The sequence below is a fragment of the Lonchura striata genome, chromosome 2 (genome assembly GCF_050655825.1).
Source record: "Lonchura striata isolate lonStrDom1 chromosome 2, ASM5065582v1, whole genome shotgun sequence".
Taxonomy (NCBI): Eukaryota; Metazoa; Chordata; class Aves; order Passeriformes; family Estrildidae; genus Lonchura; species Lonchura striata.
This window is the reverse complement of record NC_140704.1, coordinates 68288714-68557154: the sequence shown is the minus strand read 5'-3', so window position 1 is coordinate 68557154 and position 268441 is coordinate 68288714. Positions and strand designations below refer to the sequence as shown.

Sequence of the window (268441 nt, the reverse complement as noted above, 5' to 3'; positions counted from 1 at the left end):
TTCTTGCAGACAGCTCATGGAGGCCACTCAGCAATGGGCACTCCTGATAAGGAGCGCTGACAGCACTCGGGGCTCTTGCAGCAAGTGTAGGGCCAGTGGCTCAGGGAAGTGGCTGGCACCCTGTTCAGCACCTGTGAGCCGGCCTTGGCAGCAGGGTCCAGCTGTGGGCTCCCTGGAGCAAGGCAGGCATGGACATCATGGAGCAAGTCCAGTGGAGGGGCACCAAGATGGTGAGGGGGCTGGAGCACAGGGTGGAGGAGGGAAGGCAGAGAGAGCTGGACCCATTCAGCCTGCAGAAGAGATGGATGAAGGGGGATCATCCTGCAGTCTGCAACTCCCAAATGGGAGAGTTTGGGGAAGGCAGGGTCAGGCTCTGCTTGGAGGTGCACAGGGAGAGGATGGAAGGCAACAGGCACAAGTTGCCACCAGGGACACCAGGGACACTGCAGTTATTTGTTAAGGGAAGAAACTTCACCATGTGGGTGGTCACAGAAATGGGGCTTGGAGGAGCAGTGGAATCCCCAGTGGATGTCATGTCCCCCATGTCCCCCATGTCCCCATCTCCAGTTGTGGAGATGTCTGGACATCAGCCTGGCAGAGGCCTGAGTAACCAGCTCCATCTTGGCCCTGTTTCAAATAGCAGCTTTGGTACCAGATGATTTCCAGAGTTTGAGTGTAAGAGGATGGCAGTATGATGTAACTTGCCCTGCCTTTTCACCTGACCTCATTCCCTGGGCTGCACTATTTCACTTATTTCTGATCTAAGTGTTACACAACTGGGCCAAAAGGAAACACATACCCTCTGTTGTTTTGAAGGATGGTAATTGTTATAGGGAGTATAATGTAATCTGCTGATTTGCAGATTATTTTAAAAAGCAGTATTTAATTTCTATTCTAAAGCTTTCCTTAAAATCAAGCTATCATTTTTCAAAAGCAGCACTGGGTGTAATGAGTTGGCATTTGGAGAACAAAACACATCTTCAGGATACATAGTTTGAACTGCTAACCAAATATGACAGGATTAGGGGAAAGCCATGAATCTTACCCCCAGTAGAGCTTTCACTGGTTCAGACCTACATGTGGATGAAATAAGCTTTAAAAGTATTAAGATACTTTTCTCTTAAGGCAGCTGCAGTTAGACTAAATGAACACCTAACAAACCTTTCATGAAAAACAATATAGATAGGTGTTACTAGAATTTGTCATAGTTTGTATTGTAAACATTTTGAGTATGTAGTCAGGCTTGCACATGCTTATGAGTGGTCTGTGCTAGTAGGAACCTTTCAGCACCATGATTCTACAAAGTGTTCACACTACACTTACTCCATGAAAAACATTAAATGGTTATTTGGTAATATTTGGAAATTATCTAACAAAAGCTTATGAGTTGTCTTGTAAAACTTGGAGGCAAAAGACAATGACCAGAGTATTGTCCAAAGAAGAGGAGTTAGGACTTAGAGCTCAGAGAAGGCTGTAAAGCAGCACTTCTGAGGAATTATCTAACTGTAAGAATATACCAAAATGAAATCTTAATATGAAATGTAATAAAAAATTAGGCTTAATCATTAGTTAAATTTAAAGGATAAAAAATCAACAACCACAACAGCGGCATCCTGTGGATACTTTCCAGTTTTATTCTGCTGCCATAACATAGTCACACAGAAGAACTGAAGTGTAACAGATCATGCTCTGCATTCAAATCTTTTTAATACCATTTAAACAAACTTACTCAAAGAAAACATTCCCCAGTTCTTCATTTGAGGGAATAAATTAAATGCAAAAGAAAAAATACATACATGCTTGAAATAAATTTTAACATAGATATTAAAAAAATTTGGGTAACATTAAAGAATGAAGTCTCAGAACCAGCCTGATGTTCTTACATATTTCAAATGAACATACTTATTTACTCCTCAAACTTCAGTGCAGCACAAAACAGTTTTAAGTGCCCTGGCACCAAAACAATATACAAATAATTAGTAGACTAGGCCATTGGTAAATTTATCATTTGTTACCAGTTTTCTAATCCTGTAAGCGTGCATTATCTAAGGCTGAATATGATAGTATTTCTTCATGTCCATCTCTCTTCTCTTGAACACAGCGTTTATCTAGCTGCAAAGTTGTAGGTAAATTGAAAACCCCAAGTACAAATTAACAGAATGACATCAAGCATGTTCATACAAACTTTGGACTGGAGAAATGGATGCTGAGCTAAACTTTCCAGATCATTCCTACCTGAAATGTGACATGTTTGTATCTGTTACTAAGCTGAAGTTTTAAGCAAGGTTAGCTAAAGCAGCCATTGAATATAAGGTTTTGGACTTGTAGTAATAAGCTTTTTTTCCCACCACCAGAAGCTCCTCTCCTACTAATTTGTCATACGTGATAAAGTGGGAAAGAAACTTGGAACTCAAATATACATAGCTCTCAATCTAGTTATGCCATAAGTTGACCTGTAATACATGAAATTAACAAAGTGCAAATGACTGCCAAAAGCAAAATTTGATGTCCTGACTGTTTGTTTTTTTTTTTTATTAGAAGGCCTTGTGTTGCTTCTTGCAGCCTTCAAATTGCAATTTAATAATTGGAAATACTTTAAAACTATACATACAAGTATTTATGTAGAGGAAAACTATGAACAGTTACACTCTTCCTGTTAGTCCATATAACTCAGCTTTAAGAAGCAGAACAGAATATATATCTGAAAAACATCTAGTTAAAGAAACATCTTCACCTTGTAAATTAGAGATTGAATAAAGGATTTTAACAATATCATACCTACTCTAAAAACAAAATACTACATTTGAAAAGAAGAATTGCATTTATTCAGTAGGACCCTGATGGTGTTCCAAGCCTGGTTGGATAAGGCCTTGAGCAACTTGGTCTAGTGTGAGGTATCCCTGCCCATGGCATGGCAAGATGATTGTTAAGGTCCATTCCAACCCCTTAACATCCTATGATTTTTCTTAAGGTTGCCTGTTGTTTATTCCCAAGGATGCAGCTTTAAGGAAATAATCACTGTATCATTCATAGATGAAGGGATCAGTAAAAGAGAAAAGCCTATGCATGAGAATGGGGCATGATAGAGTAAGCATTTATGTTAATTTCAGAAATCATGACATCTATGCAGCCAAGTTACAGAGAAGGTGTGGGGGAAGAGATCTAAAAGTGGATTTTAATTTTTTTTTGTTAACACCAGTATAGTGGAACAGTATTTCAATAGGTATCCCAGTTACATCTCTATTTTCATCATTTCTGTTGAAAAATATTTTCCTCTCTGTCCCACGAAAAAGCTACTAGATAGATGTCTAGCCATTACTGAATTACTCTCTCAAGTTGTTTTTAATAATACTTCCATAATAAAAGAAAAAAAATAAACTTCAAGTCAAAGTGCAAGCCACCTTGTTTCAGCCCTTCATAAGAATGTTAATATTTTTCCTCATTCATCTTCACTTATTTTTTAATATAAAACTTCAATGAACTATTAGGAACTTACAGTCCTGCTGCCCTCACTGTACAGTCAAATCAGCAGATACTTCCTCTATTCAGTCCAAATGAATCTGGAAGTTTCTTTTCAAAATAATCATAGCAATATGGTATTTTTATGCTATCCTGTTTCTACAGAAGCAGTGAGCAAATCTAAACTCTTAGCCTATTATTGTAACAAGAATTTCTCTGAATAAGTAGCAGAGATATTTCAAAGTTTTTTAAAGTAAGCTAGAAGTTAATTTTTCAAGTTTTGATCAGCTACAATAACCTTTCTATGATTGCACTGTAAACTGTTCCAGCTCTCTTATTTAAAGGAACAAACTTCATATCCCAAAGCCCACTTAGTGGATCCTAAGAATATGAAAAAATATTATAGAAAAGGTTACTGATTGCAAGTGGGAAAAGTGATAGTTAAGTTCCTTCCTACATTAATCCTAGATTTTTTTCTAGGCTATTCAGGCTCTTGGAAGCCAGTTTGAACTCCTGTGAGCATAATCAACCTGAGAAGCACAGTTAGAAAATTCCCATATCATTACTAACTGCCAGCATTTTAATGCTGTATGTTAACTTAGTCCTGTTTTAATCTGACCTTCTGAAATGAAGGTTCACAATAGCATGACTTGAGCCATACAAAGAGGACTCTTGACAAGAGTTCTCTTAATTAATCTGTGGCTGATGATTCCAATGTCACTCCTGCTAGTAATACCTTAGCTGGAAAAAAGCCCCCAACAATATGTATCATCAGGGCCTAAAAATGGGGAGAAAGAGGAAAAGAAAGATGAAGACTTTTATCTTCAGGTACCATATACTGTTCAAGTACCATGTAGGGAAAAGGCAGCAATAGGAAACTTGAAGATAGTTTTACCCACAGAAATCAATTAAAAATACATCTATATACACAAAATTTTGGTACTTAAAATGCTGCTATTTTGCTGGCTTCTCGAACCCCACTCAAGTAAGCTCCTGTAACGGTCTGAGGAAAGTGCCTATTTGTGGCCTGTATTTAAAAAAAAAAAAAGAAAGAAAAAAGTTAATTGTTTCTAAAACTAATGCTACAAAATTATAGTTCATAAAATCACCTTTGTTTTCCCTAACCATATACCTACATTTTTCAAAGCTATGGGAAACTCCTTAGAACATTAAATGAAACACTCAAGATTTTTAGCAACTTCAAAACTTGAAAGCAAGCCAGCTACAAAAGCAGCAGTCTGTTCCACTATCTGCACTTTACTGGGGCAGGTTAAGTTCTGCCCCAGTACAGAATGCACCCTACACCATCATGGTGCATTTGTTATGTTACCCACAAATGGAGTAACAGAAAGACAATTTGAATAAAAATTCATTTTACTCCTGACCTGAAATATTTGGCAGGCTTCCCATGCCCAGTAATAATACAAACAGAGAGGGTTCTGTGTCAAGAATCATTAGCATATTTATATTAAAATATTTATATACTACCTCTACATTAATGGTGTTGGGTAGCAAGAGATGAACTTCAATAAGAAACTGCTCTCAGTAATAAAGATACTTACCTCACCAGCAAAAAAAACTTTTCCTTGTATATCTTCAGCTATCATGTCGTAAGCTTCACCGCTGCCCCCCGTTTTCACAAAGCTGTACGCCATCTGCAGCCAACGGTCATTGCTCCATCGAGTAACAAAAAACTTCACTGGGTCAGGAACCTCCTGCATAACCAAAACAGAAGTTAAACACTGCAAAGAAAAGTTCAGCATTGTGCAGCTTTTTCTCAAACAATTTCTACTAATCTTTGGAGTATTTAGTATTATTAAGATACAGATTAGGTCACATTCCAGAATTAAATTCCTTTTTTTTTTTTTACTATAGTACTAACCACAAAAATAACTATTTGCTAGGTTCGCCTGATGCCTGAAACATGATAGCTGTGCTACTCTGAATGCAACAGATCTGTATATTGTAATAGACCAAGAAATCCACAAGAAAAAAAATCCCTTAAAATACATATACACATTCTCTTGTAAACAAGTACAATACTGACATTGTTCAACATGTACATACGTATAATGTAAGCAAGTTTTGGTTACATAATGCCTTGGGTAGGCATAATGCTTGTTACATCTAGCTTGTTAAATCTCAAAATTCAATTTTCATTTTGGAGATAATTTTATTCCAATGGATAAATAAGATGATTTATCTAAGATCAGAAAATGAGCTGTCTTGAAAACTAGGTTCAGGATGAAAACAAAAACCAGGAAGTCAGGGTCTGGCTGAGCCATGACAGAAATACTGTATATTCCTTGTCACATTGCAGCACGCAAATTCCACAGATTTCTACCAAAAAGAGCTTGTATGAAAGCTTAGTCAGCTACAGCTGTGTCTTAGTCTGGAGGAGCCCATGACAAACAGAAGCAGCTCTGCTTTCCTCTTGAACAAGGTCTGGTACCGACAGATAAAATCCATTCAGGTAGCACATGAGAAACTCAAGCGCAAGTTATCAAAACAAGGATCAGCCAAATATGACAAGTTGTACGATGTCCAAGACGTAGCTCTGGTATGCCCCTGAAGCTATTTTGTCTTTGAAAATCCCACTGCATCATCCTCAGGTGACTGAAATTACAACTGCTGTAAACCATGGAGACAGCCATGAAAATCACTGTTCTGGACCAGAGTGGCACTGAAACCAAAGACCCATTTGCTGCATTTTCATGAGATCAAGATACAGGTATGTGAACTCCCACTGCATGTGGTTCTAGTAACAATAAAGCCATTACCAAAACTTATGTTTCTAGGAATAGTTACGTTTTCAGATACTGAAATTCTTCCAAGATCATTAATCCTAACATTTGAACCATCAGTAAAACTTGAGAGATCACCCCTGAACACAGTCATTCCTGGGGATTTAACTGTTTTAAGATTAACTGAGGCATTATTGTCTCTAGAATGGAATGCAAATAACATTGCTAAGTGATAAGTGTTTTGCTTTCCCTGATTTTCCAATTAGATTTTATCCTAATGATTATCTGGGGGAATGAAAAAAGGTAGAAATTTTTATCTAGTGTTTTTTTTTACATTCAGGATGTAGGGCACTTGCTAGATCATTTTGCCTGTATCTCCATCCTAAGACAGCTGAGAAAGGGTTGTTAGTTAGTAGAAGAGAAATGGATTGGATTGGTTCGGGGGTGTTGTAGTTTCAGTTGCCTTCGCATGGCAGAAGTCAGAAATCAATCAAATTCATCTAGCTTAAAGATCTTATCACATATTAGAAGTGGCTATGACCAGAAAAAAAGTGACAACTAAGTAAGAAGTATGTTTTGTGTTACCTGTCTAAAGTACTACTTTTAATTAATTTTGCTTTTTAAAAGCATTTTAAAGGATGATAGTTAATTTATATTTTTCAGTTATATACTACTGTCCTTCAGAGAGATCTAAAATATTTCAATACACATTTTTCACACAAGAGACCAAAAATTGTGATTTTTAGTATGTCTCAAAGAAAACCTATTCCCTGAAACTAAGAAGAAAAATAGTTTTAAATGTCAAAGGTCTGCCTATACATCAGAAGGTACTACATTTGAAGCTTTGAAGTACTACATATGAAAGCTTGTCACCAGAAAGCTTCTCTTACCTGCTCCTTAAACAGCTCTTGGAGTACAGTCATACACTGTTGCAGTACTTGTTGATCATCTAAATTCTTGATGGTTGTCACAGCATCTCCGGTGACCACTGACATTAAAATGCTTTCTTTGCCCTAAAAACAAGACCTTATTAAGTATTTAATAAACAGTCTCTTTTAATTGGTATTGCAAAGATATTTTCAGCTGCAAAGCAACTGTTGTTCTAGAGAAAGATGGGTTTTATTCCTTGGAATAAAGGGTGCATAATATAAGTATTTATGCTCAAATTACTACTTCTGATGCCTTGTTCACAGATCTGTTACAGTCAGCCCCTGTACTACTTGCTGAATTCAATGAACACTTCCCATCTACCTACTTAAAGGCTGTACCCCAGAAAAATTACATTGATAGTGTTATTCCTTGTGCACCCTCTTAAGCTTCACTTCCACCTCAGCTGTACTCCATTTTCAAAATGTGGTGACAGAGTCTATTTAAATACTAGTTAGATATGATTTTGATTAGACCAATACTAGGTTCTTACAAGCAGATTTTGGACCAAAAAATGAAAGGTCAAATATACTGGTATTTTTTTCCACTTCATGACATCTGCTACTCTGCAGAAGTTTTAGAGGTGAAGTGGTGGAGTAGGGAATAGCACATAGGTTCTCAGTACCTTTAAAGAACTCTGCCTCTCTTGTTTATGTAAGATAGTAATTCTTCTGTTACTAACTTTAATAACTAGTAGAGAATAGCTATCAAGCAAATTAAGCATTATATATAGGTCTCTGGACAGCACCAGCACACTGAACCTCTTGTAGCACGAGTTTAAGAGGACTGGAGAGAACTCTTTTAAGCAAAGTTGTATACAGGCACAAATCAGGCAGTAACAGCATGAATGTCACAGGATGGTTTCCTTTTGGAGTAAGACATCAGGTTACAAAATGGCCTTTTAATTGCTGCCAAGTAGTAAGCAGCAGTTGTTGTAAAAGTATTAAGAGGTACAACATAAATGTGTAATGTATCTGCTTGGGAACTGGCAGGGAAGAGAAAGGCGATGTCAATCCACTGGGGTTTGAATTTGCTTTGAAATTCATGAGTATGAAACTGACCCTACAGATCTCAGTTTCATGCAGGACTTCATTTTTGTCTTCTGCTATTTGAAATAGTTATTCAGACTACTGCAAGACAGTAAGCATTAGTAAGTGAGCATGATCTTTTTAACTGGATTTTTAGCTGATTTAATAAGGGAACAGAGTCCTAAACTGAAAGTGACTAATAGGCTTTTTCCCACATTAGCAGATTTATAGCAAAGTATTACAGCCTTGTCTTCAGTAGAGATTGAGAATGTACTTACTTGTATAGTAGTCTGTATCCAAATAATGAAAACATTCCCATTTATTACAACAAAATATTGATGAGCTTTATCTAGATAAGTAATTAACACTGCTTCCACTGCTTTTAATAGTTGCAGATGTGGCAAGGCGGGGGTGGGGTGGGGGTTGGTGGGAAGAAGAAAAATACTGTTGTTCAGTAATTATTACACCTAGATTTCAAACTCATCTTACGAAAGGCCAAGAGAAAACACAGTTGGCATATATCATACCTCTGGATCCATATCATAGAAGACACTAAAGAGCCCACGTTGGGTGGAATTGGGTGGAACATGACCAAAAAAATCAGCTCCTTGAATTTTACTGTCCCAAAATCTATATGGAAACTGCAAGGCAATCTAGAAAGATGTAAAAAAATGGTCTTTAAGCATTTCATACCACACAATTCATAAAGGATACAGTATATGTTCTTCTAATCCATTTTCCTGTTTCCACTCATTTAGACTCAGCTCTTCCTATGAGTGAGTCTCAACAGAGAATATATGAACCTGTCCTCTGAGGGGGACAGGCAAAGAAAAAAAATGCTTATGTCATAAATTGCAGATGCACAGAATGTCAAATCCACAATGGAAGTAATTGTGTAAAATGGTCAAGAAATTCAGATTTTTTTTAAAACCTAGTGTATAACTTAAATGAGCAGTATCCTGTATTTGGAGTTTTTTAATCTTGTCTTTAAATTTCATCGTTGTCATAATCCTGTTTCTGGCATTACTTTGTAACTGTTTTGTTCTAAGCACACATTTTACTGGGGAGTTTTTCAAAAGAGGCTATTTTTTGTGCTGGGAAAAGGTAGGAGAGTTTACACTGGTCCAACACACAATTTTCAGTATTCTTTGCAAATGTTTTATGAATTTACTAGGTTAAAATGACCTGAAATAAATACATTATTGGAATTCTGAAGATCTGAGACCATCTTGAATCAAAATTAATAACAAAATATTTATGCCCTGAAATTCTTATATGAACAGTTTCTTTAAAAATACCATTAAGTTGTGAAATCTAAGAAACAGAAAAACGTGTGATCCCCAATAACATTTTGCTCTCCTGGGCTACTGTATACAAGTAAAACATAAACGTATGTTTCTGCATCACAAGCCCTGATAAATACACTGCAAAAGCAACAGGGACAAAACAGCCAATGTTTCTATGAAAAGAAAATTAAAGACATTATGAAATCACTTACTTTCTCAATGACTCCCGCTCCCAAACTATTAATGGCTTTAATTTTTTTTTCTGATAGTGGAGGATTAAACTGAATGGCATTTTTCTGAAGAAGGGCCAGTGGCACAGTCACCAATACCTGAAAGAAATAGCTACAATCACAACAGTACCAAAACTTGAATACAGCACTTGAGCCTCACAGCATCCTCCTAACTGTCTTGGATTATGCTAGTAGGATGCAGCATAGTAACGCACCAGACATTTCTAGATTAGTGTCTGGTTTTAGTTCCCATTAATGGGAAACACATGCCTTCCATTCCGGTGAGAACAGATCCCACAGTTCACTGATCCTAAGTCATAGTCTGATGAACTGCTTGTATCACCATGCTACCAATACTTCAGCAAACAATAGTCAATGGCTCTCAGATTAACAAAACTGTCTGTTTCAAATCAGAGATAGATAGTGAGTGATTTAGTTTGGTTTGAATTCCTTCAGAGATTCCTTCTCTTTAAAATACACTCAGTAACACTGTTGATGTCAATCCAAACTTTACCAAGTTTATGTATCATTTTAAAAATTACTGAAAGCTAAACTACTCAACATGAAGAAGGTGGGGATACAAGGAATAAGAGAGACTGAGAAATAGGGGTTGTCAAATCCTGGAAATTTTAACACAATACACATGCTAAGGGGGTAAAGCTGAGCAGGGAATGGAACTAGATAACATAAATGTCACTTCAAAGACCAGAAAAAAACCAATTTGCTTCACATTTTTAGTACTACCCTTTATATTCCTTAGTTTTTCAAATCAACTCATACTCAGCTCTCAAGCATGCTCACCAAAAATTAGGCTCTAGGACACCCAAATAAAGTCCACTAAAATACATGAGTATTCATCTTTGAATGGGGAGAAAATGGACTAAATAGTCCTGAGAGAAAGAAAAGAAACAGAAAAAAAGGACATGTACTGTTTGTTCTCTAGAATTCTCAGTCTTGAAGTATACTTGGTACCTTCTGTGTTGTCCACACTGTTCCATCTGCAGTAGTGATCTGCACTTCTTCACCAGAATAGTCAATGCTCTGAACCTATTGAAAGACACATTGAGAGACTGTACTACAAAATGTACATGTGCAATGCAAATTCCAGCAAAAATAGCTAAAATAGCACTGGTCAGCAATCTAGAAAATGGCTAACACAAATTTCCAGAAAAATCCTGAAAGACAAAAAACAGTCTTCATAAATCTGAAAAACAAAAATCATCAAAATTTTAACATGTAAGATCATCATATCATAATATTTAAGTACTGATAGTCCTCAGGGAGAATTTCAGAAATGTTGAAATTGTCCTCTTTGTTCTTTTTAAAGACAAATTTAAACAGTCACAGGCACAGATTCGCCAGGTCCCAAAGAATACAGATATGACTGCGTGTTTCAAAGCAATCCAAGACAGCCATTGCATCAATGTTTGCCAGACTCACTGGGAAATTCAGCCGGATGTCCAGCCCTTCTGCCAACTTATCAATCACAGTTGAATATCCCACAGTTAGAAGAGTGTGATCTCCAGCAAACTGGGCAAAAAATTCATTGTGGTCCCACGAGCGTGCAGATACCTGTGGACAGAACATAACTGGCCGTTTCTACTGGCAAGGGGACATGAGTAATATGAAAAGTTTAGAATAAGCCACCCTAGCCCCTTTGCAACTGGGAAAAAAAAGTATATTAGCAGGATTTATGGCAATGCTGACAAAATCAAAATACTTATTTAGCTAATGCTAGTATGTAATATATGAATTGCTGGATTAAGAAATGTCATAACATGGGTTGGTCACTAGCAGGGAATTTATGGTTCTCCTTAGTAGAGAAAACAAGGAAAACAGTACAAAAATCCAGGTGAATTGCAGTGTATTTATTTCAGTTGTCTGTATCTAGTGAAGTAATCAGATTTTACAGCATTAGGACTTCGTAAAAAAATGGAAATAGCCTATTTCCCAAAATGAAGAGGAAAATAAGACACAAAAAAACCCAACTCAATGGAAATTTTTCTGTCACTTTGGAGGTTGTTCCATGATACCTTTTATTGACCTTGTCCTCTAGCCCCTGCAACTTTATAGTTAATAAAACAGTGGTATTTGCACTAAGCAACTGCTACTTAGCAGAGAAAAATCTGAAACAATTCTCAAACTACTATTCAGATGCCAATTCCTGTCATTGAAGATGTATAAAATCAATCACATTTTGATTTTAAAAGAAGATAAGGTAGATTTTTGCATCTTTCTTAATTCCTCTGGGTGCTTATGGAATATGAAAACTTGACCTATCAAAATATTTTCCAGTGACTGCTCTAGTATAGCATTGTCTTGCAGATTGTTGTTATGTTCTTGTATGCTTCTCAGTTCAGATTTGTGCATCTGTATATATCAGTCAGCTGTCCCACTGCTGGAGTACAATTGACACTAAATGTCTTTAAATGGGACAACAGGACTGAGTAAACAATGCACTGCCAACAACATGATACTTTTTTTATATTTCCTGGAGCTGCTTGGCTAAAATGGAAGTCAGGAGGGCAGCCAAGTATCAGGTAGCCAAGAGAGTACCTAGGAATGGTGAACTGGGGCTCACCAGCAGCAGGTTGGAACACTTTAAGAGTCAAATGCCTTTATTCTCGTGATATGTAGCAGTGTAGAGAAATACCTCAGCTTCTAAACAGAACTGAAAAGCAGAAGTCACACCCAGCATCTGAAGAGGAGTAACTCTTCTGTGAATCGTATCACCCAGCATCTCAGAAAAATGCCCAGCTCCCTTCTAGCCATCTACTCTCAACTTCTACTTAAAGGGCATCTCACTGGAAGCACATCAGAAACTCCCATCAGATTAAATAAGGCAGTGTTGAAGTCAGTGTCCCAGTGCTTTCAAACAACAGGTTATGGGTGTAGGAATAGTCAGGATTGTTGATTCTTCCTCTAAGGCCATAGAGTGGATCAGGTGATGTCTCAGTGTTACTTCCAACTCTGTCTCCTGTGAAGCTCAGTCACTTCAGAACACAGCTGTCAAAACTCACCTGAGAGAGATTGCTGCCACAGGCATATTCCAAATTACTGAGATGGAACTGTAGTACTTTTTCTTCCAGCTCACTGAACTGGATACCAGACTCCTGAATAAAGGCTTTATAGATCTCTTGTATTTTTTCTGTGAAAGAACACATTTAAAATAAGGATATATGACAATTTGTCAGAAGTGCTACTGCATTTCAACAATGCTGCTCCCTGGATCACAAGATTTTCACGCTTATTGCTAATTTGTACCAAGATGTTTTTCTTCTCACAGAAAAAAAAGAAAAAAAAAAAAAACAAAACCACAAGACCTTTCCAGTGATGGAGTACAATTTTGTTGTTTATTCATAGGTTTCTGAGTGAGACAGGAGAGAAATTAATTGTTTAGCTATCATCAATGTACAGTTGAAAATTTCAGGTAAAATACACTTTAAAATAATGGAGGATCCTTTCAAATAAATCCTGATTAATTTTTACAAAATCAAAGAACTGAGAAATTTGATCTAGGGTTCACTGGAGAACATAGCAGTTACTAATTCTGTCTTACAGAATCCAAGGTGAAGAGATTTGGAAGGCAGACATTTCTGAGCAAGTTTATTTTTTGCTGTTGAGTTTGATAGCTGTAAGTGTGGTGGGAGGTGTTACCAATGGAGATGGGACTATTCTTGCAGCAGAAGGCTTTGATCAAGCTCTTTTTTAGGCAGATTAGTCAACAAATGTAAGAGCTAAGTCTAGCTATGGCCTGCTTCAGCCAGAAGCTAGTCTTCTGAACTGCTAGTGACACTAGTTGTACTGAAAAAGATACCTCATGAAAACAAGATACAATATCAGAAATATCTGTTGGATTTAAGGTCTGATGGACAGCCATACACTTCTAAAAATGTCTGATGTAAGAGTCAATACAATATAGAACTTTATGAACACAGCCAACATCTTCACTTTGCAGTACGTCTCACTTACCACCAAGAGGAACATCTTGATGTTGGGTTTTATCTTTTCTCCACTCAGAGACGACATCTAGGATGGCATTGAAATGAAAGTCCATACGTTTATCAATAGTGGGATCTGTTATCCTTCCGCCTTCCTGGATCAAGTCACATTTCTCCCCTAGTTTGTGCATTTTAATGCCAAGCTTAAGAAAAAGACATTTTATTTCTTTTTTAAGTATGGAAAAACTACAGCACCCAGCCTGCTCAAAGTTATTTAACCTAAGGTGAGTGCCTCACATTTAAGTGATACCATTTAAAAAACATCAACAACTTTAGTCAGAGTGACTCTTGCACTTTTTAAACTGGAATACCAACAATCCCTCTACGTGTTAATTGTCCACTAATTGGTTTTTCCCCAGTTTTTTATCCTTTCCTTTACTGGGGATTCATAGAAACTTCCTCTGGAACTTTCCTGTCAGGCAAGGCCTAGTACAGAAATTCAGTCTGGTAATCAAACATGATGAACCAGTCTCCTTTTTTTCTACCTCAATTTATTTTCTAAGTCACAATTAAAATCAGTTACTTTCTACAACTTTCTGGTATCTAAGGCCCAAACAGTTCCCTGAATTGAGGAATTGACAGGATATTCCTTGCCAGTTAACCACCAGTGCTATTAACAACCAAGCAAAGAAAGAAATTATTTGGAATTAAACCTTGCTTTGCTTGTCCAACCTGCATCAAAAACACAACAGAGCTAAATTCAAATGCAGATGGTTTTGCATTCTACAGTATCAATCCAGAAAAAAATAGCACAAATATAGTGCTAATTTCTTCCTAGGGCCTTGTTACTTAGGTCATGCTCCAGTGTTTTTCACATATCCTCAGATCTCTCTGATCTTAAGATACAGCTGTATTTTCAAAGAAAGATTACATTAAATGACCATAAAGGGATGAGTACATGAAGCGTGTCCAGAAATCATTGCTCTCCATTTCATAAATAAAGCATGATTTTTTTTTTAAATAACTAGATTTTCTTAATGGCACTATAGGGCACTAAACAATTTAAAACAGCATGGGCTGGATTTGATTGTGTCTCTGAGCAAAACCCATACTCAGATTCTACATGGAGAAAGTCAGATTCCTACCTCCAAAAAATGAAAACCAAACCAGCAAGTAATAACAATTTTTAAAGAAATTGAACCGTAGCATGTTTGCATCAGTAGCAATTTAGTTGTTGCACATGTTAACCTTAACTTGTGCAGAATTTAACTAGAAATATCAAGAGGCCACAAAGGCAAATCCATCACAAGAGCAGTAGCCTCCCACTGTAAAGCCTTTCTTAGCCCTAAGGAAAGCTGCTGGGGACCTTTTATGTTACTATTTCTAGAAAAGAGGAAAAAATGGTTTCTCCTGGTTCTGAAGCTGGAGCCACCTTGCTTTTCTTTACATAATGTGCCTGAAACCATTCTAGAGCCCTTTCCTGTTCCCAACTGTTATCAAAGATATATTAACAATGTGAAGTTTACTTACAATGCAGAACAGGATTTTAATCACGTCACAAGAAAAGGACTCCCACCCTTACCCAGCCATCTGAGCCTGGCTTTAACAAGCTTTTCACTAGTGATAATCATGACCACTGCAGGAACCCACTTGCTCACACATTAGTGCCATTGGGTTGTTGACACATCCATTGACGATTTGTGCACCTCTTCCAACAGTGACTCCTGTGAACGTCTTATCATCCCACACTCGGCCACCAATTCTGTCTTTAGCTTCTAATACAATGACCTGTGGCAAAGTGCAGCTTAGTAAATTGCAAGATTTAATTCTATTAAATCTATCTGTTCAACTCCAGAGCAAAGGAGAAAACTAAATGCAAAAAAAAAAACCCAAAAAACCCCGAGCAATCCAGCAATGTTAGCAATCTTAACATGTTTTTTAATTTCTGGACTATTTCTAGTTAATTTATGCATTTAAATCATCTTAGGTTACACTTTGTAGTATACACATCTAAATATAACTGTTACTTTAGAAACAACCCTTACAAAAATAAGCCTTCTTTTTTAAAAAGCTGAAGATTTATTCTGGAAATCTCAAAATTGAAGTTTAAGGCATGCTACAGTCTATTAAACACAATGATCTGTCTATACAAAATATATGCTGCATACTGTTTAATTTTAGATAAAAATAAATGCTGGTTTTAAACAGCAGGCTTACTCAGTAAAATCCCAGATTTCACAGATTAATTAGGGTGCTCTATACATACAAGTTTGTAACAAGAATGTAGGCTTTTTATTTTTGATGAACACTTTTCAAAGAGAGGAAGTCTGGTTTTTTTAAGTAATGTGCTCTAAAGCTTCTTACCTTAATTCCAAAATTGTGCAGTTGTCGGGCTGCTGCTAATCCTGCTGCACCAGCCCCAACAATAATGACAGATTTCTAAAAAATATTAAAGTATTTAAAAATAGTTAGAAATAAAATAGAAATTGTAATTTTACTCTCATTTGCTAAAGGTAAAAACATTCAGAAGTCTAGGCTCTCTTGTCATCTAAAGTAATCTGTGATAACTTTTAAAGATGTCAGTGCATTTAATATAGAAAAAAGGTCAGTGGCAGCTTTGAAAATAGTTAAAGTTCTAAAGGATTTCAAAAGAAGATGCCTCAGGTTTTTTTTAATAGAAAGAGCTAAAGTAACAAAAAAACCCCAAAAGTAGGAATCTAATTGAATTTATCAGACAAGAAACATACCTACCTTGTAAAGATTTCAATCATAGATTGGGTTGACAAGTAAAAATCATTTAATAAATGAAAAACATCTACAAATACACTTTCCAAACATGACTTACAATTTCTAGGTGATATCCTGTTACAGAATACAATAATTCAATAAGTTTTGGGTGTTATCTAACAGTTTGCTAGTCATAAAGATGACTTAATCACAGTTCTTGCAAACCAACCTGGAATAGCAGCTTACTCACCTATGAAAGCAGAGGTATGTTATAGAAGCTACAGAATCTGTGTATTTTTCACACAGTTCCCATTTGAACAGCACATTGGAAGCACAAATCCATGGAAATGAATTCCAGAGATTTTAGTAAGAAAAAATCTTTTTGGAAGGATGTCGTTTCCATGCCCATTGAAGGCATAAGAGAACAATATTTAAAACTTCCCATATATTAGGTTTTAGATCTAATTTTTTAGATGTAATTTTACCTAACATTCCATCCATTTATGTAAATGAGCCAAAAATCCATAACCAAAAAAATTATTGCCTGCACCATGTAGTTTCATAGCACTAAAAATATAGGGGTTATTACAGCAACTTACATTGTGGTATTCCTTAGGAAGAAGGTACTGGTCAGGACTGACTGACAAAATCCCTGTATTAATTAGTCCTTTCCTTGTCATAAAATACAGGATCCTCTCCATTTCCTGTACACAGCGGATCCGCACAAGCCCCCGAACAATTATATGATGGATACATTTTTGAGGGGTGAGAGCCTCCTGCAAAGGAGGAAGAATAGAAACTGTTGATTTTATAATATTCCATTTATTCATACATTTACATCATATTTAAACTGTAAACCAAATGGTAAAAAGTCATACCTCAAGCTTCTGAGAGCATTTTAAAAGAATTTTTGTGAAAGTTTCTTGTTAGTGAGCTTTACACAGTAAGGTAACAATTTATTAGGTAAGATTAGCATGGAATAAAACCAAATGAGTCTACAAGGGACTTCTGATAATTCCACGGTGTGTTCCATTAGTACAGGCATGGTATTGAAACAGATTCTGATTTACAAAATTAATCTACATGGTGGCAATATTCACAATGGCATTCCAGTAAAATCCATTCCAAAATGGCATTCTGAAGGAAAATGAGATTAATATCCAAATCTTTCACATAAATGCAGACATCCACATCAGAAAGCATTGGTATGTGAAACTTCAGCAGTTCTATTGAAGGCAGTGCCATAGGTTTAGCCTAAATAAAACGACAATCACTTTCATGTGCAACAATCAGGTTAAAAAGAAATCAAATCGTAAAGCACCACAAAACACTGTTTTGTGTTCAAGCATCCCTTTGAAAAGTTAATAGCTGGGCAAGCACTGTAGAGTGATAATAATTAAAAACTTTTGATTTTTACTGCAGAAGAAGCTCCTATGCAGGCAAGGGATAGGGAAAGGGGGAAGCGGGGTTGGAAAAGGGGGAAAAATAGGGGAAAAGAGAAAAAAAGGGGGGGAAATGGGAAAAAATAGGGGGGTGGGGGAAAGGGGGGAGAAAAAAAAACCTCTCAACACCAACAAGCCCCCAAAACACAGCCAATCTTGGAATGAATTTTTGAAAACATGGGAGCAATTTTTCTGCTGCATAAGAAGACATACAAGAAGTGAATCCCCATACCAGAAAAGCTGCTATTGTTTTTAAACAAACAAATTAACTATGAGCATCTCTTACCTTGCAATTTGTGTACCACAAAGCCAAAATCAAGTTTCTCAATGCCAGGTACATGGTAGGGTCTCGTGAATATTCTGGGAACTCATAGAGCTCATCCAATTCCATGACATCTGGCCTCACACAAAGTGCTTTCCCACATTCATTGGGCTGGTAAAAAGGCTGGAAATACTTGTTCATGCCTGCAACTGCATAAAGGACACACCAAGAATTAGTCATACTCCATCATATCTTCATCATGTCCTTCTCCCTCTAAAACAATCTGCTGACCTCACACAGATAACAAGTAAGGAAGCTTCCCAGCCTCTAGGAGCCTCCAAAATGATTTCATCAGCATGGCTCTCCTCCCTCTTGCCCTCTAGGCTGTGCATTAATTATTGTCCTGCTGTCTCATGGGTACACCTGGGACCTATCAGAGCTGAAGTTTTGTCAAAGAAACAGTAACGCTCCAATGCCATGAGGAGTCCAACAAGGAGTAGGATCTAAATTCAAGTGTGAGGACTAGCATCACTGTACAGACTCAGGCAGTACTCTGAACTCCTTTCTTCTTCAACACCCAATACTGCCCAGAGGGAGTCATAGTTAATCATCTTCCACATTCAGCATTGGTAGCTCTATGTAATGAAGTTTTCTGTTAAGCAGATATAACATCTGTTGAACATATGAACAGATTTATTCTCAGCACCTAAGGAGAACAAAGCCTGCTATGACAACACAGAAGCTGAAATTTCCTCAAAGCACTCTCTCTGAGATGAGTATGACAATCCTGAATTACCTTTTTCTATACCTCATCTATTGTGCCGATCTGCACTCCCAGGCTGTTACTAGCAAAAAAAAAGAAACCTAAACAGAATCTGAATGCCTTAAGAAATCAATTTCTTTTCTTTAAAGCCCCAAAGATCCATGAGATAAAAACCGGCAGAATCCTAGAGTTTTTTGATAAATCCTCATTTCCTTAAGAATGCAGTCTTTAAGTACCCACATGGTAATTTCTTGTTTCTGTACACAAAAGACAGTGGCACACAGAAAGCCTCTGCAGTCTGTGCTTACTCCCTAAAGAAAAGCTGTAAGAAATGTATTACCTTTAGCTTACAAACAAGCAAATGGCATCAAGCGACAGAGGCAGTCACACAGACTCTGTGTATTAGTACTGCAAACAGAACCAGTGTTCTGAATCAGGGGAATAAATGTGCCTTATAAACTCAGTTATAAGACAGAATTTATCACACCTATTTAAGCAACAGAGCCCTGCAGATGGCCCTTACCAGTCACATTAGGCACGCTCTTTAGGTGCTCTAACTTCACAAGGTTGGATTCACCAGGTAACCGATTAGTGCTGGTACAGGATGGACTCATGCCCACGCAGTCTGGGTAATATGCAGCTAGAAAGGGAGCTGCCACACTGTCTTTCAGCAAAGGAGGGAGTATGAGCATGGAGTACCACCAATGGTCTGAAACTTCAGCCACTCTCTGGCCAAGCGGAGAAGTAAAGGAAAGAGGGGAGAAGACAAGATGTCAGTACTTCAAAAACGTTGGAAAATGAACCAATTTCCCCCCTCCCTCCAAAACTGAGACCAAAAAGCACAAGAAGTACCAATCTCAGAATTGCAAGTCATAAAGACATTTTCTCTCCCTCTTTCCCCTTCCTCAGCCTGACACAGAAAACCTGTAGTATTGATCTCTTCTCAGACATGGAGCTGAAACTTCACAAACTCCATACCATGTGGAAAGCAAACAAATGAGACATGCCATAACAACACGTCTATACCTTATCAGGCTCTTTAGAAAACATTTACAGTCACTTATGATCCAGAAATCTCAACTTAGAACTCTAAGTCCACACTAACTGATTAATTTAATTTAGATTCTGCTATCCTCATCAAAGACCTACTAAAACCCTAATAAGTGCTAGTGATTCACCCTTAATTTAGAAAGCTTCTACAAGAGTCAACAATAAGCTTGAATGTGTTCCCTGTAGAACACATAGAAGTACCTCAGGTACACTTGTGAACATGGCTTATTGAACATAAGTTTATACAAAATCAGAAATGCAGGCTAACGTTATCACAAACACCAACATACATCTTGTGTGTACATTTTGTATTTCAAGAGAGAGGAGAGAAAACAGGCTTAGGTGTTCTCTTGCAGTTTTCAACAAAGTGAGACCAGCTTGACTAAAAACATGAAAGACAAGGAAATTTTAGGATGGGGAATTTTGCTTGAAAGCTGGCAACTGAATACTATTTTGCCTGATCAAAAATGAGAATTAGGAGTAAACTTTGAGTCACAGGCCATGACTAAAGGACACCACAAACCACTTGAAAGCTACTTGGTATGGTAAGGGAAAAGAGGAAAAAGATGAGAAAATAAAAAGCCCAAGGCTCTGTTGCAAATAGTCTCTCTCAATTTCTTGAGCAAAATGCATAAATACTGACATAATTGGCCAAAGAAGCAAAATAAAAAGGAAATAAATATGGCATGCTTCAAGATTTTTTTTATGTTCTAGGACAAATGAGGAGGAACAGCCACTACTCACCAAGTCCTCAGGCATGGAACACTGGTCTGAACCCTCAGTCTGAAAGAAAAGGGTATGAGAGCTATTCTTAAGCTGTATGGAAAAAAAATTAAGTATAAAGCAAGACAATTTTCGCTAAATTAAAAAAAAAAACAAAAAAAATGTGTTTAATGTTAGCCTTCTGTAGTAGACATGATTGTTCAAAAAAAAGCTAGAGAAATTAGTAGGTTAAAAACACAACACACCATAAAGCAAAAGCACTCTAAAAAATGTTTCTCATTTGTTAAGTTGGTTTCTACTGATCAGACATTAAAATATACATTCTAGTCCATAAAATGGGGTGGAATGCTGAAACAAATTCAGAAAAAACCCCACAGCATTTTATAGAAAAAAATATGGAAATATCCCACATTTTTCCAGAGCAACTCTTCTAGTCTAGACAATAAAAGAGAGTTTCTTATATTATTTAAGATCATCTTTATCACAGAGTTTCGAAATTAAATGCTGACCCTTCTCGTTTTCCTATGGTCACTATTTTCATGTTCTGTTTTTTCATGTTATAAGCACCATACAGATTCTATGGCACTTTAAGGACTCTTCCAAATTTCAGGAGTTGTCTTCATGCCAAAGCTGAAACTTTTTATGTAAAGCTCCATGACAGACTTGATAGCAATTAGGAAAAGCTCATTGAATTCTTCAAATGCTTTCCTCAAAAATGAAAAAAGGCCACACAAAACTGAAATGAGAATTTTGGTGTATTTCTATTTTGTACATACTGATAATAATCCCCTAGCTGAAGGATTTTATAACTGACTGTGCAGACAAAGATACTTCTTTCTTGACAGAAAACAAAAAGTCCAAGCAACATGTAGGCCTCACTGTGCAGCTCTCCAGACCATCAGACTTTCATTTTGACATTAGAGACACTCAGCAGTAAGCAAGAAGAAATTAATTTCTGCAAAAAAGAAATCCCAACCTGTTAAGTTTCAATATGAGCAAAACTGTTGTGTGGTACCTTGGTGGAATTGTTCAGTTTCATACCACATCTGTAAGTTTTTGCTATCTGTGGTGTCAACTGGATTTCCTTTGTCAGCTGACGCCATTTACCACATTCTGGCTTTGTGCACTGCACCTACAAGTCAGAAAACAAACATGTTTTTACTTGTTGCTTGTGATTACAGATAAGATTAATGCAATTTAAATAACCAATTAGAAAGAAGCCAGACGTGAGAAAGTTGTAAAATACAATTGTTAAATACGTTATTGGGTAATCATCAGGTCATAAGTACTGTTTGATCTACAGAAATCTTGTACCCATTTCTGCAAAACTGAATTTCTGCACAGAACCTAAGGCCAAAATTAATTCAATTCCCCATTACTATGGTCTTAGTAGACTTTGCAAGCTTTACTTCAAAAATGTATTCTTCATCACTTAAAGCAAAAACAAGAAAAACTCAAACAAAACAACACTACCACCAAACTTCCTTCCATTCCCATCTTTCTTCTGCTCTTTTTACCACGGAAATACAAAATCTAATTTCAAAGTCTTTCATCCTCATACTTTTCCTGCCAAATCTTATTCCACCTGAAAATCACAACTGCTGCTTCATTGAAAAGTAACAGAAGATTGGTCTTTGTGTGGTGTGGAGAAAGTCTCTATCAGTGGAGGAGCTGATCAAAATTTTTATCTTGACCTTTTTCACAATCTTCTAATACTAGGGAAAAAAACCCACAAAAACTCAGCTGACTTGCTGCTTGAACAGCAGAATATCAGAAACACATCAGAACATCACATTCCTATTAAATAAATCACCTTCCACCTTACCCAGTAAGGAAGCTGTTGATCAGCCATAAAGGCTTTTGGACTGGGTTCACTTTTACCATTACTTGTCCAAATCCTTTTCCAGGCAGTGTATTTCTCATAGCCATCTTTATGGCTAAGAAGAAAGAGAAAACAGCAAGCAGTCAGAAAACTGAATATCTAGTTCGCTTCAAGCAATAGCAGTTACTCTAAAATTAAACATTTTATATAAGGACAGAGAAATAAGTCTGTAGAGAGCACTGTATTTCTGTTGTTAAAAGGAGAGAATAATAGTTCTTACGACAGCAATAAATTGCATCCTGACCATTATGTCCAGCTGCTTATGAGCACAATTCCTGGTATCTAAGGCCTGGACTGAGTGATGGGTACTGCTGAGCACATAAGCACACAAAAGTCTCGGTAGAGCTGGATGTAACTCCTACCCAAATGGGAAGGAGCTTGGAGCAGAAAGCATTCTGTCAGCCTGGTAAGAGTCTTCATGGTCACTGAACTCCAATAGTTAAACTGATTTCTAATTGCTTTTTACTGTACCACTTTAGAGAGGCAATATCTCCCCAATGCACAGTGTAAAGTGAATTTATAAAGGAAAACACATTTACTCATAATTGTTCCCATAATTTAAAATTCTCTGACATTGTTTTTAAGAAAGACAAAAGCTTCAGAATAATTGCACATGCAAACCAGTCTGCCTAAACTAACCAGTTTTGTTCACACTGCCCTGTAGAAGTTGATTAGTCCATACAACACCTGCAGTTTTATCATCAATGTCTAAGCCTCACTCTGACCAAAGCAAGCACAGAGGACCAATTTTTGTATTATGTTTATGTACACGATGTTTTAACAGCTGTAACAGCTGCCAAACTTTAATAAGCTCTGAACGGACACAACCTTAATTGGTAAATCTACCTTCGGTAATAGTGGTCAAAACATTCATTGCAGAAGTGCTCCCCACAGGACAGATGGTACCATCTCGACGTATACCCATTTTTTGCACATCTGTAATACAGGAGACATAGAAACAGTTTTATAGTACATTTGAGGGGGGCGAGGGGGAAATCTTTCTATTGACAGTAACACGTTCTAGAATGTGAACAAAATATTCAGAACAAGCTAGGGCTTTATGTTACCATTCATGAAGGCTGACTTACACATGACGCAATAGCCATACAAATAACAATAAGGTTATTCCAATTGTCTCAAACATTTCCAGTTTCCAAACTAAGCAACACCAGATGCAGGGGAGGCAAAGTATACACAATGTGCAGTTTTATAGTTGGTCTTGCTTTCAGCAGCCTCCCTCTAACAATGGTCAACTGAGTCTGTATTTAGTACTCTATAAGCAGGCATTTCCTGAACATGAAACAGTGAATATGTGCTGTGACACACTAAGCCTTTTGGAAATGTGTAAGATGGCAAAACTCCTCTCCACAAGAACTTAGAGTTCCTTTACTTTGGTGTATTTTCTTCCAATATTAGTGCAGAGTTGGGAGGAATAATTTAAATTAGCATTTTTCTTGTACATGTGATCAATTGATTCATAAGTCACTACAATGTTCTGTCCCCAGAACAACTGGCAAAACTATAAAGGCAAATCTGAACACAAAACAGATTTTCCATGTTTTTTTTCTCATGAACAACTTGTGATTTTAACCAAGCGAGACAAAACCCTAAGGAAGCAGTTACGCATTCTGGGCATTTGTTCTTTACTAGTCTCAAAAATAAATATCCATTACAAAGATTACATTCATCAGATAAAGCAATCGTTCTTCACTTAGAATGCTCTCATTAAACTCAATGAAATTATTCAAGATAAATGCATGAAGTAAAAAGCAGTGACCTAAACTACTAACTTGAAAGCCATGAAATGAGCTCATCTCAAATACATAAAGTTGAAAGTATGTACTTGAGGGAGTGGGAAAGGTGAAAATCAAAATAATAAAAAAACAATTCAAGAAGATGAGTAAGCAGTATGCATCGTTTCCTAAATCAAAACTGTAGTATCACCAATGCTGATCTCACAGGTGCTCACTTCCCAGACAAGTCTCTCAAGCAACTGCCAAACACTTGGCTCCTCTGTGACAACATCCAGAATACATTGACTTCCTGCCACCAAAAGAACAATCTATGGATATAACTAAATGAAACACGTAATTAGTTTTATTTATTTTTCAGTGCTATGAAGAAGGAAAGTTTGTCTCAGTTATCAGGGAGGGAAGAGTGCTATGTAACTACAGTGTGGCTGCTTCATAGCGAGGTCTAACTTGTTGCCTATTGTGGGAACTCAAAATGTCTCTCAGACATTTTTAGAGGTTCCAGGCCTTGGTCAGAAGCATTCTAGACCCTGGCAGACAGCTGAAAAACAACTGTGATTTTGAGTTTGAGCCATGGAATGAATTACCAACTTTGGAGGTGGAACAAGCAATCACAAAAGGTTAGATAGTATAGTAAAAGTAGTTACAAAGTAGAGGGAAATATTTTTTAGTACTGTACAGGGGGGTTTTAACACATGTACAGGGGGGTTTTCACTTTGTACATGGGGGTCGGAAGTTCTAAGATGGAGGAAAGTGGGCTAAACCCATCCTTCTTCCTTCTTCTTCCTTACCTCCATGTTCTTGGTGATGTTGGCACTCACAGATTGGTTTAGAGTAGAAAAACACTTGGCAACGTAGGTAGTAGGTATTGGGGAATAATTGTAAACATGTTATACGTAATATATCTTATAAAAGATAGCAGCAGCCCTGGGCGGAGGGCGAGACGAAGAAGACAGCAGATAGAGAGGATGTCAGGGTGTGTGTGTGCCTCTACCCAGGCCGCTGATCAAATAGCTGCAGTCCAAGAACATAATCTGTTAGATAACTAGCAATAAACTGCCTTGAGACCGAACAGCTAAAGCCTGCGGAGTTTTTCTTTGGAAGCACGGGTTGGAGGAGGAATTTCACCACCACATGTGGCCCCAAAACAAGGCTGGGGTTCTCACAGCCTATTATAAGTATACCTGCCAGTATCATGCATTCAAAACCACCAAGTCAGAAAGCGAAGTGCAAAAGCACTTGTGAAAGTACAGAGGAAGTGTACAAGAACAAAGAGTTCATATAAGTATGACTATGCTAAGACCTAAAATGTCAAGGCTAGAATCTCACCTCAGACTGCAAAGCATTCCAGTGAAGGAGGGGTAAAGACTTTCTACAGTAAACGATGGTTTCATTTTCCATCTTGAAAGCAAGTTTAGATTTCTCAGATTACACTAATATGCTCTCACTTTCCTACCAGCAAGGCATGTTCCAGAGGACACCATTAATAACATAAATAAGCATATCCCAAAGATACTCTGTATCTGAATTAGCAACTTGCACAGGAGAAAGGTATCGACAACAGGAATAACTTGTGACATTTTCCTGGCACCTTAAGACTTCTATTAGCAGTATCTTTCAATTCTCCCTCTACATTTAGATATGAAGGAATGTTTTAGAATAAAGTTGGAATCCTAAACTTCAGCTGCAGATTTAGAAAGTCCATTAAAAATGCAAATAAAAAGTAACAAACCTTTCTGCTGCACTGGCAAAGCAAACGGGGCATGTTGCAGTGCATCCAGCTTTTTCACATTTTCTGTATTTCTTCTCTGACGCTTCATCATCATCATCTGCTGCTTCAGCTGCTTTCTTCTTCACCTAAAAAAGAATAGTTGGAATCTGACCATAAATGACACAAATCCATCTTCTACAAAGCAGCATTCAGACAATTTTGCAGCTTGTGAGTGGCATCCCGAAGTTAAAACAACCGTAATGAAAATCTTTGTAGCTATTGTGAACTAGCTGCAGCATGAAACAGCTGTCAAATTAGGTCAGATTTTTTCACAAAAAAAAAAAAAAAAAAAAGCCAAACAAAAACCCACCAAAAAAGCCTCCAAGCCCACAGTAAGACTGGAAATATAATTTATATCTAAAAATTTCTTGCCTTGGTCTAATTGATGGCAGTGAAGAAATTATAAGCAGAGCTTCCAGTTTAAATAGTATTTTAAGCTCCATCATGAGTCAAGCCTCATGCATTCATTTTATTTCTCCTTCAGAAAATCTCCACTTTTATAATATTTATTGTTATTAATTACAAGTGGCAATCCTATCTGTGCCTCAAATAAAATATTAGGGTAGGTTTAGTATGGGTATTTGCATTTTTTGGATACAAAACTGTATACCAAATGTCTCTTCTGGGCCTCAAAAGTACTGTGTATTATGTTGTTTTGGGCCTCTGTCTGGATGGGCAGACATCTTTGACAGTACAGAAATTTGTGATTAAGTACACATTAAGTACTTACACGTTACATAAAGTATTTATCCTTTCTGAATATTGTTTGCAAAACGAGACACTTGACCTGCTTATTCACAGAATTAACTCATTCTCCATCTCTGTGGATAAGTACTCTAAGGCCTAACTTACCCACAAGGAAGCCCACTTCCTTTACAAATGTCAACAGAAAATAAAAAATAGCAAAGTACAAACCCACGTGTTTTTAAATTATTATAAATACCTGTCTTCCAGAACTCCTCACAGGAAGGTTGTCTGGAGAGTGATCTGAAGAACATGCCTTTTTCTTCGTTCGTACCCTTCCTGTTGACATCGTATTGTTAGAGCTGAAAAAAGGTAGGCAATAGTTAATTAATTTAAATTGCTTGACTTTGCAGAGCTATCACAGCTGCTCACAATACTACTTTTCACAGAGTTACCTAGGTAAGAATCTGTTCAGCTTGACTGTTAATTCGAGAGGAAAATGGGAATGAGGCATTACGGGAAAGGAACAATACTACTATTTTAAACTAAATTCGTCATTAAGATTAGATCCCTGAGTACATCTTGACAGGATGTTCCAGATGAGCATATCCTGGATTTCAATAATCTGATTTGCATTACATGAAGACCTGGACTGGAATTTGGGTTGGCAAAGTAAACAGACATCAGCTCAATGCTGATGCAAGCATTCAAATACCACTTGGAGTAACACTCATCCTGCTAACTACCGATTTACTGGCAGCAAGAGATTTGCATGGTAAAGCACTTTTCCAAACAGTGTACTGAAGAGACATTTAATAACAGATGAACAACCAGTTTCAAGACTTGCACAGCCTCCTATGGAAAGAGATCAGAATTTGAAGTCTAGACTACCATAATATTGCTGCTGTAAGTGATTGGAATATCACAAAGTTTGTTGTTAAGTATTCTATTGGTCAAAATAAAATATTTATGACAGGAGAGGGCTCTGTAGCTGTCTTTGACTGCATTGGTAGGAGCAAAGAATGGACCACAGTTAACCGTGCAAGCTGGAAACCAGAGTGTGAGAAAGTACAATGCAGAAATATGAAAGCATATTTAAAATCAAAGGCATTCTTTTCACAGAGAATAAAGCACAAAGACAGCCTAGAGGAAGAAGTATATCTAAAGAGTGCTCTACAACATACAGAAAAGAAGTGAAAATTAACCCCTTGTACTACAGCACTGCATCATGAATGTTATTTTGTTGTAATGGGGATCAGTTTGTAATTATGTTTTTCAGGAGGGCTTTTTTAAGATATATATATATATATACATATATATATATATATGACACTTCTCAATTCTCCCTGTCTCAAGATGCAACTTCCTTATTCAAGCATGCTGTCAGTGATGGACAAGGCAGCAGTATTTGCATTCAGAAATTCCATTAAAAGGTCAAGGTAACAGAAGGAGAGTGGGAATTTTTACTAAATTTTATATTAAGCTGATTCAAGTCAAGTAAACTGGTGCTTCATTCTCCTCTCAAGACAGGAAAAGTTATTTGCAAGAGGAAGAGAAATCACATGAGGATATCCACACGTGAGAAAAATTAGTTCAAACAACCCAATACAAAATTGAACTTTCTTCCTTGCATGTATCACCTCCAATTACAACTAGTCAGAGGTAGGAAGAAGTTATTGTCAATTTCTCTCGAACCCTGAAAAAAAAGAAAAAAAACAACTAGCATTACTTCACTGTAACTAACCACTGTATGGGCGTGGATGAGGTTGGAGAATAAAGAAAACCAACCAGTTTCATTTACATGAGATTTCCCTAAACTGCTGCATAACGCCCCAGAAAGTGGTGGCTTTTACCCCCTACAACTCTCTTTATGTATCAGTGGCACAACAGTATCTCTCTGTGTCACCTAATCTTCTGATGGTAAATAATCGTTCTGACATGCCACGGTCCTTACAGTCGGAGGCTTCCAACTGAGCGACGGAGTGCCGAGAAAGGCACCAGGTGACTCATTTTGGTGACCATCAGGTGATCACAGTCTGGTGCTGCTGTGGAGCCCTGTTATCCAAGAAGGTAAAGGAACACGTGAATTTTGCATTATGTATGTGGGGAGTAGAAAAAGTGCCAATCACTAGGAAGTTTGGTAAAAATATTTCAGATTCAGAGAGGCTGACCATTTTGAAAGGCAGAGGTCAGCTGTACGGAATTGCAGACATATTTTTGCTCTTACCCCTTCAATTAGGGTTAAGAGAGAGGTGGGGAGAAAGGGACAAGATCAGGTGTATGATACTTTGTGCCCACTTCCCCTGACAAACCAAAAAACACCCTCCCAAAAAACCACAAATTTTTATAGTACAAACAAACATGGCTTACTCTACGAAGCTTTACATGACTTTGCATCCTATCCTGTAGACATCTTACTGGCTGAGAAAATAAGCCCTTTAAAAGGAGAGGGATGCATAATGCGTGAATGTCACATTCAATAACGTTTCATCCGTCTGTAATGCGTGGCCTATATCGGAAATCTTTGTAGGGTTCACCTGCACAGTTGGCAGCAAGTTTGCCTTTGGTGAAGAGAAAAAAAAAAAAAAAAAAAAAGGCAAAAGAAACCACACAGACACACACTATCAGAGACGGGGAGGAAGCGAGAGCAGCCTGATTAACACGGGGAGTGCACACACCTCTACAACTCAGCCCTAGTGAAGCGGCGGCGCCCAACCCCGCCGGCCGCGGCTGACAGCGCCGGCCCCGCGGCGTGACAGCCGGCGGGATCCCGAGGGGCCGCGGGCACGGGAGCCCCCGCGGCGTGACAGCCGGCGGGATCCCGAGGGGCCGCGGGCACGGGAGCCCCCGCGGCGTGACAGCCGGCGGGATCCCGAGGGGCCGCGGGCACGGGAGCCCCCGCGGCGTGACAGCCGGCGGGATCCCGAGGGGCCGCGGGGCACGGCCGGGCGGCCCCGGAGCCGGGCGGGGCGGTCCCGGCGGCGGGGCAGCGCTGCGCTCGGCACCTGGCACTCACCTCGGGGCCGGGTCACTCGGGGGCCGGAGACCACATTCACGCGTGTCCGCACCGCCTCCTGCTAGAGCTGCAGCGGGGAAAAAGGGTGGAGAACGGGGGAGGAAGGGAGGGAGGGAGAAAGAGAAGGGGGAAGGAAGAGCGAAGCGGGGAGGTGAGGACGGGGGCAGCGCTGGCACCTGCCCCGCCGGCCCGGGGAGGAACAAGCGGCCCCGCGGTGGGCGCTGCAGCTGAGGGAGGGAGGGAGCGAGTCACTCACCGCCGCCGCCATCCCCACCGCCATCCTCCTCCTCCCCGGTGCCGTGCACCCTCAGCCCGCCTCCTCCTGCCGCCGCTTCCGCTCTCCGCGGTGCGTGGCGAGGGGGAGGGCGGGGAGGCACCGCCCCGGCCCCGCCGCCCGCACGGGACCCGCGGCCGGGCAGGTACCGCGGCCGGGCCGGGGGCGCCGAGCGGGGCGGCGAGAGGCGCTGAGCCGCCACGGGTCAGCCCCGGGTCCCCGGCCCCAGCAGCCGCTCGCCTCCGCCTTCTGCCCGCGGCTTTCACGGGAGAGAAATGTCGGCATCTCCCTCCTTCGTTCCCGGGGTGGGGGGGCTTCTCGATGGGCGCGGAAAGGGAGGCCACTGGCGGCCCCGCAGTGCTGGACAGGCGCCTTCAGCCGCCCCGGGTAAAGGGTCTGGCCCAGGCTGTCGGGAGCAAGAGTGTGCCGGCTGCTCTGTCGCGTTCGGTACATTGCGCTGTCACCAAATGGTGATCTCTTGAGATCTACTAAATTTTTGTCCGGTTCGAGGAATTAAGAGCCAGTTCCAAACTATGCATTGGGTGGGGGTAATTCTTCTCTCTTTTTTCACAGCTACAAGCACTCCCTGGAGATATGGACCACGCAGCGGATGAATCCGGGCTCCTGGAAGGCTCTGATGTTGGGTCTCAGAAAGAGAGAGTGGTGACAGAGGAGGAATGGCTACAGAAATGGGAAATGGGTAACATCGGGTTTCACAAGGAACACAAGCATCCGTACGTGACTTCACTCTTCTGCCTAAGCTGTTTAAGTAATGCCATGAGATGAGTGGCTTGGCTCATTCGAGAAACTCTTAATTGAAAATGGAACATTTGCAAAAATCAAATTATCTGACGTGGGCACAGCTTGAAACAAAAATTACTATAGATATTTTTGTGTCCTACATGTGTCAAAGGACAGAGAAAAGAAATTATGGAAAAGTATTTAGAGCTTTTACTCTTGAATCAAGTTTTAAACCTTAAAGCTTAGATAGTTTGGCTAGAAAATCTTGAATTTTTCTGATGGAGATGCTTTGCACTCTTGTTCATGTTGTGAAACTGGGCCTTGAAACAATGTGCAGAAGGCATCAGAGCAACTACCATGCAGTAAAAGACAAGGACCTAAGAGAACAAACTTGATTATATATAGTCTTTCGTGACCTGTAAAAGTTATTTGCTTGATGCAGAAGTTTCATAATCATTCTGTTTAAAATCTCTATTATGATCCTCTTAGAGGTGGATTGGTTTAATTGTTTAGTTGCAAAGACAAACAGAAGATAGAACAAACAGAAATGTGTTAATTTCTGAATGACGTGAAATTTACTTTCTTGCTGTGTAAGTGGAAGGTGAATGCTTTTATTTTGTTTTCATTTCTAATGGCATGAAGCAGATTGAGTTAATAACATATGTGCCATCATGGATATTTATGCTACCTGGCACAGTGTGTAGCACTTGGCTTTTCATGTGCCAACACAAGTACTCGCGAAGTAAAACATGTCTGTTCTTCTGCAGGCTCCTCCAAAAGTATCTGGATGTTCTTTTAAATGGCAGGAGTGGACTGAGGATATTTTTCCCACTTTGTGGTAAAGCAGTAGAGATGAAATGGTAAAACACAGATAATAAGAGCAAAAATCTTATGTGATGTGGGGAGGGAGGGTGGGAGGGAGAGGGGGAATTCCCAACCTTATATTGGCCAGCAGAAATGCACCACATTTCCACTGCTAGGAAAACAGTGTGACTGGAAGCTGAAGGGAGGAGGAGTCTGATGTTTCGTATAGTAGCATGAATTGAATGGATAAGGTCTGATCTGAAAGTCCTACTGATTGTCCCAAGTTCGGCTTGAGGAATGCTGAATTTACATGGACAGAGTGACTGAAGCTATGCCCTTACCACTGCTGCTTTTTGTAGCAATGCCAGCTTAACTGCCCACAATGAGGTCAGTTGTGTTAGACATTTTCAAGACACCATGTGGCATGCTACTCTGGAAATTTAAGTGATTTGGGCTAAATGTAAAATGTAACTTCCTCTTTTTTATATTTCTTATTTTACTTTTACTTTATTTTTTTTTTTTTCCCTTTCAGAAAGGGATGGGGGCAGGGGGAAGGAGTGTTGTATTTAAAAGTAGGGCCTATATAAGTCAGTGATTTTCCTGGAGGGAAGGAGCACAATCCAAAACCTATGTCTTCAATTAATCCAGCTATCAGGTTTTATCACAGTACCTACTTCCTAGGCTGACTGTGGGCTCTGACACACGTTGGTGTTTTGCTGAGCTGCAGCAGTGCAGAGGTTGCTGCACCTCCTTTGCTGCCCATTCCTGCCAAGCCACAGAGGCAGCTGGGTGAACACTGTGCCTCAGTCACCTCAGTTCAGAGCACAGCACCTTTCTGAAATGGACAGTTTCTCAGTGTGATTACCTCTGTTTTCAGTGAGTTAGCAGGGATAAATTAATAATTCATTAAATCTAAATAAAGCATGTAACTCCTCATCAACTGTATGCTGAGTGGTGCTAATTTAAGCTCAGATCATGGAAGGGAGGTGTTCAGTATAATGTGAACACTTCAGATAGTCAGAATTAGACATATCAGGGCTTCCTAAAACTAGGCTTTCCCTAATGAATAAATGATGTATGGGAGATACACATTTTGCCCAGCCTGTGGGCCTCATGTAAACCTGGGCCTTCTCTCTCTTGTGTGCAGGCTGGCGGACATGGGGCACAGTGTTGTTGGTGTGGAACTCAGTGAGCAAGCAGTGAAGGAATTTTTTTCAGAACACAGTCTGCCTTATTGTGAGGAGCCAGTCTCTGAGATTTCAGGAGGAAAACTGTTCCAGGTATGTCAAATGATCTGGTGTGGTTAATCATGCAATACTGGCATAACTGAGCAAACAAGTCATTCTGCTTTTATGCATCTGTTTTACTGGTAATCATTCACCTCTCCTGAAGTGGTCTAAAAGGAAGCTCTGAGTTGTATTTTTGGACTGAGAAGTTATTCTTCTAAACTTACTACTTTGGCCTTCTTATGACTTGAAGCACTTGAATGTAGAAGAAATGTATTTTAAAACTGGAGGCATGCCTTGATAGATTGATAAAAGTTGCATGCCTTGATAGATTATAACCTCCCTGCAGGGGATCAGAAGAGTTACCTCAGTAAACTAAAACTAAAAATATTTCTCAGGGTTTTTCCCCATTGCACATAAACGTATTTTAAACATTTCACTTTTAATAGTGTATGGGTATATTTTAAGATATGAAGTATAAATATATACTTACGAGTGCATATTTGAAGATAGTTAGCTGATAAGGATTGTTTCTTTTGCTTTTATTGTAGAGTACCTCTGGCAACATTTCCCTCTACTGCTGCAATATTTATGATTTGTCCAGGTAGGAATACTCATAGTGTTTTACAATTCTCCATAATCAAATATGTATTCATACTGTCCAATGCTATTATTTTATTTGAATCAGGCAAAGATTTGTCAGGTCCTCTTAAGCAAACTCATATTAATTTGTATGAGAAATTTGAATGGCTAATCTCCAACAAAAGTCTAGTTCCATTGTTAATCATTAAGGATGACAACTAATTATCTTTAAGGGGGCTTCTTATTCCAAGCCATTCTGTGAAAGTTATCAAAAAGCATTTTTGCTTTTACAGTAAAACCAAATTATCTTTAACATTACTGATGAATTCTATGAAGCAAAACTTTAACACAACCCCTTACTCAGAGTAACTTAGTAAAGAGATAATAAGGTTTTGGTGACTTTTTTGTGTTTGTTTGCTCTTCTTACAAACAACTGTCAGGCACAAGAATTTGTGCCATGGCTCTTCAGTAGGAAGGAGGAAAAGTCTGGGATTTCCAGAACTAGTACATACAAGTGCAATAGGTAGTTCAGGACACCAGAACACAGAGTTTACTATATGATCTTCTTTTTTTTTTTTTTTTTTCAATCTGCCAAAACACTTGAAGAAAAGACTATGTATTACTAGAGTCCAGGGTCTTTCAGACAGTAGACCATGATTGTGCCTCCTGCTGCTGCAGCTGACTCCAGTCTGTTTGACTGGTGCATATATGTAACTAGTCTTGTAAAGTGTCCAACAGAAGGGGTGTGTATGAATGTGATTTTGTAGCTACTGCCTGGTTTCTTACCTGCCTTGTCTCTCCAGTGTAGTTACTTGTTACTCTGTAGGTACTTTTAATCTTTCTTGCTGTGAGTTGACAAGTTGCCCAATGATTGCTTAAGCTTCCCAGAAATTTTTGAAAAACTCAGTCATAAGTTTTGTAGCAAGTAGTGTGGTGAAACTTGTAACTTCTATCACAACATGGTGCAATAATACATTGAAATTAAAAAAAAATAGGTAGTTAGTGACAATTTCAGTGCATATCACTGGATCCAGTACATAGTTTGTCATCACAAAATAAATTGGCGGATAGACATTCTGGATGCAGAATGAACTGTATTCCCAACATCAGTCAGCAGATACCTGTGACTAGAAAAATGCACACACTTCTAGTTTCTGTGTACAGACAATTTGATTAATTACACAGTAATTATGGAAATTAAACTTATTTCTCTCTTGCTGAGGCAGGTCCCTTTCATCTCCTAGCATTCATTAGAAGAAAACTCAAATGTGCTCCTGACCTTTGTCAGAATGGGACATTTCAAAGACTCTTGGTAGTTAAAGAGTAACAGGAATTACTGCTCTTTCTGGGAATTCTGGGACATATGTAAAATAGTTATATTACACAATCACTGTACCTCCTAATACAATTATGGCTACAAGACTTCAAAAGAAAATCAAAAATTGCATTTACTGAAACTACTAAACATATGCAGAGATAGAAATTCACAAGTTTCCTCTTAAATTTAGTGGGTTTTCTGCAATATGTGAATTTCTGATTTACATGTTAGATTTTTCTCTATATGTAGTAGTACCTAACCCATGCTGAATGCTGTATAAACACATAGCAGCATGTTATAGTGAAAGCTCTTCCTCACACCTTATCTTCATCCTGACTCCAAATCAGGATGAAAGACAGCTGTGTGCCTTTTTTGACTGTTTCCTCATGGCTTCATTGTGTTGTGAAGGAAATTGGATGTCCAGAGGTACAGGGAGCACCCAGACACTCAGCAGGTCCTGAGATCTGGGCAGCTAAGAGACCAGGACTGGGACAAGGCCACAGCATGAGCCTTCCTGCAGCCTGGGATGTCTGTAGGCCGTGATGAAATTGCTTGGGAGTAAAGCACATGAAATGCATGTTTGGAGCCACTGCTGCCATTCCAGTTTGACCAGATTAAAGTTGGAAAGAAAAACCAAGTGCAGAAAACCTCAATGGCTTGCCTGAGGTCACTCAGCAGACTCAGCTACACAGAGAAGTGCCTCCAAGCCTCAGAAGATCAAGATTGTCACCTACCCCATGAAACTCTCCTTTGTGCCCTGTATGCCCATTGCTCATTTAACTGTCTCTAAAAATCTCTTTTCAGTTGCAAGGCTGGTTATTTAAATTAGATGCTTAGGCTTGGCAAACTTTAAAAGAAGTCAGCACTTGAAAGTTTTATCATGTCTCATCGCAGTAGAGTGGAAATACAAGTTCAGCTTGTAGGTTAGATGCCAGAGGCTTAGCAATGTCATTGCAATGAAAATAGCACTGGGCAGAGAGAAGTTCTCATGGCTTAACTCTGGCTAAGGTGGTGGAACTAAGAACCGCACAGCTGCTTGCCCACTCTCCCATCGTCTCATGACAGGGGACAATCAAAAGGGTAAAAGTAAGAAAGAAACGTGTGGAGATGAAAACAGATTAATAATTAAAAATAAATTTCAAGAGGTTGTAAGGAAAAAAATTACACAAAAAAGAACAACCAAAGAAAGAGAAAAATAAAACCCAAGAAAAACAAGTAGTGCAAATGACAGCAGTTGCCCACCACCAACCAAGCAACTGATGCCAAGCCAGCAGCCAAGCAGTGCTTCCATCCACCAACCTCCCACACAGTTTTATTGCTGAAAATGGAGCCAGATGGTCTGGAATATCCCTTTGCTCAGCTGGGGTCAGCTGTGCCTGCTGCGTTCCCACCCAGTGTCTCATTCATTCTTGTGGTCTCCAGCCTACTCACTGGTGTCAGGGTGGGAGGAGCAGAAAAGGTGCTTTGTAAGTGCTGCTCTGCAATAACTGAATTGCCAGTGTGTTACCAACATGATTTCAAGCCGAAATCCACCAACCCATGGAAGCTACTGTGAAGAAAGGTAACTCTACCCTAGCCAAAACCTGTACAGAAATGAAGACAGATGTGATTCAATTGGACTCGGACACCTGCCCAGTAGGCAGAAGGGTATTGCACAATTCCATGCCACATTTTTCTAAGTAAACTTATTCAAATTTTCTTTTAAATGACACAATTTACTTTATTACTACCTTACTGTCTAACCTCCGATTTTAATAATACCAAAACCAAGGCTCTTTCTTATTCCCAGATACTCTTTTGTGTTGCTCTGGCTGCTCTTACCATCCATTAATAAAGGCATTTCTTGATAGTCTTGCTCACTTGCAGGCTTTGGGTAGCCACTGAAGCCATCTGCCAGCATATCCAGGACCAAAACTAGTGTCTGCAGCAGAGTTGCACTGAGGCAAGCAGCAGTGTAACTTAGCTTTCTAGCATTAAATAAATTGCAAGCTGAAGCTTACTGTCCTGGGCATGTAGCTGGGAATTCAGGTGGCTAAAGTTACTGAATGTGCTGAGTCAATGACAGTAAAAAAACAAGACACCTTCCTTAGCCTGCATATGAAATCATGCATGGGTTTTAGAAGATGGTCAAGAGCTGTTGATGTACTGAAGGCATGTTAGACAGAAGGATGTGGCTACTGAACACCCAGACTTGTAGCCCAAATGTGTTAAAACTACATTCCTTCCTCCCTGCTGTGTCTCAGCAGCCCCTAACAATGGGCCAGCAGTGACCTATTCACACACCTCTTCACTACCCCACACCTCTTTGCAGCAGGACAAAGAATCAGGAGGGTTTCTTGACTTCAGTATCCTGTTGGCTTGGATTATGAAAATGCTGCACCATAACAAAAAGGTGGTGGGGAATCTGCATCACTAGCTGCAGAATCCTTGTGACCTCACAAAAGTGCCTGAAAGAAGATGAAGGTCCCTTTTTACTGTTTTTAAGCCTTTTCCTTATCTCCTTATAGTTCAATAGTTGGCAAGTTTGATGGGGTTTGGGACAGAGGAGCTCTTGTAGCCGTGAATCCATGTGACAGACAACGGTTAGTAAATTGCATTGTTACTGTCTTTTCTCTGATGTATCAGTAACAAGTTTTTGATCCTGTGACTTGTTAATGAGTCCTTTTTCATTTAAAGGACCAACCTTCACAATTCTTCTCTACCTGCTTCTTCTACCTTCCTCTTCTCTGCTGCAGTTGCAGAGTCTTGTCCTCTTCCTTCAGGAAGCCACCCTGCCTCTTGGTGGGAAAATATGTGGTTTGTTCCAACTGAGCAGAAGCAGGACTGCAAGCCTCATCTGAATTCTATTATTTCCTTTTCACCACATCTGCTTCTTCTGTCTTTGTTCTTTTCCCCCTCACTCTCCTTGATTACAAATTTTTGTTCTTGTCTATAGCCAGCCCAAATTTAGTTTGAACCTGCTCCCAGTATTTTTTAATTAGATATAGAATCTTCAATTCACAATATTTTTAAAAGATAAGTACTGTACTGTGTACTATATTCTAGACTGTGGCAGATGAATACATTGCTTGTCTGTTAATCTTGAGTCGAATTTGCAAAAAAAGATAAATAATCATGAGGAATAAATATAACCTTTATTTTATGTTTTTCATGTGTAGCATGACTTTTATGCTCCTAAAATTTAAACTAAGTTTTGCTTAGTCTCTGTGCAGTTTAGTTAAAATTCTGTCTGCATAGAAATAAATGCATTTTATTGAATATTTTGAATGCTATGCTTGAATTCTTTACAAAAATAATAAAGTCTATTTTTTTCCTTTTAGCTATGCCAGTTTGATGATCAACCTAGTGGAGAAAAATTCTTCTTATCTCCTCGTTACAGTTTCATATGATCCAAACAAACACAAAGGTGAGAACTTTGTACTGTTTATATTGTGGTTTTCCTCTAATACAAATTGTATAAAGATATAGTAGATGTATTAGTATCTTCCCCAAGATTTTTAGCTGCATAGCTTTGTTAGAGGTGACACCAGTATAACTGTGTGTTAAAAAGTTTTGATTTTGATCAAGCTTAGGACTAAATTTGTGTTTTCTCTAGCATTCAGACATGCTAAAGTTAAGTTGAGGACAGTCATGGTATGTTAACAATGAAATGAAACTGCAAATGTGGCTGCTACAATGAAGCTGGAAGTCAGAGCACTTAGTAACATCCTGTCTGGCCTCAGGAGCTTGAAACACTCCCAAGAATATCAGTTTCATGCTGTTTATCCAGTATTTGCAACCCAATGTGTTGCCCATCTCGTGTGTCTCTCTCAGCCACTACCATGCTCTGAATGTACTTGGAAAAGGTGAAAATCTGTAAAATCATAGGGTACTTTTCCTTTTATCGTTTTTGTATTATGTATGAAGTAGGAGATTTTTTTAGTTAATATTAACTCACAAAAGAAAGAGATCTTTTTCTGCTTTTGGGTACTTCAGCATAATTATCCCCCCAAAAAATAGGTCTTGCTATCACAAGCAAGAACAGTTTAATTCATTACTTTCCCTCTGACAATGTTCAGCTCTTAGCCTTAATCATGCCACTGTAGTATAAAGAGATTGTAAACTGAATTCATACAGCACAGAGAGTGATCATATCCATGTCACATTCATGATTCCCTGCTGCAGATGGAGATGAAGCAGCAGCAACACCTGAAGCTGTCTGGCCCACCAAGGTGCCATGAGTTTCTGGTCATGTTTTCTGGCTCCTGCTGATGGAGCTACACCCTGGGGCCCCATTACAGGCCAGGTGCTGTGAGTGAAGGGGTTGGCTCTCCTACTGCAGTGTAAATTTTGTCTTCTTCCCACATCTCCTCTCTTTCCTTTCAGGGCCACCGTTTTATGTTCCTGAATCTGAAATTAAAAGTTTGTTTGGTGAGTAAAATTTCACCTAACCCTTAGGAACTTTTTTCAAAACGCATAAAGATGTTTATGTGCCTTTACCTTGCCCTGTGATGAATGATAAAGTCATTTGCTTCTTATCTAAAGGCTAGAGTCATGCAAAAATACTGGGAAAAATAAATATGATTTAGCCACAGAGATTTTGCTGTCATGGAAAATTCTCAGTTCTTCAAAAGATAAGAAGAACACCCAAGAGTCAAAGAGTTTCTTGTCTCCCTTTGGCACCTTTTTATTCTCCCAGGATTCATAATACACTCAGTAATCCTGTAGCTGCAATCTTAGAGTCCTGTTTGATCATTCTCACTTTGCCTGAACCTCATCAACCAGTTGCCCTGGTTTTAATACAAGTCCTACCACTACTACAGTTTCTACTGTACTTTTGTGACAAAGAAGAAAAGTAACGGTACTCAAAGAAAATGCTAGAAATGTACAACTCAAATCCATCAAAATAATGAAATTTGGAGCTATGTCAGGAATTTAATTTTAGGAGTTCCTCCTGATGTGCTGTAATATCTCGCTTTTAAATTTACAACTTTCTGAGACTCTGGCAGTGTTTGTGCAGTGAGTCATTGGCATAGACAGTTGCATCCCAGTGCAAAAGAGATCAATTAAGTTTTCCTCATTTATGTCACTGTGTTAGGCACTGTGGAGAAATCTGTGGATAAGTTTTGGGGTTTTATCTGGACAATTTGCATTTTTCATTGACTAATCATTCACTAATTTGTTATTCTTGCCTCCTTTTCAGGCAACTGCTGTGAAATTAAGTGTCTTGAAAAAGTTGATGACTTCTCAGAGAAGCACAGACAATGGGGACTAGATTATTTTCTGGAGGTGCTATATCTATTAAAGTTTGTAGCTTGATTAAAATTTATTAAAATAACTTGCCTCCCACCTTGCTTTTTCTTGTATCTCACATTTTAAAATCGGGCATTCTTAAAGCAGGAGTTTTGTGCATTTTGCTTACCAATTCAGCTCTCCTACACATCTACCTTTACTACCTTGAGATGTGAACAGCTTTTCTTAAACTCCATGCACAAACAGCCACTACCAAAGCATACCTTTTTCTTCCAAATCATGGGAGCTGTGAGAAAGAAATGTTCCTGTTCATTTTCAGCCATTGCTGGTCAATGTTGTCTGCCTGGCACTCTGCAACTCAGCCTCATCAGCCGGCAGCCCTGGGAGTGTGGCAGCTGCAGTTCAAACACTGTTTTATGGGACACTGCACCAGGCTGGGCAGAGAGAAGTGGGAAGCTGCTGCAAGTTGCTTCTCTCTATCCCTGTGAATATATGTCAAGTGAAGGGCTGGCAGTGAGTGGGAAAGGCAAGGTAGCAGCTTCCAATTACCATCCAGCAAGAAAAGCTGGAGGGACATAGACTGGATGACAGGGAGAGGGGAGAGTATTGGTGGAAAATGTCCTGGCAGTTGCTCACAAGTGTCCTGCTCCCTCATTAGAAAGTGCAGCTATGGGCAAGCAAACTAACACGACTTGGGTAAGAGGGTTCAAGGAGTGCTGAGAGAGCTGCAAATGTTATTGCTAAACCATTCTCCATCATAGCTGAAAGGTTACAGAGTGCGGGAGGGGTGCCTGAGGACTGGAGGAACACCAATGTCACTCCAGTCTTGAAAAAGTGCAAGAAAGAGGAGCTAGGAAACTGTAGGCCAGTCAATCTCACCTTCATCCTTGGAACAACCCATCCTGGATGTCATCTCTAAGCAAGTGGAGGAAAAGAAGGTTATCAGGTATAGTCAACATGGATTCAACTGGGGAAACAGTCCAGGTTAGTGGCCAGTGAGGTAGATTGAGAACTGTCTGAGTGGCAGAGCTCAGTGTTGTAATCAGGCTAGTTGGAGGGCTTTAGCAAGCAGTGTTCCCAGGGGTCAGTACTGGGTCCAGTTTTGTTCACCTTATTAATCAGTGACGTGAATGAAGGGACAGAGGGTACCTGCAGTAAGTTTGATCATGATATAAAATTAGGGGGAGTGGGTGACACAGCACAGTGCTCTGCAGCCATGCTGCAAGACCTGGCCAGGCACAGGAGCCAGGCAGAGAGGAACCTAATGAAGTTGAGAGAAGGCAAGTGCAGGGTCCTGCATCTGGGGAAGAAAAACCCAGGGCACCAGCACAGGCTGGGGGCTGACCTGGTGGAAAGCAGCTCTGTGGAGAGGGACCTGGGAGTCCTGATGGTCAACAAGTTAGCCAGCAGTGTGCCCTTGTGGCCAAAAAGGCCAGTGACATCCTGGGGTGCATTAGGAAGAGTGTTGTCAACAGGTCGAGGGTGGTGATCCTGCCTTTCTACTCAGCCCTGGTGAGGCCACATCTGGGGTGCTGTGTCGAGTTCAGGGCTCCTCAGTACAAGAGAAATCTCAACATGGAGTAGGTCCAGCAGAGGACTATAAAGATGGCTGGGGGACTGGAGCATATTGCTTATGAGGAAAGGCTGAGAGAGGCATTGTTAATCCTGGAGAGGAGGCAACTGAGAAGTGACCATCAGTCCTTTATCTTTAAGGGCAGTTGACAAAAGGATGGGACAAGACTTTTCAGTAGTGCCCAGAGATGGAGAAAGGAGCAAAAGGCACAAACTGAAACACAGGAAGTTCCATCTCAATACAAGAAGTATTTGAAGTTGACAGAGCACAGTGACTTCTCCCCTTCGCAGCTTATTTTGAAAGGAAAGGTATGATTGCAATGCAGTGTATCATTCATCAAGAATAGAAGGCAAGTACAAGCCATGGGGCTTTTTAGAGTGCCATAGTCCTAGAGCTGCAAATGGGTCTGCTGGTCTTAGCACAGCAGTCCCCATGCCCACAGCTCATTGGAACACTCAATATTGCTCGTAGATACTTGTGTTTTGAGGCTAGGTTGATGGAGACAAGAAAGGTGTAGCCAATGGGCCAGTGCAAGCTGGGAGCTGCTGGTTTTGTTTGTTTTCACTCCTGGCCAGTACTGCAGCTACCAGGTTAAAGCATCTCCTTCCTTTCAAGTTTTTTTCGGATGCAACATGAGAGCTCCTGAAGTTTATCTCAGACTTTGAGATATGTGATAGCTGCAAAGGGCCAGGCGCTTGGCACGAGGCTGCCACATGCTCTGTGGTGTCCTGCACAGGACTCCCAGGCATGCAACAGCCTGGCAAGAGCAACGCCATATGCCAAAATAGCCATTTTAGGATGTGTAAAATCTGTGTGTACCCTGCAACTACTCTGAAAATACCCTGTAAATACACCTAGCAGAAGGAGCACATGTTGTCCATGCACCTTACAGAAATGTATGTATGTACCTGAGAAATGTGTCTACTAGTGATGAATGTAAATATTTTCAAAATTTTGCCAGAACAGCAGGAAAATCCAATGAAACCAAGATGCTCAGCGAAATGGAGTACATCTCCTACGCAGACAGACTAAGAGAGTTGGGATTGTTCAGCCTGGAGAAGGCTCTGTGGAGACCTTAGAGCAGCCTTCCGTTACCTGAAGGGCCTGCAGGAGAACTGGAGACTTTTCACAAGGGCATGTAGTGACAGGACAAGGGGAAATCTGACAGAGGATAGGTTTAGGTGATATATTAACAATAAATTCCTTAGCGCAAGGGTGATGAGACTGGAACAGATTGCCCACAGAAGGTGCAGAACTCTTCATCCCTGGAAGAGCTCACGGCCAGGCTGGATGGGGCTTTGAGCAACCTGGTCTATTCTGGTCATCCCTGCCCATGGGAGGGGCATTGGAACTAGATAATCATCAAGGTCCATGATTCTGTGAAATTGTGGCTTAATTCCTTACCCTGGCAGGGACATTAGGAGAAGTAGGGGTACGGTAACTTGATGACGGGACGTCTGTAAGAATCTGGTGGCTGTGTGAATATTCTGGTGGGTTTTGGATGCACTGGCGGATGCACGCGCGGCGCGCACACGGCCGCTCCGCGCTCCCGGCGGGAAGGGCGGCCCGGGCCCTGCTCCGCCCCCGCTGGCCCGCAGGGGGCGCGCGGCCGCCTCAGCGCGCTCCGCGCCCGCCCCGCTGGGCCCGGGGCCGCCGGGGCCGCCGCGGGGGCTCCGGTGGCTCTCCTGCGGCGGGGATGGCGGCGGAGGACGAGGCGGAGCTGAGCCTGCTGGAGTGCCGGGTGTGCTTCGAGCCGTACGGCCCCGACGGACAGCGGCGGCCGCTCAACCTGCCCTGCGGGCACGTCCTCTGCCGGGGCTGCGTGGGGGCCCTGGCCGGCGCCGAGCGCCAGCGGCTGGAGTGTCCCTTCTGCCGGCGGCTCTGGGGCCCCGCCGAGACCAGCGACTGCCTCCCGCTGCTGCAGCTGCTGGAGCTGCTGCGCCCCGCCGGCCGCGGCCTCGCCTCGGCCCTGGGCGGCGGCGGCGGAGGGGCGGCGGCCCCCGCGGGGCTCGGGCTGCGGCTGTGCCTGGGGGGCTGGGGGTCGCTGGTGAACCCCACCGGCGTGGCGGCCTGCCCCGGGCCGGGCGGCCTGGCAGTGGCACACGACGGCAAGAAGAGGATCCACGTCTTCGGGCCGAGCGGGTTCTGCCTGCGGCGGTTCGGGGAGCGGGGGGGCGCGAGCAACGACATCAAGTATCCGCTGGATGTGACGGTCACGTCGGACGGGCACGTGGTGGTCACCGACGGCGGGGACTGCTCCGTGAAGGCTTTCGATTCTGAGGGAAGGGGAGTCCTGGCTGTCCGGGAAGGCTTCCGTCTGCCCTGGGGCTTGGATGCCTCCCCCAGGAGCGAAGTAATCCTGACCGACTCGGAAGCAGGCGCGCTGTACCGCCTGGCGGCCGACTTCCAAAGGGGGGAATTAAAGAAGTGCCAGATGATCCGGTCCCAGCTTGTCAGCCCCAGAGCGGTCGCAGTCTGCCCCACCTCGGGTGCTGTCGTGGTGATAGAGCACCTGAGACCTCGGGGACCGAGCAAGGGCAGCACCCGAGTGACCATACTCAGTGCGGAGATGGATCTCATCGGCCAGGTGGACAGCTTCGGTCTGAACCTCGTTTTCCCCTCCAGAATATATGCCACGGCTGTGGCCTTTGACAGAGAAGGTCGTGTTATAGTAACGGATGTTTGTAGCCAGGCTGTCATATGCTTGGGAAAACCTGAGGAATTTCCCATCTTTAATCCTCTAATTAGCCACGGGCTTGCTTATCCCGTTGGACTGACTTACACGGCAGACGATTCCCTCGTCGTTTTAGACAGCGGTGATCATTCAGTGAAAGTATATAGCTCTACCTGAGTGGGCTTAGATGCGTACTGCTGCAGGCTCAAGCTGCTTCTGTTCATACAGCATGCGGAGTTCTGGAGTTTGTAGGAGTGGAGGGAGGAGGAGGTGTTGGGGCTTTGAGTGAAATCACCCTCTGACCAACACGCTGTGCTTCCTGCAAAACTTGTGTCACATCTCTTGCCTACCTGTGGGAGAGGACTTGGCTGTTGCTGCCTGTAGTCAACAACAAATGAACCAAACAAATCACTTAGCATTTTAAAACTATTCTATGCCTTGACAACCAAGTTGTTTTGGTTCCTTTTGACACATAATCAAAGATCAGCACGTGTGAAAGTAATGCGTCATTTATTTACATTTCCCAGCACATAATTATCACTATTCTTAATTAAGTATAGATACACTCCTGACAGAACTGTTTCCAGGAATTGTGCACAAGGAAGGAGATCACCTTGACAGAATGATAGGACAATTGGAAGTCTCCATTCAAGATTGCCTAAATCCAACTAAAATCTTTGTGATGGAGGAACTACCATGGGAAGTTAAATCATGTTCAAAGTCTACTGTTTCCAGGAAGATGCATTTCTGGGGGCACTCTTTTCTCTGCCAGATTATTCTCACCTTTATTAAGGTTGTACTGGAGCACTTTTTTTTTCCTAAAAAATGCCCAAGTCTGTAATGTTATCTGGAGACAATCTGGTGTGTGGTTACACAGCGTGGGCTGCTTTGCCTAAAAGCCTCTTGAAGCCAGGATTAGACCACAAATACTCCTGCATATGTAAGTTTGAGTTGGCTCTGCTGCTAACACGGCTACATGTAGGAGGTTTTCAGCACTGCCTGCCCCTGTTTTGTCATTAATATGGTGCTTTTGCGCTCCCCAACCCCAGGATTCAATTGCAAATTGAAATGTTAGTGAGAGGTAGGCCTCGTTTTTTTTCATAGCTTCCAAATTCGATTTTGTTGATTGTGAACACACAAGAGATTTATATCAGTTTATATTTTCTTGTGTTAATCACAGTAATATTATACTCTTACTTGTATTCTCACAGTTTTACTGTAGACACAAGTCCTTCTGCCTTTTCCATAGTGGAAATTATGGCATCTATGACTTATTTTGAGGAGGATTTAATACACCCACTAGAAGTCACTGCTGCATTTTTAGGAATTTGCGTGCTGCTAAAATGATTACTTACATGGTTCAGCATTAAAATTAAGTTAGATGTAAATGCTATCTGAGGTAGAGATGAGTAGGTTAAAATGGCATAAAACTTTAGGGGTAATTTCTTTTTTTAAGTAATTGAAATCGTTAATATTAACTAATGTAATTTGAAATTCACAGACATCTATCAGTAAATTTTTTGTCTGGCTTTTGGTCTGACTTCAGGGCATTTAATAACTGCATGTGTTACAGCACCAGTGATTTACCAAATACTTGCACTAAATTGGAGCAGTTTAGCTCTCTAATTCAACCAATATGTTAATCTGTCTCATGTCAACATTTAAACAAAACAAAACATGTCAAACAAAACAAATCTGTTAATTGCAGCTATTTGTAAGGGTTAATTGAACAGTAAATAAAGTGTGATTTGCTTACTTCTATATTTTAATAATTTAGTGATAATTCCTCATATCTTTTCATCAGGTGTTTCCTTGTTACAACACCATTTCTGCATTGCAGTTGGCCTGTAGATGGTTTCTTCTTCTGTTTGGTGATATCCTATAGAAGTTGTTGTAGGGCCATTTTTTGCTATTGAAAATTATATGGATGTGCACAGTCTGTATTTTGCAGCCTTCTCTACTGCCTGGCCAGACAGCAAATGCCTTTGGAAGAACCAGAAATCCTCCTTGCTTGTTCTGCAGTACGAGCGGTATGGCCCTGAGCAGGAGCCCAATTGGGAAGTCAGGAAGGAAATTTATTCAGAGGAGGAGACCCCTGGATTATATATTCCTTTCTAGATGCCAAGGAGACGCCTGCCTTTGATAGAATCAATTAGATAACTCTTCCTTTGGGAGACTGCTGTGTGTCAAAATGCATGCAATGCCCTCAATGCTGTATTCATACATAATTAATACTTTGTCACGGTAACACTTCCTCTGAACCATAGGCTGTGAGCTTTTATCTTCTCAAACCTTTGTGTGCACCAGGAGCTTATTTTTGCTACTAAATTCATGGATGGGAAAATTTCCTAGGACCTATTGCCATGTAGGCAACTTTCCAGCAGTTGAAATACAGATTTTTAAGCATTTGACTCATACTGTTTTAAAATCTACAAAAACTCCCATTATTGCCCATTCTGTTCCTTACTCATTTGGTTAATTAGAAATCACTTAATTTTTTGATTTGTAAGCAAAATAAACTTTCGGACTTTATTCTACCTCATAGAATTTTTTTTTTACTTTGTGCCATCTCCTGCAGTCTCTGCTTTACCTACCTACTGAAAGCAAATGTAGACTACTTCTGTGAACAATGCAACTGTTTTCTTTCTAATCTACAACTTGGTGCTTACTGTTGTACCACACTGCATCAAAGGAACCATTACATTCTGTCTGAATTATTTTGATGTAGGTGCCTAAATTGAGAAGCCATAATGAACTGTATTTGTATATAAAAACAAAATATTAAAAATTTCAAGTTCTTTGGTGCTTAAGGAAAAATGCAGCAGTAAAGCTGAAATCTTTCTTTTGACACAAAATCTTGTGTTCTGAGAGAGGGATGGCAAATCATGGAAGGCCCATGCTTGAACTGATTCCTTAGGTTTGGGGTTTGACTGGCTGTGCTTGGAATGGGGATAGCTAGATGTATGCTTACCTTTGGAAAAGAGTGGTAGCCATTCCATTTAGAAAGGAACATAGGACTGTGTCTAGATGCTTCAGTGACAATTTTTAAAAATTAGTGTTGAGTTTATTTTTTTTAACTCCATCGCCTTTGCATAACTTTCTGCACCTCATGCTCTAGCCATTGGATTAAAACCAAATAAATATAATGGACAGTCTTCCTTTAGTGTCATGTCTTCAGCCCCTAGTAGAGATTTCTATGTCTGTTGTATACACACACACACACACACACACACACACACACACACACACTACAATTCCTATTTGGTTTATTTTTAAGCACTGATCTCAGGTTGCATATAAAAATATCAAGGGTATGTTTACAGTGTTAAGGAATTAAAGGAGTCAGAGGAGTTTCAGAAATGCATATTGAGATGATGTTCTGTAACACATATTTTTTATTTTGCTTGTGAAGAGAATTATTTTAGATAAAGAATATATTTTTTTCAGATTGATGAATAAGGGAAAAAGCTGAAAAAAAAGTAAAATTTATTTCAATTTGGCCATTGTCCATTTGAGCACCTGTCTATTCCCTCCAGTCACATTGCTGTACACATCAGTTTGATCTTTATGTTTTCCCAAAGCATGTATGTAACATCACTGTAGTATTTTTTAATATGGACTGATTTCAGGGAAAAAGCAATGTCCAGCCCCCAAACTACTAAGGATGTTATACAGCAGGTCCATCAAGATGATAGCCTATAATATAGGAGACCTTTCAATTCTGGAAGGGTTGATGGAGGTCAAAAAGCAGATTTCTTCCCTAGGACCATGGGTCACAGTGCTGTTGCACCTCACACACGAGGAATTTCTTTTCTTTTCCTTCTATTCAGCGTTTGGGGGTTTTTTTCCTGACTCTGCTCAGAGGCTCATCTTACAGTTTACATGTCACCTGTGAGTCACAGCTTGCCTCTACAGGAGCAAAGCAAAAATACAGATATTTTTCACTCTTCAATCGGGCATCTTAGGAGAACTGCCAGATCATTCAGGAGAACAGCAAGCACTTCTTTGATAGTGTTACATAAACATCCAGACTTTCTCTTAAAGTGCCTCCTTCGTGTAACATGCCTGACTCTCCTGGACAGCTTCAAAGCTCTCTGATACTGGAGAGGTTCTCAGGGAGCAGATGATGCATTGCACTTACACCTTTTTCTCACTATTGCTTTCCAAGAGATTTACAGATATTCCTGAACTTGGCACTCCAACCTCTCTGTGAGGCAAATACAGTACAAATGTCTTGGCCCTGCAGCTGCAGACAAGAGAGCTCAGAATCAAGGGAAGCCTTTGGCAGACTTCAGGCTAGATCTTAGAGTTCCCATTAGAAGGTTACCTTAATAAAGCAGGGAGAGTCTGTGTTTAATCACTGTCTTGTCTGGGAGGTGCCTTCCTGATTTTTGAAGAAGTTTTGACACTATACTGATGATCTTGTTACTAATTCCTTTGGTGTTTCCTACAAATCATGGGAATTAATACTTTTCCAAACCGCAATGTATTCCTAGATAATTGCTTCCAGTATGCTCCACAAAAGTGTGTGGTTTTGAAATGCTCAAATTTCACATTAAGGATAGAAAGGAGGGGATCAACTCTGAAAAGGAGAAAAAATTAATGGAAGGTGTCTGTGGCTTAAGCAGAGGGTGAACTCCACCAAGTCAGAGAACAGAGCACACCCATCATTCCAGTAAAGGGAATGCATTCTTAAGAGGTGAAGCATTTCAGCCTGGAAAATGGACAAGATGATAAGAGCTGTTGCCTTTTGATTAGTATTTACCTCTGGCAGAGGAATGACCTGCATATGAACAGATTTTCCAGCTACAATTAGACACTTTTCAGATGGCAATCCTTAGGAGAGCTATCAGTTACTTGTAGCTTTAATTGTCTATTAGTTTGTAGCAAAAATCTGTGGGGGAGATAAAGATTTTGAGCAAACAAGGCATTTTAGGGAAGTATGCTCCCTGTAGTTGAATTAATAAAAAAAAAAAAAGAATACGTATCATTTTTCTAACAATCCCTCTTTATGTATGCAATTTTTATTCTTTGCTCACAGGTGAGCACTATATGGGCAGAGAGTTGAAGTGAGAGAACAAATCCTGCTTTCATGGAATATTTTGTTTTTTAAATCAGGAAACTATTGCTTGCCACAAGATTCTGTAAAACATTTTAAATGCTTTAAATATCATTATATGCCTTGTAATGAATAAAGTGTAGGCAGTTTTAAGCAAGACATAGGATTAGAGATCCAAAATTATAACTGAGAAAAAGAAAGAATTAACTTTGAGAAAACTCTGAAGACACTAAGAAAACCAACCAACCAAAAAAAAAAGATAAATGTTTTTTATCAAAGCTTGCTTTTAAAACTTCTAGTACCAAAAAAAAAAAAAAATATCTTGAAAGAACTATACACCTACACAATCACTGGAGGTAACTCTTACTGGGAATTTTTCTAAATATAAATAGATGAAAGGTAAAACTCAGCTAGCACAAGTTCCAGAATAATAGGTACTATGGAATTTAACCAGTATTTAGTAACTACTGATCTGTACTAAAAGTAAGAAACAAAGGACAATTGTGCCTTTTATTAATACAGAGTAAGGAACTACCATGAGAATAAATATAATGTCATTGAAATATGCTTTGTAAGAAATTTAGCAAAAATAGTCAGACAGATTAAGTATTAAAAATATATAATCACTTTAATATGAAAAGGATGTGCCTGGCTCCCTTATCTGTCATTTTCCTTAATTAGGTAGGAAATAGGGCTCTTCAGTGAGTTCTCCGCCAACTTCCCCTCAACTTACAGCATGATATTATGGAGCCAGAAGTATTTAAAGTACGTGTATTAGTCTTTTTCTAGTCTTAATATTACTTGAGCTGACTTGTTTGAATTGAGGCTTGCTCTGTCATGAGCAGTTTATCTGTGCAGTCATGAGTACTGCAAATGGAATTGTCCACATAAATAAATGCTGCAGGACTGGGCTTGAAATCAGGGAGTTTCAGATTAGTTCAGAGGTTTGCCCTGGAGAAGTCTTTGCAGCAGACTTTACGATGACAATTTCTGGGAATGCTGCTTTGGGGTTTTATGTGCTGAAAATCTTGTGCATATTTAGAATATATTATAAGTAGTTATGACATTCAGCATCAGAAATTCTTTGTAAAAGAAATTTATTGTAACAGTTTAGCTTTTCTTATTTATTCTTTCATAATATACTGAACCCTTGCTTGGTTTTTAAGGCCTTTAGACTGAGTGGAGCAATACCACACTTCCCTTTTGGCATGTGCACTTGCTCAGTAACCAACAAGCTGGGGCAAGACCCACTTTGGACCAGCTTCAGTGTAGACCTTATTCCTGAACATGTCTTGCAGATCCTACAGAAGAGGTTTTTAATCTTAGCCAACAGGTTAGAAAAGGTATGGTGTTTACACTGTAGTAGAGATCACACTGTAGGTTCTAGTCTTAAGACTGTGAAAACATTTCTAAGGCTGCAGAGTAGGTAGCCACTTTTAGTTTTATTTTGCAAGAAGGATTGCTGCCTTTCAAAGACCAAGTGAAAAGTGCATTTCTTCCCTAGTATGGCAAACTGAAATTGAAGTTACCCCAGGCCCAGCATTAGAACTTTTAGTAATTTATTTTGTGATGTTCATAGAGCTGTTCAGTACTTGGATGACATTATCATTAAAATGCAGCTGATACTATATTTCACATATTTCCACTGTGTCAGTGTTACTGAGATTAAAAAAAAAAAACAAACCCAAACCACTTAGAAAAGTGTACCTTGGAGGCAGAAGTAAATCTTTCTTGTATCTCTGTCACTGGAGAAATAAAAGCCATGCAACTGAATTATTATCAGACATCTATATCAAGCCATGGACTTTCACCCTTTAGTTTGACTTGACTTAAACCTCAAATCAAGGCTAAATTTTTGATTTCTGAATTCCAATCACATTCTTCCTATTTGTGACTTCTGCACAACACTTACTCATTATTCCCAGCTTGTTTAGTCTGTTCCCAAACTGTATTTCTCATTAGCTGCTGTTCTGTCAAACTGTGGTGTACATGTGTGTCCTCACTACTTTGATTTCAGAAGAAAGGTTAATTCCCCCAGAGGTTCTGTCCATGTTTTGATTTTGCTGTGTTTCTTTTCTAAAACAGCCTTTCATCTTTGCTGTCAGATTAAAGGGAGGAAACCTCAGATCACAATATGAATGGTGGGAAAGGACCTAAGTAATTCAGGGAATGCCTTTGGGAGACAGGCATTACAGGAGAGAAGAGGGTGAAAGACTGTACAATTAAAACTGTGTGTGGACTAACAGTTTTAGGAATCCTTCTACCCAGCTCCTCCTATGCAGTTGCATTTGTAATAGTGATTGTGGGAAAAATTAAATCAGAAGTCACTAACTTGCAAGTCACTGGTTTGTTGGGGTTTTTTTCAGTCCTCTGCAATAGCAGCAAGCTGGTCCCAGTGACCATGACCCTGTAGTGGATTTTGTGGGTGATTGCTGTAACTAGTCTGAGTTTTCCTATCAAATGTTGGTGTAGACAACATACAAGAAGCTTGGAAACTTCCTTGGGCCATCTGTTCTTCAATTTATGTTTTTACCTGCAAAGAGCAAGCCTTTTATCATGTGTTAAAGAAGATAAAATATGAAGTGACATGACAACAAAGGATACCCAGTGGTTGCATTCTTTGACAGTCTTCAATAGACAAATGAGAGTATGATCTGTTGCTGATAATTTTGGTGGTGGTGGTAGTTATGAGATTATTATTTTTGTTATGTTTTTAATTTTGGTGGTGGCGGTAGTTATTGGTTTTGGTATGTTTTCTTCAGACTGGAGAGAACTGGGAGGAGAAATGATGGGGTATTTTGTTTTCTAAATAAAAGATCATAAGTCTTATTATGCACCTTAATTGGCACCTTCAGCACTTGTTTTTACCTTCTGCAGGAACTGATGAAACCTACTCAACTTAATGTGAGTCTTCCTGATGACTTCAATAGGCAACACGCAGATCCAAGATCTGTGCTGAGCTGTCTTCCATATGTTTTAACAAACACAATTCCACCTCCTCTCTCAAGGCTTTGCCTCACTCAGCTTCCTTACTTTGCTGACGTGCCCATGTGTACTGTTCTCCTTTCTAATCTCTTTCAAGCAAGAGCTTCTTTCCTTCTCCACACTTTATGAAGATAACATGTTTGGCTGGAGTGCTTGTTTGCAGGCATTGCTAAAATGTAATTGTGTAAGGAGGAATTTTGGCTTGGCCAGCATGGTTAACAGCTCAGTTTACTTAGTAAGCAAGCTTGGTGGATGTACTCCTCCCTCCCCACCCTCCTCTTCCTCCCAGGGGCAAGGCCCCAGTTCCAAGTCTCTCCCATGGAAGCCAGCAAAGTTCAGCTTCTCTCTCAAAGCAGAAAGTAAACCAACAAGAGGACTGTGACAAAGTGCAGAAGGGTTAACAGGAAAGCTGCTCTTTTGTTCCAAGAGGCTGCTGCCACTAATCAGGCTGTTTATATTTACAGCTTTCCCATTCATCCCTACTGAGCATAAGGCTCACCTCTGAAGACAGAGTCTGAGCACTTCTGTATGTTTGGCAGACTGCATGTAGTATCTATTTGCTAATTGACGGCACTTGAAAGTTGCAGACTCACTTTTCCTACCTGTGGAAAGGCACACACCTGCACTTAGCAAATGCATAATAATTAGTGATGCTCTGGACAATGTTTGCAAGCCAACTCCCTGCTCACAAAGTGCCCTTAGTCTCAAATTGGAACTTGCAGTCACAAGAGAATTGCATGGATGCACTGAAGTGATGAGTGCATACCAGACATTCCTAATCATAAAGATGAAGAGGGGTAAGAGCTTTTTGGGTAGGGGAAATAATGGCAGGATTGTCTTTTCCTTCAGTTCACTGGGGCCTGCCTGCTGATTTAAATAGTAAATAACTTTACAAACCAGCTGTGACACTGTTTTTACTTAGGCAAAGCATCTGATTTCTACTAATAAATAGTAGAAAATTGAAAGAAAAAATTGGAAAACCTCTATGAATTTAACATCAATCCCTTTACATAACTTAATAGTTATATTAACCACAGATAGGCGATGTCAGCTCCTTTGGGACCTTGTGATCTTACTTTTTAAGAGTATAAAACGGTTTCCTTTCCCTTCCCTTTTCACTACCATAAAATATTATCATCACCATGACATTTAAAGACTGTATAGTGGCACATGTCCGGTAGGGTCAGCAGGAAAGGGAACCTCCTATCATGTCACCTAACCCAATCAAGCTCACTCTTAGAATTAGCTTAATTTAGTCCTCTGTTCTGTGTAAAAAGCCATTCATTCCTCTAGGGTAGAAGTCAATTCATTTCCAGCCTGAGACAGAAGCACAGAAGGACTGAGGTTGCATGGACCTATGGAGCCCATCTGGTCCAACTCCCCTTCCCAAGCAGGGCCGCCTGGTTGTACAGGACCATGTCCAGATGGCTTTTGAGTATCTGTAAGGATGAAGCTTCCACAACCTCTGTGGGCAACCTGTGCCAGTAGTCAGGCACCTTCACAGTGAAAAAGTGTTTCCCAATGTTCAGATGGAACCTCCTGTGTTTCAGTGTGTGCCCATTGCCTCCTGGCCTGTCACTGGGCACCACTGAAGACAGCATGGCTCCCTCTTCTTTGCACTCCTCTTCAGATGTATCTATACATTGATAAGATTCCTCCCTTTGAGTCTTCTCCATGCTAAATAGCCCCTGTTGTCTCAGCCCTTCTTCTTAGGAGATGCTCCAGAGCCTTAATAATCTTTGTGGCCCTTCACTGGATTGTCTCCATTATGTCCATGTCCCTCTTGTACTGGAGAGCCCCAAACTCTCCCTGAACCAGCATTCCAGGTGTGGCATCACCAGTGCTGGGGTAGGATCACCTCCCTTGACCTGCTGGCAGTGCTCCTCCTAATGTAACACAGACTAAAAGGACCGTATAAAAGAGAGTTTACTCCCATTTGTTCTTGTCCTAGTGTTTTTCCTGGAACTTCAGTAGCACCATGCTTTTGACTGGCCTGAAAGAAAGCATAAACAGCCATATCCCTTCTCAGTCTTTATTTTGCTAGACTAAACAAACGGAACTTTTTTAGTCTGCTCTTCTTTGATAATGTTCACCACTCCACAGTTCTCCCAGTAACCCTTTAATAGATCTCTTCTGAACTCCTCTTCCTAAATGCTGTACTGAATTTCCAGGTGGAATCTCAGCTATGCTTTTTATCATGTCATCTGTGCCTCTTCTTTCACCGTAGGAAATAACTGATTACTGAACTACATAGGTTTTCATTCAGGTATTACTTGGTTGAGTCCAGGATAAAGACCTACAGCCCTGCTCTCCCTATTTAGGAAGGTATTTGAGTTGAGGGTGGAGTGTTTCCTGAAATAAAAAAGGGATGGCATACAGATAATTAACATCAATAGCAACAAAAATGTAAATAAAGCCACCATTTCTTTCCTGGACAACTAAGGAATGTGAGCTACAAAGAACATGACTAGCTGAATTGTTAAAGAAATATGGATATTGATCTAGTACCAATATCCAACTGTGATGGACAAAAACTCTCTAACAGTTTAAAGTTAGAAAGTATATGTTTATTGTGATGCCGGGCTTTGTGTGGGATAACTCCCAAATACACACTGCACCTTCCAAGTGATTACAGAGGCCTTTTATCCATACAAGTATTGAATACCCAAAATACAAATACATATTCATCATTTTGGTACATCCCATTCCTCGCTTTGTATGCTAATCATTTCAGAAGCTATTAAGCATGTACAGTTTGTTCCTTGAAATGGGTGGGTGGTCCCTTTCATGGGGAGGGGTCCCAAAATGAGGAAGTAAATGAAGTCTTCCTCATTCTGACCTTTTTACCTTTTCAGTGCAAATGAACTCTTGGTAGAACTCCCATTCCTTGTCTTCAATTGGTTTCAGAACAGAGGAGGCCCACAATTGTCTTATGTTCCTAAAAGCTATTTGTCAGTTTCTGTATTCTTCATTATAAACCCAGCTAACTAAACATTGTGCTGACAAGCAATCAACTATTAGTTAACTACTAACTCTTAACTTCATCAAGGCCTACTCATTTATTTTAATTAACTCTAGTAAGGCTTATCTCTAACTAAAACCTTAGCTCCTCTAAAATCTCTAAATTCCTTAAGGTTTATGTTTCAAGCTGTCAGAGGAACTGTTGCTCATATCTGAGGTTATAATTGCGGGGATGTTAAATTTCCTACCATAATCAAATCCCTCCCAAGATGGCAATAAGATTCAGTTTGGATTCAGTAAAAGCTTTAGTCACACTTTTGTAGTATAGGGAAATGTATCTGAGCAATATAAAGAAATTTTCTTTACTTTCCATCAGTTTCCTTGCTAACTTTTCCCCCTTTTTTACTTCCCATCAGTTTCCTTGCTATAGCTGCATTACTTTGCTTCTAAGCTCATTTATTTCTATTAATAGGACTTCTCATCTGTAGGTAGTAATGACCATTAAAGTTCTCACAGTAATTTGAAACTATTTTTCTGTTCTAAGTGATAGGAGATGGGGAACAGAGCTCCCTGCTCCCTCTTCTTCAGTGAGTGGAGCAAAGAGATTGTCCTCTGCAGAAATGTAATGGAGTTAAATGTAGCTAAAATTGAGCAGCTCCACTTACAGGTGGGTTAGTTTTATTTACTGCACTTATCTAGGGATGAAGTTTATAAAAGCCTATTGCAATATTGTATCAGAGACAGGGAGAAAATATCAGATTTTATCAGTGAAAATGCATGTGATATTTTTCCCTTCCACAGGAAGGAATATTTCAGCTCAATGGAGATGTGATTACGCCTGTCACCAGCCAGGCTGGGCATGGAGGCAGAGCTAGGATCTAGCAGTGGTCATCACCCCAGCAAGGTGAAACCAATCAGGTAATTCAAAACATTTGTAAATTAGCCTGTAAACACAGATTTAGTCTGTTCATCACAGAAAGCCAACTCTGTTCAGAGCTGAGGTAGGTTTAAACTGCAGTGCCTGTTCAAAGCTATTTACCTTGTGTAGCTTTGAGCAGCACCTGTCAGGCAGGGTAATGTTTAGGTGCATATATTCTGCATTTGTTCTTAATGCTGGCAGTTCAAACTGCTTCATTTTTTTTCTGAGTGTCAGAAGATCATTTGTCACTGCAGCCCCTTTCTGGGTCCAGAGTGTTGCCATAAATATGCTGGACATAGAGGACAATTTTCATGCCTCCTGCACAGCTTTAGAGACAGTCAAAACAGATCTTTGATAAGACAGAGGTGGCAACCATCCAGACTGACTAGCATCCAGCTTGAATTTGGAGCAAGAAGGAAGGGGAAAAGCAGCCTGAAAAGTGCCCTCAGGCAGGTCACTGGCTAAATTCCTGCCCTCACACTCTTGTAAATTCAGTGCATCTGTCCAGCAGGGCTACTTGCAGAACCTAATAATGTGTGACAGAAATTTGGTTCCTGGTGTGCAATTATGGACAGACAGTTGCTTCTCCAGGTGCTGTCTAAATGCATTTTATTAAATGAAAAATTCAAATTTGTCTGCATAACAGGACACTCATTTGTGTCCTGTCACAAATATAGTCATATTTTATCCCATCCCTCCAATACTAAATATTTATCCCTTCCATAATGACCATACCTCCTCCCTATGTGCTAAATACTGTTTTTTAGAAATGCATGAAGTATTAGCCATTCTTTTTCAACAACATGAAAAGTGAATTATTTATCAATTATTTTGTTAAAGCTATGGTTTCTTCCTGTTTTTTTCCTAATTGAAGGGTAGTGTATTAGATTATTAACCTTAAAATATCTGTTGGTTTTATAATATTTATATATTAATTTTATATTTATATTACAAATATTATATATGTTCATTTTACCTCTTTCTGACTGGATGATGCTATAATGTGTTTGGGTTCAAAATAGAGTTTTTTTCTCTGTTAATTAAAATTCAAAAAAATACTTAGTAAAATTTTGGAAACACAAAACTCCTATTTGGGCCAGTCTTATAAAATACACTCCTTGGGTAAAATTTAGAAGTAAAAGCCTTCATTGTAAGCATCTCTTGGATTTCAGGTGCTGTAAAATTAAACACTGTCTTTCTTTTATCACTTTCAACACCAAAAGAATAGCACTGCTTTCCCATGCTCGCACCGCTGCCAGCTCCTCCTCTCTGGCTCCTGGTGACACAAGATGAAGTTCGATGTGCTAGTGACAGCATGCATCAGTCAGGCACAGTAAGGTATGTGCTGGGGATGCTGCTGACAAGATGGATATTCTTGGCAGGCTTCTGACATTTCTCCTTGCCCTTTGCTGAAGAAAGGAGGTCATTGGAACACCATCAGGGCTTCAGGAATTAACCTGGATGCACAGTATTACTCTCCCATTTCCATGTCATGAAGCAAAGTGATTGATCCTCCTGCTCAGAATATATGGGAAGACATAGGCAAATCACATCAAATCCCATTACTTGTGTTATGCCTTGGGAAGATGAGCAGCAATTGAAACTTTCCACCAAACCAAAGGAAGGAGCAATGTTTTCTTTATGCTCTTTGCTGAACTGTGGATCAATGGGCAAATGTACAGAATGCCCTAAGGCAAGAAAGAAGAATGAAACAGATGGAAAACAAGAAACAGACAAAGATTAAATCCTGGCCCTAGTAAAGCACCAAAATTCCTTTTGACTGCAGTAGTAGAGTCAGAAAAAAAATATAGAGGGTGGAGGAAAACAGAGGAAAGGGAAATCAGGGAAGGATGGCTCCAGATGATTTTATCCCCATGTTTCCATCTGAGTTCCCCCCCACCCACCACTTTCTCCAGCTCTCATCTTTTCTCATTGCTGAAGCAGTAAGTTGTCATTTCTCATCCGCTATCTCCCATCCATCCATCAGCATGTCTGGGATGGCTGGCAGCTAATTCCGATGGGTTAGCGACCTATCAGTATCCCTTGCCAGTTCCCACGGGGCATGTAAACTGATCAAGTTAACAAATTCTGACAGGTGAGAGACATTCATCATCAGTTGCTACCGGTAGCAAAGACAGAGATGTAAAGGGTACCATATGGAATCCAATGGGGAGATACAATGCCAGAAGAGAAACGTCTCATTGGCCTGAATTCACAGATTGCTCTTTGATCTACCTAGTAATCTCATGGGGCCTCTATAACATGACCCTCTTCCTATTCTGCCCTCATGTCAAAGGGTTGGGAGAGACCAGAAATACATTCTACTATAAGCATGCTGCCCAGTAGGTGTGCTCAGGTCATGGTACAAATGTTGCCGAAAGCCCTTTCTTGAGAAGGGCAGAACCAAGACAACATTTTTGGCAGCTGTTTCTCAGGGTACGTTGATGTGAATGAAAGATTAAAAATCCCTTTCTCAACTACCTAACACTTGAATAAATCAGAATTTCACAAGAAGTGAACAGTTATAGTCTGCATTAGAACAAACTAGGTTGCATCTGCCTTTTTAAAGAGTTTTGCATGGTTGGCTTTCTGTACCTCTAATGGTGGAATATAATTCACAAACCTATACCAGACATTCATAAAAATTTCTTCCTAAGACTCTTCCCACAGCCAAAATCATAGGCAATCTCCTAAAGACTCCCTTTAGTTTCTCTTCAGCTAATGTAATTGTTTTTTACGTAATCTTGCAATGATGTAGTTTTTCCACTAAGAGGTGGAAAATTGAGACGGAAGGGAGTATTTTCCCTTCCATCTGTTGGCTGTCTTCTCTTTCCCAGCAGTGTCCAAATTTCACAGAACAACTCCCTTTTTGCACTGCCATTTCAGACCTCATGCCCTGTCTTGAGCCAGCGCTTACTTTGATCTGGGTTCTTACAGTCTACAGCAGTAAATAGGATGTCTCATGTCAGCATCACTCCTTCTCTTTACTCGTTGGGCCACGTGCTTATGATGCATTTCATAATGAACTTCATTCCTTATGCCTACTTCTACAGGCAAGAAGTCCATGTGCACCAGCTACTTCTGCTGACATTCTCCAGATGCCCAGCTCTATTTGGTAACCTTTTTCTTTTGCTGTGCTAAGTGCGTGTCTCGTTTCCTTTCAGCATTCCTGTGAGTTGTGACCATTAGGGACAGCCAGGCCTCCTCCAGAAACGGTCCTCTCGGTGGCTTTGCAGGGCCCTTCTGGTTGGTGTGCTGGCAGCCAGGAAGGGGTTGCTCTTCTAAGCCTCCCTCCATTGTTTCCACCTCTGTTTGAAAGGTCTGCTCTTTCTCAGTGCAGCTATCTATTCATCACTCGTTGTTTAGCCCAGTCTCCCAACAGTGGTTTAGCCTCAGAGTAGACAGAATAATCCCATTTGGGTTTGAGCCTGTCTTCCGTAAAGAAAATGTTACAGACATCGCTGTTTTGCACTGGGATTCCAGCCAGTTAAGCTGCATTGATAATAAGGATTGATTCTTTGGAAGATATTTTACTGATGCTAAGGAAACACTTCTGGGGAGAAAAGGTTTTAACAAGACACTTTGAAAAGAGCCCTAGTGTATTTTTAACTAAAATTCTTTCTTGGCTTGCCCACTGGAAGCTCAGCCATCCTCAGAGCTCGGATAAAACACCATTGTTCATAAGGTTTTCCTCTGATACTGAACTGGCCACTACCCTGTCCTGCAGTGTTTGGGCTGGCACTTGTCAGTGGTGGCCCTTTGCTGCCTGGAACAGCAGCACAGTGCGAGTGGCCCCGGCACTTCGCAGGTAGCCCATTTATTGCCAAGGAGGTGACGTGCAGGCTGGAGCCTGGGCAGGGCTCCTTGCTCCATCACCTCGAGGTGCTGCACCGCTTCCAGGCCAGGTCATCCTGGGTTGTGCGTATTTTGTCAAAACAAAACATCCCCTGGCGCTATAACATTTTTTTTCCGTGGCAGATTGTGGCTGTTCCTTTCTTTGTCCCAAGGAACCCTGATGTACAGTGGGGCAAGCCGGCGTCTCTGCGGTGGTGGGGTACACCTGCACAAGGCAGGACGGCGGCTGTCGGGCACGGCCGCGGGCGGACCCGCTCCCGCGGCATCCGCGCTCCGGCGGCGCCGCCTTCCCGAGCGAGGCGCATCCCTCCGCGCGTGCTCCTTGGGAAGCAGCGGCTGGCCGGGGATGGGGCGGGGGTAGAGGGAGTCTCCCCACGCCCCCGGTCCGAAGGCGCTCGGGTGTTTCCGTGTCTCTCCGGCGCCATCGCCTTTCCCCGCCCTCTCGCCGCCTGCCTGGCCGCCCGCACTGCCGGCGGCGCGGCGGGAGGAGGAGGAGGAGGAGGAGGCGGAAGATGGCGGTGGGGCTTGGCAGGGAGGCGGCGGCGGTTCTGCAAGCGAGCCCGTCGGCAGCCAGCGCCGGCGCGGCCCGCGGCTGAACAAGGAGGTGGCTGGGGCTGCGCCGCCACCGCCCTCCCCGGCGCCGGACCCTGCTCCTCCTCTCCGCTCCTTCCCTCCCTCGCTCCCTCCCTCTGTCGCCTTCCCCGCCTGCCCCGGCCCTCCGCCCTCGCGCCCGGCCCGGCATGGACGCTGGCGCTCCGCCGTGTCGCTGCCGGCGCTGAGCGGGGCCGCCCGCCCGCCGCTCCCGGGAGCGGGGAAGATGTCGGACACCAAGGTGAAAGTTGCCGTCAGGGTCCGGCCCATGAACAAGAGAGGTAACCGGGGTCTGGGCGCGTCTCGGGGCGGGGGCGGCACCGGAGCGCGGCGTCCCGCCCGGGCTGGCGGGAGACGAGCCCCTCGGCCCCCGCCGCCCCAGCCCCTCGCTCCGGGGGAGCCGGCGGGGGCCGGGCTGCCCCGGCGTGCCGGGAGGAGGGGTGCGCTCGCCCGCCCCGGCTGCAGCCCCCCGCCGTGTCGCCTTGCAGAGCTGGACCTGAATACCAAGTGCATCGTGGAGATGGAAGGGAACCAGACTGTGCTTCACCCGCCGCCTTCCAACGCCAAGCAAGGAGAAAGGTAAAACCCCGAGTCGCCGTGGCCCGAGTGGGAGCCCGGTCCCGGCTCCTCCGCCTCGCTTGGCTTTGTCAGGGCAGTGGTGGGGTCCCTGGGGTGTCGCTTGGTGCTTTTCGGGGCTGCAGCGGGAAGGAGAGGGCGAGGGGCGAGCGCTGACCGGGGCTGCTGCGTTGGGCTTGCATCCGTGGGAAGTAAGGGTAGGCTCTTTACCTGGCTTCCTGGGGGAGTCAGAGGTACCCAGCGTGCAGACAGATCTCTCTGTTAATCTCCCAGGTTTAGAAGTTGATTCTTGATCGACTGCTCAAAAGAAAAAAAAAAAAAACAACAACAAAACTGTTGAATAGGAAAGGACTTAGTATGTGCTGTTTTCAGAAATTTCCCTTGTGTGTAGGCTGTTAACAACTTGGTGTAACCTGTGGGGGAACAAGCAGACAAGCAGCAGAATCTGATTTTTCTGCTACTCATGGTTTTTTTTTTTTTTATATGTAACTTTGTTTACTAGGTTTTAACCTATTTGCATTTGAAAAGGCTGTAATTGCTAGATCCTTTATTAATTCAGTGTTGTTCTGTGAAGCAGCCTATGAGAATATGCTAAAATAATTTTGAAATCTGGCATTTAGTGTGATGCCCCAGTAAAGAATACCCTTGGAAAAAATCCAAAATACCAATGCACCAGACTGTAAAAATAGATCAGAACAGGAAAAGATTTCTTTCCTTTGAGGGAATGTGGGGAAAGACAGGGAGGTGCAAGGGGAATGGTTATGTTGTATGCTCGTGTTCAGTTACCTTGTATTTTTATGTGCTCAGTTACCTGTTGACTGTTCAAGTTGAATTGATCTTTTAAATGCATTTAATGCCAGGTAGTGAGAAATCATTTGTATGGGTGTGGAGATTTTCAGCCTAGCACCTTCCTACTACTTAAGCCTTTTTAAAAAAATATTTTTGACTCACTTTATAATAGTTATGAAGCAAACGTAGTGTGAGAATTTTTTTGCAAAGGTGGAGTGTCATGCTTTGGTAGTTTTCCAGCAGAAAAGGCTGAGACCTTTTGTGTTCTTACATGTCCAAGGTGTGAAGGTGCTTCTCACATTAACCCAAGTACTAGAATATAGCAGTAATCACACCAGTTTATTTTAGATCCAGCTTGCATTGTCTTCAGAACCATTGTTGTGGCTAAAGTGCTGGCCTGCATCTTGAAAGATTTGTGCTTGTTTCCTGCTCCTTTCACAGATCTTTGTGTGATCTTCTATAAGTTGTCCTGTCTCTCTGGATCTTAGCAGCTCATCTGTGAAATTGAAAGTTTGGGGGGTTTAAAAAACTATTTTGTTTTAGAATGTACGGTTTTTTTTTTTTCCCCAATAAAAAGGAGTTTCTTGAAGTGTGTATATAGCTTCCATCACAACACTGGTGTAAAAAGAATAACAAACTCCTCAAAGTGAGTGGAATTGACAAGTATGAAAAATAAAATATATATAGAATTTATAAAGCAAAAACAAAATTAAGACTTAAAAATCACAATTTCAATAGACTTGAGAGACTAAGAGCCAGGTAGTTTTATGAAGAGCTGGTAATGTGGGGATTTTGCTTGTTGTGCACATTGGCCTGCAGCTACTCAGTGAGGCTGTGCAACGACTGTCTTTTGAGAGCTTGTGTGTCTTGTGTTTATCAGGCTTTAATATCTATAAAATATATAAATTCTCTTGGTGGGAACTGGCTTCTGTTTCTATGTCAAGAGCCTTATGGGTGAGCTGTGATGCTTGTGTGCGACCTCACCGTCGGCAGCTGCGCTGGCAAGGGATAGCAGTCCTGCTTTTGCAGCACAGTGTGAGGCTGGAATTTGGCTAGCTGCTAACTTGTGTGTTTGAAACAACTGCCAGATGTGTTATTGGAAAGAACAGTCAGAAATACTGATCAGAAGTAACTCTCATTAGTGCAAACAGATAGTTTGTGTGCCTGCTTCATGGCAGACATCGTGTGTAACCTGTCAAGATGCCTAATGGGGGCTTTCTAGTGCCTTATGGACATCCTTAACTTTCCTTCAGTGCTGAGCTTCTGGTTTATATTTTTTACTCAATATAAATAGTTTAATTTCTCGTGATGAGAAATGGATTCTGTTCTTCTGTGTGTACCCACCATAGAATGTCTGTATAAACTGGCTCTGAATTGCTGAGTAGTTGCTGCTTGTACTTGGATTGATGCCTTGGCAGGGTTAGAGATGTCAAATGGATTTTTGGTTTTCTTTGTGTAGCTTGTTTTAATATAGCTTAACTGGATTTTTCTTTCAGAGCTACCATGTCATTGCAAAAATTATTTAATTTGTTAGGGTGATTAATTGGTCTTTCTCTATTCATATGTTATTTTAATATTTTTAGTTTAGTCTTACCTTTCCCTTTTTGTGTTTTATCTTTTTATATGGAAATTTCCCTTTTCTAGCTTGGTGGAAGTACAAGTTTGTGCTGCATTTTGGAATAAGAATAAGTAGCCTTCTAAAGCAAATTTGGATTCCAGGGCTGCTTTTTTAAATTCAGCTGAAGCCAAGAGACCATAGGGTGTAGGGAGTAGAATTCAGGACCATGGTCTTTATTTGCTTTGTTCTCTTAGTTATAATTTAAAAGATACGGACAGAATTTTCTAAAGTAAAATTAGGTAACTCTTTAATAACTGTAAAATTATAAAATTTGCTCTTAGAAGAATATCCAAGGTTAGGGAAATCAGATTTTACAAGCTTTGTCTTTGCTGTATGTGTTTTTGAATTAAATCTAAATTCAATTGTATTATTTTAATTAGTCTTTAGGCATTATTAAGAATAGTTCTGAAGGATTTTAGATGGGCAAGTAATGCTAGTTTTACAGGTGATGTAAAAGGCCTAAAATCCCAGAGAGTGCTGTCATTTATCCAACTTTCATTATTTTATTAGAGGTAAAGTTGTAACCATAAATTAGAACAGGATTCTGACTGTGTCTTCTAACTGCTAGACCACACAGCACTCACAAGGTACCAAACACAGCTACAACATAGTAATTGTTATTGAATGCAAGTGTTCTGTCTTTATAAGCAGCAGGCCTGCTGTTGCCCACAGGCACATGACTTCCAGTGTTCTAAACTAATGAAGGAGGAAAACCAGAACACAGTAAAACTGAACAGTCTGAGTCTGAAAGGAAAATCTTTATCAACTGAAATAATGGGAGACAGAGTTCAAAAAGGAATGGTTTTCATTAACTGCTATCAGGTATAATCTCTGGTGCTGGCAAAGTTTTTGGAAGTTCGTTGTTGGACTTCACACCTTTAACCCATGTTTTGCTTTTACTGGTAGCAGTAGTTTCCTTTATATGTGCTGAAGTGTGCTTGTGTGTTCTTTTAGTTACCTCTTGTGTCTCTCAGGCATTTCCTTCCCAAGCCAATATAGATTTCCATTTCTTCCCAAGAAGAAAGTTTCTAGGAACTCTCTGATTTTTCTCCCGTCTTTACCTAGCAGCCTGAATTTCCTTTCTCAACGTACTTTTCTTCACAGAAAAAAACCTATTCTAACTTATAGTCTTTTAGAAATGGGTATTATGTTTCAAAACCAGTCAAATACATCCTGCCTTCCTGCTATAAATGTTTATATTTAGTTGTTGGCACCAAGGTGCCATATTAAAATGTAACTATGAAATAATTAGAGAATAGAGTCACAGACAATCCTGCAAAATGATTGAGTAATTTTTTACAATGGAGATTTCACATCTCTGTATCTACTAAAGATCTGACTTTGCATTATGGATGTTATTTTTCAGTAGGACAAATGAGGTCTTGCTGGTCTTGGCTCCTCCTCTATTTCTGATTGTTAAAATAGGCTTTCCTTCTTTCCTTCCTTTCCTTTCAGCTACACTTTCTAACACATAGGATCTGAAAAGTTTTACTTTAGCTCTCTGATAACAGTTCTCCATGACATGATTTGTCCTTTAGTGAGCAAAATATTTGTCTTGACAGAAATAAACAAGGAAGCATGGAAACAGTAGAACGGAAATGCTGTTTCATCTGTAGTTTTGACTGAAACACAAATTCATTTATTGGGCAATTAATTCCATTAGAGCACAGTAGCCTGATGCAAACTTTGCCTTAATAAAAAATCTCAGAGCAGAAAATAAGAAAGGTGTCCTCAGATTGTAGACCTGAACTCAAAATCTCACTTTTTTCTGAAAGTATCTTTCTTGCTTGTCTTAACTCTTTAAAAAAAAACCAAAAACAAATATGCTGTGACTTGTTTGTTCTGCTGTCTTCCATCCTCATTTTGATAAGTAGCACCAAAGCCCAATTCTACTTAAAAAAACCCTCTTCCTATAGTGCTATTCCCGAATACATGGAGGCTTTCTTGTTTTTTTCATAGGTTTAATCTCTTTAATAAAATAAATAGCTAGGAACAGATGTGTGTGTGTGTCTATCTATGTTTTGTAGGTCATAATACTTTCAAAGATTAATATCTGAAGCACAGATTTCATCTCTAGGCTGCTTGTCCTAAAACTCTTGTTTCCAGAAAACAGCTGTTGCACCTTCTGCTTTGGAGAAAACAACATTTTGGATGGAATTTAGTACGCAGTCCTTCCCTTGATGGAAGCGGTACTTCATAGTTTTTGGTATGTTGCTTTGAGTAGCATCAGAGATGAGAGAAGAGCACTGTTGGAGGCCTTCATTATAATGGTAACTTTTTCAAAAGGAAACTTCTGGAAGCTGAAATAGGACAGCTGCTAATTAGTTCTGTATCTAAAAAAATGACTGACCAGATCATGTCTTTGATGTGTGAACTTCAGATTATCACCTGTCAGAGGTGGATTATAAAATCAGCAACTTTTATCTTTGCAGGAACTTGTAAAATAATCTGACTTTGACCTTTCGTGTAACTTTCGTGTTTGTCCTGAACATCAGTGTTCAGGATGTGAACTGTTAGCTTTGAACCTTGGCAGAGGAGATGGATTTGTATTGTGTGTGGTTGGAAAATGTCATTTTGGGAGCTACTTTTGCATTGCTTTAATTCATTCATGCCTCAGATGTAACACTAGGTGCAGTTCCTTGAAACTGCTTTTCTGAAATTCCATGTGATTTAGAACACAATGAGGTACAAACTTGTAGTCCAAAATACTGTGTGATACAGCTCTTGGTTCTTCACAAGGTGACCTGAACTGTGAATAAATGCAATATCCATTATTTTACCATTTTTGTAAAATCCAGACTGCTGATAGGACCTTGTGATTTGTTTTTTAAGTGTGATTAGTAGAGGAAGCTACTGTTGGAAGCTGTAGGGATCATGGGTAAGCAGCCTGTAGTACTTAGCTGGCAAAATTTCAGAACAAAAATAGTAGAAGGAAAACTGTTGTTAGAATGACCATGTTTAGGCAGTTGTTGCTTTGTAGCCATTCTGTACTTTTGGACTACTGAGTGTTATGAGTGTTACTGAGTGTTCAAATATTTCTGAGTAGAACACAACTGAATGAGGTGCAGCTTCAAACCTGTCCAGTTTTTCTCCTTTGCTATGTTGGAAGTATCTAAGTTGTGGGACAGGAAAATATGTGTCAAAAGATCAGAAGGCCTATAGACATGCTTAGCTTCTGTGTTTAGAAGGTATAGCTGTGCATGCATATGTTTATTTCTGCAGCCAGGGGTGGTTTTGAGCTCTGGATTACTAGTCAGTACACCTTGAATATGTTGTCTATTGAAATGAAATATGAATTTTAAAAAAATGCAGTTCTCTTAAAACAGAGGGAGAATTTTGTCCTTTTTGGGGAGATGTCAGAACTAAAGCGAAAGTTTTACATTCGCCTCCTTACCCTTTTAGTGTAAATAGAGACAGTCGTCTTGTTTGGAAAACAAGATTCTCTGCTCTGTTGTGCATCTAGCAGGTTTATTAAATGTGCATGTGGTAAGACTCCAGACTTCTAATTCACTGTACTTTAATAGTTAAATAACTTGGAGTTAAATGATGCTTGTAAACATATTGTAATCCAGATGTGGGTTACAAGATTCAAGATACTTCGGGAAGTGCTTAAGAAGTGCTGGTGCTGCAGAACCTGAGCTCAGGGAGCAGCAGTGCACACCAGCTGCCGTTCCATGCAGGTCTGTGTGCCGAGCAGAGCTGGGGTGTGAATCTTGGCACAAAGTGTCGGGGACAAAGCAAATCCCTTCTCAGCCTGAGCAGGCCTGCAGGGCAGCATGTGCAGGCAGGCAGCTGCTGTTCAGGCATTCAACATGATGGTACTTCTAGTTTTAAGATTAGAGCTAAATCTTTAAATTGACAAATGCACTTGTTGCTGCTGCGTTTGAGACTTCACCAGATTTGAACTCCTGCGTTCCTCTGGTGCAGGCTGAGTAGTGGTGGCCGCCTCTGGCTGCAGTGCCAGTGTCTCTTGCACGGACAGACTGTCTTTAATGATGAGAAAGAACTGCAGTGCCTTTGCTTATTTGGCCTGCCCTGGGCGTGGTTTGAATCTATTAATGGAAACAATTACTGCCTGCTCTAGCAAGATGCCAACTGCTTGTGCAGATGCTCTTGCTTAACTGACCAATTTCTCTGGTTTGATATTTTGGGAGAATTTCTGTTACTGATGGCAGACTGAAGAAGGCTCTTTAAGGAAGTGTAAAGTGTTGGCTGGAGACAGTGAGTGCAGGCCACAACAAAAAGGTCCCTGCTGTGCAATGATGTGCACCACAGGACTCAACTCTTGAATTAACTTGTGACCCAAAGCACCAAGTTAACTAAAACAGTTGTGTCCTTGCCCGGAAGTAATTTTGCTGTGTGTGTTACAAGAGGCGTAAGTTTGTGTAGCCAGTACCTGACTTTGTATGTTGATATGAAAAAAATCACATATTTTATTTACTGAGCTTACATTTCATTAGTTTATTCCACAGTCTCCTTTTAAACACAATTGTCAACTCAATTAAATAGTGTACAAAAGCCTCTAGTCAAGATTAAGTTTTCCTCTAGTGTAAAGCTTCAAAATTCTGAATCTGTCTCTTGAGCTTCTGCAATAATTTTTCTAGTGTTAAATACTAGTATGTGGAGCAGTCTGTTTTGCTTAATAATTCGTATTTGATGACAAGGAACAGCAGATTTTAGGTAATAAACTATAGGATTTGGTACTTCTCATGTGGTTTCCACTTTCTGTCTGACTTTATTAAAATCATGTCCAATGTAGGTGAGGTGGCCTTTCATAAACTTGGTTGTTTCAGAGTTGAAGCAAAAAGGATCATGTGAGGTGGAAGGGGTGATTTATCTGCCAAACAAACTGACTTATATGGTTACTGGCATTGGCTGCAATGTAATTTTTAAAACTTCAGAGTTCTTATTCTTGTTGAATATTTACTTTAAATTCAATTTTACTTTGTGATTCAAAAGCCGAGGCTTATTTTACAGTTGACAAGCTTTTGCAAAAGATAAATCAACAGAGCATTCCAGTGGAGGCACAGAGCTGGTGAAAGTTCTCTACTGGCAAAGCTGCCTTATAGCCCTGAATGAGCGATGTTCTGTTCCGCTTTGGAAAGTTTCTTTGTCAGCATCTATCAATGTGAGTTTTTAGATACGCAGTGTGATGTGAATTTGCAGTGCTCCAGACTTGTTTTGGCTCAGTAGTGCCACCTCCCCGAATGATGCAAGTCCTAAAGATTTTGATGAATTTTGGTATTTTTTCCTTCCTGTCATACTGTGTTGTCATTCTTTATTTTGAGATACTTCTCAATTTCTTTTAGACTTCAAATATATTTTCAGATAATTTTATGTAGCAAAATCGGACTGAAATAGAAACTGGCCATTTGGTAAAACAGAAATGTTAATTTATTCATAGTATGTAGCATTACTGCATTACTTACTGAAGGCATTACTACATTACTTATGTATCCTCTGAATGCTCAGCAACAAGTAGTTGAGTTTGAATATGTTTTCTTAAGAGACCTGTGCAGTTATGTAAGGGAGTAAGAGCAAAATGTATTTGCAGGCCTCCTGTGCTTTGCTGTTTTATTACACTGAGATAAACATATGGTTCTGAAAGTTTTGTTTTAAGTGTGTAATGGGCCATCATCCCAGCACTCATGTTTCGCTGTTTTGGAGCTTCTTTCTGGGTCCACAGCAGATACGCTATTCTGAAACAAACTCTCCAGAAGGCAAGCTAGTACTTTGCATAGTGCCCATTACGTTTAAAAAGAAGGAATTTTTGAATAGTTCCTACTCTTCTAGTGTAAAACTAATCCTTGAACCTGCATTTTTGATAGGAGTGCCCTTGAGAAATGCTGCTTCAGTGTCTGCAGAGAAACTGACACATAAGGTAACCCAAGAGATGGCTTCTTAATGGATTTGTTGCTGATGTGGAAGAATATATAGGGAAAGGATACTTGGGAACCAGGACAATGAAAGGCAAAAGAGAGCTGCAGAAATGTTTGCCCAACAACAGGATGAAACTCCTTAAAATACTTGTAGGAGAAAGTCAAACCAATCAACAATCTCTCCTGCCTTCACCCCATGCCCCTCGCAAAAAAAAAAAAGCTTCTTTTCATCCTTCTGAAAACCTGGCATTCTCTGGGGTGGTACTAGTCTTCATGGGTGTTCTGGTTGAGATCCAAGTTGAAAACAAAAAGGAAAATCAGTTGTTGTAAACAGACCATTTAACACTGGGTAGCTTGCTATGTAGCTTCCTTGTCAAGAGCTTCCAAGTCCTTAGAATGTTTATTGTTTGAGGTGTTTATAACATTGTAGCTAAGTCCATAGCATGTTTCAGTGCATGGCTGTAATCCATATTTTAACACTGAAATTTTACTGTTTATTACATAAAATGTCATGAATGAGAACCTTTTAAAATTGACTGAAATAATCTAACGGGAGACAACTTGTGTGTCTATCACAAGGATGAGTGTGTTTGAAGATGGAGCATTTAAGTGTTCTCAGGTACCTTTCAATGGAACAGTAACTTGAACATTTTAATAAATTTAGTAGATGTTCTGTCTCTCTTAGCATTGCAGTACCATGATCGGATTCCTTTTTACTGTTAGAATTGCTGGGTACTGAAGTAGAGAGATGTCTGACTTCTGCATGGTGAAAGTTAGAAGTTAGCCCTTGACAGTTCTATTTTCAAGTTCTTAGCAAAGTGTAGTGGATGAGTACTGAACCTGGATAGACGTCAGTCTAATCTCTCCTGCCTTGTTTGCTCCTTGGGGCAGGCTGCATCCTCTCAAGTAGTTCTTGAAGTTTTGGTTTTGCAGATGTGAATTGCCACAGTGGCACTCTTTGTCAGAAATGGTAATGCTGTCCTCACTGCCATCTACAGTCACAGATAGAAGTTCTGTGTGCTCTGACAAATGTGCTGTACCTCTGTTTGGAATTTCAGGATGTCCTCTTGCAACTTTGGGCTAGTTGAAACCCAGAAATGCAGGTTGGCAGTGTTGAGCGGGCTGAATGCCCTTAGTGTTTTGCAACATGTGTATTTTCTGAGTTATGGTTCTTCTGGTGTGTAGTCTGACCTGTACCATTGGTTGCTATTTCATAATTTCTTACCTGAATGAGGAAGAAATCCATAGCTCATGTGCAAGACAGCTCAAACAGACTTTGAAAACACTCTTGTACTCATGTGACTAAGGTGTGAAGCTAGTTTTATTAAAACCTCTCTAAGTCAAATTGATCTTAATCTGTCATCTTTTGTATAGGAGGTTATTATAGGATGACTTCTGAAGGATCTCATAGTTCAGATGTTTTTCTCAAGGTATTGGCATCTTCATCATGGTTCGAAAAAGAGAGGCAGATGAGCTTGCCTTTGCTCAGACGGAAAAGGGAAGGTAAATGCTGGGTCATTGTGGACTCTGAAATGGGATATTATAAAATGGAATTGCAGAACTGAATTTTGAGTGAGAAATTATTCATTAGCAGTGTGTACCAAGGAAAGAAAACAGAAATACTGACAACAAGCAGTTGTTGTGTAGGAAGTGAAAAAACTAAAGCAAGCTAGTTTCATTAATTTCAAGAAACATTTGGAAGTGATAAGAGTCTGACAACCTGTTGACTAATAGCTGTAACGAGCAATGTCAGAGTTCAGTGAGCTCAAAGTGTTTGATTTGACAAGGAAACTGGCACGTTTTTTTCCCAAATAATGGTGGAAATATTTCCTATTTGAAATACTTTTGTAGTTATCATTCTGCTTTGCTTCCAAAATTGAAGAAAAGTTATAAATTCCCTGCAGAACGTTTTGTCCTAATAGAAGGAGCAAAGGCTGCTTTGTGTTGGTCTCCTGTGGCATTTTGGTTTGGTTGGGGTTATTTTTGTAATATTTTTCTCTTAAAGTACTGTTAATTGAAAAGCATTTGAAATGGGATACCTGCTTTATCTGCTGCTTCTCTTGTAGCATGCTCTTTCAGTTTCATGTCTCAGTTTGCAGGCATAGTAGATGAAAATAAATTAAGTTGGTGTGGAATTACTAATCAAACAACATGTCTTAGCCATTTTTTTGAGTAGAATAGCTATTTAGGCAAAAAAAGGAAACAGCTGACTCCTTGTTACATTGAAAATTGAGAACTGAGGGTTGCTCCGACTTAAAATATTAGTGATGATGGTCAAAGTGGGAAGCTACACTGAAGAATCAGTGTGATAAACTTTTAAAATAATTTTGAACTTAATGCTGTATTCAAACCTGAGTTTTGTTTGCAGTATTGCTCCTCACCTGGTTTGCTCCTTCACATCCTTATCCTAGTGTTACTAACCCAGAACTGCTGACTTCATTAATGCTGCTCCCTAATTAATGTAATGCTTATCAGAACCTGTGTGCCCTTTCATATGACTTTTCAGGGTGTATCAGACTGATCTGCTTGCTCAGAGTCTTTCTTGTTCCTTAATATATGGCTTCTCAATCTATTCTAAGGATTTTGGTCAACTTTTTAAGAGACCACATGTAATTCTGCTTTATTTCTTCTTGCTTGTTTTGTGTAACTCTATTCACTGTGCAGGCAGATCGCTGGGTAGATAATTTAGGCCGTGGGTTATTTATGGCAGAGATAATTAGCTGAGTTGCAGCTCCTGAAACAGAAGAATTGCGGCTCAGTGTCGTGGAAGTTTAGCTGATAAGCTTTGTGGGGGCTCAGCTCCTCCCGTGCAGAGTCAGTTCAGGAGACTCGGTGCTGGACTCCCACAGTCTGTGTGTCTAGCAAAGCTGCATTAGCCTGTGCTGCCCATTCTGTACCTGGTGTTTGTGGCAGTGTTGGAGTAAAGAGCAATGCCAGGGACAGGAAAGGGCAAAAGGCAGGTGGGTGTGGGCCTCCACTACTGCTCTCCTGGTTCAGATGCGGTGCAGGATGAGCACGTTCAGGTAACGAGGCAAAGCTGATGGGGAGTCTCCTAAAACTCATGTGTGAGGACTGTCTGTGTAGAGATATCTAATGGACACCATGGTGTTGATTTGGTGTTTGGGAATACCTCAACATGCAATACCATAACATCTCTGAGTGTACATTCTTATTATCTGGGATTTTCTGTTGCCAGAATGGTTCAGCCTGCTCCCATCATGAATGGTAGAGCTGGAATTGCAACACAGGTACTAGATGGAACTATAAAGCTGTGACTTTAAATAAAGGAGTATTTAAAGTATTTTATTGAATACTAGAAATCGAGTAGTTGAAATACTTTGCCAAAAAGTGCCAAGTCGATCACAGATTGATTTCAATACACCTGTTGACCTTACTGATTGAGCTGAATGTTAAGTTTAGAGCACAGTTATTTGCAGTACCTGGAGAAAAACAGTCATTAGGAAGGAATAATATTTTTCATGGTTCTCTCTATCTATGAAGGAGACTTTCCATTGTGTAACTGCAGTACAGCATCACTGCTGAACACTTCGTATCCCGGTGCAGAATCCCAGAATTCCCTTTGTAACTGCCTCTGAGTGGGTGCCAGCACAGGCCAAAGACTTTCCTGCAGTCTCTGGGTCAGCATGCAGGGAGCTGGGCCCAGTAGCCAGGCCTGACTTATCACCCTGGAGGCTCTTTAAACTTACTCAGCTAAACCAAGTAAAGCAATTTCTGTGTAAGCAGATCCATAGATAAAGTTTATGCCTTTTTCTGTTCTCCTCAAGTTTAACTTCCTTCTTTTTCTACCCTTTGTTCTCCTGACCTTTTACCTGCATTCTCCCATGCCCTTTAAAGATACCATGTGAAGTGTTATCTCCAGAAATGATGGTGCTTTAGAATAGAACTTGAATGCTGTTAGCAACTCCCAGCAGCACTTTGCTGCTTATTCTAAATTGGAAGCTTTGATTACATTTAATCATCTGTAGTTATTATGGTAGTGTGTGTGTCACTTGTGTCTGAGCTCTTTTGTCTGCTTTCTATGGCTCACTCTTCTGAGTAACTTCCCTTATAGTACTCACTGACAGGGATTGGGGTTTTTTAAATACTATTACTAAGTGATTTGTATTTATATTTTTGTATGCTAATTGATAAATATTTTTCTACTGCTCTGAAACATGTCAGGGCTGACAGCTTGATTTTATTTTAAGATGTCTAATGTAGAGTTTGGTTGTTTTTTGTTTTTTGTTGGCTTTTTTCTGCTGCAATAAGACAAATCTTAAAATGGAATAACTTTTTTCATAATGTAGGTGTGCTTATTATGCTGATGCTGAATGAAAAGGCCTCTGCATTTCTGCAGGATGGTATAGATTGTCCCGTTCTCAAACCCTCCCTCTCTTAACCTGGAGTGTTTCTTGACTCACTGTATCCATGCTGAAGCTGGGCCCCTTTTAGTACCTAATCAGGTGCTTTCCACTGCATGAAAGGGTCCATGCACCTTCTCTATTTTTAGGCATTGATTTGTCTCTTTGCCACTTCTTTGTTTTATGCCCCAAGTTAAAAAAAAAAAACAAACCAACTCCTGGCTGGATTCAGTGTTTGGGTATTTCATCTGCACAATAAATCTGCAACATGGCTAAAATTCTCAAAGGTAATGACAGTGGGAAAATAATTCAAAAAACTTATACCTTTTACTATAATAATACAGTAGTGTTCCACTCTCTGTAAACAAATATTCATAAAAAGATAAACCTGTCTCTGCAGTCGGGGATCACAGCTCAAAAAACATTTTGATGGGGTATTGGTAGCTGCAAGCCAGTGAGGGAAAAAAGATTCTGGTAGGAGTTAAAGAAGAATGAACAAGTTTTAAGAAAGAAGGATTATCATAGATTTAAAATATTTGAGCTGTATATAGGCTTTGAGTAAAATTCCATTGAGAACACTGCATGTTGTTTGAACGTGCGTTTTTAAATGTCAAAGTAAGTGTCGAGAAAAACAAATTGTGTAAGGAAAAAAGTGTTTTCTGACAACAGCACACTGTGCAGGCTGCCAGTCAGAGTTCCTGTGATGTCTGCTATCAATAAGTGTGAGAGTTGCACAGCATAGGAAGTCAGTTTGGGAAGGTGATTATGATGACTGGCAGTCTTTGAGCAAACTCTGTCAGGAGCTAGGTAGCAAAGTTGTTGATTTTGTCACTACAACCTTTAAACTATAATAAGACCTGAAAATATGCAAAATCAAATTTTTGTTAGTTATTATAGCCCTGTGGAATTTTAGAGGCTAGATTCTTTACTTTAGATTTCTTTATTCTCAGTTCATTGTGTCTGTGCTGCCTGTCACTGTCTCTTGGAGCTTAACACCAGTTGCTGTGGTAGAAAAGAGTCCATCTCTCTTTTAGTGGCTTTGAATATGAGAATAGTAATTTTGCTGAAGCCAGCATGCTACTGCAAATTCACTGGACAAATTCTGTGGAGAGAGAAGCTGTTGATCCCAGCTAGACATTTTTCAGAGCAAAACCTGCTAGAACATGTTTCAAGCACATTGCAGTGTTTATGTGCAGAACAACGCGTGGAATAAATTGGTGATCAGAGGTTTGGTGAAGCGTGTGACAGGAGTTAGAGGAGTAGCTGGGCTGGGCATGCTTGTGTGAAATGTTGGGTTCTTGGGGAATGGGACAGGCTTCCATTCAGAATTAAGATAAATTTTTAATGTTTCTCCTAAATTTGCATTTGAACTTTGTTTTGTTTGTTTGCTTTGTAACAAAGGCTGCAAAAGCTTAAAAACTTCAGAGTTTTAAAGTTTAAAAGTCAAAAATCAAGAAAAGAATCCAGATATTTTAGTGAACAAATGTAGTAGTAAGTTGTAGATCTCTGTAGGCTGTATACCAGTTGTATACTCTGTAGGTTGTATACCAGTTGTGATTTTAAAATGCGGTAAAAACAGTGCATTACTGGTTTTAGTTTGGGCTTGTTTTTTTCTTTTTACATGATATTTGATATAATGTTTTTAAAGTAGACATCAAATAGCTCGTATTTTCCATCCCTTTGTCAGAATTGCCTTTTCTGAGCACTTAATTCTCTGGGACCTTAAAAACAGGTGAGGATTAATCACTTCTGAGCATGTTCTTGATGTCAGAAGGCTATTTTTCATTATGTTCCCAATTTTCTTGAACAAAATGTTCCAGCTGTCTTCATTCAGTAAAGATACCATCAATTACAAGCAATTAACAGGTCAAATCAGATTATGATCTGTGGATTTTTCTTTTTGAGAGGCAAGATGATTAAAATGTCTGTTTTAATCTAATAATTTTGCATTTGGCAAATCCAACCTTAAGTAGTTTCTGAAGAAGAAAAATGTATTGTGAAAGTTTTTTTCATATTTAACATTAAGAGTTTAAAAGGTCAATATAGGAAGGATTGCTGAAATTCAATAAATTGATGAGAGGCCAGATTACTTTGGCTTAGTAGCTAAATCTCTCCCATGCAAATTCTTACTTCTGTCTTTTTGAAATGAAGTGCTGCATAACTTACTGCTGAAAATTCTGGTGCTTTTTCACAGAAAATTGAGTGAAACTGTAGAACATTAACTTGTACTGGATGAACAACTGACCTTGAACTGAAGAGTGTGATGAGGTAGTGCCTTGCACATTGGATGGGGAGACATCAGAAGTGACTACTTTTCATCTGTTTAATACTGTGCCCTGAGAGTGTCAGTGTCAATGAGGTTCTTTGTATTTCAGTTAAATTTAGCTGTCGTACTTATGTTTTAAGTAAGAATATTAAAAAATAGGTATTTTACTATTGCTAATGGTAGATGGATAATTTCATATAAGGAACAGAAGATTAATAGCTGAAAGCTCAAGTCCAGTGAAGGGTTTGGGGTGGGGGAGGGGAGGACAGAAGTGCATTTACTTAGTTATTGGAAGAAATTGCTAAAGGAAAGAAGGAATATATCTCCTGACTTGAGGAAACAAGATATGTCTTTCCTTTAGCCTTCAATCACCTTGTGCTTCTCTTGTTTCTGAATTGTATGGTGGGTGAGACAAGGCAGTCTCCTTTCTGAAGTGTGGAATGCTTTAATTTTGCTTAGACAAAGCTGGGATGGTGGTCACCCTCTTCTGAGTTTCTGGTATCACAGAAAAAAATCTTCAGTCTTCAAGGCCTGCACTAAGAACTACACCTGCAACATTTTCTTTCTTTAATAGTGTGTCTCAGGTTGCTGGTGGTGTGGAATATTGGTCAATCATCAGAATTATAGTAAGAAAATTTAAAAAATGTTAACAGTTTCTTCTGAGTCTCGGTATGGGATTTCCCAGGTTTGAGAGAAAGTATGTGGTAACACATTTTTCTAACCATCAAATATAAGGTAGTAATTAACTTCTTTTAGTTGCCCATGTCTATCACCTGGGGACACCACCTTGTAAAAATAGCTTTTCCTTTGGTATTTGTTTGGCCTGTGTATTTGGGCTCAGCAGTTTAATGAAAGATAAGAATCAGGGATGACTTCTAAACGGGAAAAATTGGAGTCACTTGAAGGCAGAAGGTTGACCATTGAAACAAGTAGAGCTTTGGATAGAAGCTGTAGGAGGACAAAAGATAAAAGAGCATTGTGTATTATGAGCTGTATCAGGGGAGCTTCTTCCATAACGTGTAGATGAGAAAGAAAAGTTTTGGGGGAGCATGATAGAATCAAAAGCTGGTAACGGTTCACAAGAGAATTTCTACTGCATTTGTACATTTAATAAGCTAAATTAAACTGTTCAAGTAGTGTTTCCTTGGTGTTTGTGCTTATTGATGCCTACAGTCACATTAATGTGACTTCAGAGAGAAGGGAGAATGGAAAGCCTGCTACAAATGTTGTTAAATTTCATCCCTACTATCTCCCAGATTGTAGTCCCAAAATTCTGCAATTTGCAAGCAGGGGAGCATAAAATTCTCCAGTGTATATTTAAGATGACAGATTGCTTGAGCAATCCAGTAGTTTGTCTTGTCTGTTTGAATTATAAACTGACATGTAAAGTCTGAATAATTTTGCAATTAAGTGATGGTTGAGTGGTAGAAAATTGTTTCCTTAACACTTACTTCAGAGATGCTCATTCTTCAACTGCCTCTAATAGCATTATAGAGGTCTCTGATTTAGAAATTTATTTTGGTTTGTATACAGGAAACAGCATATTGCCTTGATGGAGCAGCTTTTTTTTTTTAAGTAATTTTGGCTCGGTTGATAGGCGTATTTGAAAAAAAAAAACTCCAGCATGTAATTGTGAAGCTTTTTGTGATTGTTATTGAAAACAGGTGCCAAGTAAATAATCACAGAGTTTGTTTTTTTTTTTTTTAATGGTGAAAAGGTTCATGGAGATACTTAGCTGTCTTTCTGAGGTAAGCAGAAACTTGGCTATGCAAGACTGCTGTTAATGAGCTTGACTTTTATTATTGCCAGCTGAACAAGCAGCTCAAAGCAGCTAACAGAATTTTATATTAGTCCTATACCAGCTGGAGTCAGCACAGATGGCAGTAATCGTTTCCATCACAGTGCAAAGATAAATGGCTGCTCTGTTGTGCCATGGTGGAGTGTTAGAGATCCCAAGTAATGCATTTACTGGTACTTATTAAGACATATAGAGTATCTGGAAGACCAAGTCCTGAATGTTAAATTTCTCTGAACATTATTATGAGCTACCATGATGTGAAGAAAAGCACCTTTTTAATAAATAATAAACTTACTTCAAGAAGGAAATGATGTAATTGTGAAGAGACAAGGTTTATGGATCAGATAGTGAATATGTGCAATTACCGTAAATTAGAATCATCAGTCTTGGATTTGGGGGACAGAATTGCTGGGAAATGTTTGCTTTTTCCTCAGCTTGTGGCAAAGGCGCAGAACAGAGGTAAGGTTTCGCACAGGGGCTGCAGGAGGTTGTAGATAGAATGGTCAGTGTTTAGCATTGGAAGAAAAATCCTGTGATGCAAATTGAAGCTTAGATTAGGTGATTCATTTGGAATTGGGTCAGAAGGCACTGGTGCTGTTGGAAAGGGAAAATTGCTTTAAATCCCTTATCACGATTTTCTGAGATTATGGAAGTAATTTACAGTGATGAAGAAGAGATGACTTTTAAAAGCTCTTCAGGAATTAGTTTGAAAAAAAAAAAGTACACAAAAGTAACTTGTATGTTTTGACTTTTTGTGAATGCAAAAACATTTAAAACTTGTTCTCTGAAGAAATACATCTGCTTGTGTGTTGTTTGGGGTTTTTTTAAAGCTTTTTCCAGACTTAGCTATTCTGTAGGTTATGACATGGAGGAGAACAAACCATTAAATAATTGCTTTGACTGTAGAGCTCTTTGCAGGATGTGAGTAAAGCAAACAACTGAGCAAATCTGGGGGGCAGAGGACTTTTTCAGAGTTCCCTGTCAAGGTCACCAAGCCTCCCCTCACTGTAGGCATCTGGCAGAATCTCCGGCATCTCACACAATCCTACAGGTAAAATGAAGTGAGCAGGTCTTTGGAATAGCTTTGGATTACAGTTGTTCATATAAGTTGGTTAGTGGGGTGCTATACTAGAAGAATATTTCGAAGGTTGAGGTATTTAAGAATTCTTATCACTTCTTCCACTGCTAATCTAGTGTTGCTGTTGGCAATGAACAAAGAGTGAAGGTAGGCTGGGTGTTGGTGTGTCTGCTGCTGTTGAGCACCAGAGACAATCAAATGTTGCTATCCTCCCTTCTAGAGAAGAGCTGCTGTCAAGGAATAGCATTTATGTTAGTGTGCCAGATTGCCAAGTTTTGATACCAAATTAAGATGTATAAGAACAATAATCTTTCGTTCATGAAAATTTGGGATATATTTTACTGCAGCAAGCAACTCAGGTCTGACCATGAAAATGCAATTGGCACTCACAGATGGCTGAAGTATACTCCATGTAGAGAGTATAGTTTCTTATTTTTGTGTGATTTTTTTTTTCCTTCATGTGTGTGTTTTTCAAAGAGAGCTGCTATTAGAGACAAGTTGTTCTTAAGAAAAAATTTTTTGAGACAATTCTTAAAATCAGCCAAGATAAGCTTAGTGAGATTTTAGGTTTGCAAAATGTACTTTTAAGCAGCTGAGTTTGTTTTAAACAACCACTTCAACCAGATTTTCCTGCATTGTTGTCCCTGCTATTGGTTCCCCCAATAAAAACATAAGTTTCCAAAATCTCTTTTGGAGTTGTTTGATTATGTATCCCTCTGAAAGCTTAACTAGGGGATAGCTACTCATAATACAGTAACAATAGCTTTACTTTAGTTCTACTGAACTGCCCTCTAGGATTAGCATTGTATGGATTTTATTACTTTGGAAAATTACTAGCCAAGATACCAAGATTACCAGCGGTGCTGTCATTAGTCCATTGTTGTTGTTTGTCCCAAAGCATGAAGTAGATAAAATGCAACTTTAAATTAAAGCTCTTTCTGTTTTGGGATCTGATGCAGACAGCTTTGTGGTCCTGTGGTTTTATAGGTAGGTGTCTGTCTATGTTGGAAGTACTCTTACAAGCAGAAATGCTGTGTGCCAGCACTCATTGTACAATTCAGGACTTAGACCTTTTCCTGTTCTTCAAACTTCAAACATAAATTCTCTGTTTGTTTCTCTACCTTTAAAACAGAGAAATTAACAACCTCTGAGGTTGATTTTTTTTCCAGGCCTCTTGATTAGCATAGTAAATATTCTTGAGTTGTATCACCTTTTTTTTTTTTTTTTTTTTTTTTAACAGGTTTGCTGCATTTCCACAGAGCTTCCCTTTTATTGTAATTTAGTGTTATGCTTGACCTGAAGTGCAAAACTCATGGGTACAAAATGTCTGGAAGGATGGTTCAAGAACTGGGCTTGCTATTGAGGCAAGACTCCTGGTAAATTTTCATGCCAATAGTTAGAAAATGCCAATTATAAAACAATTACATTTGTTGGTAATTGTTCCTTCAAACGCTCCTTTGAGGCTGTTCCTTCATAAGGAAGGCATGCGCTTTGATGGAGAATATTGCAACATATTTTTACCACTTTTTCTGAGGAGAATCTTTTGGAAAAATATTAATTATCTGTGAAGTATTAATACAGTGTATTAATACATCTCCTGTGCCTCACATATTCAAATGATGCTGAGTGTGCAGTTTTTGGTGTTGTTAGTGCTGTGGGTTGAGCATTAATATGCAGTATATACATGTAACATGCCCCAGGACACAGACACATGAGTTGGTTAATCCATGGCATTTCAAGCACTCTGTTTTGAAAGATTGCAAACACCTAATGAAACCCCTAAAGGTGATTTCTCTATAGAAATATGCCTGTGTATCTCTGAGTGATTTCAGGCTGCATTTCTCATGCTGAAGTTCCTGTTTTTTAAGGCACAATCCTCTGTTTCTCGTGTTTCTGACAGTGTCTGGTTGGCATATGCACCTGACTTGATCTAAGGTTATTACTTACACCTTACCCTTTCTGCTCTGGATTCATAAAGCATTATTTCTTTAAGTTCTTGGGAAATATTGTAGTCAAGTACTGTAGGGTGAAGTGTCTAGCCAGACATTGGATTATCATTCATGTTATTGCAACTCTAAGTTCTGTGTTACAGCAGCTTTTTTCTGCTTGGTTTTTGTATATATTGTATTTTCCCTGTGGCACAGACCAGCTGAATTACACATTCTTTTCAGATATTTTGGAAAAGTACCCATTCTCTCACCTTGTTTAATGTTGATCCTGTTATATGAAGGTATTCTTGCAGAATATGAATTTCAGAATGAATTTTGCAGAATACGCTGGGTTTCCCACCAAGATCACTGGTGAGTTACAGAGCTCTCCCCACACACCCTTATCTTCTGTTCATCACATCTAACTGGACTGTTGCTTTGGAAACCGTTGTAATGTCGCAAGTGACTTCATTATGATTAAATGAGGGGAAAAAAATAGAACAAAAGAGCACATTCCTGTTTCAACATGCAACTTGGAAACTAAACTGTCTCACATACATTCTCTGTATTTCAGAGCACTTTTTAGTAATGGCACAGATCTGTCCTGCTAGTCAGGAATAAAACCTATGCTTTAAAATTCCTATTATGTATTTCCTTTAAATAGAATCAGTAATCAACTGATGTAGTTAACAAGGATAACTGGATTATATTCTATTAAAAGCTGTGCGTGGTTCTGTCAGAAAAAAAAACATTTATTGTGTACACTTCTTTGTCCATCACAGAGACTTAATTAGTTGTCTTTAATACTGAGAATGCCGTAGTTTCCTGTTCTATCTGGGACTATTTTCTATTTATTTCTAGTATCTGTATAAATATTTGGATTTCTGAAGTAGGTCTGTAACTGCAGCTAAACAGAAGATTATAAAAATGTGTCAGGATGCTGCAAAATTTGTTGGCACTGTCTCAGCATTGTTACTGATGTAAAGAGATTTCCATATAGTTTGTGGTTATGTTGGACGTTTTTTTTCTCAGTTTACACTTAATAGCTTGTCTAGTAAATTTAGATCTTCAGTGCTATATGGTAAATAAATGAAGTTTACTAATGACTAAAGAAAGAAAAAACAGAGTTATGGTTTCCTCCACCTTCCCCCTTCATTCTCTAGAAGCTATTTGCTGAAGGTTGCATCTAGTTTTCTAAACAGTAAACTCTTCTATCTGTGCAGCTTCCATTCAAAACCACAGAATGGTCAGGAGCCAGGTCAGTGATTCTTGCTTGGAGGTGAGAGGGATGGGAACAGGAGGAGACTCTGCAGGAGTTTCCACCCTCTTTGGCACTATGGTGTATGTGCAGTGCTGGTTGGATGTCCTGCTGGTCAGCTCTGGTCCTCAGCTCTGGGTCTGGGTCACTCCCTGGAGTCTGTAGTAGCTCCATGTGCTGCTGCTCATATGCCAGTGCTCTGCTGGGAATCTCTCCAGAACAGGTTACTGAGCCACCAGCTGCTCTGGGAAATAGAGGGAGAGGGGCTGGCAGTCAGAACACTCCTTGCTATGACTGCTCCTGTGCCAAGCTGAAATCACTAACAGGTCTGCAGAAGCTTAAAGTGCTTGTCATGGACAGCTTGATTAATGCCACAGCAAGCGAAGATAGTTTGGGATGTGTTGAAATCCAGTTTTTTGTTTTTTTTTTTCTTCATTCAACTTTATTGTCACTGGTTTGTTAGTGAATGAAGTGGTTGATGTGTGAGATAGTGTTACAGAAGCTGGTGAGACTTGTTGCAGAAACACCAGACTAGTATTTTTTTCTTTGGCTATATCCATATGAACTGCTAAAAATGACATTTACAGCCACTGATAAACTTCTAAGTCATTAATACTTTCAAGTAACTTGTCATTTTTTTTCCCTGAGTGTCCAACACCTTCCATTTTTGGCAAAGCAAAATGAGTAAGCCTATCCTGAGTAATACATGAATTATCTTTTCCACTATCTCTCAGGAAGTTGTGATTGTTTCTGAAACGCTGCGTACTACTGATCTGCTACCTGAGGAATGTGTCCACTCCCTCTATTGTATAAGTACGTGGTGTAACCCTGAGTATGAATCTGTTGTTCTCTTGTTCTTTCTGGAAAAATAATTAATGGTACTGAAATAATCTGGTCTTTTATATCAAAAAAATATTTTTTTCTGAATGTGTATTTTTACCATCTGTCCAGGTAGCTGCAGATTAGCATCCTATCCATAAGAATCTCTGCATAATATCATGTCTTTTTGTTTTTGTGGCTGGAATCCCAAATTAACTACTGAATCATAAATTCTGATCTTGATGTTTATCAAGACAGCCTCTTAGTCATGGTATTTCTGTACTATCAAGGACAGTAGTGATTTGTCCAGAAATATATGCATATTCCTGGATAAATCAAATACTGATAACACTCACATACACTTGTTCCTTATAGTATACACTTGTTCAGCCAGAAGTCCATCAGAGAAGTCCATAATGAATTATCATCAGCTAAATAAAAGAGATAGGATGTGTAAATAGGTATTTAATTCACAAAATTCAGAGAGACTCACTTTACTGAACATACTCAGTATTTTTAGAAGATACACTTTGAACTGAAGCACAGTATTTGTGAGAGGCCTGTTCTTTCTGAATTCTATTTATAGGCTGGCCTGGAATGCTCACATGATGATACTGTTTGTAATCTTGGGTGTTTTTATTGCCAGTGATGCTATGGCAAAGAGCTTCTCAGTATTTCCATTATACAGTTCTAAGCTGTATACCTAGTGCCTAACTTAAAACTTGGCTTGGAGATTGAGGATGTGGCTCCTCTGCAACTGGAATAAATCCTGTCTTTGTATTTTTGGAAGAGTTTTGTGATTGCAGTGACTTGTATACATTTCATTATCATGTTGCTACAATAAATATTAAAACACACGGTAGTTAAAAGAAGATCTGAAAAGTATCTATGGAAAATGGTCAAAGAATAGACAGAAAACTGAAACTGCAATGTTGCAGTTTGTGAGTTCGCTCTGGTACAGTGGAGTTTAATCCAAAATGTTCAAGCCATATATTATTTTGAGCTCATTTAGTGAGACTCTGATAAGAATACTGGCCAAAATTAATGTTGGCAGTATTTCAGATTTTTTGTTTCAGAGTTCTTCAGCTTTATTAGATTCACTCCAGTTCATTACAGAGTGTTTTAAAAAAACAAACAAACAAAAAAATCCAATCAAACAATTTCATTTGAGGAGAGTAGAAAAGGAAGAGCAGAAAATAATCAAACTGGCAAGAAAAGAGTACCACTTATGTGTAGTTACAAAATAAGTCAAGGCAAAAAGGAAAAGAACCAAATTTTTAGTTTAAATTTTGTTTTGGTCAGCTGTCTAAAGGAATCTGTCTTCCACCTGATAACCACTAATGGTCATTTTCTTCTACAAGGAAAAAAGAATCTTTCTCTTCCACTTCCGGCCCTCATTCCCTCTTTCCTTCCCTCCTGGGTAGAATGCGATACTATTGCCTTTTCTTGACAAGCAGGGTTGCATTGATTTAGTATATAATGTTATTTTCCCGAGGATTTTTCTTTTTTTTTTTTGAGTGAGACAGAAAATTTCTATTTGTTAGGGATAGGTTCCATTGCCTACAAAGAGGTTGTTTAGATTAGGAGAGACACACTGAATATGAAATAATTGCATTTCTGCTTTTCTGTTGACTAGTTACCTACAGGTGTGTTCAGTAGGGCAAGCAAAGAACATCCATTTTTGTCAGGTGTAGCACAATGTACATTAAATAAAAACAAAATTGCAATCCCAAAATGTACTCACTTTATACTATAATAATAGATATAGAGAGCTGTGTTTGAAGAAAGCTTTTGTGTGTTTCACTTATCTTGATCTCAGTATTTGGAAAGTGAGAGGTAGAAAAGATAAGATGTTTGTATAGTATTCCATTGCAACCTGCAAACTGAAAATACAGCAAATATGTTTAGTCCCTCGGATATGCTGTCTCTAGCCTTGCTTTTTTTCTTCTGGAGTACAATTTCTTGGATGCAGCTTTTGAATTAGATGATGCCACATAATTTGTTTGCAATATATTTAAATAAAAGAGGACTGAGTCATGCTTTTGTCCCAAGCTTTAGATTTGATTGTGCATACAGGTCCAAAGGTAGAAGGATATTTTGCTTTTGAAGGATATGTCAAAGTTTAGTACTGTAATTTTGATTTTGGACTTTTGTATCACTTTCTTTTCTAAGTGCTGCACTTTTTAAATCTGCATCTTTTTCTTCTGAAACAAGTGTAAATAGTGTTCTAGTAATGGCATCTTCATTACAGATAATTGGGAGAGGCTGACCAAGAGCTTCTGTAGTTAATGTATCTACACTTAATTTAGTTTAAAAACTTAGTGTCTAGCAAAAATATTGATAGCATTTTTAAGACTCAAACTTATTTCCTACATTACTTTTCAGCAATTCCTATATGAATGGCATTGGGTGTATAGCTTAGGTGTGTAAGGTTTTGCACATGATTTTGTTCCCTTTGGAAAGGATGTGCAAGTTTTCTTAGCCTGTTTTAATAAAGACTTCTGCAAGATTCAATACTCAAAATAATTTTACAGTGAGTTATTTTAAGCTGTCAGGGCACTGATATTCGTGCTTCAAGTGTTTTGGAGGAAAAGAAGTCAGCCACAGCCCACAGACTTGTGACTTTTAGCTTCTTCCACTTAATAAAAGTAACAGACTCAGTAGGCGTGAGCCACATCTCCAGCCAAAATCCTCTTTCACCCCTGAGCATCTTGTACGGAGTCCTGAAGACTGTCTGCTTGGTCTGGTATTTCTTCTTCTATAAATGAATGGCAGAAGGGGGTGGGTATGGGTGTGATGGAATATATTGGCAAGGTGTTGCTGTGGTTGCTGTTGGAACGTGGCAGCCACAGAAAGCTGTGGGATGGCCTTCAGGTGGGTTGTGGCTGAATGATGAAGGGGTACATGAAACTCGCTGTGAAACACAAAGCTTTTCTGACCTTATGTACCCAGCCCTGGTTTCTGGGCTCCCTATTCCCAGGCGAATCTCTTTGGAGTGCTCATTTGGGGGAAACCTCAGCTCAGTGCTCAGCAAGTGGGTGAAAAATGGCAAGAGACTGACATGACCTACTGGGAAAGCATGTTGGGAAAGAGCAGGGAATGAGGGAGGGAGTTTCATGTCTCTGTATGGCTGCAAAGTGCTCTGCACTGTGGTTTATTCTGACCCTTCTGTCTCAAAAAGGTCAGCTGGAACTGGGGGGAGAGAGAGAATGGCAGTAAGGGTGGTGAGCTTACGGACCACTTCTACTTGAAGAACCAATAATAAAGCAAGAAGTCTTTAGCCAAAAGAAGACGGCTGGGAAGGGAAAAGGGATGTGGTTAGGGATCTGTACATCCATGAACAACAGGAGAAGGGATTTACTGCCCATTGCCTTACAAGAGCTGTGGAACTTTAACTTGAATTATCAGAAGGTGGATTCAGAGCAAGTACAAAGATATGTCTATAATTAAACTGTGTGCTTTGCCAGAGGATGTCAGCTTTCAGAAGTCTGATTTAAGAAGGGCTAGGTAGATTATTAATAAAAAAACCCAGTCATGGAAGGCCGTTAAGGTTAAACATACCAGTCAATTCCATCTGTAGTTTCTCACTGTCCATGGCTCCTGAGTAGACCTGTGTTTTGCAGCTGCACTAGGCTGCTGCTGGGTTTTCTGCTGTCTTCATCAGGTGGCTTGATTAAAGGACCAGATGGCTGTCAGAGGCAGAATCTGCCCCTTCTGTGATATGGCAGTGATCTAGCAGTCAGTACAACTTCACCCCCTCTCCCTGGGTTTCTTGCACATTGATGCTTGCTGTGCACGTTCCCTGCATTGGTAGACCTGGTTTCTGGTTCTGTAAAACTAAGATAATTTTTCAAATAAAGAATGTCAAAGCAAATTAACCTTCCGCCAGTCCTTCCATTGTCTTGCATTTTTCTGGCAGAAGCATAGCAGAATGTGAGAAGCTGTGGCATGGAGCTAGGAGCAAGAAGTTGGGGAAGAATAGAAACTTCTTGTGCAATTACAGTGAAGTTTTCTTAGAGCAACTGTTGCCAGTGTCTTAGTCTGAAGCTTACTCATTCTGCCTCAGCCCTGAAACAGTGTACACACTTGAAGCCTTACGTGTTTTTCCTCCTCCCCCATCTCCTGCAGAGATAAAACTATTTCACCGGCAGTCTAATTAAAGATACAATCTCTGCTTTCAAAATTTTCCTTTCTCTAAGATATTCTCAGAAAGAATTTGCTAGGTAAAGTTTCTAAAGTTTTTTTGCTAGCTTCAGGTTTATAAAATAAAGCAATTTATATGATTTTTACTTCCTTTCTGGTCTCTACTGCAAACCCAAATGTGTCATGATTCTTCCCTTTGCAATTTACAGAAGTTAGGCAACAGTTCTTCAAGAGTACTGAAGGAATATAGCAAAGTCTGGAAAGAGTTATTCTTTCTGTGCAAAAAGATTTTTTTTCTGTATTTTCCATTTTTAAGAAATTTAAATGTTCCTTCATGAACAGCTTAGTATGAATGCAACACAGGAACAATGCCATTCTGAGAGACTCTTGGTAGTATTGGACTTGGTAATATCTTGGATTTTTGTTGTAGTCTCTGCATTTTAGGTTCACTATGCTAAAGTATAAATTCAAACTGATTGGAAGAGGAGAAGAACTGCAAAACCTTTTTATGCAGAAGTGTGTTTAGAGCTGTGAGGGAAGTGCAACATATGACAGCAAATGTAGAAAGCCAGGTTTGATTGAAGGTTTAAATTACAGGACAGTGTTGCTACGAGAGGAAAATAAATGGATCCAATTTCTTCACTATGAAAAACTGGGAAAGCCTTCTGGACAGCAGGAGAATGAGTCAAAATAATTCAAATTCAATGCTGTTCTGCCTCATGGAAGGCTACTCAATCTCAAAATACTTTATGGCATTGTTGTCTGTAACAGTTATAGACTATGTGACATGGAGATTCTTGCTCTCTGTTTTATTGCTTTATTCAGCCAGCTAATGTGTACTGGCAGATGTAAACTCACTCTTTAGCTGTAAGAATAGACACAAATAATTATTGTTTCTGTCTTTTCAGGAAATACTGAAAATCCATTTTGGTTCTTTAGTGTCTGATCACATTAATGACTTGTGTGCTATTATATTGTGACCTCTTTCTAGACTTCCTGAAAGCCATCAGTGTCTGTGAGGTCTGAGATGACTTCTTCTGCTATCTTGTAAACTGCATTCTTTCTGTACTTCTAATCCTGTGAGTTCACATTTACTCTTTGAAACCACCATTTCTTATATTGAAAACTGCTTGTAAAACTTAATCAGGAATTTTACTCTTGACCTACACTGTAGTATTGCTGTTGGGTTTTCAAATGAATTGAAATTTTTATGGGACAGAGGCCAACTCTTCAGGTATTGTAAAAATGAAGTCTATTGTAACAAAACAAATAAATTATGCTGCTCTTCTGTTTTTGAGTTAAGCACTACACATGCTGGCATTTAGCTGTGGACTCATTCTCCACTGAGGCACTTCAAAGCTGTAACTGTCTTCCCACTATAGGAGAGTCTCTATGTAAAGTCAGCAGTAAATCAGCTTTGTCTGTTTTACCCATTCACATTGCTGACTTGCACATGCAAATCTCTTAAGATTTATTCTAATTTGTACCTTATCCCTTCTCAGTCTTACTGTACATTTTTTCAGTTTGTCTTTAGGCATTTTATTTCCACTGCAGCTGTACTGTCACTTTCTTGGTAATGACTGTGACCATCTGCTTAGAATTAGAGAATTTGCTACTATGATGTTAAAAGTAGTACTGTCAAAGCTTGCTCACTGAAAATTGAGAGGTGAAACCTCTCGAGGTTGGATGCCCAGCCTTGCCTGGTAACTTCACTTGATGAGCACAGTGGATAATATTCTTCACAGAAGACTGCCTGTATTTTTTTGGAGATGTGGAAAAAAATTTTGTCATAAAAGCCAGGTATGAAATCCCACTGAAGGTTGCTGAGCTGCCACAAATTTTATATTACATTGAAATTTTTTTTTTTTTTGGTGAAACTACTACATATGGATTGGTGTGGGAACACATGATCTAAGGATTTTTAGAGATTATTTTTTTTTTTATTGATTTCTTTAAAATTGACACAAGTGTGGGATTATAGTAATGGTTAGAAGTTCCCAAGTCTCAATCCTTGCAGATTACAATTTATACATTTATATAGTCATATTTTTGTATATTTATATATGTAATGTCCATGCTACTGCTGTGTACCACATCTTTAAAAAGTGATTTTAATGTTTTTTTACAAGAGTTTGAGGTTGGAGGCCATCTGGTTGAAGCCCCAGCTCAACCCCCCTGCTCAAGCAGGGCCACCTAGAGCAAGTTGAGCAGGACTGTGTCCAGACAGCTCTTGAGTATTTCTAAGGAGGGGAGTCTACAACCTCTGTGGGCAGCCTGCACTTGATCACACTCAGAGTGAAAAAATGGAACTTACTGTCTCTAGTCCTGTTACTGGGCACTATTGAAAACAGCCTGTCTCCCTCCTTTTTGGACCTTCCCTCAGATATTTATATACCTTAATGAGATTCCCCTCAAGCCTTCTCTTCTCCAGACTGAACAATGCCAGCTTCCTTGGCCTCTCCTCACAGGAAAAATACTCCAGTTCCTAATAATTTTTTTCTTATGATTTTATTATTCTTCATCATATCAATCCAGGCTTCTTTAAGAACTTGAATTCAACCATTTAGAATTCAATTAGATCCAGCAAAATAATTTTCTTAATATTGATTGAAATACCATTTTGGTCTTTTATTTGTTATCTGTTAAGTTAATATATTTCAGTCGTAAAATGATCCTTGTTTTTTTAGCCCTGTAAAGATGTTAGACTTGTAGTGCTGCTACAAGTCTAAATATTTCCTCTTTTGTTGTACAAAAGCACTGTGCACTAGATTTTTCAGTCCAGGATTACTTAGGGATCTTGGCTTTTTTTCTTCCACAGTGCTTGTTCTAGTAGTTGGTTAGAAGGGTGGTGTGTTTGTCACTCTTAAATTTATCATAAAGCATCTGGCAAGGAGGTGGTTGTCATTTCCACCAAACACACATTACATACATCCCATAATGCCTGCTAGAGGGGCCTGGTCTGCAAGCTTTGCTGTAAAAAAAAGGGAAATGCTTGTGACTCAAAGTAACATAATATTTATACAAATTGTCACAAATTCACAGCTCACTGTAGTAGGGGAGCCTGTTAAATACTTTTTTTCTCACATTCTTTGTCATGTAGGATGTTCTCTTTTACCTTTTTGGTGTCTACTAGAAAGGTGTCTAACCTCTGTCAGAGGTCTTCAGATGAAAAGAAAAACTGTGAGTTCCATAGCAGTTGCCACCCATCTCTGCTGGGAATGATCTATTCTCAGATTGAAGAAATGCTCTCAGGTTGTCCCTTTCCATGATAGAGTCAGTGCTTGATGTCATCTCTCTGTAAAGGTGCTTACCTGCCTGATTTGTTAACTGGTAAACTTGGAGATCACACTGAAGAATTTTTCCAGCCTTTGGGTTAATTGTGTGGCTCATTTCATGGCACAAACTGTGTTGCTTCTTAAGCTTTGCAGAGCTCTGTGAAAAGATGTCTAGAGGTGCCACTTGTAGGAGTGCTGTATAAAAACCAAATCTCCTCAGTACTTCCAGGTGTTTGTGCTGCACCAGCTCAGGAGATCTTACTCACTGTTTGAGTTGATTCTTGGTATATTGTTCCACACAATAAACCTTATTCATCCCACGAATCAGCATCTTTCTCTGTATTATGTCTGCTTTCAGGTAAACAGAAGCAGTTGTTAATGCTGTCAGTTAAAGTGGATAATGTAATCTCAAAGTTACCAAAAGCTGGAAGCTGGTGTTGCAGCCAGCTGAGATAGAATTATTTTTTTTTTTGCTAAATGCTGTTGTTGAATTTGCTGTGCTAAAGTGTATTGTCATCAAACCTAAGTTTTAATTTTAATGAGAAATTAATGAATGGTGTTTTCCTTCTCATAAGTTCATTTAATATTCATGTCAATAAAAACACATGCTAGGATGAAACAAAACCAGTAATTTGTGAGTTCTGCTGAATCTCAGATAACTTTTTCATACTGCAATTGTTTGAAGAATACTAACATAGGGGTTGCAGAGCTGTGTGAAAGGATGAAGTGTCAAACCCAATTAGCATCTCTCTTGAAATCTCATTAGTAAAATAAAGTAGGTGACAATTGAATGGTAGTTTTCCCTGTTATAACAAAGGAATGTGACAGTGAAACCTGGGGGTTCTTGTCTGTTGTCCAGTCAGAATACATGGTCAGGACTGGTGTACATGCAGTAACTTCTCAACAATATCCTTGTCCTAATTGAGTAAGAAAAATATGCCTATCTTGTATTAGTAAGAGTGGAGTTTTTTCTTTTTTCCATTTGTTGAGGAAAGTAATGTGTTACAACCCAAGTTCTGATCCAGTCACTTGATTTACACCTACCCTTTAGTTCTTTCTGGTACACAGTCTTTCTAATGACGAGAGATCTTCTGCTTTGTCAGTGAAGCTGTTAATTTCTCTGTTTATATCTGTTCAGCAAATTGTAATACCTGAGTTTCGAACCAGCAAACTAACAAAATTAAATTTAATTTATGAAATGCAGTTTTGCTTACAATTTTTTTTCACATACCCTTGGAAATAATCTGTCTTGGATTAAGTACTGTACATAGTGATAAAATAGCAGTATATTTTTCAAAAGCTTTGAGCACTACTTTCACAGGGGTATATTTTCACTGGTGTTTTTATGGTTCTTAAAAGCAGCATTTCTGAAGAAATGCTAAAAGAGTAGTAGTGTTGGAAGGGGACATTTTCCATTGACGTGGGAAACTTAGGAGGTAGTTAATAGCTGTCAGTAGCCAACTTGAGTGATGGGCTGGGTTGAGAATCTCCATAGTTTGTGTACAGAGTTGAAATGCCAGTTAATGCTTAGGGTGTTTTCTCCTCAAGAGCACTGGTAATAAATGCAATAGGATAAGAATAACAGGTGCCTAATAAATGCCACTGCAATTCTATTAACACTCCTAGAATAGGTTTCTACATACTTTCCAGACCTGCAGCATGTTTGCTCTGACAGCAGTTTCATTGCATTCAGGCTAAGAATCATTCATTTGGAGACTACCCTTAAGGGCTAATAGATCTTGGGTTCTGAGATCAAATTCTTTTTTCCCTCCCTTATTTCCTTGTCCTGATTAGCTAACCGTGATTAAGTGGTAACAATCTACTTGTTTAGATTCTTGGACTTTCAGTTTTATTGAAAAGGAGGGAAAAATAATTGGTTTTAAAAGGGACAGCAGTACTTGGTAAAGTACCTGGGAACATTAGGTAGACTTTAATTTCTTTGCTTCTTTGTGCTGAGGCTATAGCTGGATGTTAGTAAGAACAAACTTGTTATCCTTGTGGTTATACTGTACTTGTAATTGGTGTAGCAGGTTTTCATTACAATAACTAGAGTCTTGGATAAGTTTTGAATTAGTATGATTACAGACTTGGTGAAAATAGATCATTTAACTTGGGAGTTCTAGGTAGGGTCTCAGCAGGGTTGTGTTAGAGCTCTTGAATCTCAGAGCAGAGTGACAATTTTAGTTACTTTTTGCCTTTTCATTGAAACTAAACAAATTAGCTGAAACAGGTTGTTAAAACCCCCAACTTATTTTATGTGGGAGAGTATTCAGATTTTAGATTTTTTTTTTGAGTTTTCTAGCAGAGTAACAAATTAATCTTTCTGCTAACGGGTGGTGACTGCTCTGTTAAGGCAGTTGCTTTTTGCAAAGTGATGTGCAGTTGCATTCAGGGCAGGTATCAGTCCTTTCTTGGGCTGTCGATAGAACTTGTTTTTACATTACATCAAGGCTTCTGTGTAAAGGTTAGAAACACTTGAACTTCACATCAACAAATCGTTGGCATTGGAATAATAATGCCTTGGGCAGTTAAAATACTCAGTTTGGGAGTGAAGGTAAGTTAGCAACTAATGAAGTTCCTGGACAGCTGTCACTTTGTCTTCCATCTTGTAAATGTCAGAATATTATGCCTTTCACTTATTTTAATGAGCTTGGGGTGGTTTCATAACCAGGTTCGTTTCCTTGCTGTAATGACTGAACTTCTGTAGAACCCTGTTATGGTGAAATATCCAGGCGTCTTTGTTTCCTTTGTGTCATGGAAGTCACTCTGCTACTGTGATGTCTCTTTTGTTTAACTTGCACTGCTGTATTGGTCATTCTGATTTTAGTGTCTGACTTTCCTCTTTGCATGTGGTAGGTTTCTGTAAAGCGTGTGAGAACAACTTATTAGAGTATGCGTCTTTCTCATGGTGTTTCTGATTATGATCAGCTACCACCTTATTATGCAGGCACTTGCTCAAATTGCTTTACTTGTTAAAATGTTTGGGGTTTTTTGCTGTTCTTCAAAGGATTGTTTTGTCTGTAGAACAGGCTTTTGCTGGGTAGGAGGATTAAATACTATTCTTGCTGCTCACAAGAATATAAAATAACTAATTATTTATATTTGTGTATGTATGTGTGCTCACACAGCATGTAAAGTAACTCTTCCAAGAATCACAGTAAGGAATTGTGGTGCCAGCTTCATTAGTCTGCTATACAGGAGGTAACCCCAGGCAAGCACAAGGGTGTGTTGCTATTCCCTTTAAGGGCACTGCCCCTGCCATTTACTTTACTCTGTGTTTAGAAAATTAATGGGGGAAATGGGCAAATAAATGTCCTTTTTTCTGTGTTCTTTGTAGAGATAGTGGTGTACTACCAGTAGTTTGCAGTGGATAATCACCTGAAACTGCTGCTGTGGGAGACCGTGATCTTTATCTAGGTAGTTTAGTACTGTGTTCATCAATAATATAAAGCCACACTTTTTAAGGTGCTTGGTATCATGCTTGCAGGTAGCAGCTGCAGTGATAAACCAGGAGACAAGGAAAGGTCCTAGAGCAGCATGACCTCCCTGTGAAAGATAGGAGAAACACAATCTCTCTGCTTCTACATAATTTACACTGTTTGCAGATAGGGGTGTTTGCAGTTAGTGAGTGCTTGCTGTCTGCTGCTGCCACTGTGGAAGCTGCACACACATGGATAAACAAACAGTGCAGTTACTTCTGTCCTGGATAGTGAGGCACACTCCTTACAATGATCCTTCCACAGGTTTGCTCCCTTGCTCTCAGCCACTGAGTGAGGCAAACACACAGTGCTGGGGGCAGGCTCAGCCTGAGCTGTAAGGCAGCCTGATTTTTAAAAATCAAACCAAATCTAAAACCACTCAAAAATATTTGTTTTGAACAGCTGGTCTTTAGACTCCAAAGATGCTGGAGCAGTGAAACGTGAGAAATATTTTTATCAGGATGATCTTTGCAATTTGATCATCTTTATGCTTACAAGGAAAGACTGTTTTATATGACAAGTTGAAAAAGATCTGAAGACTTTTTTCCATTTTCTTATATATTGATAATTGCTTGTAATATTTTTTTGACTAGTGACCCTAAAGAGTATGTCAATGCCTATGTAACCACTAAATGTAAACAATTATATATTTGGGAAATCAGTACCATGAATTTACTGTGGTTGCACATTTGATGAGACAAAAAGTTTTTTCAAATGCAGTGTATTAAATATTGACTTTGGGTGTAGTCAGCTTACAAGAACTGCAATCTCATCTGGTTCATTCATTCACAGATACTGTGTGTGGTTATTTAAAATAGCTGGTAATGCTTGCTTCATCTTGATTAATGTGAGAAAGTATAGGGAAAAAAACCCCTAATAATCTCCAAAATGTGAAATAATTATAGTGCAATTGTGACCTACTTGGCTGCTTAGAACAGTTGAATTGGAGATTAATTGGGCTGTGTGCATGTTTCAAAGAATCTAAGACCTGTTTTTCAGAGATGCATTGTTCTTCTGTGTCCTTTAATGTGGAGTACCTGGTTTTACACCTACCTTCTCATTTTATAATGTACTTTGTCCCTACTGAAGGTGACTTTCTTGACTGAGGGGTGGGTGTGGTGATGAAGCTTCATTACAAGAAATGTAGAGAAAAATTTGTAATTTCAAGCGTTTTTTTGGTGTATAAAATATCTTTCCTTCTGATGGAAGGAAAGACATTTGATTGAGAATACTGACTACTATCACTAAGGAACAAAAAAAGTCTTGTTTTGAAAGCTACAAAGTCTTTAAGATGTCATTATTGCATACTTCTGGATGCTCATAGTGCAGAAGTGTCTTCTGTTGCTTCCTATTGCATGGGACTAGTTTTCTAGTCAGAATATGCAATGTCATCTTGTATCAACTTTTTGTATGACAAAAGGAGACTACTATGAGAGAGATTATAGAGAGTTAAAAAGTGAAGAAAGAACCTTTGCTGCTGTTAAACTACTAGCAAAATGCATTCCTCTTGTGGTGTGCTGTCACAGGCAATGGGCTGAGGTGCTAGAGAGAGAATGTGCGTGCAGTCAGGAGGACTTCTCATTCATGTGCTGACAGAACATGAGAACTGACATTTTGTGAGTGACTTCTCTTAGCAAATGTGGAAAGTATTGAGTTTAGTTTCAGCAAGAGATAACAGAATAAAAAGTTGACATTAGCATAAACCTTTCTGTAATCTATCTTTCTTTATCTAGCTTGAAGTTTGAGGTAGCTAAGCATTGAGATCTTGATGTGTGTTAGCCAAGCAGGGCAGGAGAGGCTTGGTACTGTTGTGAAACAAAAAGCCTGAGTAGATACCCACAGAAAATATACTGCTCAGTAAAGTTAGAAAATGATTCTGGTGATATTTTACTAAAGTCATGAAGGCTTAAGGACAAAGGCAGGAGGAAATCCAGAAGTTCAGTGGGCTTTGTGGTCATGAAATTCATACTTTTCATTTGATCTGTGAGAATATTTTCCAGACTCTTGGTTGTATTTGCTTGGGTTTTGAATTCCAGGCGTGTTTAAAAAGTCAGTCTTCTGTCTGAGTGTACAGATTGAAGATGCCCATCAGGTTAAATGAAACCCTACTGTTGTGCAGATGCATTACAAGGTTAGGTAACTTTGATAATTTCCTGAAGTCTATACTAGTTGTCTGCTTTAGAGAAGATTTTGTTGTCACTCAAAATGCATACCTGTATCTTGTCATTGATACCGTGGATGACTAGACATGGAATTGAAAATTCCTGGAAATAAACATTTTAGTTGCTGTATCTCTGGTCTGATGTCCATACATGCGTTTTGTGTGTGTCTGCTTCTCCAGCCCCAGCTAAGACACTGAGTGACCGTTTGTATTGTCAATATTTGGTAAAAATTGAGACAGCTTCAATTATCTATGAAGCTGAAAAATGCTGGAAATGGAAAGAAGTAAGGAAGCACATATTTATAAAATAAATACAGCGAAGCAAACAAAAAAATATATGTCAAAAATTGGTTAAACTAATGCAGGATTTTATAGCACATCTTTAAGCTGTCATCAATGTGATTTCTGGTAAAATGTAAACAGTTCTTTAGTTATTAGTTTGAGTCCTTTGATTGAAATATTTTGGACTGTTTCCATCTGAGTCACTGCCAGAATGATGGTTATACTGAGTTGATTAGCTGATATATCCAAATAGCTTTAAAATCTATCCTGTGAGTTAATATGGCTGACTTATTGCGTAGGCTTTTGGTCATATTGCTGTTGGTGATGCAGGGAGTTGCTGAAGTTGGTATTAAGAGTGTGGAGCACTTGGATGTGGTATATGGTAGGAAGCTGCAGCTCCTTGTGTTTTGAAATCCCAGAGATCAATTATGCTACTGGGAAGCTCTGCCATCCACCAGGGATTGAAAAAGTGACTATTATGCTTTTCTTGAAATAGACATCAAAGTAAAGCTAGAGGAAACTTCCAAAAAGGTAGTGGCTTACACTGCTGAAGTAAATATCTTAAGAATCATGTGTTAAAGCATTTGCTTACTTCAGTGATGTTCTGTACCTTTTCTAATTAGGGCTTATAAGAATGATCCCAGGAAGAAAAAGCAGTCGTTAAACTTTCTGTTGGATTTTCCTTCCAAATAAACTGTTTAGGACTTCGGCTGAATCTGTACAGCAGTCTATCAGGAATTCTCTAGTAAAGCTGATACAATCCTAAATTATTTTTCAAGGTATGAATGTATTTAAAAGCTTTCCAAAAAGCCTTGGATAACTTCTTTCAATAGGAACTTCTCTTGGAAGGTTAGAGGTGGTGCTGGGACTCTGTCTGGACAAGCTAATAACACTGTAATTGCATCACATCTGAAAATGGATTAAAATGGTAATATTCAGGGTAGAGCTAAATGTATTTTTCAGATATATAAGAGTGCATTCTGCACAATTTCTGAGCCACCTATACATGAGCTACCCATGGACTGAGCTATGTAGCCACCACTAATGAAAGGGTAAAGCTCCAGCTAGTGGTTTGGCTGGAGGCAAATAGTGTTTGCATTACACCAGTCCCGTGTCCCAGCTCTGTAACTTCTGTTTCAGGCAGATGTGTCATCTGAGGTACGAGCTGAGAGTAGGCAGAAAAGATTGTGTAAGATATGTTTGTGGATTTGCATACCTTCAGAGTTTTTTGCTGAGCCCTTGTATTGTGGGTTGCTAAGAAAACTCAAAGTGCTTTGTGTCTTCTCTGCCCTCCTCCCAGCTTAGTGGGGTTGGTATGTACAGACTGGTGGATGAAGGCATGACTTGGTCCCAGGTGTTTCTGCACTGAGAGTGCAGAAATATATATTTGATATATTTAAATTTTGTGTAGTGTGTCTGTTGCTATTCTTTTCATCTGTGTCCTTACCTTATAAACCTTACTGCATTCTCTGCTTGTGTTGTTTGTCTATAGACCTTTCTTATTGTGTTATTTCCTCTTCATCCTCATTTTCTGTTTCTTTCATCCATGCTTTATTTTCCCTTGATGTGAAGAGCGAGTGGAAATTTCTTATTTCCATATATAATTTAAACATATGCCTAAGGTTGTAGTTTAGAAAGTCGTCTAACTCTGCACTGGATGTTCACCTCCTCTCTTGCATTGGCATCAGGGAGCACACGGCTGCTCAGTGAGACAGGGCAGCGATCTCACTTGAAACCAAGTCCACCAGAAAAACCCAAGGTGATTTAATGTATAATGTGGCCATATACCTGCCAGCAAAAGCATAAAAGCATCTAAGGACAATTTGAACTGCTCTGAGCTGTTGTCTTTAGACTGGGGGTTTATCACCCCTGTGTTAGTTCTGATAGCACTTGGAGTTGGGTGTGAATGGCAATGGTGTTTTTGCATTGGCTTCTTACACTCTGTGTGGGCTTTCTGTGACCAGGGAGAACACAACCTACACAGGGCTCTTTTTCTTCACTTCTGTAATCTCTGGAAGAAATTTGCTTGACTCTTACCTTGGATGTGCTTGTGTAGCACTGCTGAACTCAATGGGGCTTCACCCTGGCACCTTGGTCTGACAGTTTGTAGGCTCGGTTTATTTGCCACCAGAGATGGGCTGTGTTTCATCTTTTATGACAAAACAGATGCTTGTCTTTCTCCTGGAACACAGCTCAGTTAGATTTTTATATCTATAAGGAATCTGGGACTTTCTTTTTAATGTGGGACAGTATTAGTAATTAAGTTATTACTGTTTAAAACTATGTGGTGTCTCATTTAAATATCTTCTGATCTGATTACTCTTAAATACATTGTGGATTTTAAAAAAGTTTAAATTATAGTCATGACATACACTGACTTTGTTTCTTTTTTTTTTTTTTATTTGTTCCCATCTCTTTATGTGAATGGTGTACTCATGCTTCTCATCACTGTTGCTGGGTTTATTGCAAATCATCTAGAAAACCACCAAAGGTAAGTATCTCTTAACATTTGTTTCTGCTCGAAAATATTTAACGCTGCAGAAGTATTGGTCATATTGCTGTGGTATGTGAACAGCACAGCTTCAAAAAAAAGAACACATATTAAAAAATCTGTTTTTCAAACTTCCAAGAGAAAAGCTTCATAAATTCAGAAGAATATATTTTAATCCAACTGGAATGCAGGCAAGGCACATGGCTTGTTAAAGCTATGACCAGGACAAGCCAAAATTTTAATGCATTCATAAAAACATTTGAAAGACTGAGTAAGTAGTGTGTGTAAAACATTTAATTACAAACAGTTCTGTTTAAAAGTTCAAATACTATTTTTAAAAGGCAACAAAAAGCATCTAGTAATAAATAAACCATTTCTCTTTGCACTTGACAATAGTCAGGAATTAGTAATTAATGTTAAAGTTGCCAAAGTCCACCAAAATTCACATAGAAAAGATTGTCTGTGTTGTTTGTAGTGTAGGGGAAGGGCAGGAGAATAAGTGATATGTACCTGTTGGGACATTTTATAAAATTCTTCTATCAGTTGATAATGCATAATAAAGAGAGTTTGATCATTGTTAAACATTTTTTTAAAAGTAAGAAAACTCTCCTTTCTGTTGTTGTAATTCCTCCACTAACTATTGCTTTTACAAGAGCCTTCATTTTCTGTAGTGCATCATTTGTGTTCCCTTATAGGCAGATAAAGTTATTCTGGACATTATGTAAAAGCTTATGTATGGCCTTGTGTTTCCTTGACAAAACCAGAACAGCTGCACTTGTGCGTAAATGTCACATTATTGTTAGGTATAGTTGGGTGGTCATTAATATCCTTAAGCTATAGTGCTGAAACTGATGACGTTATGTGGAATATTTACCAGATTGAGACAGAAAAGGGTTAGTACCATCTGTGAAAAATTGGCATTGCTGAGTTTGTAAAGATGTGGTATGAGATTTCTTGATTTGTGCAGTTTTTAGGGTACTGCACATAGTTGATCTTAAAATCAAAAATTTTTAAAACAGTATTTTGTAAATATTGCAAGTCTCTTTACCTTTAATGGGTTACTTTATCATCAGCCATGGATAAATTATTTTCCCAAATCAACTTGGTAGCTCAGAAGCTGTGAAAAAATATAAGGATATTGGGATGCTATTTTGCTTTATATTTTGCTATTTCTGCAAACAATCCATTTAAGTGTAATTTTGTGGCAAAGGTAAGAGTTGTTTTGAGCTGGGATCTGTGAGCTGTGTCCCAGGTTCCCTTCAGATTTTCACTCCACACTTCCTCAGGCCTGTCACAGGTCTTGTGTTTGTCATAGTGACCAACTTTTTTTCTCTTCTTTATTTGCTTCCATGGGCATTAAGCTGAGTGGCGCAGACTCTGTCTGCCATTTCCTTGTGTACCTCCTGTATTACTTACCTCCATCAGCAGTTGTAAGAGGGATGTAGGAACAGCTGCCCGGCGAATGCAAACTTCCCTTCCTCAGTTCTCCCTTCCTTTCCTATTTAGGAGCCAGGTAGCCCCATAAGTCACCCAATCTGTCTGACTGACTGCTTCGCATTGAAAGCAAAATGTGATTGTTTGGCCATCTCTTGGTCAGATAGAAATGGGTATTAGACACTGACCATACATTTGGAACATTTTATAGCTGCACAGACAATGTGTTAGGGATTATGTTCAATCTGGGTAATGTGTTGCTAGATGCTGGAAGCCCCAGACTCTGCCTGGCCTATACTGAGGATTAGACTTCATAAGAATAATGAATGTGAAATTAAACTTCTTTTGAAACTAATGATGTAATTTGGCTTAAACTGGCATGCAGTTAATATTGAGTGTGGTGGTCATTACCTGTAACTAGTTTCCATAAGTATACTTACATGCATAAACCCATAAAATTATCATTTCTGCAAGCCATTGATTAGGAACCTTAATGAAAACACGTTATGCGTTATAGAATATTGTTTTGGCTTTTTAAAATGTGAACACACATTTGGCTGTCTTTCCAGATTCTGTGATACATTACTGCAGCAGCAGGCACAATGTCTCCTCTAGTTTAAAACCTAGTTAAAATCTGCAATTTCATTTTAAAGCCACAGGTACAGATGAATGTGAGACAAAACTCCAGAGTTTTCATTGACACATGTGATGGATGCATGGACCTGTTGAAGTAGTGATAACTTCTAGTTGTCTCCTTAGCAAAATAACCGTCAGCTCTCTTACACTGCTGCAGGCATTTGCTGAAGCAATCAAAGCCCCATATCTTTTATTTTTCTTAAATGTTGTGGTCACCAGAACAAATATTTTGTACAATTTCTAAGAGTTGCTAACAGTCCAAGTATAGTTATAACCTAGAAATGACCTGCATAACTTACCTCATTTAGGCTAATGTGCACATTACAATGATTCAGGATGTGGTAGTACCAGGATCCAGCACTTCCTAGCTGGCTCTTTCTCATAAATTTCCATTTTTATATGATTGTACTGAATGTACTCAGTTAATCCCTTAATTCAAAATCTTTGCTTTGTAACCTACTACCCTAGTGTGGCAGGTTTCCGGCAGCTTTCTTTTACCTAGCCTTCTCTTTTAGATCCTAGGATGAAGTATAAGATATAGAATCTTGCAGAAAATAAGGAAATTTTAAAGGCTTGTTTGTTAATTCCCTCTGTTGTTTAACAGCCCAGAACACTATTAATGAAAATAAAGAATACTATTAAATACCTTCCAAAATGTAGTTAAAAACTAATTCATATAGGGTGCTTGAAGTATAAAAAGTTCTGTTTGTGTCACAGATATCATTGTTCAAATACATTTCAGTAGTTTTGATATAGTTGGTAGATATACTTCTGGTACAAGTTGGTCAAGATTTTTGCTAAAAATACTTATTCAGTGCAGAATAATGTCCAGTTTGAATATTGGCTATGGAGTCTGAGACTTGAACATTAAGAGAACTTGTTATGGCTTTGCTAGCTGTATTTACAGGGGGTTAATACCCTTTTCAGGAAAATGAATTCTGGGGAGAAAAAATTATTAAGAGAGAAATAATTATTCTGCACACTTCTATCAGAAAAAAGAGTAATGCCCACCACTTCCATTTTAAGGAAGAATAGTCAGTGAAGAGAGGAGAAAGAAAGGAGCACATTAGGTAATATTTAGAATATTTAGTTGTTTCTTCATGGCATATGTTCTGTGTCTTAACCCCAAGTATGCTTTCATGCTCAACTTGGGATTGCTTGTCCTGCTGTTCTGCACTGGGCATGAGAAAAATATAAAATAGGTATCTTTTTTATCATCTTTTCTGTACAAGGGTTATTCTTTTGGTAGAATGCTGTCCTACAGCTATTTCCCATAAATGCCATGTTGAACAGCCTTGCTGATTGGGACCATGTGTCTTGCTCCTGTGTGCCTTATTTTTACTCTGTTAATTCCTGTGTTTGCAATCTGTTTTCCCAAAGGTCTCAGCTGTCCATAAAATTGTTTTGGTTGGGTGAATCCTTAAGGTATGGGTGCTGGGAATGTTCAAGGTTGCTGTTTTGTCATCACTAATCAAAGCAATGTTTAAGTGTTTGCCTGCCTGTTTTAATGGAGAGGGGAGTTTTGCTGCAGCTGCTCTGCCTTTTTGCCTGACACTTTTTTTTTTTTTTTAAAAAGTAATCTTGTTACTTCTGTTAGAAGGATTTGGCAATTTTCCATAACAGAATTTATAAATAGACTAAATCCATGCCCCGGCATTTTTATGTTTATTATGGAAACAAACTAAAATTCTCTATTTACATTTGTTTTATCTGAAGGCAGAATTTTTCTCTTCTTATTGCATAATCATTTTTGACCTTTTGAAAATGAGTCTGACCAATTTTTGCCATTTTAAAAACATCCCAATAAAATCTGCTTTTCTAGAAGAAACTTGGCTGCAAGCCATATTTTAGTTTTAAGAGTCTCTTTGCAAGATCAGTGTTTAAATTAGAAGTCATTGAATGATCCTGTCATCGTTTTCCATGTTAACCAAGGGAAAAATGTGTAGGACGATAGATTAAATTGACCTATAGTAGTGCTGTATTGACATTTAAGTCATTTCACATGAGCATGTATAGCTGGGTAAGTGGTCTGTGCGATCCACTGCAGATAACACTTGATTTTAAGGCGGGACGAATGGTCAGTTTTGGAGCCTTACAGTAGGGTCTGGGTTTTTTTCTGTAATTTAATTGCTTGCCATTTGATCATCAGAGAGACTAGGTATTGTTAGGAAGTCCTGTGACAAAAATTTCCATAGAATTTGAAAATGAGGAGAAAAACAGTAGTTCTTGGACTATAGAAATTAAGATTTGTGTCCTTACTGATGACATGGTTTTATGACTAAATTTGATGATCAAATGCACAAGAGGTAATTTAAAATGCCCTCAACTTACATGCATGTCTGAAGACAAGGTGGAGTAACTGCTGCATTTTACTTGTGGTTCAGTGGCCAAACGACATCTTTGACTCAGTCACATCAAGGATCATCCTGATTCATGATGATGTCTGATTCTATTTGTGTTGCAGTGACTCAGGCCTCCCTGTTAGATTATTATTATGGGTTTGTTTGTTTTTTCTTCAGAAGGGAATTCCAGAACTCTTCACTCTTACAGACTAAGTGTTGTCTCAGTATTAAGTCTTCTCTAAGTCCATTTGATGTGTTCTGCTTTAAGCTGGAGGAAAGGGATGGAGGTGAGGTTGTTACCTGGTGTTACCTTGTGTAATATTTGCAGCAATAGATGTTCTGGGAAGGGTTAGATTGCAGCATATCTGTAGATTATGTTGTGTAGTAACTCTGAATAGCTGGGACTTCAAGATGTTCTTAATTCCCAAAAGCCAAATGAAAGTGATCCATCTTCATCCTCACCTCAGGATTTGTCTCCAGGGAATTTGCATATTTCGGCTAACAGAGTCTGTGACTCTTGCTCTACACTGATGTGCATGGTTTGTCCCACAAAGGAGATCGCCTGTTGGATGACCAGGCAAAGACAATCTTTGGCAAAGTTTTACTAAAAAGATGGTTTGAGATTATCCCCACATCTTGTGCTTCCCCCCAAAGAACCCAAACCAAATAAGAAAACCAGAATCTATATTGTTAACTCGTCCACAATCAGTTTATCATGGCAAAATATGAAAAAATACACTGCAGCTTTAGGTGTGTTGTAGCAACCTAAACCTTCAAAAAAGCAAAGTTAAATGTCTATCATGATGTTCTGAATGTGCAGGAAGATAAACTTGGATGAAATCCCAGAGTGTTAAGTGTTTTTACAGGACACTGCTCCAGGTTTGCAAGCCCTCTGAGCACAATATTGAATCTCATCCAATTTCTCACTAGACCTCTTACTGAAGTCATACGAAGTCTTTTCATTAGAGCAGGCTCTGATAGCTTGTTTCTCTAATAGAGCTACATCTTCTATTTGTAGTTTCTGGGCTTCCTCTACTGAGTAGTAATGCTCTTTTGAGTATCAGAAGCACATCCCATGGTAAAACTTGTGTGTATTGTGCTGATGTCTGCTAAATAGTCATCTCGCCAAATTCTGTATATTGAGTCCTTGTGCTGCTGTTACTGTTAACAGAAACGTTTGTCACTGTTGGTGCCCAGAGAAGAGTGGAGTTAATTATTAGGTTTTGTCTGTGTTTTGTAATCTGTATTAGGGGATAGAGTAAGGAGTAATCTGTATAATTATCATACAGGTAGAAAAGATGTATTGAGCTTTGTAACTCTAATGATGATACAAAAGTATTTCTGCTGATTATGCCTTTTTACAGTTCTGATTTAGGATCTGCAGAAATAGTAGAGCCCAACTGCTCTTACAGTGTCATGGATATGTACTGCTTTAAAACCAAAGTATTATAGCCAGGGCTCCTAATTTGTCTTTTTTATATGCTTCTACAGGTGTTTGCCTTTGATCACTGCTTCTGGTCCATGGATGAATCAAACACCACAAAATATGCAGGTAAACTATTTTCTATATGTTGGACAGTGTGAATAATTTGAGAACATACGGGAGTTTGGCCTTTGTTTCTTGAAGTTGGTCTGGGGTTGTTTTTATTTTTTTTTTTTTTTTTTCATTTTACACTGTGATGCTCAAGTGACTTCTTCACAGAGGCAGAACTTACCATTTTTATAGGGATAGAGCCATCTGGGTACTAGCTCCTCAGCTGAGAAGGAATGCAGGTTTTAAGGTGCTTGTGACACTGTTCAGGAGGGGTGCTTTTGATTCTAAGCTATATCTTTTTATTTTAATCACCTGGAAGTGCCTTTTGTCGTTTCTGTCACAATTTCATTTCTGCATCAGCAATTACTTCTGAGTGATGCTAGTGATGAATGTGCATGTTTTCAGTGCTCTGCATCTCTCTGCATGAGAGGGGAATAAAGCATCTCCTCAGACAGTGTGGTTATCTCAGGTCTTTCAAGTGATTCATAGTCTGGCTGTTCAGAACCCTAATGTGTTTTGAGTGATCAGCTTTATGACTCCTTCCCCCCAAAAGCTGGATAATCCAAATAAGACTGTAATCCTAGCAGTTTTCTCATAACTGGATTTATCTATTAGTATATTCATATTTTATAAGGGGACTTCCTTTTTTTTCCTTATAAGAGAGAGCTCTGAACACTGAGATTTCAAGGCTGTGGTCCATGGAATGGAAAAAACCCAAGCATTCAGTCTGGATATTCATATTATGAAATTTTGTGGCTCATAAGAAATCTTGAAAGATTGTAGGCTTCATTACCTCAAAGTTTATGATCAGTGACCTCAATAAATGAACTGCTATATATGTGTGTTAAAACTATAACTCTGACTCTGGTATGAAAACTGGTAGGCTCTGGTATGAAATCTCAAATCTTAAGGACTGCACTATATTTCTTAATTGCCTGAGGAAAGAGAGGCTTCTTCAGGAAAAAAAAATTTTCATTTGTTCAGCCTTCAAGAGCTGTTTTGCACTGAGCAGGTGCACTGCACAGTGTTTGTAGCTCAGGCTGGGAGAGCCATTGGAGCCCACAGCACCTTCTTATGTGCCTGCACACTCCTGTTTCCTTTAAAAGGAAGGAGGTGATGGTGTGCACCCATATCCTGGCCCCATGTGCACGTGGGAGCTACACCTGTTGGGTACACCGTGGCACTAACCCACAGCAGAGACGGGATGACCTGAGAAACACTCCTAACCAGTTAAACTTGTTTAACAGTTAAACTGTCTCGGTTTAACCCGTCTCCAGGTGAATTCAGTGGGGCTCTAGAGCTATTTATTTTTCATTTGAGTGAAAGCTAGATCTCTGTAGTATGTTTCAGAAGTTGTAATCGGATTTGTCTTATCTAAGAAATGAAGTTTTATTGTCGGTATCTATTAACCTCTTGTTGGACTGGTTTCTAGAAAATGGTGCCTCACATCTCTTCCATTTTTTTACTGGCTAGAAAGTTGAGGTGTTTTTTTGCCTATTCGAGTTAATATTCCTGCCTGACAAAAAAGAAAACCAAAACTGGATTTTGGCTTTGGGGTTTTCCCTTGTTTTGTTTGGTGGTGGGGGGAGGTGGGGGTTGTTTTGGTGGAGTTTTTTTCTTGCTGGAAGGCTGTGTGGGAGGCTTTGGTGGTGTTTTTGTTTTTTTTCTTTTCAGAAATATGCTAAGAATGTGAGCTTAAAGACTTGCATACAAAAAACAATGGTTTCACTGTTTTTGTTGTTGTTTGATCTTGATGCTATCTTGTGACTGCCAGCCCTTATGTTCTAGAATATAATGAATTTGATACAGTATCAAAACTAAAGAAATTAAATACAAACACAAAGTGTTTCAGGTGTAAGTTAATGGGTTGTTCACCTGCTTGGCCATGAGCTGATGCTATCCTATACAACAGTAGCATTTCTTAGTTGAGGTCCAAAAACCAAATGCTGATATGGTAATATTTCAGGTTTTACATATTGTTAATATTAAGGATTCTTAAGTCTGCTTTCACAGCTTGGCCTCAATGTGCATATGTGTTAACAAAAAAAAAAAAAAATTCGGTAACTGGATTTGGTTGGGATTTCTGATAACTTCTTTGCCTCATAGAACAAACCTCATTGTCCTAGGCACCTTGTAAATGATGTTGTCTTGCATCCAGAGACTGTTAATGCTGTAACAGTCTTTGATACAATCTTAGAGTCCAAACAAGTCATCTGACCGCCTGACTTCTGGAGCTAAACTGGTATCTCTTGGATATGCTGATCTGGAAGCTAGGTACATTAAGCACTCCCTGCCCAAAGTAGCTGTCTGTGGATGTGTAAATTTAATGTCATTGCCAGGAGCACGGATGAGTTGCATATTTAAAAGGAAATGTATAATGCTTGACAGCTAAGTCCAGACTGCTTGAAAATGTAAGTTGTATGAGTTTTAGGCTGAAGTAAAATGCTTAGAAAAGGCATATGTGATAAATTTAGTTCCTTGAAAAACCCTTTTACCTGTATCACAGAAATAAAGTTTTAACAAGTGAAAGGTTTAACAAGTACTAAGCTACCCTATCAATCATTGCTCTCTGTGCAACACCAAACGTGGTCATCTTGCACTGTGTTGAATGGATATATAGTTGTGTATATCACACTGTAATAAAGCTTTAGCTGATTGACAAGTGAGTCATGAGAACACACAGAATGGTGTGTACCACAGACAATGTACATGGATAACTCTTCCTTGCTGTTCTTTTTTTAATGTCTACAAACCCAAAGTTTGTCTACTCCTGGAAATGCACATTTATTACAGGATCTATAAAACTATCACCCATGATCAGATTTATTTTATTTCTCACTTTATTGATCAATCTATGCTACTATCAGCACTTACTAATATTATTTACTCAAGAGTGAGTTTCCTGTTTGGATAAACTAAATTGCATGGGTAACTGAAAACAATTCTCAATCCCTGGGGATGTAGGGCTGACCCTGAAATCGTATTAGCCATCTTTCTTTTATGAGAGATCTTCAACTTATTTAGCTGAACGTAAGGCTTTTTTTTTCATACTAATTTTCTTTCTGTGCTCATGTTTGGGAAGTACCTACCTTGTCTTTCCAGTACTTGAAAACATGGGTATTGTTGCTGTTGGCAGCAGAATTGCTTTTTAAGGAATTTTTTCCTGTTGAAGTGGAAACTGCAGACTTAAATTCTAAGTCATACAGTGATATCACGAATAGAAATAGTGAAGATAACCTTCATGTGATGAAAAACTCGTGGAGGGCATCTTTGCAGCTGTCCTTGCAGGACTGTCTCTCATAAAAACAGCAGGGAGTCTGGAGTACAGAAAAGAAGGTAAACTCTACAAGCCTTTGTGGAATTGGTGTTCTGATCTCCGCCCCCTAAGGTAAGGGGGTACTTTAACAACTTGATATATTGTGTTAGAGAGAGCCCATCCAACCTGTCCTGGAACACTTCCAGGGATGGGGCTTCCACAGCTTCTCTGGGCCACCTGTGCCAGTGCCTTGTCAACCTCACAGTAAAGAGGTTTCTCCATATAGCTCGTCTGAACCTATACTCTTTCAGTGTGGGGGCTTTTCATTTGTTTTTGTTTGGTTGCTTTTTACACTGAATATTGATGCTGTACATTTCTGAACAGTTTGTGTCAGTGTCATTCCAAGCAAAGAATGGTTTGTGCTAATCATCACATGCTAGCTTCTGCACCTTTTTTCTGATGATTTTTTTTTCTGAAAGACATAGTTAGATGTTTGGTGCAAATATGGGTCTCTCATTGGGAAGGGGTGAAAAAGAAGTCAATAAAGTAGTTTTTGAGGAGGGGGGTAATTTGGTTGTAAGACAGAATGAGTTTGCCTTGATCTGGAAGATGAGCATTGCCTATCAGCTGCAGTAGAGGTGTTTTAAGAGTAAACAAAATAGCTTATTATCATTTGGTCATGGCTTGAATGGGTCAGGAGTCAGTTCATGGATAAAGGACACACCTGCTCGCCTTGAAAAGCTCACAGAGACAAATAACTGCTCGTCATTTTGGTGAAAAGGAGGATATTGAGAAATTCTCAGAGATGAGAACAAAGGATTCTTTTTACAAGCCTGGACAACAGTAAGAGCATATTGAAGTCTGCAATGAAGTGGATTTTTAAAAGGAAGAAAATAAACCCTTCAGTTTGGGAAGGATTGAAGAGATGGCATAAATAACTACTGCAGCACTTAGGCAGGTCCATTCCTAGAGCCCCACAATATATTGACTTGCCCGTGGGTTTTTCATAGACTCATTAACCTGCATCATGTTTGCCCTGAAATCTCAGTTCTGTGTTTCTGCAGGCTCCTGAGAGGCCATACACCTGATTTGGAGCTAAACTGTAATTTTACAGGAAATATGTATGCTGACTGCAGCACTTTTCTTTTAAAAGGAAGCAAACCAGACACGAGAGACAGTGAGAGTTTGAGCAGACACAAGTGTCTTGTCTATTTGTAGTTTTCAGTTAACATTGAAGATGTTCCTGGTCTGCAAGAAAAATTCACTAGACTTTGTGTCCCTTTCCTCAAAAGGATGGGCAGAGGGGAGATTTTGGTGTTTGAGAACTGGCAGCTCATTTGCTTACCCTGGGCTCCCTGGCAGCCTTGGATGTGCTGTCCTGAGCTTGCCCCTGCTCTGAGCAAAAGGTGGGAGAGGAGATGGATGTCTCTGGCCTTCAGTTGCCTCTAAGATGCTAAATTGTCTTAGCCAGCTGGAAGATTGGGATTTCCCCTCTTAAAGGCTGTAAGGGTTAGTGTAGGGGAAATCGTCCTGTTAGGCAATCTTTTTTTTAAAATTTCTCCCATTTGTGGAAAATTAAGTCATAAGTTAAAACCACTGCTTACCTCCTTAAATGCTAGGCATCTGTGGAAGAAAAGTTGTATAAATAAGAAAAAGTATGAATTGCAGACAGTATAGATTTATTTAGCAAAACAGAAATGCAGCAGTGTTGACACTGAATCTATATTATTTCTTTTGACTGTAAATGCATATGGACATAATTTTGTATGATACAGAGTTTGTAATCGGTTTTCAGACCCACTAATAAAATTCAAGGCGGGGGAGTGTGGTTTCTTAATGAAAAATAGCAAAATGTAATGGATAAGATACTGCTACTCTCAGTGCCCTGCATTTGCAAGTTAATAAAATATCTATAGTTGAAGTTCAGCATTTTGTGTTCTTTTCTGTGAGTGCACTTAAAACCAAATCTTATTTTATCCCATGATCATTTCAATGGTACTATAAACAACACTCTTTAATGGCCCATTTTTCTGTGTTGGTATTGCTGAGCTCTTCAAATATGTAATAAAAATACCATTTTAGGGTTGTGTATCAGTGTCTCATTGATTTTCTGTTTGTGATGACAGTTTGAAAATTAAATCTCTCCTGAAAAATAAACCCAGCTTTGCTGGTGAGATTTAAAGTGGATTTCTCCCCTGATATTTATCAGTAAAAAAATCTGTAGGTCATCCTATGGTCATTATGACTATGCACTGTTTTAAAATACTTTGGTATTTGCTTTTTTTTTCCATAGGAAACATGGAGGAGGTTACTGGTTTATTGTTTGTCAGAAGTGGGTGATAAAAGTTTTTTCTTCTTATGACAAAAGGTTTTGCCTTCCACTCACAATCACTGTGTAATGTATATATGCTTTTTCTTTTAATATTTATATTCAGCTTCAGTCTTTGCTTGATTTTGTGTTCTTGCTCAGCAAGATAATAAGTGGCTCCCTCAGGAGCTGGTTAGAAAGCAACTTTTTGTTTATTCTACATTCTTATTAAAATCTTCTGCTAATATATTTCATTCATCAGTAGTTGAGCATCCTCTGTTTCCAAGCTGTTGAACAGTGCTCTCTCAGCACAGGTATTATAAAATGACCAAGTGACCCGTAGTTGAATGAGAAGTGACTGAATGAGCATGGTGAAGCAAGTGGAGTTACTCCAGAATACAGTGGATTTTCCTCTGATTTTAGTTCCTATATTCAGCGTTTCTGAACTGTGTTAGTGCAAGTCCAGTGACACTTTGGAATTTTAGAAATTCAGCTAGAAAGACTCACAAAGACCATTTTATAGTTTGTCGCTGCACTAGTTTTTTTTTCTCTACAGAAGAAAAAAAATAGGTTATAATAAAAGGAAAATGAAAGTAATGTACTTTCTTGTCCTCTTTACATGCCTCTAAAACATTCTGCAGTCATTCCAGAGGTGTTTCCGAAGGAATTCTCTGGTCTAGGGAATGTAGATGTTCTCATAAGTAATTGTGTAGCAAGATTGTATATTGTATGCTGGTATATGCCATTTTGAGAGTACAGAAGTCACTACTGCACCCACAGTGAGAAATAATTTCTCCCAACTGACAATTGCTGAAACTCCTATACCAAGATGAGAGAGGCAGCTGATCACAGGTGTTCAGAAAGTCACCAGGCAGCGAATCTAAATTTAAAACCATACACCTGAAGGTGAACAGCTCTCTTTGTTTTGGGTGTACACACAGCTGGTGTAATTGTCTGATCAGAACTCAAAGCAGACAACACATTAACCCTCTTTGTGGTGTACAAATTCTGGGCTTTCCTATTAAAAAAACAAACAAACAATATGACTGTTTTCATCTTCTACATCTGAAAGATAGAAGTGCTTCTAAAGTCTGCCTGGCTCAAGGAGACAATTTTCAGACTATATCAAATTCTGCAGCTGATGTTTCAAATTACAGATTTGGCAGAATATGTCCTCAAACCGCCCTGTTGAAGTCTCACAGCCTCCTAATACACATTTGCTTCCTGAATGTCATTGGAATGTTTTTATCTTGGTTCCAGAATCACCTTGGCACAAGGGGAATTGTAATGGCTTATGGTGAAACTTGAGGCTAGTTCCCAATAGAGCAACTACTTGTTCCTATGTGCCCCTAATGTCCTGGTTCATCAATGGGTTTCATTGAAATTTTGTTACAGGACTATTTTTACTCTTTTTGTTTTGATTCTTTTGACTCTTTTTGTTACAGGACTCTGTGATTAAATAATGCATATTAATTGCAGAAACTACACTGAAATAATAAAAAATTTAGACATCTGTGTTATTTTTGTAAGCATTCAACTTCTATGACACCTTTTGAAGAACTGCTCACTTTACAAGATAATCAGCAATATATTTAAACATGGGTAGCAACAGTTTTGATCTTATCATTCAGTTGTACATGAATAATATGCTTCCATTGGTGCTCTTAATGATAAAAAAATAATGTGTAAACCTTTTTTATTCTTGTTTTTGGTTAATTCTAGTATATTATACAATTTAAAATAAACAAACCCAACTATTTTCTAGGTCAAGAAGTGGTGTTCAAGTGCCTTGGAGAAGGAATTCTGGAAAAGGCCTTTCAGGGATATAATGCTTGTATTTTTGCCTACGGACAGACAGGTGAGTGTCCTAAGAGGGGAGAACACTTTGTACACGTGGGAAGTGAGAACAACAAAACATAAATATTAAGGTAGATGACATTTAAAAGTTACATTTTGAAATATCATGATATTTCATATATGTCTAGTTACAAGCAGTGACAAGTGTATTCTTAAAAGCTGCTCTGTCAGTATGATCCTGGTTGCTACCTGTTATGGCCTCTTTCAAAGCCCTGAAAGGAGTAGTCCCTGATGGAGATTCATTCAGTTTTGAGTGTTTAAGTGTATTCCAAGGGGCTCCAAGTAATGTCCCTACTGAAAGAAACCTTCAGGATAATTTCTCTTTTTGTTTACCTCTACCTTGTCCAAAGAATAAGCTATCTCTCTGAAATAGCATGTCATGTTGTTCTGATACATGCTCCTGGAGCAATAAAAAGAGAATGAAAATGTGCTTCTTGAATGAATGAGTAATTAAGAAATTATATTCTAAGGCGTTTTCTTCTCCTTTTTTTTCTTTTAGGTTCAGGAAAGTCCTTTTCCATGATGGGCAATGCAGAGCAGCTGGGTCTGATCCCACGGCTCTGTTGTGCTTTATTTCAGAGAATCTCTGTAGAAGAAAATGAATCTCATTCTTTTAAAGTTGAAGTGTCCTATATGGAAATCTACAATGAAAAAGTCAGAGATCTGCTTGACCCAAAAGGGTGAGTAGCTTCACTTTCCCCCACAGCCTTCTGTATTTTTGTCTAAAACTATAAAAATAGGAATTGGTTTTGGAAGCCCCTGAGAAGGTTTTTTTTTCAGAGTGTATGTTTATGTGACTTCTTTAGAGAGGATTAGATATCAAAGAAAGAAGAAGATATTCATATAATAGCTGATGTGATTAATTTAAACATTTGGATAGCATCCTACTGATGCAAACAAATACTTTATGAAATACTTTACCACCAGAAAGCAAGACCACATACGAGTAAATTCTGGGGCATTTTTGCCAGATGATCCAGGCAGTATTTTTGTAGAAATTTTCAGCAGCTAGGAGAAATTTGAAGCATATTTACAGCTTGGTCCTTATGGTTTAGATATTGAACGTTTTTGAATGTAGAAAGGCGACACCTTAGAATTTACTTAGGAATTCTTTCTTCTGTTTTGTCTGTACAGAAATAGTGGTTACGCTCTCTGGCTTGGAGATGTGTATACAGGAAAGCAGTTTGACAAGACTTGTTCAACTGAGCATTGATATATGTGGTTTATATTTCAGCTCTTGAACAGAGTTGCTGAATGTGTTGTATGCAAGTTAGTTAAGATAGATTTCAGACTTACTTGGTATGTGCCAATGAAGTATAGAAAATGTAAAAAGAATTTAGCAAATTGCTGGGGGGAAGGTTTTTAATCTCATTTTTTTCTTTTTTTGCTCAGCATTCTTTCTGCCAATCAAGGCATTTCAGGTTTTGTTCCAGCCACAAATACCAGGGTGGGAAGATGCATTAAAAATAATTTATACATATTGATCAAAACTGGTTAGATTGGTTTGAGTCTTTATTATTTGCGTTAAAAATTCTGGAATATTTTTTTCTTCCTGTTATAATTAAAAAAGACATACATTGAATTCTGCTATATTAATGGTACTTGTTTCATATTAGGGTGATTTTTGGATATCCATGCTAATTAGTAGATTGTGCATGAGGTGTACTTTATTCCACAGGAGTCGGCAGTCCCTCAAGGTTCGAGAGCACAAGGTGTTGGGTCCATATGTCGATGGCCTGTCTCAGCTGGCTGTTACAAACTTTGAGGTAAATCTAAGCCAGGAACAAGTTTATAAATAACATCTATGTACATGAGCAGTAGGAGTCACAGAAGTAGTAAAATAATGTCTATCCAGATATTTTGGTTCTTGAATTATGATCTCTGGCCATATTGGCCATAATCACTGGCCTATTGGCCACATATGGCCAAAGATCTTTAATTCTTCAGGAATATTTATTTCATGTGAAAGCATTGGGTTTGCCCTTATATTGTCAGTTACAAATATAGCAGTAGTAAGTCATTAATTGGCAGTTTCACTGCATATAATATATGCCATGAACTCTATATTTGCTTGACACAGGAAATACAATGATTCTAAAATAAGGATATTAGTCTTTCAGCATGAATTTGACTTTGTTGTTGAACACTACATTCTGTTTTATATAGGTGTGTATATAGGTAATTCATAACTTAAATCACAACAGCGTCTAAGCCCACTTGATTTACCAAAACACATTCAAATAAATTAATATTGTAGAAGGCAATGAACCACTGTAGGCACAATGGAAAAAATTAAAGCAGTGCAGTTTTATGAATTGTGTAGGACTTCCTTTTTATGAGGAAACTGATTTGGAAATCTGATTTGGAAGTGTTTTCAAAAAAAGTTAATTATTTGTGTAGTTTATGTCCTACTTTTCTTATGTTTTCTGCAGCATCTGTGCATATTATACCATTATAAAAACTGATTTTGCAGCTTCTATGGTGAATTGCTTAGTTTGAAAGCACATCTCTTTTGTGCAAATTCTAGTATGTGTTGTTCATGCTTAGGTTTTGGCTGATGACTTCAGAAATGGTTTTGGAAGACTCAGTAAGCACATATATCTGGCTCTGCGTAGTCATCTTTGTCTTGCACAAAGGTACAGGTTGAAGTGAGGTAATGTTTTGAGCCATTAAGTGAAGATAGCATTAGTGCAGGTCAGTAAAGAGATGCCCTGTGTTCACTTGTGTAAGTGAATCCGTGCTGGCCTGATTCCTGGCATTACACAATATGATTTGTAATGTGGATGTCACCAATATATTTCAGCAGCAGATAAGGAAAATGTGAACTGACAGTAGTTGCTGAGCTTTAAGTGTAGCACTTAAAACCATGGGTATGATTTAACATTGTTCTGTGGATTTATATGCCTCTGTAGCAATACATTTCAAAATGTGCAAAGAATTTTCTCATTACTTCTACCTTCCCTTCTTCCTCTCTCCCACACACCCTTCCATCTAGATGGGGATTTTGGTCAGCAAGCACAATACTTTGCTTTTATCCTAGCATCCTGTTTTACTCTTTTTGCTCTAGGATATTGAGTCACTGATGTCAGAGGGAAACAAATCACGAACAGTTGCTGCAACCAACATGAATGAAGAAAGCAGCCGCTCTCATGCTGTGTTCAATATTACAGTGACTCAGACACTCTATGACCTGCATTCTGGTGTACGTATTTCTGCTGATTAATTAATGAAGTTGTGGTGGATTCTTCTTCCTTTCTCTTCCACATACATTATCTGTTTGACTGTGTTTTGACTTGTGATGCCGTGGAGTCCAGTAATCAAGATTGAGAGAACCCTGGAAGAGTGAGGAAGCACACCACATAAAAAAACAAATGGATTGCTTTTTAAGATTATGTTGACACCACAAAACTTTCTTATGTTTTAACTATTACTGGAGTTAACATGTTTTAATGGCTTACGCTGCCATAAGGTTACCACACAGCTGATTCTGGTTCCTTGGTGCTTCAGGCCTTTACTAGAAAATATATGACTTTCAAAGATATATAAGACTTCTGACAGTTCCGTCATCTCTCATGTCTCAAATGTGATATTTTAACCCACATTATTATGAAGAACAGTGCTTCATGCCAGTGTTTCTTAGCTGTTGTTCTCCCATGTCCCATCTGTACAGAATTCTGGTGAGAAGGTCAGCAAGATCAGCCTGGTGGATCTGGCTGGGAGCGAGAGAGTGTCCAAAACGGGAGCTGCAGGAGAGCGCCTGAAGGAAGGCAGCAACATAAACAAGTAAGACATCGGCATACGCAGGCTGCGAGCCTTAATCTTGAAGGAATCACTGTTGGTTCCCTGGCCACCTCTTGGTGTGCTTGTCACAAGTCAGCTCAAATGAGCTTCATCAGAAGCAGTTCAGTATGGCTCTTTCAGCTGCTCTGTGCTGAGAAGCATGTGTTTCCTGACATTGGCATAGGGATCCTGATTCATACTTGACTCAGATGAAAGCTGTATGAATTTTATCTGGAAAAAGTGGCAGGAGTGCTCTTTAATTAAGCATATACCTTTTGTGATTCATTTATACACCCTGTCCCCAGGCTTATGTGTTTGTCTCATCATCTGCTCAAGGAAGAATGCAAAGTTGCAGAGTTGAATGGCTTTGTTCCAACATGAATTAAAATATGTAAGGGTATAATGCACAGTTTGAGAAAATCGGATCAGAATGAAGCTGTGTTGGTTTAGCATTGCCTTGGGCATTTGTGCTCAAGCAATGACAAGTTTCAAAGCACATTTTTAGCCATAATTACTGTGCTATTGTGCAAAAGCAAGAATGTAGCGCATTATTACTGCTGTCTAAAATATACTAATATTTTGGGAAAGAAAGACTGTAACTGTTACATTAAAAGCCACTGATTTTTCAATGTATTTCAAAATGTTACAAAATGTTTTGGTTTTTTTATGTTCACAATGACAGCACAATATGTGTATGAGCAGCACACATACTTAACAATGATTCAAATTTACCTCTTGTTAATTTAAACATGTTTACTCTTTCTAGCTTAGTTTCTAATCTACTTTGTGTCTAATGTGTCATATTGGTAGCCACATTGGCATATTTCTTATGAAACAAAATGATGTGGCTGTCTTTGCCTAATGGCAGATACTGTAATCTTACCCCACAGGTTCCTAGTTAAATTCAGATTGGTTTTACTAGAAACGATATTTGTATTTTACATAAACAAAGGTGAAATTAGATGTTTCTGTCTAATTTTTGGGAAAGAATTCATATGCCACTTCTCCCAACAGCAATTAACAAATTACAAATATAACTATAATATAACTATGGATACAGAAAGACTTCTTTTTTTTTTCCTTTTAGTATCTTCATTCAGTGTTAAACTTGCATGGTATCAATGCTATAGGAGAGGGTTGTTTGGCCTATGCTGAACCTCTGATAATACAGAACTTCAGATAAAAGCATCAAACATGTCTGTAAAAAGTTTTTTAAAAAGAAAACTAAGCAGCTCTACATTTTCTATTAAATTAAATTCTTGTATGATATAAATCTGTAATACTTAGTCAATTTATTTAACATTCTCTATTTGAAATCTGTTTTGGAACTGATAGGCAAAAGAGAATTCTTAGTGTTTGGTGTCTTCTATTAGAGTTTTGCTGTTGGAGCTTTAATGAAGTCTGACTTTTTTAAGCCTAAAAATAGATGTATATGTTTAGTCAGACTAGTTCTTTGGAGGTCAATGTGTGCAATCTTCTTTAGGGTACGATGCAACTTACTCGTTAGGGAAAGATAATAACTTATTTCTGGAGTACTACTTGATAGAGTATATTTAAACCTTACTATGTCAGCTCCTTTTCTTATTATAGTTCTTCTATAAAAAACCCCAGTAACATATATCGGTGGCGTGTGTTATGTTTAATGAGATAAAAAAATTGACCTGCTGGCAAGTAAACTTGCTGCTAGTTTTATGTTTTATTGCCTTGAAGAAGAATGTGGAAATAATGTGCCTGTTTATTCAGTGTCTGTACTGTTTGTTTCTGATGAAAACTGGCTAGAGCTGTGGCTAGATGCAGCCTTGGTCCCACAACCTTTCCTGTTGAAAATGTTCTTTCCTGTCTTGGGGACAGCATGTTTCAGAGTGGGGCTGCACTCCCACTTACTGAAGCAACTGAGAGTTGTGTCATTTTGTGTCAATATCTCCCTTAAGTTGTAATGGAGATGGCTTCTGTTTTTTTCTCAAAGCTGGTGTAGAGTTACCTTAGTGTAAAGGAGGTTTTTGGGAGATTTGCCATACCTCATAGGAAAGCTGGATGTGCTCGTTCCTCTCCAGGATGTGCTAGTTCCCATACCCAGTGCAGAAAAGGAGGTGCTTAACAACTCTTTGTGGTGTAGTCAAAGAACTTCCAGAACACAGTAGTAGGAGGAAGCAGAATAAACAATCTGTCAATTAGTGGCTACCAAAAAAAATACTTTCTGTGAGCAGTCTGCAATTTTACCTCTGATTAGTAAAATCATAGCTGTTGTCATTTTAACTTTTGAATGCAAAAAGAAGGTGTAGGTGGGGACAAGGAATAGGTTGGGACAGGTCTGGCTCCAAGCTGATTTGAAGGAGGTTTTTAGTATTCAGAGTTAATTAATAGAAAAGTGGATTCTGCTCATTGAAGTATTTGTTTCTAAATTGTACAGAAGTAGCTTGAATGGGTGTCACTTAGGGACAGAATTGTTTCCCTGTGATGGGCAAGTGCCACTTCCTTTTGAATGCTGCTGGCTCAGGCTGTGGTGTGAGTGTGCAAGCTTCCCACTGCCCACTAGCAAGGACAGCCTGGTGCCTGAGGAACAGGGACAAGGAGAACAGACAGTGTGCAGAAATGGCACTTTCCTGTAATCTTGCAGCAAGTCCACTGTGCTCCCTCTGGAGTGACTCAGTCTGCTGTGTGCTATGGGCTTAGGACTTCTGGTTAATTCATGATATAAGTACCGTGAGATAGGATCAGAGTAATGACAGATCTCTGATGCATCATCCAGCAAAAAGCAAAGCAGCTGATGAGTCCTGTAATTATATTGTTGGGCAGCTTTGTATTATGAAATCTCAAGCAAACTACATAAATTATTCCAATTTGGCTCTTATTGCAGATATTACTCTTAAAATAAAATCAATATTTATAAGGAGCAGTAATATTATCACATTTTTTAATCCCATGTTAATAAACTGTACCTTATCATTTCCTGTTCATTAAAATACAGTACCCATAACTCAAATTGGTGTTGCAGCCCAGGTGGGAAATAGTTTTCAAACACAGGTCTTTTTGAATCCCTGTTCATCCTACTTCCCTTCTGACTGTCCATTTCTTCCCCCTCCCTCAGGGTTTGGGCTTGGTTTTCATATTTCCCCCCATTTAAAGAGAGAAAGAGGAATCAGAGGAAAGTAGTCTAGGGTAGTTTTTTAGTTTTATGCTCCATGGACTCCATTAGGAGTGTGCTGATGGTGCTTTTCAGTTGTGCTGGAGGAGGTTGCTATAGAGCATCAGGGAGCATCCTACTATTTGCTCTTGCATGTTTAGCATGCTGTCATCTCTCTCTACAGAGATCAGAGGCTGGAGGCAAGAACTAGTTCTAGTTCTTCTTTTTCTGTCCTCCCCTCACAAGCATTCAGTGGTTGTTGGGCTTTTCTTTAGGCCACAAAACTAAAGTTTCTATTTTTTGCTATGAGTTTTTCAGAGGTGAATCAGAAAATTATACTACAGGCAAATTTACAAAATAGAGTGCTGTCTGGGAGTTCAGATTACCTACCTAGCCTTTCCTTAAATTTCTTTTAATTTTACTCCCAAGTCTGTGCTGTCTTTATATGCAATATGGCATACCTTTTGTGGCACATGTAATGGTTCTTGTTAACTTACCTTTGGATATCTTCCTTAAAATACTCTTCTGCAACATTTTTATCATTTTCTAAGTGCTATTTCTGAACCAGGGGCGGTTTCAAGCAGCACTGAATCTCTGTTTTAAATATGTGCAAATGCTGCCTATAAACCAAAATAGTATTACTACTTTGAAAAGAAAACATAAGAGGGTGGAGTGGAAGAGTACAATTAAAGAATTATTTGACTATCTAATTGCAATGCTGCTAAAGCTTTTTCCTTGGTACTTATAGAGATTAGCTGGATTTTGAGCAGGAGTGTGACAGACCCAGAATTCTCTTGGGCTTCAGCAATGTCTCCTTTAGGCATCTGTTTAATGTTCTCAGGCTCCTCAACAAGCTCATTATCTTAAACATACTCAACCCAAGAGCCCTGATGTCACTTAAAATTTACACAGGTTTATATAAGAATTGCATAATATAGTGCACATATGCTTTGAATGGATTGCTGTTGGTAGAAGCTGTACCAAAATGCATGAGTTGGCTATTTTCTTCATGTTTCTAGAGCGTTTGGGATTCAGCTGTCTGCTAAGCAATGTGGGGGCTTTTCTCTTTCACACTGGTGCAGCACCTTTATAAGTGGGAGATTGTTTGGTCTGTGGGCCCCAGAAGAAGCTGCTGAGGCTCTACCTCAGTTATAACCCAACCTATTTGTCAAGGGATCTCCTTGTCTGCCTCTTCTGATCGGCAGCTTCTATGGCTGGTCACTGCTTCACCAGGCAGATGAGTACTCCTGGGCCATAGCTGGATTTGTTCTGAGGATGCCTCCTTATAGCTGGAGAACTGTTTTGTTTTAGTTGGCATTTGAGTCAGCGTTCTTAACCACTGTTCCCCGAGCCAGGGGTTCCCGCTGTGCTGCCAACATGACTTGTAACACTGTCATGAGACTGCATCCAAATCAGAAGGATTCTTATCCTCTGAGAAGAGGTATTGTCTAACCAAGGGCAGTGATTTTTCATATACTGAAGCAGTCTATTTTAGACTTTTCAAACTATTCTAAATTATTACAACATAGTCTCAGTCTTTCTGAAATACGATCTTAGTACCACCTATGATGAAACACTGTTGATGCCAGTTTTTTTCCTCCAAATATATAACTTTAAAGAAATACACTGCATAGTTTAGAGCAGGGCAATGGTCTAGCTCATCTCTTGTGGCCATTTCCAACTTAAATTCTATGATATTTTAAAAATTAGATGTGAAGTTCTACAGAGCAATCAGTTTTTTCTGTGTTTTATTAAATCTGCATTTGGAATATGTGTTAAAGCTGTTTTGCTGTTTTGCATTTATAGATCACTTTCAACACTGGGCTTGGTTATATCATCACTTGCTGACCAGGCAGCAGGAAAGGGGAAAAACAAGTTTGTGCCTTACAGAGACTCTGTACTCACTTGGCTTCTCAAGGTAATTTATATTTTCTGTTCACCATGTTCACAAGATGTCAGCTTCTTCATTTGTAGCATTATTGTAATATGCCTCTGCACATAGACTTCCCATCTTTTTTAAAGAATTGAGTAAAGGAACTCTCATAGCTATGTTATTCCAAGTAATATGGACAGCAAAGTGTATCTTGTGTTAATTCAGTGCAAAATCCCTACTTGACTATTTTCAGTTGTAATAGAATCGAAGGTTGTAGAGGTGAGTAGAAATGTTTATGGAGCACACAGATTAGTTTATATCCAGAGTACATTTCAGTGCCTAAATAGTACTTTCAATGCCTTTATTAAGTATTTTAAGTCTCTTTGTGAAGACACTGTATAGTCTCAGAACAGTTTTTAACTCTTGAACTTCCTGTGACTGCTCTACAGGACAACTTAGGAGGAAACAGCCAAACTGCCATGATAGCCACAATTAGTCCAGCAGCAGACAACTATGAAGAAACACTCTCAACTCTGAGATATGCAGACAGAGCCAAAAGGATAGTTAATCATGCTGTGGTGAATGAAGACCCAAATGCTAGGGTCATCAGAGAATTACGTGAAGAAGTTGAGAAACTGAAAGAACAGCTCTCACAAGCTGAGGTAACTTTATACACAGTACAATGCAAAATGAGTTTCTCAAATGTCACATTCTGGAAGACCAGCTTTCTTACAAAACGTGGAAAGCAAGAGTCTTGCACCCATCCTTTTTTCTTCTTTCCTTTTTAAAAAAAACCAAAACTCTATCTTTTATCCTGAATCCAACATAATATATGCTTATCTTTAATAACTTTTAAATGAGGACAACATTGTACTGATGGTGACTCTTTTCAGTTCTTGAGGAACTCAAGGCCAAGCAATAATTGATGCAGCACAGATAAGGATTAGATTACATCTTCATTGTGTAGACTCACTTATTAACAAATTTATTTATTTTTTGCATTGGTGAACTGTATATATAATGTCAGATGGAAAAGTGTAAAAAGTCATAAATCTGTTATTGGACAACAAAATTCAGGGGATGTTTCTCTCTGACATTTGTGAAAATCTATTAAAAATTGTCAGAAATGCAACACTTAAAACCATCAACAATTTGCTTCACTGCCTTAATAGTTGACGCAGTGTGATTGATGCTTATCTTAGATTTATACTTCTATTTGAAGACTATAGTAAGTATCCAGGTAGGATAGTTTATTTGGTATCCCAGATATCTGAACAAATTAGGTGCTTAAACTGTTGGAAAATATTTTTTATCTTTTCCGGAAGGACACAAAATACTGATAGAAAAGGAACAGCACTGTGCTTGAGGGTAAATGTGTTTAAATTTCTTCATCATTTAAAGAATAGTGTTATTCATGTGAACACTTCCTTATAGAGTGAAATGGGAAAATCTTTAAGGAAAGGGAGCCATTCACTTTTTTCATAAATAAAACCCTGTTCTAAGCCCTTATTTTAATTTGTAAAACAGTATTGTAGCATATTGGCAGGCTGCAGCTGAACACAATCAGTAGGAAGGTGTCCAAAGTCTTACTAATTATTTTGTTAAGTGTTTTCTCATCTACCTTCTGTTAAAAACAGCTATATAGGGTTATAGGCCAACCTGTTGAATTGTTACTTGGCACTGGACATCTTCAAGCCCTTTCCTTTTGTTTCCTGTTACGAAATGAGAAGCCTGTGTTAGCTCCAGAACATGCCTTCCTCTGAAGGTAATCAGCAGGGTCAATCTGAAAGCTTTAATGCAACTCTAAGAACAGTTAAAAAACCAGGATAGGATGGAAGGCTAAATGTCTAAAGGGATTTGTGTTTGAAACTACTGTTGGAAAAAAGATGTTGCACTTGAACTTCAGACAGCTAGGAATTAAAGTTTTTAAATATTCACATATTTTAATACAATGAAGTTTGAGTGGCCAGGCCCAGAGATTTTTATTCTTACCATGAGCTCTGGAGCTATGTCAATCTTCAGCTACTTGAGATCTGGATCCAACAAAGGTGGCTTCTGTTCTTCTCCTCCTATTTCTTCTTCTTCCTATTTCTTCAACTTCTTCTACCTTGAAAAACTTGGAGACGTAGTAAAACTCTATGCTTGTTTCATTTGATATTATGTTGCTGTGTTCAAGTCCCTTGTGCAAGCAGATGTCACAGTAGTAAGAGTAGCTGAGGTTTTTTGCTAATTTCTACCTTTTAGGCCATGAAGGCACCAGAACTGAAGGAAAAATTGGAAGAATCAGAAAAACTAATAAAAGAGCTGACAGTCACCTGGGAAGAAAAGCTAAGGAAAACAGAAGAAATTGCACAGGTACTTCAGAAATTTTTAGGAGGAAAGCCAGATACTCATATAGTAGTAGTCAGCTGAGCTTCATGAACTTTAGTGGACTATGATGTTTTCCCACCACTGCATTAAAATGTCTGTGAATTTTTTCTTCTCCCCTTGCTTCTGGGGTGGGTTCATCTGTTTGTTGGTTATTCTTTAGAGTCTAGATTTTATTAGCCTTAATCTAGTGGTGTCATGATAGTATTGATAAAAGCCAGTATTTGATTTTAAAATAAAACATCAAAGTATGTTTGGGCAGCTCATTTATTTGTAAGACTGCAGTGGGACCATGGACGTGTTTCCCTTGAAGTGACTAAGCACTGAAGAATTATAGAGGGATCACAATTGTGGATGGTATTTGTTACTTTTGCTTTTAGTGATTTCTTACCAGAAAAGGAAAATGTGTACCTGTAGTCATTAATGTTTGTTTATTATTATTTTTAAAAAACCCTTCTGGATTCTAGTGTATTCTTCCATCATTGCCTCCATCTATAGCTTGAAGAATAAATGGTGTTGGTTTCTCTATCTAGTCCTAATGTTCCAGAAGCATATTTTGGTACAAACACTGTTTAAATAAATTTAAAAAAAAGAAAAGAAGGGGTGAGGGGAAAATCCAAACCTAACCAGCAAAAAACCAAAAAACCAAAACAAAAAAAAAACCCACTAAAAACCACCACAAAAACAAAACAAAACCAAACAAACAAACAAAAACAAAACAACAAAAAACTCACATGACCAAGTAAGTGCTTTAGCTGAATTAATAATAAAACTGCAAAAGAATAAGCCTAAACTGTGGCATGCTATTTTCTAAATCAGCTATGACTACGATTATCTTTGAAGTAATTTGAACTGGGTTTCATTTTTTACTAACATAGAGACTTGAAGCCACATTGTGTTACTTAAATATATAGGTTTAATAAACTCAATAGAGCTGTGTAGGTAAGTCTAATAAATTTAATAGGACTGCTTAATTAAGCTCCATTTTGGGGAGGCAGATGTTTGAGGATTACTTCTAACTTTTTATGGTTGGTGTGTAAAAAGAAATTCTCCTGACCTTATGGTACCTGTGTCTGGTGGTGATATACAGAATGCATACTCAACACGTGCATCTTCAGCTTTAGTTGCTCTGTGCTTGTCCCTACATATTGCAGCAGGCAAGATTAACCTATTTTTGTGCTGGCAGGAGAGGCAAAGACAGCTGGAGAGCATGGGAATCTCCCTCGAGTCTTCAGGTATCAAGGTTGGAGATGACAAGTGTTACCTGGTGAACTTGAATGCAGACCCTGCTCTCAATGAGCTTTTGGTTTACTATTTAAAGGTAAGGTTGTGAACAGGATATGTACACAGAATGGAAGGACACTTGCTTTGAATTTCTAGCTCTAATTTTCTCAGGGGGATGTAGATTTTTTTTGCTGCAGCAAAATAGGGTAGGCCTCCTCCTACTGTTAAGGCTTTTGTTCTCCCTTCAGTTCAGCTCCCTGCAGTTCAGCTTCACTGTTTTCCTAATTGATCTCCTGATTGCCAACAGCAGGAGAAATGCTCAGTATGGGCCAGTGTTGAGATCAAAATCAAATTCTAGCTTTTCCAGACAGGATGTGCCTGGCCAGTGGTCTTCTGGCCTGAACTTCAAGCAGGAGCTTCATAGTAGATGCTCCTTTTTGTTAGTGAGCTAGGAATTGCTTTAAATGTGAAGACTTAATCATAAAGAGATGATGTTCAGTAGTAATCAGTAAGAATAACATGGTCTTCAATGACAGGAAAGCTTATCAGAGAGGGGGTTAAGAAAAACACTGCTAAAAATTTGCAGAAATCTATTTTCCCAGTGTCGTTAGCTTTCATACTATTCTGTTTTGCATTTCCCATGCTAGAGTGAAGAAGTGTCAAATACAAACCTAGTAGGTTTGTAGGGAAATGTGAGCTGCTTGTCAATAATATATGAAAGACTATTTTGTCTTATTTTTATAGCTACTCTTCTGCTTTGATAGCTGAAGGAGGGCTTCAGTATTTGAACATTAGCAAATAAAACACAACCTCTCAAACACTAACAAAATAAACTATTTCAGCAGAACATAAAATGTGACTTAGAATTATGTAGAGAATAGTATGTTTAGTTGAGTTGCTGTATAGCTTACAGCTGTTTTCTGAAAAGCAGGGAACTCTGTATCTTATTTTACTATCCATGCTGTTCTCTTAATTATACCTATATGACATGATTGGTTTTCTTCTGGTTTTTGTGTTTAATGTATGCATGCAGGTATAATATGAGAATACTTTCAAATCAGAATTTGTGAGTCAACCGCTTTATTTTGCTTTAGCTAAAACTGTATGAAGATGAAGTTCAGGGCAGGACAACACTTTGTGTGTAATTGTTGCAGTCTTCAGATCTGCTGTGGCACCATTTCTGCTGGACAGACACACAAACTGTGCAGTCTCAGCACTTCAGCTAATATTTTCTTAGTTATGTCAACAGTGGTGGTTTGCTTGTCTCTTAGTAACAGCTTGTTTTCTAGGATCACACAAGAGTTGGTGCAGATACCTCTCAGGATATACAGCTCTTTGGTATAGGAATCCAGCCAGAACACTGTGAGATTGATATTGCTTTAGATGGAGAAGTTACACTCACACCAAAAGATAATGCAAGGTAAGGAAGATCAGCAGCACTTTCCATTGAAATGGAAATTTGCTTTTCTTTGACAGATAGTGATTTTCATACATTTTTATTTTGCACATACAGAAGTACCTTTATGTTCTGATCAATGAGTATTTTCAATACAGTTGACTTAAACAGGTACTCAGAGGGAAATCTGGTGATTAAAACTAAGATTTCCCTGCATGTGTGAATGCCCACCCACCCACTCTGCAGGGCAACAGGCTATCCATGGTATGGCTCGGAATAATCCATCTAGAGAAGGTATTTGGTAGGAGTGAGGGGCCATTGCCTGTCTGTATCTTGGGTTGTAATGAAATCCCTGAGATGCTGCTGGCTGTCCTGGCTTGTGTGATGGGACTGCAGCCTATGTCCTGATGGCAGAGAATAAATGGTGCCTCTTGAATAGTTCCTGTTGTAAAGTTCAATATTTTGTGAGGAAGAAGTGCTTTAAAGGTCTGAATTATTTTCTAAATCCTTGATTACTGTTGTGTCTGCAGTGTAAAGTAACACTTCACCTTTTGTTTCTACTTCTGTATTTTAATCTTTTTTCATCCCAGGGCCACTGTGGCTCCTTGGGTGGAATTGTAAATGTCTTTGTCACTTGATCTCCAATAGCATGTGATAAAGCAGTACCTTTGTCCTAGTTAACAGTCATGCTGCTTGTCTGAAATTTGAGTATCTAAATAATGTACAGATTAGTATTAGAATGAGAAACAGAAGTTTGAGATACACATAAAAAAATCTGATTTCTTTCATTCTTCCTTCAGTAAAATGCATTTGCATTTTTCATTTGCAGCCTACAGTACAAAATTTCAAACAGATGGGGTTCAGGCTTGTGGTGGTAGAGTTACTGTACTGGAAATCAGTCATTTTGACTGGCAGGAACAAGGGCACATGTCAGTGGAAAAAATATATTTTGTTTTACTCATGGCTGATCTGCAATGCTTAATTAACTGTTCTTAAGATATGAGTAGCAACAGAAATTTAGCTACCAGAATTTCATTGAAAAAAGTTAAATAAAGATGTGATTTAAAATGAAATGCTTATGTGTTTGTGTTGACTTACATGAGAGAGACTGCTGAAATGAGAGTGCTGTATCTGAAAAGCCTTTTTCATTTTACTGAAATTTTTTCCCCTTTCAGATAAAATGCTCTGCTTTGTGACTCACACATGCAAAAGTTCAACAGCTCAATTTTTCCCATTTTGTGACTGAAACTTAAATACAAAGAAACCTACAAAGAAATACAGCAGTATACCAGATGTTCACAAAAATAGACCCTTGTTAATAATAGAGACTCCATTTATTGAAAGAATAAAATTTGGATCTAAGAATCTTTTCTTGCGCGTGAATGCCGAATATGTTAACAGCATGTTTTACAACTCAGTGTTGACTAAGTTATATCTTGGAGAACTCTATCAGTAGGATTTGCATACATTTATGTCAGGACTTTATAAGAAACAGGCAGTGACCCAGTTTGAGAAACAGGCATTTAAAGAAAACTTTGCAAGCAAAATCAACCCCATCTGTATGTTTACGGAAGAGTTGTACCAGCCAAAGCCAGAGGAGAAAGGTGCTGATTCTGACAATAGAAATCAGACCAGTAACTTTCCCATTGATCCTTTCATGAGAACTTAGCTGGTTTGGTACCATATGATACAAGTGAGTGTCAGTAGATGGGAGAAACAGCTCTTCAATCTTTTATTTTCAAGATTTCACCAGAGTTGTATTTTTTTCTTTCAGATCCTGTGTAAATGGTGCACTGGTATGTTCAGCCACTCAGTTATGGCATGGAGATAGAATATTATGGGGAAACAACCACTTTTTTAGGTAATAGTTGATGTTTATATTCCACCCATTTTACATCCAGTCTAATTTTTTTCCTTTCATTGTTCTAGATATTTTTTTTTATAAACTAAATTTCCATCTTTACTCAGAATCAATTTACCAAAGAGGAAACGCAGAGATTGGCTGAAAGACCTTGAGAAAGAAACTTCCTTAGGAGAGCATGATCTGGATGCAGCTAGTGAAGCTTCTTCAGAGCCAGACTACAACTACGAGTTTGCACAAATGGAAGTTATTATGAAGACACTGAATAGCAATGGTAAGGCAACTGTCAGATAAAAATGTTCTTTTGGACTGTGTAACAAATTCAGCCTGGAACTCAATTTCTGGGTAAAACAAACAATACACTTGTTCCAGGGGTATTTGGAGGATTTTCAGGATAAGATATTGTACAGAAACAATGTTAAATATAGTTAAATAAATTTAGTGTTAGATATAGTTGAATAAAGTGTGCAAATATATGTGTGTATATATACATATATATATGCATATATATATATATATGTAAAAACAATATGCACACGTAGGTATAAATACACACACGGGTTAGTAGTTGGTTTGTGCCCTGACACGATTTTATCTGTACCTCTGCTCTCTTTTATAGTGCAGCTGAGTTGTAACCATATGCCTGTGAAATGATCATTGAATTTTACTAAGTCCTTGGTTTTGCAAGTTACTATAGAAAAAAGGGGGAGATGCACCATATATGGCTCATCCTCCTTTTTGTATCAAATGTTACTGACACCATTTAAACCTTATTAAAAAAACATTAAAATGTTAACAAAGCAATAAGCAAATACCAGCTTGTTTTTCCACTCTTGATCACTCTCAATATTTAATTTCATCTTTGTTAAAACAAATTGTGATGCTTTTTTGGAACAACACAATAAGATACAATATAGATAAAATAATGGTATGGTGTATATAAAACAATATGGCTTTTTCATGATTTCCAGATGGCAGGTTATAGTTCATGTGATGCAATAGAGTATAAAGAAATGCTGAAAAACTTGGTAAACTACGGAATGCTTTGTGCAGGTGTTTTAAAGAGAGGCAAATACCTTAGGGTTTGGTCCCTGATCAAGAAGACACAATAGATGGTGGTTCATTGTTTTCTGTCCTCCTTTCTTCATCTTTTCATGTATTTGATACAGCAATACTTTGTAGGTTTTTTACATTTTAATTTTTAATGAGGTTGCTTGTGTGAGTTACAGGATCAGGTCACTTAAATTGATATGAAACTTCTGTGTGATAACAGAAATAATCTCATTATGGTTCACTCATACCAGGAGATGAATTTCAGATGAATCTGCCATCATGGTGGTCTTCAGTGTTGTCATCCCTTGTGAAGACTCTGTTGCCTGTTTTAAGGCCTCAGACCATCCCATATCTGTGCCAAAACTGGGACAAAGGTTTTGAACTCAATTGGCTTGTGCATGAGGCTGCTGGAAAAGTCTGAAAGCATTAATTGATGCTTGATCTGCTTGTTACTAACTGAAGATTTGACTCAAGTGTATCAGTCTATAATGAGTCAGTGTTCTTTGAACAGTGGGTCACATTTTTGGTTTTCATATGTTATCCAGCTGATTGAAACAATTGTTCACAACATTCCAAGTGTCTTTACATTTTAGTTCAGTAAGCTTTTCCGATTGTGGTCCAAATCAGTTTTTGTTTTGGTTGGTTGCTTTCTGTGTCTTGGTCAAGAACAGTTTCGGACCTTGCTGTTCCTTAAAGCTCTTTCTTCCCTACTGCAGAACAAGTGTTTGTAGTCATCACACTGTTTCAGAAGGGTCACATCCCAGTTTCTGCTGCTTCTGCTCACTCCCACATAGGTGTTGCTTAACTAAATTGGAGTAGTTAGTGATAATAAAATGCTGACAAAACAAGTGACTGTGAAGATCATAACCTGCTCTTTTGATTTGAAGTTAGATAAACAGAACCTAGCAGCACTTTCTCAGTGGTATAGCTAAAGTACCTTTTTTCTCACAGGCTTTCAGTTTGTTGTGTAAGAAGTGAAGCAGCTTTGTTACAGTACCATTTATTTATTCTTCTTTAAAATGAAAAATAAATATGAGTAAGGAGGAAGAAATAACTAAATGACTGAAGACTGTTAATGCTATTATACATATTCTCTGGGGAAGTCCTAAGAGGGGGAATGAAGAGGTATTTGAAAAATTTGGTTAGATAATTATTTTATAATCTTGTATAGATACAGCCCAAAAGCAAGAGGGTTTGGTTTTCCTTTGTTTTGGTTTTTGGATTTTTCCCTCCCCCTGGATTTGTTTGAGAATTATAATCCTCTTTAAATAAATATCCTGGCTTCTCTAGGGCGCAAACACATTTGTTTTTATGGCATATAACCACTACAACAGTGTCACAGACTCCATCTGGCTCCAAAGAACCTCTGAGAAAAACGTGTAACTTTGAAAACTGCTGTAAAGAAAACATCCTGATTTTTTCCTTCCTTCAGCATGTTAACTTTCTCTGTGGGATTCTGTCAGATCAGCTTTGTACTGCTAATTTGTGATGCTGGTCAAACACAGAATGCATCAAAGAAGTTTACTTTATTCTTGTATACTGTGCAGTGGTTAAGTAAACAATGTGATTAGGTTAGGCAGCTTCTCATTTTAGCAAACAAAACTGTTACAGTTCAGGGAGAGGATTTTCATAAAATTTAGCAAAGCAGCCTGTGTCGTAACCCTTTTCTAACCTGCTTAGACAAATATACTTGCAAGTAATGTTAGGGAATTTATTCAGCATCAGTGTGACTGGATTAACAGATTCCATATGTGAATTAAATGACATTGTAGCAAGATAATAAATGCTGCTCATTCTATGAAAAAAAATATATTTTTATATTCTGTGTAAGTAGTGTATGATTTTGCAGGGGATTAACTGCATATGAATATTTTTTCAGGGTCATTGAACTCTTGTCATATAAATATGTAAAGGATTGGGACTTGGAACTTCTAACGCTGTATGAAATTTGCTGTGTATTTGGCAGACACTGGGTAGAATCTTCCTTTGTTATTTGACTTTGCATGAGGAATCCAAAATTGCAGAACATGGTGTTTAATTTAAACACTATTATAGCTCTTTTGAATTGTAAAAAATCTTGACTGCTTATTTCTTCAAATTCTACCTAGATAGTTTATAACTCACACTATATTTTTTTTTCCTGTGACAGCTATAAAGCTGTTCTTAGTAAACTCTTTCAAAAGCTAAATTAAAAAGTTTTCTAAGACTGAATTTGTTTTACATTACAAGCAGAATCCACCTTTTTTTCTTTTTTTCCCAAGCAGTACAGGATTATGTTGCAATTGGAAAGTTTTATACTAGATTCTTGTATTTTGTTTCAAATACTTACCATGGTGTAATTTGATCCTATGGTTGTTGCGATCATGTAAATCTAAGTGGCTGAAAAGTTTACTTTTATTAAAAAAATCTGCTTCTTGAACTCATAGCTGCTCTTTGAGCCATTTAGGAAAGTCTCATCTTAATGAGTCAGCCTTAGATTAATTTCCTGTGTTTGCAAACACAATGGAGGGATTTTAATTTCTTCCATGTCTCTATCATCTGCGTAATACCTGATTTTCTCAAACATTCTTATAAATAACTGAAATTGTTTTGGAGAATTATGCAGCAAAGCATGGTGTTATCTGGAGGAGTTAGGAGGATCATGATGGTGCAGATGAAGATTAATAACTTGGTTTGTAGTCCAGAAATTTAGAACTTGGTTAAGTCAGGGTTTTTTGTTGAACTGTTTAAAAGCTAATAATAGCTAACTTCTTTCTGAGAATGTCATGTACTAAAAAGTAGTATTTCTAGTTATTTTAAGACATTTTTATGCATCACTAGTTTGCTATTTGGTTGCTATTTATACTGACTGATTTTTAACTTTGTGCTTTATATTTACCATTGTGGTGGTATTTATTATGCCTTTGGTTTGAAGCCAGTGATTTCTTCCATTAATAAGGCCATGGAAGCAACTTGAAGTGTTTGCAAAAAGCAAAGAGCAGATGGTTTATAACTAAATCACACAGATGTGTTTCTTAGTTTTGTGGGGTTTTTTTTGAGTGGCACACCTCTAGTCACAAAATGGGACAGTGTAATTAAATCTAGGTTTATTTTTCTCCCTCCTTTGCAATAGACTGGCATCCCTAAAAGTTGCAGCAACTCCTTTTTTTTATTTTTTTTTCAGTTTAATAATGAAATAAAAGAGGTATCATAAACAGTTATTTTAAAGCTAAAGTTCTTTGCATTTGAAAATCCTGGCATGTCACAGAGCTGCAGTATTGCTTTCTCTAACAGTCCAGCACTCCAGCTTCAGAACTCCCCTCCCTTCCTCTTGTGGCATTCTGAATCAGCAATCTATTGGGTGGTGTGCTGTCACTCAGTCATCTAGATGGTCCTCTTGCAAACCACTTTTTTTGCTGTATTTGAGCTTTCAGAGATATGTGCATGAACCAAGTATATATACTGGTAGTACACAGAGCTTGCTCTATTAAATGGCTCTTTCAGAGGCACAGGCTGGCATTGGACCTAAGATCGGGAACAGAGAGATTAATATTTCATTAATTTGAATGCACTTCAGATTTATCCCTAGCTGATTGCCACAAGCAGTTTTTTCAGGATAGAATATTCAAACAGGTATTTATTCTGTGTTGATACTGAGATGAAATGTGGTTTGTAAAGCTAAATGCAGAAGGTCCCCCCTGGACATATTTTGTCTGCCTCAGTGCTGTGCAGCACATTAGTGCAGTGTGATGTGTGACCAGCCAGACCATTTGTTTGTCTCGGTTTTCATCTGCAGCTCTCCAACATGCTTCATTCTCTGCCAAAACAGAGAAAGTACATTGCTTTTTACTTCCTTAAGTTGTTTCCTTCTTTGGTTAACATCATCTTCCCTTGTGTTTTGCTTTGTTTTCTTTTAATTTGTTTCCTTTTCCATCCATTTCTTTTTTCCTACTGGGATTCTGGAATATATTATAACTACATAGCACTTAAATGTGTAATAGACACAGTTCTCAACCGTTGTTTCAGCCTTTTGCATGCCATTTGTTTTTTTTTAATTTTAGTTTGGATTTATCTATTTAATGCAATATTTAATAATTTGGCTTCTGCTTTAGGATGCAATTTGTGTTTGCAGTCTCCTGGGGCATGTTGATTGCTGTTACCAACTAAAGAATAGGTATCCTGTAATGCCAAAATGACATTTTCTCACGTTTTCTATGGGTTTTTTTCCTCTTTTTCCCCCCTTCCCTTCTTTTTAGACCCAGTACAAAATGTGGTCCAGATCTTGGAGAAGCAGTACTTGGAGGAGAAGCGGAGTGCTCTGGAGGAGCAGCGGGTGATGTACGAGCGCGAGCTGGAGCTGCTGCGGCAGCAGCTCTCCCCCGAAAGGCAGCACCCGCACGGCAGCGACAGGCTCGCCTACACTGCTCAGGCTGCACAGCAGAAAGTCAATCTCTGGACAGAGGAGAGGTGAGAATTCCGGAGTTAAACAAAGTAGTAAGAACTACAAATGGTGAAAGATGTGGCTGGAACCTTGCATCCAAAATCCACACTTTTTGTGGAGTTGATGTACAGAATAAGATCTGCACTTCCACCAAAGCATTAGCATTTTCTTTAGGGCTGAATTGTGATGTTTAACATGTGCAAAATTTAACACACAATAGGCATAAAAATTTAGCTTTTTTTGAGCATTATTATAGGTTGGTTTTCTGTGGTTTGCTTTTTGTCTGTTTGTTTTTTCTTTTTTTTTAAACTTGAAACCTGCTTATAAAATGTTTGGTGTAGCAATTATTGTTTTAGTTCATGAAAAAAAGAAAAGAATAGTGCAGACAGGTAAATTTGTCAGCTAAGACTAAAGAGTCCAGTAAGGAGTATTGTGTTTTGTCCATATACAGTGAAAGCAGTAATATTTTGCAATCAAAAAAACCCACAAAAAATACAGAGAATCGGGAACCGTATATGTTTTTACGTATGTGTTTCTAAAAGTAAGCCCAGCTTTAGCAGAGAATTGCTCTCATTGAGCTTCTTAGGAAGTTTTAAAGGCTTGCTGTGAGGTGAATCGGCCTCTTTGCAAAGGAATAACAGGCTCCTGAACACGGCCTTTGTGAAAGACCATCATGAGGTTTGTGGGAACAGTTGAAATGCAGTCTAGGAAAATGTGAGAAGAGTGCCTGCATTTTGACAATGGAAAAAGCTTGCTCTTGCTGTCATTGAGGAGAGAAGGATGCCAGCTCCATGGAGAGAAGTTCAAGGGGCAGCAACCAGGATGATTTAAGTTTTCTGAATACCAGTGAGTGTTCTGTCATGGGGCTAATTTAGCAGGAAGAATGCCTAGATGTTCTAACAGGTTTCTTATAAATTTATTTCATCTGTTTCTTTTAAAACAGAAGCGTTCTTATTCACTCCGTGGTTGTTTCTCTACATGTAGTGAGTTTGCGTGCTCTTTTTTATGTAATTATTTTTGCTTCATTCTTCACTATTAAAAAACCAAATCAATTTACAAGAGGGATCTAAACCAAGATAGTGAAGATTGTTTTGCAGCTTTCAGTTGAGAGTGTCAGATATAGAAGAGAACAGATCTTGGTTTAGTTTTTGTGCAAGATTTTGTTTTGCAATTTATGCCCAGTTCGGCCTGGGAAAAAAACCTAAACAAATAGCTAACTGTTGACCAGTGATGACTAGAATGTTTTTCATGGCAAGTGTAGGGAGAAGCAGTTCTATGATTCAACATTAATTAAAATAATTGTTTGCCCCTGTAAAAGTTAAAAACAGAATCACTGGAATCTGAATGTAAAATGTTGCAGAGTCATGGTTGGGATTTACAGACTCTTTTAGGGCTGCACAAGGAGTGCAGAGTGAGAAATGCATTAGCTGGAGGTCTTTGTATTTAGAACTGCTTTGGGCACAGCAAGGTCCTCAAGAAATCATTGATAACATACTGCAGCAGCAGAGAACTGGGCTTACTGGTAGGGGAGGCAGTACCTCTAGAAAGATGCAGCAGAAGGGAAAAGGGAGTAGCAAAAAACTTGCCTGTCCTTGGGGGCTGCAAAGAGCAAATGGTAATTGATTTGCTTAAGATTAAACACAATAACTAAGTAATCACAAAAAAGAGAATCTGGAGTGATATCAAGACTAAGTGTTCCACCAGCTTTCATTTCTCAGTAGTTGTTAGATGTTTCTGAGGAGGAGCTGTGCTTTGAACAAGAAGTTTTGCCTCTGAATTTCATGGGTGAATGCTTTACTCTGTATAACTGTTGAACTGCTTGAAGCCTGTACTTTGCTGCATTGTAAAGAAAAGGAGAATGGATTCTCTTTGGAGCAATTAATGAAGAGTCTGATAATGTTTTGGTGACCATTGAATAAGCAGTTTTCTGGAAGAACCCATTATCAGTTTCCTGTCCTTCAGAGGATCCTCTTAGGTATGCTTTTTACTTATTTGTAGTTCTAGAAGAGGTTTTGGCTGCTGAAAAAAGAGGAAAAAAAAACAGATCATCTTAAAAAATAAACCAGAAAAAAATCTTGGAGTGGTTTCTGCTGTAAAAGCATGGCAACATGTTGCTGAGAGGATGTTTACCAGCCAACTGGCCAGAGGTCAAGAAATCCTAGGAAGAATGGGAAGACTGGATATGAAATATGTGTAAAAGTTCAGAGAGTCTAGATTGCAGGGGATTTGATTGGTGCAATTTTTAGCTGTCTCTCTGTTGCTGTTGCAAATGAAGCTGAGCTCTACTGGATCAGCCAGCAAAATTAATTTGATAGGTATCAGATTGGTCATGTGGCTGTATCTGTCAGATCAGCTGGAACACATTGCACAGGGGGTATTCCCACTTTCTGTTGACTGTGGAAGGACACATGATACCTGGCCTGGTGTTAAATCCTGTTGGCATAAAGTTAACCCATTGTAACTTTGGACAAATTTTATTTGTTGGGGTGGTGGTGAGTGTCAGTTATTTCAGGATTTCATGTTCAATGAGTATTTGCTCCAATTAATACCCTAGTGGAGCTTGTCAGATGTTTAATGTAGTGAGAATTAAAAAATCCTTTTTATTTTTTCCTTAACTTTTTGGAAGGGTTCTAGCACAGCTGTATGCAGAAAAATGCAACTGTTATAAGAACTGTCCATAATAATTGGTTGAGTTACTTGTAAGTTTGCCTTATAGTCTTAAACCATTCCTTTCTCAAGAATCTAGTTAATATTGGTGTAGGAGCCTCCCAAAAAGCTTTTCAGATGCTGGTGTCCCAGATTAAGGAAGTGACTGGCTGTAGTTGGATCCAGTGGCTCTTCCAGCCCTCACATACAGATAAAAGCTGCCTTCTGTTTCCCAAGTTAGGCAGTTGTTTTACAGTGGCTGTAGGTGTAGTGCACTCTCAGTATCAAATACTTACTTGTGATTAATTTTTGAGTACCTTAATTTGCCGGGTGAATCCAGAATTATAGCTCACTGTGGAATGTGTCACTCTGGTCTGGAATTGCTTATTTAATTTTGATAGCCTGGATAACAGAAACCAGAAGCAGAGGAAAAGGAATTTTCCATCTAATGCTTGGAGGAGATATGGAGGAAGTTGCTAAAAACTCACTGATAGTAGCAGCTATTTCAGCCCAATAAAACCCACCACTGTTGCAAACCTAGGCTGGCGTATGCGAGAGAGACAAAGCTGCATGTTTTGGCATGTTGAAAGCACTAAAATTCAGGGCTGCTTCTAACACTGCTGGTTGTTTACCATTTCGGTTGTGGTACCGGGGGACTGTCAGAGTGCAGCTTGAATTATCAATTCCTTGGGATTTTTTGGAAAAAGATAGCCACTCAACTAGAATTCTGTTGGTGACTGAGAGTCATGTTAGCAGCAGGCAAACTTTGGCTGTATTCATAGGAAGACCCTTGTTCCTCCTAGAGTTGTGTATAATTTAAGGCGATTCATAGAAATGAGAAGTGTATGTGCTCAACATGTACCATATTTCAGTAGGACTTAACATAAAAAGGCTATAGGGGAGAGCTGGTGACTGAAATATCCAAAGTTTGATGTTGAGCTTTATAAAGTGATGAGACACAAAGTGCTGTTGAGATTACAAAGAAAAGCAGAATGAACTTTGCTCAGAGGATAATCATGATCATTTAAAAAGGTAATTTAAAGATGAGAATCCCAGGTGAGGGCATATCTTAGTACACAGGTGTATGTGTAGTGTGTGTCATAGCAGGTTTGCCAGGTGTTGTTAGAGTAGATTTGCTCAGACAGACCTGAGAAACCTCTTTGGAATTTGTCCAGAAACTGAGTGCACAGACTTTAACCTGTGCTCATCCATCTGTTACTTAAAACATACCTTGGGTAAATAGGATTTAAGTGTTTTTTATTTATATTTTTTTAATGTGTATGCTTGAGTAAGTGGGAGGAGGTCTGTGGTCACTGCAGATCCCTTGGAGTGATACAGAGCTGTGGCCTGCAGTGAATGCAGGTTCTAACATTATGGTCTTAGGAAGAACAGGTTTTATCAAGATGAAGTCTAGCATGTTGGGACTGGTAGATTCTTTGGAACAGGACTCCAGATTAAAGGCAAAGACAGCTGCAATTATTTCTTTTCTTGAAATTTTGAAATGTCTTCAGGGCTTTAAACAAATCATCACTGTACTAGCTCCTCTGTTACTGGGACCTTTTATTTGGGCATCTCCGTATTAGACGTGCCTCAACAGTAATTTGTTTGTTTAATATGTGATCACTGCTTTCCGTCAGTAAAATTGTGCGAGTGTTTTGTGTTCACTGACACAGTGCTGCTCAGCATTTCCTCTTAAACTTGTTTCAGAAAAGTCTTTGTTAGCACCTCTACTTGCAGCTTTCCAATAATAGAAATAGGTTTCTGTGTATTTTTCATGTTACCTACTGCACCACAGGGATGAATTGTTTCGACAGAGCCTGGCTAAACTTCGAGAGCAAATAGTAAAGGCAAATACTCTGGTGAGAGAAGCAAACTTCTTAGCAGAAGAAATGAGTAAGCTAACAGATTATCAAGTAACACTTCAGATCCCTGCTGAAAACCTCAGTGCCAACAAAAAGGTAATGATAACAAAGAATACTGGAAAACATAGCTTTGTGAGTAAACTTTGTAGAGCTTGAGGCAATAAAACGTTACTTTTGTTAGATTATGTGTAGACAAAATAGAAGTGCTGCCTGATTAATGTACTGAAAGTGAGTAAGTAAAAATGGCAATGGAGCATTAAGTATGGCTCTTGCTGTTTTAAAGTGTGTGGCCACCATATGTGCAATGCATATGAACAGAAGTATATGTTCCTACAGAACCTGCATTTTAGTTATGTCTGAAGAAAGTAATGGGTTTTGTTACAGTTTCCTACAATTTTATGTCTTAAAGGGTTTTACAGTGCTGCTGTAAATACAATACCAATTAGGATAATATGCTTATTCTAAGGGCTTTGATTGTGTTAATATTCCTGTGGGAATGGTCATGTTTGAGAAGGATAAAGAGATCTGGATGCTCAGAGATGTGTATAGGCCATGCCATATCTGAGGAAGTAGCATGACTGGCATGCAGAGAGAAGCTGTATGTTCTGTATTTTATTCCTTTCTAGGAATGCAGTTTGAGTGAAGAGTTAAACTACTTACATGCACATTTGCTGCACTGATTGTTTTTTCTTCTGATTTAGAGGGGTGCAATAGTAAGTGAGCCTGCAATTCAAGTGAGAAGAAAAGGCAAAGGTACCCAAGTGTGGACTATTGAGAAACTGGAGAACAAATTGATTGACATGAGAGACCTCTATCAAGAATGGAAGGAGAAAATTCCTGAGGTAATTTATATATTTTTAAAATTGATCAAAGATTGAGTTTGTTTTCTTTATATCCTTTTTAATCTGTTATAGACAACAAGTGCAATGACTTTGTATATGAAAGAATAGGGTACTATATTAAAAAAAAAACCAACCCAAACAAAAACCCAGAACAAAATCAGTATGACTAATACTAAATATTCAAAATCCCCATGCATAATAAAACACAGGTATGTCCTATCTCACTTGTGTTTTCAGATGTTAAAGTGTGCTAATGTCAGATATAATTGTGCTGAGACTCACAATGCCACTAAGAGCATATGTTTACCTGGCATGCAGATGACCACCAGCTCTGAAAGGAAGCAGCAAGCTGCATTAGAAATAAAATTATTTAATGTGTCAAAGCTGACAAGGATGCTGCTTAAGGTGCAGAACATACTAGTGTGATAAAACTTTATTTTAAACTATGAAATAGTCTTTAATTTCATTTGTATATTTCCCAGCCTTAAAGCAGGGAAGAAATAAATTGAAGATACTTAGTCTACATCAGCATTTCTGTCAAAACCAAGTGGTGTTTTGTGACAATTAAAGTAGCACATTAGCCTTAGCAGATAAGCATGAAATTTGCCAAAAACTTCCTTGTTTACTAGAGAGAGATATGATATCTGGTATTCCAGAAGACATCATCTAAGTATCCAGGTAGAAGTGCATAGGAAATATATCTTATTTTCTTGTGGCTATTAGGAAACACCTAAATTACTTGTATCAAGAATAATTCTTAAATGTTTGAACAACTCTTGTGCCTTTGTTACATGCTTTGGACGGGACAATGGGAATCTCTAAAATCATTGCACAGGGGAGGTCAAGCACTTCATCTGTGCCCATTGAAGACAACGATGATTTTACTGCTGACTTTAGTAAGAACTGATAGCACATGTTTGAATACATTATGTCTGCCTGAGCCAGGATCATTCTTTCCATGACCTATGTCGTCCATAATGCATGTGTTCTATGTGCTACATAGAAACACGTAGGTCAAATGCATGTGTTGAAGACAGAAGAGGAGAGGAAGGGAAGGAACTAACAAATTCACTGAGGAGTGCATATTGTGCTAGGAATCTGCATGAATTATTTGTGGCTGTATGGGGAATGCTGCAGGTGTGATCTCAGCTCTATGGGAGTAATTTGAACACTTGACTTAAGTAGGAATCATCCTGCACCTTCCCTTTACCCTTGTAGTGGTAGCCAGCAGCCAGAGCAGCACAACCTGAGGATGGTTTGACCTCTCATTTAAGAAGTATAAACAGAGCAGAAAAGGTGAAACATCTTGAAATCAATGACTACTGTGGTTGCTCATGGTAAAGTCTGCTTTGCCTTGACATTGCTAAAATATGCAGGTCATCATATTATTATATCCCTTCGTAAAGAAAAGATTGTATAATGTCTCATCTCAAAGATTTCATTTCAAATTTGTAATATGATTCTAGTCTCTGCCTGTGTAACAGGAAGGAACAAAGATGGGTAGTGGAGTAATTTTTGTGCTACTACCTTTTAATACTATGAGGTTATTTGATCTCCTCTTCCCACACTGGTGGTTTTGTGACATCTCTTTCATTATCTCTAAAACAGATAAGGAAGCTGATTGGCAAGAGAGGTGATCCTTTCTATGAAGCGCAGGAGAACCACAACTTGATCGGCGTTGCCAACGTGTTTCTGGAGTGCCTTTTCTACGACGTGAAGCTGCAGTACGCCGTGCCCATCATCAGCCAGCAGGGCGAGGTAGGGCTGGGCTGGGCACGCAGAGAGCTCCTGCAGGACTCTTGTGCTCCTTGTGCACCTGGGGTTTAGCAAGCAAATGGTGCCTGCTGTCCTGTTCCCCAGTGAATAAGTGTTTTTCAAGTGGCCTTGTATGTTCTCTGTGTAATTGCTTTCAGGTGGCAGGGCGGCTGCATGTTGAAGTAATGCGTGTCACTGGGTCTGTCCCAGAACGTGTGGTAGAAGGAGATGACTCGTCTGAGAACTCCAGTGAGAGTGGGAGTCTGGAAGTCATGGATAACAACGGAGAAATTATTCACAGAGCAAAAAAGCTCTCCTGTAGGGTGAGTGGCTATTGCTTGCTGAAAAGTCTCTGACAGGACTCTTCTTGTTCCAGCTGAGGGTAGCCAGTCTGTGGTTTCCAGTGGCTCATTTAATTTGTTCTAGTTCCCAGTAGATGCAAATCCGCACCATAAATACTGGTGTTATGAGGACAATACAGGAGGGGAAACAGTTTTTCCCTATAACTATCTCCTGTAGTTTGATCATCTAATGTGATCAAGAATATCTATGAGTGGTGTATAGATTTAATTTCCTCTGTGATGAAGTATTTCATTTTGCACTCGAGCTTATCAGCTTCCTCAAATGAAAGGAATATACAAACATGTACATGGGTGAAGTCCTTAACATCTACATTTCTGGATAGGCAAAATCAGATTTCCTAAATGGAAATATACTTACTGTCATTTAAAACTTCTTGGCTGTTGGTCTTCAATTTGCAGATGAAGAAGAAACTGTCATATTCCTGACAACATCTGATTTGTCTCCTCAGGTAAAAATAAAAGAAGCAACCGGACTGCCACCTAATCTCTCCAACTTTGTCTTTTGTCAATACACATTTTGGGATCAATGCGAGTCAACAGTAGCAGCACCAGTGGTAGATCCAGATGTGCCTTCACCTCAGAGCAAAGATGCTCATTTTACAGTGACCTTCTCTCACTGTAAGGTAAATATTTCTATTATGAAATAGTGTTACCAGGAGGATTGTATGTTTGAGAGAAACTGTTTGGAGTCTGAACCTTGTTTTGTTTGGGGAAGAATGAGGAGTCAAGTGCTATAATTAATGACTTTTAACTCTGCTTAAGAATGCCTTAATATTTCACCTCATTACTTCTTCAAAATGTAGCAAAAGAAAAATATCTTTTGATTAGGGATCTTTTAAATTCGGATGTTACCTTTAATGTGTGGAGAAATCTATCATTTATATAATGACAGCTGATTATATACTTCTTTGGTAAGCTCAGTAGCTTAAAAGAAATCACTGCGGCTGAGACATCACTTTTATGATGAAATGTGGTATGCAGGAGCATGAATTGCTGAGATTTTTGTAACTTTCATGTCCAGAGTCGAGCTTTGTGATGCAAACTGTATGGTTGTTCAGGCAGCAGTTAGTTGTTTGGTGTGTCCTTACAAGTAGGTTGAGGAGATACAATTATTTATTATGGTTCAATGTTATATGTTTTTCTCATTGCCAGGACTATGTGGTGAATGTCACAGAGGAGTTTTTGGAGTTCATTTCAGAAGGAGCTCTTGCTATTGAGGTGTGGGGTCACAGGTGTACTGGCAATGGCAGCTCTGTTTGGGAAGTTGATTCTCTTCATGCAAAAACTAGGACACTGAGAGACAGGTACAAATTAATTACAAATGAGTGCTTCCATCAACTTTCTAAAAGTTTTGTAAGACCAGCTGTGCATAAATAATTTGGGGCAACCATGAGTTCTTATGGGGATGTCTTTTTAGATGGAATGAAGTAACTCGAAGAATAGAAATGTGGATTTCCATACAAGAATTGAATGAGATGGGTGAATACACTGCAGTTGAACTCCATCAGGCAAAAGATGTAAACACAGGGGGAATTTTCCAGCTTAGGCAGGTGTGTATCTTTTCCTTGCCCATCTTATCCATGCTTAAATTACTTTTTGAATTTTTTTCTTAGTTTCTCTCTCCTCTCAATTTTCTGCTTAGGGTCATTCTCGCCGACTTCAGGTGACAGTGAAACCCGTGCAGCATTCAGGAACATTGCCTCTCATGGTAGAAGCAATTCTTTCAGTCTCTGTAGGTGGGGTGACTGCCAGATCAACCAAACTGCAAAGGGGCTTGGACAGCTACCAGGTAAGGCAGTTAATTTCTGTTTGGTGTGGTTCTGCTGTTCTTGACCCAGCCCAACACAATTCCAAAAGGGACCTTGGCACACTTTGTACATGATTTGCAGTTTTACACATGCTTGAGGTTAATACAAGTAATGTAAGCCTGTGGTGCTAAAACTGCTTTTTTTTGCTTATAACTCAATGTATGACTGATAAAGTACTGAGTATGACAGGACAGAAGGAATAGGGGAATTGTTTTTACCTTTATGTGTAGAGGTGATTAATATTAGATTCCTAGTACTATTAATTCCCCTCCCTTCCAGACATGGGGAAAGTTGAGGAGGAAAAAAGCAAAAAAAAAAAAAATTATTAGAGGAAATGTGATGAGATACTATTTAGCTTTTCAAAAAGCACCAAGTTGTTATTTGATAAGAATCAAAACAAGTCATCACTCAATGTGGAAGGGCTATTCCACATAGCCAGGGAAGTCCTTAAGGAGAATAAATTATTTCAGCTGATACTGGACAAATTCCTATTGGAAATAAAGCATGGTTTTAACAGTGATAGCAAAGAACAAGTGAAATATGCCACTCAGGGAAGCAAGGTGCCTTTTGTAAGAAGGTTTGCATTCAGTTCCACAAATAATTCTAACCTTGGATACAGATGAAACTGTAAAACTTGAGATTAGTGATCTGCTTGCTCAGTCATTTTTCTGGCACTGGATTCCGTGGTGATTTTAATTGTTTTATTTTTTTAATAAACATATTCACTAATACTCAAATCATGGCTGACCTGCTACAGTCTAATTTAAAAAATCTTTCTGCCTCTAATAAGACTAGTTATTTGAGTGTTGTGATTTTAACATTTTACAAGTTTGTGGCAGAAATGTTGGTAATCATGTTTTGGGTTATTTCTGTGAATTTCTGTTGAGTGAAATGCATGGGTTTTGTGTTTTACAAAATGTATTTTCTCCTACCAGAAGGAGGAGGATGATGGTGGTGATATGGATAGTTACCAGGTATTGCTGCTCTTGCTGTCAATCCTGCGGCATGGGGCACAGCTAATGCTAATGGCCAGCAACTCTCAAATTTACGAGCAAAAGCGGCTTTGAAATACACACCTGCTGTGCATTTTAGAGGCTACCTGGGCTATACAACACTGCTATTTCAGTTTACCTTGTGACTTTATACTCTTACAGTGTCCTTTCTTCTCTAGTACTCTGCAGTCAGCTCTCCTAACTGGCTACATGAATTGCTATGGGAATAAAAGTTTTGAAACTTTAATTTAGAATGAAAGCAGTTTCTGATGAATATCACAGGGAAAAGAACCAGCAGCTGCAGTCATCTTTTCCAGGCAAATTATGCAGCATAAGATATTTTGTTTGTTTTCTAAAGAAAATATCATAACCTTTTATGTTGTGCAGTTTTCTGAAGTGCTTGAGTGAGAGTGGAGGATGTGAATGAGGATAGATACAGAAGCTTCAGTGAAGTAATTTTTTTTTTATCTGCACAAACCCCAACCTTGAACCTATTTTCCCGTGTGATAAGTCATAATTTAGACAGTGTAATAAAAGACTTATTTTAAAAGGTGACGAAGAGCAGAAGAAATACTCCCCAAAGTAAAATAAATTTCAGATTTCTACATAGAAGACGTTTTTCTAATAGGCAGTCCAACAGAAGTAAAACCAGTTAGGTGAGAATGCTGACATCCCTTAAAATGATGTGTTAAGTTTCCTAGCAGTCTCAAAAAATATAATGTAAGGTACTAACTTCTTTCGGGCTGTTTTTGCGCTTCCTGACATATCACAGGGAAGAACCAACTGGATTTTCTGTGATACCACAAAGCATGATTGCATGACGGGTTTTGTTTGCATGAGAAATCTTTTAATTGCACTGATAGCAGCTGCTAGCAATGGAATTTTGTGCAGGTTTGAGGGTGTATTGACCTGTCTAATCTTCAGGAGAACTTATGATCAACTGTTGATACTGGGTTTTCCTCTTCCATATGCTATTCAAAAGATTGATTGCCACCTCTGTGAGTAATTAGCCCATGGTGTATAATCTGTTCAGCAGCAGAGGCTCCTGTTGAAATCTGAGATTTGAAAGCAAATAAACTTCCCCTCATGGGCGATGAGGTACTTAATCAGTGTGCATGTAATTCGTGGGGAAAAAAGTTTTCTGCATCGTGCAAGCCATTTAATATAAATTCTGATTAAACTACCACGAAATTTACTGTCCTTTTATTCTTACCCACATAGTCTAGTGACTTCCTTCTCTATTTCCATGTTAGGAAGAAGATTTGAACTGTGTACGAGAAAGGTGGTCTGATGCATTAATAAAACGCAGAGAATACTTAGATGAGCAGATCCAAAAGATCAGCAACAAACAAGGTTTGCAGCTTGAAGTCTCTGTCATAAGTATATGCCCTATACCACAAAAAGTGTGTCTCATCTGTAATCCTAATCTTTCCCACCATAGAAAAATCTGAGGATGATATAGAACGAGAAGCCCGGCTGGTGGAACAGTGGGTAGGGCTGACGGAAGAGAGGAATGCAGTGTTTGTTCCAGCACCAGGCAGTGGAATTCCTGGTGCCCCTGCAAATTGGTATGTTCAGAAAAGCCACTGGAGTTGCCAGCTTTTTGTACATAAACCATGCATGCTGCAGGGTACAAATCTAAGGATGTTTTGGAGCTTCCTGTGTTCTCCTGTGATACTACAAACTGCATTCAGCTGACAGAAAGTTTAGAAGGTCAGATGCTGTCTGAATGTAAGAAGGATTTGCTTAGCTAAGATATTACATAGAGCTTTGAAATAGCTTTCAAGGTTTGAAAATCACCTTTGAATATAATATAGTATTTTGCAACTATACAGTTGAGAAAACTATCCAGTAGTTTGATTCCTTTCAGAAAAGGAGTGATTGAAAAATGAATTATAGAACATGTGATAATGTCATTGATAAAGGATGAAGAGGGAAGAAACCGATTCCAAAGGATGTGTTCTCTGTTTCATCTGAATTTGTAATATATTTCTCTTTAGTTTCATTTAAATTTGTGTTTTAACTAAGATCTTTGGAGCTGACATGCAAAAATGAGAAATGCAATATGTTAGGTTTGGGAAAGTATGGACAAGAAATGGACTCCTCTAATCAAGTGTACACTAATGTCTTCAATAGTATTTGGGGAATAATGTAGCAATAGTTTTTTTCTTGCCGTTTTTCCCCTTATCCACCTAAAGCATGCTGTGGACATATAGCTAAAAGAGTGTTTATGGATATAACGAGTGCCAGTAGTTGCATATCCAGTTGTTTGGAGGGTTGCTGACCTTTATGTGTGAGATGACTACAACCAGTTCACTTCATAAGGAGCAGAACAGGATGTTTAGAACTCTGGTCCTCCCAGTAAGTGCCACATGCTGTGTGGTGTGAATTGAGTTTTGGCAAAGCTCTAGATTTAGCTCTGTGTGAGCTAATAAAATGCTGTCTGTGCCACACAGGCATTCAGAGTAGCCATCAGAATGCTGACAGCTTTAGCCATTGGTTACAGTTAATGAATATTGCATGGAGAGCTGTCTGCCCAAATTAGCTTAGGTATGAAATTGCCTTTTTTGTTACCATTTTGTTTTGTTTTAGGATTCCACCTGCAGGAATGGAAACACATATACCTGTTCTCTTCCTTGATCTGAATGGTATGTCATAAAAAGAGATTAAGAAACTTGTGGAGGAGGAAATCGGGGTTAGTGTGGGTCAATAAATGGTTAAATGGAGGATTGGACTTGAAAGGTGTAAGAAATCAAACAAGTCCTGGCAATGACACTGTCTGATATGGCTTGTAAAGTGCTTTTTCCTCTGGCTGTGTATGTTGGCATAATTAAGCAAATTTATTTTAGAATAAGGATAAAAAGTCTGGGAACACAGGAGTACAGTGATGGGCTGTACAACAGAAAATATTGTAAGAAAGGAAACTTAGTTTGAATCAAACAGCAAATGAGGAAATCCTGTAAGTGTTTGATGTACAAATTCACATGTCATTAAGGCATTAACAGAGAATCTCCCACTGCTTTCAGAGCTCCTTCCACTGGCATTTCTGTAGAGTTTTAAATAGCTCATTTAATGAACACTGTGTTAGGATTATAATGAGCTTTTTTTGCAGAATCTGAGTCCTGGCCCTTTAAAGGTATTTAGTTCTAAATGCAAGAAGAATATTGATACAGACTCTTAAGACACAGATACACATTCTAAGTAGCAAGAGACTAGAATTAGCTCCACATTTAAGGACTGTTTGGGAAACAAGTCTAATAATAAACCTGAACATAAAGCACAAGAGGATCTATAGGCCTTATCACATCCAGCACTGCAGTGGACTATTACACATATTTATATAGGCAATGCATCAATAACCTCCTTTAGCAGATACTTTTGGAAAGTGAAATACCCTCTTATTTCATCTGTGTTCACAAGGAATGGTTTATTTGTTTTGGTTTGTTTTTTCTTCTTTTTTTTTTTTTTGTTTTTACTATCAGTAGTAATTAGCAGACAAAAGATCAAATCAAATAGAATATTTAAATAGGTTCATTGTATCATTGCACACCTTTTGTTTGTTCAGCAAAAAGCGTAATGTAGCCAGAACTGCTATTCTCAATTTATTTTGTATGCTGAAATCATCTTCAGAATGCTGCACAGTACTAAGATGAAGTAAGATTAAATGTAATATGAAATATGAGTAGGCCTTTATTAACAACTTTGCCTCTATATATTCATATCCTTTGGTATAAAACTATTTCATTCTTTGCACATTTGTTTCATTAGCTGATGACCTCAGTGCCAATGAACAACTAATAGGTCCCCATGCATCAGGAGTTAACTCAATACTACCAAAGGAGCATGGGAGCCCATTCTTTTATCTGCCGATCATAAAACACAGTGATGATGAGGTAAATTGTTAGCAAGCCTCCTTTTTGACAACTCTAGCTTGTGTAAATGCTTTTTTCTTATGTTTTATTTCCTACTTCTATGTATTTAATCATTATTATTATTACCTTTTTGTCTTAGAAGTACCATCTGTATCTAGTGCTGCCTTTATTCTCTGACCTATTTATTTAGAATTTAGGAGGATATGACTTGTTAGCTCTTTTGCTTTAATTCAGAGATGGCAAGTGTTAGCTCTTGGCAAAGAATAATTCAACTGCCTGGCTCAAAATCCCTTTTCCTGCTTTCCTCACCCTTCATCATTCCTGTTGCAGGTTCTTAACTCTTCAGAGAAAAAGAGGTTTTATTGTGTGCACTAGGCAAAGCTTAATACTTAAATAAAAATTCTTTCATTTTTAGTACAGAATTACTGTTTTTTAAATGTATGTTTTGGGAATTGTTGGAAATTAATACTTCTGAATCCATTCTGGAATTTCTTAACTGATTCCTTCCATATCCTGCATCTACTCAGGCCATTGTTTAAAAGACTCTTTCCAGAATAAAAGGACACCAAAGTGGGGGGGAAGGCAGAGGGAAGGAAAAAAAGTACTGCAGAATGGGTGCAGGTTTATTCTGTCTGGGCTGTTAATCTAATCCAACACAGAAGGAAGATTTTACAATGAAATTAATACACTTCTAATATAGTAACAGTAGGATTTTTATCCCTTCATCCAGTCCTTCTGCTTTCCTTTCTGTCTCCAGCCATGTGAAAACTTCCTATGGGGGCAGGGATTGGGATCATAGTTATTTTCCCCAGTATCTTAATACCTCTTTTTTGATTCTTCTGATAAATTCCTTACTATGAAAAGGAGGTTTGACTTCACTTTGTTCAATGATGGTGATGTTTCTCTCATTAAGGGATTGTTTTACTCCATGTTAAATAATTGTAAATTATACCTTTTGTTAGAATAATAGTATCTTTGATTTCCTTTTCCTTTATCCACATGCATAGGTTTCAGCCACTGCTGCCTGGGACTCTTCTGTTCACGATTCAGTGCACCTCAATAGGGTAACTCCTCAAAATGAGAGAATTTACTTGATAGTGAAGACTACTGTGCAGCTCAGTCACCCTGCTGCAATGGAACTGGTATTGCGCAAAAGGATTGCAGCCAACATTTATAACAAGCAGGTAATAAGTTTATATATTCTTTTAATCTTTGTTTCATATTCTTAATTTAATGAATGTGTTTTCTTAGCTCTTTGCTTAATTTTTTGAGTCTGGTCTCCCTAGTTCTTACGAGAGAGAAATGAAAACTAGATGTTTATAGGTTGCAGTGAAGCTGTGTACTGGTATATTTCTTTGAACTGTCCATTTTTCAACTGATTGAACTTAGTAGCATTGTATACTGAGCACAGTGCTGTAAAGAATGCTTAAAATATCATAAATGCTAAAGTAAAATTAATAAATGATGGTTCTGATTGGCTTCATAATCAGATTTTTCATTGCAACTTTTCATTTTTTTAGGATGTCATAAATATTATCAAAACAGTAACTGAAAATTACTTTCTTTCTAGAGTTTTACCCAGAGCCTGAAAAGGAGAATATCCTTGAAAAATATATATTATGCCTGTGGAGTGACTTATGAAATAGTATCCAATATACCAAAGGTAAATAATACCATATTTCTTTGACAAATGCACAGAAATCAACAAAATTGACCTACTGCAGTGGGTGATACTGATGAGAAAGTAAATGTTCTACTTTGCTGGTATGAGGCAGGTTGCCAAAGTGAATATACTGAAGTAGATCAGTGTGAGATTGTTGACAGTTGAAAACTGTGGGGATTTTATTTTCTCTTCTACTGTGTTTAAGTTTTTGTAGTAGAGGTATTTTTGAAGGCCCATTAACTTAAAGTCTACAGGGAAAATATAGAGGGTACTCAGAGGAATGTTCAGGTTTGTGAAAACAGAATAGCTGGGAATCTGAGTTCACAGGAATATAAATTACTTTTTATAGAAAAAAGCGTGTATGAGTTGTAAATGTACTATAAAATTTATTTTAAAAGTAAACAAACTGGACAAATGAAAACATAAATAGTCTTGAAACCCTGTAATTGTCACTTTGTTGCAGTACTACTTAAACTTTAAACTCTAGGGAAATCACTGCATATTTTAAGATTTGGGAAGGAAATTACATTTCCTTGCCTAGGAAGTTGTCATTAGTTGAGCCTTAACATACACAATTTCAGGTTATATATGCATTATTTCTAGAAGTGCATTTACTACAGCAAATGCTCAAAACTTCTCCTAAATTTGATCTCTTCAGCATCATTTGCATCTTTATGGAACAACCCTGGATCATTGCCTGTAATTAGGTTTGCTGATTAAGTTTAAGATGCCCAAATCAAATTAATTTCTGGATTGAACCAGTCTAAAAAAGTGGCCTAAACCAATTGGCTTTCTTTTTTGAAACCTTGAATGTTGTAACTTCTACTTTAGGCTACAGAAGAAATTGAGGACCGTGAGACCTTAGCACTGATGGCTGCAAGGAGTGAGAATGAAGGCACATCCGATGGCGAAACCTACATTGAGAAATACACACGTGGTGTGCTGCAAGTGGAGAACATTCTGAGCCTTGAACGGCTAAGACAGGCAAGGAAAAGGCATTTCTTGCACCCTTTGCACTGGATTATGAGAATTCAAGAAGAGATGATGGATCTTTTAAAAATACTGGGTTGTTTTTTGTTTTTTTTTCTGTTGGGTGGTTTTTTAGAGAGCATTGAACAGATAAATGTAAGATAAAATTAGTTCTGTGAAATACAAATTTCCAGAGGTGGTGGATGTAGTAACTAAAGCTGACAATGATGTCGTACTCAGAACCTGAACATGCAAAGGCTGCAGAATGAATTTCAGACAGAAGCTTTGGTGGTTGTGTGTGCAAATTAAGATTTGTGAATGCAAGCCCTGATTGCTTCTGTTAGCTACACTGACAAAAAGTCCCTATCCTGCATGCTCAGTTCTCCTGAAGAGGCCATGGCATTACTGTTAGTGTTTTGTTCTCTTTACACAGGCAGTGACTGTCAAAGAGGCTCTCTCCACCAAAGCCAGGAACATCCGCAGGAGCATCAGCACTCCAAATGTGCACAACGTAAGAACCCTTCATCATTAGCACTGATGGGGCAGGGGCTGCTGTCTGTGTGCTGATGTAAGGCTTGCACAATGGGATATGGTAGTGATTACTCTGTGCTGGGACTGACCTGCCTGTGGGGAAGTGGCCATGAAGTGAAACCCACTCCCCAAAATTGTCCATACTAGGAGATAATGAAGTTAACAGGGAAGAGGGAGGGTTGGTTGAAACTCTTCTCCTTTTACAAGGAAATCCATTTGGGAAGTAGTCCAGGATGAACGCTGCCCTGGTTCAGATTACTTTTACCTCCAAGTCCCTTTAACTTTTTTTCATAGTATAAGGGGTAGTTTCCATTTTATGTATTCTCTCACGCACTCATACTGCAGAAACTTTTATGTCTTTATACATAAAATGGTCCTAAAAGAGAGAGCAAAATAGTTATTAGGACTAAACGATCAGTGTTTCCTCAAGGTTTTATATCTCACAAATAAAAGATAGGCATTTTGTCATTCTGTCTGTTGGTGTCCTGTAGGTGTCCTGTAGTCGACTGGATCTTTCTGCCTGTGATGATGATGACAAGGTATGGAAATGTAGCGACAAACAGCTCACATTCCCAGATTTCCCATACCCACCAGAAGCAAGATGTGTTTGAGAATTGGGAAAAAAAAAAGGAAAATAGAAATAGTATTTTCCTTTAACAGTATTTAAAGCAGTTGATTTACATAGTGTATCTTCAAAGTTCTGCACCCATTACATATAATTTTCCATTAAACCTTATTGTCCTTCTCTGCTTTTCATATTAGAATTATATAAACTCATATGTAAGAAACAGAGCAAAACTTTAACTACTTCTCTGACCAGCTAATTACCTTTTAAACAATGCATTTCTATATGACAGGAATATTGTCTGAAGTCAGTAATTGACATAGCTATGGTTTGTGGGGTTTGGTTGACTCTTAAAAAAACCACCCGAGTTTACCAATTTTTTTTTTCCACATTTTGTCTGCGTCAGCATGCAGATTTATATATTTTTATTTTTTAGGGTTGGTCTGAAAGTCATCTAGATATATCTGACTGTTGTTCCAGCTATCAAGATGTATCATGCTATGGTACTTTACCCAGGGAGTCACCTCGCAAGAGCAAAGATGGCAGTGGTGAGATTTCATATATGTAATGACAATGCTAGTGGATTTTTATTTACTGGATTAAACTGAAAATTAAATTCCCAGTGCTCTATTCCTAATAAATGTGTTATCCAGCTTCTACTTAAGGAGCTAAACATAATCTGGAAATAGGGGAGGAAAGGAGAAATGCATAAGACATCCAGGAAAGAGGGTAAAGAGGAGGACAGAATGTGCTAAATATAAATCAAAACTGTAGAAGGAAAAAAAAAAAGGAAAAAAAACCACCCAAAACAAAGCATCACAGACTCACACAAAAGAACAAAACACAACTGCTGTTATTTTATGAATTTGTAGATGCTTTTTTTAAAGTGGGAAGCATCCTTAGACAGGTTCTTTACATAGTATGTGGATATCGGCTGTGGCTCCCTGTCAGTTTGTCACAGGTGCCTCGACTCCTTCAGGTCACATTGACCAGGCAGTACAGGTAGAAATATTGCTGAAATAAAGTGGGCTGGGGGTTTATTCATTGCTTCCTTGCTTATAATTTCCTTTTTGATCATGCTGGCTGTTCTGGATGGCTGGCTCGGTTACAGGGCAGATTTGCAGTCTTGTGGGCAGAGGTCAGGTGAGACATAGGAAGCATAAGAGCTCCTCGGTTTTATTTTCAAGGACACTTCCCACTGGTTTTATGACCAAGATGAAAAGGAGAAATGTTGGAGCCTCAAAATGGAAGGGGCAGATACTGTCTGAGATATCCTCAGATTTTTCTGAGGATCTCACTGAGCTCTACATTATTTCATGCCTCAGCCAGTGGTTAAGTACTTAAATATTGATATTTTTTCTGTAGCCAGCAACTTTGTCAATTGCATGGCTTAACCTTCAGTTGTTTTGAAATATGATCTTGCAGTCAGGATATGAAGAACTGAAATATACTATTTTTGCTTTTTTACCTAGGTGTTGTAGCAGAGAATTCCCATGCTTTAATGGCCAGCCCTTTTAAAGCATTTTCTCCCCAGCCACCAAAGTTTTTCAAGCCCTTAATGCCAGTGAAAGAGGAGCATAAAAGGAAGACCCCACTTGAAAGCCGACCTCTACTTAGTCAAGAGGTAATCTTTGAAAACCACCTGCTTTTTTAAAGGAGTTGGAGTGATTTTGTGTACTTGAAAAATCATTTACATCTGTTGTAACAGAATTTTGTAATTCTCTGGTAAAAGTATTCAGGTCACCCTTTATATCTGGTGGAGTTTTGCTTTTTGGAATTTTGTTTCTTACCTGAATACAGGGTTTGTTGATTCTGGGTTTTTTTACTTCTTAGTATGTATTGTCCATTACAGGATACTTCTATTTTAAAGTAGCAATAACTATTTTACTACCTTTGCACCTTTTTCTTTTTATTCTCCAGTAAGATGCTGGTGTGTGTTTTTCATAGACAAAATGTAATTCTGTGAAACTATTCTGGGGTGGTTATAATTCTGGCCTCTATTCCTCACCCACAAACTCTGGGAGGAGTGCATGAGTTCCCCTACCCATTAACTTGAATTTTGATGTCTGTATGGCCAATGCTGTTTCACCTTCATCACATCTTCACACCTTTGTGACTTGGCACCCAGTTAGCAGCATGGTCAGAGCCATGGTTTGTGTGGTGTGTTGTGTCTCAACCTTTGCAGAGCATGCCTCCATTGCAGGTGCACTGTGCTGGCTATGCTGTGCCTGCAGGAAGCATGGCCAGCACCATGCCTGAGGAGAAGATTGTAAGTTTTGTACCAGTTTCTGTCTCGAGGCCTGGTGGTGGGCTTGAGGCACTCACACTACTCCAGCAGGAAAAAGAAGTTGTGAGTTGGAAATAACCACTTGTGACTGATTGTAGGTTATGGTTGTAACAGTTGCTTGCCTGGCTTGCAAATGTATTCTGTCATTGGAACTAACTCTACTGGAGTTTGGTGTTCTGTTTTTGTTTTGTTTTGGGTTTTAATGTTTATATGTCATATGTCTTGTGGGGTGGGGGGAGAGGGGAGGCTGTAGTATTTACAGGGCACAAAAGATCAAGAAAAGGATTAGAGAGCAATGCTGTTTTCACTCTAATATACCTTGTATGTTACCTAGATTTTGTGACTATACCCCAGAGTAAATGGAATGATCCCATTTGGTGTAAGTAACTGTGCATTTAGGTGTGGGTACACTATAAAAGCTTATAATTGCCTGACATAGAAGTAATATTACTAAGATTGCCGCTCTTAATTAACCTGCAGCCTGTCTTCATCATAATTCAGGTGCAAATTAAGGTGGAGGGCTTTTGTTTTAATCTTCACTTGCTAAATCCTTTTCTCACTGCTGCTTCAACAAAAGGTGTATCATCATTTCTGCTGTATGATGGTTTTGGGTTTGGGGCTGTGGAATATGGCTGCAAATACTTGCTTTAATCAGAGCTTTAGATTTAAAATTCAGAACCTTCAAATTATTTCCTTTAAGTCCTATGGGACAGTTTTCCACAAAATCCTAGCAATGCTTTCTTCTATTCAATAATTATCTTCATTCCTACCATATAGCCAAACCATTAAAAAACCTGTTCTGGATTTCTAATGCTGTTTTGCAAGTTGCTAGACCAAAGTATCCTGAGTGTTCTGGTGTATATATTTGAAGCTTGGCTGCTGGGTTTGGGTGGCAGCTGTTTTAGTCTTGATTGTGTTAATTTTCCATAAGGTAACTGATATGCTGACTCACAATGAGTCACTGATACAAATAATGGGTAGGTATTTGGAAGAAAAAATCTAGTTGAAAAAACATCCCTTGGAAAATAAATTGTTACAAAACTTTCCATAGCAACTTGAGGGCAGTTTTAATCCCTTGAGTGAAAACAAAGTCCCACCCCATGCATGCTCTGAATTAACCCAGGCATTTGCCTGTGCTACTTTCAACAGATACACAGAAGCTTTCAGAGCTAGGAAAGGGCAACATCCTGCCGCCAGGCTTTGCCAGAGAAGGGATGAGATTCACTGAACACTGTAAACCTGCTGTAGCCAAAAGAACCATAGAAAGAGGTGTTCTTTCAGTTCTCAGCTGCTTGACTCGTACTGACTTCTCCCTTGTATCCACACAGTTTTTTGTTTGGTTGCATAGGAAGTCAGGTCAAAGGAACGAATCCACCCAGGTGATGGCTTGACTACCATGGATTTTTTCATTTGGATCTAGTCCTCTGTCTGATGACTTTTTAGACCCTTGAGGGTCCTGGGGAGACAAGGCAAGAATTAGCAGCTGCTAGTGGGGAAGAGGTTTACACAGCTACTTTTTGTAGCCCAGACAGCCTAGGGTGTTGTGTTTAGCAAGTGATGTTTCTGGGGGTTTTATCGCTTTAGGAAAGAAATCTATGTAGGAAGTAGGCTTTTCAGACTATGCCATTTTTCAGGGCTGCAGTGAGTCCTATATTTTAACTAAGCTGAAGTATTCCAATATTCAAAACACATCTGCCAAAGGAAGGGGGAAGAAAAAGCAGCTAACAAAAAATATTTTTTATTCAGTTGGCCTGAAATAGAGCATTCAACCTGAAATTTCAGAGGGTACTTACACACGCTTGATATTGCAGCTATATCAAAACAGCATGATATAGGGGCACGTTCTATATAATATAGGAATACAGTGACTTACGTTAAGGTCAGATTAAATGTTTTCATATTAAGTGTATTTAAATACTGCCAGAAATTAACATGTTTAAGGGAGGGTTTGCTAAGAGGAAACCCTTCTAGAGGGCAATAAAAATTGAGGCACCTGTGGTGCAACCACTAGATAAGTATTACTGATTTTTAAATTACTAAAATGGGAACTTACTTGTTGAGGTTACTTGACAGGTGTAATTTAGGGATTTGAAAATGCAGATGCAAAGCAGGTGTAGGGAAGCTGCTCTGTGCTCCTGCTTATTTTGCTTCTTTACTGCTAGAACTTGATGTATAGTCTTGTCTCATTAGTTCTTGCTGTTGTGGTCTTTCTGTTACCAGTTCTTAAATCTGCTTTTCATTATAATAATTGTGTTACATCCCAGGGAAGTTGCTGAAGCTTCTTGACCAGTTTTTTAAAGATTTTATCTTTATTTATACCAATTAGCCTGAGCTGTACGAGGCACCTTCTTTCTTTTTTTTTCCCATCTCACATCCACAGAAATTTGAAAAACTCTGAAATTGCTTTGTTTCTGGAATTTCCCAGTCAGGAAACTTAAGATGAGCTCTGTAAGGAAATATGTCTTGTCTCCACCAAGGGCATCTTTTGTTTGTCACAAGGTGATGTCTCTTCACCTATCTCAGCATTTTTCACAGCCCATGTTCTAGTTAGAAAACTGGTTCTCTGTAGCTTAGCTTTTATACTTATGATGACAGATAGCCCTGAAATGGCACATGAATGACACTGTGGTTACTTGTTTGGCCTTTCCTAATCACTCACTAATGTCTGTATGTCTGTATTGCCATTTCTTAGTTACAGCCTGTTATCCAGTCTGATTCTGAACTGGGAAACCACCAAGGTGGAGTTTTTTCAGTCAAATGAGGAATCTTGCAAGTTTCAAAGGAGACATAAAGAACTCTTATAAAAATACCTCTTGGTCTCAAGGGGACATTTAACTAGTATTGACTAGAAATACTTCTTTCATTAAATATTTATTAGTTTGGAGTTCATATGTAATCTTCATATACAAACTTTAAAAAGTGTATTTAATAAGCTCTTAGTTTTTAATGTTTAAAAACACTCCCAAACTATAAGGTTCTGCACAGAACAAAACTTAGTTTTGCAAAAATAAAATTGGTAAAAGGGAAGCAGTAAGCAGAATGATTGAGAAAACATCCCTCAGAGATGAGCAACTGGTATCCTGCAATATGCAAAAAAGATGCTTTGCTTAAGGCTTTAGTGCTTGGAAGGATATTCATAGTCTCAATAAAGGAAGTATTATTTTTTTTCTTCCAAAGGTAATGTGGATTTCAGATGTAAGTAGCAAGATTTTCAACAGTATAAATAATACGCAGTAGTCTTACATGACATTTCATAACACTATTGCTCCTCTTCAGAGAAATAAATAATTGCAAATTAAAGCCTTCATGCAGATTCTGTATGAGAAATAACTCTGAAAGAGTGCTGTGAAAATTAGAAAGCAAAGGATACCGAGACTTTACGTGAGCAGATATTAATAATCTGAAATGTGGTTGGATTTGTCAGATATACTTAGACAAATAGAAATGTCCTCTTCAGATATTGATCGCTAATATTATTGAAAATATTGAATAATCTTAAAAGTCTATCCTGCATGGGTAATACTGAATTATATTTCCTATGAGTTTGCTATGAGTTTGAACATGGTAAGAATGGACATGAGACCTTGTTACAGATAAGGGCTGTCTGACAAATGGGGAGAGGCTGGAATACCTGGAGCTGTTCAGCCTTAAGGAGACCAGTCACAGGGGCATTTTATCAATATATAAAAACACCTGATGGGCCAAGGCAGAGTCTTTTCAGCAGTGTCCAGTGATAGGACATGAGGCAAATCAAAACACATGAGATTCCATATGACCACAAGATAGAACAAGAATACACTTTTTCTGCTGTGAGGGAAATGAGTTGTGCAGAAAGGTTGTAGAGATCTCAAAACTCACCCAATTGGACACTGTCTTGGACAACCTGCTCTGGGTGACCCAGCTTGAGCAGAGGGGAGATTGGGCTAATTGGCCTCAAGAGGTGCCTTCCAATCCAAACAATTCTGTGATTATTCTGACATGGGCAAACTGAGGAAATCTTATACAAAGTTATTTTGAGCAGTCTTGGCTATTTTGAAGTGAGGAAATATTTTCAAGAGGATGTTTAAACTGATGTGTTGGTATTCTCTGGTCATCTGGTTAACTGTTCTGCTTTTCCTTTTACATTGGTGAATCACAGCAGGTGTCTGAAAATATCCAGGTGCTTCAGATATCACACAGGATCTGCCTTGATCAGAATTTGAAATCTGTGATGCAGATAAAGGAACTGAGAAATAATGGGGGCTACAGTTTCTTTAAAGGACTTCAGCAGTTTTCATTTTTCCTAAAATAAAATTATTTCTAATAGACATTTCCTGTAAACTAACAATTTTTACTATATATGTATGAGTATACATATACCTATGTTTATACCTGCATATCTATGTGTAAATGAAGACACAGATGTATATAAAAAAGGAAGTACTTAAAAAAGCATTCATGTGGAGTCCTGCCTGCAATATTTTATCTTGGAGGAGCAGCCCTACCATGTTGACAGAGTCCTTCTCAGATTCATCTTTACAGACTGAAGTTCTCAGCTTCAGATGGAGTCTGTGAAAGCCACATCTGTGGTCTGGTCAGGGTGGATCCCCACACATCACCAAGGAGAAAATCAGGGAGGCATCTCCAAATTCTATTAGGGTGATTAGTGTCACCTATTTCCCTCCAAACACAAACACGTGTGCATAGAAATGCTTCCTTGAAGATCTGCTGTAATATTTTATCTTTTTGCTTGTATATTCAAACATCCTGAACATGTTCACCTGGGGTAAGCAAAATTATTTAGCCTTGCTGATATCAGGTTAATAGAAAATCCCACTGTGCAAGGTTGTTAATCATCCCAAAGTTTTTAATAACCTGTATTGCAGCAGGGACTTCTTAAGGCCTTTACCCTTCATATTTGTGTTTATCTTGTTAGGTAGTGAATTAACCCTATAAAATACCTTCAGTGTGTTTAATTAGTCTAAATCATGGGGAAAAAAGTTTGTGTATCAAAATAATAATTTTCAATATAAAATATTGGTTTATATTTCCTGAACTATTTAGAATTTATTTTCTAAAAATTGAGTAGCTCAGTGTAGATAGGATACATTTCCAGCAGCTCTTTTCAATGAGAATAAAGAATATTAAAGGTATATATTTCTCTATGCTCAGAAAGATAAAATCAAGGATGGTTAGTTTATTTTGGAAACCTCACTGTCACAGGTTCCTAATCCTAATTCCTCTTCTCATTTGCAGGACTCTGAGGAGGAAGACAATGAGTTGGAGGCCATTAATAAGAAACTGATAAGTCCACAAAATTTTCAAAATTTCCGCCCTTACGTACCGGAGGAGTTTGCTGACTTCAGTATTTACAATGCTAGCCTAGAGAACAGGGAGTGGTTTTCCTCTAAATCAGACTTCATGAGCTCACGTGTTCTTGAGAAAGAGGTGTCCCGCAGTCCTACCACTAGCAGCATCACTAGTGGCTACTTTTCCCACAGTGCCTCTAATGCCACCCTGTCTGACATGCTTGTTCACTGTAGTGATAGTACAGACCAGCTAGCCAGTCACTCCAAGGAGCTGGACTCTAGTGATCCCTCGGGATCATCCCTTGAACATGATTTAAAATCTTCTTTGAACAAGGAATGTCGAGAATCAGAAAAGGAGTTATCAAGAGAGAAGTTACCTGTGGTACCACTGAAAGGAAACAGTGCCTTAACAGAGCAAGTACCACTGTCATTCAGTGCCGCTGACAGAGACTCTCAGCAGCTACCCAGAGCTGGATCCCTCTCAGCTCTAAGTTCCTTGGATGGCAAAAACACCATCGAATTTTCAGCATGCGAGGTGACAGTTGAGCACACGATGGACGTTCTGGAAGATCACTCCTTCACTGAATTCATGGGTGTTGAAGATGGGAAGGACTTTGACCATTCAGCAGCTCCACAGTTGTGTTCCCTTCTGTCCTCTAATGGAGCGAGCGCCTCGGAGTCACCCCGAGGCCCTGGCAAGGGTCAGAGCCCATGCACAGGCCAGCAGAGCTCTGCAGCAACACCAGCTGACGGCTGGCTTGCGGATGCTGTGGAAAGCCCTTTTTGTTCTGGACTGGTGAAAGACCCTTCAGACCCTGAGACTTATCCCGATGCTTCCATGGACGATTTTATTATGAAGGACCATTTGGATGGTTCTGATTGTGAAGAAGGTGCTTCTGCAGATCAAGCCCACATCTTGCCAAGCTGGGTGGCTGTGGGCGAGCAAGTCTGTGTTGGAAGTAATAAAATGGGCACAGTGAGATACGTTGGAACGGTGGATTTTTCAGCTGGAATATGGGTTGGAGTTGAGCTCAATGTTCAGCTGGGTAAGACTAAATGTGTTCTGGGTTATCTATGCAGCTAGTATGACCAATTTTTAAAGTCATAGTACAAACATTACTTCCAGTTCAGTCATGGGAAGTACCTCCAGTTTCAGGAAGCTTGGTATCTGATACACCCAAATCACAGCTTTCTGGTTGTAGAGATGCTCTGATCCATTTTTAATTGTCTAAAAGCTCTGCTTTTGCATGTTGTGGTAGTTCCCTGTTGGTACCCATCTGTTTTTACAGATCAGAGAAACAATGTTTTTTTAATAAGTGTGCACACATTCATGAACAGTACTAGCAGTGTGCATCACTTGTCAGATAGGTTTGCTGTCAGTGACTTTTAGAGATCTATTGTTTTCCACTGGGGAAAGATGAATTCCAGAACACAGGCTTTCTGTTACTTCATTTCAGAGGGGTCAGAAAAAGTCAGTGCTCTGCAAGTGTTAACAAACTTCTACAGAAATGGTTCAGGTCATTTAAAAATATGTTTTTAGTAGTTTAACAGGTAATATCACTTATTTGTCTCCAGCTAAATTTTGAGCTTTGCAAGCAAAGTTTATTTTGCAAAATGAACACATGCTTGGCTTTTTAAACTATTAGTTAACAAAGCAATATTTTAGAAAATCATCTTTTTGGTCACATTTTAAGCCTTCCTTTCCAAGTTTTGTTCTCCCTAGTGTATGGTAAGCATCTGGCTCTGTCACTCAGCAGGAGCAATCTTGACTATTTGACAGAAAATGAAAGCTATTCACACTTCATCGCCTCAATTGTATGTGTTAATGGCAGCACCAGCATTTAATCCTGTGCATTTCTTTCCATTGAAGGGAAGCACGATGGAATTGTGAAAGGCAGAGAGTACTTCCACTGCAAACCACGACACGGTGTTTTCGTTCGTCCCGGGCGCCTCAGCAAAGCACCAGCTCCCGCAAGGAAATGGAGTAGCACTTCCCGTTCTCAGGCACCTTCCAGTTCAGAGAAACGGAAGAGTTCTGTGCTTCAAGGCTCATCAGCCACTCCCAAGACAGGAGGAGACGTCCTCTGCCATTCAGGAGATGCAGCAGCTTCTGCTTTTTCTAGGAAACAGGAAAACAGGAAATCTTGGATTAACTAAACCACAGTATTTTTGCACTTACTACACGCGTCACTGTGTAGAAAACTTTATGGATTTTTGAAGCTATTGTACATTTTAACCTGTCCATATGGAATGTGTATTCTCTAGAGTCCTTGACTTAATTCTCTAATTTTTTATAAATAATATATATATTATATATATATATGAATGTGTATCTATAGATTGTCTGCCAGTAGGCAGATATGGCTGCACACTAAAACACAGTTAAAGCTGATTGTAGATAACTGAGGTACTGGACTATTTGTTACACAACAACTTGGGAGATATATTTTAAACAACAAAAGATATTTTATTGAGGAAAAAACAGGATGTGAATCCATTTTGGAAAAAAGACCCAACCGCTGTTCTTAATTACCAAAGAACTTGTTTTAGACTGACATATTTGCTGTTTATATCTTTCTATTGTAAATGTTTTAACTGGTAACTTGGTGCCATATTCCTTTCAGTCACTGGGCACCATGCAGCCTTCCATGTTTAAGCACACTGAAATATCCAACTGCTTCATATGTTTTGTCTTCCTTGAGGCCTGCCACTGTGCTGACTTGGCATTGGAATGACTGATGATGCCTGAAGCTATGAGTCTGGCATTTCACATGTTAGCAAAAGCCAGCTGGGCAGTTTGACTGCAGAAACAGTATTACTCCAAGGGTGTGAGAGGACAACATTCTGGGTTTTTTAGGGGTTTTAGTTTTTTTGGGTGCGGGGTGGGGAGAAATGGGAAATAAAGAAGCAGTAAATGGATCATGACTGCAGACTTTGCACTTGTTACTTGCTGGTTTATTATCAAGATGAAATAGAACCTGCTAAAGTAATTTTAATCTGTAAAGTTTATTTTAATAATGGAAATGATGGAGGGATTTATGTCTGGTGCTTATGAATTCCTAAGAAGGTTGTTCCACATGTAGATACTGTAGATGCCTGTACAAGTGTTCTGGATATTTGTAAAGCAACATGGTAAAAAATGAGTGAAGTGAATGGCCTGCTGTATCTTTTCTTTGTTCCTTAGCAAGTGAATGATTGAGATACCTGGGACCTTACTGAAAAGCTGCTGTTCTTTGATTGTTGTGTACAATAAGCGGACTCTCGTATTTTACTATTTACTGTAAAGACCTGTAATTTATATATTGCCATACTGTATTTAATTGGTGCAGACCTGTTGTGTGTTAGAATACAGACTGTTTACTTGGGATTTAAAAAAAATGTGTTACTTGTGTTCGGTACAATTAGGCTTAATGCTCAAAGAGGGAGCTGTTTCTAGCTGGTGCTGCTCAGATGCAAAGGACTTGGTAAAAATGCTGAAGGCTAGTGATGTTGGAGTGGAAGACTAGAGGGTATGAACCTCTCTTACCACTGAGCCTCAGAGAAGAGCAGCCCCTTTGAATACACATTCCTCACCTTCTGCTTTCCCTGTCCTTCCCAGGAGAGGGAGCAGAGGTGGAGAACTCCTGCCAGAGAACAGAATCCCGATGGTCAAGGGGAGATGGGACAAGTTCTTGGAAGACAGATAAGAGAGGATCATTGCTAAATATATAAAGGCCCCAGCCGCTGGCATCTGGGAGGGCAATGTGCTGGAGGAGGCAGTGAAAGGAGGGGCTGTGAAGTTCAGTGTACTTGCCCTTGCCATGGCTTTTGTCCCTTCTAAGACAGGATTCTTAAGTGTTAATTGATTTTGAAATGTGTATCTTTGCAGAACAGTTCATGCTTCTGGTGTCCACCTTGAGTTGCTCTCACTGCATTAATGACACTGCTGCTGAAGGAAAACTACTGTAATAGAAAAAGATTTTATGCAGAATTATTTTATTGGGCACAGATGATTGTGGAATACTGCCAGGTATCAATGGCAAACATGCCAGCATCTTGAAGTTAAGTTTAGATGTCACTTTAATATTTTTATAAACATTTTAGGAAATCTACTTACACATTGGCATTAAAATATTTTTCCAGGATCAGTACAAACAATTTGGAAAATCAGTGTGGCCATTTTCTTACGGCACACATTCAGTAGTTACACCAGGTTAGCAAATCAGCCAGCATCATCTGGGCTATTCATTGTTTCAGGCTTTGGAAACACTGGGATAATTGTGCTCTTGGAGTAGGCATTCTGTATATGCCAAAGAGACGAAAGCAAGCCAGCCTTGTGTCCTTCTGTACCCATTTCACAAAAACTATGCCATGGTGAATTCTGGTTTTATTAAAAAACCTGTACTTTTGCAAACCTTGCAAGTGAACATGCCCTGACCTGGGTTGATGTAAAATTAGGAGCACAGCTGACAGGTGCAACAATGTGATAGGAAGATGAAAGCTCTTTGGTTGATGTGCTCCTCAAAATTCTAGTACAGAAACAGAATCTTTTTTTTTTTTTTTGTTAGCGATGTTAGACTAGGATTCTGCTGGTTTGAACTTTGGATTCAAAGTGGAAGAAAATTGTGGTGATAGTGCAACTGCAAATTGCTTTTTTTTTTTAAGATTAAGTAGCAGCTAAAATACACTGCCTAATAAGCACAGTGTAGCTTATTAGACAGTCTGTACAGTGTACAATCTGTAGCAAGATGTCAATTAAAAAAAAAAAAAACAAAACACCAATTATGATAATGAATAACGTTATGCACAGCCAATCCCTCATTCAACAAATCTGCCATCCTGTTTTCCCAGTCTGCACAGAATTAATGGATTTTGACATCAGGGTCGTTAGAATGCTAAGTAAGATCACGCTGGCTTTCAGCTTGTTTTCTGAGTTTATGACGCGCTGTTTTTCCGAGCACGCTTACTTTCCTGGAGACACGGAGGGCTCGGGGAGCAGCTGTGACAGCCCACCAAGCACCAGCACAAGCGTTTAGTCAGCAGCGCTCGCTGTCAGCATTCCCCCACCAAAGGCTTCCCTCGAGTTTGCAGCTGGAGGCAGAGTACGAAGCGCCGGTCCTCTGTAAACAGCACGGAGTGCCGTGGAGCAGTGTAACGGGGGGTGTCGGCTGCCAGCCCCTGGGAGCAGCAGGGCTGTTCCTGCCCTGCGCTCGGGCGAGCTCGCTCAGGTAACTCGCCCTGTGCCGGCGGCAGTGGGGAACCGGAGCTGCCCCCGGCGCTGGACAGCCGGCAGACTCGAAAGAGCTCGGGGCTTGCTTTCAGCCTTTCCCCTCTCTGGGTACGTGTTTTGGGGGCCTCTTCATCTGCTTAGCTGGTCATTTACGGAATCCAAAGGGAAGGGAAAATGTGGCAAAACCTCTGTCTGAAAAGGACCGCAATGATTAAGGTTGTTGGGGAAGGGTGGGGAGGAGGCGGCTGGATGAGAGCAGGCGCTGCCTTCTTTATGCACCAAAACATGCTAAAAACAGTGTTTCCTCATTAAAAAATAAATAAATAAACTGTGTGCTGTCCAAATGCAGCGGAGTTCTCATGCGTGAACTGCGAACGGCCACGGGCGGACCGCAGAGAGGAATGACGCTGGAAAGCCACCCAGCTTCCCTGACCTATTTGCGTCTCATTCCAGCTGATACGCTCCGGCAAGGCGCAGGGACAGCGCAACGCCGGGGAGCGACACGCGGCTGCCTCCAGTGCATCCATCCACCATCCCGTAACGCCGCGGCCTTTCCCCCAGGAGTGCGGGCGGGACGTGCGGCGCCGCAGGCCCGGGGCGAGGCGCCGCCCGGGGCGGGGCGCGGCGGGCTGGCGTGAGGCGGGCGGAGCCGCGAGTGAGGCCCGCGGCCCCGCCTCCCCTCACGGCGGCCCCGCCTCCCCTCACGGCGGCCCCGCCTCCCCTCACGGCGGCCCCGCCTCCCCTCACGGCGGCCCCGCCTCCCCTCACGGCGGCCCCGCCTCCCCTCACGGCAGTCCCGCCTCCCCTCACGGAGGTCCCGCTTTCCCCTCACGGCGGCCCCGCCTCCCCTCACAGCGGTCCCGCTTTCCCCTCACGGCGGCCCCGCCTCCCCTCACAGCGGCCCCGCCTCCCCTCACGGCGGTCTCGCTTTCCCCTCACGGCGGCCCCGCCTCCCCTCACGGCAATCCCGCCTCCCCGCACGGAGGTCCCGCCTCCCGCACGGCAGTCCCGCCTCCCCGCACGGAGGTCCCGCTTTCCCCTCACGGCGGCCCCGCCTCCCCTCACGGCAGTCCCGCCTCCTCTCACGGCGGTCCCGCTTTCCCCTCACGGCAGTCCCGCCTCCCCGCACGGAGGTCCCGCCTCCCGCACGGCGGCCCCGCCCGCCCTTGCTGCCCCTTCGCCCTTCTGCGGGCCGGCAGCGGCACGTAGGCTCGCCGCCCCCGCGGGTCCGTCCCTCGCCTTTCCCCTTTCTCTTACCATGCCGGCGGGTCCTGGGAGCCGCCTCGGGTTAGCAGCGCAGCTCGGGAGCGTGGCGTAAGTTGAACGTCGGCCGAAAGCCCCGCTGTGGAGCGGGGCTGATGTGCCCCGTTCTGAGCAAAAGCGGTGACCCCGGCCCCAGGGTCCGGGCTGGGGGATGGCTCCGTGTTCTGCAGGTGCAGGAGGAATTCCGTGTTCGCAGCTGGTTCTCCAAGGAGAGCCCCTCACGGGGAGCTGGCAGAAATGCGCACCCTGCCTGGGCCGCTGACGTTTGATTTATTTCTCCCCAGGTGAAACACTTCCGAGGGATCCCGATGTGTCTGTTCCAGTCTGCCGCTAGAAGGCTGGTTCCCCAAGTGCGTTGTGGACTTAAGGCCTCGTCTTCAAAGAAGTTTGGCTTGGAAATGGCCCGTCCTAGTTCAAGTAAGGCGTGTATTTGTTTGCTTTAGCACCCCGGACAGCTTTTTAAGGTGGATTTGAAGTGCTAGAAGGTGTTGTGTGCTAGGTGAAATCCATGGCTTAATTAAAAATGTTTAAAACAGTTGAGGTTGCTTTATTTGTCTCCCAGACTAGTAAAATTACCTTTCTACGACTGTATTCTGTATAGTTCCATAAACTGTTACAGTCATCATGGTTACAACATAAACACCTTTTTAATGTTTATAATTTATGCACATAAGTATGCAGTGGTTAATTGCATTTCCCTTTCATAATGCTAATGAGTAATAAAACTAATTCCTCATTTCTTTGTACAAGAATGGGCCTTGAGTATTTGTGACAGTTCAGGAGCTGGGTAACCCCAGGAGCCCTGTTCAGACTGGGAGTTAAGGCTGACCTCTTTTCACCTGTTTGGGGGTGTTTTGGTTTTGTTTTTCAATTTGACAATGTGCCTTAACTTGAAAACTGCACACAGGTACAACAGCTACTCCCTAATGTCAGGTGGTCAAGGCAAACTTGCTTTTTCTGCTGCCTTGAGCATCAGGATTTGGCTGCTGCCAGACACCTGTCTGGGAGGGCTTTTGGCCTGAGCTTTACACATCAAGGGCTTGTGAGGTTTGGTTTGCAGCAGCAGGTGGGGCATCAGAATAGGAGTGTTCTCTGCCCAGTCCAGGGGCTCTGTACTGTGGGTCTTTGGGACCTCTCCAATGGCTCTTTCTCCCTACAGGAACTTACCTGTCTTTGGGTGGGCTTTTGTGTGTATAGGGGGCAGGGGGTAGTTTTGATTTCTATCTGAAAGACCACCTAGTAAATTGTGAGGATTAGGGTTGTGGCGAGCAGCTCAAAGCTGGAGGCTGCCCACTCATGGGACACCATAGGGAATCCATACTGAGGTCACTGTTGTTAAACACCTTCATTAATGATCTGGACAATAGATTGGAGTGTATCCTGGGCAAGTTTCCACATAATATGAAGCTGGGAGGAGTGGCTGGTACTCGGAGGGTCCTGCCCCTGGGAAGAAATAGACCCAGGACAGGCTTGGGTGACCAGCTGGGCAGGAATGTCCCTGGGGATCTGGTGGGCACCACGTTGGCCTTAAGCCAGTGATGAGCCCTTGTGGCAATGATGGCTCCAGGGCAATGCATAAAAACACTCCATGGTGTTTGTCTGCTGTGAGGTGGCCAAACAATGGATTGAATTGTGCAGGAAGGTTATGGAGTCTCTGTCCGTGTCCATACCAAAAGCCACCCCACAGAACACTGTCCAGAGCAGTCTGCTCTGGCTGACCCTGCTTAAGGAGAGGGGGTTGAACAAGACAATCTCCAGAGGTCCATTCCCACCTCAGCCATTTATTTTGTGATTCTAACCTGTGTTGCTTTAAAATTCATATCTGAGGTAAACTGCAAAATATATTTTTCTTGTCTGTCTGCAGCTAACCTGTTCCTCTTTAATTTTGTCTTGACTCGCATAAAAAGGCAAAGGAAATTTTCAATCTTTTTCCCAAACTACCATGCAGGGGAAAGTGGTGGGAATAACACATTAAAAAATATAAAATACAGTTGCAAATCTAGAAAACAGAAAAAATGCCTCAAAAGAAAGCACATTTTCCCAAATTACCTTAATTTTGAAGGTGATACTTCATGGAGAAAAAAAACAAACAAAAACAACAACAAAACAAATGTATTTTTTTTTATCTCAAGATTTTAGTAACAATTGGGAAGCAAACTCTTCCTGGGTGGTGGTGCCAACAGTTGTTATTGGGGTAGCATCTAATGTGGGGTTTTAATTAAAGACTCTGCCTTTCCAGTATTGACTATAATAATGTTTAGCACATCCTGCCCTACTGAGCCTGCTCAGACACATATTTTGAGAATCTCCAGAAACTGCCCTTTAAATTACAACATAGAGAAGTTCAGGAACCAACTGTTATTCCAAAATTAAAGTCATGGGAGGTGTGTATGGAAGTGTGAGTGTGGCCTCTTAGGTGAGAGTGTGAGCGCCTGAACAGCTCCTTGTTTTCTCGTTTCCCTGCCCTGGCACAGACATGGCTGATTTCCGAGAGGTGTTTGCCAAAGCCAAGCACATCGCCATCATCACCGGAGCCGGGGTCAGTGCCGAGAGCGGTGTCCCCACCTTCAGAGGGGCTGGAGGCTTCTGGAGAAAGTGGCAAGCCCAGGTAGGTACTGGTGGCCCATGCCTCTAGGGCCACCTCTGTGTCCGTCACACAGGTGAGCATGGAGGGTCAGGAACAGGTGGAGGAAGAGGGTGGATATTGTCCCATCCAGTGCAGCAAGGACAGAGCTCTCCCTACAGCTGCCCCTGCAGCTCTTCTCTGTGCTCTTGGGGATCTGCTTCTGTCCTTCAGTTTATCAGCTGCTTGGGAAAAACAACATTCTAGCAGGCAGCTCTGGGTCTTTAAACCATCCTTGTTTTCCTGCAGTTCAGCTTTTTGCTCATCTTTTGACACCCTCACTGTTTTCCTACTGTGTGGGGCCTTTCCTGTTTTAAACTCTTTAGCATTTAAAACAAACCAAAATACCAAAGGAAGAACTGACAAAAGAGACTGGCTGTTTTCTTTTAATTTTGGTGTCTCAGAACACCCTTTAAAAATGCTTTAGGACTTGCTTTATTTTAGGGCAGGTTCTTTAATTCTCCCACAGGCTGTCTCTCTTGCTGTCATGATCTTGCCAGCACTGAGAGCCACAGGGGTGGGAGAGGAGGTGGGAGCAGGCACTGGGACTACAGCTGAAGGCACCAACAATGTGAGCTCTGTGGGGGCTTCATGACTCTCATCCTGCTGGTGCTGCAGGTGTTTCAGCAGCTGTTCTGCTGTCACTACCTGCTACCCCAAATGCTGCAATCACACCTGCTTTCTTTGTGGTTTTTAATTACAGCATTCCTGAAAGATCCTGATGTAGCTAAAAAAGTGTCAGAGACATTAATTTTTGAAACTGGTTTGAATCTAAAGATGAGTTTTTTGCTTTCAAGTGATCATCAATTCAAATAAAGCATGTGTGTGTTTAAATGTTTGGTCCTGCTGCATCAGAAACGTGCATTTAGTTTCTGTGTCAGCAGAATTGTGCACTGAGTTACTGGACTGAGCTGCACCTCGTTTTTGAGAAAGAGAAGGCAAAATTAAAGTTAGTGTGAAAAGCAGGTTCAATTTTACCTGCATACAGAATACAAGATGTTAGACTTTGGTTTTGACAATGGATATAATTTGGCTTGTGTTAACACTTAAATTAAAGCAGAAAAGAAATTCCTAGCAAAGGAAATATATTCACATGATGCTGTGTTTTGTGGCTGCTGTGGAAAAGAGAGTTGTGGGTGTGCATTGGAGTATCTCATCTTGCTTTGTGCTAAGCTCCTAATAGTTTGGTAGGTCAGCACAGAGTATGGTTGGAGTGTAGTGTAAACCCACATACCACACTATTTCTGTAAGTTATTTGCTCTTTTGGTCTGACACTTTAACGTGTCACCCTTGTAAGGGCTGTGGACAATATTCTTATCAACTGCACGTGGTTATAGGTAATCTGCTTTTGATGACCTTGTGATGCAGGCAGCAGTATAAATGGCAGAAATCCAGCAGGCTTCAGCTGGGGAAGGGATTCTTCTTTCGTTGTAGGACGACTGTTATGTCTTTTGCAGGAGCTGGCTACTCCAGGGGCTTTTGCACGAAACCCTTCCCGTGTGTGGGAATTCTACCACTACCGGCGGGAAGTGATGCTGAGCAAACATCCCAATCCAGCCCACATTGCCATTGCAGAGTGTGAGAAGCGTCTCAGCAAGCAAGGAAGGAGTGTTGTGGTCATCACTCAGAACATTGATGAGCTGCACAGGAAGGCAGGCACCAAGCAGCTCTTAGAAATCCACGGTAAGAGTTGGGTCACGTCTGCCATAGGCCAGGAAACCTGGGGTGGGGAGTGGGAAGAAGGGAAAGGGAGATAAATACAAAGAGAAAAGAATTTTGTCTTATAATTACAATAACTTGCATAAAGTTATTTGCAATAACACCCTGTTCTCTTCTAGAAGTTGTTTCAGGTACTTCATATCTTCTCTTTGTTCCTTACCTTTAGGATCACAGAATCTCATCTTTCTGTTTTTAATGTATTCTGACAGTACACAGGAACTGGTTCTCCCTTTTTGCTTGCAGTTTTCCACCGATCTGCTTGAATGCATGTGGCTGTCACACCTGGGTGATTTCACTTAGAAAAGGGGAAAAAAATCCCCAGTAATTCCACTGTGTGGTAGTGGTGGTGTCAGACTGCCACCAACAAAGGGTGTATTGGAAGCCTGGCTTCATCAGCCCTGGTGCTTCTCCTCTGTCCTGCTCTGTCCTGTCCTCACTTGTGCAGTCCTTGGCTACAGGAGGACAAAGGGACTGGAAACAATTGAGATTCCCTTACCTTTCTTTCCTGCAGCCAATGGCCCTCCCCTTCTCTTCCCTGTAGTCAGTGGCATTCCTTACTCCCACAAAGTGCCAGAAGAGCACATGCAGATGCAGCACCTGGGCATCAGTGGGGGTTTGGGATCTGAGGAGATGTACAGGTATGGAGAGAAAGAGGGTCTGGAAGCTCTTCTCCATCCTTGGAGGTGACTCCACTCATTTCTCCACTCCTCAGGCCCTGCCACAGGGTGGAAGTCTCCCAGGACAAAGATCCATCCTGGTCCTCCAGCACTATGATGCTTTTTAACTCGAGTATCACTAAAGGTGTAAATGGAGTTTCCCACCACCACTTCCATGCTTTGGGCACAGGAATCCTGAAACCTGCACAAGCTGTTTTGCAGTTGTGGACCAAATGATGAAGCCTTGGCAACAGTTTAATTTTGGTTATTTGCATTCCTTACAAAATGGACACAATTTTTAGCTCTTGGCTATATTGCCTATCTTGATGGCACGTTAGTAATGCTACAAAAGTTTTGGGAGAGGAGTTTCGCATCAAACAAAAAAGGTGTTGACCAGCGTATTTTGTTTTAAGAAATTGTTTCTGATGTAAGAGGAAAACCAATAAACAGAAATCATCCCCCTCAGTGATATTTTAAATTATGATTTTCCTGCAAAATATGTTACGGGACTGTGTATTACTCATGTCCTGAGGCAGAACAAGGTGACATAGTGGAACTTTGCTGTTGCATTCCTTTTTTAAGTTACCCACAAGGTGCAGCCTTCAAGGTTTGTAAATAAAAGCTGCCCAGGATAAACACAACCACTTGCCTGCACAGCCACACCTCAGAGCTTCATCCCTGATGTTTCCTCTTTGTGTGTTACAGGTAGTTTATTTAAAACTCGGTGCACCAGCTGTGGAAACGTGGCTGCGAATTACAAGAGCCCAATCTGCCCCGCATTGGCTGGGAAGGGGTAATCCATTCTTTCTTTTGCCATTAAAAAAGGAAGTGAGCAGGGAGATGGGCCAGGCATATACACAAAGAATTTTTAGGATTTTTTTTCCTTTTACATTTTACCAGACCATTAGATAGTTACATAAATAATTGTTGTGCCTTTGGCAGTCTTGGCCAGCTTATTACAGTTGCTCAGCTCCAGGATAATTCTGGACAAATTCCTGCTTGCCTTGTGTATGGTATTTTAGGATTGTAGTAGGTGTTAAAGTTGGCTGAAGTTGCAGATTCTTTGGAGGGTGTGCTTTAGAGATTATGAAGGCTTTTAGAGAATGTTAAATTTTTTATTAATACGTAAAATACCTTTTGTACAGCTGGACATGTCCTTGCATTTTGTAACTACAGGGCTCCAGATCCTGACACAGAAGATGCTGCAATTCCAGTTGAAGACCTTCCTCAGTATGTATGGACCACTTTGTTGGGCTGTTACCTCTTCATGCTTTGTGCATCTCAAAGCTTCATGTTACTATTCACGTTGTTTTGGAAGGACATTCCACAAAGGAGACAAAAAACTCTGGAACTCTGTCCCAGGAAACTGAGTCTAAAGTTACTGGGGCATCAGACAAGGACCGTGTAGAAGTTACCACGGTGCTAAAGGCATCGCATGTTTGTGTACTTGTGCACCAAGATGAAACATGCCCAAATTCCTGGGGTTTGTAAGTGAAGTAGTAGGAGAATTGCAGCAAGAGAATGAGTGCTACAGCATAAATGTTTTGTTACTTTGCAGGTGCCACCCACTGTTAGTCTGGGATACTGTGCTGGGCTCCCCTCACAGCCACAATGCTTTTTTACGCTGCCTGAAGCTTTGCCTTAGCTAGTTGCAGATGGAAAAAAACACATTTTTTATCCAATTTCTAAGGAAAAAGAGGCTAACGTGATGCTTCTGTCTTTTGGTTCATTTTCTCCTTAAAACCCTGTCAACCAGTTTGTTAAAGGGGGCCAAGTGTTAACTTTCATGCATTTTAGGAGCTGAGTAAGGGGAAGACACAATTAAGTATCTGCACTGAACACCTGTTTAGCAACCCCTTCCTTGGGATCATGCAGCACATGTGTACTTCCAGCACATGTGTAGCATGGAATGAGCTGTCTTCTGTCCAGCACATGGTAGAGGAGGGTGCAGGGAGGGCTGTGAAGGAGGATGATGGCAGGTAGGACCTGCCCAGGCGAGAATGAGAACTGCTTTGGCGCTCTGCAGCCTGACGCTGTCCCGTTGTGGTGTCTGAGCAGGTGTGAAGAGGATGGCTGCAATGGGCTCCTGCGGCCCCACGTTGTGTGGTTTGGTGAAGCCCTGGATCCCGGTGTGCTCACGGAGGTGGAGAAGGAGCTGGATATTTGTGACCTCTGCTTGGTCGTGAGTGGCTCTTTCCTTACCTGTCCTCTGAACCGGCAGGGAGACCACGCTAAGGACGTGGCAACTCCTGGGTAAAGCAGACGCAGCTGTGCTTCCCTGAGGGAACTAAAAGCCCCAAAATGACTCTCTGGTGTCCAGTGCAAAACATTAAAAGACCTTTCAGCTTGAAAATGTACACAGACTACTCAGAAGTCAAGAGGTACACAGGGGTTAGACATTAGACAATGTTGTTTGGCTGTTGAATTTCACTCCCCCTCTGCTCTGCCCTGGTGAGATCCCACCTGGAATACTGTGGACAGTCCTGGAATACTGTGGACAGTTCCCCAGCATAAGGACTTGGAACTGTTAGAGCAGATCCAGAGGAGAGCCACAAAGTTGACAAGGGTACTGGAGTAGGTTGCCCAGAGAAGCTGTGGGTGCCCCATCCCTGGAAGTGTTCAAGGCCAGGTTGGATGGAGCTCTAAGCAACCTGGGCTAGTGGAAAGTGTCCCTGCCCATGGCAGATGAGTTGGAACAAGAGGATCCTTAAGGTCTTTTCCAATCCAAGCCATTCTATCGTTCTAATTTCTCAAAAGTAAAAAATACAATTACTTTGATGCTCAGTTTGAAAAAGAAGTTAAAATGTGCTGCTTTTTTGCAGGGTGGTTTACATTCTGTGTAGGTTCCAGATCCCTAACCAAAACACTTGCTTAGACTGTTGTCTTCCATTTACAGGATGATCTCAAGTAACAGAAGGAACATTTTGTTGGGTTTTTATTTTTCCTTGAAGACAGTGTGCCATTTTGTTTCTGGGATTTTTTTTTTTCCATCTACAGTTACAAATGGGTTTCTTTGGGCTGCATCAAGAGAATCAATTTCTGATTGCTATGCTAAGTTAAATAGCTACATCTGCAGTGACACTCATCAGATACTGATTTGGTTTCATTTCTGTAGGGATCTCCCAGGCTTCAGTATTGTATTCACTGTGTATTCAGGGCACTTGGAGTTGTGAGAAGGGCCCTCACCCCGGGGCTGGGTTGCTTTGTTCTGTGTGAGTGCTGTCCTGCTGCGCCTGTGACTTGTGTCCCGTTGCCCGCAGGTCGGGACCTCGTCCGTGGTGTATCCTGCGGCCATGTTCGCCCCGCAGGTCTCGGCCAGAGGAGTCCCAGTCGCGGAGTTCAACACGGAACCCACTCCTGCCACCAACAGGTTCAGGTAACGCTGCTCAGGCCACAGCCTTCAGTCCCGCCTTTCTGCCCTGCTTTGGTCCAGTCAAGTAGTTACCCCCCCCAGCGGTTACGAAATAGTAAGTTTCTGTTAATAAGGAAGAAAAGAGGATTCTTCTTCCATGGTGGAATTGTCACTGAAGACACGAACCGTATTGTTTAAAGGGCGAGGTTGAAGTCTGTCCCTACGCCCCACAAGGCCTAGACCCCTCTCCCAACCTCCTCCTCCTCTTTCCTCCCTCTCTCCCGTCTCTCTGCCAGACTCGCCAGGTAAAGCAGAGGGATGCCCTAAACCTGCCGCTTCCTTCCAGGTTCCACTTCCCGGGCCCCTGCGGGACCACGCTGCCGCCGGCGCTGGCGCGACACGAGACGGAGATCATCTCCTGAGCCCTGGGATCACCTCCTGAGCCCTGGATCACCTCCTGAGCCCTGGGATCACCTCCGGGGCGGCCTGGGCCGGCGGGGCGCAGGGCGGGGCGCAGGGCCGGAGCCGGGCAATAAAGGCGCGGCGGGGCCACCCGGGTGTGCTGTGTCTGTGCCGCATCCCGCGGGGCGGGGCGGGAGGCAGGACGCGCGTCTCGGTTCCCCGGCGGAAGGCGGGAGCGGTTCCGGGGCGGGCGGCGCGGCGGCGGCCATGGTGCGCCGGCGGAGAGCGAAGGCGGCGGCCGCGGGCCAGCGCAGGGCTCCCGCCGCGCTCCCCAGCCCGGCCTCCTCCTCGGAGGACGAGGCCCCGGAGGAGGTGCCCTTCGGCGTGGCCAGAGAGGCGGCCGCGGCCGAGCGGAAGCTCGTGGGGGAGGCGGCCCGGAGGTGCGGACACGCCGGGGCCTCCTGCTCCTGAACGGCGGCTTTCACACCAGCGCTTCCCTCCTCTTCCCCCCTTCGCTTAGCCCCACTCATCTCCCCTTTCACTCTTCTTACCGCCCCTTTAACTCCTCGCTTACATCTCTAAACTCCCCTCCATCTCTCTTACCCTCCTAGTTACCTTTTTATTCCCGTTCACGCTTCTTGCCCCCTCTTATCCTCCCCTTTTCCCTGCTTATTTCCCCTTGTTAGCCTCCTTTTTTCCCCCTTGTTTCCCTTCTTACCTCACCACTCTTCTTATGCCTTCTCCGCCCCTTCTCCCTCCTTATCCCGCCCGTAACTCCTTCCCCTCCTCACTGCCTCTGCCCCTCCAAGCCCTGGTTCACCCCCTTTACCCCCGCCCGTAATCTCCCCTGTTTCCCCATGGAATGCTGACGGTGGCTCCCGCCTCCCCGCAGGCACCGGGAGCTGCTGAAGGAGAAGCGGCGGCGGCACCAGGAGCTGTTCGCGGAGCAGAAGGTACCGCGCTCCCTCGCCGGGCTCCGGCCGGCCCCGGGGGGTGTGCCGGCCGTGTCCGAGCCCGCCTGACTCCCCTGTCCCCCACAGAAGCACAGGCTGCTGCCCGAGGCCGTGCTGCAGGAGCTGCAGGAACTGCAAGAGCTACAGGAGCTGCAGGATGTGTCCACACGGTGAGGGGACCAGGGGAAGCGGGGGTGGGTGTTAGGATCCCCCTCTCCGTATCTCCCACCCATGGGGCAGCCCCTTCTGGTCCTGGCTTGGGAGGCTGGACTGGAAATGGGGGTTTTGTGGCTTTGAGCGAAGGCGGGGAGTGTGAATTGATGAGTAACCCGTTGCCTTCCCTTTGCTCCCCAGGCCCGCTGAGCAGGCTGCGGCAGATGACCCAGGTACGTTACAGCTCCCTTTGCTAATGAGGCACATCTTACACTTCAGGAGCTCATTCCTGTCCCGGAGCTCTGGTGAAGAGAGCTTCTCGAGGTCTTAAACATGAATGCACAGGACAGATTGTCTTTTCCCGAGGAAAAGAAATATCTGAGGAAAAATACAAAGATTCAATCTAATTCTTAAACCTTTTACAGAAGTCACTTACTGTGCAGTAACTTCAGTTAAATAACCTGAAGTGTTTAAGGAAATCACAGGCAGGTGTTACATCAGAAGAAGCAAGGATTCCCAAAGGTGGATTAATATTTTGCCTTTTTTTTAAGTAATAAAAGCTATTCCTGGGTAGCATTGTTAACTTTCCTCTATACTTTACATATCAAACTAAAGTTTAATAGCATACTTAGAATACTAAGTAACTTTTTTCAAACTCAGAATTACAAAATCAAGAGTCTAGAGTGTGTGCTGGTTTTGCTTCATCTATACTTCAAAGTACTTCAGAAAAAATACTTTGTTAAAACAGTTCTCTCATCCAAACCTCATAAGTTGCTGTATGGTGTAACTGCTACTTTTTCTTGCTTTTATTTAAAAAGGATCTGTTGTGTTGACATAACAAAGAGATGGGCTGAGAATGAAGCAAGACTAAAGCCAGAGCTGGATTTCCCTTTATGGGTTACCCATAGCTGCTATGTTGCATTGATTTTTTTGTCCAGTGATGAATCCCATTTTGTTGATGCCAAGGAAAGCTGGCTAGCAGTACTTTGTTCCACTGAGCGTATTTCTTTCCCTCCCTCTTACAGCTGTTCTTCCTGGCACTTCTGAAAAATGCTGCTTGATTTAAGTCCTGTTCCTGTTTCACTGACTGGTTTTGATTGATTGGTAACATTTGGGAAATTTTGTTTGCAAATTACTCTAGGTGAAGAACTTGAAGCTGGGGCTGTACAGCTGGAGCAAGGCCAGGCCAAAGTGCAGAAGAAGAAAGGCAAGAGGAGCAAGGGTGCCAGGTAGGAGGAGATGATTTTGCCTGGTGTGGGAAGGGGCATCACAGCAGCTGTTCTGTCACTGCATGGCTGTACCCTCTTCTGCACTTCATGTTCCTCTGTCCTTCATCTGACTGAATGTGTATTTATGTGCAAAAAGCACCTTTAATTATCTGGTTTAGCATACATACACGTATATATATGGTATAAATAATTTTTACATGTATGTAACTGCTGTGAGGTAGCTGGGCAGTTGTAAGCACAGCAGTAGACATTGTGTTGTGTGCTGCTACAGGTGGGGTGGTTGAGCACCAAATTCCTGCATTTCAGTCTATTTTTCTCTCTCCTCTTTATTTCTTTGTCACGGATGGCCCTAGAGAGTACTTGCTCTAGCTTCTGGTCGGATGAGCTCAGGGCACCCAAGGAAACTACTCAGGGCACACAAAGGCATATGACAACAGCTTGAGAGTATTGGTCCAGCTTTTTATTTTTTTAATACTGCCACAAAGCTCATCTGAGTATCAGAAACCATCACTGGCTGCTGCTGTGCTCAAGTAGCAAAGCTTGACAGTAGTGTCTGTTGTTCTGGATCCTGTAACCAGGCTACAGGGATTTGCATCTCTCTTTGACTAGGACAAAAGACAACTACGTGGCTGTGTGCTTGAAAGACCACAGTGTAACAGGCCTCCACCAGCAGCTAGCCAAAGACTTCCTAAATGCTCAGCTCTATGGGCCACACACCAACCGGGTACAGGGTAAGCGCTGCTGCTTGGGTGGGTCTGGATGCAGCCTTGTCTGGCTTGAACTTGGTTATTAACACCTGTCTCCATTTCAGCAAATGAATTTTTTTCCCTTGCCAACAAGAGAGCCTCAGTCAAAAAAGCTGCAGTTCAGTTTGTGGACAAGTCTTGGGGTGAGTATAGAAAGTCAGAGTAGGTACTATTTTCTGCATATGTGGCTAATAGTACACTTAAATAAAATCAGAGTTTCCATGCTAGAACATCCTGGCTTGTGATCCTCTTAACTCCAAGCACCTGGAGAGTAAGGGAAGGGCAGCAGAGCACTGCAGCCTCAGTGGGTGTCATGAGCACAACCCCAGGGATGGTGTATGAGATGCAAGTTGAAAAAAAAAAAATACCTCATTTTTTGTATGTTAAGAGACAGCTCTTGTCCTAGAGCAAGGGCTGCTCAGTGAAGTAAGTACTTCAGTAGCTGTTGTTTCAGCCTCCAGTCCCTGAGCTGTTGGAAGGCATTTCAAATACATCTCAGACTTAAAAACAGGGATGCCAAGATCCCAGAACTTCTGTATGAGTACAGGGAAATAGCATTCATTCCCCCTCATTTCCATAATGTATGGGGACAGTTGCACACCCACACAGTCTGTGAGGCTCAGGAACACCAGAAGGAAAAGTTATTGATCCTTAGCAAGCAGGGCCTGCTTTCCATCTGTGCTCCATCACTGAAAGCACCACTGTACACCCTCACACCCCCCTAAGGAGGCTGGTGCAAACTGGTACTCCTGGCCAGTGGAACGCACCTGGGGCACGTAAAATACCTTAGGAAATTTATCAGTGTTTGAGGAGGCTGTTTTGTTCTGTTTTGCTGCTGCAACAGCTAAGGGATTGCTGGTTCTCGAGCACATAGGCTAAGAAAAATGGTAACAGCTTTTTTTTTTTTTTTTTTTTTAAGGGCAAGATAAAAAGGAAAAAGCAGCAAGGTTTAAGAAACGTTGGCTGGCATCACAGATTAAAAATGGACTATGACAGCTTTTTCAGAAGATGCTGCTAAGGACTTTCAGTGGCAGTTCTCTCAACCCAACAGAGGTGTTTTTCCCCATTCACCATCACTTTGCTTTCAGCTGCAGCCAGCAGAAGGCACCAAGCTGTGCCTGATCAACTTCCCTGTTCTCTCCCTTTCAGAAGTTCTTGGGGAAGCCACAGAGCAGCCAGGCCAGTGTTGTAGAACAGCTGCTGCTAGTTCCAGGCTTGCTGAGCTGCCTCCGTGAGGCAATGCCTTTGCAGAGAATAAAGTGAGCAGTGTTGTACCTACTATTGTGGATGCTGCATTCCTTATACCAGGCAGTTATTCCTGCTGCTTCAGTGACTTGTGTCTGTAACAGCAGAATCATTAAATTGGCTCCCACAGCAGGACACGTCTCTCCAGCCTCATGATTACTTTCCCAGCAGTAAGGGATTTTCCCCATCTGCAGGAGTCCTGAGTAAGCTTCCTGAACCGTTAGCTAAACTCACTGTGTGGCAAGAACATGGCAAAGCCTTTCACTTGGACCAGCCCAGCTTCCATGGGGAAGTGGCAGCCCCAGCTCAAGGGGTGAGCCACTCTCCTCACAGGTCTCAAGAACCACTGTTCTAGGATGGAGCCCTAGAACAAGACAATGTAGCATACACGTATGTCCATGCTACTGTGGATGTAGACGTAAGTTTTTAATGGCTGGTTAATTATGATATCACTACATTTTATTGCAATATAGTACTATTTAAGCACTTTTAAAAATGCAAGGTGTACAAAGATTAAATTAAGACTGTAAATTGACTAAATATTTGGTTTTTATATAAATAGGTCATAACCACAACTGTGTTGACATGTAATACTGTTATAATACAACAGTTAAACTGGTGAGCCTACACAACAGAAGCTGTCTGTAGTTAAACAAGGAAACAAAGTTGAAAAGACCATGTTAAAACAAAAAACTACTAAGATCAACAGGTTGGGATTGTAAGTAGCAACAAACATATTCACTCAGCTCCTGAGTAATTCAAGTTTTACAGTACACATTAAAAAATATCATTTCTTCCCATCAACACTATATCCAAACCATTTGCATTTTGCAAATTACACTGATTGAACTATGTAACAATGGGGGTGGAGGTTGGCAAGTCATCCTGCTTGACGTTTACATCACCCACATGCTAATACATCCATGTTTTCTATTCTTCCGTCCCACCACAAGGTAGCAGGATTTTTGGTTTGTTTTGGACAATCGTTCAAAGGATTGGTACTTGTCAATTTGGATGTCTGACGATACCAGTAATATTTTCAACTCTTAGTTGACTAAGAGGTTTAAAAGATGGAAATCTCCTAACACTAAGTTAGAAATCATTTGCATCATGCTGTAAACTAGGAAGCAACATAAAGCGACAGACTTGTCCTTAGTACATAATTAAAATTCCAAATTCCAGTCAGCAGAGCTGGTCTACTTTCCATGTTGAATATGCCACAACACCTTTCAGACCTTCAAAATGCATAGCTAGTGTAGGTAATCTTCCACTGTGGCAAACGCGCAGGATCCAATTCCTGACCGGGCCATCAATCCTAGACACTGTGACGCCTGTCCCATGGCGAGGGCAAGCGGGGGTTGCTTTGGCAGATTGTGAGTCTCTGAAAAAGAATCACATTGGTAGTTACAATACCTGAATCATTTCATAAAAATACACTGAAAACTTGAAATTTAAACTACTTAAATCATTCATTTGCGAGTTTGCTCTTTGAGCAAGACATCTTACAAAGCAGGAGCAATGAAGTGACCTTGCACAGCATCATTATTGAACAGGTGATTTTACTCTGAACTATAACAGCAGACAAGTACCTGTTATTTTACATACCCTCCAAAACTATCCCTCTCTTTCCAGAAGAGTGTATCAAACACTGCTATCATTACAATGGAGCAGCAGGGCCACCTGTGTGGGACACAGGCGAGCCACCCTGAGTCCCTTGGGCAGCCAGCAGGCCACACTTACCTAGTATTGCACTATTCAGCACGGAGCACACTGGTTCTCTTTGTATGGGGTCAAGCTGATTTCCAACAGGGCTGCTCCAAGGATCAGAATATGCAAGCAAACTGAATGCATCCTGTGGGAAGGTGACTTTTATTACATCTACAGCTACAAGCTACTAGTGAAAAGAAGGGGTATTTTGTTCAAGTAATTTGATTCAGAATCACAAAGGTCACTGTCAGTGTCCATCAGTACAAAAAGAGAAAAAGAAATTGTGACAGAACTTGTTCCATTTAGTGTTTTTTCCCAAGTGCAAGGCAAAAGGTAGCATTATTTTACTAAGCGATGGGGTAAGACAAAACAGACTGAAAACTGCATGCAGTCTTTGGCAGGAGAATTCTTTTCCAGAGCAGTCAAATCAAGGCAAACTAATCCACATGCAGAGTACTACTGACAGCACATTTTGGGCATCTCTACCGATTTCCTTGCGGTTCATTTATCACTGACAGAAGATCAAAAAGACAAAACCAGAAATTCAAGAGGCCAAGTTAGATGGTCACAAATGAGAGAAAGAAAAGTGCTAAATTAATTTCTGTGTTTGACTGTAAAAGCACAAAAGTATCTTTCCTGAGCATGTGCTACACAGACAGAAGACAGTGCTATACCAAGCTGACCAGAGCATCTGCTCTGATACACGTGTAAAATGGCAGAAGTTAAAGCAGAACAGTATTCCAGCACAACATGCTGTGGGAAGTTCCTACTGGGCAGAACAGTTATTCACCTTTACATGAAGATTAAGCATACCTTGAGCATTTTCTTATTCACTGTGTTTTTGCCACATTCTCTTCTTAGCTGCTCGCTCATTGCTTGCAATTCTCTTCCAAAATGGATCATCCTTTCAATGGCTGCTTGGCTGCCACCACATAGCTGGCGTCTTAACTGACTTGAATCTACTTCTAAAGAAACGGTATCGTCATCATCACCACTGACAGAGCCCAGAGTAACAACCTATGGATCTACAGACTCTGCACTGATTCACTCAAACACAGCTGCCTGCCCAGAGAGAGCAGGTCAGCCACAGACCTGGCCCCACGTGCTCCAGTACCACACACTGGGGAACTGCTCTTAGGAACATGTGAGAGACCTGGTTAACTATGGCCAAGGCTGTCACAGCCTGTGTTTATTCACAAGGGGCAATTTTAAACTAATTCGAAACCAAGCCAGATTTTACCCTAACATTTTAAGGGAGTTTAAAAAACAACAATGAAAGCCCACAGAGTTCTAACTTTCTTCATTTTTGGCATTGCATTTCTACAGATGCACAAAATTTGGAACTGACAGAGGGTAAAAATATGCCGAAGTTCCTCAATAACCATGATGGAGTCTGCTGCATCATTTACACTGCTCCTACTCCTCGCAGAACACATTATCTTAATCCTTTGGTTATCTCAGGCTTCTTTTGTAATCAAGCAGGACACTACAACTGATTTCTTTACTGTTTCCTACAATATTCCCAGTACTAGTGATTTTAAAAGATATTGATACAGCTTATGAATAGTAAACCAACACTTGGCTTCTTTGAAAAATTTGCTTTTCTAAAATTTACACCTAAAGCACTGCATAAAGAAAAAGGCATCTATCCATTCCTTGTCTTTTTTCATCAATGGAATCAAGTTTTAAAATGAGCATTTTGATAGACTCTTCAGTTACAAATCCACTCTTTTTTCTGACTTTAACACTGCTATTAAGTGATGTATTTTTGGCTACTATTTCAAAAAAGGATTTTTAACTGGCCACTTTTTTTTTTTTCCTTAGATGTAAATGTATTACCTACTTAACCTTACATACACAGCACTAAGGAGAATAGATAAATATTTCAGAAAGTGAAAAACCACCAGACTCAACCTGGGGGCAAGGTGGGGGGGGGCTAAACAGTGTAGGTGAAGCACCCACCAATCTTCAAGTAGTGGCATTTGTCCCTAGCTCAGGCTAATCTGAGATGACTTTCCAAAGGCAGGAGACAACTACATTACAAAAAGCACAACTCTGTGCCCTCTGCAGCTGCTGCATGTCTGTCACAGCAAGTCTCTGCAGGAAAGCCTGCAAGGGAGCAAGGACCTGTTTTGGGTTTTCTGTCACAGATATAAAGTCTTGTTAGTATCCAGTTTCAGAGCATAATGCAGGGAAAATGGCCTAGCAACTTGCATTCCTCCTTACAGGGCTGTTACAGAACATTTGCTGTTCCACTGCATTTCCCAGCAAAGCTGCAGGATCAGCAGCAGCAGCACATGCCCCGGAACTGGGAAGTGCTCACAGACCTGTGCACGTGCTGCTGCATTCTGAAGGTCTCCAGTTTCACATTTCATTTAAACTACATATTAACTGACATCTGCTTAAATCCATTGTTTGAGTACCAATTCTGCAGCTGCACAAAGGGCAAGCAGAGGGGATTTAAATACTCATTTGTCACCAACATCAACAGGCATGACAAGCGTACAAAGCAAATGAAGTAAAACAAAGTTAATTTTTAGCTCATAACTATATAAATTGGTATATTTTTGGTGGAACACATGGGGAAAAAGTTCATTTTTCATTTTTATATTTCCCTAATAAAGCTCTTGAGCATTAAATATTAGGACTGTGCAATTCAATATAAAAGATTTAGAATTTCTACACTTACTGTGGAGGACAAAGATGCCATGAGAACCATGAACGGAAAGAGGAAAAATAATTTCCCAACTCAAACACAGGGTGCTACACAACTGGGTGTTTTTTCTCAAAGGTACTTCCTTAGAAATTAATGCTAATTTCAGTAGCCATGAGTCACCCATTTCCCCTGTTCTCACACTGATATTGGACCACCCAAATCAGTGGTTTTAAAATTTACATCAACAGCAAAACAAACAATCAAAAAATTAAGATTTGAGCTAGTAACCCTATTTTTCAACTTGGGAAGCATTGCAAGTAAAAACATAACCTTGTTGCCATCACTTAATAAAAATGTAAGAAATATCACTGCAGACCCATTTCTGTGTCACATTCTTCCATTTCGTGATCATGTTTAGAACTACCATTTAGGAAGCCATTGGATGAAGTCTCAGCAACCCCATTGGAGTAGTGATCTGTTTCCATGTCTACATCATTGCTGAAAAGAGAGTAGTAAATACAAGTTTTACTCATATCTAAGTACTTAGGTTATCTTTACAACTTCATCACACTACTTCCTCATCTTAGCTACTGAAAAGCTGCTGTTAAATATTACCAAGCTAGACCACAGTTTCTTTGATAGCAACTGGTGATACCAGAGCACCATGGAAAGTTTTAAGGTTGTCTCAGCATTAGTTTTCAGTAAAATACTATTTTCAGATGCTGAAAAATTAAACACGCCCCCCATTATTCAGGAGTAAGGAACATAACACTTTCTAAATACAGACCAAAAAGTTCTTACCTTGTTCATGTAACTGCATGTACACAGAGCTGAAGAAAATACATTGAGAAAATATACTATTCCCACTTTTTAATATAGTTAATATTTATACATAAAAGATACAGTTAAGTCAATATATATCCTACATGCAAAATACCATATTTAGGTAACAAATTATTTTGAAAAAATGCCTTTTCTCTTATTTACTGTATGGAATGACAGAGGAAAAACAAAAAAAGAAAACCCCAAAGCAAATGCTGAGTAAAGCAGAACACTGAAGAGACACTCAGTGGCAAATGTAAAGCATTCAGCTCCTCACAACCCTTTGCTTACAGCAATTCACAGAAGTGCTTTTAGAAAATGCCAGCATGGCTTTGGGGACTGAGCTTTGCTGACAACTGCATCCTGACCTGCTCTATTCCATCACAGAGAATAGCAACCTCTGTCAAGACCAAATAGATTCAATTTGGAAGTTTAATATCTTGCTTCTAAGCAACCAAAAATACTCAGCTTCCCTTGAGGAAGGAAACCAAAAGGCCTCTCTGACTGGGCAAGAACACAGCCAAGGAACTGTCTTCCTCTGTGAAAAATCTCCAAGTTGCCTGGACATTGCCAGACATTTTGGCAGAGGCAACTGCTGATGCAAACAGAAATTGTGGAAAGTTAAAAAGTAAATTGTAACTCTTACCTTTTTACCCCAATTATCACTATTCAGCTAAAATACTTTTGGTCATCACCACCACATCATCACATCCTATGTGGTAGTTTTGGGAATTCACTTTGCACAATGCAGCTGAGTGCTGTTGCATTTCACATCAAATTAGGTACTGCTGCATGCATGCAACCCAGAGCTTACTATGTACTGGTTATGAATAACCATATTAACCCTGGTTAACAGATTTATTTTCACTCTCTGAACTGAATGTGTTTGCACTTGTGACAGTGACTGGAGTAGGCAAATAATCCTGGTGTATACACTGAAAGGGAATCCACACTTCATAGTATCTCAACTGTGTTTACTTTGCAGATACTGCCACAAATGGAGAGTATCTGAAAACTTTTTATTACTTGTGTGCAACACACTTAAATCACTTGTCTGTGGCTTCAATTAAAAACTCAAGTGCCCAAGAGCTAATTAACCTTCACTATGGAACTTCAAAACTGACCATAGCTGTAAGCAAGGTAATTAATTTTTGTCCACTGCATTTCTTTAACCCAACAGGATAAAAAGGTCTATTGAGCTTGAACTGTCAAATAACCAGAGTTATCACAAGCTGCCACTCCTTGCACTAAGTTTCAACTGTCCTTGGGAAAAAAAAAAAGTAATATCAAAACTTACTGATGCCATGCAAACACATGGAGAACACAAACCTTAATGTGATTAAAAAGGATTTAAAGTTTATTTACCTGGAGTAGCTGTTAACCTGCTGCGATCTGGATACATTTATGTTGTTGAGCTCTGGTACATTCAAGCTGGTGGTCATGTGTTTACTGTGACAGTAAGACTGATGCACTTTATTTGATATTACTCCATTACTGCAACTACTTTCAAACCCTGCAAGAGGTTTTAACAGCTGTAGTCAGAAAGTGGTACTTACAGATAAGTTTGTAGAAAAAATGAAATAAGTGTAGCATTTACTAACCAGGAACAAGTATGCTAAACTTGCCACACAAACTCAAGTACTTCACCTCCATGTTTCAGGTATTTGAACCCTTGAGGCTTCTAGAGTGCAAAGTTAAGCATTATTTAACAAGTATGAACAGAGACACGAGAAGTTTCTCCAGTTGTACTAATATACTGGTAAAACAGAAAATTGCACTAATGAAGTTTTTTAGAAAATATTTTCTAGGCCACTGTAATCATTATGAATGAAAGCAAACATTTTAAATTTCTGGTCACATAATTATTTTGATAAATGTGCAGTAGAATTCAGTGCTGAATACTTCGCATGTTGCTATACTTACATACAACCTCCCTCCTTCACCATGTAATTATTTTAATTGTTAATATTGTGCTTTGCTAAAAAAAATTACATCATGCCGTGAAATTATGATGCCTAGCTAAAATCTCTTCTGACCCTTCTAAAATATAATAGGAAAACTACCATTTGAAGCAAACATGTAATTGCCAATTCCATCAAACCAAGAGCTCCCAAGTATGTTCTAAAATAGCAATAGGTCAAAGGAAGGGCTTATTATAAAGAAAACAGCTGCTGCCATTTACAAAATCTCAAACATCAATTCTAGTAATACATTAATCAACCTGCCTCTATTCTCAAATTTCAAAAATTACAGGTACTTTCTGTACTACATCCCAACAACCACCTGAAGGACAACTGGAAAATCTGAGTGGCTCTCCACGGACATGTTATGGCACTCTCTTGACACAGAGGAAAGAAAAGCAAAGCTACTGACCCCTTCCAAAGGCAGCAGTTACTCTGAAGGCCAACCTACACTGACTTTCCACTCCACTCCAGAGACAAAAAAAAAATAAAGTGCCCCCAGTCAGCCCCAGTTTGGATTTGGAAATTAAACAGAAGGGCAAGCTGATGGTCTCTGCTACCTTAAGAGTCTTAGTCTTCAATGATGCCATGGTCAGGTACCACTTCAACATGCTCAGCTTCCACTCAGCAGGGGTGCTTTGGAAGGCATGGGGCACATAAGCTTGGGGCAGCTCTGAACATTCATGACTTCCCACTGAAGATTTCCCACTACTTCAATGCTCTAAGAAATGTTTCAACTGTGCAGACTGAAATGTGGCTGCCAGCAGCATGTCTTTTACTCAGCCATACCACCCGGCTTCTGGTGTTTCCTGCTCAACCACAGCTATTCTGACTTCTCCATCAACACCACAGGAAATGGATCATATACACACTTACTGGATTTAAACCATCTTGCCCAAGCCATAAATTATCATCAAAAGGACAAGTGAAATATATGTCAGAACCTTCCACCTCCCAGAGGGAAGCACTTCTTAGAAATTGGTGGCAACCTACTTTGCAAGAAGTAAAGCCAAGAGCACATGCAAAAATTACATGATGAAACTTTTGTTTTTCCCGGTGACTGGAAATCCTGCATTTTAATCACTAACATTTTACTGTTATGCACAGCATTCAGCATAAAATCTTAAGCTTAAAAAAAAAAAATTTCCATGTGGTGTGGTACATCCAAATCTGTGTGGTCTATCCTCTATGTGACTTACCAGTGAAGTGTGTGCTGCTCCCTTTGCCTGTTGCCAAATTGTGAATATTCATTCCATGGCTGGGACTCATGCTGGGACTACTGAATGACCGTGGGCTAACAGGGTAACTGTCTTGAGATTTTGGACTGTGGCCTCCCAAACACCGCACTTCACTGTCTGTACCATTCACCATCTCTATGAACTGACGCACCCTAAACAAAAGGCAAAAAGTTAAGCTAATTTACATTTACACATTTCAAATTACCAACAATAGCAATGATTTTATTTTAGTGTTAAATATAGAACAAGTCTGACTCAACAAAATACTGCATGTCAGTAACCCAATCATCAATAAGCTCTGAAGCGTTCCACCAAAAATACAAATTACAAATTTGTGAGGGAACAGAACAGGAATATTATCCTTGGAGGACAGCCTTTGTCACTAAGTCCTCAAAGTCTAGAGATTTAAACTATATTTTCTTGTTCTAACTGTTTTCTTTTATTGGCAGGGGCAAGGTTATTTCTTGAGAAAGAAATGTCATTATGTTGTCATGTCTGTTATTTCTCTCAAAGTAAATGCGAACAGAGTTTGACTGTCTGGAACATTAAGCATTAAAGGTAATTCTTAACATTAAACACCTGCACTAGAAAATAGCTTGAAAAGCAAACTCTCATACAAACCTTCCCTTTAGAGGCTGCTGCTTTGTCAATTTCATTTTAGATAAGGAGGTTTTACTATGGACTTTAAGGAAGCTCAGAACTCCTGCTTTATGCTTAAGGCTTCAGTAGCCTCGATAGAACAGGCAAAATTTGGAAAGACAGACTGAGAAAAAGATAACATAAAATTGATGCTATTGAGTGAAGTCTTTCATCAAAATGTTCACATTTTGTGAATTCTGTGATAAGTCTGGAGTACTATCACGTGAATTCTGTTCAGCACTTGAGCATGACAGACTTCAAACACATTCCCAGTTACTTAACATAACATAAAATTAAAGTGCTTTGTTCTTAGAGGCGATAACGCATTTTTTCCACATTCAAACCCTGCAATGCGATACAAAATTCTGGAGAACAGCGCAGCTGGCAAGTAAAAATGCCAGAATGAAGGTGACTATTGTGTGCCTGGAAAGCCAAGAGAACTCTTTGGGATTATGGAATTTCCACAGTTTTAGCCAGAGGTTTCTAGTGAAGTGGCTTGGAATGAAACAGCTCATTTAAATTGGTATTTAAAGTCAGTCACCCCTTTGGAGGAACAGACTAACTTATGTTATCAGGATTCTTAACCTTCTTGAACATGCTACTATATCAGTTTCCATTTTAAGTTTTACTTGACACCCAAATGAGACTAAAATTTATTAAAAAGAACTACAGAACTTAGTTCTAGAGAACAAGTCTACAGGGAGATGTGAATTATGCTGCAAACCAGGACCTTGATGACAAAACCTAGTTAAACATGTAGCAAATAAGAAGAGCATAAATAAGTGAAATACACACATTTTCTAAAAAGCACTGCTTAACTTTGTATAAATTTCTGTGAAAGCTTTAAATGAGTAACTGTCTTGTCTCAGAAGGTACTGTGCCATCTATAAACACACATCTGTATAATTTGAAGACTCACTTTAATGCAAATAAGAGATTAGGATTTCTTTCTAGTAAACTTGGATACAACTGTTGTGTTGTTTCAATGGCTTCTCCCATTCTTCCTGCTAAAACCAATTTCTGAATTCCTGTTCACCAAAAAACAAATAAGAGATTAGGATTCTTTTCTAGTAAACTTGGATACAGCTGTTATGTTGTTTCAATGGGTTCTCCATTCATCCTGCCAAAACCAATTTCTGTATTTCTGTTCAGCAAAACCAACATCAGTTAAATGGACAGCTTATGGATTAATACATGTACATTAACGATTAAAAGACACTGCAACCATCAATCAACAAGATTTTTTTTCCTTTCAGGAAAAAACAGTGTAAAGAAAGATCAAGTTTCCTTAAAATGTTCAACAGGAAAATTTAAGAACTACACTCCACCTACACGTATCTAAATGAGAACTCAGTATTTTTATTTATTGCCAGCATCCAACTGCTTCGTAGTCAGACTGTGCATTTAGAGCTAGAATAAGACTGCAGACACTCTTCTGTGATTTATTTCTCATTTTCACAACTTTATAAATAAGCACATTTCAAATTACTGTCACTCAAGAACATCCAAATTGCACTGCACTCCTACAGGTTCAATTTTGACTAAGAAAAACAAAAACTTAGTCTCTTTCACCTACAACGCATACTTCCAATCAAACTACAGTTGAGTAAAATCTCTCACAAAGGTCCCTGCTTTAGTTGATGCTTCTGTGGCTGTAACTTGGCTCAAGTTGCGAACAGTCTGCCAGCTCTTCACCAACAATGAAACTGATCCAAATGTAAAAAAACCCAACAAATGTGTTGTTTTACAACCAAAGCAGTTTCCTCATGTGGTAATGAGGAATGCTGATGGTCACAGAGCTGGGATTTAAATAGAAGGGGAAGGCACTGTTCCATCAGGCTGCTAAACAGCACTGGCATGGCAAGTTAGAAATGAACTGCTTAGTTGTCCTTCTCCCCTTCACATCTGTAAGCAGGAAAACTCAAGTTTCATTTAACTTACAAAACATTCTCTCAACTCAATCCCTTTCCACAGTTCAGATAAAAATATAAATGCTTGTCAAGACTAAGTTTTATGTTCCTGTTTGTGGCTAACCATTAGCTCTCACAAATGCTCAGAGACATTACACACACTTGTTTCAGACAGTTCACAACTTTCCATTCAAGAGAAAAGACAACAGATAATTTACCACATTCTGCTACATCAAACAAGTTACAAAGTATTACTGTGCAGATTTTTCATACCCGGCTGCTCATACATGTGTAACATTAGATGACAGCAAAGAACTGTGCTATGGAGTAGTGCTGCAAGTAAATTCTACAACACTGCTTAAAAGAAAGTTTTACATAGTATCTGTTTAAGGGAGGAAAAAAAAGGATGCAACATGCTTTCCAGCCTTACTTTGTCTGTTCTTAATGGAAGCTAATTCTTCTAGCACAGTCTGGTCTGTGGATCTGGCGAATGCCTCTGCTGTTGCACAGTATCCATGGTGAACTAAGTAAGATGACACCATTCTAAAAATAAACAAAAACAAAACTCAGAAATACTCATTAAATACAAGTAAGAAACCAAGAACTCTGGAATGTAAAAACCCTTTGATAAAATAAGCTGACTGAATTGAAAAATTCAGCTTGAAATGCACAGATTTCTATACAAGTCAAACAAAAGTAATTTAGTTAAGAGTCAGTATAGTCTTCAAAACACTGTACAGAAAAATGATTTTTAAGAATAATAAATGCATAACTCTATTATGATGAATTTTAGTAACAATTATTCATGACCCAAAGGCAGGATCAGTTCAAATATTAACTGCTAATCATGCTGGCTTTTTTTTCTCATTACCACCCACTGAAGTGAAATTGTTGCACATTAAGTTTTTGTTTTCACCAAAAAAATAAAAAATGCAAAGTCACAACCACCATTTTTCCAAGAAACTCTAATGAGACACAACTTAACCTGGCATGCCAAAGGCTGAGAACACAATGGGAAATTTCCAGAGCCCAGAGTATTAAAACTGCCCATTACAACCACGGCAACTTTCCTACAAGCTCCCCAATCCATATTAGATAAAATTAGAACAGAAGTCTTACACTTTATCATTATAAAGTCCAAACTGCCACACAATCTGTTCATGCTCCCTTTTACACTGTTATGAAACCTGGTAACAAAATTACATGTACTATTTTTTCATTGTATCTATCATTTTTGGACAAGACAACAGATAGAATGCTTTAAAGAGCTCTGAAATCATGCAACTAACAACTTTTTAAAAAATTAATAATATTACAAGTCTTACTTCTGAATCATTGTTTGCCACTCTCCTTCCCGGTCTCCTATTGGAAATCTGTCAATCTGTGCTTGAATTTTGGATCTCCATTCTCGCATATAGTCTTCAATATCAAATACAAATGGGTGCTGTCCAAAATTAGCATCCACAACCTCTCCTGGTGTTTGAAGCCCTACTGTAGGGTACAAATTTGGCTGCAAGAAATATTCTAGTTAGTTTTTGACACTTGCCCTAAAATCCCCACTGTTGTGGGTTTGGGTTTTTTTTCCATCTCTAGTAATAGTAATAACTAGTAATAGTTATAATAACTAATAAATAGTAATAACCTCACTGCTTCTAGTAGTGTGCTCCAGCAGTAAATGCAGCTTCTGCCAATACAGCAATACAATGACTGACTAATTTTATTCCCAGTGCTCATAATTTTTTTTTTTTCATTTGGAAGAAGAAAATTTTACTGACATTCTAGTCAGAAAACATGTTTTTTAAACTGTGCTACGTGTTACAACTTTTGGGTTCAATTTCACAAAATATTAAGCAACAATTTTTGATTATTTTAAAGACCAGTTATTTTCTTTTAAAAGAGAACGAAACTTAAAACTTACAAAGTGGGCCATTTTCCTTTTAGGGTGAAATACTTAAAACATCACTGAATTTTAGTGGTAAGAAGAACTGACAGGATAGAAAACTCAATAGCCTCAAAGTCCAATTGTAGTGTCTAACAAAAACAGTAACAATGCATTGAAGTTTCTATGAACTCCTGGAATTGTATCTAGGAAAATACTTTAACAGCATTTATTGTTGTCTCAGTTTAATTTTCTGCTTAGAAATTAGATCCCCATGCAAATTTAAAATATGCCAAATATGAGAAAGGTACAATCTGCCTGTTGGGATAAAGGCAATTTTATTAAATGCAATGAGCATTTTAGCCAATGACAAAGCAATCAATTGTGTGAATGGGGTTTTGTTGCTGGGGTCTTTTGTGGGTGTGGGGGGAAGGCAGTTAATTTTTTTTTTAAATTTATTTAATAAATATTCCTACATCAAAGTTACACTGCAGACCATAGTGGTATGGTATAATAGGATGTTGACTTACAGAACTATTAAGCTATATAAATCAAAGCTATGAGTAAGAAGCTACGAACACGCAGGTTAATAGTAGGAACTCTAAAGCCCAGAGTGAAATGAAAAATACTCTGGTTTTTCAAACCACACCCAAGCCAATATTGCCTCTATTTTCACAAATACACCATTTGCTTTTTAAAATAAACATGCTCATACTGTTACCTAGTCTAAAATAATCAACAAACCACAAGTCTGAAATCTTGTAGCAAGATGGAAACCATTGATTCTAAAAAGGGGTTCCGCTTCATACTTCAGATTATAGTGTCAGTTTTCCTGAGCTGGCACCGTGTGCTAGCAAGGAGTCCTGCTAGCATCCTGAAGATCCAGGACAGTGGAAGTGGTTTCCTACACAAAACACTCAACCCTGTGGTAGAACTAAGAGGCTCCTTGGGTTACTGACTTCATTTTTCCTTAATATCTGTCCTTGCCTCTTAAGGCCACACAAAGGGAGTAGCTGGCCAGATGGACGTGCATCACACACTGCACCTTAAACAGATTAAATCAGAAATGAAGTGGATGAGAAGAAAACCAAAGTAAGTGCAGTATCATGCCTGTATCAGTAGTATAGGGAACAGATGCCAGTTTTAAGGAAAGCACACTTTAATTGACTCAAAAGTTACAAGACTTCAGATAGGTGCAGCTTACAAAAAAAATGATACATTTGATTCTGTGAAGCAAAGATCATGAAAATCAGGCATCAAGAATGAGTTACAGTAAAAATATCTCAAGCAGCTGTCCACCATGTTGGTGTTTTAATACAGCTCTGACTTTGTATGTGCTAAAGCCTGTAATAACTATCTGCATGTATTGTTATCCTGCTAAAAAAAACCTGAAAAGGAAAACCTCGTGTAGGATTGGTGTAAAACCGAAACACTTTCTCCTTCAATTAAAAAATCACCAATGAAATCATGATGAGAAATATCTAATATCAAATTGGCTACTAAGATTATCATTGTGATTCCATCAAGCATAGAGTAAATGCTAGTCTGATCTAAAACATCTGTGTAAAGACACAAAGGAAAACTGTTTAAAAATGCACTTATCTTACCGGTAAATCTGTGAAAGCAATGCCTGTAATAAAGAGAAAATTAAGATTAATTTCCATGTGTCTGGAGTCTAGCTTCATTTTCTTAAATGTATCATTATCTGTTCAGAAATCTCACTCAAACCATCTCAGAAATAAGCTAAGTATGGTGAAATTCATGATGCCTACGCACAATTCACATTTTTAAAACAAATGGCGGTATTTGGCAAAAAGTAATCATCATTCAAAAATATTTAAATTGCCCTTAATTTTTTTCAAAATAGGTCATAAGCAAATCATACAGATAGGCAGATTTAAAAGTCTGAAAGTTCTAGTTACATACTAAATTTAGAGAATAAAAAAGGCTATCTGAAAATACTTTTCACTTGCATGTCATGATGCTGCAACATCAAGATTTAATGGTGTCTGTTTTTGTTTGCTATTACTTTTCTTCATACTCACTCACAGTTTTTACACAAGCAGCACAGGTCTATAATACTCCAAACCAGCCTGCAAATGTTTCAATCTAATCCACACCCTCATGCTTTGATTTTCAAACAGAACAGCTTAATATCTCGTTACATAATTACAAGCATCCATCTACGCATAAAACCAAGGGAGTGATTTTGCTGTCTCAGGATTAGAGAAAAATATGACCTCTATACACTTCAGGAACTTCAGGCAATTTCGGGGGGTGGGAAGCTTTCAGTTAAAAAAAAACAAAAATCAGTAATCTCCTTCTGACAGCCAAATAATAACAGTATTTCAGAATTTCCTTTATTGTTGCAAGTTTTTTTTAATGCGGAATTATTCAAATCCACTTATGCCTTCAAACTTAAATTTATTTTGTACCACCATCTTTTCAAATTAAGATGAAAATAAAAGCTTTTAACCTTTTGTCCTAAATTCCATCCTCATTTTCAATCTCTACTCTTCACCAGGATTTCAAACCTCAAGAGCATCTGAATTCCTTACCCACATCTTTTGAGACAGAAGGATGACATACTGAGTTAATCTGTTTCCTTTGTTTCCTCCCATCATATCTCAAAGCTATCATTTTATTTATTCCCTGCTCTTACTCTATCTTTTTCCAAGCTATATAATTTTTTCCATTTGGCAATTTTGACATCCAACTTGTTCTTTTCCAAAATGGAGGCTGCATGCATGAGAAATAAATGATGACTAAGTGATATGTAGGTGGTGAGGTCTTTGGGGGGTGGTGCGAGATTTGGTTGGGACCCAGGACTTCACACTTGCATGAGAACTGCTTAACCCTTTCTGCAGCATTAAATTCCAGGCTGAGCCAGAGACTTCCTATATTCTAGATCATATATGTGGGCCAAGAGAAGAAACATAAATGTCCTCCAAGTCACAAATGTACAGGAATACCGGACAACTAGCAGCTGCAACAACTCAATGAGACAAAATTTCCGATTCCTTTTTCCACTCAACACAGAATCAGTTTTCTTATGTCAGAAGCAAAAGCTAGCAAAGGCCATGACAGCAGAACAGCTGTCAAGTTTCCTTCTGAAATCCATAAAGTGTTTGTCAGACTCAGTCTATGACATGACATTTTATTAGCCTTCCCTCACCTATGCCATTCTGGTCTCCTCTAAAAACAGATTTTAATCTTTTGCACTGTTGTTTCACAGCTGGCCTAATCCAGTCTGCTTTATGTTTTCCACTGAAAAGGAGGGTTCTGATCTTGCCTTCCTAGCTCACTCACGTTTTCATGTGACCATAAGGGTAGTGAGAACGCTCGTGTCTCTTTAGCTGATCACATGATCCAACTTTCCTGCAGGCACATTGTGAATGTTTCAGAAAGGGAATAAGGTAACACTGATTTTCTCAGCTTTAACCCAGTTAAAGATTAGGGCAAACACAAGCCCATCGTCTTCCACTTGGACCTATCCTGCAACAGGATGCCAAAAAAAACCAACTAGAGCGCATGGTTCAAGTGTCCAACTGCCCTAGGTCTCAAAGTATACAGACTCATTCAATTTAGAAGGAATACTAAACAATGAAAGAATATCATCACAGAAGTGATCACATGGAATTGACCTCAGGAGGAGACTCCTAAGCCCTTCTGTGAGTAGAGGCAGGAAAGCTCCCAAGTCAGATGCGTTTGCTCAAGACCTGAGCAAACAAACTCTCATTCAGGGAGGCTAGAAAAGAACTTAAACCACATCCCTTCCCCTTTTTCCAAACCTACTTTTTGTTTGCCAACATAAGAAAACAGAACAGCAACCCTCTCTTTTCCACAGAAACCTTGTTTTTCTTTGAGCTTTATCCCTTCAAAGTTCCTACTCCCCTCAGCATAATTCCAAGATCTCTTCCCAAGCCCCTACTCCTTTCTTAATGCAGGAAGTAATTTTTTTTTCTTCTTTCTTTACACTGTCTTAGCTCATTAAATTACATTAAGTAACTGAAATAGATATTCCATAAAAAATTTTATCTCCACCCACTCCTGATATCTTCAAATTCAAAAATTGTCTTGCAGTGTTGCCTAATACTACAATTTACTGTATGAGTTTAATGGACTTAATTTTAGCTCAACTTTTATAATTTATGGCTTTACCCCAACTATGAACGACTTCAGACTGGGAATCCAAAAGACACTCTTCTCCAACATATACTCAAAATAACATGCATCCACTGTAAGGTTTTTTGAAGCAGCAAGGAATTTTAGCTATATCCATTCTCCTGACCTTCAGTTCTTTTATTATCTATTACTTTATGACCTTCAAGCACTATTTGTCGATTTAGTAAAGGACTTCATTAATGCAGATCCACAAGGAACGTTAATGCTAATGGCACTAATGGAAAAATTATTTTCCCCAGTTCTTTAATTACTTCATACACTATCAAACTACCAAAAGAACTATTCAAACCCTTTGCTCCTGATGTGAAGAGGGCTTCCTATTCACAAAAGACTTAAAGACATAATGCTGTCATTTCTCCATACCCAGGCTGTGTCCATTCTTGGTGTAGAAGCAGGTGTTATTGATAAGGTTGACACAACAACCAATGACATCACCCGTAGTAAACGTTGGGCCGTAAGGTTGTCCTGTTCCAGAGGAACAGAATGAATGTCCATCATCTCCATGGTAACCATATGAATGTTTATCCCAACCTAGAGAAGAAAAAGCATTTGCAATTTATTAATTTTCTTTATTATTAAATAAATTAAAGACTGTGCTAAGTTGGTATATTCTAGCCAGGTTAACACAGTTAATTACTATATTCAGCTTTCTGCTTTCTAATATTTCTTATCTATGAAAGCCACTGTGTAATCTTTAAAATTACAACTTCTTTTATTAAAATGGCTGAATAAGTAATTGCATTTGTAGTATATAACAGGTAATGCAAATTCAGATAACACATTTTTCTCTTTATGCAAACATACAGTATTACTAACACAAAAATGTAATCAGCTACAATGCTGAAATTCAAAAAACTATATACAAATCTGATATGTCCCAATCAAGCAGTGAAGATTCTCCTGTTCTCCCTTTCATTTTGCAAAACTATTGCTACCATATGTCATAATCAGATTCTTCCTGGCTACAAACCAAACAGGCATCTCTGGGGAAACATATTTCTAGTCCTGATTATTCTCAATGACTATTCAGCAGCAAGCAGCTTCTGCATAGTAACAGAATCTCCAGACTAAAGTGTGACTATCTATGCTGCCCCTGAAAATAAAAATAAATTTTAAATAAAAGAAAAAAAATTAGCAATACAAGTGAAAATCAGAGTCAAGAGCTAATCATTATGCATGCAAATATGGTATTGATTTTGCAGGTGAAGAAGCTGTAGAATCTTTAAGAAGCTTCATACTGTTACACTACTCAGTGAAATTCACAACAAGCAATCTTGGTCTGTGCTCTTTTATAAATACTTATCTACACTCTATGCAACTCAATACTGAACCTCTTCTGTCAAGCTGCTGCCTAGCAGGTTAATTCGGAAGTATTTTACACACTTAGACCCTTAATCTTTATCATCAGTAGCTTCAGCTGGTACCATATTAAGTATTTCTCAGTAAATTAAAGACAACCCCAAATTATTGCTGTTACATTGATTAGTAGTACTTTTGATAAGTATAGCATCCTAAATCATACTTAAACTTAATGCCACCCACTAATAATTCATCAGCCTTAGGTGGGCTCACAGCGTAACAGGGACTTGCAGTCCTCATATGAATTTCTACCAGAGCATTTGGGTAAGAAAGTTAAAACTCTAAAGCAAGAAAACGCAGATACTCAAAGGTCAATTCAACATGGTTTTATATTTTGGTATTTCAAAAAAGTCAGTTGGTTGGTTTTGGATGGATATTTTTTACACATTTAAAGATCTGTTAGAAACCCAGTCTTTTATGTATACAAACACAAAACTTTGTTAAGTACTATTCAGAGATACTACAGACAATTGTTAACTAGACAGTGTCCCTGACCATGCAGGTCAATGGAACAGTCACAATTTAAAATTAGGCTACACACTCTTACGATGAAGGCTGGAAAGATAAAAGTATAGAAAATGACAGAAGGAGAGTTCCCTCCATGTTTGAAAGGAATTTTTTGCCATAGTAGTTAATTTTTATTGCTAGAAATCCAGTGTACAGAGCATGGAAATCTATAGCTTTATTTTTATCAGGACACATGACGAAAATTTTAGATTGTATGTTTGCTAAAAAGTATCTGCATAATGTTAAAAATAACAGTAAGAGCTGACAGAAGTAGTACAGGAGTAAATGTACAGTAAAACTTTTCAGCTGCAAGTGTTACATAACTCCAGTAACAGATACAACACAGAGGTGACATGCTACACTCTACTGTTTACCAAAGCTGAAGCATATTTTAAAAACCAGTGTAAGTAACTGAAACATACCTGGTAGTCTGTTCATGTTCACACCCTGTGCCGAAAGCCCAATTCCCATGTAACTAAAAAATGAAAAAAACAAAAGAAATGCATCTGTCTCTTACAAAAATACATGTGTATGAGGAACATTGCCAAGAAACACTATGCTGACTAATCGTCTATCAGTTAAGCTACTGAGAGGTCATTTAATAGTGGCATAAGAACACAGGATTCCCAGTATGTATGGTTTAATATAAACAGATCCTGTCTCCGCAGGAGGTAAGGACAACTTTCTTTTCTTTTTGGCATCCTGGGTTGTTGATGGAGAGTAATGGTATTAGCTAAAATGTTTAAAGCATGAACAAAGGAAGCCAAAGGTCACAGCTTATTTTCAAAGTAGGAGTACAGCCACACACATACCAATTTCATAATCTTTAACGTACTTAATGACGTTTTGCAGACAAACTGGAATGAATGATTTTATAAAATACATGCAACACTGCATTACTTTATCAGCAAAAGGCAACCTCGCACAGCACTTATGAAAAGATCACACTGAAACATTAAAGGCCTGGATTGTAGAGCAGATGTTAACTTGAGAAATTTACCAGCAATGGCACTCAGCTGTTTGTAATCTGATGGCAAACTTTAAAGAGGGGAAAATATTTGTACTACACTAACCAGCAATCTGAAATACAGACCAAGAGCCAGCTTTACACAAAGGTGGTTTTAATAAAGTCAGTGTTCAGTACAATAGTGAACAATTTAATAGCAAATACTGGGAAGCTGAAATGAAGAATTTCCTCATCCCTAAATCCCTATTAGAAGTTAGCAAAATCAATTTTGTTTATTTCTTAGACAAAACTAATACCATTACCAAGACGACAGGAATACAAAAAGAGAAACTACAAAATTAAAAGCTAGGCTTTCACCATTGTCCCTTGCCCAAAATAAAGCAACCCCCCTCCAACAATGAAAGCAAGCATTCAAAAATCACCTAAACCTACATTTACGTGTTATCAAAGAATTTGAAATATTTTTACACTAGCTCACATGTGTTAACAAGAATTTTCTATGAAATAATAAGCTGTATGAAAACATAATATTAACCTGTGGCAATCTGGAAAGTTTAAGTCAACAAACATGACCTTTGTATTCCCATCTCATAAAATGAAATTTTTAAGCAACTATTCCACTTAGAAGTGCAGGTTAATCTGCTATTTAAAGTGCTTTTGACACAGAATGAAACTGAGCAGAACATCTCAGAAGTGACATGCTTAATTGTGTATGGGGGTTTCTGCTTTTTCTATGGATTACTTCCAACAGTTATGTTACCTGATTCTATGTTTGATACTTAAAAAAGCCCTCCTCTGATAATTTCTAATGTATAATAACACCATCTTCCTCTCCTTCAAATACACCAGCATGAAATGTAACCTCAGAACCATATATAGCAGATATTACATTTAAAAATACTGTCGAGCTGAAGCAAAGGGCAACAAACAAAAGGATCAGTCTTTGCTGCATTGCTGAATACATTACTGAGGCACCACTGCAGCAGCGGATTCAACAAAACAATTTTAAATGAAAGCAACAAGTAGAAAGTCCTTGATTTTGTCTTAAATAATAAAGGCAGGACTGTTATTAGCATAGTCTAGGGTCTGATACATGAAGGATACTCATATGAAGACTGAAAATCTCTTGCTCATTAAAGAAAGGATGTTTGCTTTCAAAAAAAATCTTAGATAACTTGAACTCCACTGACTGCAAAAAGCCTTTGAATGCACGTCAGATTAAAAATGCAATCAAGGTTTTGTTTCAGTATTTTTATAGTAACAAGACTAAGGTTACACAAAAATTTAAAATATTAGATGGAATATCATTGTTTAGGCAACATTTTGATATCACCACTGTTTTCTTCCTCAGATATCCTAACTTCCAATCTTCCTCAGTAACAGCTGTAAACACAGACAAACTGTATTTAATACAGCTGGGAACAAGGAATCTTTACCTACTGGTAGTGACTGGAAAGCACCAGGCAGTAACACTATCTCAGGAAGAAGATGGATGTTAACAATATGTATTTTTCCCTGGGATTCACTTCCAACTACTCAAAATGTTAACACCATTTTGTGAAGGAGACTTGCTATTAATAAAAACTAAAGTTAGATAAAAACATTGCAACTAATTAATAAATTTACTATAGACATTTTTCACAAGGCAAAAGGAATGTCTACAACTTATGGTTTGAAGTGAGCAAAATTAAAGGCTCATCAATTAAACTAATTTATTATTTTTTATAGTTGATAGATAGGTAATCTCATGGTCAGCTAGATTAGTACACTATAAATTGAGGGGGAAAACAGTACCATGACAGACAGGATTTAAATGCTCTAAAATTTACTATCAGGAGTTGCATTTATGCCAAACCACTACATGAAACTTTCTTACCGCTTCCTCACACCTATAACCTTGACAGAATGGATCTGACTTCTTTGTTTTTTTAAGACACTTAATCCTTGTTTCGGTCAAGAGTCAGAGTTTGCAAAAAGACTTGCTTCAGTAGGAGGAAATACATAAAACTGTCCTCCCGTCTGCTGCTTAAAGTTCACATTTCATGCATGCCAGGATCAGAAGAAGAGTGGCAGAGCTACATATTTAAGTTTTCCTCCCTTAGTTTATGACAAAAATGATGGACAGCACAACAAGCAGCCCAGGTGCAATGCAGGCCCAGAATGTTCTCAGTCAGTTCAGGATGCACTTCTTGCTGTCTTGTCACACCAAAGTGGACCTGTTCTTCCTGTCTGTAGCTGTGTCAGCCATAAGAGCTGTCCTTGGGAAGTGGAGGTGTCAGCACCACGAAGTGGCACCCTCAGTCCCCTTCCAAAAACAGACCTGACACAGAGTGGCTTCAGAGACCAGAGAAGGTGAACAGTGGTGTGGTTCTGATGCTGCCTCTCCTCAGTTCCTGAGGACTGTCCCTCCACCCCAGCTCCCTGCCCAGACACATCCCTGGCTGATGCAGTGGGAGGATCATTTATACAGGGAAATGGCACAAAGGGCCTGGTGCCCATTTTATTAAGCAGCCCCTCTTTTTGAGCAATTTCAGTCCCACTGGCTGCTACTCATCACCTCATTAACATGCTCAACTCTTAACAGGATCTCATAAAATAACTAACAACCACTCATGGAAGACATGACATCAACCCATGAAAGTATGAAATAAGAAGACTATAGATGGAAAATTTAAAGTGCAGCCAAATTGGTATTAAGGACCAAGAAAACAAGTGCATTTTACAAACTCTTGTTTTTTCACTTCAAATTGTATTTATTCTTGTTTCAGTCCAGTTCAATTAAGATATAGGTTACCATTTTAGTGCCTCAGCATATTTTCTAGTTTACATTTCACAAGTCCTATAGAAACTTCAGGAACACCACAAAATTACAGAATTCAAAATTTGCTGAAGGTTCAATTTTTTTACCACAAAGCAAAAGAGAAAATGTGGGAAAAAAAAAAAAAAAGAGGTATTATGAGACCTATTTTTTTCCTTTAACACATACTGAAAAGCCTAGGCTTCTCTGCAGAGAAATGTTTAAGAAGTAGAAAGCTCACAATAACTATTTTCTCCTCAAGTATCCTTCCAGTCAAAAAATTAAATTTACATTTTTGCTGGAGCCTAAAGTTTCTACTTGGATGCCTGAATAGACTAACTGAAAAATAGAAAGAGCCAGAGCCAAACAGAAGGAAAAAACAGCAGTAAGAGATGATACACAGAACTGCAGATGCTAAAAGATCAAGACATTAACAAAACCCAGAAAGAGACAGAAGTCTGATTTTTATTTATAACTGTTCCATTTGATCTTGTAGCCACTATGTTGAAGGTACATGGAAGATTTTTCAATATGAAAGCTGATAAAATTCAGAACTCAGATTAATTATATTCTATACTGCTCACTCCATAAAGAGGAATCTCAAAAACTATACCAAACCACAGACACCTCAGAAAGGCTGAAGATAAATTCAAATACTACATAATCACTTCCCTAGAGTAAAAAAAACCACAAAAAATTCCATACTGTATTTATAAAGACAACTAAAATAATTTAGCAGATATTTACATGAGTTTGTAATAGCCTCCCTACTACAGAAATTTCACCTGCTATCTGCAAAGAGTCAAATTCCTTCTGACTTCCATTGTGCCAATATATGCTACTGAAGACATTTATAACCTGGGGAACTGCTCCATGATCCTTCAAAAAACAACTCTTTTGGTGCTGCAGAAAGTAAGTAATCAATGTGGCATCTAATTTCCACATGCTATCCATTTAAAGGAAGCAACTTCAACCATACAGCGTTAAAACCTAAGTTACCATCATATCTGTAGGGAACCTAAGACAAAGCACTAGCAGATGTTTTCAGCCATAAACAAGGCAACTGAAAACACCCTAATGTTTTGAATGCATTGATTATTAAGAAAAGAAGAAGTAACACTGAAAAAAAAAAATAAGCTATATAACAGGTAGTTTGTTTTATCACTATGTTTGTATCTTGGAAAGAGGACAAGGAGAAAAAAAATGCATCATCTGTAGGAATTTAAAAACTCAATGAACTTCTACAGGGCCCTTGCAACTGACTTGCAATGACATAAAAAGTTTGAATGTTCTCCCATAGTTTTCTACACTGCCTTTGCTGGCACTATGAGGCCAGAAATAAGGCACATTAAAAAGGTACCTACATTTATCTTTAATATAGTTACTCAGTATTACAATTTTGTAGAAATGTGCTAATTCAAGATCCTTATTGTCTGCATGATCACAATAAGAAATGAGATGTTAATCTATTTAAATGTTTCAAAACATGCCATAGACAGTTTGAGTCTTTAATTTCAAATTGAAAACAAATTTAATTTTACGGAGTATTTCCAAGGAAACAGTAGTTTGAACATGATAAACCCAGGTTTCAGATTAATGTAATTCTGCATAGAGAGGAAAAATCAAAAAGATATCAGGCAGTCATTTTGCATAGTGCTCTAAACTGTTACTCCTGTAACATTTTCCTTGTGATTGCTCTAATGTCCCTAGAAGGATTCTCATTTACTGACATTCTTCTCACTTTGAGGTTTCACCATTTCATCTTGTGACACTTGTCCCCAAGGACTAGAGACTTTTTGGGGACCATACTGTCAGAAAAGAATAGCTTCAAAAAAATAATATAATGTAAATGTGGGCTACAGTAAAGTTATAATCTATACACTGTATTTATGTGAATGAACTTCAGAAGAAAGAAGTAAAAGATTTTTCAAGAAGACCAAGAAATCAAATATATTCTCTTAACTTTTTTTTTAATTACAATTTTCAATTTCTACCATACACCATCAAAGAAAGAAAACTTGTCACAGTTCCAATATTTCTGACCAGGTAAACACAAACCTCAAACAATCTTATTATACATTCAGTTAATGTTCATTTCTGTCAATGTCTGGTCTCATACACTCTGGTAAAAAAATGAACTAGTGCTATAGTTTAAGAAAAGATACACTTGCTGATTCATGACCTGATCTCTTCTTGCAGTTGCTACAATTCAAATGAAGACACTAATGAAAGAGGGATACTTCAGACCTTATCAGATTCTACCCTATACACAAGTACTCTGCTAATGATGCTGCAAGGCCTACTTACATGTAAATAGAAACTGGGTGAAGTTTTGCATGCTGTTGTAACAAATGCCTGTTCTTGTAACAAATAGCTACTGAAGACCATATTAAAACTATAAAAATAGGTCTTAGGACTGCACAAAATTTTCAGAATATATTAGTAATTTACAATACAAATACAAAGCAATCAGCAATTGACAATGTTATATATTTTGTTTATTGGTTTAATGCTTCTGTTGAACAGGAAAACGGGTATACTAGATGCTAAAGGAAAAGCAAACTTAATGCAACACAATAATAAAAGTATAGTTTTAATAGTTTTGTAATAAAAAAGTATAGTTTGTGTTTGAAGAGCTACACATGTCCTCTAAAAGACAACAAAGCATTTATGACTCAAACACTCTAAAATAGTTCAGCCTTCACGACAGGCATAGGTGTCATGAACACTCAAACTTAATTCTCATGGTATTTTTGTTTTGGATAGTTTTTGCTTTTTTACTTCACCACCTACTTCATCACATACACAACACATACTACAGGAGATACTGCCAAAACAACAGATGATTGATTGTATATCCCGTGTTAAAAACCAGCCATAGTATAACAAGTGTTTAAAGCCTTATTAACACTGCTTTACCAAAAACATACTGATTATTTGCATGAATTCCTGTACTAACATTTTATTTTAGTGCACTACACTTAGCAGAACTTACACATGGTGCTATAAAGCCTGGCCATGAAGATCTGCATCAGTACCACCACACCACAGACTAAACAACCCTTCTCACGGAAGTGTAAACTCAGTGCTATCTGCTAAAAGGATACAGCCTTTCTAAACTTAGTTTTCATTAATTTTTCTGGATGGCTCACCACTTCCAATCCTTGTTTTCATTCTTCTTTAAAAAAAAAATAAATTGGCAGTGTTCCAGGCCAGGTTGGATGGAGTGCTGAACAACCTGGTCTAGTGGGAGGTGTCCCTGCCTTTGGCGGTGGGGTCGGAACAGGATGATCTTTAAAGTCCTTTCCAACCCAAACTACTCTGTGATTCCATGATTCTGCACTATAAGCATACATCTTCCTCAGCTGTTCTAAAAGCACTGAAGACTAGAAGTATATGGTATTACTATCATTTGCCCATTCTTATTAATTGTATTTAAAAATCAATAAATAAGAATGGACAGAAATTCAAGATGTGGAAGATAGAAGTATTCTTCCCAGAAGTTCATTTTCCCTGGGAAAGAAACAGGCCTCTCTTGGTGAAATATTTAAAAAGCTAAAAGGCTGTATTTAAACTAAAATTAATGGGTATAAGCTAGTACCACGACTGAAAGTAGCATTCCGTCCCTTTGTTTCAGATTCTGATTTTTTGCTCCTAGTTTCACCCTCTTTTGCTGTCATAGCTACTCATGAGACGATATAAACAGCCATACTGGGGAACAAAACTGAATGAAAATGAACTCACTCTCATTTTCCAAAAGCTGACCTCCAATCAGGTTTACCATGAAGCTGACACAGTCAAAAAGTGGGAAAAAGGACATAAACTCTGAGTGTTCAGAGACTGCTTCTTCTCATGGCCAATTTTTAAAATTTCTTTTTAAGTTAAGTGGACATTTCAACAGAGATGCAGACATAACTTACTATAAATGAATAGTCCTCCTACCACACTTTCTAATAATCACCTTGGTACTGTTTCCCATACATCCATTACCCTTCTACTGTTACTGTCTCCAATTGCTCACATAACTGTCCACAATGTTCCACATGAGCCAAACAAAGCAAAGCCAAAGAGACTATAAGAGGAGAGAAGATATAAAAATAGAAGCCCTTAGGCTACAAAAGACAACATGAAACTGAGAAAGAAAACTGAAAAAATAAAAAACAACAGGAAATATTTACAAAGCAATATGACAGCTGGTTAGAACTTTCAGCAAGAATTCAAAAATATCTAGGGTAATTATTTCACATATCTGTACTGTAGCAGCACATTAGGACTCCTTGTGTCAAACACTCTATGAATACCAAGACAGATTTTGTTTGAATGATATTTCAACCTTACTACTTTCACTGAACTTAATTCTCACTTCTCTTTTTCTCATCCAGTACCATCAGTTACTGACCCTATCACACCACATGGAGGTATCAAAAAGCAACTTTGCTGTTCATCTACTCTGCAACACCAATTCACATATCCAGTTCTTCCTTCCTAGTAAACCTGGATATTTCACAATTTTTCTGCAGTGTGCTCAAATGGCATCAAAGTTGGTCACAAATGTCCGCAAAATTAACATATTACATACCTTCAAATCTCCACTCAAGCCAGTTACTCACCTAGATATGCTAAAGAATTTAATGACCTAGGTCATTAGAGTGACAAAACCAATGCTGTGCTCAAACACAGCCACAAGAAGCCATGTTACACCCACACCCTAAACAAAAAAGAGCTATGCTTCTTCAAAGAAGAAGAATCTTTGCCCTGCTATTTTCAGATATGCAAGATCAGATTCCAGGAGCAGCATCTTCAAGTGCTACAGTAGCATGAAAAATGGATCTCCTACAGCAGTAGTAAAGGGTTTTTGATTATTTCAGGCAAGTCATGCTAAGTAGAGCACACAAGCAAGAATGCTGTTGGACATACTCCTGTAATATAGTATATGGACTAAATACTTTAAGCTAAGTTTATTTTTAAAATAAATAGAAGTAGTAAAGGCTGCTACCAAAGGGAACTCTGAACACACACCACTAAATTATCCTTGGACATTTATGAAAGTTTGAAGCTGTACTGGATATCTCTGTTGCATCATGTATTCCAGGATTTACTTTAAACAGGACTGTAAAACACAGCTCTACTGCTTCCACAGGTAGACTAACACATTGAGAACACTTGATTTTGCAAATAAGGCATTTTAGCTAATTGAACTAATTAGTTACATGCTGGTCTTCTACAGACATGGTCCTCCTGAACTCTGTCCCTGTTATCAGATGACAAAAAAAAAAAAAAAAAAGGTAAAAATGTACCTGGAGAAAGTCAGGTAAAACACAACAGGCAGTGATAAAGAACTAATAAATCCAAACTGACAAAAACTGGTTTCTATAGTCCTATTTCTCTGCATTAAGTTCCCCAGTTTACTTATTATGGAAAATTTTATTAGTTTGAATGCAAGGTAACACTTTACTGTAAGAGATTCATCCTGCATCTCATCAAAGACTTCCTGGACCTGAGAACAGGGTCTAGAGATACACATTTAACATCCAGTGAGGTATCACATGTTGACTCCTGGTCTTTATCAGCCAAGCTACATTTGGCTTTAGCTGTGTGTACAGTATTTCCCAGCTACCATACTATCCTACACAATGAAAAAAATTAACATTTCAACTCATTATGCAGCTATTGTTCCATAAAGTGACATTAAATGACGGTCACAAGGCTGAAGCAAGGATGAAGCAGTATTAACCCTCCTGCAATCTCAGCAGGCAACTTTGCAAGTCATAGCTGTGTACATCTCACACACAGCTATGTATATCTCCCTCATGGCTATGTACATCTCACATTTAAATACAAAACCTTGAAAAACTTTACTTGGTGATGTTTTCCTACTTTTGCAAGATTGTCTTGAGTGGTCTACTGAATTTGAAATTACTAAAATCCAACACAAAATATCAAAGGTGAAGTCTTAGAGGAGCTATGTAAAATGACATACCCACATATGTGGACACTTTTTGAAATCCATGACTTCAAAAAAGCTACCTTCCAAACTAAGTAGACAGAAACCTATTTCAAGAAGAGACACACCACTAGCAAGTCACAGTAAGAACCTCTCCTTAACCTACAGCAGCAGGATAACTTTTTAAAAAATGTTCTGAAAAAAAAAAACAAACTCAAACCCAAAAAACCAAGAAACCCACACAAACCACCCCCCAAAATATAAAGGTGTTCTTAAAATCTAAAGCAGAATGTTACTTGAAAAACTAATTTCTACCACCTCAATTTAAAAATAATTAGGTCTTCACAGTGTAGTTATGGATGTAACAAAGAACTCTCCCAGAGATTACTTCTGAGAACAGAAATAAGAACAAACACATAAATGCTCCTACAAAGCTACAGCTCTACTCAGAGGCTATTCTTTCAAAATATCACTATACAATACTGTAACGAAAACAAAGAAGTTTGAATACTGTTTCTGACTTACAGAAGGCTTACAGGACTCTGGGAAAATGAAAGAAACCAACTGCAGCAAGACAAAGAAAAGACAAAGGCACTGAATTTCATCCATAGTTCTTTTCTCTCATGATTTATTTTCACAGCAGGGCATAAGCACCTGCAACATGCTTGTACAGAACCTAGAACAGGGACAGCCAGTCCTGACTAGAACCTTGAAACAGAACCAGAGAATGTAGTGGAGCACATTAGAAAACAGTCCTACAGTGTATCAAAATTAACACACATCCTCTACCAAAAGCATTGAAAGATGAAAAGGAATTAAAGTGCTTTAGCAAAGATTTCATTAGCACTTCAAGACTTTCCCAGGTGAGATTTTATCTGCCTCAGCAGACTTAAAAGCCTGTTGAAGCACACTTGTGCTTCAGCAGATTCATAATTCAGATGGATTATGGGAAGCAGCAGCTTCTTACTCATCAATTCTTGTTCTTTCCATAGGGCGACAAATTCCCAGGCAGTTATTCAGAATATTCCCCTTTATTCTTATTACTGTTCACCAACAAGAAGCCTTAAGAATAACTTTTTGTTTCAAAACTGATATGACATCCATGAAAAGATCACACTGAGGAAATAAGTTGGTCTGCTACATACCCTAAAAATTACAAAAAAGTCTGCAAATCCATATAGCCAAGACCCAACACCTTCAAAGGTAACAGCAGGGTCAAACGAGTCATTCAAGCCACGAATTTTTGTCAAGAAAAAATGAGATGTTTTTAATTACACTGATTTGTGGACAACAAATACCACAATCAACTCTCTTAAAATAATCAAATATAAGAGTGTAACTTCTCAAGTATAAGGAATCAAGCTATATAAAGTGGCAAAATATAAGTTTTGATACCAAAGACATCCCTTGCCTGAAAGATGATGTGAGGCAGTATTTCAAGAAATAATTAATTCACAATGCACTCTGCTTACCCATCTCTTCCCTTACTGACAATTTTAACTTCAAAATAGTATATGCCACAGGCTGCAGGTATAGGATGTGTAGCTCGAACTGAAGCAGCATCTTTTGGAGTTTTTCCATGACCTGAAAAACAGGAAAATTCAGAACACATAAAAAACATATTTTAGTAATTGCAGAAGGTGACTCAAAGCTATGCATGCTGACTACTCAAAACAAAAGGCTTACACAATGAGCAAACAGCATACAGTATTCTAATCAATCTGATTTTTATGCTAAAGTATTTTGTTTCAAATGCTGTAAGCACCTGTATTGCAACCAAGGATGCTAAAATAAGTCCTGGATATAGTAATCCAAATAGGTCCTACAATTATTTGAAAGGATACCAGGAAAAAGGCTCACCATTCTGAGTAACACTATTGACAAAAGGCCACCCTGTGTTTCAAAGAACTGTATTTCTCAAATGCACAGGGCTTACTGTCTTTTATAGACTGAAACATGACATAAGACAGTTACATCTAATGCTTAGTACTTCTGAATCTACCTGTTACTGAAGACACTTAAATTCTAACATCCTCCAGAATAAACATCAGTCATTATACAGAACATGCTACTCACAATTAATTTCCATGTTCCAAATGTTGTTTCAGGACAGCATTAAGCCTTACAGCCTGCAACCGAGCTCATGCAGCTCCTACTCCTTTTTCTTATTAGGCTCACTATACATTAGCTCTGCCACAATAAATAAAGATTTCAGCTCTTCTCCAGATTTTGAACCTAAACCCAAGAGCCACTTGCATTCTACTAACACCAACCTTCTAAATGTGTCATCTTCACAGCCCTTTACAAAAGCAACCTGGAAGCAGGCTGTTGACCAGATGACTCGTTCTAGCAACAACCTGCTCAAGCAAGCACAGTGTCACCCAAGTACACCCAAACTCCTCAACTTTGGTGCAACAGTCATGCATGGGGCCATGGGACATAGTTTAAAAAATTTCAACAAAAAAGATGGAAAGTATACTGGATCATGGCAAGAGGTAAGGTAATTCAGTAAGATAGAAACCAGGAACTGGCTGTCACTGCCATAAGAATAATACACACAGATCCCATGCCTACTCTTGAAGTGGATCTGTAGCATGATGAAAGGGGCTGCCTGTTTTGAGTGTGCTGTACAAATCACTTGTGCTGCAGCACTCCAGCTGTCATTTCCAGCCCAGACAGGGAGGCCTACTGCACCTGCATAGCAATTGATCTGCATATGCAAAAGTCCCACAACCAAACACACTTCTTCCAGGGGCATTAACACTGGCATTACTGCTCAGGCTCAGATTAATCATGCCTCAGGTGCAGCAAGTCAGGTCACACAGCAAAGAAGAAACTGCAGGAGAATGACAGCCTAGGCAGGCAGAAAGATAAGGCCCAAATGGCCCACAGTACAAAAGACTCTAAGGGCAGAGGGTCAGGAATTGACCTGTACAGAACCTCTGAGCACAGTGCTCCCTTGTGCAAATGTTCATTGAACTGTTAGTACTTATGAGCCTGCAGAGCCAGCACCCACCAGCTCCTAACCAATGGCACGTGCTCAGCCAGGGGGAACTCTCACCAAGGCCACACCACCAACCAAAACCTTTCTAACACACCACAGATTCTTCACTCACTGACATTAGGTCTAACCTACCATGTTTCCTCTAATGTTAAGGACTCACTACTTAAACACGAGTGGCCAACCACCTTACTTTTCGGAGTACAAATCCATTGCTCGCTTCAGTGTGTCACCAATACTACTGAATATTTTGTGCAGGGATCCTTTGATCACCTCACAGGTTTGACAATGTTAGGTTTGCTGCCTACATTCTGCATGTTGATTTCTGCATGTCGATGTGATGCATTTACTCCTCCATACATAGTATGTTTTATTGTTCACTACTTTTAAGTTATTTCCTCAGGCTGTGACAAACAGTGTAATAACCAAGTACATAATCTTAGTCAGAGCTTCCATGAGTTTGCTTGGTTTTCAAATGCTGGTAGATCACTATTTAGCTATTACAGATTACCACGCCCAAGTACGTAGAAATCCTTCAGCTAAAAGGGCAGAACACTGAACTCCTAAGACATCCCTTAAGTTCAAAGAAGTCTGATTAAACAATGCACCGGAGGAAGGAAAAATACTTTGTTTTAAAATGTCTTTAGATTTTTACTTTAAAATAGACTGCAAAGAAGTTCCCTTGGTTACTCTATGCACTTGACAATCTGTGTAGTTTCAGTCTGAGTCATTCTCCTTATTTGGGAAAGTCTTCCACATAGAAAAGACCAAAGCAGTAGGAACCAGCCAAATATTATTGAAAATGTGAATCTATTACCCAGCAAACTTAGCTTTGTGAAATCACAATCTAAGTGTTTGCCAACAATACCTATTTAAGGTATTCTTAACACTTCTTCTGAAACTCCCCTTCTCCCACCTCCTCCCCAGTCCAGGCATTTATTTGCAAGGACATACCAGCAACCAGATTGATTAGCTGATGGGGGTTTAAGAAACCTACCAGATTTTTTTAAGCAGCAGATCAGTTCCCTGATCCAGTTCACAACACAGTCACACACAGCTGTCACACTGCAAATAAGAGGTCAACAGAGGGGCAGAAGTAATAGGATACCTTACCAGTATTGCCAAACACTTCATGTGGTGAAGCAACATGCTTGGGGAAGTCAGTGCCCAAAACTACTTTCATCCCATTAAAAACAGAAGACACCCTAAATTTAGAACTGCTGTTCTTTTAACATAAACTCCTATGAATCCCATTTTACTGCTTGAGCATACTCTTTTTTATTTGTATTTACATACAATTAATACGTATAGAAGGCTAAACATCATCCAGTTAAGTACTTCCCAATATTCCATGTATCTCTACACTGTCTAAACATAGTAGTTAAGTCTTTCAGTACCACCAGGCTACTCTGAATTATGTGTGGTCATGACATCCTAGTTTATCAGCCTGCTTTAAAACAAGAAAGAAGCTCTTACCAGCTAGGTGAACTGCAAAATTTCTTACTAGAGGATACAATAGATGTTAGTGTTTAAGAGAACACAGGGTAAGCTTCTAGAACTGCAGTTAACTGAGACACTGCCTTGAGTTCAGAATGTCCTCCAGCTTAAAATGGCTGGAAGCTGAGAGGGGAAAGAGACATACACCCTTTATGCCAAACATGTTTTTAGATTTTTTTTTCTCAGGCGCTTGCAATCACCACTGTCACCAATGGGACTCTTGAGCTGAGTGGCCCATTAAGTTTGATGTCTTCAACTGCTACCACATTCTTTGGTAACCTGAACCCTCACTTCTTGCTTGTAAATAAAAAAGAAACTTTGACACCCAACTCTGTACTTCTGAATTGGAGGTTCCAAATACCTGAAGTAGATCACACAAACACTGCCCAATGTTTCCTCAAATCAGATCCCTTCCACAGTCACAAGGTTGTGTATTTAAAAGAACACTTTTGAAGTATGTAGTATTTAACACTAAGGATTTTCAGCATTAAGAAGAGAACTCTGCAAAGAGACGCACAGGGGTCAGAGAAGGGAAAACGGGTCTATGAATCTTGACCTTTACACTGTAAACCAGATCACAGGTAAGTTCAATTACTAGAACTGTTTCACTTGGGTTTTCATTAGAAGTGTTTGACAACCATGAGGTGATCATGCTTTATTTCATTTTTTAAGCACTCGCACAAATGATTTTTAGTATCACTAATACTTAAGCAAAATTACAGTGAAATTAATCTAAATTTAAATTCTAGCTACTTGGAAAAAGCTAACTCAGATATAAACAAGTTTGGAGAAGCTATCTCTGTTTTCAGAAAAGATAATCTTTGAACGTAAATCTAACTTTATAATGCATGCACACCAAACAGTCCAAAAGAAATCCATGGGAGCACCTGCCTAGACAAAAGTAAGTGTGTTTATCCAGTTTAAATCCTTAAACGAAATTTATATAAGTTAAACTGTAGTTATTTCTAACAGGTGGTTCAATGACTTGCTCACACTGCCAAAAATAAAATAATCAAAGCCTAATCTTCTGTTGTATTCATCAGGCAAGTTTCACTGAGACAAGAATGGAACAGGCTACCCAGGGAAGTGATCTGAGTCACCACCCCGGAGGTATTTACAAAACCTGTAGATGTGGCACTTGGGGACACAGTTTAGAGGACTCAGCATTACTGAGTTTGTGGTTGGACTGAGTGTTCCTAGAGCTCTTTTGCAAACTAAATGATTCTACAATTCTAAGAAAAAAACCAAATCAAAAGACACAAATTAGTAATTTTACTTTAACTTCTTCCCCAGTTTAAAAAAAGTAAGACAACTCAGAGCAACAAGGCTGTCCAAAACAGGGTAACTGTATTGAATGTACCCTGAGCGTTTTATGCCAGAAAAACTGACACCATCCATGTAACACTGAGGGATAACACAGAACTCTTAGTACAGAATCCTCTTTGTTTTTCAACAGGAAATGGAATGCCTAGTTTGCACTGAAAAATAGTTTATTTTTGTTTTTTTGTTTTGCACTACAGACAGTTCAAAGGCAACTGCACTGTAAATAAATGCCTGGCTAAGATTCTCTAGCCTGTGATACATTAGAAAAAGTTTATGCAATGGCAGTTTACTCAAAATTGCAAAATTTTCTTCAGCTTTTTGGGACAATTGTCACAAGACTAATTTAAGTTTCTATATGAGTTTCCATGATTTCAGCATCAATTATTTTGTCTGCTTACCTAATTCTGTATATAGTTTCCTCCTTGGTTACAAATCTGCACTGAGTCTCTTTTTATCTCCTTACACCATGTAGTATAAATCACTACCTGCTGGAAACCCAACCTGTCTAGTGGACCTTTCATATCACATAGACCATTTATGAATTCCCTGTTTTTCAACAGGATCCATGTGTAAATTCTGAATATTTTAGAAATATGTAGGAATATTTTTAAAGATGTCTTACCTTACTAGCTACATAATTTTGTGCAGTAATGCAAGCTTTACGTGCAGCACACACTTATACTTTCTTTATTGCTTACCTACAGCTCAGAGCTGTAAAAATTATAATTAAGTGAAATGACATTGATATTTTTCCTGATACAGTTTTTCATTGTCTCCCTTACAAAGATACACCACAAACAACATGTAGTAAGACAGAGTTAGCTTTCTATCAGTTTGCACAGCTAACTGGCAGCAACACAAAAATGTATGTCTGTCCATATGAAAAATGAAAAACAAAAATACTATATTCTTTCATATATTTACAGTATCACTGATGTCACTGTCTGTGTATTTCGTATCAAGATTTAAACAAAGCTACCTAATCTGCTAAACAAAAACACCACCTCATTTAAGTTTTCCTTTCCAAGTAATACTATGATTCTGAGAGACAGCACAAAGAAGCACTGACTCTTGGGTTTTGTTGACCTTAACAAAATTTTGAAGAGCTTTTATCCTGATGCTAGACTATATTCCTTTTTTTTAAACCTCCACCACTAGATCAATGCCTGGTTTTGTGGCACTTTTTATTTTTAAGCACTCTGTAGGACACGTGCAAAAATCTTCAGGTCCAGAAATGCAGTACACAAAACATCCCAACTGCAATGGGCAGAAAGAGACATCTACTGCACTTCATGTTTCCATACAACTTGTCCATTGGTAAGCAAGAAAATGAAAGGAATCTTCAAAAATTACATCAAGAGGACCATAGTTCATCTCACAAACCAATGAAACAAAAATATCCCTGCTTGCAATACATCAGCACATTAAAATTATGAAGGTAACTATACTTTTAATGCTTTTGCGCTGATTGTTCCTCTCCACTAATTTTTTCAGTAGCCCAAGCACACCCAAGGTGAAGGCAAAGCACTACTGTTAACACTTTCTGCCTCTAATCAGTCACAGAACAGAAGGAAAGTGCTCCAGAAAAACAGATCTATAGCTAGAAATCTACAGAGGCAGAAGAGAAAATTTAAGCGTACAGGGCACCTATACTACAGTAGTAGAAAATAGTAAGAATTGCTTTAGGTTACTGGCTTTTCCTTGAATATTTTCATCAAGAATACAACAGTTCTTTAGCTCTGGTCAATTCATATTTTCTTTCAAAAAAAACATCCGATGTTCTTCCACTAATACTTAGGTAATTTCAGAAGCACTGAAAGCACCAGAATTACAAAAGAAGATGCAATGAGCACTTTCTTTTGAAAACAAATTTGTAGAAACACTATTTCACAGTCCTAAGCACATTCTTACTTGCCATCTTCCCTTACTCTCTTCACTGAATCTCCTCATTTTCTCCCCTTTTATTGTATTCTTAGGGCTGAAGGATCCAGGAGGGAGAAAAGGCAGGAGATGTTTAGCATGTTTGCCCCCTGGTTCTCAGGTAGAAATACTCAGATACCATTCACTTCTTAGCCCAGTTAGCAGTTCCAAGCGCCAAGCTGGTAACATAAACATGGAGTTGCCCTAACAGCCACCTTCATTAAATTATCCAGTAGAAAAGATGGGCCACTTAAGAAGTCATTTACTTCCATATGCACTTAGGAAAAAGAAAAGTACAGACATGCTATATTGGCACCTCCTTTTCAGAGTCCTTTCAGCTAACCTAGGAAACTCTTCAAACTTCAGCACTTACTATAACTTAAGAGCTAGAGTAAAGGTACTTCATTGTTACAACCTACTAACTGTGTTTCATGACTTCCGTAACTTCTTTGAGGTAATGATTTCCCTTAACACCATGGCAAAGGAGTTAAGTGAGGAAAAACAGGGACAGCACAAGGAAAGCTTGAAAATATACTTCTGAAATAACACAGAGATCAGAGAGGTTTGACCTCTAAATTCTAGCTGATGAGAAAAAAAATTGACCAAAGCAAAACAAACCAGCAGAAGTTGATAGCCACTAAGCTATGATCATCTTAGAAGAAAAAAACACCAAAACCAAACAACCCACTGCCACTAAGCACCAGAAAATACAAAATGTTTCTAAAAATACAAGGTCATAAAACACTGAACAAAAGCCAGGAAATTCAGAGTATTAAATTACACATCCTTAAATCACTCGGTGCCTCCTAGAAACCTGCTTTGTAGTCATCCAGCTCCTTTATTACCTTTGTACGGTGCATTAAACTTAGCATTTTTAACAGAGTATTTTGCGTGTAATAATAAAACCTCTCTATTAAAAAAAAGTCTGAGAGTACATTTAATCCTTTCATGGCAGCCAAATCCTGCCATGTGTTTGTGTTGCCGTTTTCCTCCTCCGATTAAACAGTAACATATTTATCAAGATTTCCCTTGAATTTCTCCACTGCAAACTCTGAGAAAGAGTAATTGCATGGCTGTTTTTTTCCCCTCCCACTACGTTCATTTGACTACAGACTGACAAAAGATCCAGTTCTTCACAGCCAACTCAAAAGTGGCTTTGAATCCACAACACTTCTACTTCAGGACTTTAGGCCTAGAACACCAGATGTGACTGTGTTTTTTCAGGTCAGAGTGTAGGCTTATGTTTCCAGGTTTTATGACATTTCATAACAATCAACACAAGTTTTTCTTCTAATGATTCTCGCTGATGTTATTTTTTAATACAAAAGCATACTGGTTTTTACATTTTATTTGAAAATTTGTAACTTTAACTGTGAAACGTCTAGGAAGAAAGTTTCAGTCACCTTCATTAATATAAGTCCTATTGTCGTTCCTTCCCTCAGATCACTCTGTGCAATAGTTAGGCAAGACTATTACCAGTGACTTTAAAGTAATTTTTTTTTTACAGATTAAAAATAAACCGTGTTTTTCTCAGTGCTTTCCCCTCCCGTCATTTCCGTGTTCAATAGCTTAACGTTTGCTGCTCTTAACTGCATTTAACCCTTGCTCTTCTCGAGAGGTGAAAAAAAAAAGCAGCTACTTCTTTTTCTCGCTCATTACCATAAACAGGACACGTCATGCCGAGCGTCCTTTATTCTCCTGCCTCCGACCCAAACGTTCCGGCGATACCTGAATCCACGGAGGAAGTCTCGGAGTTTACATAATGCCCACTCCAGAAGCACAAGGAGGCGGGGGCGGCCCCTTGTGTCCCCCCCTTTCCCCGCACGGCGACAGAAAGAAGGGGGGGGGGGCGGGGGGGAGGGGAAAAGAGAGAAAAATAAACCTGAAATAAGGGAAAACAAGCCCCTTATCTCCACGCTGCGGGGGGGAATTTAGGCGATCGGAAAACAGGGAAGAAGGAGGGAGAGGAGCGTGTGTTATTTCCTGTTATTGTTACTCCTGTGGCCACCGCTCGACGGAGGGGTCGGGCAGCCCCCGGCCCCGGGGGGGACAGGGGGTGTCGCGGCGGCCCGGGCCGCCCCTCCTCACCTTTGTAGTGCACCCGCAGGTTGTTCTGCGAGAGGCCGATGTAACTGAATTTGTCCTTCGGGCTCCAGGAGCGGGGCAGCGGCGTCTCCTGCTCGTCCACGGCCGGGTACAGCCTCTTCAGCCGCCGCTTCAGCTCCTTCTCCTGCTCGTTCAGGGCCGGGTCTCCGTGCGGGAAGGGCGCCGGGGCGCCGGTGCCGCTCCCCGCCGGCAGGCCCAGCGCGGCGCCGGCCCCGCCGCCCCCCGCGGCCGCGGGCCCGCCGCTGCCGGCCGTGGCGGCGGCGGGCGGCGGCGGCGCCGCGGTGGCCGGAGGCGGCGGCGGCGGGTGGAGCAGGAGCGCGGCGGCCGGAGCGGGGCCGGGGCTTGCGGCGGCGGAGGGGATCCCCGGCGCCGGCGGGGGAACGGCGGCCGCCAAGGAAAGCTGCGGCGACGACGGCTGTTGTTGCTGCTGCTGTTGCCCGGACATCCCGGCTCCGGCCTCCTCCTCCTGCTCCTCCACCGCCACCTCCCGCGGCGGTCGCGACTGTCACCGGACGGGCCCGGGGGCGGAGCGACGGGCAGGCCCGGGGCCGTGCGGAGCGCGGGTCACCCCCACAACCGGAGCGTCTCAGAAGAACACGGGGGCGCGGGGTGGGGGAGGATTGGCGGTGACGGCGGCCGGCGGAGGCGCCCGATGGGAGCGAGGGGCGTCGCGGGGCGCGGCGGGGCCGGGGGCGAGGCGGGCGGAGCGGCGGCGGCGGCGCCGGGCGGAAGCGGGAGGCGGGCGGGGAGCGGGCGCCGCGGCGGCGGGGCTGGCTCGGCCCCCGGCCCCTCCTCCGGTCGGGGGCGCGCCCGGCGCGCACACGCTCCGTCCGGCCGCCAGCGCGCTCCCGCCGCCGCGCGCCCCCGCGTCTGCTGAGCCGCGGCCCCGCCCCGCGCCCTCCGCTCGCTCGCGGCGGGGCGGGGCCTCCGCCCCTCGGCGGGCGCGAGGCGCGGAGGGCGGGGCGGGAGAGCGACGGGGCGATGGCCGGGGGTGGGACTGCGGGCACCGACCGGGGGCACGGCCGGGCCCCTTGGGTCTGCTGCTGCAGGCACCCGCGCGTCCGGAGCTGTTGGGGGCTCCCTGGCGTGACCCGGACCCGTGGCGAGCTTTGCTCTCGCCACGGGTCCGGGAAGGTGGAAGTCTGAGCGACCCCCCGAGGGTAGTGGGAAAAGGGACACTGACCCTCAGGGGATTACTGGTGTTGCTGCCGAAGGCCAGCCCAGTGGTGCCTGTCCCCTAGTTATGAAATGATCATGGAATCAGAATATACCACTGGAGAGCTTTGTCCAAATGTGTCCTGAACTCTGCTAGGCTTGGTGCTGTGACCTCATCCGTGGGGAGCCTGTTCCAGGGCTCAACCTCCCTCTGGGTGAAGAATGTTTTCCTGATCTCTACCCTAAACCTCCCCTGACACAGCTTCACGCTGTTTCCTCGAGTCCTGTCACTGGCATTACAGTCGTGAGACTGTAATGATAATTCTCCTCTCGGTGTTGACCTGGGCACATCAGACCTGTTGAAAAGATTTCTGGTGTAACGCGGACGTGTTGAAAGGTTTTCTCTGGGACAAAGTCAAGCTGACGCTCAGAGGGGTAATGGGGAGAGAGGCATTAACCCTCAGTGCATTAATGACCGATGCAAAAGGATTGAGTAACTGGAGTGAGTCCAACGGGGATTGTCCCCTCCTGGTGAAATTATACAGTTATGCTGCCTTCTGTTGTGGGTCATGACATTGAGCTGGAGAAGAAGGAGAAGGAGGCATTGCTCTGCCTCCATTGGGGTTGACTAGGGATGGCGGCTGGGGAACAGCTGGAGACAGGCCGGTGTGTGCCGCCGGGGAGGCTGCGTCTCCTGACAGGCACAACGCGGGTCTGCTGCCCACACCTTGTGTTCAGCACTACAGTTGGTATGGGGAAACGCCACTAAGAGCATTTCCCAGAGGTGAGAAAGTTTGGGAATGCCTCAGCTCAGGGGGACAGGAGGAGCAGCGCAGTGTTTCTAGGGGGTTTTGTTTGGGGCCTGTTTCCCTTTGGTTTGTATGTTGCTGGATGGTTTTGTTTGTGCTTAGTGTTGTTGGTTATTCAGTGGTTGCCCACACTAATATATTCACATGGCAGCAGTGAGAGAGAAGTGGTTTACAGATTGGCAAGCTTACCTTGGAAAACATTAGAAAAGGAAAGTAATGTCACTGGCAAGTCTAGAACCTGTGTCCAGTTCTGGGCTCCTCAGTAGAAGCAAAACAAGGATCTTCTGGAGAGGGTTCAGCAGAGACCACAAAGATGATGAGGGGTGTGGAACAACATCTCTCTTATGAAGAGAAGCTGAGGGAGCTGGGCCTGTTTAGCCTGGAGAATAGAAGACTGAGAAGGCATCTCATTAATGCATATAAATATCTCAAAGGTGGGTGTCAAGAACATGGTGCCAGATTCTTTTCAATGGTGCACAGCAACAGGATGAGGAGCAGTGGCTGTAAATTAAAACAGAAGTTTCACCTGAACATGAGGAAGAAGTTTAAACTGAGGATGGCAGAGCACTGAACAGACTGCCTGGGGAAGCTGTGGAGTCTCCCTCTCTGGAGACATTCCAAACACACCTGGATGTGTTCCTGTGTCACCTGCTCTAGGTGACCCTGCCTTGGCAACAAAGTTGGACCGGATGATCTCTTCCAACCCTAACAATTTTGTGATTCTATGAACCTGAAATATTGATCACTTCACAAACCCTTTTCCAGTTGCCAGCATATTGGAGTATAGGCACAGAAGCAGGAAACAGAGGAGGTTAATTATGCTTCATCTGTGTGAAATGGCATGTGAGGTAATGGAGGTGTGACACTAACAAAGGCTTGTATGAAGCTAAACATTTCTCACCTATAGTTACCAAAATATCCTGTCACATGCAACTGCTTGGTGATGTCTAATAGCATTTATGGCTGGACAAAATGCAGTTATCTAAAAATACCCTATCAGGAGGAGCTGCAAACTGTACAAGTGTAGAAGTGCCTAGGATAGATGTTGAAACATAAGCTGGACCATGCCCGAGGGTCAGTTACCCTGGCACTGTAGGCTCCCACTATATATAAATTTGCTTTCTAATATCTAGATGTTGTTGTAAACCATGAAGCTTGGTTGTTTACATTTTCATTAAAAATGTAAGTATTTGGCCAACTATAGACATTGGGAGATACATTTGTTATGTTCATAAGTGTAGATGTGTCTTAAGTCTTTTGTGATTATCAATAAAATTTCTGCCATATCGATTTCCTCAGTGTGTCTCACTTCTAGCATTTGTGCCAAAATGCTTCATGTCACCATTTGAGATTGCCACCATGAGGTTTCTGTTTCTTGAACAGTAAGACAGGAGAAAGATGTTTCTGCACTTACTTCTTGACATTATTTGCTACTTTGCTACTCTGGTTGCTCTTATCACATCTTTTGCCATCTTCCAAGGATAAATAATCCAAGTGTAGCAGAACACTGTTTTTTATAAAAGTTTGTTCTCCAAACTATGCCCATAGACAAACACATTCACATCACTTTTTCTGACTGCACACTATGCCAGAGGTTTTATAGAGAATTCTAATAATTGGCATTAACCAGTATGTTATTTATTCCTCCTGTGTTCTGCTAACTTTTCTGACTACAACTTTGTGAGGATTAGAAATAGCAGATAGATATTTACATAATGCCCAGTTTACTTTCCAGTTTAGTATAAATGAATGGAAGCTTGTCAGATTTCGAAGTGGAACTCACGTCCCTCCCTAATGTGCGTTGTTTTGCATTTTCAGTATTGAATTTAATTTGCCATTACATGGTGCATTCTGTTTCGTTAGCACTTCCTCATCATCACAGTCCCCTCTTGTCTTGCTTAGCTGAAATAATTATGACAGCTGCAAATGTTGCCATCTCACAATACAGCCCTCTTTCTAGATCAGTGGTAAATACAGCAGCAATATGAGACATGCCGCAGAGCCCCGAAGCTGGCTGGCATTAACCTTCCACCATCATAGAAACTTGCAGTTCAATTCTGCTCTTTGTTTGCCATCTCCAGTTTTTGAACCATGATTGTACTTTTCTTTTTGCCCAGTGATTATTTAGCTGCTTGAGTCCTCTTGCTTAGAGATTTAATCAAAGGCCTTTTGAAACACTGTAAAACATTGACTAGTCCACCAAAATCGCTTTGTTTTTTGGGGGTAGTTTCTTTTTTTGATGCTTTCAAAGAATTTCAGTAGATGGATCAGCTAAAGATTATTTAGCTTTGCAGAAAGCCATGCCCCCGTTTTCTTAGGCCTAATTTTGACATTCAAATGCAAACATTCTCTTCTATATGCTTGGTTTCCATTTATGTTTACTTTAAGGGACCAAAGAAAATTTCTACCAAAGAAAATGCGATCCAAGCATTCCAGGCACTGAGGGTATTTGTTTGGCCTCTCGTTGAGCCTATCAGCAGGGAGTCAACGTGTGGAACATGTGTTTTAAAGTGAGTGCAGGTGATCAGTCCCTCAGTCCAGGAGTCATATCCTCCAGATAGATGTGCTTCGTGGGCATCAGCTGTCAGTACACCCATTGCTCTCCTCAGGGAATCCAGAGCCAGAGGAGAGGGAAGAGCAACTCTGGCTGACACCCTTCAGGCAGCACCAGTAAGAATAAAACTGTCCTGATGGCACAAACACATATTCTCACAACAGAGCTTTGTGCACAGCCTGATGTTGCAGAGGTTAATTTAGCTCCTGGATCCTGTGTTAGCTGCTCTCTGTGTTTTCATTAAGAGTGAGTAAGTGGGCTACGGCCATCTGTGCCAGTGATGCCGATAGCATTCTGGCTGTCATCAAGAAACAGAGGCAGGATTCTCCTTGGGAGTCTATTTCTGTATGTGTCCTTTGTCCCTGCAGTAGGACCAAGCCTCCTAGCTGCACATGAATTTAGTACTTGTGCTGTGGCTGCCAGCCTGACACATTTCCAGCCACTTCTCTGAAATTTAATATCTCCTGTTTGTAGTGATGGTAACTTGTTTGCTGTTCTTTGTTTAGTATTCCTCCCAGTTAAGATTTTCCACTGCATAGTTTCTTTGTAACTGTTTTGGAATTAATATTCCTTCTAGAAGCTGCTTGGAAATCAGCAGTGTGCTATTTATTATTGTGCCTACTGAGCTGATTTACTGGTCCTAGCAATAGAAGAAAACCACTAAGAAGTAGGCGATGACATTTCAACAGTATGAAGGATAGATCTCTTTAAACTACCTGAGCCCTTTTCTCTTTTTTAGACCTGCTGATTTAAGTGCTTATGTATAGGATAGGCTTGATGAACTGACAAATGGAAGACTTGCAAAAATGAATCACTTATGAATTATAGGTCATCATCACCTATTAACTTTGTTGAATCAAATGGTAATCCATTTGCAATTTACAGTATTACTATATTGCTGCTCACAGTGCTTCTGCTTTGATAAAGCTGAGCAATCTGCTAATAGAAATAATTTTTTTGCATGACTCAAGTATGCCTGTGCTATCTTAGAGCAAAAGTGATTAGCAATCTCACTTGTTTGCCAAAGCTTCAGTTGTGGTATTTATATATCTATACAAAATATAGGGAGAGATATGGATAAATAGATAGATATCTATATTTAGTTAGTTTTGGTACTTGAACATCAGCATGTATACACAGCAGGATCAGGCTTGTTCTCTTTGTTCTGTTCTTACCTTTCTGGTCTGTACATGAGCACTGTGATCTACAGGCACACCAAGTTTTATAGAAATATGATTCACTCTTTATATAAAATCTCACCAAATTTAATCTCTGAAGTCCAATTTTTCTTTTATTATTTCTTTGCATTTTGTTAATGAGTTTAGAGAGTTTATTCATAGATGACTTCATGCTTTTCTTCCAAAATAACTATTCACATGTCTTTACCATATCCTCTTTCCGTGCTGAAGAACAATTATTTTGCATCATTTTCTGGTGCGTAGAGTTGTGGGTTTTTTACTTAATATTAAAAATCACTTTAAGGAGAACTGAAAATCTGTTCACTGGAATGGATTCTAAATAGAAGATTTTATAGTCTCTGCTGCCTGGGTTACTGTACAAGCATCATATTCTAACTAAAATGTCAAAATGTGCACAAAATTAAAATGCCCTCCATGCTGAATAAAATGCTTTTTATTCACAACACAAATTTATGTGGGGGCAGGATAGAAAATATGATGAGACACATTGGCTTATTCCCTTTGTGAAAGCAGATATCAAACCATAGCAGTAGTAGAGAAGTGATTCTCAGCTAGCAGGACAAGATCCATTTCTGAGTCATCATGAATTTCTGCCGAGGGTGGAAGCAAGTGGGCACGATTTAAATGTAGAAATATAAGAAAAACTATTGAAGGGTGACTAAAAAAAAAAAAAAAACCCACAGCGGCCAGATTTTCAATGGCAAAAGAGTTTGTTTGGCCAGATCAGCCAGGACTAAAAAATCCTGTTGTGGTGTGTAAGCAAGGCTGAAGGACAGGAGGAGATGAAATGAGAAAAGAGAAGAGGTCACCATGCAGCCTTCTTGGACTAATGGATGGAAACACTCTGTGCTCCCTTTTGTCTTACCCTGGCTGGGCACATCAGCAGCCTGACTCCTGCATGTGGCTGGAGCAATTCCAGCACCCTTTTAGCTAAGCGGGGGCAGGTGGGTCAGAAAACTGCCAAGCTGGGAAACTGCTGCATGACTAGGCACCATAAGACATCCTCTCTATGATGTTTAGGATGGAAATTTAAGAGTTACATGCTTTTGATAAACAATTTAAAGTTTCCCTGGCAAACCAGGCAGTGTTTTGTTTCCAGCCTGTGCATTGGTAGGGTGCCCATTACCATAGATGAGCAAGCTCAAAGACTGCAGGCTTTCAGAAACACATGGGATGTGTCAAGCTGACCCACTTCTTGAAAGCCAGGCTAGGCCTTTGTGAAATGTCCTGTACTTGTTAGATCTTAGGATGTCAAGAATGTTTAAGTCTCCACTGACGCGATAATTATTGTTATGGTGTTTATAGAGGTGGGAGGGCCCTAAGGGAAAGGCGGCCAAAAAGAAGAATCAGGAAGTGAGATGAGTAAAGCTCCAGGAATTGCACACAGATAGAGTTTTGTCTTTTCTCTTTAGCTCACTTGTCTGTTCTCTTTGCTTTTCTCTTTAGCTCACTTGGCTCTTCAGCAAAAGAGATGTTTATGTATGAGAAACTATTTTTTTCCCATCTGCATCTGCCACACATACAAATTTAAATGCTCCACATGTTAATTTAGTGGCAAAAGTAGATTTTAAATGGACTTTAGTGATGTGAAATTGTCAGGTGAAAACAGTGTTCTAATAATCTTTAGCTGTTGTAGCTGCTTCCACTTCTACCAATCTGTAGTGTTGTTTGTCCCTTTCACATCTGTTCCAGGGAAACAAGCATTGAATCCTGAATATCTGCTGTGCTTTTTAGATTGTAGCATTTTATTGTACATGACCAAACACTATGTTATGATTTATGTAATATGTTAAATATACAAGAAGCCTGTAGGATGTATAGACAGTTGCCTTCTTTTCAGAAGTATAAAAACATGTGTCTACCAAGCACAGTCTGACAAAATGCAAAGTATTTTTTTGACTTTGTTCAATCATAGTAACCTTGGAGAATACTTGCATGACAGAGCAATTAAAATATTTCAAACAAGGTCATGATTTTGCAGGTGATTGTTTTTAAGATTAACTTGCCATTATGTATGCTGTCATGATTGCAGTGTATATGCTCAGGAGCGTGGAGGAAGAGTAGCTTCCTGTTCTAGTACATATTATTATTATCATTATCAGCAATTATTGTTGTTTGCCAAGCCAGACCTATGCTAACCTCTGTCATCAACAATATTGTTTAATCAGCTTGAAAATGACTAAATCTTATCTGCTTGATAGCTTCTTTTATCATACCTTATGAATTTACCTGTGTGAGGATATTATAGAATAAGATACAAAAATCTTCAGAATATATAAAAACCACAGTATCATCACTGATTTGTCACAGCTGCATGGCACTGCCTCCCTTTGAAGTGTCCCAATAATAATTCCTTTCTAGGAAACAAAAAAGTTGGTAAAATCTGAACGATGATATATCCTCCTGTCCCCTCCATGGATGGACTTGCTATGCCATGAGCATTCCTGGCAGGCGCTTGCTTAAACTCTTCATTAAACCTCCTGTGGCTGGGACATTAACAGGTTTCTCTTGTGTTTTGACTAGCAGCAATGGTTGAGTGGTTTGAAAATACACATTTAATTTGGCTAATCTGAAAATTAAAGCACTTCTGTTGCTTTAAAATTTTTTCAACTGTTTTTTTTTTAAACATAGAATTTAAGTTTTGATCCAGATTTGCACTGCCACAGTGAGTGTTCAAAACTCATGAGTCAATGCCCACCCACAAATGAAGTTGGCTTAAAAGCCCATTTTCTTAAAAATAAGACATTTAGAGAAGATGGGTAGGTGGTTGGTTATTTGCCATCTGTTTTATGAGTTTTTAGGAGACTTTATGTTCATATTTACAAGTTCTGTGGTACAGAAAATGAAAAACTTCCTTAAAAAGTAGAAAAGGTAGGATTCTTATTGTGGTCTCTTGACTTTGACCGCAGAACAAAAAAGTGTTGAAGAGTTTGCAATAAAATAATAAAAATCAGCAAATTTGACCTGACAGCATTCTCCTCAGTGCTACAGCTTTGTAGAGAAACAAACAGGAATCTGTATATATAGGTCCCTTCACATTTAATATATGTGGCATATTTTGAGAAAGTCTGAGGAAAAGTGTGGAGTGCAAATCCTTTCCATCTCAAAAAGCTCTCCATTGTATATTGCTAACTGCAGTTTTACTTTTCGGCTTCTAAAGGTAATTAATGCATAAGGCTTGCTAATAGGCAAATACTGTCTGTACTCCTGGGTCTTAATAAGTTAAGCCTCATGGTAGAGAGGAATTTATTTTAAAACATAGAATTTGCAGTAAAATAATTCAGTGTTGTCATGGATTTGTCACATTTGGCTTCTTCTTGGTAATTAAAGGAACTTTTCAATAAATAAGTGATTTACTTAATTGTAATGGTCTGTGCTAGGATAAACTTGCTTGTTAGAGACTCCTTATTTCTTCTACTGAATCTGTTGTGTTAGAAAGTCCTTATTTCTTCTAGTGAATATGTTACCTTGTTGATGTGCCAAGCAACTTTGAGTAAATTCTGTGAATGCAAAGACCTCCTTTTGTGCAGCACCTTGGACTTGGCTTGGTGAGAGCACAGTTGTAGCAACTCGCGCGTTTCCTGGAGTGCTGTATTAAATTCATTTGACCCATAGCGTTCATCCCTGGCTCTGAACTCACCCTCACAAAGGTGCAATCTGTAGGAGGTCCAGTGCTGTAGGGAAGGTCAGCCTCTCCAACACTAACCAGTAGCAGGAAGTTGCATTGAAAAACCAGCTCATTCATGAGAGCAAGGCAAATCCCATATTAAAATCATATCATTGCGTTAGTTAAGTTTGATTTTTCCTGTTTGCAACAACCTTAGGGCCCATGCTAAAATGAAGAACCTGAAAATGTGTTTTTTTCAAAAGTTGTTGCCATAAAGCAGAAAGGTACAAACTGGTTCATAAAGAGACGTGTTTCAGTTTTTGATTGCCATAAGGTGTCTGGGGCACCCAGGCCTCTTAGCCAGTGGGTGACACACTGTGGGAGTGCACCAGGAACCATCAAGCACTATAGTTTCTGTGCAAGGCTTGCACCAATCCCAGTAAGAGTGCTCTGTGTCAGTACCAGAAGCATTAATCATTTCACTGACCACTACACTGAGCTTCTTACCTAACTTCTCACCTCAGCTGTGTCAGCATTTAATGGAGAAAGAAAAGTGCCTGGAGACATCCCTCCCATTACAGCACATTTGACAAAAACATATGAACCACCTCCACATTAATCAAGCATTCTGTGTTCCTAAAAAAGTTATATGTGGTCATAGAAATTAAGACAACCAGAATACAAGGGCACTCAAAAAGAATTAAAGCTGTAAGGCTTCATCCAAATGATCATATTTCTAATTATTATGGATGCTTGACACTGAAACCTCTATAATGTCTTACACTATTTTTAAAGGCATGAAATCTTTACATTAAACTCACTGTATGGTAAATTTTAATCTATGCCATTTTAAATAGAATGATTTGGGGGGAGAGTAGGAGATGTTTTCTCTTTGCGATTTCTTCTAGTACATATTTGGCTTCTAGAGACAGAGTATTATTTAAACCATGCCTTGAGTGACCAAATCCTCTGCCTGCAGCATTAAACCCATTATCTGATGCAAGGGTCTTTACCTGGCCCCTGTGGGTCCCTTAGGAGCTGTTTGGTGCCACCCAGCACCCTGATCACCACAAAGCCAAGCTGTGCCATAGCCCAGCCTGGCACACAGGTGGCCTTGGACACAGAGTGACAGTGGCTATGGGCAAGCTTGCTGTCCCTACACCCTGCCCAAGTTTTGTATCTGAGCAAGGAGAACAGGAGGTAGCAGTGGCAAAAATGCTGAAGAGGTGGGGACAAAAGCTGCTGAAGACGCAATGCAGCTGAAGTGAGATGTGACTCAGTGACATGTCATCCTTGGCTCATAGGAAGAGGTGACACAAAAGACTGGGCAAGAGGAAATACACTTGGAAAATTAAACACTTTATAAGAAAAATAGCATCTTCTCTCTTCCTGATGTCTCAGTTTTCACTGCTTATCCAGGAATTTCTCTATGTATTATGAGACATTAATGCTGGCCCTAATTCTGGACTGTCCCTCACCAATAGAATAAGATTCTACCTTTTGCAGACTTGCTACTTTGCAGCATTTTCTCTCTGCCCTCCAAACCTCAGTCTGTTTTCTGCATTGAACTTTCATGCTGTGTATCTTTTAAGCTTTTTTTATGCAGAAGTAAAAGTTCCTTGTGGGCAGAGATACTTATTTGTCTGTCATAATTTATCCACTGTATGGGAATCATGAAGTTATATAAACCAGCAATACTATTAATAGCAGAGAAAGCAGTAACTTCTCTTTCAAACTTTTAATACAAGTTCTCTGTCAACTTAAATGGAAGCACAATCCATAAAATGGCATAGTCTTGTGTACAGGAATGTTGAATCACAGTGAAAAATGCAGGAAAAGGAAATATTATAACCATGCCTCCTCACAGAGAATATAAATGCAGCCACACAAATCTTTTAAATGTGCCTTGGTCAGTTGTGTGCTTACAGCTCGGTATTGGCTCAGGTGGGATTAAATGTGAACTGGAAAACAAACCCAGGAAACACTGTTGGAACAACAGGGCAGGAAAAGTTTAGGGCATCCCGCTGCTGTAACAAGAAAGTGACTGCTTCTCATTCATGAACCGCCAGTGAAAACTGTGTGTGAAAGCAGCAGTGAAAAACTGGCCAGCGAGAAGTGCAAGTGATGGCTATCTGAGCTTGTGCTTTCTGGCTCTGGAAAGGTTCTCTGCATTTCCAAATAAATGAATGCTAATGATTACATATCCAACAGTACCTTTTAGAGGGGTTTCATGAAGATGGGCATCAACACTACTTGAAATATAGCTCTACTTCCTTTTAATATGGATCCTAAAATCAGGGGAAGGTGGGAAGAGGAGTAAGGGCTTTGTACCACTAGAATTAGCCATGTATTTTATCAAAATCTTGTATAGTTTCTGAGCCTGTATAAGAATGAACTTCAATTTTTAACTGAGAAGAAAGGGCTGTACAGGTCCAGTGCTTAACACAGAACTTTAAAAGAATGGTAAGAAGGAGCCAGGTGTCTATTACTGTATTGAAGTTAACTACATTGCTGAATTAACAAGGCCAGAATTGCTATTCTATTTATTTACTTATCATTAAGTGATAGAACATTCTCTTCCACATCCTGAAGGTCATTACCACAGTATATTTATTTTGGCTCCTTAGTGATGTTGAACATCCAGTACTGTGCCTTTTACAAACACATACATGAAAGAAATTCACTAAATCATTCTCCTTCAGTGCTGCCAAGAACACAACAAAGTGTAACCAGGCTGCATATGGTTTGACTGTGGTAAAATGTCTTCACCCTGCATATACTGCAGGTGTAGCTCTACTGGAAGAAATATTCCGAGTGTTTCAAGGGTTGGATAACATCCTGCTGGAGGAACTCGAGTGCCTGGTAGAAGAGATGTCCTCAGCTGACTCCAGTTTGATTCCTCTTGTATCCTGTGTCTTAGATGAGAGTTACATTCATTGTTGTGGTGCACTATTCTGATCTACTAATATGTTTTCCTCCCACAATTTTGAAGTAGTAAGGAGGACAATTTAACCAACAGTACTTTAGTTACAAAATAAACAGATGCATGACTTGACTTTGGCACTGCAAGATGATACACTTAAAATAAATATCAAAATAATACTGCAGAGTTTTGCCTTTGTTTACTAGGGCTCAGATGATGGAAAAATTGCCGACTCTAATACTGCAAAAATCCCTGCCCAGCAGCTCCAAAACAACAGTCTTAGTCCCTGATCATCCAGTCTCACTTGTATTAGTAGGATTTTGAAGTCCCTTGAAGCCCCCGTCTCCAAGCAGGAATGGAAAGCTTTGCTATGAAGGGGCACATAGTGTTTGAATTGTGCCATGTGTAAATGAGGAAATAAAGATGAGGTTACAAAGAAAAGGCAAGCCAGGTGTAATCTGATTAATATCCCTCTTTGGGGGAATTTTTTTGATACATAATTGAACTCCTAAAGTAAATTTAAGAGATAAGATATGCTTATTACTATACGAAACAATTACAGGATCATGACTGTTTATGTTATACAGAACCTTTCCAGTAGCTGATATCTGTCAGAAAAAGGATTTAGTACTAATTTACTATTTTTAAGAGAATATTTTTAAGAGCAGAAGAGTGAAAGAGGAAACATCTGTTAAAATTAACTGATGCATCTCTAGCCAAATTACTTGGCTGTTGCACTTGCATCTCTTTAGAGAATCCTCAATCTGATAACCTGAAAGTTACTGGAAGACAAATTTAATCTTGCTTTTGGGAACTTTTTAAAGAGGCAGAGACACTTTCCTAATTTGACAGACCTTCTGTGTGGAGTTAAGTGAACTCTCAGGCTGGACTGACTGGAAAGTAAGTGTCACACTGAGGCTTTTAAATTTAGGCAGCTCTTCCCTGCCATGTCCTGAGGCTGCTGTAATTCAAGCAGCATCCCTGCCTGGCTGGGCGAAGGGCGTGCATAGTTACAGGTATGATAAATTTTGTATTTGTTCCCACAGAGGCTACCTTAATAAAAAAATTCAAAACAATGAACAAAGTCTGCATTGCTTGTACATGTTCCAAATAGGTCACAAACATCTAATTTAAAAGCTTGTCTCTATCACTGTTGTGGCTTTTTTAAAACAGGCTGAGGAACAGAAGCATTCAGTGATCATCTGTTTTCTGCCAGTTCTGTTGTAGGTTTCTAAGCACTCTGACAGGTCCTCTTCACGTTTTGATCTGCTAAAAACCAAACAAAGTAAGGGAAAATTCTGTATGTAAGTCTGCCACATCAGTGAAACCATTGCTGTAAACAGGGACTGTCAACTATACAGTACTTCATCTATAGAACTACATGGGATTTCAGAAAGGGTTATTACCCTACACTTCCTGCTGGGAAAACAGTGGTGGAGAGGTGCAGAGACTTGGCCAGAACTCACCCAGCTGGACAATGTCAAAGCCGTGAATAAATCCCAGGACTAATTCTTTATCTTAGAAGCTGCCTCAAAATAAATAATACAAAGAATTGTGCAATGGAGAGTGCTCTTGGGAACAGTGGCAGAACACAAAACAAAAATATATATAACCAACTGAAATACTGTGAAGTAACTGGATTCAAGACAAGAAAATAACTACAGAAGCATGTGTGAGCTCAAGTATCATGTAGTAATGGAATTTTGCTTTGGCCAGGCAGTTTTTATTAGAACATGCAACATTTTCTAGATTATGTCTCTATTAATCTATTTTTTTTTCTTTTATTTTCTTTTTTCTTTTTTTTTTTTTTAAGATAAAAGGTAGCAAAAATAGCTACAGCCTTGGAAAGATAATTGCCTGAAATTATCCAGAGTTTCTGGAAGTAAAATAGATATACATTTGCAGACTCTGGATGTAACTGGTGTGTTTAACTCGTGTGTACTATCTAGTGAGTTCTGAAGCCTGTTTCATGAAGTTTTTCCATGCTCTTGCTGATAGAGCATTCAGCTGGAAGTTATCCACCACAGCATGTATTATGGCATAGGGCCCTCTTGATCTATGGGTGCCCTGGGACATCTGCAACCCAGCTGATATCCTGAGGCCCTTGTACTGGGAATTACTGTGGACATATGCACTTCAGCTCTTTGCTCTGCCCACACTGTGTGGATGACCACACAGTCCCAGGACTAATGTCTGAAAGGTTTCCCACAAACTTATTTTGTAGCTCTGGTATTTTGAAAACTCTCAACAACATTCATCCCTTCAGAAAATTAGTGGAAGCAGTCAGTCCTGAAGGAGTTACTGTCTTCAGCCCTTGGCAGTAGAAGAATGTGTGGATGGAGCTAAAGTAATTAACATATACTTTCATTTATCTCTCATGTCTTTTATTTTTTTCCTTGTATTTATTACAATTCTTTTCCATTATCTTGCAAACTCCTCTGAGTTTGGGCTTTGGCACAGAACTGCAAATCACAGTCTCTGATATTCATCCTGTTTCTTCTGTTTTTCTTTCAAATAGCCCTCAAGACTTTCTACTTGTCTCTTTCAGGCCAGTCATACTTTCAAAATAACCCCATCATGTGACTGAAATCCCTCAATATGGAATATGTTGGCAAGCTGAAGGTGAGGTTTAAAAACTACTTTGCCCTGGGTTGCAGCTGCCTACCTTTTGGGTTCTGTGTGAAAGATCATTAATGTTTAATAACACCTGGCCAGCCGCTTGCCAGAAGCACTTGGAAACCCAGACCAGCAGGAGGTTGTACACCAGGAGTGGAGTCTCTCAAAGCAGAGTTTACATCACACACACACACACACACACACACACACACACACACACACACAGCTATGAAGGTCTGAAGAATGAACTGGCTGGGATGGATTCCTCAAATCGTTGCATGTGTTGTCCCAGGGCATGGGGGCCACTGACCCTTCCCCACAGTAGCATCCTCATGAAGGGAGGATGGTTCCATGCTGTAGGAGGGAGACCAGCCCCTCTCCTGGGGCCTGAGGGGTTACCTGGGTGAGAGAGGCTTGGCTGCTGCCCACATCATGCCGAGGTGGCAGACCTCTCCCTTGCAGGAGCACCAGGGATCCTGCTTCAGCCACGCGTTCCTTGGGACAGCAGATGAATTATGGATAAGTTAGCCAGAATTTTTCCACATGCTTCTGCTGCTGCACAGCATTGATCACCAGCTGAACTGTGTTTTCCAACTGCTGTCTGGTCCTTGTGCTTCTAACACAAAAAAAAGAGGTTTCCGCTTCCTGACAGAGTGCTCTGTGTCAGGACACTGGGAATCCCAATGCTTGTCCAGTGTCAGGCCCCTGTATCCCTAACATTTTTCTGAATAGTCTAGCATATGTTGGAAAACATTTTGTCCTTTCTGCGTGCTTTGCTCCTCTGTCCCTCCCACCAGCTAAGTGTATGGACACAGTCAATTAGAAGAGACAGCAACAATGCTGAAACTGATTTGAATTTCAACCAGGACCTGATAGCAACTAGAACTGTGTGCAGAGAGCTGAGGGCAGACAAGGACCTGCTGAGTGCCCATATAAGCTAAAAGTTGTTTTTATTTGAAATTTTCTTTTCAGACCTTACCTAGATTCAGATTAGTTGTTGATTAGCAAATGCTGATTTCTTCTGCTATTCTTTGAGAACAAGATGAAGTAAAAGAAACAGTCCACTTCTGGAAACATTTTCTACAAGACAAAGCACAAAATCCTTCTTCATTTAATGAGTTCTCTTAGAAAGACTGTAACTTCTGTAAATGTTCATAGTAAAAAAGCAGCAAACTATCAAATTATGTCAAACTATACAGCATAAAAGACTAAGCATTAATTGAAGTTTTATTATAAATTTCTATTATCTGCATTCAGGTTGAATCTAGAGCCCTCAGTCAAGAAAGTCTTCAGCTGTGCTAACCACTACATCCATAGAAATGACAATTTACACTTTAAAGCACTTAGCATCTAAATAGACAACATGAAATAAACTGGTGTGAAGTCAAAGAAATGAAAGATGCCCACCAGCTCTTCACCTGGACACAATCAGTAGGCTACTTGCTGCATTCAAAAAGCCTGAACTTTGTTTATCTTTTGACAGCCTGAAAACTCATAGATTTTAATGGGAGAGAAGCACAGGAATTTTTTTTTCCCTGAATACATGAATGACCAGCACTGAGGAGGAATTTGAAGATGAATGACTAACCGCTTTAAAGGCTAACATGGCAAACATGGCACAGGAAGGAATAGAACACAATCATGCTTTTGAGAAGGTCATAAGCAGTGTCTTCTGAAGCTGCCCATAGCAGCAAAAGAGTCCTTGATTTGCACAATCTTCCCTTAGGAGCTTTTCAACTGCAAATGTCCAAATCAGCTCTTTCACGTTCTGTGGAGGGAAGTTTCATTTTGCCCTATTTACACAGCATATCATCTCAGTTATTCATGCACACATTTCCTGATACCTTTTTCATCATAATTAAAAGGGCTTTTCAGGTTTTTAAACCAGACTATGATCTAAGGACAATACTGGGATGAAATTAATTGACCTTTATCCCTGAACTACTCTACCTACTTTATTTCTAGCTTTCACATGCCATGGGATGTGGCTATGGTTTTTGTCTGTAGATGATGACAGAGCTCCTTGCAATTGAGAATTGTACAACCTGCTGTTCATCACCGGGTTTCCTCTTAGTCTCTTTCTCAGTAAAATAAAAAGACTGATTGTGTTTTGCCATAAATCAGCTTTGCTTGGATATCATGTAACTCTTATTATTCCTTTGTGAAGCCTAAATTGTCAACATAATTTTCCTCAAGTGTGGGCACCAGAACAGGACACACCATTCCCTTACTCTTACTGTAATATCACCTCTCTCTATTCCTACAGAAGGTATTCTACATCCAGGGATCACACCAGCTCCCTTAGTCACTGCGTTGTTCTGACAGCTCCTGTGCTGCGGGCTGCCCACGTGATGAGGTTTGTTGCTAATTCTTGGAATTCTGTGATTCATTCAAAGCTGTCTGAGCTACTGCAAGCAACAGAGTAGAAGTCACTCTAAGTCACCGCACCTGCTGAGGTGGTCACAGGCAGCGAGGTGCACAGCAGTGCCTCTGCAGACCACTATTGAAACATTCCTGTCATCCTATGGAAAGAGCCTCACACGTTTAGTCATGTAAAATCAGTCACTGAGAGAATTTGTGTGTCGCTCTGAAATACATCCACTTTGCCATGCTGCCAAGGCCCCATAGCCCAAGGTTTCCTGTGGGACACAGGGGTGGCATAACTTCCTTGGAGAGGGGGAGGCTCTTTTCTGTAGACAAATGAGTATCTCTCCAAGTAAATAAGCAGAGTTAAAAGGTGTTGATTAGAGAATTGTCGTCTATTTTTCTTTCCAAATGAACATACAGTGCTACCTCTAGAAGCCTATGTGATGATGTAAGGTTTCTGTATGCACATTTATTTACCCAGAAGATTTTGTTTTACTATTTAAAGTTTAGACAAAAACAAATTAAAGGATTACCAAAGTAATGTGTCGTATCATACAGGTATTATAGCATTATGATATAAGCCAACACAACAGAACACCTTTAGTTTCATAAATGTGCTTTTAATTACCATAACTGAAGACAGAATTCTCATTTCATGAATATTCTTTCAGGTTTTCTGTATTAGATTTATGTTGAATCGAAGTAAAATGATTATGTTAATGGATGAGACATTGCAAAAGAGTAGAGTGTGCAATAGTTTTAACTTTTCTTGTCAGATTACAGGGCCAAGACCCACAAAATTAAAAATTAACAGTTAAAAGACAGTAAGTTGGCTATTTAGCCCTGGATACACAATGGTGAAATTTGGGTTTAGGTCTGTGCCAACAGATAAAGCATGAAGTAAAAGAAAAAAGGAAGACACCTAGAAAAAAATATATCAGTGTAGGGTCACTGCAAGCCAGAGTAGGGAGTGACAAAAATTTTCTAAGATAAATTTGTTCAAAGGGTTAAAATACCTGATTATTTTTTACACCAATTAATCAGAATACAGCACATGGCATATTTTATACATTTTAACTTTTATAATAGTGCTGGAAACTGAAACATATGTCAGTTCAATATAAGATAGACATAAATTAATCTCAATTCAGTACCTGCTTTTCCTTGTTCTGGTACCAGAGCCAAAATAATTAGGAACAAATTAACACGTCCTCTGGGTCAATGTGTAGATTCTTCATCAAGTCTGTCTGTGACAATCTGGAGACTGTGCCTGTGTATAAATTTTTGTATTCTGATTTAAGGTAAGAAATTGATGAGTTACTGAATGTACTGGCAGATGTGGAGCTGAGCTGTCAGATCCATGTCACACACCTTCCAGAGATGAGAAAGCAGAGATTTGGTGAAAGCAAATTGCTCCCATTCAAAATAGGACCATCTCTTGAAAGTCAGATGGCTGGAGAATGAATCAGTTTTGCCTAGTTTACCTGATGTCCAGGAGAGAGGAATGGAAGAATTTTCTTGGATGCAGAGCATGAAACAGCATTAAGTATGGATTCCTCAGTGCTGTGGGGTATGGTGTGATGATACAGCCAAGCCTCTCTGACAGCTCTCTGACACCCCAGGGGGCAGTCCTGTCTCCCGCAGGTTGTGCTAATGTGATCCTGTGGTGAGATGGTTCCTCTACCCAATCCAGCAAAAATACTGCTCACCCTCTGTGTCACAGTTAGTTTTCTGCTGGATTAGGTCCCTTGAAATCCTTGCTGTGAGACTAGATGAGCTCCAGTGCTACAGGAAGGGAAGCTGCTGGGGTACAAGGCTGGGGAAGAGGTGGGGTAGGATTTCCCCTTCTGGCAGCAAGTAATTATTAAAATTCTTAAAGGTGAGATGAGCTGTCTAATCCCACTGTGGGCCTGACAGGCTGGGGATGCTCTTGCAGGCACAAAAAGCTTGAGCAGAACAGAACAGACAACCCTCCTTTTGTAGCACGTTGCTTTAGCTGTGAGATCAAACTCAAACTAAAGAGTAAGTTTCCTATGACTTGGAGGAGAGCAGAATGCATCTCTGATCCCAGCCCTAAGAAAACTCAGGCAAGCAAAACCACATAGCTACTGATTATTTTGCACATGTCTGTGTATTCCTGGAGTTGCCTCAGAAAGGCATGTTCAGTGCTAGCACCCCTCAAACACATTGTGCCCACTGGCTTCCACAACCACAGGGCCATGAAGAGATGCTCTGTACTCAGTAACTCTGTGCTACTTTATAGGAAGGGAGGGACAAAAACCTGTGGTTGAGCTAATGGGATGTGTGGGGTAAAGGGAAGAGCAATTATGTTTTGGGAGATGATAGGATTCAAGCTGTAAGAGGTTTTCCTTTCTATAGGACTGAGGGTTTCTGTGCCAGAAACCAAGGATAGAGCCAGCTCAGTGAGCTGATCAGATTGAAAACAGAGGGAGAACATGTAGACCCAATACAGCAGGCACCACCTAGGAGCAGGACTACATTACAACCATGGGGCCCAGCTGAACCTTTTTTTTTACAAAATGTTTCCTTGGTGGAATATCAGGAGCCTTTTTTGTCCAGCCTACATCTGTATTTCCTGAGTGAAATGAAATATGACACACCCTCCAATGTCCCCCCAACAACAGTGCCTCATTTACATTAGGGAGAAAAATGATTTGCAGTCACTACTTTTTTTGCAACATATTTTTTTGGTTACAGAATCTTTAATCAGTATTCTAGACTTGGCCTGCTGAGATAGCCCACATTAATAAAGTAAAATGCAAATAGTGCGCTCATCTCTGCTGACCACGACTTTGACAACAGTTTTTTTCTTTTCCTGCTTCTCATCTTTGACAAAAGAGAGACAGGGATAACCTTAGAAATCAGCAGGTACAGCTGCTGGTCTTCCAAGGGACCTGAATCCCTCTTGTCATTACATAGACTTTCAGTACAGTGGATATTGGGAAATGGTGATGCTGTAGGAAATGGTAGATGACAGATGCCAGTTAGGCTAATTAGATAGTTCCATATTTCTCAACCAAATTCTTTCCCTCCATTCCCTTAACTATCTCTCCTTATGGCTGATTATTCCTTTCCATCTTGCTGGTTTGTCTGAAAAACCAGCACTGATGCTAAAGGATCCATGTACATCCATCAAGTTTCAGACAGAGAATGGAAAAATCTCTGAAAACATCTTCCCTACCTGTGCTACCAAGTTTTCTTCTATGAGTTCTCTTCACAGTGCAAGGCTGCATAAACCAATCCCTGAAAACACCAATACTCACACCACCTCTCTTTCATATGCTCTTAACACTTCTCTGTCTTGTTCCCTCTGTCCTTCAGAGCCTTCACTAACTTTCCTGTAGTGTGCACACTTATTCTCAATAATCACATCCCCTCATTTCCTTGGCTCAAATCTCACCAAGACTAAAACCACAACTGACACACAGTGAGTACTTCCAAGCTTCTTTTCTACTCTGTCTTGCATCCTGACATTCTATCTTCTCTCATCACACTACTGAAATCACTCTCGTGACTTCTGCCTCTTTAAAAGATATTAGGGTTTTTTTGTATCTTCACTGATCTCTGTCTCTTACGTTCATTTTCCCCTCAACATTTGCTCTCCTTGGCTTCCAAAACTCCATCTTTGCTTCTCCCTTTCAACAGCTGGGGCTTGCTTTTCTATTCCCATTTTCCATGGGAATCTCAGCAGGCTTTCTTTCCTGGTTTATCGGTACCCAGTCACATTGGCACCAGCTCGTTTATCTTGGTCTCTCCATCCATCCAGTCCTACATTTTAGCCATTATGTCTTCTTGGGGAAGTGTCTTTGCCAATTTCATGTGGCTGCTGCTGAACTTCCAAGGAGCCCCCTGAAGTGCTAACCCAATTCCTCCAATCTCTTCATAAGCATTGTTCTTCATTTTGTCCTACCCTGTTGCTTGAAATAATCAAAATCATTCCTACCTCAGGGCAGATGGACCATGCCCAGCCTTGCAAGCTTTTCTCTCAAAATCACAGCATTGTTGCATGTTCCTGGCCTTTTCTTCCCCGCTCTGCCTTAGGAGAGAAATCCTTAATAGCCCCATCATCCCTATCACAAACAAATGTTGGTACACTTACTCTTGCCCATTTTCTCAATTGTTTAATCTCTTCCCTGACTCTCTCTTTTACAATCACTCAACTTTTAATTTTCTTCCTCCTTCAGTCACACCCACTTCTAACCACTTTTAATTCCTACCATGCCATGTCTGTCTTTTTCTGCTTTATCTGTGATATAAACACTAATCCTTGAAAAATCTGTTGCCACTCCTTTTTAAATACTTATTTTCATTCCACCTGAATAGCTATGATACAAATATAAAACTTGGGCAATCTATCTTCCCTTTCCACCCTGTCTCTTTCAGGTAAACTTGAAGAAACTAGTTAGGAAACTGGATGTTTTTTAGTAGTCTAAATGAAAAAAAATGTCCAATATTAATTAAAGAACAATTTGATAAAAGTGATATAAATGGGTTTAGTGGTTGTTGATTTTTTACTTCCCCCCGCTGAGGGATTAAAATGTACCATGAACATTTAAAAATGAAATGTAAATTGAGGAAAGTCAAGCAATCACAAATATATGAAAGAATCTATTAACTGCCTGGAGTGCACTGACATAAACATTAAAATATTTTAAAGGATGACATGGGGGTTAGAAATTGTAGTTTCACTGCAGGAAAGAAGGAAGAAAATGAATGAGATGAACTTACAAGGCTAACAACTTTTTTGTCCAGTCCAGCAATTCTACAGTCTGTTTGAATTTTTGCCTAGTGCTTTCTAATTTAGGGCTTCATCCTCTGCACAGTGGTTAATTCTGGTAATGTCTACAGACTCATTAAATAGTTTGGGTTGGAAGGGAAATAAACAAAGTAATTTTGCAATTTGGGAGCCCCAGATCCTAATACTTTGTAGCTGCAGCTCTGCCACCACTATGAGCCATAAGCACGCTTATATTTTTAGGGTACAACAAGTCTTGTAGAAACTCAGCTGAGAGTTCTGCCTAATACTAAAGCAATAACCATTAAAAGCAATGAGTAAGGCTGAACACAAGTTTGGATACACTTGAAGATGAGTTCTCTCTTCTTCAAATTTTTAAATCAACATCACACATGAATTCTGACGGACCAAGTGAGCTGTGCAGTGTGTACCTGGTCACATCACCTTGGGCACTGCACTTTGTGTTAGCGGAGCACAGAGTCGGAATGACGGCAGACTGGAGATAACTGAGGAAAGGGGAGCTGTGGAGAAGGCTGGAGTTACAGAAATATAATTATGCAGTTACTTTAGTCATGCATGGAGCTGGGTCATGGAATGGTTTGGGTTGGAAGAAACCTTAAATATTGACTTCTAACCACTCTCGGTGTGCAGGGACACCTTCTACTAGACCAAGTTTTTCATTGGTTCAGGCTTCCTGGCATTTTTTTCCTGACTTCCTCTTGCTTGGACTTTCTCCTTTTTGATATGGATCACTCCTGAGGTTGGAGGAGGTGATCCTTGAATATTAACCAGCTTTCTTGGGCCCCTCTTCCCTCCAGAGCTTTATCCCATGATACTCTACCAAGCAGATCCCTGAAAAGGCCCAAGTCTGCTCTCCTGAATTCCAGGGCAGTGAGCTTGCTGTGCTCCCTGCTTGCTGCCCTAGGGATCTTGAATGCCACCATTCAATGGTCACTGCAGCCCTGGCTGCCTTTGAACTTCAAAGTTCACATTCCACACCAGACCCTCCTTCTTGGTGAAAACAAGGTCCAGAACAGCACCTCTCCTTGGTGGCTCCTCTATCACTTGGAGAAGGGATCAATACATACAGAAATCACAGGATTCCTGAAACAGAAGTTAGGCATATGAAAGTTTTTCTAAAACTGACCAGCAAAATTTCCCTTATCTAGGGATTTTTCTCATTCTATTTTTACAGGAAGAACTATGTACTGCTGCAACTACATCAATATAATTAAAACGCAATAAATTAATTCCCTATGAGGGAGTCTGAGAAGCTGTATAAAAGGGACTTACACCAGTCTATGTTGTATCACTGTACCAGGATATAAAATATACACATTTTTGTAGGTATGAAATGCTCTGTTTGTGCTTGGAGAAAAAACAGGGAAGTAAAAAACCAGCTCAGCAGGGGCTGATAGCATTGCAATGCTTGCAGGGAGAGGAAAGTTGTGCTCCCTGGAGAGGGGGGCTCCCAACAGTGCAGAGAGGCTCTCCTGTATCAGGGGGCTTGGGGAGACCCCAGCTGTGGGAAGGGAAGTCCCAGCCCAGAAAAGGCAGGGGTGGGAGGCAGGAGGGTCCTTGCTGTAAACACTTCCCAGGATTACAGGGAAAAGCAATCTCACCAAGCATTAGTGGAGATGCCAAAAATCCTGAAGGGTGTGCCTGAAGGTAAGGGAGGTCTTGGAGAGGCTTGGTGACAGAACAGTGGCTGGTGGCATAGAGAAGACTAAAAAGAAAAATTTCCTGTAACTGTCCTGAACAGCTGTGAGGGGGTGCCCAGGGAACCAAGGTACACCCTGGCAGCAATAAAGCTATTTTGGTCATTAAATCTTAGCCTTCTCCTCCTCATGACACAGGCCAAGACAAAATGACTCAGGCTCTCTCTACAGTAAAACATAATCTCATTAGTACAATAACCTAGGTTACTCATCCACACTTTTTGCAGCCGCCTTCCAGACCGCCTACTCTTCCTGGTGTACCATTTATTTGGTCCAAAAATGCTATACTCCAAATTAACCCTGCTGTCACAGCTTTTCGAGAGAGTTAATCTCCACAGAGTTTGTATTCCTGGATTAAAAATTGCTGCAAGTCAGCCTTTCTCCCCTTGTGAGCAAGGGGAAAGTTTTCAGCTCATGCCATGCAAAAACCACTTTCTGACTTCTCACTAGGCATGTGCCATAATAGAAAAAATGTAGTTACTTGAACCGTACAGGGGAGGGCTGGGAAGACTCTAAAGTTCTTCTCTGCAGTCTCTCAGTCATATGTATGAAGTACTTAAATGAACATCTGTCATAAGCAAGTGATCTCAGGCACTTAAATCCAAACTCAGGACAGGCCTCTAAAGCCCACTCTATCATGTTGGTACTTTCCGATTACAATTTTAGCACAACAGTTTAAAAAAGTTTTAAAAACCTGGAAGGAAGGAAGGAAGGAAGGAAGGAAGGAAGGAAGGAAGGAAGGAAGGAAGGAAGGAAGGAAGGAAGGAAGGAAGGGAGGAAGGAAGGAAGGAAGGAAGGAAGGAAGGGAGGGAAATAGGGAAATGGATGATGAGGCAGCAGACAGTGTAAACCTGTTTGACCAGGTGTGACTGAGCAAAAATCAACAGACTATAGCAAGTTACTGCAAAAATTATATGAGACAAACCCCATCCCCTTCACTACTGCTATGAATAAAGGGTTGCTTTTCACAGGATCCCCTTGACTCAGTCTAAGACCCATGCAGCCATATTATTGGGATGCAGGTCTTTCCCAGTGGGTGTATTTTAGCCTTTTAATGACACATTTGAAGTGTTTGTTTTGAAAGCAGATCTGAGCTGCTAGATTGGGAAATGCCAATGCATTAGGTTTGACCCAGTGTAAATCTCCTTGGCAGTTGAGCTGATGAGGGGAGATAATTCTTTAGCCACACTACATGTGCAACACAAGCTTTATTTCAGCCTCAGAACACATAAAGGCAAGTTGGGAGCAAAATCAACAAGCTTTGAATGTGACTCTGCTGTTCCTCCACGAGACACTCCTGACTAAGTTAAACCAAGAATGTACTGGGAACAAAAGACTATTTTTCATCCTCTTTTTTTGGCCAAGATACCTTCGAATGCTAATCCGTATAATGTACAAAGAGCCTCTAAAAACTTCCTTCTAAAATTATAACAACAGAAGAAATTAGGTCAGCTGCTAAAGAGTCGGTTTGGTATAATGAAATTATAACACCCCTGGGACAAAAAAGGTAGTGCTTTTTGAATTTGCATTTTGTCAACTTACATAGCTTATTGCGGTGGGAGGAATTCAAGGCAAATAACACTAAGACAGGATTTTCCCAAACACTGGAAAACTGATCATTAATCACATTTACTAAGACTGTGATTAGGGTAATTGCTCTGTATTTATTTTCACGAACCTGTTGTCCCTAGGGGGATCAAGAAGAACTATCCCCTGCCCGTGAAGTGCAGCACAGCCCAGTTGCCTCTTTTTGCCTTTTTCCGCCCCCCCCCCCCCGCCCCCAAAGCACCAAATACTTGCCCCTGAAAAGGCACAATCCTGACGGCTGCATACGGAGTAGCCTAGTGCTAGGATCTACTACAGTAGTATCTGTTTCATTGTAGTTGTATCTCATTTGCTTTCTAGGTGACTAGTCACTTTTTGGAGTGAGTCTTCTAAGTGGTTACTTAGCAGTGGGAGCACAGAGCTGGAGTTTGAATGGACTTCCCTAAAATCTTCCTGAAATGCTACTTAGTATTTAAAAACACTTCTTTTCTTCAGTGTGGCTGGTGCCAGCAATAGTGCACAAGGTCTCCTGTCATGTAATTGGCTGTGCAATGTATTAATGCTGCCCTCAGTTTGGGCCTAGCTTCCTTTTCTCCTTTTTTTTTTTTTTTTTTTTTTTTTTTAATTTTTTTATTTTTTTATTACACAATTGCATAAAAGGGTTCTTGTCTGAACATGAAGCAATATTTGAACACTCTGTTTTAATTACTAGCACATGCATTTCTGTGACACACATCCCTGTGGAATCTAGGCATTGCAACTTTAATTTAGAAACACTGATATCATTATAATGAGCATAATGCAGACCTTAGACTACATAAGACAGAAAGAAGAGCACAGCTCCTGTTCTCTCTCCCTGCAAATTAAAAACTCCCTTGGATATTGCTGCATTCTTTTGTACCGTGGCTGTTAAAAGTTTTCTTGTGGGTTGTTTTTTTCCATGCTTATTATTTCAACAAGTATAAAATGTGTTCAGTTTTAAAGAAAACAAAATAATCCTGGTCTTCCTGTCAGTACTACAGGCTCATCCCCATGCTTCAGAAATCCATTGGATTCTTTCCCTCTCAGATCACTAGCTACTAGGGTTCAGCAGGGTAAGTTTATGCCTTGTTTACATTGCACAACAATGCTGTCTTCAGGTTCTGCTCTCAGTGTGTGTGCACAAAATGTAATTGCATCCAGCTCATTTGTTCTCTCTCTCTGTGATGTTCTTTCTGAAGAGCCAAGAGGATTAAAAATAAAAGCAGCAAACATTTGATGTGGTTATTAAACCCAGTTCATCTGACTTTAAGTAAACAAAGTAATAAATCTATTCAGAAATAAGATGCAACCTTTTGCAGTTACTTTCCAGGAGACCCATGCCTTAAGGAAGAAAGAGAAATTGAAGAGTTTTATGCCAGAGGCATTCCTGAGAAAGGTAAGGAGGTATGAAAATAGAAATCTAATCTGGCTCTGACGTATGTGCTTGGGCAGAAAGCTATTGTTAGACAAACATGTTGTTCCTGAGCAGCACAACCTAACGAAGCCTGATTTCCTACGGATTTGAGTCTTTTGTCCCACATCTCTTTCTCTTCATCACAATAATCCCAGCTCTCCTCATGCCTCCAATCACGCTGCCTCTACCAAGAGACAACAAACTGGGGCTGTTTTGAAGCTACAAATACACTCACTGTTGGCACGTGTGCGCTGCCTGGCCAGCTGGCTGGGACCAGCACATAATGGCTGAGAGCCTTTTCTTCAGTCAGGGCAGTAACTTGACTCTGTCCCTTATCCTGCTGCCAGACTTCACAAAATGTTTAAAAAAAACCATAATCATGTTCAACACTATCACTTTTTCAACTTTAGTTAAAACCTGATTTGCCAGAGGGTTACAAAAATTATTAGGTACAGGACAAACACTGATTGTGTAAGCGTTGTTTCCACAGGAAACTCTATTCAGAAGTTCAGCTACTTTTTTCTTAAAAAACAAAAAACCCTAACAGGGCTAATTAGGAAGTTTTCCCACAATCATTTTCAGCTGCAATAGTTTGTATAAGAAATGGTGACTGACCTGCTGTCTCACACCAATGCTTAATGTCTGATTCATTTTTTTAAAATAAAGAAATGTGTGAAAGCTTCTATTCTGCTGCTAGCACTGACACCTTTTATATGACTAAGTATTTCCAGCCTACTGCACAATTATTATTGACCCTTTTCAGAGCAAAACCCACTGCCTCCTCTCTGGCCTGCTCTCTGTGCACCTCTCCACTCCGAGCTTCAGGAGAGCTCCATTGGACTGCTTCTCACACTGCCTGGACTTTAGACTACATTGAGCAATAAACATCGCCTGTTCCTAGTGTTCCCTCTGGCATATTTGCTTGAATTGTGACCTTATGTTTTGGTTTTGTTGTTTATTCCAGCTTCTTTAATACACACTCCAAATGCTCCTTCACCAAGCTGCCAACGAAGAACGTGCTTTAAAGGACCTTATCTATTTCTCCTGAAGAAAACTAAAAAAAGAGGACAGGTAGGCTGAAAGCTTGCACCTCCAAAACCACTTAATTTCCTCTTCCATCACACTTGAAAATCTCGATTATGGAAACTCTTGTATTGGTGGAGAAGAGCAGGATGACAGACAGCCCTTGAGGAGTAGCAGACGTGTGTCATTTTGCCAGAAGCAAAACACGGTGTTGCCAGCAGGAGCGGGGCTTCGGGGCTTCGAAACAAAGGATGAGAACACAGAGGCTTGCAATGCAGGGTTGCAACATCCCAGGGCTGGATGGTGACCAGCAGCTGGAGTTGGTGAACAGAAAAGGAGCAGAGGTTACATCGATACACAAGAAAAGGCTTTCATTAGTGTGTTCTCAAAATGCCAGCAGCTTCCCATCAGCCATAGCTGGCTTGAGACCAGGTATTGGAATTGCACCCTAGATCTCCAGCCAGAGGCTCTGCAGCACCAGGACGGTGCAGAGCAGCAGAGGCACCCCGGGGAGGTGCCCAGACTGAAGTGAGGCAAGGCTGTGGTGAAATGAGGCATCTGCAGTTTTGGGCTGAATAAGGAAGAGAACGTACAAATCATAAAATGAAATCAAAAAGACTGCGAAACAGTCAAATTGCTTGTGAGCCTTGGATTCTGACAATCCAAGAAACAACTTTTCATGGCAGTGTGGGAAACTCCTTTTTTCAAACCAGGGCTGTGTGCTCAGAAGTTACTCTGTTTAAATACTAAGGCTGGATACAGTGAATGTAAATAAAACAGGGCAGATGTGTCCTTCCCTGCCCTCCTTGCATGTGTAGATTTCACACATTTCACACAGATTTACCCTTTTTCATCTTTGGACTTCTGGGAGCAAGAGAGAAGATCCACCAAGGTGTGGTGAGGCAGAGAGCACCCAGGCTGAAGACTTTCTCTGGGCTTGTTCATCTGCTGAGGACCTAGCAGGAAGGGAGGATAATTACAGTATCTTTAGCTGTAATTAGATGTGCATATATATTAAAAATATCTCAAAATAAATTTTTAAAATATAATTTCAAGATTGAAATAAGGTGTAACACACTTCAGAATCTAGATGTTTCCCCTTTTAAACTCATGTTATACTGAGGGGAATAGCCCATTAGTGATGTCTTGAGTTTTATAGTAAATTATTTCATATGCATTGGCAGAAGATTAGAAAAATAATAAAACCCCAAGCCTTTAGAAATCACATTTTTCATACTCATTGAACACTAGGACATGACGTGTTTTTTGATCTACTGAAGTTACTGTAAAAAAATGCTGACATAATCCTGACATTTGAACCAGTGGATAGAATGTTGTATAATAGCACTAGTAAAGGTTTCCAGATAGCTAAAAAATAAAAAGCATTTCCCTCCAGTGTTTACATAAGCCTACAGCAGAGATAAGTTCCCTATGGAGTCCTATATTTGCTAAGATAAGCACAATACAGTATAATGTGACTCTGCTGGTTCATGCAAGCTTTCCAACCCATCTCTTCTTGCTGCTTCTACTCTCCTCTTCCAAATCCTAAATTCTCTGATGGTCAGGCATATCTTTACAATTTCCACCCTAAATGTGCTTGTGGCAAGTCTATGCTTGTCACCTTAAATAATTATCTCCTTTTTCCTGTGTTTGCTAGTAACAGCACCTGTGAGAGCATTCCCAGAGTCTGCTTGGCTTCAGTTTTCATTTGTTAGGGCAAGCAAATTGTATTTCTGAATAGCCTGGTAGCTCTTCTTCAGAACACTTACAGTTTGAACTGGTCTTTCTCGAACAGCAGTTAACAGAACTCTTTTTTGTCTTCCCATCATGAGGTAACTTCTTAATAGCATAGGCTTTGCGTCTCCTTCAAGTTAGATTATGTAGAACCCTTAGTCAAGATCTATTAGATCCATAGTGTTTCTCTTGCCCAGAAAGTCTGTTATATATACAGTTATTACCAAAGAAAGCTGCCACATTAGTCTGGCACAATCTACTCTTGAAAAAGCTGTACTTTTTGTGCAGTTTTCTTTTCACATTTCCAAGTATTCTTTCTTTTGTATTATTTGAACAGCTCCCTGAATGAGTGGAGGTAGCAAGACACAGTAAATGAAATTAAATGTACTAGGGAAAGAGGTCAAAGAAAATAATAATCGTCATACAGATCAAATGTGGCTTCATAAGTCCATCTAGCTGCCTAACATTTATCACATACCAAAAAGAATGAAATAAAGATTCTAGCAACAGCCTATAGCAGTCCACAGCATCAGTGCAAGGAACTGGGTCTCTGTAACACACAGCTGTACTTAGCCGTATTTATCAATCTCCATCACAAGTGCCAGTTACATATTTGATGAGCACTTCCATCGATCTGAACTCTGTGTTAGCAGAGACCACAAATAAAAAAAAGCAATCAACATACAGGTCTCCAGGGACAAAGTTTAAATAGAGTGAATCTATTATGCTGGCTAGCTAGGGACTCATTACTGAATTCACTATCCTTTGTCTTTGGAAATGCTAGAATCCATTCTACGACAAAAGCCCTTCAGCCCTTGGGATCCCAGCAAAAGAGTAGAGTCTCTTTTTATGATTCAATGGCCCTATTTCATTCCCATTTCCAGAAAAGATTATGCCAAGGGTCATTGTTTCTTGTCCTCAGGCAGGCTGGGATCTCTTCAGAGAGGGCAGAAGTTCAAATGCTTGCAGACCTGGTAAGAAGTGCTATGAAAAGCAGTCAGGAGCTACCTTCCTGCTCCCAAAAGCTGGATTTCCCTGTATAATTATTCCAGTAGGAGCTGGAATTTGAAGGACTCGTGTGAGTGTGGGACTGAGAAAGGCATAAAGGCTGGCACTGGCCAGCTCTTCTGGCCCTATGTGGATTGGAAATCAAGGCAATCTTTTCCCTGGCAGTGCAGGTATCTTTCCCAGCAACAGAATTGCTGCACTCTGTGATGATTTGATGCTGACATAATGCTTCCATGTAACCTCTGAACATGGGAACTTCAGCACAGACCTGTTAAACCATCCTTGCCTACATAGCTGCTGTCCAAAATTGCCTCGTAACTTAGCAACTAACTTGCTTCTGCTATTGGTCCTAGGCCTTCTTTAATGTTACCATTTCTTGAGCTTTCCCCTTTCATTATCTGTATATATTTCAAGTATTCCTTCCCCTGAGGAGTGCTTCAAGAAGCAACTCACTTTTCTTGGTTTTGGCCTTTTATAGGCTATCTCTCTAATCTCTTTACAGAAATCTTACCAGCATGGCTACAGCTCATTGTCTTAGATCTATCACCATATCACTTAGCCCAGCTGTTACTTCAGTAATTAGCAAGGAACAATCAGCCTTTGGTCATTAGCAATTAGGACCCAAACACAGTATGTTAGAGCAACACAGGTAAAATTTCTAAAAACCAGCCAACCCCCATCACATGTTTAAGTTATGATTTTCACACCAAGTCTAATGCAGTTTATATAAAACTTCGCTTATTTTTAATAATGTGTTCCATCACAGAACAGCAGTAAAGTACACAAAATAATGTTCCACTTTAATAGAATCAGAGAATGGTTAGGTTGGAAGGGACCTTAAAGATTATCTATTGCCAACACCCCTGCCATGGACAGGGACATCTTTCATTAGACCAGGCTGCTCAGAGCCCCATCCAACCTTGAGCACTTCCAGGGATGGGACATCCACAACTTCTCTGGGCAACCTGTGCCAGTGCATCCCCATCCTCACAGTGAAGAAATTTCAGGGTTAACACACTGCAACCAGCAGTTACAGGAACAGGCAGCTACGCTTCTTGCTGCAAAGGCAGTTGTTGAACAGCTGCCTGTCTCCATTGCTGGGTTTTGTCCAAGAGCAAAGAGGAGCTGCATGCCCTAACCTTCCTTAATGGACCAAAGAGATTGGCTTTGCTTATGTTTTCTTTCACCTGAAAGACAACATAAGCTACTGTCTTATCTATTTGGCATCTTAGATATTTGTACAGTACACAGAGTTCTAGCACCTTGCAATTCCTGCCCCCACCCCATATTTGTACTGTTTATATGCAATCCAGTGGCTTGTTTTATTCAGAGATATTTGAGTACCTCAGGGTTTTGTGGTTTTGCTGAATGTGGTGATGTACTGACACTGTACAAAAATATTTAAATTTCTACTTGAAATACAATTTGTACAAAAACTTAAACAAACATCAATCAGAAGACTGATATGAAACCTCCATATAAATAAGCCTTTAACTTCAGTCAGCAAGTAAAGGCTTGCAAGGGAGTCTTTGGTCTATTTTAATGCATTGAACACTGTTTTATTAAGAAATACATTAAATCCCTCATTAAGAACACACTGAAAAACAACCCCTGCCTCCTACAAATCTCTCTACAACCTGGCAGGGACAAGAAAGCTTGAAAACAATATTGAAACTACAAATAGCATACAAAAAAATCCAAAAGAATTTATTAAATGACATATTGAAAATTTGAAAATAGGAACTGCAAAGGAAAATGAGCTAAGAGTGCCCAAGTACAGACCTATGATTTTTTTTCTTTTTTCTAGGTGGGTAATAGCAGAAAAAATACCTTCCAAAAAACTGGCCTTTAAGTAAATGGAGATGAAGTTTCTATTGAACACTTACCTTTCACAGTTAATATATTTTTTGCTCTATTAGCTGATGACTACCACTGTTTATCAGACATTCCCAACCCTCCAGTCAGCTGCACCTTATGAATCACCAAATTTATAACTTGTCAGGTGTGGTCTGATATCTCAGGGCAAACTGGGACCCTGTTGCAAACAAGACACGTTAACTGCCTAAGCAGCTCTGCTGACAATACATCTAATGTGCTGAAGTCTTGAATGCATTTTTACTGTAGTAAAAAGAGAGAGTAATCTTAGCATAGCTTTTTTCAAAAGCTGTAGCTTGGGCATGCCCAAACCAGATTATTAAAAATGAAACAATTCACATACAGGAGCATGCTGCAATGCAGAGACTGGAAGATGGCTAGAAGAATTAAAGAAATAAATCAACTCAGTTTATTTTTAAACACTGTTCCTTTTTAGAGGGAATGAAAATACTAATATCTCTGTGATAATTTTCCTATGAACTTTTGGAAGTGTGAACCGTATTTTGCACTTTTGCCCCCCACAATTTCCATACATTTTGAGCTCCTTCTTAAAAAATTTCTCAGAGGCCAGTCCTTCTGAGTGGTGGTGCAATGCAACACATGAGACCAGGTAACTTACTACATCAAAAAAACCCACTGAACAGAATTGTAAAATCAATGTGCAAGATCCATACTAGGCATGCTTAGTCTTTTCTGAGCACCAGCAGGCATCTTTTTTTTTTTATAGGCACATGCCTGTCACTCTACTTGGTCTCAAATGCTCAGTGAAGAGCTTGGTAGCTCAGACAAGAGGTGGTTAGGTCCTTGGCTTAGCTGGAGTCAAGGAACACAAGGGAACTCTGCCTACAAATCATGAGGCAATGGAATTGATTTCTTTTAAAGCCGTGATATAAAAAATTTGAAAAAGCTCCTGCCACTATCTGGGTCTGGTTGTGGTAAGTAGCCTTTAAAAGAAGCTTCTGAAGTGGCCTTTGTATTTATTAATTTCTTGCATCATTGTGAGAACTTTTTAAGTGTATAGAACATAGCATACCTTAGCCACAAGAAAACAGATCCTGGGTAAAGAGAGGAGAATGACTTGGAGTGACCCATTATTCTGGACAAAATCACAATTAACAGTGACACATTTAATAGCTGCCTATTAATGAAGTAACATGCATTCCCCACCATCCTGCACAAGACTACAGGGTTTCTAACAATGGAGAAAGACCAAAGCGTGCTGTAGATTAAAGAGCAAGCAGTATAAATGCTGACTTTTCCTCTCATGCTGAGAAACCTGCCCTGCTTCCATTCCCGACCTCCCCCAGACAACTGTTACTGTCTCTGTCGGCTCTGATGCAAACCCTGGAGCCTTGTATACAAGCTGAATTTGACCAAATTCAGTTGCTTGCTATAAATATGCCACTGTTACATTCATGTACCACACAGCTCTGTTTAAAGTTCTCACAGAACATGTGCCACTTCCCCGCAGGGAGAAGAAACAAACCACAATCAAAACAACACACCACCCTTCTTTTTTCCCCTCGCTACATTTTTACTCATCCAACAAGACGAGACTGTTCACGAGTAGTATTACTCAAGTCAAGCTGATATAACTTCAGAATACAACAAGGAACCTAATGAACTTCCAAGAGTTTGGCAGGGTGCATATGGGACATGGGGTATTTGAAATATTACACCACACTGACACGCCTCACTATGGGGATAAACATTGGCTTAAGGTTGATATTTGCTGCAATATTCTGTTACTTTTTTCCAGTATTTTGTTTTCGATACCAGCTAGGCACCCTCCCAAGAAAACCAAAATCTTCTTCCTTGGAACGGGCAGACTTCAAAGGAGCACTGTGCAAACACTGGCTATCTTCCTCTATGATCTCCACGGAGTTACCACACTGCATGTTGAGGATCAGCGGTGACTGCTCTGACATAAGCCTAAAATAAGGAATCAACACTACTGCTTTACAGTGTTTAGCAACAGGGTAAAAAATGTGCTTTAAGCCAAAGGAAGCTTTTCTAACAAAGACACAGAAGGCCATCTATCTCCAAGGGAGTATGCATTTGCTTCCGCTTGAAGTGACCCCAAAACTCTAGGCACATATTTGATTGTGAATGAACTTTCTATTTAGAGACTAAAAGAAATATATTGCTTATGCAGAAATCTTTATTCTAAAATAGAAAAACACCCCAACACCCAACAACAAACATATAAGCAAACACCCCTTTAAATTCAAGATCTATATAAATAAAGGAAAAACAATTTAAAAGAAAACATTACTATTTGAAACTAATAATTTTCAATTATATTAAAACATTAAAAATTAATTTTACTGTGTACTTATTTCTTGAAAATAGACTTCAAATGGAAGTTTTGTAAAACAGTAAATTGTCTTGCAGAGTTCTGGTAATTTTTAGAAATAATAATAAAGGTAGTTTACTTGATTCCTGCAAACTCAATGGGGAGATGCAAAACTAAGTCCTGCTCACATCTTGCAGTAGTTCAAGAGAGTTACATGAATTTACCTAACTCTGCAGATTTAAAAAACCCCCAAACCACATGAAAAACTTCACCAGTTTTCCTGTGCAAGGTCTGCAGGTGGTAGCAAGATTAAGAGAAGAAAAGTCCACTAAAGCAGTATGATTCAAAACATCTTGAAGACACTGTTAATAGCTGCTTGGAGATAGGATTTCACCATTTTTGGAAAGGTCATTTAAGTGAACATTCACAACTAGGAGAAGTGTTATTCTAGTAAACCAAAACATTTGTGGTTAGTAAAATTGAAGCAGATTTTGTATCTATGTTAAAAATATGTTTCCATTTGTCATCTTGTGGTTATAAGTACAACTCTACAACATTCTGGGAAATGAATGATGCAAGCAAAACTTCCAATAGAGAAGGGGATAGACTGCATGGGATTTAACAGTAAAAAAATACTTGAAGCAAACAATTTGTCTAATAAATACCAGTGAAAGGGAGACTGCCCCCTTGCAGATTTTTACTGAAAAGAAGACGGAAAGCAAAATAGACAAACTCAGGATACTCCCAGTAATATATCGCAAGTAAACAGAGTTTTGTAAGAACTCTGGATCTCAATTTGTTCTGCAAAAAACAAAGAAGTATTGGTGCAACTTATGCTTTCCACCAAATGGAATAATTCTCAATTTCCTTCTCCAGAAAAAAACTCTTTAAGAACATCCTGTCTTTGCTATGTAAATGGGGAAAGTGATAAGAAAAACTCACAACTAGTGTTCATATAGACAGACCCTTACTCCTACACGCTCACAATAGAAATGGACTTATCTTGAAAGCAAATTAGGACTGGAGCTCAGCTTCAGCTTGCATATTGACTTAAAGAGGGAGCATGAGAGATCTAACATTTCTGGATTTTTTTTTCTTTTATTATTTTTTATTTAGTTTTATGCCAGGCAGGAAATGAACAGGTACATGACATCAGTTCCGCTGGTTAGAGCATGGTGATAAGAATGCCAAGGTTGTGGGTTTGATCCCCATCCAGGCCATTCACCTAAGAGTTTACTTGATGATCCTTGTGGGTCCCTTACAACTGCAAATATTCTGTGATTTCTGAATCAATGGGGAGCTACTGCAGGTTTTCACAGCTGAAGTGGCCCTTCGGTAAAACAGTATTATTTATTTTTCACTTGTATATTTTGACAGAGTTCTGAAAATTAAAAATCAAAGCAGAAAAATATCTCTGTACATTTAGAATTGCTCATGATTCCAATTAGACATAACATACAGTATATCCAGAGTCTTACAGAAACAAATTTGGAGAATGCACACAGACTGGGAATAAAAAGTTTTTACACAACCCTTGAATGCTTTATGGACTAGGAGATAACAATTATGTTCTATTTATAGTGTATTTTTCCTGAATGACACATTGACTTTATTCCTTGCTCAAACACCAAGAAGTGCTAGTTTGCTGACACTTTGGTAATTCCAAGATGCTGGTGCTCTATAATCTTTCACTACCTCCTTCTACCTGCCCTAAATAGAAATTTATTTCCACAGAATCTGTTTTTAGCAGGATAGACCCCATGTTTAAAATTAGTTTTAAACACTTATTTTAGCAACTATTTGTCAGATGCACAAGCCTGCAGGCCAACATGTACTGATTTCATGGACATATATAGAACCATCTGCCTTGGGAAGATAAGATCAAGAGCAAAGACATTCTAAAAACTGAATTATTGCTTGTCTAATTTGAGGCGTCAAATCCTGTAACTTAGTATAAAAAATAATTTTTTAAACAAAAAAAGTGAAGTCCTTGAGTATAAATTCATTAATTTAGAGGGGCTTTTAAGTTAGTCTACAATAATAATTTTCCTTATGTTATTTCTCTTCAGTGTCTTGGAGGGGCTGTTGACTTTGCAAATTCTTAGTTTAAAAGACTTGCTGTGAGCAGTGACTTACCTTCAAAAAAACCCTTTTCAAACCAAAAAGTTGTTTTTATAATGAAAACACATAATATTCTATGAAATATTCAAAATTCTTTATTTCAGGCCAGTATAGTATTGTTACAGGCATCCATCTCTTCCTCTGAACTGGCACACAATCAAAGTTGGCACTTCCAATCACAAAAATGTTAAATGGTTATTACAGTACAGGCACAAAGTAGCCAAAAAGCTTTACTTTCATTAAGCAAAGCCCCTGTTGTGCTCTAACAGCATTTATCACCAGTGTATAAACCAAGCTCCCCTCCTAAGAGCAAGCTGGAAAAGGAAATTTCCCTTAAGCGAAGAACACAGATGGCAGCTCTGCTACTAAAATAGTAATTTCATCAGTGGAAGAATGACAGATACCTGGATACACTGGACATCTTTCTTCACTGCTTTCAGTGGCACTTCCTGATTCACATGAGTTAAAATCTTTACAGTTGTCCACTACTGTTTCAATTATTATCATCACTGTCAGAGTTCCACATTTAAAAAATCAACATAATTTCTTAAGAAATGAAACAATAAAAGCCCCAAAGACTGTTGGTACTGCAGTTCTCTTGCTTAAGAGCCTGCTTCATAACCACCATTTAAAATCTCTTTCCTTTCTAGAAGCATCAATTCCCTTTCATCAAGAAGGCAGCACCTGAGGCAATTTGTATCACCCAACAACAAATTAATGCGACCAGGGTATGTTACTGCATTCCCAACTTCCAGTTACAGTGGTAAGGTAAGCAATTAGCATATGGAATGAGTATTAGATACTTACGTCTACCAAAGGCAAGTTAGTCACAAAAATCTCTACAAATACCTTAGAAACAAAACAAGCAGCAAAAACTGCTATCTTTACACAGGACTCATGTTCATGAACACAACTGACTGGGCAGCCATCTGGGAAAAAAAAAGCTGATAGCTATGTTACAAAAATAGCCAAACAAATATTTGCTCATAGTAACAACAGTAAGAACAAGTGTTAGAGGGAGGGAAGTGAGCATGATTCAGTTAGCACAAACTCCACTAATACAAGAGTGCCTCCAAGCCACAGAACACGTAGCTTCAGTTTTACACTAATAACAAATACTTCTGGCCAACACATGCAACTGAGTCTGGACACTGTGTCTAAGCAGGCAATGGAATATAATTCCATTGATTTTCTCTACAGCATGCAGGCCCACTCCATTGTCAGGAATGCCAGTCTTTGCCTACACAGAGGCAGCAGCAGGTGCCCTGCAGCTCAGAACAGAGGGAAATGGCAGAAGTGCTTCCATCAGAGGTAAGGTTCAATGCTGGCATGGTATGTGCACAGTTGTTTTTAGGCACGTCTTTGGTTACATTCTCAACACAGTCTGCTTTATAAAATAATAAATAAAAGAGTCAAGATTTGGTTAAAAATTCAGGTAAAGATTAAAAACTTGTTTTCAGAATCTCAGGCAAAGAAGTCCCTTTAAATTCGTGATTTGTTATATCCATAAACGATAAAATCCCAGTGCTACAGTAAGGCATGTAAATACTGAACCTGAAAGAAAATAAAGATGGAAGGAAAATGGCATTAATATTGACATTAAATAACATTAAATCAGTATCTCTCAAACATTTCTTCAGAAAACTATGTGATACATATTGCTACAATACTAAAAGTTCAATGACTTCCCCACCCCCATGTGAGAGATTAAGTTTTTCATTTACAACAAACCATTTCAAGGTAGGAAGAATATAAAAATGACAAATAAAAAGGAGAGGAAAAGAAATGCTGGAACACTATCAAAAGGCTGAAAGAAACCCTTACTTGCTTACCATTCCAAAAAGTTCAATATAGCAAGTTACAGATGTTATATAAGTTACAGATGTAAAACAAATAAATAAATAATGGGATTAATAAAACACAGACAAGTATTTAGCAAACAAATGAACAAAACTCATTTTTAATGAGGCTTATCAGTTTTATGTTTTAAACATTTCTACTGAAATGAAATCAAATTTTTATTTCAAGACATAAACACAAAATATTTTTGCCTTTGTTTGCAACAGGAACCCTTCAAACACAATACAAATTATTTTAATTTTTTTTTCTTCCATATAGAGTTCAACGTGTTTTTGAGTAGGAAAGGTAAGGAAAAGAATTTCCTCTCGTTTTAATAAACCACCTTTTATTTTTCATTTTATTGGTTGTCTCTAAGTGATATGTCTGAAATACAGTACTATTTGGCTTATGTGACTGTACTTTTGACAAAACCCACTGTGAAAAAATAATCAGAAAATGTAAATCAGAATAATTTTATACTGCAAACCTCATTACATTGTACTGCACACTCAGTAGTAAAATGTCAAAATATTAAGGTTACCTAGAGCAATAATGTAGGCACACATATATAGTATTTTCTCCAGGCATTTGTGTAAATGTGCAAGTTTAAAGAAAATGTGGCCTTGAACAGTCAGAAAAACTGAAATGTCCTTTTTGCACATAGATCTCCAGACAGATGAAGGAATCCTAGTAATGCATGCAGCAGACTGCTTAGTCAGGCACAGAACTTTTTGGTCCTAGTTAACAGGCAGTCTTAGATTTCTTACACATATTATTATTAATAGTATAAAGAAGGAAAAAACCTGAAAAAAGCCCATGCAAAATAAAGTTGTGAATCACAGAAAACTTCTTCTGAATTAGGTACAGAAATAAGGCTGCTAATCTTGCCTATTTCAAGTTTGGTGTTTTTTTTTTTTTTTTTTTTTTTTTTTTTTTTTTTTTTAATAAGGGCCTTTATAAATACAGCCAATTGAGAGTCTGCCAAACATTTAACAATGTTTGGCAGTTTCACCATCAGAGACAACCACCAGATTCCTTACCTGCTAAGTATTTAATATTATCAAGCTTGTGTGATTCGAGCATTGTTTTCAGATCTGCAACTTCTGTGTCTATTTTTCTGTCTGTTTGGGTCAGAGCTCGGTCTTGCTGTGCATGCTAGAAAGCAAAGCAACAAAATGACACAATTTGAACACTTCCTAGTTTATTTAGAAATTTAACCCATCCCTTCAAGTTGTAGTTTTGCTTCCTCTTTAAATACATGTTTATTTGCATTCTTACAGAAGTTACAGAATATTCTGAGTTGGAAGGGATTTACAAGGATCCTAAGTCCAACTCTGCAGTGAATGGCCTGAACAAGGATGGAGTCCACAACCTCAGCGTTATTAGCATTATGCTCTAAGCAACTGAGCTAATACAGATCTTGTGCAAAGACAAGTTCCTTCTTAGCTGATTGTATCCAAGGAACTGAATAATTTGGTGAACTCAGGAAATTTATGTGATTACATGCTCCTTAAAAAGTCATCTAGAAACTGGCAGAACTGGATGCCTTCTTATCTCAATCTAACGGCATAAACATTAACTTCAATCTGTCATTCAGCCCACTGACTAAAGTCACTGCTCAATTGTAAGAGCTACTGAGAAGCCTAAGAGCCTCTCTTGACAAAGTCATACTGGAGCAGAGAGATTTATGGATCATAAGAAAAATTGAGAATTGGTCTTGTGCTGTAGAAAAGCATGTCTTTGTCTTGCAATGAGTTGTGACACAAAATCAACCACAAATTCAGAATTTGATTATGACAGAAGACAGGACTTCTGCTGAAAAATATGGGACAAAATGATTACTCAGAAGAGACTGAAAAATCAAACTTGTAAACTAAAAACAACAGCTGCTGAGCTGCTGATAGTTTCAAATAAGCACTACTGAAACATTGTGAATCAATGATTTACTGCTAGATGACTTCCTAAGGAAAATTCAGGAAACAAAGAGAAGTAGTAGTGCTTGGTTAAAAACCTCCTCTAAAACAAAGGCAAATCAGTCTAGCCACCGAGTTTCTCTCTATAAACGCAGGGGAAACAATTAATTTCACATTGTGAGTGGAATTTCATCTACAGAAAATACTACATACATGAGGTTTCAAAACAAAGTGACTACTGAACAGCTCATATATACATGCAGAGAGTCTAATAATATATATATATATGAAGGTCTTTTTATTCTGTTGACACTTAAGTGTTTACATAAGGCCATAACCAGGTCCAAAAAGGATACAAGGTCTATAACACAAGTACAAAAAGATTCACTGTGTAATAATCAGCTACTAAGTTCTTACCAATTCCACTATTTCTGTCCTCATTTCAAGTAGTTTTCTTTCATTAAGTGAATACTAGAAGGAGAAGAAAAAAGTTGAACATAATACTGTCTTTAAACTGTTTTTCTTTTTTTCCACACTTAAAAGCATGTTTCATTGTTTCCAAATTACATAGAACATATAATCTGGACAAGATTGTTGTCTGACAGCACTTAGGAGACAGAATTGTAGGGCACCTGCTGTCCTTTCGAAAAGCACACTTCAAAAATGTGAAGTGCAACAAGTTCTTCAGACACTCATCTTCCACAAAATCTGCATATATTAGTAAGCAGCTGGAAGAGAGGCTGTCAGATTTGCATTTCTGAAAAGCAAGGACCTATGACTCTAAACAGTAACTCTGGAACTACTCCACTGAGCATACAAGCACAATCAAGACTGAACCATCTGCTGCCTTCAGGAAGGGGAGAACACTTTGAAATCACATCAGACTCAGCTATCAACAAAATTTTAGCCAGCACTATATGCACTCACAATTTGAATTGTTCCGACCTCTGTCATTTCATGGTATATTTGTTAAAACCAGAAAATTTGTATTGCATGTGAAGCCTTTTGTTTGTGGATCATCAGAAGCTGGTGTCTTATTTTTAAGTTATGGCTATTTGGGTTAAAGGAAAAGTTAAATCCAAAATAAGGAAGCATACCTTTAAAGCAATACCTTTCTGACTCACAAACAAGTTGATTTACCTTGACACTTATAATGGTTCCTGCCCCACTACTGGAGCAATTAAATTATTTATAGACAACTGATAAAGCAACAGTTTCCAGTGAAGAGTACTAAGGTCATCAGGCACCCATCTCAGAATCCTGAGTTAAACAGCAATAACCTTATCTATTGACATTCCCACGTGGAAAGTCACCTTATTTTTCCTTCACTTTGGAAGCTTATTTAATTTTAACGTTAAAATCGGATTAATCTACATAAATGCTTCAGCACTGAAAAGCATTCCTTAAAGATCTAGAGTTCAGTTTGGACTTTTGACTGATCTCAAGTTGAAGTTAAAAGACAGCAGGCTGCTAAAAATGTAGAAAATTACAAAAAGACAAATAACAGCATGTCTACAATTAATGGAGTCACTAGATTCTGCAAAATGAAGACAGGCATAGAAAAAGAAATTCAGACTTTTTATGTAAATCCCCATTTTTGAAAGTGTCAAAATGGCAGAATGTTTATAAAATAATCTAAAAAAAATTATGTTATGGTAGAAATGCAAGAATTGGACCTCACATTGAGGAACTGATCACTATCAAAAGAACCGTGAGAAGTAAAATAATTTTACGGACTGAAATAGTTCATCTGTTTAAATAGATGCAGTTAGCCAAATACACATCTTCTGAATGATTCATATTCTACAAGCTTCTTTCTGGATGCTTCTTTAAGTTTTGCTTTGTGTTTAGAACTCTCTGTCAGACTCAAGGATTTTACTCTTAGGTGTAAGACAGTGAAATTTGGCTTTTACTGCACGCCATTACACATCTGTATCAACATAAACACAGTGCATAAAAAAAAAAAAAAAAGAAAGGACAAAGCTAAACCTCCTGCTCTGAAATTCAACAGGGAGATTTCCCCTTAAGTCTACATTTTTCACAGTGCAGGAAAAATTCGATTTTGTCAGATACATGTTGAGGTTTTTAACAGCAAGTTTAGAGGCATTGTAATGCATGAACACATGAATATATACAAGTTTTTGTACTGTACTTCAAGTTTTTAAATCACATCTGTACACTGAAGATATAAATCACAACATAAAGAGATATGCACTAAGCATTGTAGGATTCTCTGAGAATTAAAGCAGAAGAGACTACAAAATAATAAACTATAAATAAATAAAAGATAAAGCATTTATCTAGAATTTGAAACATTAAACACTGCCAACATCAGTGTAGGCAAACTAAGAAATTCTCTTTCAGCAGTTACGCCACAGAAAACGGAAGGATAAGAACATTTTACTTACTGCTTCAAGTTAAAACAATTGAAATTTCTATTTCTCTTCTAAAAACTTAATAAGAATGAAAAATGCACAGTAACCTTCAATTATCCTTTTTTCTTTTTTCTCAGAAAGCTAGATATTCACTCCTTAGTCACATTACAATTGAAGTAAATATAACAATGATGATGTGCCTACTATAGACAATACTGGAATACATCTTCCCCCCAACCCAGCATATGTGCTACAATCTGCTTCCCATTCAGCTGCCTTTTTCCTCTTCTGTTCATGCATTGCAGAGCTGGCAATTAAATGGTAGGATGGGGGAAGTAAAAAAAAAAAAAAAAAAAAAAAGAGAGCAGTTTCCATAGAAACTATGAAATTATAGTTGCACAACAGACTACAAAGTTGGTCAATGTTTTTAGGAAAAAGTTGACATGAAAAAGTTTGCCTTTCCTGGGGGCAAAATAAAGTAAGGTTCTACACAAAAGACCAAAGTCCAGATTCCATGATCCTACGTTAATATACAAGAAAATATTGCTCCCTAATTTATCACTGCTGCAGTAGTTTCGTATAAGTTTTGTGAGCCCAAATTATTGCAAAGCTTATCATATACACAATGACTACATTTCATATGATGTTTTTTTAAAACATTAGCATGAACTATTAAACTCTAAACAAGAAGTCTACCTGCTCAAATTGTACTTTATTCATGCACTTACCATGGGCTAACAGAATTTTAGTCATTATATTGAGTCACCAACAAAGCTGTTACCTAAACTAATCACTCACTACTTCAAGGGGCACACACAGAAAACAAATGGTATCTACTTGAACAGTTCTTATTGCCTAGATTGAAGATAAGTATTATTTTTATAACACAACTAGGAATAAGGACTGAGAAATAAACAATAAAAATTTAGAAAAAGACATTAAAAGATCCTTCCATTTAGAAGATGCCACTTCATTGAGATCCTAAAAGCTATTAAAAAAAAGAATTTATGAGAACAGAATTCTAGAGTGCTATGCATAATTCAAGAACTCATTACTCTTCTAATTTTACATCTACATTACCCTAATTTAAGATTACATCAATTCAGATCTACTAGGTATTTCAAAGCTCAAAAGCCATATGAACCAGGATAACCTACAATAAAAAAAAAAAAAAAAAAAATTTACAACTAGTTCCAAAATAGGTATTTTCTGACAAACTAGATACAGGGAAATGAAACATCTCCAATGATGACTCAAGAAAATGTGTAAGTAATAGTAAGTGTGTAAATAGAGAAAGAGATATAAAATAGAAATCCCTCTAGGCAGCTAGTCAGCATATTAGATTAAATATCTAATATTTACTTGTATTGTGTTATAATTTAATTGTAATGTGTTAATCCTGATATTAAAACAAGATCAAAACAGGTAAGACATACAGACCCAAACATGGGACCTTACATATAGCAGCATAAGGATGAGCAACTTGGATTAATACCATCTTGAAGCTGAGTGATACCATAGGTTAGTAGGAAAAATGCTCTTTGGTGCGATGGTCTTACCCAAATTTGGAGATTTATCAGTGTTGAGATGTTTCTAGAAGTAATTAAAACTTACCAGTTCTTTTACTCTACTCTTCTCCAGGTTTAGATTTAACTTGTTATCTGCACGAACTTTGGTAATTTCATCCTAATGGGAAAAATTGATAAACAGTAAGCAAGATTTTCTGTTTTATCATAAGCAGAAAGAATTGGGCAAATATAAAAATAAAGATTAAATGTATCTCATGAATATGAGCTTCTCTTCAATTAATGTATGTAATTTTCAGAAGCATTAAATACTTATATTCTTCACCTGGGAAGTATGACATTCTGTAGTACAAATTCGATCTCAAAATCAAAAACTAAAAATTACTTTTAACCCTGAGAACAGCACTTAACTGAGAGCACATCCTTCTATAAATGCAGAGATCGTTTCCTATATCCTGCAACTCTCTCTAGTATCTAGAAGCCCATGTCTGGCTACACCTGTAAGTTGGATTTCTTCCATGAAGCAATCTTGATGCTCAAAATAATGTTCAAAGCAGTTTCTCGCCTTCCAGTGTAAAAGAAAATCTGTTTCTAAAGACTGCATCTTGGATTTTCAGAAAAAGCTATAGACATTTGAAAAGTCAGGAAATGTTTACTCCATTTTTAAACACCTAACTTTTTAAAACTACTATTAAGTTGTACACTTGCATTTGACTTTATCAATAACTGTGAGTCCTGCTTTTCCTGGTGACAGCTACCATTTTAATGTAACCTCCTGGCAGGAATTCCAGGCAGCTGACAGTTTGTCATGTGGCAAACTGCTGATCAGATGAATATGTGGGAGAAACAAAAGATTGCTGATGTTCTGAGATATTCTACTGCTAGAATCAAGTAAGCATTTCTCAAGTAGGCCAATGTGAACTCATTAGATTAGCACTAACAATAATTAAATTTCTGTGTTAGTTGTCCTTTCAACAGAATACATCACAGTTTAATAAATCAAAAAATAGAAAATTTCCTTGAAGTTTTACATTGTGTCTTTTTGTATGAGTCAGTATATAACAACATGCCCTTGTGAGAATTGAACTTACAGTTAAAAGTAAAATATAAAGACATCTAGATTTTAAGAAAAGATGACTCAGATCCTTGATGCTCTACCAGTGGATTACACTAACTCATTTACATACATGCAACTAAATCCATAAAATAAGTTACAATTCAAAAATTAGATGCCAAATGTATTTTAAAACAGAGTAAGCTTTCTACACAACCTGTTTTCTTGCAATGGTCATTTGCTCCCAAACAAACAAATGGGACCAAACATAATGGTCCCAAACTTTGTGGCCTAAAAAAGACATTAAAATTCTGGACAGGTAACAGGAAAGTTTTCAGAGAAAAAAAGAAACAAAAAAACCACCAAACCAGACAATCAAAACCTCCACGATTAGTAAGTACTGTGATTTTAAATGTATGCTGCATCTTTAATGTACAGGCAGCCCTAATTGCAGAACTTCACTCAGCCTTAACCATAGCAGCTACTTTCTGAATCAGAATTAAAGACATAAAAATATCTTCAGTTATATTTTGGTTCATCTCTTGTACTAGTCACAGTTTCCTGTCTCCATAAATGAGGTTTGCATGAAAGTGCCATTGCTGCAGACCACAGTGTACTGTCAACAGCAATTTCAGTATCACATGTATTGTAACAATTAAACACAGCTTAGAAAATAAAATTCTGAAAGTAGCATTTCTTATTTTTTCCAGCTAATTAGACAGGTGTTAATGTTTAATTATATTGATAAGGTATCTTACTGTGACTTGCTTCTTTATCTGTTGGAGTTCAAGTTTTATTTTCTGTGAAAGTACAAAAAAAATTTTAGACTTTATTACTATATATAAAACCACATGATCTAGAAATCTACTGAATTTGCATAATCAGTAACAGTGACTATAATCCATAATATGAAAAGGCAGTCAAACCAAGTAGTATTCTATGTCCTCAGTATGTGTATAGATGAATACACATGGGTTTTACTCAGTACTGTGCCCTCCCAAACAACAGCACAAGGCAGAAATCAGCAGTGTCCCACTGGTGGCTGTCCAAACACAGCCCAGAAGGCCCCTGGCTGCTTTTGCCATAAGGGCTCATTACAGGCTCATGATCCACCTGGTGCTCCACCAGGTCTTCCCTGCCAAGCTGCTTTCCATTTGGTCACCCTCAGCCTGTCTTGGTGCTGGGGGTATTCCCCAGGGGCACAACTGGACATTTCCATTTGCTCAACTTCATGCCATTCCTGTCATCCCATTTCCCAGCTTGTTGATATCCCTATGAATGGCAGCACAACTGTCTGGTGTATCAGCAGCAGCTCCCAGTTTTGGATCATCTGCAGACTTGCTGAAGGTGCCCTCTGCTCTGTTCCATCAACAAGGTCATTAAGGAAGGTGCCAAACCATCCCAGCCCCAGTCATCTCCTTCAGTACAAGATGCTTTTCTACATAATTATTTAAAAAAAAAAAACAACAAAAAAAACCCGCAAGTTCTAGAGTAGAACTTTCCAAGACAGTAATTTTTACCTCATTTTCTGAACGGAGTGCTGAAAATTCACTTTTTTCCAAAATAATCATGTCCTTTTTCACACCAGCAATATGGGACATTACTTGCTGAAGTGCAATTTCCTTTAAAAGAAGGAAGAAGAACCTCAGAATATATCACAACTATAATGCTTTTCTTCATATGTGCCTATAAATAAGAAAGAATATTTTGGTACCCTGAAATTTTTAATTCAGCAATTTCAGGTTGATTATTCAAGTTTCAGAAACCAAGACAGAGTGACAGTGACAAAATAAGCAAGTTAGGCTCAAATGCTGGTAATGTATGACAAAATTGGCAGTGCTAATACAGATCAGAATAATTCAATTATCAGCCTAGGAAACATTTGCTTCCAAGTAATCAAATTCTTAAGCTAGCAAAGGCATTAGGGAGAGCTGCCTCTGAGCCAAATGAGGAAAGCTGGCCTTCAGACCAAAATTCCTTAGTGCAACCATACTTTTCTGTAGTTACCTCCTTTTTGGCCTCTCCCTGCAAGGATGTCTGCGCCTCACTGCTCAGAATCACAAACTGATGCTTTGAATTGCTCTTCTCAGTCCATTACACTGAACTGACAGAAGACAAACAAGAATTCTCTGCAACTTTCAAAGAAGGAAGTCTGTAGGCATTGTTCTAAGTCCTACACTACCCACACATGCAAGTATGAACTGCCTTCTCTACTAGATATCTTCTTAATAAGTAGTCCCTTGCTTTTGGTTCTCAACTAAGACCCTACAGATCTGACACAGTACTCTTAACTTCACTTTTGTCACAAAATGCAATTCTACCTTGCAGCATTTCATTTCTAAGTAGCATCTAAAGATGCCTCTCCAGGCTACCTGACCACAAGACTGAAAAAAATGGGTCGGTGTTCTGGACATATTACAAAAAGTCTACAGAAAGAGTACTGCATGGACACCTCTTTTCTTACTCCTCAGTGTCTCCAGATTGTTCTTGTTCTCTCTTCTCCTCAGTGGACTCAGCAAACAGAGACCAGAATCTTCCATATTCTTTGTCTTCTTCATGCCTATACATACACACACATGTAAATCTGTTTTTCCCTAAGGTTTTATCTAACCAAGGTAATACTTTGATAATAGCTCATCCACAATATTCCAAATATTTCTTTGAATTCATTGTTCTCTTTCTGAAGCCTTTGTGCTATCAAACACTATACGGAAGTACAAATTTACCATGTGGCCCAGTGTTAATGGCACACACACTTCCCGAGCTGCTATACAAACCTACACATTGCATCTCAATGGCAGAAAGTCACTTGAGTGTCAAATCTAACAGGCTCAGAAAATATCTACCCATCAGTAGTAACATTATATTCAACACACAACAACTTTCATTCAAAAAAGCTAGGCACAGAAGGAGGCTGAGACTGCTTGTTGTAAAATACAACTAACCATGGGAGACAAGGACCGTTTAATGTGGCTTTCCCTGAGTGACTATGGAACAAATTCAGCACAAGAGGAGGACTGTAGGTTTGCCTACAATCTGAAAGCTAGGAAGATTGGCTTGATACCTCCCTACATGGAAAGTGTCACAAAATCCACTTTTGCAGTATCCCACTTTTTAATGAGACACTCTTCTGCCAAGACTGCTACACACCAGGGACAGCAGGTGCTGTTTTCTAATGTCTCAAGACAACAGCCTGGCTACAATGAAGCAAATTGCAGCTTGTGCTCGGGAGGTGACCTGGGGCTGTGAATCCCAGGCTCACAGAGCAGCCCCAGGGGTCTGTATTTCGGCTCAATTCTAGTATAACATAAATGTCATTGTGAGACACAGAGGTAAATAAAATGTACCACATAACAGGGTGGTAAAAAACCGAAGGGATCTGTAATTCCTTGTTACAAATCTACAAAAGAATACATGTAGAAATTCAAATCCATGCATTGAATACCTCTAAGCCTTCGCAGTAACTCTGTGTCATGTTACTGTAAGGTTGAAACTAAAAAACTACTTGTGGTTTGCACACTAACCCACAGTACTAAAATCTCAAGGTCCATCACTACACCGTGGTAACTATCTATTTGATAAACTCAAGACAAAATGAACCAGTCAACAGATATAGCGGAGTGTTTGCTCTTCACCTTCAAACTTTTAAAATGCAGTGTATAACAGTAATAAATAGCAATACGCATTTCATTAGCAGGCATACAAGGCTTTAATTTACTTTAACCCCACCACTGCCTCTGATCTAACCTGCTGTACTTTGGTGACCATGTCCTTGTAAATCATATCCAGGTTGCTGTCCATGATTTTCACTAGTGCAGATACAATGACCTCCGACTGCTGAGTAGTGAACCCTAAGTGAAACAAAGGGCAACAGTCAGAGAGAGATCAAAATCCGGACAGTTTACAGAAATGCCACTTGCTGATAGTCAGCAACAAATGTCAGTTATGAAAGATAATAAAACATAGAATTCTTGATCCAGCACTAACAAAAGAAAACAGTCAATACCTCCAAGTTTCCCCACCCCAAAACTATGTCTGTGACATAAGATGACTGCTTCCATAGTACAGCACTATTAGACTACCAGGAGGATAAACAGGGAGTTTTCCAGAGTTATTGTGGCATGTCACCTCTCACATGTGGTTACTTCCATGATCAAGCAGGAATTCTGACTTTGAAAAGCAGATATTTCATTACACTATAAAACTTCAGTGCCACTGAACATACAAAAGTCGACAACAGCCAACTGTCCTGATTTTAGGTCTACCAGCTTCTGAGTGCCTATTAGAAACTTTTTGAACTGAATATATTGGAAACTATACAAAACATTGTCCCTAAAAATACCTTCATCTTCTCCACCCTCAAAGTGTAGGGGTAAAAATGTCAGGAATAAGAGTTAATCATTATGAAAAGAAACACTTGTTCAGCATCAGCAAGCACAGCTGAGAGCAAGTCACTTTCAGTAACTGAGCTGATATAAAAGTTTACTATCCCTAAAAGGCTCCCTCTCCCTGACAATCTGGCCTGTGCTCACTCAACTGATCCAGCAGCTCATTAAACTAGTATCTCAAAATACCAAACAAGAAAAAGAGCTGGAGAGTTTTCCTGAGAAGTTCCTGGCCCACGGAAAAAGAAGAAACCACCTGGCAGGGAAAAGGTATTAGAACCTCTCCATTTTAGGAATGGAGAATTGTTACAAGTCACTTCAGCTGTACTGAGCTTCACCTTAGGGTACCTCTCCCTCCTCAGCACTGAATTCAAAATAATCTTATTCCCTTATCTATATTTTAGCATAATACTATTTTTAGAGTATTCTGTGCTCTATTTGAAAAGCTGCACTGTACAAAGTAGTCCATATTCCATCCAGTTGTAACACACTGGTGCATATTCAAGGTGTAATAGACTAAATATGAAGGAATCCAATTAAAACATTTTAAACCACTGCCTTGAAAACTCTGGGGTTCTTTGCTCTCATTTCTTAAAATTTCATTTTTTCTTAGCATTTTTAAGTATCAACAGGGTAAAAATTATTCCAAATAAAATGATATATGCTGTTTCCTTTTGGAAGCCCAAGAAAACCCCTTATGTCCCTACCTAGTATATTGATAAGCCTCCAAGATTCCATAAAAATCAAGGTGTAACACTGCATGTCAAGGAAAAGTAACAAACTTTGTAAACTAAAAAAAAATTTATAAAAGCCATTAAAAACAGCTACTTGTTTGAAATAAATTACCTTTTTCTTCCAAGAGGCATACCAGCGCATGAGTGTCAAAATAAAGCCTCCTATTTCCCAGTAAGGAAACATTCTCTTTGCTTTGTAAAGATGACACAGAGATGCTCACATCTGGGGGGAAAAAAAGTTATTTCTTAAGAAAGAATATTTTATCAATATGCTTGCTTTCCAGGAGTTTCCTTACTACCTGGAATGTTTTTCACATGCCAAAACAGTTTGTGTTGAGATTACCACAGCTTGTTTGAAAGTGAAAAGACATCTGATCAGTAAGTTCTATGTGCAAGAGCTGGAAAACAGGACGCCATGTTATGTTCCCCTTACAAGAGCTCTCCAGCTTTCCAATGTTCCGGAAAAAATCCCTCCAGTTGACAGGGTCCTGCATCTGCTCTTTTACCAGAATCACCTCAGCAGGTGGGACCTGTGAGCACTTCAAAGCTGGAGGGCTAAGTCCACACACTCTGTCCCTTCTTTGTTAAAGAAGTGAACTTTTATCACTTGCCATTTAGGAAAAAAAAGCAATTACTCACAATTTGCCACTTAGTGTTTTTGCAGAAAATACTTTCAACAGTGAAAGCCAATCTAAGACATTGCAGTCGTTTCCATTGGGATGTGTAGTGTATAAACCACCCTGACAGAATGAACGCGAGGTGGGGCATGAGCTGCCAGGAGGTAGAGTATAAAATCAGTCAGGTTGGAAAAGACCTTTGCGACCATCGAGTCCAACCTGTGAGCGAGCAGCCCGCTGTGAACCACACCAGGGCACCGAGTGCCACGTCCTTGGGCACCCTGGGCACCGTGACTCCAGCACCTCCCTGGGCGGCCCAGTCCATAGTCCGCTCGCCTTTTCTGTGCAGAAATTCTTCCAAATGTCCAACCCAAACCTCCCCGGCACAGCTTGAGGCCACGTCCCCCTGTCCTGTCGCTGGGTGTCTCAGCGAAGAGACCGACTTGCCCTTGGCTCCACCCGCGTTCCGAGTATGCAGAGAGCGATACGGCCCCTGAGCCGCCTTTTCTCCAGGCTAAACACCGCCAGCTCCCTCACGGCCTGCGCTGCAGACCCTTCCCCAGGCCAGGTGCCCGTGTCCCTGTGCTCCCAGGCCCCCATTCCCAGGGCTCACCCCGCTCCCCGCGCTGCCGCCGGCTCCTCCCGCCGCCCCTGCCCCACGCGCCGCCGGGGCCCGGCTGCGCTGCGGGCGGGCACCGCCA

General features: G+C 39.5%; 8 protein-coding genes across 20 annotated transcripts in view; 5 read left to right on the top strand and 3 right to left on the bottom strand.

The window, feature by feature from the left end:
• Nucleotides 1–1611: 1611 nt before the first annotated feature.
• Nucleotides 1612–30038, bottom strand: KDM1B (lysine demethylase 1B). Of its 2 annotated transcripts, XM_077785604.2 has the most exons (22): nt 29943–30038; nt 29687–29753; nt 26930–27032; nt 25948–26072; nt 23311–23400; nt 22408–22519; nt 21598–21714; nt 20604–20642; nt 19333–19537; nt 18071–18255; nt 16942–17118; nt 15980–16054; nt 15266–15403; nt 13647–13818; nt 12695–12822; nt 11115–11246; nt 10647–10721; nt 9657–9773; nt 8686–8811; nt 7094–7216; nt 5022–5174; nt 1612–4486 (listed from the first exon to the last, which is right to left on the bottom strand). In XM_077785604.2, the coding sequence occupies exons 3-22, from the start codon at nt 27017–27019 to the stop codon at nt 4403–4405; spliced, it is 2463 nt and encodes an 820-aa protein (XP_077641730.1). In that variant the 5' UTR covers nt 27020–27032; nt 29687–29753; nt 29943–30038; the 3' UTR covers nt 1612–4402. The 2 variants fall into 2 exon arrangements, with proteins under 2 accessions (XP_077641730.1, XP_085427637.1); XM_085571511.1 differs by lacking the exon at nt 29687–29753 and having other exon boundaries at nt 29943–30033.
• TPMT (thiopurine S-methyltransferase) lies at nt 29643–39959 on the top strand. 7 transcript variants are annotated; one of them, XM_085571518.1, is made up of 9 exons: nt 29643–29771; nt 30534–30694; nt 31469–31561; nt 32653–32785; nt 33283–33335; nt 37139–37213; nt 37952–38037; nt 38997–39041; nt 39814–39959. In XM_085571518.1, exons 2-9 carry the CDS (start codon nt 30555–30557, stop codon nt 39927–39929), a joined length of 741 nt encoding a protein of 246 aa, XP_085427644.1. In that variant the 5' UTR covers nt 29643–29771; nt 30534–30554; the 3' UTR covers nt 39930–39959. The 7 variants fall into 7 exon arrangements, with proteins under 7 accessions (XP_085427644.1, XP_021409054.1, XP_021409062.1 ...); XM_021553379.3 differs by lacking the exon at nt 29643–29771 and adding an exon at nt 30047–30105; XM_021553387.3 differs by lacking the exon at nt 29643–29771 and adding an exon at nt 30047–30164.
• Nucleotides 39960–43065: 3106 nt separating this feature from the next.
• NHLRC1 (NHL repeat containing E3 ubiquitin protein ligase 1) lies at nt 43066–47265 on the top strand. The gene has a single exon (XM_021553367.4). The coding sequence runs from the start codon at nt 43133–43135 to the stop codon at nt 44285–44287; it is 1155 nt and encodes a 384-aa protein (XP_021409042.1). The 5' UTR covers nt 43066–43132; the 3' UTR covers nt 44288–47265.
• Nucleotides 47266–60368: 13103 nt separating this feature from the next.
• On the top strand, nt 60369–161741 carry KIF13A (kinesin family member 13A). 5 transcript variants are annotated; one of them, XM_021553345.4, is made up of 40 exons: nt 60369–60761; nt 60969–61059; nt 98669–98681; nt 104585–104645; nt 111957–112049; nt 112548–112728; nt 113727–113814; nt 115116–115250; nt 115719–115831; nt 120759–120870; nt 121275–121487; nt 123070–123180; nt 124379–124513; nt 125706–125836; nt 127587–127673; nt 127781–127947; nt 132962–133172; nt 137588–137750; nt 138356–138496; nt 140105–140254; nt 140410–140574; nt 141063–141236; nt 141766–141917; nt 142031–142163; nt 142256–142402; nt 143357–143395; nt 144667–144766; nt 144855–144981; nt 146006–146061; nt 147182–147306; nt 148293–148469; nt 148856–148948; nt 149780–149932; nt 150351–150428; nt 150940–150987; nt 151450–151561; nt 152486–152637; nt 153199–153282; nt 158536–159634; nt 160459–161741. In XM_021553345.4, the coding sequence occupies exons 1-40, from the start codon at nt 60707–60709 to the stop codon at nt 160743–160745; spliced, it is 5952 nt and encodes a 1983-aa protein (XP_021409020.1). In that variant the 5' UTR covers nt 60369–60706; the 3' UTR covers nt 160746–161741. The 5 variants fall into 5 exon arrangements, with proteins under 5 accessions (XP_021409020.1, XP_085427635.1, XP_021409000.1 ...); XM_085571509.1 differs by lacking the exon at nt 153199–153282 and adding an exon at nt 128978–129100; XM_021553325.4 differs by lacking the exon at nt 153199–153282.
• A 3238-nt stretch (nt 161742–164979) lies between these two features.
• On the top strand, nt 164980–173968 carry SIRT5 (sirtuin 5). 2 transcript variants are annotated; one of them, XM_077785634.2, is made up of 9 exons: nt 164980–165023; nt 165345–165477; nt 167535–167668; nt 169141–169366; nt 170764–170851; nt 171235–171288; nt 172117–172240; nt 173319–173434; nt 173757–173968. In XM_077785634.2, the coding sequence occupies exons 2-9, from the start codon at nt 165369–165371 to the stop codon at nt 173830–173832; spliced, it is 927 nt and encodes a 308-aa protein (XP_077641760.1). In that variant the 5' UTR covers nt 164980–165023; nt 165345–165368; the 3' UTR covers nt 173833–173968. The 2 variants fall into 2 exon arrangements, with proteins under 2 accessions (XP_077641760.1, XP_021409028.1); XM_021553353.3 differs by having other exon boundaries at nt 164980–165111.
• Nucleotides 173969–174067: 99 nt separating this feature from the next.
• Nucleotides 174068–178270, top strand: NOL7 (nucleolar protein 7). The gene is made up of 8 exons (XM_021553300.4): nt 174068–174252; nt 174705–174765; nt 174853–174935; nt 175120–175151; nt 176060–176147; nt 176757–176878; nt 176959–177036; nt 177813–178270. Exons 1-8 carry the CDS (start codon nt 174080–174082, stop codon nt 177884–177886), a joined length of 711 nt encoding a protein of 236 aa, XP_021408975.2. The 5' UTR covers nt 174068–174079; the 3' UTR covers nt 177887–178270.
• Nucleotides 178271–178579: 309 nt separating this feature from the next.
• On the bottom strand, nt 178580–217109 carry RANBP9 (RAN binding protein 9). The gene is made up of 14 exons (XM_021553482.4): nt 216539–217109; nt 208182–208293; nt 197424–197476; nt 195499–195666; nt 192558–192580; nt 190397–190581; nt 189502–189614; nt 188081–188189; nt 186484–186674; nt 184689–184836; nt 182878–182999; nt 180659–180810; nt 179879–179990; nt 178580–179519 (listed from the first exon to the last, which is right to left on the bottom strand). Exons 1-14 carry the CDS (start codon nt 216999–217001, stop codon nt 179389–179391), a joined length of 2082 nt encoding a protein of 693 aa, XP_021409157.1. The 5' UTR covers nt 217002–217109; the 3' UTR covers nt 178580–179388.
• Nucleotides 217110–253369: 36260 nt separating this feature from the next.
• The window catches only part of MCUR1 (mitochondrial calcium uniporter regulator 1), an 18617-nt gene continuing 3545 nt past the window's right edge, over nt 253370–268441 (bottom strand). Inside the window, exons 1-9 of the mRNA XM_021553286.4 lie at nt 268354–268441; nt 267236–267346; nt 265752–265855; nt 263525–263626; nt 262763–262804; nt 261039–261110; nt 257467–257520; nt 256177–256291; nt 253370–254851 (exon numbers count right to left, since the gene is read on the bottom strand). The exon at nt 268354–268441 is cut by the window's right edge and continues 3545 nt beyond it. Coding sequence (XP_021408961.1) covers nt 254796–254851; nt 256177–256291; nt 257467–257520; nt 261039–261110; nt 262763–262804; nt 263525–263626; nt 265752–265855; nt 267236–267346; nt 268354–268441 — 744 coding nt within the window. The 3' untranslated portion in view covers nt 253370–254795. The remainder of the gene's footprint in view (nt 254852–256176; nt 256292–257466; nt 257521–261038; nt 261111–262762; nt 262805–263524; nt 263627–265751; nt 265856–267235; nt 267347–268353) is intronic.

Coding starts and splice junctions, on each gene's coding strand:
- KDM1B (XM_077785604.2), bottom strand. CDS start 27,019: ATGTCAACAGGAAGGGTACGAACGAAGAAAAAGGCATGTTCTTCAGAT. Junction 22,520..23,310: donor TTTGACCACTATTACCGAAG/GTAGATTTACCA, acceptor CTTTCTTCTTAG/CCATAAAGATGGCTATGAGA. Junction 7,217..8,685: donor TCTATGATATGGATCCAGAG/GTATGATATATG, acceptor TCTTGTTTTTAG/GGCAAAGAAAGCATTTTAAT.
- TPMT (XM_085571513.1), top strand. CDS start 30,282: ATGGGCGCGGAAAGGGAGGCCACTGGCGGCCCCGCAGTGCTGGACAGG. Junction 31,562..32,652: donor AAAGCAGTAGAGATGAAATG/GTAAAACACAGA, acceptor TCTTGTGTGCAG/GCTGGCGGACATGGGGCACA. Junction 39,042..39,813: donor TGAAATTAAAAGTTTGTTTG/GTGAGTAAAATT, acceptor CCTCCTTTTCAG/GCAACTGCTGTGAAATTAAG.
- NHLRC1 (XM_021553367.4), top strand. CDS start 43,133: ATGGCGGCGGAGGACGAGGCGGAGCTGAGCCTGCTGGAGTGCCGGGTG.
- KIF13A (XM_085571509.1), top strand. CDS start 60,707: ATGTCGGACACCAAGGTGAAAGTTGCCGTCAGGGTCCGGCCCATGAAC. Junction 120,871..121,274: donor TACTCACTTGGCTTCTCAAG/GTAATTTATATT, acceptor ACTGCTCTACAG/GACAACTTAGGAGGAAACAG. Junction 121,488..123,069: donor AACAGCTCTCACAAGCTGAG/GTAACTTTATAC, acceptor TCTACCTTTTAG/GCCATGAAGGCACCAGAACT.
- SIRT5 (XM_077785634.2), top strand. CDS start 165,369: ATGTGTCTGTTCCAGTCTGCCGCTAGAAGGCTGGTTCCCCAAGTGCGT. Junction 165,478..167,534: donor AATGGCCCGTCCTAGTTCAA/GTAAGGCGTGTA, acceptor GCCCTGGCACAG/ACATGGCTGATTTCCGAGAG. Junction 171,289..172,116: donor CCAGTTGAAGACCTTCCTCA/GTATGTATGGAC, acceptor GTGTCTGAGCAG/GTGTGAAGAGGATGGCTGCA.
- NOL7 (XM_021553300.4), top strand. CDS start 174,080: ATGGTGCGCCGGCGGAGAGCGAAGGCGGCGGCCGCGGGCCAGCGCAGG. Junction 174,766..174,852: donor AGCTGTTCGCGGAGCAGAAG/GTACCGCGCTCC, acceptor TGTCCCCCACAG/AAGCACAGGCTGCTGCCCGA. Junction 177,037..177,812: donor GTTTGTGGACAAGTCTTGGG/GTGAGTATAGAA, acceptor TTTTTTTTTAAG/GGCAAGATAAAAAGGAAAAA.
- RANBP9 (XM_021553482.4), bottom strand. CDS start 217,001: ATGTCCGGGCAACAGCAGCAGCAACAACAGCCGTCGTCGCCGCAGCTT. Junction 197,477..208,181: donor GTCAGTAAGGGAAGAGATGG/GTAAGCAGAGTG, acceptor TTCATTTTTTAG/TTACATGGGAATTGGGCTTT. Junction 195,667..197,423: donor GAACATGAACAGACTACCAG/GTATGTTTCAGT, acceptor TTTCTTCTCTAG/GTTGGGATAAACATTCATAT.